This window comes from Ornithorhynchus anatinus, chromosome 1 (genome assembly GCF_004115215.2).
Source record: "Ornithorhynchus anatinus isolate Pmale09 chromosome 1, mOrnAna1.pri.v4, whole genome shotgun sequence".
Taxonomy (NCBI): Eukaryota; Metazoa; Chordata; class Mammalia; order Monotremata; family Ornithorhynchidae; genus Ornithorhynchus; species Ornithorhynchus anatinus.
In genome coordinates, this window is record NC_041728.1 from 38,210,920 (window position 1) to 38,489,542 (window position 278,623).

The following is a 278,623-nucleotide window of genomic DNA, read 5'->3' on the forward strand; positions in this document are numbered from 1 at the left end:
CTCCAGTCCAGACTTCACTCTGCTGCCCGGTTCATTTTTTGACAAAAACGTTCAGGGCATGTCACCCCCTTCCTCAAAAAACTCTAGTGGTTGCTCATCCACCTCCACATTGAACAAAAACTCCTCATCATTGGCTTTAAAGCCCTCCATCACCTTTCCTCCTCCTACCTCACCTCGCTACTCCCTTATTACAACCCAGCCCGCACACTTTGCTCCTCTAGTGCTAACCTTCTCACGGTGGCTCAATCTCGCCTATTTTATCGCCGACCCCTGGCCCACATCCCGCCTCTGGCCCGGAACGCCCTCCCTCTTCAAATCCCACAGACGATGACCCTCCCCTCCTTCCAAGTCCTACTAAAGGCACATCTCTTCCAGGAGGCCTTCCCTGACTGAGCCCCTCCTTTCTTCATCTCCCACTCCCTTCTGCATCACCCTAACTTGCTCTCTCTGTGCTTTCCTGCTCCCAGCCCCACGACGCTTATGTACATATCTGAAATTTATTTTTTTAGATTAATATCTGTCTCCGCTCCTGCCTCCCACCCCGCCGAAGACTGTAACCTTGTGGGGGGGCAGGTAATGTGTCTGTTTTTTTATTGTATTGGACTCTCCCAAGTGCTCTGCACACAGTAATCGCTCAATAAATGTGATGGAATGAATACACCCGCACTTAACATAGTGCCTGGCAGGTAGCAAGTGCTTAACAAATACCATTCAAAAAAAGAGCGTGGGCCTGGGAATCAGAAGACTTCTCCTGGCTCCACCACTTGTCTGCTGTGGGAAGTTGGGTAGTCACTTCTCTGTGTCTCAGTTCCCTCATCTGTAAAATGGGGATGGAGACTGGGCGCTGTATGTGGGAAACGCACTGTGTGCAACCTGATTGACTTGTATCCACTCCAGGATTTAGTACAGTGCCTGGCGCATAGTAAGCGCTTAACAAATACTGTATTTTTATTTTTTTAAAAAAGAGCATGGGCCTGGGAGTCAGAAGACCTGGGTTCTAATCCTGGCCTACTGTGTCTGTGCCTCGAAATGCCTTATCTGTGAAATGAGGATTAAATAAATACCTGTTTCCCCTCCCACTTAGACTGTGAATCCCATGTGGGACAGGGACTTTGGCCAACGTGATTACCTTGTATCTACCCCGGAGCTTCTAACACTTAATGAGCACCATTTGACCAAAAAAGACCCCCCCCCAAACCAAAAACCTTCCATGTGGAGTGAGGAGAAGCTAGCAGTGATTCACTCCTTCAACGTACAAACCAACCAACATCAAAGAGGCCACAGGCCGCTTAGTGACTGAGTAAAGACACGTGTGGCCTTCCTGGAGGAGGCTGGGCTGGGTAGGGCAACCTGACTACAGCGTGGTGCAGTGGAAAGAGCCCGGCCTTGGGAGTCAGAGGTCGTGGGTTCTAAACCCGGCTCCGCCGCTTGTCAGCTGTGTGACTGTGGGCAGGTCGCTTCAGTTCTCTGTGCCCCAGTTCCCTCATCTGTAAAATGGGGATTAAATGTGTGAGCCCCACATGAGACAACCTGATAACCTTGTATCGATCCCAGTGCTCAGAACAGTGTGTGGCACATAGTAAGCGCTTAACAAATACCATCATTATTATCATATTATTCTTCTTCAGTGTTTTAGAGATGGACTAGCCCTGCCTCCTACTGGAGGCAGAAAAACCACCTCTCTCTCCACTGGGCTTCTGTGCCCTTAGTTCCTGAGCAAATCAGAGATTTGTAGAGGCACTTCCTTTTTGCAGATTGCAAACAAATGTACCTGGTAAAATGGGGATTAAGACTGTGAGCCCCACATGGGACAACCTGATTCCCCTGTGTCTACCCCAGCGCTTAGAACGGTGCTCTGCACATAGTAAGCGCTTAACAAATACCAACATTATTAGTATTATTGTACTTCGATCTCGTCTTTCTGGCCACCGACCTCTCGCCCTCGTCCCACCTCTGGCCTGGCACGCCCTCCCTCCTCCTATCCGACAATGACTCTCCCCACCTTCAAAGCCCATCTCCCCCGAGAAGTCCTCCTCGACTAAGCCATCCTTTCCTCTTCTCTCACTCCCTTCTGCATCCTCCCTGCACTAGAATTGGCCCCCTTTCTTCATCTCTCCCTCGGCCCCACATCGCTTATTTACATATCCGTAATCGATTGCGATTAACATCCGTCTCCCCCTCTAGACGGTAAGCTCGTCGTGGGAAGGGAACGTGTCTGCTCTCTTGTACTCTCCCAAGCATTTAGTACAGTGGAAGGCCACAAAACAGCGAAGCAGCCAGGATGGCGGGGAGCCTAGCGAGGCTGGGGATGCGGGCCGGGCTTCAACTTTCTTGACGTTCTGACCTCCGGCCAAGGTGGAGACAAACACATTAGCTGCTCTCGGTTAAATCACCATCACCTTCACTTGCCAAATTTCCCTGGACCTCAACCCTAGTAGTACTCCCTGACTCGGCCTTAGAGATTTTCCTTTTCGCCACGCCAAGCTCGGCTAGCACTTCCCTCTCCGCTAACTCAGACCCTGCCTCCGGCGGCCAGCTTTGGCCGTTCCTTTTCCCTTTCCGTCGGCCTCAGCCTCCCTCCTCCACCCCAGCAGCCTGTGCCTATCCCGACCTGTTCTCCCAGAAATCCACCGGACAGTCAGGGTTGACCTCGGATCCCTCTCGGATCAGAGGGCTGCGTCCGGGAATGATCGTCCGGAGACTTGGGCGTGCGTCCCATCTCGGCCGCTGCCCGGCTGCGTGACCTTGGGGAGGTCGCTTAACCTCTCTGGGCCTCGGGTTCCTCGCCTGTATCTACCCCAGCGCTTAGAACGGTGCTCTGCACATAGTAAGTGCTTACCAAATACCTACATTACGAAACTGAGGATATGAGGGACTGTGAGCCTCGTGTGGGAACGGAGACTGTGTCCAATCTCATAACCTTAAATCTACCCCATTGCTAAGTATGCCTGTAGTATCAATCGATGGTAGCTATTGAGCGCTCACTGTACTAAGCGCTTGGGAGAGTACAACATAACAGAGTTGATAGACACGTCCCCTGCCTACATATTTAGTAAGCGCTTTCTTAGTAAATGCCGTAATAATTATTATTCTTATTACAAGCACTTCTTCAGAGGCCACGGTTTTGCCTTGGGTGAATGGGAACTGTAGAGAAGCAGCGTGGCTCAGTGGAAAGAGCCCGGACTTGGGAGTCAGAGGTCATGGGTTCGAATCCCGGCTCTGCCACTTGGCAACTGTGTGACTGTGGGCAAGTCACTTCACTTCTCTGTGCCTCAGTTACCTCATCTGTAAAATGGGGATTAACGGTGAGCCTCACGTGGGACCACCTGTGGACCCTGTATCTACCCCAGCGCTTAGAACAGTGCTCTGCGCATAGTAAGTGCTTAATAAATACCAACATTATTATTATTATCCACTGGGTAACCAGCCCTAGAGTGGAGCTGAGAAGCAGCGTGAGAAAGAGCAGGGCCCAGTGGCTAGGGGATGGGCCTAGGAGTCAGAAAGGCCTGGGTTCTAATCCTTACTCTGCCAATGGACTTTAAGCTCATTGCGGGCAGGGAACAACTCTGTCATAGTATACTCTCCCAGAGCGCTTTAGTTCGGTGCTCTGCAAAGAGCTCCACAGATATGACTGATAGATCGGCGGCTTGCCGGGTAACCTCGAGCGACGTCACCCAGCAGACAAGCGGTGGAGCCGGGATGAGAACCCATGACCTTCTGACTTCCGGGCCCGAGCTCCAGCCACTCCGCCGCGTATCTATCCTGGTGCTTAGTGCAGTGACCGGCACCTAGTAAGCGCTTAACGAACCCCGTGAAATAGAAAAGGGGGGCGGGAGGGATGAGGCTGAAGGCCATCCTTCCCTGTTCAATCCAATTCTATCCCCTCCACCCTCCTCGTGTGCCGAGTTTGGGAACTCAGCTGATCACCGTGCTCACTCTGGGGAGAATGTCCCCCTCCACCCCTACCCAGAACTTGAATTCCCCTCACTGCGCTGGTCGGATGGGCCTAGGGCCTCTTCCTGCCAAAGTCACCTCCTCAGGCCTGCTCCGTCGGGGACCGCGGCTTTAGGGGAAGAGTCGGGACGGTACCTCGTGTTTGCATCTTCAAGCAGCAGCATCCGCTCTTCCCCAAGAGGAATCTTCCTTCTTCCTCGGGATCCATCAGGCCACGGGCTTTTCCCTTTTGGAAGGCCGTGGGGAGGTGATTTTCTTCCCCGTTTGTCTCTCTGAGCCCGCCACCGGTACGATTTACTTTTGGAAGTTCCCGAGATGTATAAATGGAGATGTTTTCCCTAAGCTTTAGCTGTAATAGTGGGGCACGGAAAAAGAGGAATCCGACGAAAGGAGAAGAAGAGCAGTGTGACCTAGTGGCTAGAGCAGGAGCCTAGGAGTCAGAAGGACCTGAGTTCTAGTCTCTGTTCCACCATCTGTCTGCTGTGTGACCTTGAGTCTTTCACATCTCTGGGCTTCAGTGACGTAATAAGTACCACAGCCCCCCCAGCAATTATGCACATGCCTGTACTTTGTTTATTTCTGTTAATGTCCATCTCCCCTTCTAGACTCCAAGGCCACTTTGGGCAGGGAATGTGTCTTTTGATTGTTATATCATCCTCTCCCGAGCTCTTAGTACAGTGCTCTGCACACAGTAAGCACTCAGTAAATACGATCGAAAGAATGAATGACTGGAAGTTAATCAGGTCGGACCCAATCACTGTCCCACATGGGGCTCGCAACCTAAATAGGAGGGACTAGGACTGATGAAGTCACTGAGCCTCAGAGAAGCAAAGTGACTCGCTCAAGGTCACACAGCAGACCGGGGGGGGGGCAGGATTAGAACCCAGGTCCTTCTGACTCCCAAGCCCATGCTCTTTCCACTAGGCCACGCTGCTTCTCATCTGTAAAATGGGGATTAAGACTGTGAACCCCATGTGGGACAAGAACTGTGTCCAATCTGCTTAGCTTGTATCTACCCCAGCTCTTACTTAGTACAGTGCCTGGCATATAGTGAGCGCTTAAGAAATGCCGCTTAAAAAAGAGAGCAGGGACCCCAAAGGAGCCTTGGGGAGGACTCCTTACTTACCCCCACTGGGAAGACAGCGGGGGAAATCCGGGCAAGTAGGCCCCTACCTGAACGGACGGACCCTTGGGCAAGATACTGAGAATCTCCTGCCTCCGCTGTCCTGCGCTGACCGACAACGTGAAGCCTTTAGTTTCGATTCTCCGGTCAGTTTGACGGCTAGCTCGCCGAGGGCAGGGCACATCCCTCTTTCTTCTGCGGTCCTCTCCGAGCACTCTGTACATAGAGCGTTGGGACCTAGTGGAAAGAGCATGGGTCTGGGAGTCAGAAGGACCTGGGTTCTAATCCCGGTTCCGCCACTTGTCTGCGTGGGCGAGTCACTTTTCTTCCCTGGGCCTCAGTTCCCTCAATTGCAAACTGGGGATTGAATCCCTGTTCGCCCTCTGACTTAGACTGTGAGCCCCAGTTGGGACCGGATTATCTTCTATCTACCCCAGTGCTTAGTACAAGGCTTGGCACTTGTCTGTCTCCCCCTCTAGCCTCGTTACGGGCAGGGAACCAATCTGCTCATTCCGTTGATTTATACTCTCTCAATTGCTTATTACAGTGCTCTCCATGTTGTAAGTGCTCAATACATACCACGGATTGATTACAAGCCCCGAAAAATGTCCAAGTTCTCATTATTACACTCGGGTGCTCGATAAATACCACCGACTGAGCGATTTACAAGTAAATAACTGATTTCTAAGGGGCAAAAAGAAGGTAGCCCTGAGAAAATGGTGTCCGGTGGAGCCGAGGAAGGAATTGCCGAAAGGGGTACAGAGGTCAGAGAACATTTCTAACTAGGTGGAGCAATCGAGGAAGCCTCAAAATGTGTCTTCTTCAGGAAGAGAGGCCACAGGGTCTTTGGCTTGGGCTGTTTTATTTCTCATGTGAGGAAAGAAAGGTTTTAGAGTCAAGGGAGGCAGAGCTGATTCCACAGTCGTATTCGCGAGCCTTCGATACGAGAGCTCAACCTCAGTGTGTTGTGTGCCACTGTGAATCTCACCCTGGTGATTTAAACTTACACGTCACTCCCTCGGACTTAGCCCGTGAGTTCCATGCGGGACAGGGACTGTGACTGACCTGAACCTACCCCGGCGCTTACAACAGTGTCTGACCCATAATTGCTTAACAAATACCATTAAAAACCACGCGAACTAGGGACTTTCCAACCAAAGGGTAATGTTAGAGCTCCTATTTTCTCCGCGGTGTCTTGCTTTCTTTGTGCAGGATTCCCTTTTCATTGAAACTTGGACGCTTCTTATTGAAATTCATTACTTGCTGTTCCTGTGAAACCTTCTATCAGCCAAGAGTTTTTCCACACTTTCCTGAGAGTTACAATTCGCACCGATTCCTCCTGGAGGAATATTTCCCCGCAGCCCCCGCCGTCCCACCACACGCGCAAACAGTTCCACGGGTGGAAACGGAGAGGCAGTGGCCGAGGTGGAGAGTGTGACTCTGACCAAGCCACCGCTCCACCAGGCCACCCAGAGGGGCTCTCGCCGGGCAAGGAATCGGGGGAAAGGAAAGGAGAAATCAAAACCATCACTACCGTCGAAGCGGCCCGTTCCAACAAGGGGGCCCTGACCTGGCTTGGACTGGAGTCGGCGGTGAACCGCTCGAAGCAGGTAGAGGCGGAGAATCAGTCAGTCTCTACCCCGAACCCCAAACCAGGCTGGGCCAGAGCCATGTGGGTGCAGAGGAACCCCCCCCCCAAAAAATGAGAATCCCCAGCCGCCAGCGATCAACTAACGTTTCTACCTCATCCAGCCACAGCGACACCGCCAAGGTGCCTCATTCATTCATTCGGTCATTATTTGTTGCGTGCTCGCTGGGTGCAGAGCACTGTACTAAGCATTTGGGAGAGTTCAACATAGTAAACGGACACATTCCCCGCCCACATACGAGCTTACAGTCCTGTCGGTGGCATGATATAAAATCTGCGCCTGAGGAGCTCCACTCACTTAACTCGGGACAATTTCAAAAGAGCAGGTATCCTCGTTGTACAGGCGGAAGGCAGTGTTGCTCAGTGGAAAGAGCGTGGGGTGGGAAGTGGGGTTTTTTGCCATTTGTCTCACCCTTACTCTGTGCCGAGCACCGTTCTAAGTGCTGCGGTAGATACAATCTCAAGTTTGAATCCAGTCCATATCCCACATGGGGCTCACAGTCTCAATAATAATGGCATCTATTGAGCTCTTACTACGTGCCAAGCACTGTTCTAAGCGCTGAGGCACTGTTCTGCTACAGATGAGATACCTGAGGCATGGAGAAGTGAAGCAAGTTGCCCAAGGACACACGGAAGACGAGTGACAGAGAGGGGTTAGAGCCCAGGTCCTTCTGTCTCCCAGGCCCGTGCTGCTACTGTGCAAAACGCTGAAGCTCACGGTCTAAGTACGGCGAAATGGGATTTAATCCCCATTTTACAGACGAGGATTAAGTGACCCATCCCAAGTCACAGAGCAAGAACTAGAACCCGGGTCTTCTGGCTTCCAGTTGTGTTCCTTCCGCCAGGCCAAGAAAAAGAAAAATGAAAAAGAAAAAGAGAAACATCAACGACCAGTAAAAGTGTCGCTCTCCAAGGGGGAGACGCTAGAACAGCCCTCAAATACCAGCGGGGGCCGGGGAGCGAGAAGAATCATCCAGCCTTCTAAAAGGAAGGATAAAGGGAAGTTAAGAAAAACAGAAGGCCGACCTTGCCATTTGGCAGGAAAATCCATCCAACATTTAACCATTCCAGCCAGGGGCACAGACCCGGCTCCAGAAGACTTTGAAAAATCAAACACCAGACTAAGCTTCTGCGGAGAGCCAGCCCGTAATAGCGTTTACTTGGACCTGGTCCGTATCTAATTTCTACAACAGGAAAATGAAGAAGTGTGTTTATTTTAGAGGAATAAAAATATTAAGGTAGAATATGATGCTTGGCACAGATGGACTGGAAAGAGTGCAGGCCCCGCGGCGGGAGGGCCTGGTTTCTGGATCTCGCCTCTGTGGCGTTGGGCAAGTCGCCGTTCTGGGCCTTGGGCTCCTCATCCGTAGAATGGGGATTCAACACCTGTGCCTCCTCCCACTTTAAGCCTCACTTGGGACGGGGACCGTGTCTCACCTGATTAGTCTGCGTGGACCCCAGCGCTCCGTATAGTGCTTAGCACCTAGTAAGTGCTTAATAGACAGCACGATTACTGACAGAAACCCGAGGTCCCGTCGGTACAGGTGAAGCTGAAGGAAGGCCGCCGCCCCACCTGAAGACGCTCCGGAGGGAACATTCGTTGGCGGGGCCCAGAAAGCCAGGACTTGCCCCCTGCCACGGAGATTTCAGGATCCCCATCCTTAGAATCTATCCCAGCCCCCCTCTCTCCCATGTCATTAGGATGGGGGCGGGGCCGGGGGTGGGGGGAATCCTCACCCAGATCTACCGGGAAGCAGCATGGCCTGGTGGAAAGATCCCGGGCCTCGGAGTCGGAAGACCGGAGTTCTAATCCTGGCTCCGTCGCATGTCTGCTGTGTGACCTTGGGTAAGTCACATGGCTTCTGTGGGCCTCACTTCCCTCATCTGTAAAACGGGGATGAAAACTGTGAGTCCCCCGTGGGACAGGGACCGGGTCCAATCCCATTAGCTTGGATCTACCCCAGCGCCTAGAACAGTGTCTGGCACCTTTTAAGTGGTTGAATAGCGTTAAAAGAAAGGGGGGCGGGGGGTGGAAGCCCCTGAAAGTGAGAGCTAGGAGTTCTTTTGGAGAGAGGGGGTGAAGCAGAGAAGCAGCAGCAGGTCTTCGATACCACACGGCACCGTCCACTCATTCATCCATTCAGCCGTATTTACTGAGCGATTACTGTGTGCAGAGCACTGTACTAAGCGCTTGGGAGAGGACGCTATCACAAAAAACGGACGCAATCCCCGCCCGCAACGAGCTGACAGGAGCTCCCTCCCATCCCCCCATTCCCACACCCAGCAGCCCGGCAGAATCGTGTTGCCGGCCGGCAGAAAGGGAGATACGGACGCTGTCCGGCCCTGGGCTGGGGCGTGACCCCCCTCTCCTCCGAGACCTGGCAGCGGCCTCCGGGCAGCGGAGGGTCGGCACCATTACGGGGAAGCAGCGTGGCCTAGTGGGTAGAGCCCGGGCCTGGGAGTCAGAAGGACCCGGGTTCTGATCCCGCTCGGCCACCTGTCCGCTCTGCGACCTCGAGCAGGTCACTTCACTTCTCGGGGCCTCCGTTATCTCATCTGGAATATGGGGACGAAGACCGCGAGCTCCAGGGGGGACAGGGACTGAGTCCCAACCCGTCAGCTTGTATCGATCCCAGCGCTTAGAACGGTGCTTTGCATATAGTAGGCGTGTAACAAATGCAATCATTAATAAGTTCGCCTGCCCCTCGGCCCACGGTTCAAGGCCCAGCCCTGCCAGCTCTCTCCAGAGAGGCCCAGGGGCTCCCCGGAGACGCCCCCCTCGGGTGGCTCATCTTCCTGACGTCCAGCCGGTTTCCGGCGCCCCAAGATGTTTCCAAAATAACCCGCGAGGCCCGGCTTCTTTCAAGGACCCCCAGAGTCTCCGAGATCTTTCTTTTATATCTTTATTTATTATACAAACTATTTACACAGTCGGCTCCTTCGCCCGTCGGGGGGGGAAGGGGGGTGGCTGAGTCCTGTCCGGGGGAGTGTGTGTGTGTGTGTGTGTGTGTGTGCGCGGGGCTGGGGGGAAGGGGGCCGTGAGGTGCGGACCCCCGAGACCCGCAGCCCCCTTCCCCCTTGCCGGGCGGGCCGGGGCCGACGAGCCCAGGGTTGGCGGCACGTCAGGAGTCCGGGAGTCCAGCTGACCGGCTCCCACAGTCCTAAAGAGCCTTAGTTATAAATAAGAGTACCGGAGTGCCTAAAAGACTAGGAAAAGACGGCCGAAGAAGCTCTACCGAGTGCCCCTGAGCGGCCCCCCAAAGCCCCCCACCGAGGGTTCCACACCGGGGCACGTCAAAAGGGGCCTAGGTTCTTTCCATTCAGGGCCGGGGCACCGGCGCCGCCGACCCGGAAGCTTCTGGAACCGGGCCACAACCCAGGGGTTTCGACTCCCCGAAGACACTGGGCTCCGGACGCCCGCTCCGGGGGCGTCCCCTCCGCCGTACCATTAGAGCCGAAAGCGAGAGGCTTCACACTTGGGTCCGACAGCTGCTGGACCGACAGGCAGCTGGACTGGGGTCGGGGGGGAGGAGGGAAGGAGGGGCCGGCCACAGGAAGACGGGACAGCCGGTCCGCCATCACAAGGCCAGAGGCCCCTTCCTGGGCCTGAGGGATGAAGAGTTTTTTTTTCTTCTGCGGGGGAGCGACGGGTCTAACCTGCATGTGTCTCACCAGAAGATTAGGCAAAAAGCAGCACCCTTTTCCTGGTCCCTGAGGAAAGCAGGCCAACTGCGGCCCGGAGGATCCCCGTGGGCTTTTAAGGCTTTCAGACCCCGGCCCCCCGCCCACCGGCCAAGGGAAAGGGACGGCCACGGCGGAAAGGACCGCCCGAGGCCCCGGAAGCCGGGAGCGTCCGCTCCTCCCGTTCCCCGGGGGCCGCGGACGGTCCCGACCGTCCGAGGAGGCCGAGAGGCCGCCTCGTGGCTCCCGAGCGTTCGGCCCCGCGGCTGGGCTTTTTCGCTTTTCTTTTTGGCAACGAACATGGCTTGTGAGATTCTCAGCGCTGAACACCGCTCTGGAAGTGGGGCTCGCGGCAAAGCCTTCCGGGAAAGGGCCGCTTTCTCCCTCAATTCCCTTCCGGGGGGCAACGGCGCTTTCCCGGACAGACCGGGAGGAAGCGTGCAGCCGTCCCGCGAGAGACGTCGACCACTTCTTTCCCCTCGGGCTTTGCTCATTCACGAGCCTCCCGACCCCTTCCGTCGCTTGGTCGAGAGCCGGGAACTGAGGGGACGCATTCGCCGGGAGGGGGTTCCCGACTGCTACCGCAGCAGGTCGTCCCCAGGTAGAAACCCGGCCTCCTCTCCCGGCTCCTGGCATTTGATCCCCGCGGGCCGGAGCCCGGCCGGGGTCCGCCGCCCCGGAACGAGCGATTCCGGGTCGGGGAGAGGACTACGAGGAGGCAGAACCCAGACCCGTCAGCGGCGTCGGACCCGAGGTCCCCGTTCTGATTTTCCGCAGGGAAAAGGCTCACCGGGGGAATCCTGGACGAGAGCGACCCAGCCTACGGGATGCCCTTTCTATAGTATCCTTCTCCGGGACAAGAGGTACCTCTCGGGGCCACGCGAAAGAGGGAAGCCCCCGGACGCTGCAGGATGTTTAGTCTGAGGCAGCTGGCCTGACCCAGCTGCCTCCGTTGTACCTCGGGGAAAAGACGGATTTAACGCCCGTCGTCGGGAGCCTCGGGGCCAACTGGCCGTTTTGGTTTCTACGGGGGTCGAGCTGGGCGGTCAGGCCCGCTCCCACGGTCACAGGCCCACTCGATTTCACGTTTCTCACTCATTTCCTCCTCTGCGCCCGGCTGGGATGCAAGTAGCCCCAAACGCTCCGCTTCTGAAGCCCCTCTCCCGGTCTCCCGGCCCAAACCCGCTGCTCCCGTGAGAGAGGTGGACGGGTGTGGGGGGGCTTCCCGTTCCCAGTCCCCGTTGGAGGTAGAACAGTGCCGTGGCCGGAGCTCGCCACGGGGAGTCGGAAGGGGACAAAACACGGGTCCGGCTCCTGAGCTGATAGCGGCCTCCCGTCCACCACCGAGAAAGGGCCTGCCCGACCCACCGGATGAGAAGCGTTGGGATTCCGGGGGCGGCGGTGGGGAGGGGGTTCCCCGGGGGCCGGAGCAGGAAGGCATCGGACGGGTATTAAGGCTTCCAGCAAGCCAGGTCTCCGGGGGAGCTCTGAGCCTCGGGCTCCCCCATCGCCCCCCCAGGGCGGCCACGGACCCCCGGACTAGCAAGGCCCCCGACGCTCTGAGCCACGACGGACCCGGTGAGGGGACGACGCCTCCGCCCGCGACGTGGGCCGCCTGCGTACTGCCCCTGAGGGGCTGCAGTGGGCGAGGGGGAGGGGAGTAGCTGGACTGGGCGGCAGGATGACCGACTCCGGGAGGGCGGGCGAGGGGGGGGCCCGAGGGAGGGGTCCGTGCCCGTGGTCCGGGAGGGAGGTGGGCCGGGGTGGGGGGTCAGAGCATGCCGAAGCCCTCGCAGCCCTCGCTGATGGCCAGCTGCAGCATCCTGTGAACCTCTTCGTACGAGTCGTACGTAGGGAGGCACAGCTGGTTAAAACTGGAAGGCCAAAGGAAGAGCAGTGAGCCCGCGTCGACGGCGCCTTAGCCCGAGGCAGGGGGAGGGGGCGGGGGGTCCCCCGAGGGACACTCACCACGTGTGTGCGGTGGGGAGCGTGCTGTGGGTGGGGGCCGCGATGATCTGGAATGAAGGGCAGAGGGCCGCAAAGCCTCCCGGGGGCAGCTGCGACGAGCCCGTGGTGAACTGAAGCAGCCGGGCCAACTCCTCTTGGGTGAAACTGGACACCACGGTCCAGAACCACCGCATCACCTGAGGGACGAGGGCGGCGGAGGCGGGGGGTCAGGGGGCTCGAGGGGGGCGGGGAGACGGCCGAGAAGTGGGCACGGCGCCCCGGCTTGGGGAGGGGTGGGCAGAAAGCCCCATGTGGGACAGGGACCCCTTGTACCTCCCCCAGCATTTAGTACAGTGCCTGGCACAGAGTGAGCGCTTAACAAATACCATCATGATTATTATCAAAAGGATGGCCGTGGGGGAGATCCAACCTGATTATCTTGTCTCTACTCCAGCGCTTGGCAGGCAGGAGCACGTATTACGCGCTTAACAAATACCATCATCATTCATTGATTCAGTGGCATTGATTGAGCGCTTACTGTGTGCAAAGCACCATAATAAGCGCTTGGGAGAGCACGATCATCAGATAACTTCTAACTGGGACCTCTTCCTGGAAGGGCAGGAACGGGGATGATCAGGGCCAGAGTCGACTCACCTGAGGCCTCCCGCTTCTCTTTCTCCACCAGAAATGCCGTCGTTGTGCATCCACGTGTACGCGTGTGCCCACATATGTGCGTGCACGTGTGCTCACGCCATTTCACACATTCAGCTAGTTAGCCCCGGGGGCTAGTGGGACGCCTCTTTCCCCTCTCGGAGCTGAGATCGGTACCGGGATCCCGAAGCGGAGAGAACACCTTCTCTCAGGATCACAAGACCCAACGATTCCCGTAACGTCGGTCTCCCACCGTCGAGACCGTAAGCTCGTTGTGGGCAGGGAATGTAAAGGAGTCGTTTATGGTTATACTATACCCTTCCAAGCACTTAGTACAGTGTTCTGCACCCAGGAAGCGCTCAATAAATATGACTGAGTAAATGAATGAATGTTTACCCTTGATTTCCCTGTTGTCTCTTGCGCTTCCTGCCTCCTCAAATCCCACTCCATTTCTTCCCACTTCATCTCCCTCCTCTGCCTCCCGGGGGCCTGGAAACTTCATCCCGGAAGGTGGAAGGGGATTTCCGGGCAGGGCCCGGAGCAGAACTCTCTCCCTCAGGCCAGATCCGTCACGTACCTTCTCGCGGAAATGCCAGGAGCCTCCCACCACCACTGCGTGAGTCTTGAAGTCCGAGACGCTGATGTCTCCAGTACCGCACATCAGTAGCTGGAAATACGAGACACCGAAGTGAGTAGGGAAGCCCGCGGGTCCCAGGTCGGCGAGGACCGACTCCAGCCGGACCCCCGGGGAGGATCCGGCCCAGACTAGGATGTCACGCAATTCAAAAAAGAAAAAAAAAAAGGATCGATTGAATCCATTATCTAAACTGGAAAAACAGTTACGCGAACTCCCTGAAGGGAAACGTGAGGCGTGGGGGCCAATCCTGACCCTGAAAGAAAGGTTGAAGCCACTGGACCAAATGCCACAAGTCCAAAAAAATAAAAAATTTAAAAATTAAAAAAAAAAAATCAAACAATCCACCACTGGCTACTGATGAGAGCTCAGGTCGAAGAAGCAGAGACGGAGTCTTGCTCCAAGCCCCGTCGCTCTGGCCTGTGACTCCGGATGGAAGGAGCTGGAAACCGGGCCCTCTTCTTCCTTCTCTGCACCTTTCATTCATCACCACCCCACTTGCCAACCTGAGCTTTACTTTCCAACCTGAGCTTTGTCTATCTTGACTTCACTCATGCCCCGATTCAAACCGTACGTTCAGGAATTTTTTATTTTTATTTTTTTAAAAAAAGACCATCCCCAGTGTGAAAGACAGACATTAGTGTCAGCATATCTTAGCACAGCCCAGTATCGTGGAACACTTGGTTCACTGCAACTGGAGATGAGGCAGTAGAGTTCTAACGCCCGACACGGGGAATGACAAAAATCAAATCTAAGAGCATCCCTAATTTCTCTGTGCCTCAGTCACCTCATCTGTCAAACGGGGATTAAGACTGTGAGCCCCACACGGGACCACTTGATTACCTTGTATCTACCCCAGCGCTCAGAACAGCGCTTGGCCCATAGTAAGCACTTAGCACATCTCCTCCTCCCATGAAAATCTGCAAGGTGAATGAGCAACCGTTCATTGCCCTGCCGAAGTGAAGCCAAGCCTGGACCATCCTAACTGCCCTGTTTGGGTCTCTCAACAAGTCAAACTTCTTGATTAGAGGTCTCTAGGTCAAAAATGGCTCCGGTGACTTTATTCTTTAAATTTAGAACAAGAGGCTTTGCCTAAATCACTGCCTGATTCTGATCCCATCTTTATGCTCACTCTACAGAATACGCTCGGCAATACAGACAATTAAAGATACCCTACATGGAAGTCCCCAGCTTGCTCTCCCCGCTCCGGAAAGCTTTTACTAGTAGGAAGAGACATAAACTCGCCCGGTATAAACAACAAGCGACTACTTGCGGGCGGTTCAAGTGAGCCGATTTTCTCAAATAGTGACGGGAAGGCAGGCTTCGTCAAAGTGAAACTACTCCGGGGGGAATAGGTCCCTCTCTCCACGTTATAAGTTCTCCACCCTCGTAGGGCCGCACTCACTCCGAGAACAAGGAGGGAAACGGAAGGAAATCTAAGCCCCCTACCTCCAGCTCATTCTCGTCAAAAATAGCCAAGAGGTTTTCGGGGATCAACTCGTTGAGGCCTGGAACACAAAAGGCAGGTTAAAAGCCCGACTCCGGGTTGGTGACGGCCTTTCAAGACAGCAGAGCCGAGAGAAGGCCGGGGGGCTGGGGGGGTGGGTCGTCGAACCTTTCAAGAAGTGTTCCACCTCCTCTTTCACCTGGCTGGCCAGCCGGTACTGGGCAAGCAGATTTAGATAGAAGATCTTGTTCTCGTTGGTGACTGGGGTCTGAGCCCCACCGGCCATCAGCTCTATAACCTGAGATTAGAGGGAAGAGAGAAAGCGGAAACTGAGTTGGTCAAGGCCTTCGGGCAACCGAGGTATCGAGCGACGGCTTCCGCGCCGAGTTGGACAGATCCCTCGGCTGCTGCCACTTCGAATCCCCGATCGAGCAGCGGGGACGGCGCTCTTGACCCCCAGCTACACTTTCTCTCGCGGGTGTCTCGAGAACAGAATGTTGAGTGAAAGGGCAGGAAACCAACTAGAGTTTCCTTTGGACAACGGTGTAAAAGTGATTACTGCACTCAGAAAAGTGGATCACAGCAATGGGAATATATTTCTAAACGGCGATTTACTAACAGGAGGCGGTGAACGTGAGTCAATCATTTCCAAGTGGAGATTTCAAGTGGTTTCTTCCGGAAATGCTTGACTTTTCCAAGTGTTATCTTTCACATCCTTGTGACGAGATCCTTAGGGCTAACACCCTCAGAGACCTCTCGTTATCTAAGCTTCATATACCCGTCCTCTCCTAGGTGTAAAACTGAAACGGGCTCCAATCAAGACAGGCCAGCGGAAGGAGAATTGAGGTGCTTAAGCCGAGATAGACCATTGCAGGTAAGCCCTATTGTGAGAGTCCTAAAAGAGGAGGATGATTCAGGGGTGTTCAAGCTTTTAAGGTTACCCTGGAATCAGTCAAGGAGAAGCATTTATTGAGCACCAAGGTTTTATTTTAGTACGGGAGAAAGTCAATCCATCAACGGCATCCGTTGGGTGCTTACTGTGTGCAGAGCAGTGTACTAAATACTCGGGAGGGGACAGTACAACGGAGGTGGTAGATATGTCCCCTGCCCGCACCGAGCTTACAGTCTAGGATCCTCCAGGCTGGCCGACACCCCCTGTTCCCCGACTCCCTGAAAGCCAACAACCACCATCTACCACCACGAGAAGCAGCGTGGCCTAGTAGATAGAGCACGGGCCTTCAAGTCAGGAGGTCACGGGTTCTGATCCCGGCTCCGCCACCTGTCTGCTGTGTGGCCTCGAGCAAGTCGCTTCCCTTCTCGGTTGCCTCATCTGGAAAATGGGGATTAAGACTGCGAGCCCTAGGGGGGGAAGGGACTGTGTCCAACCTGATTTGCTTGCCTCCGTCCCAGTGCTTAGTACAGCGCCCGGCACCTACTAAGCGCTTAACAAATAATAATAATTACTATTTCCATGCTCAGCGGAGGGTCCCTCAGCTAAGGGGAAAACTGGGGACCAGAAAGAGCTGGGTGAGCGGAGGGAAATTAACTGCCCATTTAGAGAAACGTCATATACGAAGGATCACTATTCCCTCCTCAAGACTGGAAGCTCGTTGTATTGTTCAGTGCTCTGCCAACAGACGGCACTTAATAATTACCACTGATTGCTTGAAACCTCCCCCTTGCTTTAACGGTTTGCGAGGCTTGGGGTTAGCTCAGTTTCCCCAGTCAGCTTAGCTATTTTCACCCCCCAGGCTCCCAGGACACGTGCACCTATCTTTCCATATATTACAAATTATTTATTCGTATTAATATCCGTCTCCCCCTCTAGATCGTAAGCTTGTTACGGGCAGGGAACGTGTCCGCTAATTCTGTTGGACTGTCCTCTCCCAAGCACTGAGTACGCCTGAATGAACGAACGAATGAATATCACTGATGGACCCATTTCCCAAATTCGGAGACTGTGGCTTTGTTCAAACCCAGTCCAAATTCGCCTTTCCCTCACCCGGACGGAAAGCCGAGGCTTTCTCGCCTCCGGCAAAAAGAGGATTCTCTCAAGTTACCAGCTTTGTTTTTCACAGCTTTACCACTGCAGAGGTTGGAAAGGCTACTCTCATTCTTCTCTTTCTTAAACCCCACCAGGAGAGAAAGATCCAACCAATGGTCCCGCCTCGTAACTCACTGCTGGCTTCTCGGGATCTTTCAGACCCGTGGGCAGATGTGACTGTTCTACTGTACTCTCCCAAGCGCTTAGTAGAGTGTTCTGCAGAGTCAATAAATACGGCTGACCGACTTACTGAGTACGTACAATGTGCCCGGCGCTGTGCTAAGCACCTGGCAGACTGCCTGAAACCAAAGACTCGGCCCCTGCTCTCTAGGGGTTTATTACAGGCTCCTGTAACTCAGGGTAAGGCATCCAGAAGAGTCTCTGTTAAACACCCCCAAGTCGAGGACTTGTCCAAGGGAGGCAGCACAATCTAGGAAGAACTGAGATGCCGATGGAAACCCGCCGCTGGATGATTCCCGAGGGAGGGAAGGAGACCAAATGCAGCGGGTGGAGAAATAGGGTGGAAATTCTAGGGGGCTTATGCTCTTCGGGAGAGGGGCCCAGAACCAGCTCCGGGGCCTCTGTAGTGATACATATGTCAGAGTGCTGATGTTTGTGAAGAACACCTCAAAAGGCAGATTGGGTGTAAACGAGGGGGGCTGTGTGGTGGGTGTGTGTGAGAGAGATAGGGCTTGCTCTTATTTGGGGGACCTCACTGCCGGTGAAGCCTGCAGCTTCCTGAAAGATGGGCTCCTTCTACATGGCAAAGCTGAACCCCACCTACGGCGGGAGGGGAGAGGGACTGGTTCATCACTCACCTTATCCAGCTGGCCCGATCTGTTGTATTTTTCCTCGGCGAACACCAGCTCGATCTCGCTCATGTCGTTGTTCAGGATGAAGCAGACTTTGGATTTATAGAACTCGGGGTCGTCAGTCTCGAAGTACTGTGGGAGAGAGGGTTGAGGGGGCGGGGGAAACAGTAGGAGACCGTCAACGCTCTCTGGCCGGTGCTAACTTGGGGGACTCCTCCGCTCCTTTACTGAAGGGGAGGTCGTCTCGCGGCTAGAAGCCGAGGGCCTCGCTGAGGGGGACGGCTTCCAGGTCTCACCTTATAGTGCATTCGGAGCCCTATCATTTGGGCCAGGAAAGAGCGGGTGAAGCGGGCCCGCACCAGCTGCTTGTAAGCTCCTCCCAGAGACGACTCGTAGAGGCACTTGCCCACGAGCCGGCCCGCAAACTCGTAGACCTTCAGCCGGAGGTGGGAAGGACGGTTGGGGTTGGGATGCACCTGACGAGACAGAAACACAGTTAAGATGCCGCAGAGGCCGGGAGGCCGGAGACACGTCGAGCATTCGAGGAACTCGCAGAGCGAAGCCAAGGGCTGATGGATTCGACTTGGTCTGCGCCCCGCGGAACCAAATAGCGGAACCACCAAGGTCAGTGGCCAGAGCCCGGGCTTGGGAGTCAGAAGTCGTGGGTTCTGATCCCGGCTCCGCGACTTGTCAGCTGTGTGACTTTGGGCAAGTCACTTCACTTCTCTCTGTGCCTCCAGTTACCTCATCTGTCAAATGGGGAGCCCCGCGTGGGACAACCTGATCACCTTGTATCTACCCCAGCGCTGAGAACATAGTAAGCGCTTAACAAATACCATCATTATTATTATTAGAGATTCTTTCCTCTTCACAGCGCTGGGGGCGGGAGGAATCAGAGTGCTTCAGGGACTTCGAGTTTAAAGGGGAATTCTGTCAGCCACAGGTGGCTTCCTCTGGTCTATAAACCTCTAACCGGTCAATAAACCGAACGAGGAAAAACGCTGGTACAGGTACGCCTCAAAAAGCCTTTCCACTGGTAAGATACTGGTAATAATAGTTGGTTTCCATCAGTACTTTCCTCTCAAAAGGTTTCGCTGGGAGCAATTTCTATCACTCCCGGTCAACACAGAGAGGCAGTGTGACCTGGGGTGGGTTGCTTAACCCCCATTTTAGAGATGAGGAAACTGAGACACAGTTAAGCACTGGTTCTCATTCCCCCTTCAACTGTGAGGCCCGTGTGGGGCAGGGACTGTGTCCAACCTGATTATCGTGTGTCTACCCCAGTGCTTAGTACAGTGCCTGGCAAGTGCTTAGCAGAAGCCACAATTATTATCATTATTATTAGCTAAAGGCCCAGAAAGCAAAGCAACCTGCCTCGGGCTTACACAGACAGCCAAGGACAGAGGCAATCCAGAACCCGGGTCTACCTTCTAACCTCTACGTCAACGCTGCTTCTTATGCCAGCTTCTGGTGGCACGAAACCCACCTTCTCCAGGTTGGGGGAGGGGGGCAGAGGGGGTATCTGGGGGGGGGGGCGAAAGCTCTCTCCGGACTCACCAAAGCCTGGTTGTTATCACTGAAGCGGGTGAAGAGCTGATTGGTGGTGTCAAACAGGGCTTTGCAGATGAGCTCGAACCACTCCCGGCGAGGCCCTCCCCAGTCGAGAGCTGGAAGGCAAGACGGGTCCCAAGAACATCGATTACACCTGGGCCGGGCCAGCTGCTCACCACGGGAGCAATGTTTCTGCTCTTCCCGAGATGGCAGACGCAGAGAAGCTTAGCCCGCTCCTCGGAAATCCATCATGGGCCGTTTGGGTTGCCAGGCCTCGCAGGGAGATGTCCTCATCGGGAAGGACAAAGGCAAACAGAGAAATGGCTCGCTCCTCTCTTTTCTCCAAAACACTCCGGCCTCCCGGCCCGCTGGAGCTGGCTCTTCCTCCTCCTCCCGCTCTCTAGTCCCCTTGGAAAATGGAAAGCCGCCCCGAAGACGGGTGGGTCGGCTCGGACTCACCTTCCTCGTCTTGGAAGATCACTTCAAAGTTCTTGCTCCAATCGGAGATGGAGAAATTCCGAGTGGCTTTCAGAGACTGGAGGTAGTGAAAGGAATAACTGTCAGCATAATGGCATCTCACCGACGCTGAAGACAGGAGTACGACAACATCGCCGTGCGGTTTCAGTATCTAGTATATTGCCGATGCTCCAAAAAGATTTAATAATCAGGCCAGCTTTAACCTGCTTCTCTCCATTTATATGACACCAATCCCAAAGAAATCAAAGTGCTTTCACCATTTTTTTTTTTAAAAAAGACAATTACTTCAACCTTAAAATAATTCTTTTTCAAATGGTGTTCATAAAGCGCTTTCTATGTGTACGAAGCACTGGAGTAGATACACGTTAATCAGGTTGGACGCGGTCCCTGTCCCACAAAGGGCTCACAGAATTAATCCTCATTGTACAGATGAGGTAACTGAGGCACGAGGAAGTAAAGTGACTTGCCCAGAGTCACACAGCAGACATGCGGCGGAGTGGGGATTAGAACCCAGGTCCTTCTGACTTCCCGGTGCGTGCTCTATCCACTAGACCACACTGCTTCTGACAGGGAAACGCCAGATATTTTTGCCTCCATTTTCAGAGATGGAAAAACTGAGCCCCAAACAAGTAGTAGTAGAAATCGTATTTATTAAGTGTTTACTGTGTACAGAAGACTGTACTAAGCACTGGGAGAGAATACTCAGGTGGGAATCCGTGAGGCCCCGTCCCCTGGGGTGGCTCACAATCCAAGAAGTGGAATGACTTGCCCAAGGTTCCACGAATCTATGGTGGAGCCATAGATCGGATGCCAATCACCACTCTCCTACCCATCTCTTGTCATGAGACCGAGAACCACAGTATGGGCAGCGTGGCCTAATGGATAGAGTCCGGGCCTTGGAGTCGGAAGGACCCGAGTTCCCATCCCAGCTCCGCCGCTTGTCTGCTGTATGACCCTGGGCAAGTCACTTCACTTCTCCGTGCCTCGGTTACCTCATCTGCAAAATGGGGATGAAGACAGCGAGCCCCATGTGGGGCAGGGACGATTCCAACCTGACGAGCTTGGATCTACCCCAGCGATTAGTTCAATGCTTGGTAAGCGCTTAAATACCATAATTTTAAAAAGAGGAGAAGGAGAAGAAGAAAAAGGAGAAGTAGTAGTAGAAGAAGAGGAAGGAGGAGGACGAAAGAAGAAAAAGAAGAAGAAAAGTTGATATTCACCCTGCTCCGGGCCAAACATTCCAGATGCCTTCGGGGTGGAGTGACTTCAAAAACCCCAGAAGGAGAAAATAATTCCGCCAAGGCTTCTGACGTTTCAGACAGACACACGGCAGGGGTGCCCTTTCCTTACCACAGCTCCCCAGAAAACAATTTCCTCTGATGAATGAGCACCACTCCCAGGTGCCTACTAAAAGCCATTTTCTTCCGAAACAAGTCGACGCCTCCCAATTCTCCTGTGATGTGAGGACTGGGGCCGACCTGAACGAGCCTCGGGGTTGAGGAAAACTTGGGCTGTAGTATTCACTCATTCAATGGTATTTATGGAGCGCTTACTGTGTGCAGAACACCGTAATGCTCACTGCTACGATGCCATGCACAAACACAAGCACAAGCAAGTTTCCTTGGATATCGTCGCAAGAGACCAAGCCCGTATGGGCTCACGCTGCTGAAAAACTGTCCCCTAAGGCCCTCGTCTCATTCTGGCCAAAATCGCAGAAGGAAAACTCTCACTCTGGCAGAACGGGACGTGTTCGCTCCGGCCCCGTGTGATTCACCCTGGAGATTTCTTGATGTCCTTTAACTGTCCAGTTTTTATTTTCAAAACCAATCCCAATCAGCTCACCGCACTCTCTTTCTCTACAAGCCCCTTTCGCAACGTTTCCTACACTTGGAGGAATCCAATGCATAAAAGCATGATATTCTTCCAAAGAAAGCCCCGAAGATCAAAGCGAGCGGCTCTGGACCGAAACTGAACTGCAACGCAGATGCCGAACGAATCGTATTGCGCAGAGTAGCAGAGGGCTCCAAGAAAGTGAGTCAGGGGCAGAGCCAGAAATAGAATTCGGTACTGATGATTCCCTTTCTCTAGACCCGAAATGCATCGGTAATGGTACTCTTGTCAGCAGAGAGCAACTTCACCGACCCGAAAAATCCCCTAGGAGACTGAAAGCAGAAATTCCAGCCAGCGGTCAGTCTCCGGTGTCTGGCTCCGAGGCCAAACTTGCTTTGGGGAGGAATGTGCCTTGGATCACGTGAAATCATGTGACTGGGATGGGGGTTGGGAATGGGGTGGGCGGAGGGGGGAAGCATTAAGGACCATCGGCAGGGTCGCTAACGACTAACAGACTCACGGACGGTCTGTGAAAATGAGCTAAAATCAGTTGGATTCATAAAATACTTCAATCTCTGTAGATAACGTGGCGACGGGCATCGGGGGCCCACTCAGAGGCGGCCACCTGTGCTTTGTTTGCTTTTATGGTATTTGTTAAGCGCTCAGTGTGTGCTAGGCACTGTTCTAAGCGGTGGGGTAGATACAAGTTCATCAGGGCACAGTCCCCTGTCCCACAAGGGGCTAAGGAGGAGGGAGTAGGATCTAATCCTCATTTTACAGTTAAGGAAACTGAGGCCCAGAGAAGTGAAGTGACTTGACCAAGGTCACACAGCAAGCAACTGGGCACGGCTGTGCAAATTTACGGTCCTGCTGCCAACCCCAAACGCTAGGAGAGGTGGAAAGACAATCATTGGTATTTACAGAGTGCTAACTATGTGCAGAGCACTGTACTAAGCGCTTAAGACAATGACTATATTTGTGGGAGTTAAGGGGAAAGACGATGAATCAATGGTATTTACTGAGTGCTTACTAGGTGGAGAGAACTGTACTAAGCGCTTAAACAATGACTATATCTGTGGGAGTTAAGGGGAAAGACCATGAGTTGGTAGAGAAACAGTGGCTGAAGAAAAGGACCCGCAGAATTTAGTCTGGTAACAGCAATAGTTCTCATGGTATTTAAGTGCCAAGCACTGTTCTAAGTGCTGGGGTACATACGATCTAATCAGGTTGGACAGAGTCCCTGCCCCGCATGGGGCTCCCGATCTAAGTAAGAGGGAGAACTGAAATGAAAATCTCCATTTTTACAGTTGAGGAAACCGAAGCACGGAGAAGTAAAGGGACTTGCCCGAGGTCACAAGCCAGCAAGTATCAGAGCCGGGATTAGAACCCAGGTCCCCTGACTCCCAAGCCCGGGATTTGTCCATTAGGCCCAGCTGTTTCTCTTCTGCTCTTCATTCATTCGTTCAGTCGTATTTATTGAGAGCTTACGGGACGCAGAACACTGCACTAAGCCCTTGAGAGTACGCTATAACAATAAACAGACATTTCCTGCCTACGAGTTTACAGTCTAAAGGGGGAGACAGACATTAATGGAAATAAATACTCGCCTCTCCTGCTTCCGTTAGTATTGTCCTCTCCCCAGTGCTAGGGACAGTGCTCCGCAAAAGGTGAGCGCTCAATAAATACAACTGATTGGAGCCCAGAGGGGTCCCGGGAGGAAGAGGGAGGGAGAGGTGCTGAGACTCACCGAGTCCAACAAGGAGTATCGGCTGACCTTCAGCGTGACCTTGGAGTGAGGTCTCTTCACGTGGACCTGTCGCAGCTCGCGCTGGAAGAAGTTCACCTTGTCCTGGAAGGTCTCGGAGCCTCCTGAAGGCGGGCCCGGCATGATCACAATCACATTGGAGCAATCAGTACTGCTTACTGAGCGCTTACTGGGGCTCTGTACTGAGCACTTCAGGCAGAGTAAACCCGTTAGTAGATAGGATCCGTGGCCTCAAGGATGCCCCACTTCAGAGCCTTACTGAGGCACGCCTCCTCCAAGAGGCCTTCCCTAAGCCCTCTTTTCCCCTTCTCCCATTCCCTTCTGCGTCGCCCCGACTTGCTCACTTTATTCATCCCCGTCCCGTCCAGATCTGTCATTTACTGATTTCTACTAATATCTGTCTCCCCCTCTAGAGTGTAAGCTCGTGGTGGGCAGGGAACGTATCTGTCTATTGTTGCATTGTTCTCTCCCAAGTGTGCAGCGCTTCGCAGACAGTAAGCGCTCAATAAATACAACTGACTGATTACTGACTGTCCGCTGGTCGCTCTCCTCGCCCCCAGAGTTGCTGCCCTCCCTTCTTTTCCTACCGCGCCCCCGCCCGCCTTTACCTATGTTTTTATGGAGGGAGCGGATGAAAGTGGCTGCTAGGATGTTCCTTTCCTTACAGCTGAGCTCCACGGGGGGTTGAATCCCGTCGTCGACCACCAACGTCAGCAGCTTATGCACAGGGTCGGGTCCGTGGTAGGAAAACTGGCGACAGAGCAGAGGCCAGGCCGGTGTTTAAGCCCTCATCCCGGAGGCTGTGCCGACCGACCCCGATCGACCTGCCCGCTCGCTCTACACGCCCTCCTCGTCCCAGGCCGGCGGGAGAGCTGATGCCGAAGGAGCGGCCTCCGCCCACCGCCCCGTCGGAAAGATTGCCGGATTTTGCGCCCTCCAATCAGAAATCCATTTTCAATCGTCGGGGCTGCCGACGATTCCGCCACCCGGGACCAAGGAAAGGATGGGAGGATGCCAAGTTGGGGCCACAAATGCAAGAGCTCTTGTTCATGGTCAGCAAGCAGGGACCTGCATGAGGGAAAAGGCTAGGGGAAGGGGCTGCCAGGGGGAAGAGTTGAGAGGAAAAGCTGAGGGAAACAGCGGTGGGAAAGAGGGGAGGGAAAGATCTGAGGGAAAGGGCTGAGGGAAAGAAATAAGGGAAAGAACTGAGGGAAAGAGCTGTGGTGAAAAGCTAAGGGAAAGAGCTGAGGGGAACAGCTGAGGCAGCGTGGCTTAGAGGAAAGAGCCCGGGTTTGGTAGTCAGAGGTCATGGGTTCTAATCTCAGCTCCGCCACTTGTCAGCTGTGTGATCTTGGGCAAGTCATTTCACTTCTCTGGGCCTCAGTTACCTCATCTGAAAAATGGGGATGAAGACTGTGAGCCCTACGTGGGACAACCTGATTACCCTGTATCTGTCCCAGGGCTTTGAACAGTGCTTGGCACATAGCACTTAACAGATAGCAACATCATTATTATTATTATCATTAAGAGTTGAGGGGAAGAAGCTGAGGGAAAAGGCTGAGGGAAAGAACTGAGGGAAAGGGCTGAGAGGAAGAACTGAGGAAAAGCACTGAGGGGAAGAAATCAGGGGAAGAGCTGAGGGAAAGAGCTGAGGGAAAGAGCTGAGGGAAAGAGCTGAGGGAAAGGGTTGAGAGGAAGAACTGAGGGAAAGAGCTGAGGAAAAGCACTGAGGGGAAGAAATCAGGGGAAGAGCTGACGGAAAAAGCTGAGGCAAAGAGCTGAAGGAAAGAGCTGAAGGAAAGAAATGAGGGAAAGAACTGAGGGAAAGTGCTGAGGGGAAGAACTGAGGGAAAGAGCTGAGGCAGCATGGCTTAGTGGAAAGAGCCCGGGTTTGGGAGTCAGAGGTCATGGGCTCTAATCTCAGCTCTGCCGCTTGTCAGCTGTGTGACCTTGGGCAAGTCACTTAACTTCTCTGGGCCTCAGTTATCTCATCTGTAAAATGGGGATGAAGACTGTGAGCCCTACGTGGGACAACTTGATTACCTTGTATCTGTCCCAGGGTTTCGAACAGCGCTTGGCACATAACACTTAACAGATAGCAACATCATTATTATTATTATTATTAATTAGAGTTGAGGGGAAGAGCTGAAGGAAAAAGTTGAGGAAAAGAGCTGAGGGAAAGAACTGAGGGAAAGGGCTGAGAGGAAGAACTGAGGGAAAGAGCTGAGGAAACGCACTGAGGGGAAGAAATGAGGGGAAGAACTGAGGGGAAGAACTGAGGGGAAGAACTGAGGGAAAGGGCTGAGGGAAAGCGCTGAGGCAGCATGGCTTAGTGGAAAAAGCCCGGGTTTGGGAGTCAGAGGTCATGGGTTTTAATTTCGGCTCCGCCGCTTGTCAGCTGTGTGACCTTGGGCAAGTCACTTAACTTCTCTGGGCTTCAATTAACTCATCTGTAAAATGGGGATGAAGACTGTGAGCCCTACGTGGGACAACCTGATTACCTTCTATCTGTCCCAGGGCTCCGAACAGTGCTTGGCACATAACGCTTAACAGATAGCAGCATCATTATTATTATTATTAGAGTTGAGCGGGAGAGCTGAGGGAAAGAGTTGAGGAAAAGAGCTGAGGGAAAGAACTGAGGGAAAGAGCTGAGGAAACGCACTGAGGGGAAGAAATGAGGGGAAGAACTGAGGGGAAGAACTGAGGGAAAGAACTGAGGGAAAGAACTGAGGGGAAGAACTGAGGGAAAGGGCTGAGAGGAAGAACTGAGGGAAAGCGCTGAGGCAGCATGGCTCAGTGGAAAAAGCCCGGGTTTGGGAGTCAGAGGTCATGGGTTTTAATTTCGGCTCCGCCGCTTGTCAGCTGTGTGACCTTGGGCAAGTCACTTAACTTCTCTGGGCCTCAGTTACCTCATCTGTAAAATGGGGATGAAGACTGTGAGCCCTACGTGGGACAACCTGATTACCTTGTATCTGTCCCAGGGCTTCGAACAGTGCTTGGCACATAGCGCTTAACAGATAGCAGCATCATTATTATTATTAATTAGAGTTGAGCGGGAGAGCTGAGGGAAAGAGTTGAGGAAAAGAGCTGAGGGAAAGAACTGAGGGAAAGGGCTGAGAGGAAGAACTGAGGGAAAGAGCTGAGGAAACGCACTGAGGGGAAGAAATGAGGGGAAGAAACGTGGGGAAGAACTGAGGGAAAGAACTGAGGGAAAGACTGAGGGAAAGAACTGAGGGAAAGAACTGAGGGGAAGAACTGAGGGGAAGAACTGAGGGAGAGAACTGAGGGAAAGCGCTGAGAAGAGCCGAGGGAAAGCGCTGAGGGGAGGAGCTGAGGGGAAAAGCTGAGGGAAAGAAATGAGGGAAAGAAATGAGGGAAAGAAATGAGGGAAAGAGCTGAGGGGACTATCTTACATATGGCTTATTCTTAAATTTTTCTATGGTGTCTGTTAAGTGCTTACTCCGTGTCAAACACTGGTCTAAGCGATGGGGTAGATATAAGTCAGGTTGGACACAGTCCCTGCACCGCATCGGGCTCGCAGTCTGAGGAGGATGGAGAACAGGAGAACTGAAGCCCAGAGAAGTGAAGTGACTTGGCCAAGGTCGCACTGCAAGCAAGTGGCAGAGCTGGAATTAGAACCCAGGACCTCTGACTCCCAAGGCCTGGGCTCCTTCCACTAGACCACGCTGTTTTCCATTAAAAGGCCCTTTATTAAAACTTTTAAAAGAATGCTTGTAGGTAATATCTAGAAGCGAGGGGGAGAGAACTGAAGTTGCCCCCAAGCCTGGGCCCCTTCTCCTTTTAGAAACCGCCCAGCCCGGATTGGGCCGTCTGGCGGCGGTAGCGAGGCCTCCCCTTGGCCGCAGATTCCACGGGCAGTGAGTCCTCCTCGGGCCCGTCCTCGCCGCTCCCAGGAAAACCGAGATGGTCGAAGAGCATCGGCCAGACCGTCGGCCTAAAGCCTCAACTCACCTTCGTCCCCGGACACACTCGGAAGGTGTAGAGACGCCAAGGGATGATCTTCAGGTAGAATTCCTTCACGGAGAATTGCTGAGGGACCAAAGGCGGCAGTGAGAATGACGGGAAAGAAAACCTTGGGCACCAGCGGCCCGGACGCCACGAATCAATCACTCCATCGTACTTATTGAGCACTTCCTGTGTACAGGACAGTGCTGTACTAAGCGTCTGGGGGGGTACGTTATAACAGTTGGTAGACGCGTTACATGCCCACAGCGTGCTTACAATCTAGAGGGGGAAACCATGAAGCAGTGTGGGTTAGCGGATAGAGCCCGGGTTTGGGAGTCAGAAGGATCCGGGTTCTAATCCCGCCTATGTCAATATGTCTGCTGTGTGACCTTGGGCGAGCCACTTCACTTCTCTGGGCCTCAGTTACCTCATCTGTAAGAAGGGGCTTAAGAGTGTGAGCCCCATGTGGGACAGGGACCGTGCCCAACCTGCTAAACCTGTATCCACCCCAGTGCCCAGAACGGTGCCTGGCACACAGTAAGCGCTTAACAAGTACCGTAATTATTATTACGATGAAACCTCTCTGCCTTTCCAAGGCCACACTTCTCGGAGTTCAGGATGGATAAATTCTGAATAGTGGTCCTGAGCACCGGGCAGCCTCACCTCTGTCCTCTAGCCGACTGAATGGCAGGCCTCGGCATTGTCTACAGCTCACATCCCTCACCCCTCCACGCTGAGTCCTTGCTAGGAACGGGGCAAATCACTTTAAAATGATCTCCGGATTTGTCCTTTCTGGGGAAGGGGAAAAGAGTCTTCTCAAAGATTTGGGTGTTTTTTTTTTAGCAGTATTAGTTAAGTACTTCCCATGTGTCATGCACTGGGGTAGCTAAAAGTCTACTAGGCTGGACACAGTCCCTGTCCCACATGGGACTCACACGCTTCATCCCCTTTTTATAGTTGAGGTAACTGAGGCCCAGAGAAGCGATGGGACTTGCCCAGGTTCACGCAGGAGACAAGCGGCGGAACCGAGATTCCTCTTTGGGGTTGAATTGATAGAACTGACTCCCAAAGATCCCATCCGGAGCCGTTTATCTCCCTGGGTAATCCCTCCCTGGGAATCGGGCTGGGTTGGATCAGGAGAGGAATGCGGAGTAAGCGCTAAATGAGGGTCTGCCAGCCGATAGTGATGACTGCCTAGACCGATAGCTCGTTGTGGGCAGGGAACATGTCTGTTTATTGTTCTATTGCACTCTCCCGGGCATTCAGGACAGTGTGCCGCACACAGTAGGTGCTCAAGAAGTACAACCGATCGATTTCCTACTTCTGCTGCCCTCCCCACTCTTTCCCTTGGCCTGGGGTCGTGGCTCTTAAGCTCGACAGACCCAGAGGAGCCTAGAAAGAAGGATTAAAGAAGGGAGACGAGCTCTCACCTTGGGTGATACGTAGCAGTACACCTTTTTGGGTTTCTTGACCTTCTCCGGCGTCTGGCTGTCCGAGGGAGAATCTTCCTCCTCCTCCTCTGTGGCGGTGGAAGGACGGCGCTGGGAAGAGCTCATGTGCATAGGGGGCAGATGCCACTGGGCGTTGGCACAGTTGCTGGCATTATAAAGATAAGCCTCGAAGTAGATGCTGACTCCTGAGGTGGACACGTTGCGTTCCACGATGTTCTTCTCGTTCTCTGGAGGAGACGGAGGGGACGAGTTGAAGACGGCCATCGGGTGAGAAAGAAGCCCCGGGCAGTCGGTGATGGGTGGGTGCCGGAAGGCAAGAAAAGAGAGCCAGAGAGTGAAAGAGCCCCGGTCTGGGAGTGAGGAGGCCTGGGTTCTAGCCGCAGCTCTGCCCACTTGCCTGCTGCGTGACCTAGGGCCAGTCGCTTCACTTCTCCAGGTCTCCATTTCCTCATGGGTAAAATGAGTATTCCCCCTCTCAGGGTGGCACCTGAGGAGTTTCCAGCCCTCCACCAGTCTGGGCTACGCGAGGGAGGGTCGAGGGGAGGCCCGTCCGTTCCATTCCCAGCTTGGGCCGTGGCTAGCGAGGGGCAGGCCATCGGCTACCGGTCAAAACGCCCCGTGCCGGGCAAGAGAGGCACGGGAGAGAGTCGAAGGCAGAGACTCGTTCACTGCGCAGGAGGCGATGGTAAACCACTTCCACATTTTTAATCAGAAAACTCTCTAGATACGCTACCGGAACGACTGCAGATGGAAGCGGGGCGTTCTGGGAGAGATGCATCCATGACTTCGCTGTGGGTCGGACACAACTCGACAACAAAATGAGCATTCAGTTCACATTGAAGGCCCATCTCCTCCGAGAGGCCCTCCCTGACTGACCTCCCCCTTTTCTCTTCTCCCGCTCCCTTCTGCGTCGCCCCAGCTGGCTCCCTTTCTTCATCCCCCGCCTCCCCAGCCTCACGGCACTTATGCACATATCTGTAATTATTTATAGTGATGTCTGTCTCCCCTTCTAGACTCGCTGCGGGCAGGGAATGCAGCTGTTATACTGTTGTACTGTACTCTCCCAAGCGCTTAGCAGTGCTCCGCACAAAGAAAGTGCTCAATAAATACAACTGATCGACTGCACTCTCACTCCTTCTTAGACTGTGAACCCCAACTGGAACAGAGACTTTCTGAGTCCCAGGGGCTTAGTACAGTGGTTGGCAAGAACTAAACAAGTATTATCTTATATTTCATAATAACGACAACAATGGCGTGCAGGCAGATGTTTTCCTCTTCAAATGAGGATGATGATTATGCGTTTCAGCTGAGCCTCTGCTATGTGTTTAGTGCTGTTCGAAGCGCTGGGGAAGAAACCAGTTCATCAGATCAGACAGAGCCCCTGACCCACATGGGGCTCGCAGTCTAAGTAGGGGGGAGAATGAGTTCTCAATCTTCATTTCACGGTGGAGGGAACTGAGGCCCAGCGCCGTGAAGCGCCCTGCCCCAGGTCCCACGGCAGGTAAGTGGCAGAGGCGGGATGAGAACCCAGGTCCCCAGACTCTCAGGCCCGGGCTCTTCCCACTAGGCCACGCTGTTGGCCAGATGAACCCCTGAGGATGCTGAGAATGAGATCATGAGGGCTACTTTCTTCCTTTCTCTGGACCGAGCAACAGGGACCAATTACCAATCCCTCTGACATTCACGGGCAAACCGCCTAGTCTATCGGAAGAGCGTTCACCATCGAGCCTCGGTGTTCTGGGAAGAGAAGCCAGAGCCAGGTCAGAGATCATGTCTTTATATGCCATGTGCTGATGTGCTGCTATGTGTCGGTTATTTTTTTTTTTAAATGGTATTTTTTAAGTGCTTACTATATGCCAGGGGTTATTCTAAACACTGGGTTAGATATAAGGTCATCAGGGTGGACACTGTCCCCGTCCCACTGGGGGCCCACAGTCTTAATCCCCATTTTCCAGATGAGGGAACCGCGGCCCAGAGCAGTGAAGCGACATGGCCAAGGTCACGCAACAGTCCAGTGGCAGAGCCTCTGTGCCTCAGTTCCCTCATCTGTAAATCGGGGATTAAGACTGCGAGCTCCATGTGGGACATGGAGTGTGTCCACCCTGATTATCTACCCCAGTGCTTCGGTGGGGAATGTGTCTATTTCGTCATTGTACCCTCCCAATTGCTTAGCACAGTGCTCTGCACACAGTAAGCGCTCAAGAAATACGCCTGAATGAATGAATAGGATCGCAGCCGGCACATAGTAAGCGCTTAATAAAAACCATTAAAAAAAAAGTGGTGGATGCCTCCTGGCGCTTCTAATGCTGTTAACAGTAATAATAATTATAGTGATGATGGTATTTGTTAAGTGCTTACTATGTACCAAGTACTGTTCTAAGTGCTGGGGGGGGGGGGATACAAGGTAATCAGGTTGTCCCTCGTGGGGCTCACAGTCTTCATCTCCATTTTCCAGATGAGGGAACTGAGCCCCAGAGAAGGGAAGCAACCTGGCCTAAGTCACCCAACTGACAAGTGGCGGAGCGGGATGAGAGCCCACGACCTCCGACTCCCAAGCCCGGTGCTCTTCCCACTGAGCCACGCTGCTTCAGTAGGCCCGGGGTGCCCGACTCAAACCCCCAACGTGTTCTTGGGAAAATCGGAAGAGTTTCACCCCGGCCGAGGCCCTCGGCCGGACTTCCCTGTAAGATCGGGGAAGGCAGCAGAAGCGAAAAGCGGTGGGGTTCGGGGACCCGGAGAGGGGACGGCGGGCAGGAGGGGGCCGGGAGGGCGGGACGGGGTCTCCCTCCGGCCGGGTCAGGTCCCAATCTCCCTCGACTCACCGCTTAGGACAATGATGTCGAACTTGCCGTTGCTGATGGGCTGGTTTTGGTAGGAGATGCAGGCCTGGAAACAGCCCTGACGGTTGACGGTGAGCCGCACCAGTACCTGGCACGTCTGCCGGTTGGACGTCACCGACGTCTCAAACCAGGCTCCGGGGCTTTCCTCTTCCTGGGGACCGAGCTGGGGAGAGAGGTGGCCCTTCGAGGTGAGCGGCCGGGAGATGTCCCCCACCTCAAAGGCACCTCTCTTCCAAGAAGCCTTCCCTAAGCCCTCCTCTCCTCCCACTCCCTTCTGCGGCGCCCTGACTCGCTCTCTTCATGCACCACCCCGTCCCAGCCCCAGGGCATTTAGGCATATGCTTTTATTTATTTACTTGTGCGCATTAACGTCTCCCCTCTCAGGGTCGCACCTGGAGAGTTTCCAGTCCTCTCTCGGTCTCGGCGACGGGAGGAGAGGCCTACCCGTTCCACTCCTAGCTTGGCCAGCAGCTAGCGAGTGGAAGGGAATCTGCTACGAGTCCTAACTCCCTTGTGCCGGGAGACGGTCGAGGGCGGAGACTCGCGTTTACCGCACGGAAGGAGGCGATGGTCAACCCCTTCCGGATTTTGGAACGGGAAAACTCCGGAAACACCACCAGAACGATTGCAGATGGAAAACGGGGCTTTCTGGGAGACGTGCGTCCGTGGCGTCGCTACGGGTCGGACAAGACTCGACAGAATAAGACACGATGAATATTAACATCTGCCTCCCCCTCTAGACTGTGAGCTCGCTGCGGGCAGGGAGCGTGTCCGTTTACTGTTTACGCTTTACGCTTGGGAGCGTGTCCCAAGCGCTTAGTACAGTGCTTGATAAATACAACCGAATGAACTGAGGAAGGGAGACTCCCACTGCCCGCCCGCTGGGAAAGGGAGAGGGGGTGACCTTCTCACCTCGTGGATGGTTAAGCTGTAATTGTGCTCGTCTATGAGGGACACGGAGTTGCTGGTGGGATTGTCGTACTCGTCCCGGGGAACGATCTGCAGAGTGTGCTGCTGCCCGATGGTCAACACGAGGGTGGAGAAGTGGCACACGATTTTCGTCTTGGAAGGAACCACCATCCCTGGAAGAGAGGCAACGGCCGCCAACGGTCAGAGAGTTGCTGAAACGGGAGGATCTGTGGGGGCCGCGAACCAGGGTCCCCTACAATTCACGCCCACATCCGCAACTGCACGAGAGCGGTGGAAGGGAGTGCGGAAGAGCACTTCCGTCGGGCCGCGTCGCTTAAGCGTTCCCTTCTCCGACTTCCCGGATATCTGCGACCGCTACAGAAACTCGGGAGGGAGGGAGGAGAATGAACCGGAACCAGTGAGCGACGTGAGGCGGGACGCCAAGGAGACGGCGGTCGGCCCACGGGAGCCGGGTCCTCGACACTCAGCTAGCGCTTAACGGGGAACACCGTCATTCCGGGGGGGGGAGGTTACTTTTTCAGGCAGAGCAGAGCCGCGGAAAGCGGGCTTGAACGCTACGCCTCGCCTAGCATCCTCGGCTCTTACCTGGCTGAAAGACTTTGTGGTAGGGGCTGTAGGCCACGTTTAATCCACCGAGTTTCACCGAGATTTCGTAGCGCCCGGCTTTGCGCACGGTGAAGGCCACCTTTATGACGTTGGAGTTGGGCTCCTGGAGCACTTCCTGGGTGACTGGAATATCCACCGCTAGTTCCACGTGGGAGATGTGTACCCGGAGCCCCACGTGCCGCTGAGCGGGGAAGGGCTGCCCGTTCTTATAGAACAACTGCCGGCGGGAGGGGAAGAAAAGGAGAGGCGCTCGTCAGGACTCGTCCGGAGGACGGGTGCTCCCCTGACGGGCGCAGAGAGCACGGGGCCGCCCCAACTGCCCCGGGTGGGAGAGACGGACAGCTGTGCTACGGATCTTTCCGTGCCTGAACCGAGGAGTGCTCGATCGATCGTATTTACTGGGCGCTTACCGTACTGAGCGCTTGGGAGAGCACGGTAGAGCGGAGTGGGCTGGACGCCCTCCCGGCCCACAGCGAGAAGAGAAGCAGCGGGGGCCGGTGCGAAGGGCGAGGGCTCGGGAGACCTGGGTTCTAATCTCAGCTCTACCCGCGTCTTGCTGGAGTCACCTCGCTTCTCTGGGCCTCGGTTTCCTCAGCTGTGAAATGGGGATTAGATCCTGCTCCCTCCTACTTAGACTGTGAGCCCCTGGAGGGGCGGGGTCCAACCCCGCTTAGAACAGTGCTTAGAACAGTGTCTGACACACAGCGCTTCAGCTCCCCCTCGCCTCGCTCCCCTTGCTCTACCCCCCGCCCCGCACCACTTGTGTATATATGTTCATATCTGTAATTCCATTTATTTATACTTATTGCCCGTTTACTTGTTTTGATGTGAACGTATCTATAATTCTATTTATCGCTATTGATGCTACTGATGCCTGTTAACCTGTTGTGATGTCTGCCTCCCCCCTTCTAGACTGTGAGCCTGCTGTGGGCAGCGATCGTCTCTCTTTGGCGCTGCACTGTACTTTCCAAGCCCTCGGTACAGTGCTCCGCACACAGTATGCGCTCGATAAATACGGCGGAATGAATAAAAAAATGAGTTCGAGGGGGAGACGGGCATTAAAATCAGTTAAGGATAGGGACGTAAGTGCTGTGGGGCTGAGGGCGGGGTGAATGAAGTGGACAAATCCAAGGGCATGAGGATGGAAGGAGCACTGGTAGGCCCAGCGTGGTGGCTTGCTTAGAGTCGGGGAGCGAGAAGGGCGAGACAAGAGGGCCCAGGGAGAAAATTCTGTCCTCCTACACTCCAGAGGTGGAAAGAAACCAGTCCTAATAATAATAATAATAATACTAATAATGATGGTACTTGTTAAGCGCTTACAGTGTGCCAAGCAATCTAGTAAGCGCTGGGGTGGACACAAGCAAATCGGGTTGGACACAGTCCCTGTCCCACGTGGGGCTCACAGTCTCCATCCCCATTTTCCAGATGAGGGAACTGAGGCCCAGAGACGTGAAGTGACTTGCCGCAATGGCTTAGTGGGTAGAGCCCGGGCCTGGGAGTCCGAAGGGCCTGGGTTCTCCTCTCGGCTTCGCTACTTGTCTGCCGTGAGACCCCGAGCGAGTCCCTTCACGTCTCTGGGCCTCAGTTCTCTCATCTGTGAGAGATGAGAGATGGAGACCGTGAGCCCCACGTGAGACAGGGACTCTGTCCAACCCATCCCTAGCGCTCAGTACGACGCCCGGCACAGAGCAAGCCCTTACCAGATACCACCGTTATTATTTCTGAGAAGGATAGAGCTCCAGTGGCGTCGGGTTCTGCGAGGCACATTGATGTTCCTCCCAGAAGAAAATAAGCCCTCTCCCCCCCCACCGCCCTGAAACCAAAACAACCGGGTGCGGCCCCCGATTTGAAGCTAACCGACCGTCGCTACCCTCTGCGAGTCCCTGAGGGAGGGAGAAGGGGGAGGAGGGAGAGACGGAGGGTGGGAGCCGGTGGGAAAAGGGCGGAATTTCTTTCCGGGACCAGACCCGGGCTCAAACCCCCCCCCCCCAACGGGTGCGGAGATAGGAACATTCCCTTACATGCACTCTGAAGGCCATGCTGCGGCCCACCTCAAAGGGCTCCTTCCAATCCCAGGAGACTTTGCAGGACCGAGGGTCCAGGTAGTTTCCCCGCACGTAGTCATAAATGGTCCGGTCCCCCTGGCGTTCCCGGTCTTCATTCTGGAGGAAGCTGACTACGCGCGCGGCGAGCTCGAAGAGGAACTTAATGGTGAAGAAGAAGGCGACCGCAGACACTGTGATTCCACCTGCGTGGAGACCAAAAAAGAGGGGGCGGGGGGCTAGGATACCAGAGATGTTACCCTCCGGGACCCCTCAGTAAGGGCCCTCCCTTCTCTTCAAGTCGCTGGGGCGACCGAAAGGGTCCCAAAGACCCGCGCCCAGGGTACGGAGAGGCTGTGTGGCTTTGTGGAAAGAGCCCGGGCCTGGCAGTCAGAGGGACTCGGGTTCTAATCTTGGCTCCGTCACTCGCCTGTTGTACGATCTTGGGCGAGTCGCTTCACTTCTCTGGGCCTCAGTGCCCTCATCTGTAAAATGGGGACTAAGACTGAGAGCCCTGTGTGGTGCAGGGACTGGGTCCAACCCAATTAGCTCGTATCTAAGTAGAGCGCCTGGCACACAGTGAGCGCCTAAAAAAATATCACAGTCACTATTATTAGTGCCATTCATTCATTTAATCGTATTTATTGAGCGCTTACAGTGCGCAGAGCACCGTACTAAGCGCCTGGGAAAGTGAATTACAACGATAAGCAGACACATTCCCTGCTCGTGACGAGTTCCAGGGTAGTGTTGTCAGTAGAAAAGAAACAGGACATCCAATCAGTATGGCTTAGCAAACAACTGCCCAGGGTGACCGTGCTGATGCGATACTGAACAGCGTCGAATAATAACTCTGGTATTTGCCCAGCCCTGGTCTAAGCGCTGTGGTAAACGTCGAGGTGACCGGATCCCACGTGGGGCTCAGAGTCCAATTAAGGAGGGAGAACAGGTACTGAATCCCCATTCTGCAGATGAGGGAACTGAGGCTCAGACAAGTGAGGTGACTCTCCCAGGTCAGCCTAAAGACGAGCGGCGGAGCCGGGATCAGAACCCAGGTCTTCCGATTCCCAGGTCCCGGGCTCTTCCCGTCAGGCTCCGGAGTGGGGCAGGTTCGCTTTGTCGGAGGAACGGCAGTCTCTCCAGGCTGATTTTCATCGAGGGAAAGGGGTAGGGAGATGTGCCCAACCAAGAGCTGCAAGGAAGTGGACGGCTCTTTCCGCCACTTACCAATAACGTAAAACATCAGGTCCCTTCAGTGAAGACAGAGAGCCGAGGATCAGAGCTGCAAAAGAGGCACCAGGTTAGTTCTTCCTCCTCCTCCTCTTCCTCCCCACCCCGGCCTGGCCATCTTACGTGGGACGCTCACGTGACAAAACTTGTGGTTTGAACCAACAGACCTCTAAAGCCCTCCTACAACCTGCCTGGGCATTTCACGCTCTTGGGCCTCTCGGTCCTATTTCACAAGGGCAGAGAGACCTCAGAGAGAGGACCCCCCCTTCTTATCCCCCCCGCCAAAAAGATCGCAGGCTTCGGAACACCAGAAACTGCCCTGCAGTTCCCGCTAATCGCAAACTGCAATATCACTTCCTTACGTCCACCCCGTGCCCCCTGCCGCACAACCGGCAGTAACGAATATACCCAATTCGGAGCGGGAAAAGGAAGCCCCAGTCCCTTTGGGCGGGTTTCTGGAAAGGTGTCGTCTGCGTGGAGCTAGCGACGGCGAGGGCTGGATGTGAGACCCAAACAGGATTATCATATTGGCATTTGGTAATGGAAATGAGCTGTGGGTTGTCCCGATAACAACCGGGAACAGGCAGAGGTGGCGGGCTGTTTTTGCTCCGAGCCATCACGCTAATTGGCTCTAATTGGCCCCCTGGTTGCCAGGCCCAGCGGTGAGGCGGAGAACTGAGGTGGAAACTTGGGGGGGGGTCAAGGGAGAGGTAGCCAGGGAGCTTTGGGGGTGGGGAAGAGAGGCTCTCCCGGGTTCCGTCTTTTCGGAGCCTGCTTTGGGAACCAAACGCTTCCCTGTTGGGGGACCGTTTCGGGAACCGTCACGAGGCGTCCCACGGGGAACTGGCCGGAGCGATCCACAACGAATAAGGACTGCGGTATCTGTTAAGCGCTTACTCTGCGCCAGGCACCGTCCTGAGCGCTGGGGTAGGTACGAGGTCGTCGGGAGGGGCACCGTCCCTGTCCCACGAGGGGCTGACCGTCTTAATCCCATTTTCCCGAGGAGGTAACCGAGGCACGGAGAAGTGAAGTGACTTTCCCAAGGTCGCGGAGCGGACGGGTGGCGGAGCCGGGATTAGAACCCAGGTCCTTCTGACTCCCAGGCCCGGGGTCGAGCCACCTGGCCACGCGGTTTCCCCAGTGGGGCTGTCCAGAGACTTTTATCCCCAGCTGACAACTGTTCGTCTATTCTGCTCTTCAGCTTTAGCCTGCTGATTGGCTCTTGTCAAATTCAGTCTGGGAGAACTTCCTTCGCAGCATTTGCGAACGGGGTGTAACCGACCATATTTACCAACTATCACCATCCAAATTTGGAATTAGAGACACAATAAACCGAAATCTGCAAAGAATCCCGACAGGTTTCAGATTTTATTCCCCCCCGCATAAGGACAGTGCTTTCCATCTCTTCTGGTTCTGGTGGGGAAATTCATTTTTTTAATGTATTTTTTTTTTTTTAACTGAAGAATAAAAGAGAGCAGAGAGCGGCGCGCTGCCAAGGATGAGGATATTTGAAGAACGGGGGCACTGTTCATTCTAGAGTCAGAGGGATCCTGGGCAGATTACAAGATAGAAAAACGCTCCGGGAAGAGGAAAACCATCATGCTAAACCTTTTATTTGGAGCTCTTGTTCTGGGCCCTGAAGGTGCCCACTCTCACGGGCCCGGGAGTCAGAGGACCTGGGTTCTAGTCCCAGCTCCACTTGCCTGCTGTGTGACCTTTGGCGGGTCACCTCACTGCTCTGTGCCTCAGTTACCTCATCTGTAAAATGGGGGTGAAGACTGGGAGCCCCGGGTGGGACGGGGACTGGGTCCAACCCGATTTGCTTGGCATGTAGTAAGCGATTAACGAGTACGAGGATTATTACCACTGTATTGTGCTCTCCCAAGTGCTCAGTGCAGTGCTCTGCACACGGCAAGTGCTCAATAAATACCACTGATGGATTGTGGCCCAACTCAACCGTTCAAGTACATTTATCGCCAAGGATGGTTTCTATCCCCTTCTACACTGATTTTTCACTTAAAGGTCAGATTCCCAATTCTGCCACTCATCATTCAACTCCAAACACATCAGAGAAGCGTCCAAGATCATCTCTATCTCCCCTGGCCTTCCCTCGGCCCCCCCGAACGTTACCACTCACCGCTAGCGGCGTTGACACCTGAAGCCGCGTGGTCTGGAGAGAGTGGGCAACTGGGAGACCCGGGTTCTTATCCCAGCCCCGCCACTCGCCTGCCGTGCGACCCTGGGCAAGTCACTTCACGGCCCTGTGCCTCGGTCTCCTCATCTGTACAGTGGGGATAAATTATATCTGTCCTCCCTCCCTCTTGGACCGTGAGTCTTCCGTGGGGCAGGGAGGACGTCCGATCGGATCGTATTCTAGCTACCCCAGCGCGTAGAATACAGTGCTCGGCATATTGTAGCGGCTCAACGAAACCATTATCAGTGTTATTTTTAGACCTCAGCCAAATCCTACAGCGTCTTCTGCGGCAGAGTCTTCAAAACCCATTTCCTCCTCCCTCACCTAATCGCCAAACCTTTCTCCTCCTTTCAATATTTCCAGAGCAAGCGTTTCAATTTACCACTAAATGGATCTCTCCTCCTCTCCAGCCCCTCCTGAGTGCTGTCATGTAAACCTCCTTCCAGGCCTGGCACTCAAATCTCTCATGCCCCCCCTCACTGAATCTGAACCATGCCATCTCTTTTCTAAAAAAAGGATGAGGATTATTACCGTTATTGTATTAGTTAGGCGCTTCCTGTGCGTCGGACCCTGTTCTAAGCGCCGGGATAGATACAAGTTTATCAGGTTGGACACGGTCCCTCTCTCGAACGGGGCTCCCAGCCTCAGAAGGAGGGGAGATGGATGTTTCGGTCTCCGTTTTATCGATGAGAAAACCGAAGGCCAGAGAAGTGACTTGCCCAAGAGCAGGCAGCTGGTGGAACCGGGATTAGAAGCCAGGTCCTCTGACTCCCAGGCCCGGGCTCTATCCACTAGGCCGTGCTGCTTCTGTCTTCTGCCTCGGGCTCTTTATTAGATGGCTTCTTCGCCCTCCCACTTGGTGAAAACTTTCTGACCCAGGTTGCTTCCCCGCCGGCAGCCTCCTCTGACTCTATTTATCCAAGACGGCTCTGAGACGCAACATCATCTCTTTGCTTAAGGGTTCTACGACCCCCTGACCCCGCAATGCCGGACCATCTGACCTTTAAACGAGGGCCCATGTTCCGAGATCCGAGCCGAGCACTCCTCTGCATCACCCCTGTTTTCTCTGGCCTTCCTTCACCCGGTCTCCCGCCTCCAAAGTCAGGCAGGGGAAGAGAGAATCGAGGACGCGTCCATCGACGCCTCACCGAGGGAACATCCCGGTGAGCCGCGTCACGATCCCCAGAGCTTCCTCCGATTTCCACGTCCGGCGGGAGACGACGGCGTGTGATCCCGGGCGCGCCTCTACGAAAAGGCTCGGCCCATTCTTGTCGGGTGCGTATCTTCTGACTCCCCGGTCGTCTGTCCTGAGGAAGAAAACCAGCCGATTGCAAATTTACTCTGGGAAGATGGGTCGAGAGAGAAATGACACAGGGAGGGCAAATTCAGAGAGCGGGAAGTCGAGAGACCGAGGGCAACTGGACCCATTCCAAGGCAAGGAATTCCCATAAGGATGAACAGTCCTGATGGGGTCCTCTGGAGTCAATTCTCTAAACCCCACCACGTGTCTGCCGGGTGACCTTGGGCAAGTCACTTGGCTCTTCTGTGCCTCAGTTCCCTCGTCTGTAAAACGGGGATTAAGACTGTGAGCCGCATCTGGGACAGGGACTGTGTCCAACCTGATTAGTTTGTGTCTTTTCCGGCGATCAACACGATGCCTGGCACTTAACAAATACCTTTAAAAAAAAAAAAAATCACCCGGCCACACTGTCCATAGCTCTGGAACCTTTTCTAGTTCGAACGGTGTCGGGCGGAAGGTTCGGATCATTAGGAGTCAACCCAAACTTGGAACTGTCACAGTCTACCCCGATGAAGTTCAACAGTCAGAGACCCAAGTTCGTTCCACCGGGAACTTCTCTCGACTTAGCACGGGGCACACGGCCCGATGAGGGAGTTATCATCCCAATCTGGACAACTGCGAGGAAACCAAGTAAGCGCGGAGGCGTTTTACAAGGAACTGTGAGGTTCCTAGAAGAAATGACGACGGAGTTCGATTTACAAGAAAATCATTTCGGGGGGGCTGGAAGGCCCTTGTGGTTTGGTGAAGATCCTTCCGGGCCCACAGGTGGAAAGTTTCAGTTGCCCATGAGCCACAGGCGCCAGCCCCAATCTTATCTCGCACCCCGCAGCTGGAGGGAAACTGACATGCTTCAGGATCTGAACTGTACTTTCCAAGCGCTTAGTACAGTCCTCGGCACACAGTAAGCGCTCAGTAAATACGACTGAATGAATGGACGGATAATAATAATAATAATAACCGTATTTGTTACGCACTTACTATGTACCAGGCATCGTACTAAGCGCCGGGATGCATATCAGCCAATTGGGTTGGACACGGACCCTGTCCCACGTGGGGCTTCACAGTCGTAATCCTCATTTTACAGAGGAGGGAACTGAGGCCCAGAGAAGCCAAGTGACTTGGATGACTGTCTCGGGTCTACCCCGTACGCTTGACAAATGCCGTTATCATCATTTTATTAATGTTTAATAGAAGCCGCTTTGGTCAGTCTCCGATTTGGTCCTTTAAAAAACCCTGAATTTGCACAGCACTTTTGTTCTTCTCCAGTGCCTTCACGGGATCTCGTTTCCTTCCCCAAACCTCCCTCTGGGTGTTAGAGAGAAGCCGGTCCTCACGACCCCCATATCAGAGAGCAGAAAAGTTTGGTGAGACATAAGGGAAGGTCAATCGGTCGTATTTACTGGGCGCTTACTGAGGACTGTCCTAGGCACTTGGGGGAGTCCCATATAACGATATACGAGGCATGATTCCTGCCTACAGCGCGCCTACAATCTGGGGGGAGGCAAGCATTAAGAGAAATAAATGATAGGTTTGGATGTAAGCGCTGTGGGGCTGGGGGGTGATGAATACAGGCAAGTCAGGGCGGCACGGCCCACACGCAAAACGGACGAGGATTCGCAAGGCGAGCAGCGGCGAGAGTTCCGCCCCACCCCCCCATAATAATAATTACGGTATCTGTGAGGCGCTTTCTATGTGCCGGGCACTGTGCTAGGCGCTCTATAGCCACCGATCCCCGTTCAGTACCTGTTCTCCCTCCTGGTTAGACCGTGAGCTCCCCGAGGAAGTCGGAGGACCTGCGTTCTGTCACCCGTCTGCTGGGCGACCTTAGGCAAGTGACTTCACTTCTCTGCCCCCTCGGTTCCCTCTTGGGGAAAATGGGGATTAAGACTATGTGGGACAGGGATGGCGTCCAACCTGACTTCCTTGTAGCAATTACACTTATTACTTATTATTATTATGGACTGTACGCGAACTGATGAACTCGTATCTACCCCAGCACTTGAAGCTTAGTAAGCGCTTCACGATGTAATGATAATTATAATCTGGTTCAACAGCTTCCACCTGCCATGACCTCAGGACTTTGACCTCTCCCGATGCTTCTGCAAATGAAGGCGTGATGCAGGAAGAACGGAACGAAAGAGAATCTGAAAGTTGCAAGTGCAGTCAAACGGGCCCAAGAAATGGAGGTGCGCCCAGGAACACCTCGCATCTCGGTGCCTGGTTGACTTTTAGACAACGTGGGCCAAATTGGGAGACCGACGACGGGGATTTTAACCGATGAAGAAAGGCCGCTGATTTTTAAATACAGGAACCAAGAACCGTGAGGAAAATTTGCCGTCGCTGATGAAGTTCTATGGAGTCGACTAAGACTGTGAAGTGCCTAGGAGGAGATCAGGTCTGGGAGGGCAGGGCTTGGGCCTGTCCAATATGATCTGAGGTCAGGGCCGACTTGATATTAATAACAAAGTGATTATGATACTTCTTAAGCACTCCTCACGTGCCAATGACTGGGGAAGATACGAGTTAATCAGGTCAGTCCCTATCCCACATGGGGCTCACCCTCTCCATCCCCATTTTACAGATGAGGTAACTGAGGCCCGGAGAAGTGAAGTGACTCGCTCCGGGTCACACGGCAGAAACGTGGCGGCGATTAGAACCCAGGCTCTATCCGCTAAACCAGGCTGCTTCTCGACCGATTCCCCTCACTCTCTCCCAATCCCTCCCTCCCTCTCCTCTCGGGATTACCCCAACCCCTCTGAGGATGGGCTGGAACCGGAAAGGACCACAGACGCCGTGTTTTCCGGTCATCCTCTTCCTGTTCCCGGCCCGCCAGGCCTCAGGACATCCAGCCCCGGACAAAACCCCGCGGAAGCTCACCGAAGGGGGTCTGGAGCCCTCCGAGACCGGCTCTAACTCGGAACTTTTTGCATTTCCCAGCCTAAACCCGGCCCGGCCCCAGTCCGTACAGAACTCCAGCTCTCCCTGACGGCCGCAGAAGAAGCCCAGAGCCGTCAGAGCCGCCAGGGGAAGCACGCCTCCAGTCCATCCGTTGGATTTATTGAGCGCTTACTGTGTGCAGAGTACGTGTACTAAGCGATTGGGAGAGTATGCTGTAGCAGAGTTGGTAGGCCGGCTCCCTGTTCACAACGAGCTTACAGTCTAAGGTCGGGGGGTGGGGGAAGACTCTCCCCGGCCTCAGTTTCTCCCCTCGCTGGATTTCTTCCTCTCGCTCCCCACCTTCCCCATCCCCACCCCAAGAAATCACCCGCTTCCATACAGCTCGTACTCCAACCCAGCCCACACACTTCGCTCCTCTCACCTCTCGCCTGGGACGCCCTCCCTCCTCCTCTCCGACAGACGATTGCTTTCCCTCCCCGTTCAAAGCCTTATCCGAGGCCCACCTCCTCCAAGAGGCCTTCCCTGACTGAGCCCTCCTTTTCTCTTCTCCCCCTCCCCTCTGCGTCGCCCCGACTGGCTCCCTTCACCCATCCCCTCCTCCCAGGCCCACACCGCTTCTGTCCATATCTGCCAAGTACTGATTTCTATGAACATTTCTATGAATTTCTATGATTTCTGTGATTTCTATTATTTCTATGAATCCCCCTCTGGACTGCAAACTCACTGTGGGCAGGGAACGTGCTTGCTTACCGTGGCACCCGCTCAGGACGGCGCTCTGCACACAGTGCGTGCTCGATAAATACGCCTGACCGACCGCCTCTTTCCACAGTTGCCCCCGGGCCGTGTTGGCCCCGGTGGCTCCGGCTTCGCTTCGCGTCACGCCCCGATCCCTCCGGCGCTCGAATCCTTCTCGTTGCTCTACTCGGAAGCCCGTCCAGCGTCTCCCCAGCTCTCGCTGCCACCTTCAACCGCTTCCTCCTCCCGGGCCGGGGGCTGGGAGTCGAGCGGACCTGGGTTCTAATCCCAGCTCCGCCTCATGCCCGCTGGGTGACCCTGGACGGGTCGCTTCGCTTCTCTGGGCCTCAGTTACCTCATCTGGGAAAGGGGGCCGAAGAGCGTGAGCCCCACGTGGGACGGGGCCCGTGTCCAACCTCGTTAACTTGTATCTACCCTAGCGCTTGGCTCATAGTACGCGTTTAACAAGTACCCTTATTATTATTACCGCCAATTATTACGGCATTTTGGATCGCTCTTCCCCAGACGCTCGTGCTCTCACTTTCTGAGTTACGTTACGCGTTGCAATTTCCTGGCTTGGTGGACCGGTCTATCTTCGGCTCCCACAGAATTACTTCCCCGGATTCCCTACTGGACCCGTCGCTTGCTGATTTTGCCTCCTCGGCGAGGAGAATCAGCGTGTTCTTCCCGCTTCCTCGCATCATTAAAGGAGATGTTAAACGGATCCTGACCCGGAATGGACACCCGCTGAACCATCCTCCGGACCGCAGTTGGTGACAGTCCTTGCCACCCGTCTATCGCAGTTTTTAACGCCCGTCGCAGTCTCCACCCTCAGCCGACGTAAATTAAACCACCACGTCGCACGTTTCATCCAGGCTACGTAAAAAACATTATATATGTACATTTAGCACTGCATTTTATCTCTTCACTGGCCGTCTCTTTCTACCATTATCTCTATTTAATTTGCAATTTGCTGTATTACCAGACGCTGCTTCAGATCCGGTCTGCTTTTGGCATTTGGCAAGTTTAATGTTTTGACTTTTTGTCTTCAGTCATTACAAACTGCCCTTTCCCCTTAACCAGGATCTTTTTTTTTTTAACTCTCTTGGTTCTTCTCTTCAAAACTTACGTGAGCCATCTGCTCTGCTGATGTCAGCTCTCAAATAAAAAACACACTCGGGTTTTGCTCATTAAGTCGGTGGTTATTCATTGCTGGCCACTCCGATTTTGAAGCTGGGCCTTCTCAAGATCATCCTCTCGAGCAGAGTGACCTAGTGGAGAGGGCAGAGTCCTGGGAGTCGGAGGACCTGAGTTCCAATCCCGGCTCCGCCGCTTGCCCTCTGGGCGACCTTGGGCAAGTCACTTCACTTCTCTGCGCCTCAGTCGCCTCATCTGTAAAATGAGGATTTAATCCTCCTCCCTCTGACTCAGACTGGGAGCCCCAGTTGGGACAGTAACTGTGCCCAACCTGATTATCTTGTATCTACCTCGGTGCTTAGTACAGTGACTAGCACATAATAAGCACTTAAATAACTATATATACATATTTATATATATCTATATATAGTGAAGAACTAATAACCTAGGAGGGAGGTAGTGAAAGAATTACATTAGGAGAAGCAGCGTGGCTCAGTGGAGAGAATACGGGCCATGGAGTCAGGAGAACCTGGGTTCAAATCCTGGCTCTGCCACTTGATCATAATTATGGTATTTGTCAAGCCCTTACTATGTGCCAGGCACTGTTCTAAGCGCTTGTCTGCTGGGTGACCTCGGGCAAGCCACTTCACTTCTTGGGCCTCAGTTGCTTCCTCTGTAAAATGGGGAAGAAGACCGTGAGCCGCATGTGGGACAGGGACGGTGTCGCCGTCCCAGTGCCTGGCACATAGGAAGCGCTTAAATGCCACGGTTATTATTCGCTCCGCTTTATAAACAAAGGGATGCAGGTTTCTGGAGGTTAAAAGACTTCGTAAGATCAGCCATATGGGCGGAGTAACAGACCAGATGGGTTAGAGAAGGGACCATCTCCAGCCGTTCTGATTCGTTCATTCAATGGCATTTATTGAGCTCCTACTATGTGCAAAGCCCTGTACTAAACGCTTGGGCGCGCACGACAGAATGAGTGCTCTAACCCAACCCAGGTCTGGGTCTCAACACCTCCGAGGGGATTTGCAACCGGGAGAATTCTTACAGCCGGGAAAAGGAGAGGTGGATTCGGGCTTTGGAGTCAGAGGTCATGGGTTCGAATGCCAGCTCTGCCACTTGTCAGCTGTGTGACTGTGGGCAAGTCGCTTCACTTCTCGGTGCCTCAGTTCCCTCATCTGTAAAATGGGGATTAAGACCGTGAGCCCCACGTGGGATGACCTGATTCCCCTGTCTACCCCAGCGCTTAGAACAGTGCTCTGCACACTGTAAGCGCTTAACAAATACCAACGTTATTATATAGACTCGGTTGCCCCTCTGCTGCAGAGATAGCCACCCCAGGGGCTAGTGAGGGCACAGGGACTCACATCTGGGCCCGGAGAATCGGGGGGGGGGGAGGCAGTAATCGGATACCGCTCGGTCCGGAATTCCACGGCACGAACGTTCGGGAAACGGTAAAATGGAAACTGGCTTCTCTCCATCCCCGTCGGCCAGAAACCATCCATCCGGGCGCCGTCCGACTCCATCTCGCCCTCCCTTCCCGAGCCCGGCGTTCCCCCCGCCCACGGTCCGAAGCCCGTGACCGGCAAAATTACAACGGGCCCCTCTGTTCCCTTCCCGAGGACGTTTCCGGCGGGGCCGCTCATCTCCCATTACGACGGGGAAGTTCCTGAACGAATTCCCCGGGTCTGGGGAGCCGTCTCTCTCCACAAGCCCAAGAGGCGAGTCGATTAGCGGTGCCCGGAGAGGCAGGCGAGGGGCCAGGGCTCCGGGCGGTGGGATGGAGGTGGAGACGCCTCCTCCCATCCCTCCCCGGCCCGCCGCTTCAGATCGGCCGACTCCGCTGTCACCCGCTCCGGAAAACCTCCTCTCCTTGTTTTTCCCCGGCCCGGGGGGGGGGGGTCTTCGATGTTCCGGAGAGAAGGGGGGGCGGTCTCAGCTCAGCCCCTTGGGGGTCCCACCTGCCGGGGTCGGAGGCCAACCTTCTTGCCGTGCCCCGAACGCGTCTCTTTCGCCGCCGACCCCCGGCCCACGTCCTGCCTCTGGCCTGGAACGTCCTCCCTCCTCACATCCGCCAGTGACTCAGTGGAGAGGGCCGGGCTTGGGAGTCAGGGGGTGTGGGTTCTAAACCCGGCTCCGCCACCCGTCTGCTGGGTGATTCTTGGCCAGGTCACTTCTCTGGGCCTCAGTTACCCCACCTGGAAAAGGGGGATGGAGACTGTGAGCCCCACGAGGGACGACCCCATCACCTGGTACCTACCCCAGCGCTTAGAACAATGTCTGGCACGTAATAAGCGCTTTAACGACTACTATTCTTATTATTAGGCAACGCCTCTCCCCCCACTTCAAAGTCTTATCGAAGGCCCACCTCCTCCGAGAGGCCTTCCCTGACTGAGCCTTTCTTTCTTCTTCTCTCACTCCTTTCTGCATCACCCTTTAATCATCCCCCCGTCCCAGCCCCACACCACTTACGTCCCAATCTGTCATTTATTGATTTCTATTCATGTCTGTCCCCCTTCTAGACCGTAGGCGCGTTGCGGGAGGGGAACGTGTCTGTTTTTGTTCTACTGTCCTCCCCCAAGGGCTTAGCACACTGCTCTGCACACGGTAAGCGGTCGATAGAGACGATTAGCTCAAATGAATTTATGAAAACCCCTCCAGGTCAGGGAGTCCTAAGGAGGCGAGAAGACCAAATCCGGAAGCAGTAGGGAGCTGGGGGTCCGACCGACGGGACCGAGGCCCATTTCGCCCATCGAAAATCCGGAGTCGCCTTTCGTTCTGTCCCCCCCCGGACTGTAAGCTCGCTGTGGGTCGGGAACGTGTCTACCGAGAAGCAGCAGCGTGGCCTAGTGGCTGGAGCCTGGGAGTCGGAAGGCCCTGGGTTCTAATCCCGGCTCTGCCACTTATCTGCGGGGTGACCTTGGCCACGTCACTGCTCTGGGCCTCGGTTCCCTCATCCGGAAAATGGGGATGAAGACCGTGAGCCCCGTGTGGGATGGGGATTTTGTCCAACCCGATCAGCTGCTTGGAAAAGTGCCTGGCACGTCGTAAGTGCTTAAGATACCATAATAATAATAGTAATTATTATTATTATTACCAACTCTTGGCATATAATACTCTCAATCAGTGATATTTACTGAGACCTTACGGTGTCCAGAGCCTATACTAGGCCCTTGGACAATATAACAGAGTCGGTAGATACGTTCCCGACGAACTTACGGTCTACCGACTCTGTTGGAGTGTACTCTCGCCAAGTGCTGAGCGCAGCGCTCGTCACACGCTAAATGCTCAATAATAATAATGATGATGGCATCTGTTAAGCGCTTACTCTGTGCAAAGCACTGTTCTACGTGCTGGGGAGGATACAGGGCGATCAGGTTCACCGCTGATTGATTGACTGGGCTCGCACAGACTTACCCGGGCCTCTCGCAGCAGGGAGTGTGTCTGTCATACTGCCCTCTCCCAGGCGCACGGCACAGTGGTCTGCACATAGTAAGCGCTCAATAACTACACCGGAATGAACGAATGCCCGATCTGCGGTAAAAATACTGATTACTCCCCGCATCAGGCTCGGTTGGGATGATGGACTGGATCACTGGTGTTGGATATCTGGCTTTCTGAATGCCCCGCTGGACCTTTTCCTTCGTCGCCCCGCTGACGCCGCCATCCGACGGGGATTAGGCGGGGCCTTCACTGGGCCCAGGGAGATGGACGGTGACAGCCTCTCGCGGCCTAATGCCAGCTCCGTCCCGGGGTCAGCCGCGTTCAGGGAACCAGGTGTGCCCGAGCGATTTCCCGCCGCCCCTTCAGGGACCGACATCCGATGTTGGCCCCGGTTTCGGTGGGGAAGAATCCAAAGCGTTGCCCAGACGGGATTATTTAGCCATTTGGCCACTGGCCCTCCCCTCCTGGGCCGCCCGGAGGTTTCTCAGACCGCAGATCCGTGGCAAACAAAAGCACTAATTAGCAACTGCAATCTCATCACCCAACGGATGGGAAAACTAAAAAAAAAACACGCAAAATCTGCACCCGGGCAGCCCGACCTCACAGGGTCCAAATCCACCTAGGTTTTCTGAGAAGCAGCGTGGCCCAGTGGGTAGAGCCCGGGCCTGGGAGTCAGAAGGACCCGGGTTCTCATCCCGGCTCTGCCGCTTGTCTGCTGTGTGTCCCTGGGCAAGTCACTTCACTGTGCCTCAGTTCCCTCATCTGGAAAATGGGGATTGAGACCGCGGGTACTCTGTGGGACAGGGACTGTGTCCAACCTGCTCGTATCTTAGAACAGTGCCCGGCACGTAATAAGCGCTTAACAAATATCACAATCATTATTATTATGAGGAGACACGCCGAGACTCGGAGGAACCAGAGGGCAGCGAGAGCTCTGGGAGTGAAGCAAGAAAAACTCCCCTTCCCTCACGGCCGCGGCTCTAGCCTGAGATGGACGAGCGATGCCAATATCTGCCCGAGACGCCGCGTCCGACTATCGTCGCCTACGCGCGGGGCGCCGAGAGCGACCGCCTCGGCTCACCTGCGGAGAGCGGGAGCCAAGTCGGTCGCAACCGGAGCCCACCACAGGCCCCAGATGCCCCCCGCCCCCCGCGAAAAGGGACAGAAAGAGGCTTTCCAGGGGGAAGTCGGACCACAGGGCCCGTGGAGGACGTTACCCCTTTCGGCGCTTCCTCCTTTTCTGACCCACCGTGAACCTGCCACGGGGAGATCTCCCGACATCTCGCAGAGAGGACCTTTCTGCCCCTGCCCCGGATTCAAGCGAGTCAACGAGACCGCTGTCCCTCTTCCGGCGGAGCCGACGGAAGAGAGCGGTCGGAAACCTGAACCCGCGTGAGCCGGGGCCCCGGCGACGCGGCGTAAGACGATCCGCTAGAACGCAGACTGCGTCGACGGGGATCCCTTTGAAAGCCAAAAAAAAAATCGGTTGCGGGGCTCGGGGCCCGCGCTCGCCAGACGAACGGAGGTAAGGACACCGCGGTCTGAGCAGAAGGAATTTCTCTTCCGCTCCTCCCTGCCCGGCCAACCCCGGGAGAGCGAAGGCGAAGGCGGGATGGAGATTCGTCCGACGCCGGCCCCGTTTCACCGTCCTGGGAGGCAGAACTTGGCGGCGGGTCTTAGGCTCACATTTGAGCCCAAAAGACAGATGAAGAAACCGAGGCACCGACAAGTCACTCGCCCGAGGTCACAGAGCCGACGGGACGCGAAGCCGGGGACAGAACCCGGGTCCAAAAAGTCCAGAGAATCTTGAGGGAGCAATTGCAGGAATAAACCCTGTGCAAAACCATTCCTTCCAAAGGGAGACTTCAAAGGCAATTAAGACCACAGTCGCGGCCCTGCCGTTTCCACCAGATCAGCAGATACTTTAAATTGATCTTCTAGAACTCTCGGCGATGGCAACAGGTGAACCGGGGCGCAGTCCGTTTTCGACAACACGTTTTAGAAGAGGGAAATAATCCATCGATGGTATTTATGGGGTACATACTGCGTTCAGAGCACTCTACGAAGCGCTTGGGAGAGTCTACGCTATAACAGAGTTGGAAGAGGTGTTCCCTGCCCACCCTGAGCTTACAGTCTAGAGGATGCCCCTACCTCGCATTAAAAAATACAAATTATGATGAATAATAATACTGCTAATGATGACGATGATGGTACTTGTGAGGTGCTTCCTTTGTGCTGGGGGAGAAACAAGATAATCGGGGTGGACGCAGTCCCCGTCCCACAGAGGGCTCGCACGCTCAATCCCCATTTTCCAGATGAGGGAACTGAGGGAACAGAGAAGTTGCCCCAGGTCAGCCGGCAGCCACGTGGCGGAGCCGGGATTAGAACCCAGGTCCTTCCGACTCCCAGGCCCGGGCTCTACCCACTGGGCCACGCCGCTTCTATTCTGCTCCTGGCCCAGTTCAGTCTGTTTTCCCGACGGGGGCGAAGTCTGGCTGGGCCCAACGCCAGGGGAAACGTCTATCCCGGGGAGCAGAATTAAAAGGACTCGACGCACTTTTGTCTTCTGGACGATTATTTTCCCCTTCATCCTGCTAAGAGTGAGCCCTGCTGCTCGAGCACATCTTCAGACGGACGCGTTCCGTTTCTGGCACTCTTGGACTCGAACGATACCTCGACCGAAAGGTCCTCAAAGGATCCCCCGGGGGGATCGGTTGGTGGCGTTTATTGAGCGCTCACTCTGTGCAGAGCACTGAACGCAGCACTCGGGGGGGGGGGGGACGCAACGACGGAGCTGGGAAATACGTTCCCCGCTCGCACGGAGTGTGGGAAGCAGCGTGGCCTAGCGGGGAGAGCCCCGGGCCTGGGAGTCGGAGGATCTGGGTTCTAATCCCGGCTCTGACAACTGCTTGCTGCGGGACCTCGGGCAGGCCGCTTCGCTTCTCTGTGCCTCAGTTTCCTCAACCGTCAAATGGGGATTCAATGCCTGCTCCCCCTCCTGTTTAGACTGCGAACCCCACGTGGGAAGGGGATTGTGGCCAACCTAATTAACACTTCCTGGCGTTTAGAACGGTGCTTGAAACGCAACAGAGACCAAAATCATCATTATTATCGAGGAGAGGCGGTGGGGATAGAGCACGGGCCTGGGAGTCAGAAGGCTACGGGTCGAATCCAGACTCTTCCGCTTGTCTGCTGCGTGACCCTGGGCGAGTCACTTCCCTTCTCTGTGCCTCAGTTCCCTCACGGATTAGACCGTAAGCCCGTCAAACGGCAGGGACCGTCTCTATCTGTTGCCGACTTGTTCATTCCAAGCGCTTAGTACGGTGCTCTGCACATAGTAAGCGCTCAGTAAATACTACTGAATCTCCAAAATGGAGATGATAATAATAACAGCGTTGGTATTTAAGTGCTTACTACGTGCCGCGCACTGTTCTAAGCGCTGGGGTACACAAGGTCATCAGGTTGCCCCACCTGAGGCTCGCAGTCTTCATCCCCGTTTTACAGATGACAGAACTGAGGCACAGAGAAGTGAAGTGACTTGCCCACAGTCACACAGCTGACAAGTGGCAGAGCCGGGATTCGAACCCACGAAAACCGAAACATAAAAACCGAGCCCCATGCGGGACAGGGACCGTATCCAACCCGCTTAGCTTGTATCCCCGGTTGGAATTGGCCCCACCCCCAGTCCCACGGCACTTAGGTACATATCTTTAAGTTACATATTATATCTCATTTATCCCTATTAATGGCTGCCTCCCTCTCTAGACTCTGAGCTCATTACGGGCGCGGAAGAGGTCTGCCAATTCTGTGGTACTGTCCTCTCCCAAGTGCTTGGCACAGCGCTCTGCACACCGTAGGCGCTCCATAAATATGACAGAGATTGACTGAGGGCTCCGTCTAGAGTAAGGGCTCAATAAATCCCGACTCTGCCATCGGGCAGCTGTGTGACTGTGGGCAAGTCACTTCACTGGGCCTCAGTTCCCCCGTCTGTAAAACGGGGATGAAGACTGTGAGCCTCATGCGGGACAACCTCATGACCCTGTATCTCCCCCAGCGCTTAGAACGGTGCCCTGCACGTAGTAAGCGCTTAACCAATACCAACATTATTATTAATATTATTATTAAATACGACGGAGCGCTTGATCTATCCCGGCGTTTACTACAGCGCCTGGCACACAGCCACGGCCTGACAAATACCATTAAAAAAGAAACAAAAAGGAGAGAGCTTGAAATTTACACGCTCTACTCCTGGGCATCCCCTCTCGGGATGGCACCCGGGGATATCTTCCGGGCCTCTGCCAGTCTCGGCTACGGGAGGGAGGGTCGAGCGGAGGCCCGTCCGTGCCGTTCCCAGCTCGGGCCGTGGCCGGCGAGCGGCAGGCCAGCGGCTACGGGAGAGAGTCGAGGGCGGAGAGCCTAGATGACCACGCAGGAGGAGGCGACGGTCGACCGCTTCCGCATTTTGACCGCGAAAACTCTCCGGATCCGCTCCCGGAGCGACGGCGGGTGGAGGCCGTGCGCCCCGGGAGAGACGCTTCCGTGCAATCGCTATGGGTCGGAGACCACTCGACGGCACCAGACAAGACGAGACTCCCGTGCCACTAAAAGACATTCGGTTCTCCCCAGCTGCGAAACCGGGACGGCGGTCTGAAAGCACGGATTTTTTCCGTGCGGGTTGGGAACTGCCTGCTAGAGGACCGGCCAGGCGCCTGCTCTGATTCACCAGCCTGTCACGAATCCTAAGGAGAAACTCCCCGGGATGAGCCACGACTAAATGGTCCTCCGTGACGAGCTGAACATCTCTCCTGGATTCCAAACAATGGGATAGAAACTGCGCCTTTTTGAAACGATGGAGGAGGGAGCTTTAAAATTCGGGGCACTTGACGGATAAATGAGAAGAAAAAGGCCGGGCCTGGGTCTCAGAGCACCTGGGTTTTAATCCCGGCTCCGCCGCTCGCCGGCCGGGTGACCTTAGACAGGTCATTTTTCTTCTCCGGGCCTCGGTTACCTCGTCCGGAAAACGGGGATTAAGACCGTGAGCCCCACGCGGGACCGGGCCTGGGCCATTCATTCGATGGCATTTATTGAGCGCTTACTGTGTGCACGGCGTTAAATCAGGCGCTTGTCCGAGCTGATGAGCCGGTCTTTAGCCCAGAGCTTAGTCCAGGGCCTGGCCCCTAGTACGTGCTGAAAAATACCAAAATCGACACGGGCTCCTTTTTGTCATCAGCATCTAATATCATCAGGCGGTTTTACATCTAAAGACCTACACGGCTACGGCTAAAAACCTGATTTTTCATTAAAAGTTGTTTGTTTTTTCTACTGGGGGGGGGGGGGGGAATAGTAGCTGTCAACTCTATTAACCAGAGCAAAATATTCTGCAGAAATCACGGCCATCCCTGCGCTTCCAGTGAGGCTAAACGAGACGCTTCGATCACAAAGGGGCGTTCAATATTTAACTGTGAATTTTGTTTCTGCTGTTCCCACTGAAGGGGAGGGGCAGGGTAGAGCCTGGGAGGCCTGGATTTTTACTCCGGCTCCGCCACCCGTCTGCTACGTGACCTCGGGCGAGTCGTTTTGCTTCTCTGGGCCTCGGTCCCCTCGTCTGCAAAATGGGGATTCGACACCCGCTGCCGCGTCCCCCGAGGGCCTTAAGGAAACCAGTCCACAAAAGCAGCCGGGGGGGGGCTCATTTTCGGTACCGCTGACCGGCCGCCGCGAGGCAGGACGGAAGCCGACGGCCACAGACCTGAGCGCCTCGCCAAGCTTTCTGAATTTCAACCACAGAGCTCTCGACACTCCGGTCGGAAGAACGGCAGAGAAAAGGCTCCGACAAAGACCGTCGAAAAAGCGCTTCTCCGACGCGGACGCCCCGGCGGTCACGGGCCGAATCCGCCACCGAGCCAGGGACGGAAAACCCGGGAACGTGTCACTGATTTCTCCTCATCACGATTTACCTACATTTTCAAGAGGAGGCAGCCCCGCAAAATACGCTGATCGCCCCCGTCTCATCTCCTGAGCGCTTCCTGGGCGCGGAGCGCCGTGCTGACCGCCTGGGAGAGTACGACGTAAGAGATTAGCTTTGTCGATTAACTCCCTCGATAACCACGGTGGTATTCGTTAAGCCCTCACTGCGTGCCGGGCGGTGGGGACGACGGAAACCGTTCAGAGGCAGTTTGGAGACCGGCGATTCAGCTCCCGTTCTACAGATGAGGAAACTGAGGCCCCGGAGAGTAGAATCCAGGTCTCCTGACGCCCAGACCTGGGATCTAAGCGTGAAGAGCCCGCGCGCGGCCCGGTGGAAAGGGCCCGGGACCGGGAGTCTCAAGACCCCGGGCAGGTCGCTTCGCTTCTCGGTGCCTCAGTTCCCTCATCTGCGAAATGGGGAGTCGATCAGCCGTTCTTCCTCCCCTCCCCGGCCTTGGACCGGCGTGGCTCAGCGGAAAGAGCCCGGGCTGGGGAGTCGCAGGACGTGGGTTCCAATCCCGGCTCCGCCGCTTGTCCGCTCTGTGACCCTGGGCAAGCCGCCTCCCTTCTCTGTGCCTCCGTTTCCTCATCTCTAAAATGGGGATGAAGACCGTGAGCCCCGCGTGGGCCCACCTGATGACCTTGGATCTACCCCGGCGCTTAGAACAGTGCTTGGCCCACAGTCAGCGCTTCAATGCCATTATTATTATTATTATTATTATTATTATTATCTGCTTTTCCTGTCTCTACCCCAGCACTTAATAAGGACCTCAGCTATGATAAGCCTGGGACGCTTCTGTTTTACAGCTGCGACGACGGGGAGGTTGTTTTTCTCGCTGCGATACGACAACCTACTCGGGTGGAGATTTCCGTCCACGCCAGCGTGAGCCCCACGTGGGACGGGGACCGCGTCCCACCCCACCAGCTCGCACCCACCCCGGCGCTCAGTACGGCGCCTGGCACATAGTAAGCGCTTCCATCTGCATTTCCCCCACCCCCGTCTACGATTCGGGGCGACTTTACGGCCACGTCATAATCCGTAGCCTCGCCAACGGCTCTCCCCTGATCCTCCATATGGTTTCCGACCGTCGATCGCACCCGCGTCGGCGCTCGGTGCTCGGCACGGAGTAAGCGCTTCAGAAATACGGCAGTTCTTATTCTCCTCCTAGCTGCCGGTCCGCCTCGCGCTTCTCCACCCGTTTCTGATCCGAAAACAGTCTACGGAGAGCAGCTTCCCCAGCGCGGCTTCTGCCTCGTTCCCTCCCGGGAACACGGGCCATTATGATGATAACGTTGGTATTCGTTAAGCGCTTACTACGTGCAGAGCGCCGTTCTAAGCGCCGGGGGAGATACAGGGTCATCGGGCCGCCCCACGTGAGGCTCACAGACCTCATCCCCATTTTACAGACGAGGGAACCGAGGCGCGGAGAAGCCAAGTGACTTTGCCCACAGTCACATCATCCCCTCTCTCGCGTCCCGGCGCCGGAGGGTCTCTCCCAGGGCTGAACCTGGGGCTCTGGACCGTATCCCCCTACTCTGTATTCTCCTGAGCGTTCGGTACAGCGCTCCGCCCCCGAAAAGCGTTCAATAAACCCTCAGCCCTTTGCTCTCCGTCCAAACTACGCCGCCAAACTGCTACCCGTCCTATCCCGCCCGCGCTGACCTCCCGACCTCCTCCTCCTCCTCCAATCCCACAGACCATCCCTGCCCTTTCAAAGCCTTCCCGAAAGCCCACCTCCTCCAGGAGGCCTTCCCAGACTGAGCCCCGCTTCTCCTCACCTCCCGCCCCTTCCTTCGTCGCCCCGACCTGCTCCTCCCCGCCTCCCAGGACCACGGCGCTCCTGTCCCCCCCGTCCTTTCATTTCTTCGCCTCGACGTCCGTCTCCCTCCTCCTCTAGACCGCGACCTCGCCGCCGTTTATTGCCGAACTGTCCTCCCCCCGGCGCTTAGCACAGCGTTCGGCACACCGTAAGCGCTCACTAAATACAACCGGAGGACTGAAATACTATCGCTTCGGGACCGATTGCGTTATATCGGAGCCTCCCAAGCCCCTGCTTCACTGAACTGCACATAGTAGACGCTCAATATTCCTTCATTCATTAGTGCTGACTCGGTGCAGAGCACTGTACTAAGCGCTTGGAAGGGGCAATTCAGCAACAGATAGAGACAGTCCCTGCCCACTGACGGCTTACGGTCTAATCGGGGGAGACAGGCAAAAACCGTAGCGATAAATCTGATCGATCGCCAATTTAATGAACCGCACTCTCCCGAGAGAATCAACTGTACCCTCCCCTTCGACGAATACGATCGACGGATTACCAACTGTCCGGGGCGCTTAGCCCAGTGCTCTGCGCACGGTAAGCAATCATTAAATACGACCGACGGCCAGCTCCGTCACAGGGCATTCTCCCAAGCGCTCAGCCCAGCGCTCTGCGCACAGTAAGAGCTCAACAGAGGCGACCGATCACCAAGTCTCTTCCAAACGCACACAGTGCTCAGCGCAGAGTAAGCGCTCCATACACCTCACTGGGGACCAATTCGGCGATGGTGTCTCCTCCCAAGCGCCCAGTACAGTGCTCGGCATACAGTAAGCGCTCCATACACCTCAATGGGGACCAATTCGGCGACGGTGACGCCTCCCAGGCGCCCAGCACAGTGGTCGGCACACAGTAAGCGCTCCATACACCTCACTGGAGACCAATTCGGCGATGGTGACGCCTCCCAAGAGCTTAGCACAGTGCTTAGCATAGAGTAAGCGCTCCGTACTCCTCAATGGAGACCAATTCGGCGATGGTGACGCCTCCCAAGCTCCTCGCACAGTGCTCGGCACACAGTAAGCGCTCCATACACCTCAGAGGAGCCCGATTCACTAGTCGTGTCCCTTCCCAAGCACCTAGCACGGTGCTCAGCACAGAGTAAGTGCTCCATACTCCTCAACGGGGACCAATTCGGTGATAGTGTCCCCTAAGAAGCGCCTAGCACAGTGCTCAGCACAGAGTAAGCGCTCCATACCCCTCAATGGGGACCAATTCGGCGATGGTGACGCCTCCCAAGCGCCCAGCACAGTGCTCAGCACACAGTAAGCGCTCCAAACTCCTCAACGGAGACCAATTCGGCGATGGTGTCTCCTCCCAAGCGCCCAGCACAGTGCTCAGCACACAGTAAGCGCTCCATACCCCTCACTGGAGACCAATTCACTAATAGTGCTCCCTCCCAAGCGCCTAGCACAGTGCTCAGCACCCGGTAAGCGCTCCAAACTCCTCAATGGAGACCAATACAGTGATGGTGACGGCTCCCAAGCGCTTAGCACAGTGCTCAGCACAGAATAAGTGCTCCATACCCCTCACTGGAGACCTATTCACTAACAGTGCTCCCTCCCAGGCGACCAGCACAGTGCTCAGCACCCAGTAAGCGCTCCAAACTCCTCAATGGAGACCAATTCACTAATAGTGCTCCCTCCCAAGCGCCTAGCACAGTGCTCAGCACCCAGTAAGCGCTCCATACTCCTCAATGGAGACCAATACAGTGATGGTGACGCTTCCCAGGCGCTTAGCACAGTGCTCAGCACCCAGTAAGCGCCCCATACTCCTCAATGGAGACCAATACAGTGATGGTGACGCTTCCCAGGCGCTTAGCACAGTGCTCAGCACCCAGTAAGCGCTCCATACTCCTCAATGGAGACCAATACAGTGATGGTGGCGCCTCCCAAGCGCCCAGCACAGTGCTCAGCACAGAGTAAGCGCTCCATACACCTCACTGGAGACCAATTCACTAATAGTGCTCCCTCCCAAGAGCTTAGCACAGTGCTCAGCACCCAGTAAGTGCCCCATGCTCCTCAATGGAGACCAATACAGTGATGGTGACGCCTCCCAGGCGCTTAGCACAGTGCTCAGCACAGAGTAAGCGCTCCATACTCCTCACTGGAGACCAATTGGCTAATAGTGTCCCCTCCCAGGCGTCCAGCACAGTGCTCAGCACCGCGTGAGCGTTTCCTGCCCCTCCGGAGGCGGGGGGGAGGGGGAGGAAAAGGTCCCGCGGCCTCACCCTGCGGGCTCCGGCCCAGCGTCCCGCGGCGCTCCCGCTCCCTCCGCCGCCACTTCCGGTCCTCCGAGTCGGGGCAGCCTCACTTCCGGTCCCCGGGGCGGAGGGAGGAGGAGGGTCGGGGCAGAACCACTTCCGGTCCGCGGGGTCGGTGCAGCCTCACTTCCGGTCCCCGGGGCGGAGGGGGGAGGACGATCGGGGCAGGACCACTTCCGGTCCTCTGCGTCGGGGCAGCCTCACTTCCGGTGCCCGGGGCGGAGGGGGGGTCGGGGCAGAACCACTTCCGGTCCCTGGGTTGGGGGAGGAAGTGACGTCAGGGGCCTACCGGAAGCGGGCCGAGAAGCCGAGCCGCTACGACGAGCCCGTCATGGTGAGGGACGGGGCGAGGCCGCGGGGCCCTTTTGACTCTAAATAAGAATAACGGGGGCGGTAAGCGCTGACTCTGTGCAGAGCACTGTGCTAAGCGCTGGGGGAGACCCAGGGTCATCAGGTTGGTTCCCCCCCCCCCCCCCCGTGGGGCTCCCAGGCTGCCTCCCCATTTTGCAGATGAGGTCACTGAGGCCCAGAGAGGGGAAGGGACCGGCCCGAAGTCACCCAGCTGATAAAGGGGCGGAGGCAGCAGATAGAGACCATCCCTGCCCATGCATCCATGCAATGGCATTTATGGAGCGCCGACTGTGTGCAGAGCACTGTGCTGAGCGCTTGGGATGGACAAGTGGGCAACAGACACACTCCCTGCGCATTCATCCATTCAGTAGCATTTATTGAGCGCTGACTATGTGCAGAGCACTGTGCTAAACGCTTGGGATGGACAGTTGGGCAAAAAATAGAGACCCTCCCTGCCTAATCATTCATTCAATAGCATTTATTGAGCGCCGACTATGTGCAGAGCACTGTGCTGAGCGCTTGGGATGGACAGTTGGGCACCAGAGAGAGACCCTCCCTGCCCATTCATCCTTGCAATAGTATTTACTGAGTGCTCACTGTGTGCGGAGCACTGTGCTAAGCGCTTGGAATGGACAGTTGGGCAACAGAGAGAGACCATCCCTGCCCATGCATTCATTCAATAGCATTTATTGAGCGCCGACTATGCAGAGCACTGTGCTAAGCGCTCGGAATGGACACTTTGGCAGCAGGTAGACCATCCCTGCGCGTTCATGCATTCAGTAGCATTTGTTGAGCGACGACTCTGTGCAGAGCACTGTGCTAAGCGCTTGGATTGGACAGTTGGGCAGCAGATAGAGACCATCCCTGCCCATGCATTCATTCAATAGCATTTATTGAGCGCTGACTGTGTGCAGAGCACTGTGCTGAGCGCTTGGAATGGACAATTCAGCAACAGAGAGAGACCATCCCTGCCCATTCATCCATTCAGTAGCATTTATTGAGCGCTGACTATGTGCAGAGCACTGTGCTAAACGCTTGGGATGGACAGTTGGGCAAAAAATAGAGACCCTCCCTGCCTAATCATTCATTCAATAGCATTTATTGAGCGCCGACTATGTGCAGAGCACTGTGCTGAGCGCTTGGGATGGACAATTGGGCAACAGAGAGAGACACTCCCTGCCCATTCATCCATTCAGTAGCATTTATTGAGCGTTGACTATGTGCAGAGCACTGTGCTAAGCTCTTGGGTTGGACAGTTGGGCAACAGAGAGAGACCATCCCTACACATTCATCCATTCAGTAGCATTTATTGAGCGCTGACTATGTGCAGAGCACTGTGCTGAGCGCTTGGAATGGACAATTCAGCAACAGAGACCATCCCTGCCCATTAATCCATGCAATAGTATTTTACTGAGCGCTCACTGTGTGCAGAGCACTGTGCTGAGCGCTTGGAATGGACAGTTGGGCAACAGAGAGAGACCCTTCCTGCTCATTCATTCATTCAATATCATTTATTGAGCGCTGGCTGTGTGCAGAGCACTGTGCTAAGCGCTTGGAATGGACACTTTGGCAACAGGTAGACCATAGACCATCCCTGCGCATTCATGCATTCAATAGCATTTGTTGAGCGACGACTCTGTGCAGAGCACTGTGCTAAGCGCTTGGAATGGACAGTTGGGCAACAGATAGAGACCGTCCCTGCCCATTCATTCATTCAGTAGTATTTATTGAGCGCTTCCTATGTGCAGGGCACTGTGATAAGCGCTTGGAATGGACAGTTGGGCAACAGATAGAGACAATCCCGGCCTAATCATTCATTCAATAGTATTTATTGAGCGCTGACTAGGTGCAGAGCACTGTGCTAAGCGCTTGGAATGGACAATTGGGCAACAGATAAGAGACGATCCCTGCCCAATGTCAGGCTTATTTTTTTAATTTTCATTACCCTATCTATTTTGTTAATGAAATGTACATCGCCTCGATTCTATTTAGTCGCCATTGTTTTTACGAGATGTTCTTCCCCTCGACTCTCTTTATCGCCATCGTTCTCGTCTGTCCGTCTCCCCCGATTAGACCGTGAGCCCGTCAAACGGCAGGGACCGTCTCTATCTGTTGCCCACTTGTTCATCCCAAGCGCTCAGTACAGTGCTCTGCACATAGTAAGCGCTCAATAAATACTATTGAATGAATAATCGAGGGAGACGGACAACGGAACAAAAACAAGGCAACATGATCACGATAAATAGAATGAGGGGGAGGTACGCCTCTTTGACAAAATAAACAGGGTAATAAAAAATATATAGAAATGAGCACAGTGCTTAGGGGAGGGGAAAGAGCAGAGGGTGGAGGGGGTCAGTGTGGGAAGGCCTCCTGGAGGAGGTGAGCTCTCAGGAGGGCTTTGAAGGGGGGAAGAGACTTAGTTTGGCGGATTCATTCATTCAGTAGTATTTACTGAGTGCTCACTATGTGCAGACCACTGTACTAAGCGCTTGGAATGGACAATTTGGCAACAGATAGCGACAATCCTTGCCCACTGACGGGCTCACGGTCTAATCGGGGGAGACAGACGGACAAAAACAACACAACTTAATCTCGATAAATAGAGTCAAGGGGGTGGACACCTCATTAACAAAATAAATAGGGTAATAAAAATATATACCAATGAGCACAGTGCTGAGGGGAAGGGAGAGGGGGAGGAGCAGAGGGAAAGGGGGCTTTGCTGAGGGGAGGTGACGAGGGGCAGAGAGGGAGCAGAGGGAAAAGGGAAGCTCAGTCTGGGAAGGCCTCCTGGAGGAGGTGAGCTCTCAGCAGGGCTTTGAAGAGGGGAAGAGAGTTTGGCGGAGGTGAAGAGGGAGGGCGTTCCGGGACAGCGGGAGGACGTGGGCCGGGGGTCGACGGCGAGACGGGCGCGAACGGGGGACCGTGGGGAGGCGAGCGGCCACGTCTAACCCCAGCCCTCCTGTTTCCAGGGGAAACAAAAGAAAGCAAGGAAATACGCCACTATGAAACGGATGCTCAGCCTCCGGGACCAAAGACTGTAAGTAGGCCGGCCCCGTCTTCCTTGTAGGAGCAGTCAGTCGGTGGTATCTGTTGAGCGCTTGCTAGGTGCAGAGCACCGTCCTAAGCGCTCGGAAGGGGACCAAAGTTGGTAGGCACGTTCCCTGCCCGCCACAGGCTGGCAGTCAGTCAGTGGTAACCGAAGAGCCGGGGTGGGTTCGTTCATTCGGTCGCATTTATTGAGCGCTCACTGTGTGCGGAGCGCTGTACTGAGCGCTTGAGAAAGCGCAGCGATAATGTTAGTGTTTGTTAAGCGCTTGCTATGTGCCGAGCACTGTCCTAAGCACCGAGATAGATACAGGGTCGTCAGGTTGTCCCACGTAGGGCTCGCAGTCTTCATCCCCTTTTTACAGATGAGGGAACTGAGGCCCAGAGAAGTTAAGTGACTTGCACGAGGTCACCCAGCCGACAAGTGGCGGAGCCGGGATTAGAACCCATGACCTTCTGACTCCCAGGCCTGGGCTCTAGCCGTGACACATCAATAAAGAGCGACGTTCCCTACCCACAGCGAGCTCCCAGTCTAGAGTGGGGGAGACAGACATCGGTACGAGTAAATAAAATTACAGATACGCGCATAAGTCCTTCGGGGCTGGGGGCGGGGAAGAGTAAGGGGAGCAAGTCACGGAGACGCGGAAGGGAAGGTGAGGACAAGTGGGACTTAGTCTGGGAGGGCTTCTTGGAAGAGATGGGCCCGCAATTTATTCATTCCGTCGTATCTGTCGAGCGTTTACTGTGTGCTAAGCACTTGGGAGAGTCAGTATAGCATCATATTCCCTGCCCACAGTGAGCTCACACTCTAGAAAGGGGGAGAGACGTTAATATAAGTAAATAATTACAGATATATTCAGATCTATCCGTATGTGCTGCGGGGAGGGGAGGGAGGATGAAAGAAGAGCAAGGGTGAACGACGCAGAAGGGAGCGGGAGGAGAGGAGGGCTCAGTCTGGGAAGGCTTCCTGGAGGAGAAGGACAGGCTTTGAAGTGGGAGAGAGCAATTATCTGTCTGATAGGAGGAGGGAGGGCCTGCCGGGCCAGAGGCAGGAGGTGGGCGAGAGGTCGGCGGTGAGATTCACGAGATGGAGGCGCGGAGAGGAGCGGAGCGTGCGGGTTGGGTCGGAGTAGGAGACCAGCGAGGTGAGGTAGGAGGGGACGAGGTGGTTAAGCGCTTTAAAGCCAGTGGTGAGGAGTTTTTGCTCGATGCTGAGGTGGCTGGGCAACCCCTGGAGTTTCTTGAGGAGGGGGGAGACGTGGTCTGAATGTTTTTGAAGGAAAATAATTCCGGCACCACAGTGGAGTAGAAAGAGACAAGAGGCAGGGAGGTCAGCAGAGAGGCCGATGCAATAATCAAGGCGGGATCGGATGAGTGCTCGCGTTAATGTAATAACAGTTTGATCGGAGAGGACGGGGCGGATTTTGGCGATGCCGTGAAGGTAGAACTGACGGGATTTAGCGACGGCTAGACCGCGGGAGGAACGAGAGAGAGGAGTCAAGGATAATACCCGGGTTACGGGCTTGAGAGACGGGAAGGACGGCGGTGTGGTCAGCGGTGATGGGAAAGCGAGCGGGAGGACGGGGTTGGGGTGGGAAGATAAGTTCGGTTTTAGCCGTATTGTCTGAGCCTCTGATAAGGCTTCGAATAACCCTTCGGTAAGGCTTTGAAGGTGGGGGGACAGTAATCGTCTGGCGGATTTGGGGCGGGAGGGCGTTCCAGGCCAGAGGCAGGACGTGGCCCGGGGGTCGGCGGCGAGACGGGCGAGGCGGACGCGCCGTGAGAAGGTCAGCGCTAGAGGAGCGGAGCGGAGCGTGCGGGCCGGGATGTAAGAGAGAAGCGAGGTGAGGTAGGAGGGGGCGAGGTGGTGGAGGGCTTTAAAGCCAGGGGTGAGGAGTTGTCATTTGATGCAGAGGTGGGTGGGCGATTACTAGAGTTTTCTGAGGAGCGGGGTGACACGTCCTGAATGTTTTTGTCGAAAAATGATCCGGGCAGCAGAGCGGAGTGTGGACTGGAGCGGGGAGAGACGAGGCCCGGAGGCGCTGATGCAGTAATCCAGGCCTGGGAGAGGATGAGCGATTGTACTGGCATGGTAGCAGTTTGGATGGAGAGGAAAGGATGGATTTTAGTGATGTCGCGAAGGTGGGGCCCACAGGATTTAGCGATGGACGAAATGCGTGGGTCGAGTGAGAGAGAGGAGTCAGGACTCGGTTAGAGTCTGTTAGATTTGGCAAGACCGGGGTTGTGGGGAAGGCTACTGTCTCAGCCAGTCAATTGTTTTTATCGAGTTCTTGTTGTGTGCAGAGCGCCGTACTGAGCGCTTGGGAGAGTACAGTATAGCAGAACACATTCCCTGCCCGCAAGGAGCTTACAGTCTAGTGGGAGACAGACATTAATATAAAGAAATAAAAGGACAGCTATGTACAAAATTGCCGTGGGGCTCGGAGGCGGTATGAATAAAGGGAGCAGGTCAGGGCGACGCAGAACGGAGTGGGAGAAGAGGAAAGCTCAGGGGAGGCCTCTGGGAGGAGCTGGGCCTTGGTTAAGGCTTGGAAGGGAGGGAGCGTAATTGCCCGTCGGACACGAAGAGGGAGGGTGTCCCGGGCCAGAGGCAGGGCGTGAGTGAGAGATCGGTGGGCAGATGGGGGGGATGGAGGGTACAGCGAGTAGGTTGGCATCAGAGGAGCCAAGTGGGCGGGCAGGGTTTTGGTAGGAGGGTAGCGAGGTGAGGTAGGAGAGGGCGAGGGGATTGAGGACGTTAAAGCCGAAGGTGAGGAGTTTCTGTTGGATGCGGAGGTGGATGGGCAACCCCTGGGGGTTCTTGAGGAGCGGGGAGACACGGCCTGAACGTTTCTGTGGAAGAATGATCCGGGCATCAGGGTGGAGTGGGGAGAGACAGGAGGCCGGGAGGTCAGCAAGGAGGCCGGCACAGGAATCGGGGCGGGGAGGGGCGAGTGAGTGGACTGATGCCGTTGCAGTTTAGGTGGAGAGGAGAGCGTGGATTTTAGCCGTGTTTCGAAGAGCGAAAGACGGGACGTAGTAACGGAGTGAACCAGGGCTATCCAAGGTTGCCGTAGTGGGCGGGAGTGCCGTCTCAGTGGATCCTGGGGCCCGGAGGGCATCAGAGGGAAGAGAGTGGGTAGGCGCAAGCCATCTGAGGAGTTCGGACAGGAAGATCGTGCTTCTGCAGGAAGATTGGACAGGGCTTTCGAGGCAGGGGAGGCTGGCGAATGTCTGAAAGGGGCGGGAGGGACTCACCAGGGTGTGAGTGGTTGGATAGAGCCAACAGCATTAGGTTCCGGGGACTATTTTTTCTTTCCCTCCCGGGTTACACGTGTTTGGCTAAGTTCTCCTCATCCCGGCCACCTCCTCTCTGGGGTAGAAGGTGGCAGAGACTCTGAAATAACCCATCCTTTCCCCGCCGGGTCCTGAAGATATTTGCCCTTCCCTCAGGGGGCGGAGGTCATCTGTTTGCATGATTTTTTTCCTTCCCCGCCCGTAATTTACTTTATGTCCTTCTAGGAAAGAAAAGGATCGGTTGAAACGGAAAAAGCCCGTGAAGAAAGATCCCAGTGCTCTGAAGGAAAGAGAAGTGTAAGTTCCGACGGAAAGTTCCGGAAGGGGCGTGCGGAGCCGTGGCCACGGCTCTTTCCACCCTGCCTTCGGGCGCGTGGGAGAGGGAACCCCAGCATTTAGGAAGGAGATCCCGGGGCAGGAATTCAAGGAGGTTAAGATCGTGAACCCCATGTGGGACTGTGTCCAACCTGATCAGCTTGTAGCCACCCCCGCACTTGGCATGTAGTAAGCGCGTTAACAAAGACGACAGTTATTATTATCCAGGGGCCCTCTCCCTTCAAACACTCTTCCCTGTGAGGAAAGGAGAATGACTTCAGTAAGGTCAATAAGGAAGCGCAGTGCTCCGATGGAAAGAGCGTGGGTCTGAAAGTCCGAGGAACTGCGTTCTAATCCCGGCCACTACGTAATAATAACTGGTATTTGTTAAGCGTTTACTATGTAATAATAATAATAATAATGTTGGTATTTGTTAAGCGCTTACTATGTGCCGAGCACCGTTCTAAGCGCTGGGGTAGACACGGGGGAATCAGGATGTCCCACGTGGGGCTCACAGTCTTAATCCCCATTTTACAGATGAGGTAACCGAGGCACAGAGAAGCTAAGTGACTTGCCCACAGTCACACAGCTGGCAAGTGGCAGAGCTGGGATTCGAACTCATGACCTCCGACTCCAAAGCCCGAGCTCTTTCCACTGAGCCACGCTGCTTCTCAGGCACGGTACTAAGAGCTGGGGTGGATACAGGCAAATCAGGGAGAACACAGTCCTTGTCCCGTGTGGGGCTCATGGTCTCCATCCCCGTTTTACAGATGAGGGAACTGAGGCACAGGGAAGTGAAGGGACTTGCCTGCTCTGTGACCTCAGGCAAGTCACGACGCTTCCTCCGTGCATCATGTCTCAACATGGCTCAGTGGAAAGAGCCCGGGCTGGGGAGTCCGAGGTCATGGGTTCGAATCCCGGATCTGCCACTTGTCAGCTGTGTGACTGTGGGCGAGTCACTTCACTTCTCTGTGCCTCAGTTACCTCACCTGTAAAATGGGGATTAACTGTGAGCCTCACGTGGGACAACCTGATTCCCCTGTATCTACCCCAGCGCTTAGAACACTGCTCTGCACATAGTAAGTGCTTAACAAATACCAATATTATTATTATTATTAAGTCTCTCGTATCTGGAACACGGACTGAATGGCTGGAAAATGGGAATTCAATACCTGATCTCCCTCCTGCTTGGACTCTGAGCCCCATGGGGGACCTGAAGATCGTCTCTCTATACAGTGCTTGACACACGATAAGTGTGATAACCCGCATCGTCGTGGTTCTTATTAATCTTGCTCGGGAGAAGTGGTTTCTGGGATTTTCCCAGTGGCCTCGTCTTCCAAGTTTATTGAGCTTTTGGGAGTAAAAGGAAATGGGGCTTTGAGGCGTCCCTGCCTAGCTGAAGGGGTATTTCTCTGGAGACTTAGCTACCATCCTCAGGCAGGGGACCGCGCCTGGGGAAACGTTGCGCAGAACGTCGGATCGCTTCATTTCTATCCCTCTGTGTGTCTCCAGCCCCCAGCATCCGTCCTGCTTATTCTTCCAGTACAACACCCAGCTGGGACCCCCGTACTACATCCTCGTCGACACCAACTTCATCAACTTCTCCATTAAAGCCAAACTGGACCTGGTGCAGTCAATGATGGACTGCCTGTATGCCAAATGTGAGCATCGTCTCGGGAGCCCGTTGGCGGCCGGACACCTCACGTGCATCTTATTCCGCGCTCCATTTATTAGTGATTCCTCCCTCCTCCTCGGGTTGAAGCTCGTCCCCTAGGGCGACCGTGAGAACGCGGATGCGAGGAAAACGGGAGCTGGTTTCAGAGGAAATCTATCAGTTGTATCTGTCGAGGGCCTGCTTTGGGCCGAGCACTGTACTAAGTCTGGGAGAGAACAGCACGATCCCGGCCCTCTTACAGACGAAAGGGGAAGACCCGCTAAAATCATTTCCAGGCAGGGGGAAGAAGGAGAAGGGGGGACACGTGCTTGAGCTAGTGCTGTAGTTATCGGGCACATGAGGAAAATAAATTAGGTTCTTGGTTCACCTGGGGTTGGGGGGGGCATAGAAGTGGCAAAGGGGTGGTTTGGGGGCTCTGTCATGGGGAGATGAGGCATTAGTCCAAGAAGGCCTCCTTGGGTGTGAGTTGGAAAGCCAGGGGCAGTTCCAGGGGGAAGGGTCCGGAGCAAGAGAGTTGGTTGGAGATGAGAGAGATGAGAAGGAGCCACACGGCGTCGCGAGACGCAGCATGGCGAAGGGGATAGAGCCCGGGCCTGGGGGTCAGGAGGTCGTGGGTTCGAATCCCGGCTCTGCCACTTGTCCGCCGGGTGACCCTGGGCAAGTCACTTCACTTCTCTGGGCCTCGGTTCCCTCGCCCGTAAAATGGGGATTGAGACTGTGAGCCCCACGTGGGACAGGGACCGTGTCCAACCTAATCTGCGTGTATCCACCACAGTGCCTGCCACATCGTTAAGCGCTTAACAAACACTATCATTACTAATTATTACAAGGAGTAGCCTGAGAGGAATGAAAAGTCAGGAAAACGTCCTGGCAGACGAATTGTCTTCGAATAGATTTCCAAAAGGGAAAAGATATGAGCCCTTTTCAGTCAGTCAGTCAGTCGTATTTATCGACCGTGCTTATTGCCTGCAGAACACTGTACTAAGCACTCGGGAGAGTACGATGTCGCGGATTTGGTCTGGGCACTTCCTGCCCACAGGCGCTTATAGTCTAGACGGTGAGACAGACGTTAACATAAATTTCGGGCGTCAGTGCGATTATTTGGGCCTCTTCCATTTTGGCGGGCAAACTATAAAGAAACAAGTCTCTCCTAATGCGTTAGGAAAAGACGTTTTCCAGCTGAGCCGAGGTGGGTTTTACTGCCGCTGTGATATCTACGAGCCGGTGAACGGATTTGAAGGCATCCCAGGTTGTTTAGAGAGTCCTACTCCGCCCAGATTCGCCGAGTTCAGCCGTAAGGAACAGGCTCGCCGATCGGGAGGAAGAACTGTACATTTCCCGTGACCCTCCGGTCCTGCTCGTATACTGACGGGAATTTTATCCTGGCAGGTATCCCCTGTATAACCGACTGCGTGATGGCCGAAATTGAAAAACTGGGGCAGAAGTACCGAGTGGCCCTGAGGTGAGTCCAAACTTCGGGGACCGGAGTGTGCTGAAGCTTCCTTTTTATCTCTGTCTATCCTCTTCCTGCTCCTAATTTTCTCATTGTGTTAGTTTCAAATAAAAACTCTTTAAGCCCCTTGCCACCCCCCCCCCCCGCCCCCTGCCAAAAAAGTCAGGTTTTCCCAAAAACTAAGTTAGCTACAGTTCATTTTGGTATCATTAGATGGATTTGGCATCTTTCAGATGCACCCATTGTCTTTCAGATTACAGCCAGGGCCGGCCACATTAGAGGTAATACAGATATCGTTGAAAGGGACATTGCCTTGAAGTTACCAAGAGAAAAAAGCCGGATTGTGGCTCTGATTGTGGAGGTTGGGAGGCTGAGATGGCTAAACAGTTCAGCTGCCTTTCTTCAGAGTGCCCACTGCTCACTCTCCAGTTGCTTTCAAACATGCTCATGTCTCCCTTCTAAATAAACCCTCTCTCGACCTCCAGCGATCGCCCGGTTTCCCTCCTCCTGTTCCTCTCTAAACTCCTTGGGTGAGTTAGCTCCACTTTCTCTCCCTGACCTCCTTCCAGTCTGACTTCCGCCCCTTTCACTCCCCAGAAACCGCCCTCTCTGAGGTCACCGATAACCTCCTCCTTGCCAAAACGAACGGCCTCTGCTCCGTCCTAACCCTCCTCCGCCTCCTCTCAGCTGCCGTCCACACCGTGGACCACCCTCTTCTCCGGGAAATCTCATCTAACCTTGGCTCCCCTGACACTCTCCTCTCCTGGTTATCCTCCTATCTCTCTTGGACAGGCTCCTCCTCTGCCTCCCACCCTCTAACTGGGGGTCCCCAGAAGGTTCAGTTCTGGGTCCCCTTCACCACCCACTCCCTTGAAGAACTCATTCGCCCCCCCGGCTTCAACTAGCATCTCTCTGTGGGTGATTCCCAAATCTTGCTCTCCAGCCCTCACCTCTCTCCTCCGTGGTCGTTCATTTCCTCCTGCGTTGGAGACCGCTCTTCTAGGGTGTCCTACCAACCCTTAAACTTAACAGAACTCCTCTACTTCCCCTCCCAACCCTGCCTTTCCCATCTTTCCCATCACTGAAGACACCGCCGCTTTTCTCTGTCGCTCACAAGCCCCTCACCTTGGCGTTTTCCTTGACTTATCGCTCACTCGGCCCACGTATTGGGTGTGTCACTGCATCCCGTCGGTCCTACCTTCACTATGCCTTGAAAATCTGCCCTTTCCTCTCTACCCAAATGCATTCAGTCTTATTTATCGAGTGCTTACTGTGAGCAGAGCACGCTTCCTTACCGCATCTTCCTCCTCGTTGTCCTCCTTGCCTTCAGCCCCTCCCCACCCCAGGCCTTCCTTCACTGCAGCAGGATGGCCTAGGGGAAAGAGCACGGGCCTGGGAGTCGGAGGTCCTGCTGTCTCCTCCCCGTCCCGCCACCGACCTGCTGGGTGACCTTGGGGAAGTCACTTAACTTCTCAGTACGATTGACTGACCTCAGTGACCTCAGTCTGTAAAATGAGGATGAAGACTGTGAGCCCCCGTGGGAAAGGGGACTATGTCCAACCTGATTAACCTGCGTCTTCCCCAGCGCTTAGAACGGTACTCGACACATAGTAAGCGCGTGATGGGTACCATTATTATTATTAATTGATTACCGTTCACTCTGCTGGCCCGTTCCTTTAAAAACCGTTCAGTCCGTGTCTCCCCACTCAGGAACCCCCGGTGGTTGCCCATCTACCTCAAACGGAAGCTCTTTACCATTCTCAGTAAGGCCTCAGTCAGCTCTTGTGCTCAGTAAATAATTCCTTTACTAACACCGCTCTCCGTCTCCTACTTTACCTCATTTGTCGGTACATTCCATCGCATTTATTGAGCGCTTACCGTGTGCCAAGCCGAGTCCCATTATAACCGAGCCCCCAAACTCCGCCCTTCTAACGCCCACCTACTCACCGTTCCTCGATCTCGCCTAGGGGACTGACAACTCTTCGCCCGCGTCCTCTGTCCCGGAATTCCTTCCCGCTTCGCGTCCGCTTCACGTTCACTCTCCCTACCTTCAGAGCCCGACTAAAATCCCCTCTCCTCCACGAAGCCTTCCCCGCCTAAGCCCTCCTTTTCCCAACTCCCTCTCCCTCCTGCGTCACCCACGCACTAGGACCGGTGTCATTTCCCTCTGGGCTGGGAATGCGTCTACCAACTCTGTTATATTGGACTCTCGCAAGCGCTTAGCAAAGTGCTCTGCACACAGTATGCTCTCAATAAATACCACCGATTGATTTAAGTATTTGATGCCCGACCTCCGGCGCTTATGTCTGTATCCCACGGTTTATTTTAATGTCTGTCTTCCCCTAAAGACGGTTGAGCTCCTCTTGGCGGGAAATGTGTCTCTCAACTCTGCTGTATTGTACTCTCCCAAGCGTGTGTTACAGTGCTCCGCCCACAGGAAGCGCTCACTAAATACCCCCTGCTGATGGCTTCGTAATCTCTTAGGATTGCCAAGGATCCACGGTTTGAACGTTTGCCCTGTTCTCACAAGGGGACGTATGCGGACGACTGCTTAGTCCAGAGGGTCACTCAGGTAACTTCTCGGGAAATCGCAACTTCTTTTCCGCGCGAGTGAGTACACGAAGGGGTCCCCGGGCACGGACTGAATCCCGGGGAGGGCTGGGAAGTGGAGAAGGCTCCACTATCGCAACCGAAAGCGGTCATGAATGAAGGTAAATATGCCCTCCTGGGGACCCATTTCTGGATTCCTCCCGAGGACTAAGGAACGAGGTTTTCTGGAGCGTGTCACACGAACCCGGAGAATATCGAGAAGTGGCGTGGCCTGGTGACTGGAGCCCAGGCCTGGGAGTCAGAAGGTCATGGGTACTAAACCCGGTTCGGCCACTTGTCTGCTCTGTGTCCTAGGTCAAGTCACTTCACTTCTCTGGCCCCCAGTCACCTTGTCTGTAAAATGGGGATGGAGACGGAGAGCCCCACGTGGGGCAGGGTCACGTGTCCAACCCAGCGCTTAGTACAGCTCCCAGGCACGCGGCGAGCGCTTAACGAATACCCTAATAATAATAATTGGGGTCGGGTGGGGGAAACGGTTGGACTTTTGAGTTGAATTAGCTTTTGGGTTCCTTTAAGATGATGAAGATGGTAATTAGTGTAAGTCATTTCTTTCCTTTTAAATCAGGACTTCCTTCTTCGTTAAGTCAAGTTTTCCCACTCCTCAGAAAGGTGTCAGACACAAAGCGGGCGCTCGATCGGTCGAAAGTGGGGCTGATACTCGTGGCAGTAAAAATAATAGCTGTGGTATTCATTAAGCACTTACTATGTGCCAAGCACTGTTCTAGGGACCGGGGTAGATACAAAGTAATCAGGTCAGACACAGTCCCCGTCCCACGTGGGGCTGACAGTCCTAATGCCCATTCTTTACAGATGAGGAAACTGAGGCATAGAGACGTGAAGTGAGTTGTTCAAGGTCATCGGCAGGTACCACAATTATCATGAACATCGTCATCAGTGTTATTATTCAGAAGAGATCCCTGGGGTGAAAGCAATTGGGAAAAGTAAAAGCGTTCTTCAAGAAACAGGGCGTCGTTAGGATTTTCCAAACCCAGGTACATGGTTCTGAGTAACTTTGGTAAGAAATGGGGTCTCCGACCGTGACTCAGGAACCGAGCTTGTAGGAGGGTCGCAGTGGCAAGAAGAGTTTTCAGAGAGCAGTTGTGTGGCAAATCGGAGAGCTTCTCATTTCTATAGCTCTTTCATTCATTCATCCAGTCGTATTTATTGAAGGGAAGGCGTTCCAGGCCAGAGGCAGGACGCGGGTTAGGGGTCGGCGGTGAGGTAAGCGAGACGGAGGCGAAACGAGAAGGTTGGCCGTAGAGGAGCGAATTACGAGGACTGGGTTGAAAGCGAGGCGCTTTTAGTTACAAGGACGCAATCTGCTCTCGACCTCGGTGGATGTCCAAGTGAGAGCGTGTGAGAGAATCTCTGCCGGCCCCGCTCCGGCTTTAACGTAGAAAGTCTCATCTCCCGCCTCTGTCTCTTCCAGCACAAATGTTACATCGTGGCCACGGTGGACAGGGAGCTGAAACGAAGGATCCGGAAGATTCCCGGCGTTCCCATCATGTACATTTCCAACCACAGGTAGGCGATTTCCTTAAAACCCCGGGTTAGCGGGCTCCGATCCCGATGCTGGCGTCGTGGGAAACAATCGTAGAAGGTCTTCCCTGATTTGTAAGTATGTGGGCAAAGACGAGGCCAGACGCCACCTTCGTAAAGCTCACACCCTGTTCTCTTATACCGCCAGAGTCGTGTCCGTACAGAGCCTTCCGTCAAGAAAAACCCGCACTAGTGGTACCCCCCCCGTTGGGAGACTTGTGCGCTGCATTCATTCACTGTCGTGCTTATTGAGAGCTTACTGTGTGCAAAGCTCTGTACTGAGCACTTGGGGAAATATATAACAGTAGACAGACACGTTGCACTTGTGCGTCTTCAGTGCGGCACGTGATCCCACCCAAGCTCGGGTCGCCAGAGGGAAGTCACCCTCTGCGTCTATTTTGTTCGTTTATGGGGTTTAAGCCCTTACTATGTATCAAACACTGTTTTAAGCGTTAGGGTAGGTAGAGGTCAGGTGGGTTGGACACAGTCCCTGTCCCCCCTGGGGTTCCCTGTGCATGCTTCCCTGGGACTGAACTCGTCTGGACTGATGAAGCGATCGATTTGATCAAGGAGCTGGCTGCTTCCATGTTTTGAAGAGGTGTAAATTTAGCTCTGTGGACTTCCCTTCATTTTGCGAAGGCTGAGGTGGCTCCCTCAGTCTGCTGCCCGCGTTATCTTTCTACAGAAACGCTCTGGGCAGGTCACCCCCTTCCTCCAAAATCTCCAGTGGTTGCCCGTCAACCTCCGTATCGAACAAAAACTCCTCACTCTTGGCTTCAAAGCCGTCCATCCCCTTGCCTCCTCCTACCTCCCCTCCCTTCTGTTCTCCTCCAGCCCGCCCCGCACGCTCCGCTCCTCTGCTGCCGCTCACCTCCTCACTGGGCCTCCTTCTCGCCCGTCCCGCCGTCCACCCCGGCCCACGTTCTACCTCTGGCCTGGAACGCCCTCCCTCCCCACATCCACCAAACAATCACACTTGCCCCCTTCAAAGCCCTACTGAAGGCTCACCTCCTCCAAGAGGCCTTCCCAGTCCTTCATTCACTCATTCAGTTGTATTTATTGAGTGCTTACCGTGTGCAGAGCACTGTACTAAGTGCTTGGAAAGTACAATTCAGCAATAAAGAGAGACAATCCCTGCCTACAGTGCGCTTACAGTCTGGGGGCCGGGGAGAGGCAGACATCAAAACAAGTAAACAGGCGTCATTAGCATCAAGATAAAATAGAATTATGGATATATTTACATCAAAACAAGTAAGCAGGCAATATAAATAAATAGAATTATAGACATGTGCATATGTACACAAGAGCTGCGGGGCAGGGAAGGGGAGTAGAGCAAAGGGAGCGAGTCAGGGCGATGCGGAGGTGAGGGGGAGCTGAGGAAAAGGTGGACTTACTCTGGGAAGGCCTCTTGGAGGAGGTGAGCCTTCAGCAGGGCTTTGAAGGGGGAAAGTGAGGATATGAGGAGGGAGGGCATTCCAGGCCAGGAGTCGACGGCGGGACGGGCGAGATGGAGGCCCAGTGAGAAGGTAAACGGCAGAGGAGCGGAGTGTGCGGGCTGAGCTGGAGAAGGAGTTAGGGGAGGGGAGGTAGAAGGGGGCCAGGGATGGACTGCTTTGAAGCCAAGAGTGAGGAGTTTTTGCTTGATGCGAAGGTTGACGGGCAACCACTGGAGATTTTAGAGGATGGGGATGACATGCCCAGAGCGTTTCTGTAGAAAGAAAATCCGGGCAGCAGAGTGAAATATAGACCACAGTGGGGGGTGACAGGAGTTTGGGAGATCGGAAAGGAGACTGATGCAGTAATCCAGTCAACCGAGGGTGAGGGTACTAATGCGGTAGCGATTTGGATGGAGAGGAAAGGGCAGATCTTGGCGATGTTGTGAAGGTGAGACCGGCAGGTGTTGGTGACGGATTGGATGTGTGGGGCGAATGCGAGAGCGGAGTCGAGGATGACACCAGCTTGGCGGGCCTGTGAGACGGGAAGGACGGTAGTGCCGTCCACAGGGACGGGAAAGTCAGGGAGAGGACAGGCTTTGGAAGGGAAGATGAGGAGCTCTGTCTTGGACATGTTGAGTTTTAGGTGGCGGGCGGACATCCAGGTGGAGACGTCCTGGAGGCAGGAGGAGATAACGAGCCTGGAGGGAAGGGGAGAGAACAGGGGTGGAGATGTAGATTTGGGTATCATCCACATAGAGATGATGGTTGAAGCTGTGGGAACGAATGAGTTCACCAAAGGAATGAGAAGGGGACCAAGAGCTGACCCTTGAGGAACCCCTACAGTTAGTGGATGGGAGGGGGAGGAGGAGACCGAGAATGAACGGCCAGAGAGAGAACCGGAGAACCGGGAGAGGACGGAGTCCACGAAGCCCAGGATAATGTGTGGAGGAGAAGAGGATGGTCGGTGTCAAAGGCAGCCGAGAGATTGAAGGGGATCAGGATGGAGTAGGAGCCATTGGATCTGACAAGAAGGAGGTCATGGGTGTCCTCTTAGAGGGCGGTTTCAGTGGAGTGGAGGTTTGCCGGGCAGAGAAGAGGGCAGAATTAAGGCAAGAGAAGGACAGACTTAAAGTGGACAAGGTCGGCCTGGTGTTTAGATTTCCGCCAGCAGCGTTCAGCGGCTCGAGCGTAAGAGCGAAGGAGGCGGACAGCGGAGGTGACGCGGGGCTGTGGGTTAGCGGTGTGAGAGCGACGAAGGAATAGGAGAGCGAGTGAGTTGAGTTCAGAAGAGAGGGTGGAGTTGAGAGCATCTCTTTGGTCATGTGGTTAGGGAGGCTAGTTCATTCATTCAATAGTATTTATTGAGCGCTTACTATGGGCTAAGTGCTTGGAATGAACAAGTCAGTAACAGAGACGGTCCCTGCCGTTTGACGGGCTTACAGTCTAATCGGGGGAGACGGACAGACAAGAACAGTGGCAATAAATAGAGTCGAGGGGAAGAACATCTCGTAAAAACAATGGCAACTAAATAGAATCGAGGCGATGGACATTTCATTAACAAAATAAATAGGGTAATGAAAATATATACAGTTGAGCAGACGAGTACAGTGCCGAGGGGATGGGATGGGGCTTAGTTGGGGTGTGATGGGCTGAGAGAATAGGATGGGGTCGAGAGAGCAGAGGGCTCTGTGGGGGAATAGTACAGCTTTACGGGGAGGAGGAGCGTGAGAGAGAAGCTTGTGGTCAGAGAGAGTAAGCCCCCACCTTTTCCTCAGCTTCCCCTCCTCTCTGCGTCACCCCGACTCGCTACCTTTGCTCTGTTCCCCTCTCCCCGCCCTACAGCACTTGTGTATATATGCACATATCTATAATTCTATTTATATTGATGCCCGTTTACTTGTTTTGATGTGTATAGATCTGCAATTCTATTTATTTATATTGATGCCTGTTTATTCGTCCTGATGTCTGCCTCCCCCCTTTCAGACTGTAAGCCCGGTGTGGCCAGGGATTGTCTCTTTATTGCTGAACTGCCCTTTCCAAGCGCCTAGTACAGTGTTCTGCACACAGCAAGCGTTCGTAAATACGATGGAATGACTGTGAGAATGCCGCTGTCAGTCGGTCAGTCGTATTTATTGAGCACTGTACTGAGCGCTTGGGAGAGTATAATAGTATAACAGTCATTTTCCCTGCCTACGATGAGGTTACAGTCTAAGGCGGGGACGGACATTAATATAAATAATTATAGATATGTACATAAGTTCCGTGGGGCTGGGAGGGGGATAAATAAAGGGAGCAGGTCAGGGAGTGGGAGAAGAGAAAAGGAGGGCTCAGTCAGGGAAGACTTCTCGGTGGAGACGGGCCGTCGATAAGGCTTCGAAGCGGGGACGAGTCAGTGTCGGTCGGATAGGAGGAGAGAGGGCGTTCCAGGCTGGAGGCGGGACGTGGGCGAGAGGTCGGCGGCGAGCTGGACGAGACGGAGGGACGGCGAGGAGGTTGGCATGAGAGGAGTGGTGAGGGTGGGCTGGGGAGGAGGCAGGTGGTGGCCTTTATGGCTCTGAGCCTCGTGGAACCGAAAATTCTGTGTTTCTAGCCACGGTGCCGTACCGGCCCTATGTGGTTTTACTGCTTCATCTCTCCTGCTTGGGTCTTTTGCCTGTCCTTTATATACTTAGAGGGTGAGCCCCTGTGGGATCGAGGACTGCCTCATCCTGAGCCATCTTTTTTTTTGGTCCCCCATTGCTGAGGACAGTCCTTGACAGACAATCAACACTTAATACACAGTGAGTACTTAAAGTCACCGCTATACGCATGGCAAGTTGGATGCAGTCCCTGTCCCATCTTGGGGCTCGCAGTCTTAATTCCCATTTGACAGATGAGGTAACTGAGGTCCGGAGAAGCGAAGCGACTTGCCCAGGGACACGCAGCAGACAGGTGGCGGAGCCGGGATTAGAACCCAGTTCCTCTGTCTCCCGGGCCTGGGCTCTAGCCAGGAGGCCGTGCCACTTCTCCGGGCCTTGCCAGTCCTTGTCCAGAAGGCAGAGGGGCTCAGGATCCAGGCTGGTTCTTGGGTAAGGCACTAGACTCGTGCTATAAATAAAGGTTCCTCCACATTCATTCATTCATTCATTCAATAGTATTTATTGAGCGCTATGTGCAGAGCACTGTACTAAGTGCTTGGAATGGACAATTCGGCAACAGATAGAGACCATCCCTGCCCGTCGACGGGCTCACAGTCTAATCGGGGGAGACAGACGGACAAAAACGAGACAACTTCATCGCAATAAATAGAATCGTGGGGATGTACACCTCATTAACAAAATAAATAGGGTCGTAAAATGAAAAGGGTAATAAAAATAAATACAAATGAGCACGGTGCTGAGGGGAAGGGAGAGGGGGAGGAGCAGAGGGAAAGAGGGGAAAGGGGACTTAGCTGAGGGGAGGTGAAGGGGGGCAGAGAGGGAGCAGAGGGAAAAGGAGAAGCTCAGTCTGGGAAGGCCTCTTGGAGGAGGTGAGCTCTCAGTCGGGTTTTGAAGAGGGGAAGAGAGTTAGTTTGGCGGAGGTGAGGAGGGAGGGCGTTCCGGGACGGGGAGGACGGCCGGGGGTCGCCGGCGGGATAGGCGAGAACGGGGGACGGCGAGGAGGTGGGCGGCGGAGGAGCGGAGCGTACGGGGTGGGCGGTGGAAAGAGAAGGGAGGAGAGGTAGGAGGGGGCAAGGGGATGGAGAGCCCTGAAACCCAGAGTGAAAAGTTTTTGTTTCGTGCGGAGGTTCATAGGTAACCCCTGGAGGATTTTAAGGAGGGCAGTGACATGCCCAGAGCGTTTCTGCAGGAAGATGAGCCGGGCAGCGGAATGAAGAATAGACTGGAGCGGGGAGAGGCAGGAGGAAGGGAGATCAGAGAGAAGGCTGACACGATAATCCAGCCGGGATATTATGAGAGCCTGTACCAGTACAATGGCCGTTTGGGTGGAGAGGAAAGGGCGGATCTTGGCGATCCTGTAAAGGGGAGACCGGCAGGCTTTGGTGACGGATTGGATGTGGGGGGTGAATGAGAGAGCTACATCTGCTTTTCCGCTCCTGAACTCACCCAGATTCCCGAGTTAGGGGGTCACATCCCCTCCGAGCTCTCCCTGCGAGGCAGTCTCTGTTTTGCCCTGACCTTATGCCTAGGGGGAGGAAGGAAGGGCTACATCACTCACGCAGTCAGCGCTCAGTAAATACCCTGGACGACGACGATGGGCCTTCTTTAACACTGTTTTCGTTTTTCGCCAAACCCAGGTACAACATCGAAAGAATGCCAGACGACTACGGAGCTCCACGGTTCTAACTTCCCGAAGCGTCGGTTCACCTCTCTGTGACGGTCCCGTGGCCCCCGAAATGTGGCAAATTCCATTCCTTTCCCACCCTCCCTCCCCACTGGGGCCGTTGTTCGTTCCTCCTCGCTTCTCTTCCGAGCTCTCTTTTGCCCCGTGGTTGAAGGCCCCGCTTGGATTTCCTTTGCGTCTAGCGGAAGCCAAATCTATTTCGAGGGAACTGCAGACCGAAACGTTCCCCGCCGGGGAACGGTGTTTGGCCTCAACCGTCCCGGAGGTGTCCCTTTCCCCGCCCGAGCCTCTCTTGTGGTGGTTCGGGACCGCCCGACTTTGTAAAACTGGCAACCGGCACAGAGTTGTGGGGTTGAGCGATGAGCTCATCTAATGACCAAGAATGGTTCCTGATGACATTCCTCCCAGCTGTCTTGGATTAAGAGCTCCAGATCCCGGCCTACGCGTAGCCCGAAGCGGTGGAAAATTTTAAAAGAAAACCAAAAACAGAAGCCATCGCTCCTTCTACGCATCCACGGCCACTGACCCTGTTTCGGCTTCTGCGGAAATTCCGCGGACTGGCTCTGGATTCGCATCGTTCTTCCCCTGCGTTGTCATCCCACGGCCGCTCGTCCTTTAAATTCACAGTAGGTCTCATCCTAGTTTCTCAGCTAGTAGCTGACCGGTCCTGTCCGTTTTGCAACGGCTTCTACCGGACGTCCGGTTTCTCCTCCCTGTCCTTTTCCCTCCCCCGAATCAGGTTTCCTAACGGCGCCGTCTCCTAAGCGGGGAGGTCCCGGGTTCCCAAAGGATCTTGACGTGATCCTTTTGTGCTTTTTACTTCTGTCCCCTTGACCCCTCTCCAAATAAACGAACACTTATTCCGGAAACTTTTAAATGCGAAGGAGCGACTGTAATGCCTTGAGTTTCTTTACTGCTGTAAAAGAAATCCAGAACGCACTGATCACTTCATTTGTCCTCACCAGTTTGCTAAGGCAGAGAGAGAGTGAGTGATTGGAAATAGTCACAGGAGGGTTGAGTGATCTGCCCAAGTCTCGCTGTCACAGCCGGGCCTGGAACGCCAACTCTTTCCGCTGGGTAAGGAAGCAGCGTGGCCTAGCGGTTAGAGCACAGGCCCGGGAGTCAGAAGACCTGGGTTCTAATCCCCGCTCCGTCGTTTACCCGCTGTGTGACCTCGGGCCGGTCACTTCACAGCTCTGGGCCTCAGTTCCCTCAACTGCGAAATGGGGATTCAAAACCCAGGCGCTCTCCACCCCAGATCGGGAGACCGTCTTGTATCTACCACGGCACAGAGTGAGTGAGGGCTTATCCGAAACTACGGTTACCGTGATGATTAGTTCCTCTAATGGTGACTCCAGGAAGGGAGATAAAAAACGATGGCTGCTCAATATTTATGTGTGTCCGGTCTGGGTACTTGGCTTAGAATGACTTCTCGAGGTGACCGGTGCAATCGAGGAAGGACAGACGAGAACTCGGGACACTCAGGCTGTGGGAGAACCAACGGGCTCCAACTGGACAGAGCCCGGGCCCGGGAGTCGGAAGGTCGTGGGTTCTAATCCCGGCTCCGCCGCCTGTCGTGTTGTGAGCCCCGCGTGGGACACGGATTGGGTCCGACCCGATGGGCTTGCGGCTGCCCCGGGGCTTAGCACGATAGTAAGCGCTTAACCAACACCGCAGTTACGCCGGCGCCGTTCTTAATAAGAGGGAGCGAGTGCTCCGTCAGGGAAGGCCTCTTAGAGGAGACGGGCTTTTAATAAGGCTGCGGGAAGAGGGAGGGCGTTCCAGGCCAGGGGCGGGATGTGGGAGAGAGGTCGGCGGCCAGATAGACGAGATCGAGGTATGGATCGATTGGAAGCAGATTGGACGGAGCAGGGGATAATCGGAAAGAAATCTACAGCGAGAGTATTAAGTGCTTCACTGTGTGCGGAGCACCATGCCAAGTACTAGGAGAGGGTTATTCAAGCTTCTCACCGGTGGGCGGAGGGAAAATCATTCCCGTGACCAAGTCGAGTAGGGCACCGTGGATCAATCTGGCTCCTCGCAGGGTGGGTCAGGCCCCCCCCCAAACCTGTTGGTGGGTAGGGCCCCCGGCGCCGTCACCTCAGCATTTGGTCCGGGAGACGGGGCCGAGCTGAAGGATCTCGTCTGAGCCTCAGACTCGTCGCTTCTGCGGCCGATCTGGTTGGGCGCGCTGATTTTCCCCGACGGAGCAGCTCGGCCGTCTAATCCCGGCCCTGCCGCTTGGCTGTGTCACCTTAGGCCAGTCGCTTCACTCTCCCGGGCCTCGGTTCCCTCACCTGGCAAATGGGGGTTGAGACTGTGGGCCCCGTGTGGGACAGGGACTGCGTCCGACCCGATTTGCTGCTTATATTTGCTCACATAATGAACAGTGACCATAATGATAACCTGGTTTGCTTGGATCCACCCCGGCGCTTAGTACAGGGCCCGGGCCAGAGTAAGCACTTCACAGATGCCACAATTAATAGTTGGGCAAGGGGATCCAGGTCCATTTTTTTTCTTTTTAAGTGGTATCTGTTAAGCGCTTACTCTGTGCCAGGCACTGTACTAAGCATGGGAGTGGGCATAATAATAATCATCCTGCTATTTATTAGGTGCTTACCAGGTGCTAGGCACTGCACCGAACGCTGGGGTGGATCCAAGCAAATCAGGTGATTATTATTAAGCGCTCACTAGGTGCCAAGCACTGTTCTGAGCGCTAGTTGTCTTGTTTTTGTCCCTCTGTCTCCCCCGATTAGACTGTAAGCCCGTCAGTGGGCAGGGATTGTCTCTATCTGTTGCCGAATTGCACATTCCAAGCGCTTAGCACAGTGCTCTGCACATAGTAAGCGCTCAGTAAATACTAACTACTACTACACCAGGTAACTAGGTTGTCCCTCGTGGAGCTCCCAGTCTTCATCCCCATTTTCCAGCTGAGGTAACGGAGGCCCAGAGAAGTGAAGTGACTTGTCCAAGGTCACCCAGCAGATGAGTGGCGGAACTCGGATAATAATAATAATAATAATGTTGGTATTGTTAAGCGCTTACTAGGTGCAGAGCACTGTTCTAAGCGCTGGGGGAGAGACAGGGTCATCAGGTTGTCCCACGTGAGGCTCAGTCTTAATCTCCATTTTCCAGATGAGGTCACCGAGGCCCAGAGGAGTGAAGTGACTTGCCCACAGTCACACAGCTGACAAGCGGCAGAGCTGGGATTCGAACCCACGACCTCCAACTCCCAAGCCCGGGTGCTTGCCACCGAGACACGCTGCTTCTAACAGAAATAATGAGGAGGAGGAGGAGGAGGAGGAGGATAAAGATAGGTAGCGTGGCTCCGGGGAAAGTGTACGGGCTTGGGAGTCAGAGGTCATGGGTTCGAATCCCCACTCTGCCGCTTGTCAGCTGTGTGACCTTGGGCAAGTCACTTCACTTAGTGGGAAGCGGCGTGGCTCAGTGGGAAGAGCCTGGGCTTCAGAGTCAGGGCTCATGGGTTCGACTCCCGGCTCTGCCACTTGTCAGCTGGGTGGCCGTGGGCAAGTCACTTCACTTCTCGGTGCCTCAGTGACCTCATCTGTAAAATGGGGATTAACCGTGAGCCTCACGTGGGACAACCTGATGACCCTGTATCTGCCCCAGCGCTTAGAACAGTGCTCTGCACATAATAAGCGCTTAACAAATACCAGCATTATTATTACTCTGTGCCTCAGTGACCTCATCTGTCAAAGGGGGATGAATTCTGTGACCCTCTATCTCTCCCAGCGCTTAGAACAATACTCTGCACATAGTAAGCACTTAACAAATACCGACATTACTAGAGCACTGTTCAGCGCTTAGAACAGTGCTCTGCACCTAGTGAGCGCTTAACAAATACCAACATTATTAACAAATACCAACATTATTATTAGAGAAGCAGCGTGGCTCACTGGAAAGAGCACGGGTTCTGGAGCCAGAGGTCATGGGTTCGAACCCCCGGCTCTGCCACTTGTCAGCTGTGTGACTTTGGGCGAGTCACTTCACTTCTCGGGGCCTCAGTTCCCTCGTCTGTAAAATGGGGATGAAGACCGTGAGCCCCAAGTGGGACGACCTGATTCCCCTGTGTCTACCCCAGCGCTTAGAACGGTGCTCGGCCCATAGGAAGCGCTTCACAGATACCAACATTATTATTATAGTCTCTATCTGTTGCCGACTTGTTCATCCCAAGCGCTTAGTACAGTGCTCTGCACATAATAAGTACTATTGAATATTACAGTAAGCGCTCAGTAGATACTGTTGGATGAATGTGACTATTAATGAAGGGCGCGCTGGGCTGCCCTTTGGTCCTCCGGCCGGCGGGGGGCGGGGGCGGCGGCCGCTCTAGGTGGCCTTTGTTCTCCTCTCGCTGGTGGCTCGGCGCAGGCGCGGCGGGAGGGGGCCGGGGGAGGCGCGGCAGCGCGCAGGCGCGAGGGGCGGGAGGGAGGGCGACGCGGCAGCGCGCAGGCGCGGGGGCGGAGGGGCGGCAGCGCGCAGGCGCGGGGGCCACGCTCCGGGGCCTGCAGGACCTGCCGGTTGCAGCGCGCAACGGCTCCGGAGCTCGGCCTGCAGCGCTGCACGGTTGCACGGCTGCACGGCCCCACCGTTGCACGGCCGCCATGTACCCGTCGTGGGCCCGCTACGGCGGCGCCGGGCACTACCCCGTGCCGCCTCCGCCGGGGCCTCCTCCTCCTCCTCCTCCCCCCCCGGGCCCTCCTCCTCCTCCTCCTCCTCCGGTGCCCGGCGGGCCCCCGTCCGGGCCGCCTCCCCCGCCCCCTCCCCCTCCTCCGCCGGGCCTCCCCGACCCGCCCCCGCCGGGCTCGGGCTTCCTGAGCTTCCGCGAGCAGCACCTGGCGCAGCTCCAGCAGCTGCAGCAGATGCACCAGAAGCAGATGCAGTGCGTGCTGCAGCCGCACCCCCTGCCGCCGCCGCCCATGCCGCCGCCGCCGCCGCCGGGCTTCGGGGACTGGACCCTGCCCCCGCCCGCGCTGCCCCTGCCCCCGCCGCCGCCCCTGCCCCCGCCGCCGCCCCTGCCCCCGCCCCCCGGCCCGGGGCTCAGCTACCAGCAGCAGCAGCTCTACAAGCACCAGCTGCAGCGGGAGCAGCAGCAGCAGCGGGAGCAGCAGCGGGAGCGGGATGGGCCGGTGCCCATGGACCTGGACTCGCCCCCCGACTCGCCCGCCCCCCAGCCCTTCCCCCCGCCGCCCCTTTCTTCTCGCCCCCGGACCCCCGGCCTTCCCCTCCCCGCTGGGCTACCCGGCCCGAGCCCCCCCGGCCCTGCGGGACCCCCAGGACGGGGCCGAGCCCGCCCCCCAGCCCGAGGACCGGACCCCCCCGGCCAACATGACCCCCCAGGTAAGGTCCCCGAGGTGGGCATCGCCGTCCGGGCCCCTCCCAGCGCTGGATTCGAACCCAGGCCCCGGCCCGCCGGGGGAGCATCATGGTGGCGATGCCCCGGGGCGCTCGCCAGGCGCCGGATTCGAACCCGGGTCCGCCGGGGAGTCGGCACCGTGACGATGCTGCGAAGCGCTCGCTTGGGGTCCGGCACTCCGAGCGCTGGATCCTAACCCAGGCCCCGGCCCGCCGGGGGAGCATCAGGGTGACGATGCTACGAAGCGCCCTGGAGCTCCCAGCGCCGGATTCTGACCCAGGTCCGCTGGGGAGTCGTCACCGTGACGATGCTACGAAGCGCTCGCTGGGTGCCCGGCACTCCGAGCGCCGGATTCTAACCCAGGTCCGCTGGGGAGTCGTCACCGTGACGATGCTACGAAGCGCTCGCTGGGTGCCCGGCACTCCGAGCGCCGGATTCTAACCCAGGCCCCGGCACCCCGGGGGAGCATCATGGTGGCGATGCTCCGGGGCGCTCGCCAGGCGCTGGATTCTAACCCAGGCCCCGGCCCGCCAGGTCAGCATCATGGTGATGATGCTGTGAGGCGCCCTGGACCTCCGAGCGCCGGATTCTAACCCAGGTCCGCTGGGGAGTCGTCACCGTGACGATGCTACGAAGCGCTCGCTGGGCGCCCGGCACTCCGAGCGCCGGATTCTAACCCAGGCCCCGGCCCCCCGGGGGAGCATCATGGTGGCGATGCTCCGGGGCGCTCGCCAGGCGCTGGATTCTAACCCAGGCCCCGGCCCGCCGGGTCAGCATCATGGTGACGATGCTGTGAGGCGCCCTGGACCTCCGAGCTCCGGATTCTAACCCAGGTCCGCTGGGGAGTCGTCACCGTGACGATGCTACGAAGCGCTCGCTTGGCGCCCGGCACTCTGAGCGCCGGATTCTAACCCGGGTCCGCTGGGTAGTCGTCACCGTGACGATGCTACGAAGCGCTCGCTAGGCGCCCGGCACTCCGAGCGCCGGATTCTAACCCGGGTCCGCTGGGGAGTCGTCACCGTGACGATGCTACGAAGCGCTCGCTTGGGGTCCGGCACTCCGAGCGCCGGATTCTAACCCAGGCCCTGTGGGTAGTCGTCATCGTGAGGATGCTGAGAAGCGATCTTCTAAGCACCGGATCCTAACCCCGGTCCTGGTCCGCCGGGTGATCATCATCCTGATGATGCTATGAAGCGCTCACTAGGCGCGGGATTCTCACCCAGGCCCTGGCCCTCTGGGTAGCGATCATCGTGACGACGCTATGGAGCGCGCACTCGGTGCCCAGCACTCTTCTAAGCACTGGATTCCAGCCCCGGCCTTTGTCTGCTGGGTAGCGATGATAATCATGATGATGATATTTGTTAAAGGCTATGTACTGAGCACTCTTCTAAGCGCTGGTCCGCCGGGTAATCATAACGATGATGGTGTCTGTTAAGGGCGTACCGTGTGCGGAGCGCTGTGCTTAGCACTCGTACGGCAATAAACGGTGGCATTCCCCACCCACGGTGAGCTGACGGCCCCGGGGGGGAGGGGGAAACATCAATCCAAATAGATTCAACTACGGAGATTACGCGAAAGGGCCGGGGGACGAGCAAAGGGAGCGAGAGATGAGGAAAAGCGGGGCGTAATCTGGGAAGGCCTCTTGGAGGAGACGGGCCTTGGGTAAGGCTTTGAAGGACCGTGAGCCGCTCGAGGCGGGACGGCCCCCCCCCCCCCGGGCGCTTCGTACAGCGCCCAGAGGAAGCGCCTAACAAGTAACCTCGGTTGTCGTCGTTAACGTACTCGGGTGGGACGCGGGCCCCGAGTGCGAGTCGTGGCGAGTCTGGAGTTGGTCAGAGGCTTCCTATGTGCCAGACTGGTGTTGGTTAATCCAAGTAATAACAGTGATTGTGGACTGCGCGCCAGGCCCCGTATTAAGCCTCGGGGTAGATTTAATTACGGTAATCACGGTACCCGTTAAGCGCTCGGTGTGGGCCGAAGCGGCGCTGATCGGGTCGGGCGCAGCCTCCGTCCCCCTAGGGCCCCTCCGTCTCCATCCCCCTTTCCCAGAGGAGGAAACCGAGGCCCGGAGAAGTGAAGCGACCGGCCGAGGTCACGCGGCGGAGCCGGGGTTAGATCCTGGGTCCTTCTGACTCGCGGACCGTAGCCCGACTGTAAACTCGTTGCGGGCAGGGGACGCGTCCGTTCGGCTGTCCTCTCCCAAGCGCCCGGTACCGCGCTCGGCTCACGGTAGGCGCTCAGTAGATAGGATCGACCGACCGGCCGACTCCCGGGCTCCGGCCCCTGAGGCCGCGCCGCTTCGAGGTGTAGGATTCGATTCCCATTTTGTGGATGAGGGAACGGAGGCACAGAGAAGCGGAGGGATTTGCCCGAGGTCACACACACGCCAGGGAGGTGGCAGAGCCGGGAGTAGAACCCAGGTCCTCTCACTCCCGGGCCCGGGTTCCGCGCCCTGGGCCGCGCTGCTTCCCGTTGCGATTCCGATCGGGATCCGGATATATATATCGGGTCCTCGAATGACGGGGGGAATCGGGTAACGGTAATAAGAATTAAACCCCCGGACTTTGTTGGGGAAGGAGCCTGGCTCGGTGGAAAGAGCCTGGGCTTCGGAGTCAGAGGTCATGGGTTCGACTCCCGGCTCTGCCACTTGTCGGCTGTGGGCAGGTCACTTCACTGTGCCTCAGTTCCCTCATCTGGAAAATGGGGATTAACTGGGAGCCTCGCGTGGGACAACCTGATTACCCTGTATCTCCCCCAGCGCTTGGAACAGTGCTCTGCACTTAGTAAGCGCTTAACAAATACCAACGGCATTTTTATTATTATTATCAGACGCCCACCGTGGGCCGGGCGCTGTCTGGGGTGGAAACGGTCCCCGTCCCAGGCAGGGCTCCGGGGGAGGAGAGAGATTCTATCTCCGTTTCACAGGAGAAGAAACGGGAGGGGCAAAGTGGTGATTTAGTCACGGTAGGCGGTCATTCGGTGGAATTTATCCAACGCTTACTGTGTGCAGAGCACTGTGCTCAGCGCTTGGGAGGCAGGAGACACGATCCCTGCCACCCGGGATCGGCACCGGGTCTACCGGGCCGTACCGCTTCCTTACGTTGGGAATCCGTGGTCTCCGAAGCGGAGACCAGGTCGGGGAATCGTTACTCGCTCGGCGGCCTCCCCGGGGGAATCTTTCCTCCGGCTCCGACTCCCTCGGGGAGTTAAGGATGAGCAGCGACCGGGTTGATCGGCGACCGCTGTTGCCGGTCGTCATCCTCTGGCGGTTCTTGGCCGGGAGACGGAATAAAGGTCGGCGGTCTCCGTCCCCGAGGGCCCCGGTCGACCGGCCGATCGTACGCCCCGGAGCAGCTGGGGAAAGCGCCCCGGCCTCCGCGGGAAGGTCCGGGGTGGACGGAACGGGGGCGGTTAATTCCGGTTAGCCCGCTGTGGGCGGGGACCGTGTCTCTCTACTCTCCCAAGCCCTTAGTGATGATAATGGGACTCGTGAAGCCCTGACTTTGTGCCAAGCCCTGGTGTAAGCGCTGGGCCAGTTGCCGGGAAATCAGGTTGGACCCAGCCCCTGTCCCCCGTGGGGCTCCGCAGTCTTAACCCCCATTTTGCAGATGAGGTAACCGAGGCCCAGAGAAGCGACTTGCCCAGGGTCACGCAGCAGACTCGCCGTGGAGCCGGGATCGGAGCCCCGGTCCTTCTGACTCCCGGGCCCGGGCTCCGTCGACTCAGCCGCGCCCCGTCGTACAGTGCTCTGCACGTAGCAAGCGCTCAGTTGGAGTGAACTGAACGAACGAGGCCGGGTAGAGCTGGCCTCCCCTCCCCGATTCGAGAAGGACCCCGTTGACGGCGAGACGGTGTCAGTCCCACAGCCCGCCGGGACCCCGGAAGAGTAGACCCCCATCTGACTATGTGGGGCGCGCCCCGCTCGGGGCGAAGCAGATGCCCGCTCGAGGATGACCCCGGCCAGGCTGGAGAGCAGACGTGACCTTTCTAGCAAAAGCTCGGGGAGCCGTTCTGCTGGGAGCACCACCCCCCACCCCCAAGAAGGTGCCCCCTTTAAATCGCTCTCTCCTCCTGGCCTCCCGGGCCCAGTTCTGACGATGATCGTCCAGCCGTTAGGCTCACTCTGTGCCGAGCACTGTTCACAGCCCTGGGGTAGAAACGGGTCGTCAGGCGGCGTTCCTGCCCGCCCCCGTGGGACTCACGGTCTTAAGTGAGAGGGGGAGCAGGTAGCGAATCCCCATTTTGCAGAGAAGGAAACGGAGGCCCAGAGAAGGGAAGCGACCTACCCAAGGTCACGTGGCGGGTGGCTGGGTGGTGTCGCCGAACCGCGACTCTGTGCTCCTCCCCTAGGCCAGGCTGCTTCTCGTGGGCCGGGCCGGCTGCCGGACGGATTCCCCCCCTCCGGTGCCATTTTCCCTCCCAGATGGCCGCGTCTTCTGTAAGGGAAAAACTGCACTTAGAACCGGTTGGGACCAGAGAGTAAAAACTCTAAAAATTGGAGCACTCTGTTTTGACTGCCCCCAGGGGGAAGGCCCCAAAGGTAGCCTTCAGGAGGACAAGGAAACTCTTTTTACATTGTTCGCTGATAAACGCCCCGGAATTTCTGACCCCGGGAAGCTGCAGAGAGAAACCTCAGTGGTTCAGTTCAAGCGTAAAAGTAAGACAGTGAGGCAGCCACGGAAAGTTGGCCTTCGAGACCAAAAGGAGCGCTTTTTACTCCATTTATTCGTCTGCTCTTCGAAATCATGACCAGAGAGCTGCAGAGAGAAGGTACCACGAGATAGATTCACAGACGATGGGTCCCATCCGAAATCAGGGAGATTATAAAGCTCAAGGAAGTTTAGCACGGGCCGGGGAGCCAGAGGGACCCGGGGGTCTGATCCCGGATCTGCTGCCTGTCTGCTGCGTGATCTCGGGCAAGTCACTCCCCTTCTCTGTGCCTCAGTCACCTCATCGGTAAAATGGGGATTAAGAGTGTGAGCCCCCCGTGGGACATGGACTGTGTCCAACCTGGTGAACTTGTATCCGCCCCGGCACTCGCTAGACGGCCTGGGACAGAGTAAGCGCTTAACGAAAGTCGTAAATTCATCTTGATGTGGGAGGAGGAAAATGCAGTGGCTAGAGTCCGGGCCTGCGAGTCCCGTGGACTTGGGTTCCAATCCCCGCTCTGCCACTTGTCTGCTGTGTGACCTCAGGCAGGTCACTTCACTTCTCCGGGCCTCAGCTACGTCCTATGTAAAATGGGGATTGAGACTGTGAGCCCCACGTGGGACGGGACCGAGTCCTTGCGTATTTTCTTGTCTCAACCCCTGTGCTTCGTACAGTGCCTGGCACATAAGTCCTTAATAAATACCGTGATTATTATTATCGTTGTTATTATTATGAGGTGGTGTATCCCTATCCCCAGGGACATTGGCAAGGAGGACACGTGTCACATTGTCCCTAGATGGGCTCCTTCCTCATCTGATCGAATCAATCAGCAGTATTTGTCGAGCTCCCTCTCTGTGCAGAACTATACTCAAGAGCTTGGGAGAGTTCTTTCATTCTGTCATATCTTTCATTCATTCGTATTTATTGAGCGCTTACCGTGTGCAGAGCACTGTACCAAGAGCTTGGAGAGTCAAATTCGGCAACAGATAGAGACAATCCCTATCCAACAACGGGCTCACGGTCTAGAAGGGGGGAGACAGACAACAAAATAAAGCAAGTAGGCATCAGTAGCGTCCGTATAACTGAATAGAATTAGAGATATGGTACACATCATTAATAAAATAAATAGAATAATATGTACAAATATGCACAAGTGCTGCGGGGAGGGGAGTAGAGCAGAGGGAGGGAGTCGGGGCGATGGGAGGAGCAGAGGAAAAGGGGGGCTCAGTATGGGAAGGTCTTCTGGAGGAGGGGAGCCCTCAGAAGGGCTTTGAAGGGGGAAGTGTTGGCGGATGTGAGCGGGGAGGGCGTTCCAGGCCAGAGGTAGGACGTGGGCCAGGGGTCGACGGCGGGAGAGGCCTGAACGGGGGACCGTGAGGCGGTGAGAGGCGGCAGAGGAGCGGAGCATGCAGGCTGGGTTGGAGAAGGAGAGAAGGGAGGTGAGGTAGGAGGGGGCCAGGGGTTGGGCAGCTTTGAAGCCGACGGTGAGGAGTTTTTGCTGGATACGGAGGTTGATAGGCAACCACTGGAGATTTTTTGGAAGGGGGGGGGTGACGTGCCCAGAGCGTTTCGGAAGGAAGATAATCCAGGCCGCAGAGTGAAATCTGGACTGAATAGTGTAGTGGGGATTGACAGGAGGATGGGAGATCAGAAAGGAGGCTGATGCGGTAATCCAGTCGGCATAGGGTGTGTGTACTAATGTGGTAGCGATTTGGATGGAGAGGAAAGGGCAGATCTTGGCGACGTTGTCAAGGTGAGACCGGCAGGTTTTGGTGACGGATTGGATGTGTGGGGCGAATGCGAGAGCGGAGTCGAGGACGACACCAACTTGGCGGGCTTGTGAGACGGGAAGGACGGTAGTGCCGTCCACAGTGGGGGGAAAGTCAGGGAGAGGACAGGGTTTGAGGAGCTCTGTCTTGGACATGTTGAGTTTTAGGTGGCGGGCGGACATCCAGATGGAGATGTCCTGAAGGCAGGAGGAGATGGCAGCCTGGATGGAGGAAGAGAGAACAGGGGAGATGTAGATTTGGTTGTCTGCTGCGCAGACGATTCTTGAAGCCGTGGGAGCGAATGAGTTCACCAAAGGAATGAATATAGAAGGAGAACAGAAGGGGGGCCAAGAACAGACCCTTGAGGAACCCCTACAGTTAGGGGAGGGGAGGGGGAAGGAGGAGCCCGCGAAGGAGACCGAGAATGAACGGCCAGAGAGAGAAGAGGAGAACCGGGAGAGGACAGAGTCCGTGAAGCCAAGGTTGGATAATGTGTTGAGGAGAAGGGGATGGTCGGTGTCAAAGGCAGCCGAGAGATCGAGGGGGATCAGGATGGAGTAGGAGCCGTTGGATCTGGCAAGAAGGAGGTCGTGGGTGACCTTTGAGAGGGAGGTTTCGGTGGAGTGGAGGGGACGGAAGCCAGATTGGGCGAGGTCCGGGAGAGACTTGGGGGAGAGGAATTCGAGGCAGCTAGTGTAGACGACTGGCTCCAGGAATTTGGAAAGGAAAGGTAGGAGGGAGATGGGGCGATAACTAAAGGGAGCAACGGGGTCATGGGAGGGTTTTTTGAGACGTGGGCATGTTTGAAGGCGTTTGAAGGCAGAGGGAAAGAAGCCGTATCTATGAAATTCTTACTTTGAGCAGAGCACTGTAGTAATTGCTTGGAAGAAGACAATACAGCAATAAACAGATCCGTACCCTGCCCACAACCAGCTTACCGTCTGGAGCTGGGGAGGCAGACATTAATGTAAGTAAATACGTTACAGATATGTACAGAAGTGGTGTGGGGCCGGGAGGTGGGGAAGAACAAAGGGAGCGAGTCAGGACGACTCAGAAGGGAGTGGGAGAAAAGAAAAAGGGATTTAGGGAAGGCCTCTTGGAGGAGATGTGCCTGCAGTAAGGCTTTGAAGAGCCGTTTTCTGTCGGATTTGAGGAGGGAGGTCGTTCTAGGCCAGAGGCGGGATGTGGGCAAGGGCTCGGTCATGCGACAGGAGAGATGGAGCCACCGTGAGGTTCGAGGAACGGAACGTGCGGGCTGGGGTCTAGTAGGAGAGCAGCGAGGTGAGATAGGAGGGGGCAAGGTGACTCAGTGTTTCGAAGCCAACGGTGAGGAGTTTTTGTTTGTGGAGGTGGATGGGCAACCACTGGAGGGTTTTGAGGAGGCGGGGAAATGTGTCAATGTTTCTGTAGAAAAATTATCCGGGCAGCAGGGTGAGGTGTGGAATGGGGAGAGACAGGAGGCTGGGAGCTCAGCAGGGAGGCCGATAGAGTAATCCAGATGGGTTAGGATGAGTGATTGGATTAACGTAGTAGGAGTTTGGATGGAGAGGAAAGGGCGGATTTTAGCAATGTTGCCGAGGTGGGACCGACAGGATTTAGCGATGGATCGAACCCACGGGTTCAGTAGGAGAGAGAGGAGTCACGGATAGCACCAAGGTCACGGGCTCGTGGGACAGGAAGGATGGCGGTGCTGTCTACAGTGATGAGGAAGTCAAGGACAGGGCTTGGGTGGGGAGATGCGGTGTTGAGCTTGGGACAAGTTAAGCTTGAGGTGACAGGAGGACATCCAAGTAGAGGAATCTTGCAGGCAAGAGGAAATGCAAGACTGCGGAGAGGGAGAGAGATCAGGGCTGGAGAGGTAGATTTGGGTGGCATCCGTATAGATGCGGTAGTTGAGGCCATGGGAGTGACTGAGTTCTCCAAGGGAGAGAGTGGAGGCCGTTGGATTTGGCAAGAAGAGAATTGGTGACCTTTGAGAGGGTGGCTTTGTGGAGCGAAGGGGACAGAAGCCAGATTGGAGGGGGTCAGGGAGAGAATCGGAGAGGAATTTGAGATAGCGGGTGAAGGTGACTCAAAGAGATTGGAGAGGAATGGAAGGGGGGAGATGGGGCAATAACTGCAGGGGACCATGGGGCCAGGGAGGATTTTTTTAGGATGGGGAAGACGTGGTCAGGTTTGAAAGCAGTGGGGAAGAAGCCACTGGAGAGCGGAACGGTTGAAGATGGCCGTTGGGGAGGGAAGAAAGGAGGGGGCGAGAGTTTTGAGGAGGTCCAAGGGAATGGGGTCGCATGGGCAGGTGGAAGGGGTGGATTTTGAGAGGAGGCAGGAGATCTCCTCTAGAGATCCTGCTGGGAAAGTTTGGAGTGTTTGAAAGTTTGGAAAGAAGGGGCAGGAGAGGGGAGGGACTGAGGAGGGGCAGGAGCGATTTGAGGGAGCTCACTCTGGATAGTGTCAATTTTTTTCAATAGAGTAGGTGGCCAGCTCATTGGGGGCAAGGAATGGGAGAGGCCAGGGGACAGGGGGCCTGAGGAGGGAGTTAAATTTCTGCAACAACTGGCGAGGGCAATGACCATGGTATCAACAAGGGTGGAGAAATAATTTTTCCGGGCAGAGGAGAGGCAGAGTTAAAACACGCGAGGATAAACTTGAAGTGGACCAAAGTAAGCCGGATATATAGATTTTCACCAGCCTCGCCCTTTGGCTCGAGGACAAGAGCGAAGGAGGCGGGCTGTGCAGGTGATCCGGGGCGGTGGATTAGTGGTATGAGATGGGCGAAAGGATGGGGGAACGCGTGAGTTGAATTCTTTAGAAAGGGTGGCGTTGGGAACGTCAGTTTGGTCATCCAGGGAAGGTAGTTGGGGTGTGGAGGCTAAATGGTGCTTGATGAATGGAGAAAACCGGATGCGGTCAAAAGATCCGACGTCTCTGGGGCGGAATAGTACAGATCTGCGGGAGAGGAGACAAGTGAGGAGGTTGTGGTCGGGTAGAGGAATTTCATAGTTGGTAAGGGGAGAGATTGTGCGGTGGTTAGAGGTGATATCGAGTGCGTGTCCAAGTTGGCGAGTGGGCGTGGAGCAGGAGGTCAGGGGAGTTGAGTGAAAAAAGGGTCATCAGGAACATGGAGTGTGGATATTGACATCCCCAGGGATCGATGTGGGCATGGAGAAAGAGAGCAGGAATGTGAGAAAGGGATCAGAATGGTTAAAGAAAGTTGCAAGTGGGACCTGGGAGGCGGTAGCTGACAGCTATTACAATCTGGAGTGGGTGGTAGAGGCGGATGATACGGGCTTCAAAGAAAGGGAAAGAAAGGCCTGGGGGAGGTGGGATGGTGCGAAAGCGGCATCGGGGCCCGCGAAGGAAGCCGACACCTCCTCCTTTCCCGGTGAGTCTAGGGGAGTGGGAGAAGACGAGGCCCCCTCTGGAGAGAGCTGCGGGAGAGACCGTGTCATCTCGGGAGAGCCAGGTTTCAGGGATGGCGAGGAGGAGGAGCGACTGAGGCAGGAACAGGTCAAGGATGAAGGGGAGCCTCCCCATGATGGAGCGGGGGTTCCACAGCCCACATTTGGCAGAAGCTGTCCCACATGAGGACACGTCGGGTGGGGAGGGTTTTGATGGGAGCGAGTCGACGGGGGCCGGCGTGGGGGGCGAGGGGTGACGGGCCGGGATGACAGGGATGGGGGGACTTGGGTGGCGGAGGGGGCCGGGGAGATGAGGTGGGAGGAGAGGACTGGGGAGGGAAGGGATTGAAGGGTCACGTGGGGTCAGTGAGGTGAACGGACAGCGATAACGGCTTCGTCCGGTGACACCCGGAGGAGACGGTGGCCTCGTCCTTGGGTCGTCGAGCGTGAAAAGGCCAGGGTTCGTAGGAGAGGGCGGACACGATCCTTGTCCTTTGGCAGCTCCCAACCTAGAGGGTGTTGGGGTACAAAACAGGATCAGAGACTGAAGGAAAAGAGGCGCCGTATATTAGAACGGAAGTAATAAGGGGTGTGATATGATGCTGGCGGAACCGGTCGTGGATCCTCCCGTCAGAGAGGATGGACTTCCGTCAGTGTGGGGACTTCAGGAGCAGAAGCCCAAGCTGAGGAATCGATCGGCAGTGCTGGGAGTCGTCGTTGGAAGAGCGACGGAAGTGATAGCGAGACAATTTGAGTGCCCACTGGGTGGTAGGGCACTGTGCTAAGCACTTGGGACGAGGCAGTTGAAAGATGTCGTGTTTCCCGTCCCCACGCCGCTCACGTTCTGACGGAGGAGACGGACATAAAGAGATGTACCAGTAGGGAATTAGAATAAATTGGCTACACAGTCGAGGGTTTGGGTGTGTGTGCGTGCCTGGGGAGAGTCTAAATACAGCTTAGTACAGTACCCGGTGCATAGTAAGCGCTTAAAAAGCGTAATTAATATCGTCGTTAAAGCTACGAGGCCTAGCGGCGAGAGTGCGGGTTTGGGAGTCAGAGGACGGGGGTTCTAATCCCGGCTCTGCCATTTCTCTGCCGTGTGACCGTGGGCAAGTCATTTCACTTCTCTGGGCCTCGGTTACCTCATCTGCAAAATGGAGGTTGACTGTGAGGCCCGTGTGGGGCAGGGACTGTGTCCATCTGATGAGGTGTCTACCCTGGCTTGGCACACGGTAAGGGCTTAACAAACTCCATGATCATTATCAAATAACAGCTACTGACGCGGCCGGGTGCTGGGAGTTAACTGGGGAAAGAGGGATTGTAAGAGGGCTTTGAAGGTGGGGCGGGCGGCGGTCTTTTGGTTGCTGGGGAGGGAGTTCCAGGCTGGTGGAATTTTGTGAGGGGACGGGGTGAGGGGGTTGAGAGGGATGTACCCTTCGAGGATGAGCTTGGGAGTGACCAAAAGAGCCAGCGGGGAGTAGTAGGGGAAGAGAGCCGACCTGTAGGATGAGGAGAGCGGCCGAAGGGGCTTAAGGCATGAGGCGTTTGGGCTCGTTACCAAGGAAAATGAGAGGCCTTTGAGGAGTTTTGCAGAGAAGGGAGATGGGCTAATATTCATAATAGCAGTAATGGCGGTAGCCACATTTATTTGTCCGTACGGGCCTGGGAGTCAGAAGGACCCGGGTTCTAATCCCCCTCCACCACATGGCTGCTGTGTGACCTCGGGCGAGTAACTTATCTGCTCTGCACCGCAGTAAAATGGGGATAAGAGTGAGTGCCATGTGGGACAGGGACCGGGTCCAACTTGCTTCGCTTGTATCCACCCCAGTGCTTGGCACATAGGAAGCGCTTAACAAGTACCGTGATCATTATGAATTCTTGGAAAGTCCAGAATGATGATAACCCCTGCCAACAAGGAGTTTGCACTGTAAAGAGGAAGGCGGATAAAAAGATTTACAACAGTTGCTGAAATTAACTGAGCGGACACAGATACAGGAGCGTTGAAAGAACCACAGTTGGCTGAAGGGATGATGTGGTTTGAGGAGCTGGAAAAGTAGTTGCAGAAGCTCGTTGTGCGGGGTGGAATTTTAGGAGCGATTGGAAGGTGGGGAAAGCTGGGCTCTGTGTGATGCGGGGAGGGAGGGAGAGAGGAGACGGGCAGCTTGAGGAACGGGCGGCTAGAAATTTGGCTTAGGAGGAGGAAAGAGAGTGAATCGGAGAATGGCAGAAGATGGGATAGGCAAGATGGGGCGGGATTGCGGAGAGTCCTCTCGTGAGCGGGTTTCACTTGACGCGGGACTTTCGGGAAGCCAGCGGAGGGTTTTGAAGAGAGAAGCGACGGGGGCCGAGCGACGCTTCGGGGAGACGACGGGAGCAGCGGCGTGGACTGGGGATGGGAGGGAAGCTGGAGGCCGGGAGACCGGCGAGGACGCCAGTGGAATAATTTAGCCGGAGAAAGACTCGAGCTAAAGCCCGGGGGGGGGAAGCGGTTTGGGTCGAGAGGGAGGGGAGGATCGGGGAGATGACGCGCGGAGGAGAGTTGGATGACAGATTGGGGGGATCCGGGAAGGGACCATTTTTCTGTCGTGGTTTTTGGTTAATGCAGTGTCAGTAGCAGCCAGAACAATTTTTTGAGCGCCCAAGTGGGGCTGTGTGTCAAACGAGGCGCTTGGGAAGTACAGAATAACAAGACACATGCCATCCCTCACGGAGTTTACACGCTAACGGGGGAGGCGAATGTAGTGCACATTCCCAACTGCAATTCCCAACTGCAGTGGTCCGGAATAAAGTGGGACATGGATACGTGAAGACTGAGGAGGGGGTAAATAGGTTCCTACAGGCTAGAGGAGGCTGGAAGTAGCTCAGGTTGCTGGGAAATTAATTGAGGGAAAACGTGTGGAATTTTAGGAGGGATTCGAGCGTTCTAGAGGTGCACTAGCCTAGACTCTCTGGGGGCTGGGAATGTGCGGCACGGACTGGTGGATAGAGCGTGGGCCTGGGAGTCGGAAGGACTTGGGTTCTGATCCCGGCTCTGCTGCTTGCCTGCAGTGTGTCCTTGGGCGAGTCATTTCACTTCTTAGTGCCTCCGTTTCCGCATCTGTAAAATGGGGATTAAGACTGTGAGCCCCACGTGGGACAGGGATATTAACTGTATTCTCCCAAGGGCTCAACCCATCGATTGATCTGGGGAGAGCTATCAAGCTGGGGCAGCAGGGAAGGTAGCAGACGGTACGGCGGGGCGAGGGGATGGAGGGCCTCGAAGCCAGTGGTTAGCCTCAGGGAGCCGGCGGAGAGTTTCGAGCGGAGGAAGGATGTGAGCCGAGCGGCGGTTCAGCAGCGGGGAGAGGCTGGAGGCCAGGAGGCCCTTGACGAGGCTGAGGCGGGAGTGCAACCAAAGCAAGTCCACAACTTGTGCCGGGTCGGTAGCAATTTGGTGACGAGGATGGGGCGAACCCTGGCGTTGTCGAGAAACCGGCCGGATTTGGCAGCGACCTGGATGTCACCCTCTCGGTCGGTTGTATTTAATGAGCGCTTATCGTGTGCAGAGTGCTGCACTGAGCCCTGGGGAGAGGACAATGCAACAATAAACAGACACATTTCCTAGCCACGATGAGCTTTCGGTCTAGAGGATGCGCAGATGGATTGAGAGTGTAGCAGGATCTAGGAAAGATCCCAGTATGGCACTTTTTTGTGGTATCGTGAAGCGCTTGCTGTGTGTCAGACACCATCCTAAGCGCTTGCGTCTTTACAGATGAATCAGGTTGGGCACAACCCCTGCTCCTCATAGGGCTCACGGCTTAAGCAGGAGGTACAGGGAGAGAACCGAGGCGCCGAGGAGTGAAACGATTTGCCCGAGATCACGCCGCGAGCCGGGATTAGAACTCAGGTCCTCTGTCTCTCAGGCCCTTTCCACTAGGCCGTGCTGCCTCTCCCGGGTTTCTGCGTCCTGATTATCGGTGACTGTATCCTGAGGGCGAAATGAATTTTGACGGTTGATCTCTGATGACGGCCTGTTGGGTTCCCATCCTTACTCCTCAAGGATGATGCAGAGCGTAACGTGGAAGAGCGGGTGTGGCCAGAAAGGGCTGTGTGGGGTTTCCCTCCATCCGGAACGTGTACAGACCGTCCTTTCTTGTGCAACTCTTCTGTTTGCAGTGCCTGGCTCTGTTTTCCCTGTGGCCTCTTTGCCTTTGAGCCTCCTGGGTTTTCCTGAAGAAAAGCCAAGCCTCTCTTGATCGCGTTGCGCCTCGCCGGGGTGTCAACCCCAGCCGTCACCCAGTTTTCGACTGGGGTGCCGTGTTGTCCGAACCCCCTCCCCTCCCTCGCTTCTGGGACGAGGGGTGTCTTTCCAGACCGACACGTAGCGGGCGTTAGGGTAGTTTGGGAAGCAGCATGGCTCGGTGGAAAGAGCCCGGGCATGAGAGTCAGAGGTCATGGGTTCGTATCTCTGCTCTGCCCCTCGTCAGCTGTGTTCATTCATTCATTCATTCAATAGTATTTATTGACGCTTACTGTGTGCACAGCACTGTACTAAGCGCTTGGGATGAACAAGTCGGCAACAGATAGAGACAGTCCCTGCCGTTTGACGGGCTTACAGTCTAATCGGGGGAGACGGACAGACGAGAACAATGGCAATAAAATAATAATGATGCTGGTATTTGTTAAGCGCTTACTATGTGCAGAGCACTGTTCTAAGCGCTGGGGTAGACACAAGGGAATCAGGTTGTCCCGCGTGGGGCTCACAGTGTTAATCCCTATTTTACAGATGAGGTAACTGAGGCACAGAGAAGTTAAGTGACTTGCCCAAAGTCACACAGCTGACAAGTGGCAGAGCCGGGATTCGAACCCATGATCTCTGACTCCCAAGCCCGTGCTCTTTCCACTGAGCCACGCTGCTTCTGTGTGACTGTGGGCAAGTCACTTCACTTCCCTGTGCCTCACTGACCTCATCTGTAAAATGGGGATGAAGACCGTGAGCCTCACGTGGGACAATCTGTTACCCTGTATCTACCCCAGAGCTTAGAACAGTGCTCTGCACATAGTAAGCGCTTAACAAATAACATTATTATTATTAGTCTACCCCTTACCGGTCGCCCACACTTGTCATGCCCAAGCTGCTTCGAGGTGAGCGGAGCTTCGACGCTGGCAGACCGGCTTCGTTGTGGCAGGCCCATCTTGTCGCTTGGTCCCGGAAGTGTCCCACCGGACGTGGCATTTGAGGGTGGCTCGGGTCTGTCGACCCTTCGGCTCCGTACCCGCAGCGGAGTCTGAACCCTGATGCCATGAACCGCCACTCCCACCGGTCTCTCTAACGTCCTGAGGGTAGAAATGGTGTCTACCCACTCTATTGTCCTTTTCCTACTATGTACAGGGTTCTCTACATAGTAAGTGCCCATTAGGTACCATTGACTGATTGATGGAGCGAATGAGTAGGAAGTTTCCCGGAGGAGGGGAAGCCTATTTATTTTAACCCCAGCGGCCAGGTGTTTCGTCCTATCAGTCGATGGGTCGTACCTATTCGGTGCAGAGAACTGTACCGAGCTTTCGGGTGAGTATAGTAGAACAGAGCTGGGAGACACATCCCCTGCCCGCTACGAACTTAGGGTTTAGAAGGGAGAGCCGTTAATAGAAATAAAGAAATCACAGATATGTGCATCAGTGCGGTGGGGCTGAGAGAGGGGTGAATAAAGAGTGCAGATCCCAATGCCAGGGTGACAGAGAAGGAAGCAGGAGAAGTGAGGACTGAGTCGGGGAAGGCCTCCTGGAGGAGACGGGCCCTCAGGAAGGCTCTGAAGGTGGGGAGAGTCACTGTCGGTCGCGTATGAAGAAGCAGGGCCTTCCGGGCCGGAGGTGGGACGAGGGTGAGGTGTCGGTGTAGAGAGAGATGAGACCGAGGCACCGTGAGTAGGTCGGCACTGAGGGGGAGAATTGTGCGGGCCGGGTTGTAGTAGGAGAGTAGCGAGGTGCGGTAGGAGGGGGCGAGGCGATTGACCGCCCGGGAGGTGAGGAGTTTGTTTGACGGGGAGGTGGACGGGCATCCCCTGGAGGTCCTTCGGGAGCGGCGAAATGTGGACCGAAAGATACTTTAGAAAAATGATCCGGGCAGCAGAGCGGAAGAGGCTCTGTTACCTCACCTGTAAAACGGGGGTTAAGACCGTGAGCCTCGTGTGGCAGGGAGGTCAGCCAGGAGAGTGATACAGTGATCAAGGCGGGATGGGGAAGTGCCCGGATCTACGTGGTAGCAGCGTGGATGGAGAGGAAAGGACGGCTTTCGACAGCGTTACGAAGACGGGAATCGACGGGATGCGGCGACGGATGTAATACGGGGGCCGACCGAGGGAGACGTCGAGGATAATAACGCCAAGGTTTCGGGCTCGTGCGACAAACGGGGAGGGGGGCGGTGATGTCTACAGTGATGGGAAGGTCAGGAGGAGGACAGGGTTGCATTCTGGAGTATGCCACGCGGACAGATGGGTGACGGGCCCGGGGGTAGGCAGACCGTTCCCGGGGCCGCCTCCCACCGTGCCTTTGCGAAACGCCCCGTGATTCTCGAGAACCTCCTCCGGGCAGCCACAGCTCCGAAGCAGCAGCGTGGCCTAGTGGTTAGAGCCCGGGCCTGGGAGTCAGCAGGACCTAGGTTCTGACGCCGGATCGGCCGCTTGTCCGCTGTGTGACCGTGGACCAGTCACTCCACTCCTCTGTGCCCCAGGTACCTCACCTGTAAAATGGGGGTTAAGACCGTGAGCCTCGTGTGGCACGGGCACCGTGTCCGACCCAATTGTCTCGCATCCACCCCAGCGCTTAGTACAGTTCCTGGCACACAGTAAGCGCTTACAGACAATTGTTATTCCTGTTATTATTATTACCGAGCAGAGTCCAGATCTGCCGCTGGGCTTCAACACTTTGACAGGAGCTCGGAAACATTGAGAAGTAGCGTGGCCTAATGGCTAGGGGATGGGCCTGACAGTCGGAGGACCCGGGTTCTAATCCCGGGTCTGCCGGTTGCCCGCACCGTGTGACCTTGGGCAAGCCACTTCACTTCTGGGCCTCAGTTTCGTCAACTGCAAAGTGGAGATGAAATACCCGTTCTCCTTCGCACTTAGACTGCGAGCCTCATGCGGGACAGGGATCGGGTCAGACCTAATTTCCTTAAACCTACCCCAGCGCTTAGAACAATGTCGTACACATAGTGAGCACTTAAATGCTATGATAAAAAAAAAAAGTCGCGTAGAGGGTGGCTCCCTGCATTTTCCAGCCCGTGCTGCGGAGAGCTTATTGACCGCGCGGAGCTGTTTGTGATTCTGAGGGTATGCAGTGAATGCCGTTCTTCGGCTTAGCGGATGGAGCCCGGGCCCGGGAGTCAGAAGGACCTGGGTTCTAATCCCGGCTCCTCCACGTGTTTGCTGCTAGACCTTGGGCGAGTCACCTAATTCTTCTCTGGGGCTCAGTGATTTCATCTGTAAAATGGGGATTAAGAGTGTGGGCCCCATGTGGGACGGGGACTGTGTCCAACCTGATTACCCTGTATCTTCCCCAGTGCCTAGAATAGTGCTTGGCACGTAGTAAGTGGTTAACAAGTGTTATAATAATAACCATCATCATTATTATTATTAGTCAGCAGTAGAGAGTTGGTATGATTTGCTGCCCCAATCTGGCCTCTCACCTCGGTGAAAGGGTCTTAGAGGACAGATGAAATAAACTACGAAGGTGCAGCTTGAGCTCTCTGAAGGAAAGTTGCTCCGTACATGCAAGATAATCGGACCTTTACGGTCGCCCTGGATCTCTTATCGGGGCCCGGGGGATTGTTGGTGAGTGAGTCTCAGTGGTTTACAGGATAGGATGGTCAGTGCTCTTTGCCGTTCTTTGGGAGGCTCCCTGGGGATGTTCCAGGGGAGGGTGACTGTTTTAGTAGCCCAGCATTTATTGAGTGTGTTTATGTGTAAAGTTGTCCGTCGCTTGCCAGCTCTCTGACTTTGGGCGAGTCACTTAACTTCTCTGTGCCTCAGTTACCTCATCTGTAAAATAGGGATTAAAACTGAGCCCCACGTGGGACAACCTGATCACCTTGTATCCCCCCCCCCCAGTGCTTAGAACAGTGCTTTGCACATAGTAAGGGCTTAACAAACACCACCATCAATTTGGCCATCTCCCCCAGGCAGATAGGCAAGAGACAGACCCACAACAAGCCTAAGAGGGAGCAAGGGGCAAAATTGGTTTAAAAGTCAGCGACAGTCATTAGGCAGACCTGGGGTATCGAGGTGCGGAATACTAATCCTGTTAGGTTAATGCTTTCCCCGGCCGTGATAAGGCCTCTGCGGATTCAAAACTTCATTGGCTCGGACTGTCGACGGTTTATTCTCTCGTGCTCCTTGACGAGGCCCTTTCTGACCTGAGACAGAAAAGAGGCAGTGGAGAGGCGTCATATTCCAGAGGCTCTGAAAGTCTTTTGTCTGGTCAACCCCGACCATTTAGGGCACGGTGTCGTTTTTGTGGTCGATCCCTCGTCGGGAAAGGGTACGTCCAGGGCCTTGGCGAAGAGGAGCGGGCACTCCTCCAGATGTTTTCTCTTGCAGGAACAGCAGCAATATTGGTATAAACAGCACCTGCTCAGCCTGCAGCAGCGGGCCAAAGCCCACGTCCAAGGAAAGCAACCCCCGCAGGGCTCCGGGGGAGCGAAAGACGCCCCGGAGCAGGCGAAGGAAGATGAGGACAAGGAAGCGGAGGGCAAAGAGGCGACGGACACCGCTTCGGCCCAGCTCTCGGAAGCGCCCCCGGGCAACGATCCCCCGCTCCCTCCTCCGAGCGAAGAGGCCCCGCCTCCCCTCCCACCGGAAGAACCCCAGGTAGGCCGTTTTGTCGCCCCGGTCCCGAAACGTGCGTGTCTCATCCCATCTCACTCCCAGGTGCCTGTCACCGTGTGATCCTTTCCCGACGTTGTCTGTGGACAGGGGTTGCTCCTGACTCGGTTTAATTGGGGCGAACCTCGGATCCGCCCCAGCGCTCAGCACAGTGCTTGGCCCGTAGTAAGGGCTTAACGGATACCGCGATCCTCACGACGAAGAGCAGGGCTTTTCTCCACTGCTCCCCTGCAGCGGAGCGGCTTGAGGAGTCCCCGCGGCTGCTTTGAAAGACGTGACGTCACCCAACGCTCCGTTCCGACGTCACTCGTCCCTACGTGATTCTCTTGCTCAGCGGGTGGCGGTGAGCCCAAGACCTTTAAGAGGTTCCCGTTATTTGAGAGCAGTCGAGACGCGGGCGGCCGATGGACGTCCGAGAGGCCCCCGGCCTTCCCGTCGGTTCAGTCGGCGGGGAGGGACAAGGACATCTCTTCCTTGGAGAGCATCCCCCCTAGATAGATCCGTTCCTTTCTCTTTTGCAAGCGTGGCCAGGAAACGGGTCCGCCGGCTCTGTTGGATCGCGCCGTCACAAGCGCTCAGTGCTCATCGATGACGATGCTGAAGCCCGGGTCCCACCTTCTGTTCGGGGTCTAACGTGCGTGGCCGAGGAGGGAAGCGGGCTCTCTGGGCGAGAAGCAAGGGGTTCGGAGAAGCCTTCGCGACGACACGCGGTTCTCTTCTAAGCCGAGGGGCGTGCGCTCTGGCAAACCCCAGCAGCGTTCAGGAGAAGTCACTTGGGGGTGGTCCTCCCCTCCCCATTCCGCACCCTCACGCAAACCGTTTCCTCGGGCCCCGCGACGCGCCACGTCTGAACCGGCTCACGTCTGATAGAGAAGCAGCGTGGCCTGGCGGATAGAGCCTGGGCCCGAGAGCCAGAAGGTCCTGGGTTCCAGTCGCGGCTTCGTCACTCGTCCGCCGTGTGAGCTTGGGCAGGCCACTTCACTTCTCCGTGGCCCAGTTCCCTCGTCTGGAAGATGGGGAGCGCGGCTGCGAGCCCCCCGGGGGACAGGGACGGGGTCCGACCCGATTCGCTTGCGTTCCCACCCAGCTCCCGGTACAGCGCGTAACGATTTCCCCAGTTGTTATTACTCTTATTCTTAAGAGGCATTCCCCGTTCGGGAAGACCGTTCCGGCCGAGCCAGGCGAGGCAAGCCTGGCCTGATGGCCGGACCGAGTGTGATCGCTCGGCGCCGGCAGTGAGAGAGGGAGTCACCCGCCGGCAACCCGCCAGAACCAACCGACTCGAGGCCTCGAGAGCATGCGAGTTGCATGGATTGGATTTGCTGCCTTGTTTTTGACCTTGTTTGTTTTTTTTTTTGTTTTGTTTCTGTTTTTGTTTTTCCCTTGGTGTTTGCCTCTGTTTTCAGTGTGAGGACCCGGAGGAAGAGGCTAGGTTAAAACAGTTGCAGGCTGCAGCAGCACATTGGCAGCAGCATCAGCACCATCGAGTTGGCTTCCAGTATCAGGGAATAATGCAAAAGCATGCCCAGCTGCAACAGATCCTTCAGCAGTACCAGCAGATCATGCAACAGCCGCCCCATATCCAGGTCGGTCGCTCAGTAAACCAAGTAGCCGTGAAAGATAGGAACCCCGTCCCGAGAAGTCGGAGGATTCCCGCCGGCAGCGTAGAACGGAACGGTCCCCGCGACCCATCGGGCACCTTAGAGAAGCAGCGCGGCCTAGTGCCTGGGGCACGGGCCTGGGAGTCAGGAGGTCGTGGGTTCTAATCCCGGCTCGGCCGCTCGTCTGCGGGGTGGCCGTGGGCAGGTCACTGAACTTCTCTGGGCCTCAGTTACCTCCTCTGTAAAGTGGGGTTAAGGCCGCGACCCCGTCGTGGGACAGGGACTGTGTCCAACCCAATTTGCTTGTAATCCTCCCCCGTGCCTAGTGCGGCGCCTGGCACGTAGCAAGCGCTCAACAAATACCGCAGTTCTTGGTCATTTGTTATTAGTACCGTTACCATCATCGTCATCATTAGGACACCGGCCCACAGAGGTGAATGTGGCAAATGGTGAAGGATCCAATTCCTTGACTTGGGAACACATAAGCCGTGCCCCAAACGTGACTCAGCCAAGAGCGGATTGTCAAAAGATACCCAAATACAAAAGCGTGTGTGTGATGTATTCACAGTGTACCGCATGTATGCGGCGAGTGGAAGACGTACATTCCCGACACCCCTAATTCCGTCACCTTGCGTTACGATTCAGTTGCCCCCAGTTGAAGTAGCGCGCTTGGCGTTCTGTCCCGGTGACCGACGAGAAAAGTCTATTCCCCGTAGCAGCTTCTAGAGCGAGAGCATTCGCCGGATGGGATTCCCCAAACGCGTTCGTTTTGGGGGGGACGGAGGTCTTTTAAAACGAGAAATGTAAGAGTGTAGGAAACCCTTTTCAGTTTATTACGTTTCACTTTCGTTAAGTGGCTTGAAATCATACAATTTCCCTCTGGGGACCAGCAGTTTAACCTCTCTTCAGCTTGCTTTGCGTTCGCTTCAGTTCTCGTTTGCTTCCTCATCTGTAACTTTCATCTCTAATTCCGTCTTGGAGCCGTTTGACTTGGGTTCCGCTGATGCGTTCTCATCGCTGACTTCTGCCATCCGAAGCTCCTCTGATCAGTTGCCCTTTGGTTCTGTTGAAACTTCACTCGTGAAGATCTTCAATGATTTCCTCCCGAACACTCTCGTCTCTCCCTGCCTATTTGGCTCCACTCTTGAGAGCGCTCCTCAAATCCTAGCTTTTCCAGGAAATCTTCTCCGATAAATTCTCCCCGCCTCTATCTGATCCATCCCCCCCGCCATCCCCCGCAGTTCATGCTATTTTAATCACCCACCCTTAAGCTCAGCCCGCGAAGGATGCCAGGAAGGGGTTGTAGGTCGTTCATCCCCTCTCATAACTTAGCCTGCGTCCTACCCCGAATCCTCACTTCGTGGAGCGAGGGAGGGGCTGCGGGGCACTCGCCTGGCCGTTTTAAAGTGTAATCTCTTGTGTCCTCCCCCGCCCCGTCGCATATGTCTCATTCGCCAGTCTCGTCGGCCGATCCCGTCGGTCGCCCGGCTGACCGGGTAAATTCCCGGAGCGGGAGGAGGTCGAGCCGTGACTACCGGGACGTGACCCCGGGTGAAAAAGTCCGCCACCTCCCCGGGTCGCCCGACGGCCGGGGTCACCGGCCGACCCGCGCAGGGCCTCTCTGGGCCCGCGTCTCGGCCGCGGGCTACCTCCTCGGGGCGTGCAAGGGCGACGGTTTTTCCCTTCTCTTTTCCCAGACCCTGACGGTGGACCTGCAGCTCCCGCACTACGAGGTGCAGCAGCAGCAATTCCAGCATCTTTACAAGAAGTGGGAGCGGGAATTCCAGCAGTGGCAGGATCAGTTCCAGACCTACCCTCACAAAGACCAGCTCCAGGAGTACGAGAAACAGTGGAAAACCTGGCAGGGGCAGATGAAAGCGACCCAGTCCCACCTGCAGGAGAAAGTGAGCTCCCTGCAGAACATGAAGAGCCAGTTCCTGGGGAGCGTGACGATGCCGCCTCCGTTCGTCCCCTACGCCCAACTGCCCCCGTCCCTCCCGACCACCATCCCCCCTCCCGTGCTGCCTCCGTCCCTGTCCACGGCGGTGCCCCCTCCCGGGATGCCCCCGGCCTTGCCCGCCACGGTCCCGCCCCCTCCGGGGATGCCCCCTCCCGGGATGCCCCCTCCCGGGATGCCCCCGACGGGACCCCCGCCGGGCCTGCCCCCGCCTCCGTCCCTCTCCTCGACGGGCCCGCCCCCCGGCCTCCCCCCGCCGTCCCTGCCTTCGGCCGCCCCGCCTCCCGGGCTGCCTCCCCCGCCCCTGTCTTCGGCCACGCCCCCTCCCGGGCTGCCCCCGCCGAACCTCCCGCCGGGCCTGCCCCACCCGATGCCGCCCACCTCCGGCCCTCAGGGCTCCAAGCTCCCCGATAAGCCCAGGCCGGCCCTGCTGCCCACCCCCGTGTCTTTCGGTCCCTCCCCGGCCTACCATCACCAGGCGAAGCCCCCGGGGGGCCCCTCGGACCCGACCAACGCCCAAATGCCCCCGTTCGGCTCCTTCTCGTCGGACCCGGCGCCCGGGGACCACAAAGCCCCTCCGGGGTCCTCGGCCGTCTCGTCTCAGTCGGCCCCCGGGCCGCTCAAGGAGACGCCAGCGAGATCGGGTGGGCTGCTCCCGGATCCCCCTAGAAGTGCGTACTTTGAAGGACTAAGAGGAAGTTCTCGGTAGGTCTCCGAACCCAGTCGTTGTAGACTTGAAGAATGCCGAAATGTCGTTAATATCGCGGCGCACGGGTTTGCCTCCGCTCCCCGAAACGGCCGAGGCGCGAGTGACGCCCCCGTGGAGCGCTCGGCGGTATCGGCCCGAGGCGGGCCGGACGGAGCGGGCGACTCCGGGACTCGCCGGGCCTTAAAATGCGATGACCATGATGCTCGGCCTCCGCGTGCGTTAGGAGACGACGGCGTCGAGGGGCCCCGGGGGCCGCGACGCCCGGCTCGGGACTCGACCGTCCCGGCCGCGCCGGGCTCGCCGAAACGGCCGTTGCTTGCCGTGGGGTCGGGCTTAAGGTCGGTGGCCCCCGGCGCTGTTTTCCCGTCGGCCCCCTCGCCTCCCCAGAAGGTTCCAAGGGAGCTGCTCCTTCCTTTCTAGAAGCAGCGTGGCTCAGTGGAAGGAGCCCGGGCTTGGGAGTCAGAGGTCATGGGTTCGAATCCCGGCTCTGCCACCTGTCAGCCGTGTGACTGTGGGCAAGTCACTTAACTTCTCTGTGCCTCAGTTCCCTCATCTGTAAAATGGGGATTAAGACTGTGAGCCTCACGTGGTCCGACCTGATTACCCTGTAACTACCCCAGCGCTTAGAACAGTGCTCTGCACATAGTAAGCGCTTAACAAGTACCGCCATTATTATCGGCAGCAGTCGGGCCCACGGCTGTCTCCTTGGCGGTTGAACCCCCTCCCCCCTGTTCACCTGAGGCACGGTATTGGTCGGAAGCTTATCGTGGCCGTGCCCTGAAAGCGGTTCCTCGCCCCCTCTTGCTTTCGGGGCGCCCGTCTCCGCCCGCCCGCCCGCAGCGGTTGCTCGGGTATCCTGCCGTCCCTTCTTCCCCACCGCCCGCCGAGCGGAGTCGAGCATCGTTTCGGTGCTAGGAGACTCGACTTGGTTCCGGTACGTGGCCGTCGGGGATCTCGTCCGGCCGCGTGACGTTGAGTCCGGCCCGTTAAACGTTGCCGATGGAGCTCCTGGAGCCAGGGGTGACCCCCGGGCGCGGTCCAGGACTCTGAGCCAGAGAGCAGCTTGGATGACCCTCCAGCTGGGTAGACCCTCGGCCTAGTCGGGAATCCGACGCCACGCTGCCGCCACCCCCCGTCCCCGCTCCCCTCCCCTAAGGACGCGTTGGCCTTCCGGATTCTATTTTCCTAACCTTGATCCCGCCGTCAAGCCGCGCACTGCCTAGGTAACGGAATGTCTTTAGCCTTCCGGTCAGCCCGTACCGCGCGGCCGACCGAGGAAACGGTGCACCATCGTTGGCTTGCCTTCTCGGCTGCGGTCACCCGGGTCCGATGATGCGCGAATGGCCGTCCCCGGGCCTCCGGGTGAGGCCCGGAGTCCGTGGAAGACTTTCCCGGGACCGCGAAAGCGTATTTTTGGCCGCCGCGTCCAGGTCTCCGGTCGCAAGCCTCCGGCGGGCCTGCGTAGAATAAGCGGAAGGGGACCGGAGCCCCCGCTGCCGCTCTCGGCAGACCCTCTCGGGGTGGTTTCCAGTGCCCACATGTGACCGGCGATGCCAGAGCTCTGGTCTATGGGAATCGTGTCACGCTCCCGGGCCTCTCCCTCCCGCTACTCCCCATCTGACGGGCGGCGGCCGAGCTCACGTCCAGCGCGCCGAGCTGTGTGGTCCCGGGAGAATTCGGTGGCCGCCGTCTCTTATAGGGAGCCGATCTGGGAATAGCAGACACCCTCCCCCGTGGTGGTGGGGATTACTCTAAAGCGTGGGAGACGTGAACTTGGAGCCTGCATACACTCTCACGGGAGCGGGGGAACGGCAGGCCTACGTCGCTCGATCGGTCCGTCGATCGTACTTACCGAGCGTCGGCTAAATGGTGAGCGATTAGGGGCCCGATCCCTGGCCGCCAGGACGGAGATGACCGGCATAAACAAACAGTGGTATTTATCGAGCGCACACCGGGTGCAGAGCACTGTAATGAGCGCTTGGGAGAGTGCAGTGCATTAGAGTTGGTAGACGTGATTCCTGCCCACAAAGAGCTTGTGGTCTACCGGGGGAGACAGGCGTTAAATTCCAGGGAGGGCAGAGAGAGTATAAGAATCGTAGAGCGGGAGTGCCGTAAGGTTGGGGTGAGCAGAGGATGTTTGAGGCCAGGGTAGAGAGATGAGCAGAGGCCTTTGGGACAGAGAAGCAGCGTGGCCTAGTGGAAAGAGCCCGGGCCCGGGAGGCAGAAGCCCTGGGTTCTAATCCCGGCTCCTCCACTTGTCCGCTGGGTGACCTTGGGTAAGTCGCTGGGCCTCATTTACCTCATCTGTAAAATGGGGATTGAGACTGTGAGCCCCCGGTGGGACGTGAACTAGGAATACATTATCTAGTATTTGCCCCACCACTCTGTACGGTGTCTGACACATAGGAAGCGCTTAACAAGTACCATTTTTTTTAAAAAGAGCTTGGAGGCAGCGGTGTCGAGAGGGTTAGACTGTTTAGGGGTAAAAGAAATTAGTGTACGTACAGTATTGTATCCTTTAGGGATTTTCAGGTAACTGAAGCGTAGAAGCGATGGAGCACCGAAGATGCGAATATCGTGGGTTGAAATTTTACTACGGTGTGTTTTTCTCTATTGTTCGAATCCCGGTTGTCATTCGAATCATTCGAAACAAAACCAAAAAACACCGCCATATCCCAACCAAGACATTCATTCATTCGGTTGTATTTATTGAGGGCTTACTGTGTGCGGAGCACTGTACTCAGCACTTGGAAGGTTCAATTTGGCAACAAATAGGGACAATCCCTACCCAACAACGGGCTCAATTAATGGCACTAACTCCGGTGTGATCTTTTCCCCTATCTTGAGTGTAAAGCCTAGTTTTTTCAAGATTTTAAAATATATTTGTTTCTGGCTCCCTGGAGGGAGGGCACTCTTACACGTCAGTGCTCGGCAGTAGGCCCTCAATAAATACTATTGATTAATTAAAGGGATGCAATCTAGGTCCCCTCGATAAATACTATTGATTAATTAAAGGGGTGGAATCCAGGTCTTCACGATATTCATTAAGTTAAGGCTCAAGGGTTATTGGGTCTGGAGAAGAGAAGGCCGCGGGGTCAACTGGGTTCCAATATACTTGATCCCTCAGGGTTACACTGGACAGTTTGGCTAGAAGACAGTGCCCAGTTAGGGAACGTGAAAACCCAAATGGCTTTTTCAGAATTGGCTAAATGCCTTCTCAGGCGTGAGAAGCAGCATGGCCTAATGGAGAGCGCAGGGACCTGGGAGTCGGACCTGGGTTCTAATCACGGCTCTGCCCATTGCTTGCTCTGTGTCCTCGACCAAGTCGCCTCACTCCTCTGGGCCTCAGTTTCCTCAACTCTAAAATGGGGTTACCTGTTCTCCCTCCTAGAGCTCCATGAAGGACAGAGACTGTGTCTGACGTAACTCCTACCCACTCCAGTGGTTAGAACAGTGTCAGCGCTTAGAACAGTGTTTGACACATAGGAAGCGCTAAACAAATACTATTTTTGTTTTTTTTAAAGAAGGGGAGCATTCTTTTGGCTACCTCAGAGCCCGTTGTGTCGGATACGTCACTAGTGTGATGTATGGGGCCACAGGCCCAGTGAGCATTGTAGTGTGAGTTCTTAACGTAACATCTTTAAGAACGCGAACCTCTGTGTTTAGGAGGCTTGGACGTCGTTTGTATGTAGATGGTGTAGGCAGGCAGTGGTTCTTATTGTCCTAAAAGGCGCAGGCTCAAGGAAGTGAGTTTGAAATGCAGACAGGTGAGAGTGCGGTGGTTCATAAAGAACTCGTTGGCTCTGAGCCCTTTAAACCCCAACTAACTTGAGAGGAAAATTGTAGTTTCATTCTCGGCAATCTTTCAGAAAAAAACCAAACACAAACAATGGTCCACCTTGCCCTCCGGAATCATTTCCAGCAACCCTGGAAGTGACCCGGAAACCAGGCCCGAGGGGAGGTCTGAGAAGGTACTTATCCACTTCTGGAGAAGCCATTTGGGTTGAATGGAGCCAAGGGAGGAAATACCATTGGGTGGTTTCTGCTCCCAGAAAATACCGAAAACAAGGAGACAGACGAAGCACAAAACAAATGCTTGATTATGAGGCTGAAGACTCGAGTTGGCAGAGAAGAGAGAGGGGCCGGATTTTTTTCCAGGAACATACTTTAAGAAGGAAGGACCCAGAGTTTGACTGGTTTTTCTGCTTTCAAAACAAGGCTGGGATTCAGGCCTGGGTCACGAGTTTGTGGCCGTGGAAGAAAAAGGGTGAAGGTATAAATGGTTCTGCAGAACTCTTTCAGGGGGGCAAATGATGGGGGCCTTCACGGAATTGGGAAATGTTAGTGCTTAGCGTCCGGTGGTTGCCCAGAGCCCCGTTTCATCAGCGGGTCTCCCCTCTTTCATCTCCTTGCCTTCATCATCCTTGAAGAGGCCTCGGGGATACTGCCAGCCCGTAGCCTCTGCCCCGTCTTCCAAGTGCCCTCTGTTTTTCCCTTCGATCAGAGCGGGGGTCTCGCCCCCCGACCGCAGCAGGAGGTAGACGTGGAAACCTGGCGTCTCCCGAAAAGCACCCCAAAAACGTGGGGTGGTGTTTTTCCCTTGGAAGAGAGCTTCGGCGGCTTGTGTCGCCTCTCCCCGCCCGAGACTGTTAGCGCCTCGTGTGCAGGGAACATGTCCGTCATCTCGGTTGAATTGTCCTCTCTTAGTGCCGTGCTTGGCTGCCGAAAAGGTTGACTGCGGGAGACAGACGCGGCAAACTGGTGCCTCCCCAAAACCACCCCAAAAAGGTGTGTTGTTTTTTTTTCTCTTGGGAAGAGCGCATCTGTTGCTCCATCCGGCCCGCTAGACGGTAAGCTCGTCGTGCGTAGGGTCTGCCGACTCGGTTACATCGTCCCCTCCTAGGCGCTCAGTATAGTACTCTGGACGCAGTAAGGGGTCAGAGCCCATCGATGGTTTGATTGACGGCTGTCCCGACTCCCTCCTGGCTAGGCCGAGGTGTGCGGGAACAGCTTAACCTCCTCCTTGATAGCGATAATAATAATAATCGTGAATTTGTTAAGCACTTCCTGTGGGCTAAGCACTGTACTGAACGCTAGGGTGGATAGGAAAATCAGGTCGGACACAATCCCTGACCCACACGGAGCTCACAGATCAGACCTCCTCTACACCCCACCTCTCCCCCTCGTCCTCCCTTCCTACTCCTTTGGTGTGGACGCTTTCCCGTCGGCCTCCCCCACTGCCATGGGCCTCTCCCCGTCGCTGGACTCTCGGCCAATCCAACCATCCGTTTATCTTACAGATGGGGATGGGATGGCGAGAGTGTGGATCTGGGAGTCGGGGGACCTTGAGGTCCGATGCCAGCTGGGCCACTGACCAGCTGTGGGACTCGGGACAATTCACCTAACCTCTCTGGGCCTCCGTTTTCTCGTCTGGGGGGCAGAGATCATAATGCTTGCCTCCCCCTAACTCCCAGGCTTGTTGCCGAAGGGCAAAATGAGATGAGTGGTGAGAGTGCCTTGGAAAATGGAAATGCTACGCAGAGTCAAAGATAATATTATGAGTTTAAAACGTGCAGGGGAAGCACTTGAGAATTAAGCGCTTTCTAGGGGTCAGGATTGTACTAAGCGTTGGCGTAGATACAAGCTGATCGGGGTTGGACACAGGCCCCGTCCCAAACGGGGCTCACAGTCTTCGTCCCCATTTTGCAGCTGAGGGAACTGAGGCCCAGAGGAGCGAAGTGGCTTGTCCAAGGTCACCGAATAATTGATCTCCAGAGATTCCTGTGGACTGCTGTTTTTCCGAGTAGAGCTGCGATACGAATGAAAAAGTGTTTGGGGGGAAAAAGGGGCGTGAGGCTTGGTTGTGATTGCACAAATAAGCCTTCCTGTCATTAGTGATGGATACTAAAGTACTGGTGCATAAATGTCTTCTTGTCTGCTGTGCGACCCTGGGCAAGTCAGTTAACTTCCCTGGGCCTCAGTTTCCTCATCGGTAAAATGGGGATTCAGGCTGTGAGTCCCGTGTGGAACGTGGAGTTCTCCCACCTTGATGAACTTGTAACTACCCCAGTGCTTAGGACAGGGCCTGGCAGGTAGTAAGTGCTGACCGCATACCGTTAAAAAAAAGAATCTTAACTTTGTGCCTATTTAACAGCCTGTTTTTTCAGAATATATTTTTGCCTATTTTCCGTATGCCGTCAACTCTAGTTGGGTCCGAACCGTCAGGGTTATGGAATTTTTTTGGAGTCCTAACAGCCGAAAGGGTATACGAACCCATAGGAAACCAGTCAGTCCATCAGTGGAATTTATTGAGCGTCAGTGGTATTTGAGCACTGATGGTGTGCAGGGCTCAGTACTGAGCGTCTGGGAGAGGGGCAGCACAACAGAGTGAGCAGACACCTTCCCTCCCCACAAGGAGCTTACAGTCCAGAAGGGGAGACAGTAAATCCGTTATGGATATGTACTTAAGTGCTGTGGGACTGAGGAGTGAATTAAGAGAGCAAATCCAAGTTGTAGTAATAATTTTTGGTATTCGTTAAGCGCTTACTAGGTGCCAAGCGCTGGGTAGATACAAGGTCATCAGGTTGTCCCACGTGGGACTCTCCATCTTAATCGCCATTTAATCCCCGAGTGTGAGGGTGATGCAGAAGGGAGTGGGAGAAGAAGAAAACCTTCGTAAGGCTTTGAAAGTGAGGAGAGTGACGGTCTGTTGAATCTGAAGGGGTTGGAAGCTTTAGATCAGAGAGAGGATGTGGGTAAGGAGTCAGCGGCGAGACAGACGGAATGGAGGCACAGTGAATAAATTGGCAGTAGAGATGCAAAGCTCACGGATTGGGTGTAGCGGGAAATCAGCGAGGTAAAGTTAGAGGGAACAAGCCGATCGAGTGCTTCGGAGCAGATGGTGAGGAATTTCTGTTCGCTGCACAGGTGGAAGTGAAATCACTGAAATCTCGGAAAATGGGGTGATGCAGACTGAGCGTTCTTTCTATGTTTTAGAAGAACGATCTGGGCAGCCAGTGTTTTAGAGATCTTTACTGTTCCAGAGCAACCAGTTAAATCACCTGGGCAAATGAATGTGGTCGAATGTCATTCTGAGAAATGTTTTCTGGTACCAAAAGCACGTATTCAAAATTTCTAACTTGGCTCCCTTGGCTCTGGGGCTTTATAACTAGCCTTTCTTGTCTGCCAAGTTCAAATGATTGCTGACTCTTTCTGCATGTCGTCGACTTAAAAGAAAAAAAAGAAAACTGTGGTTCTGTAGTAACTTACGTGAGCGATGGTTTAGCCCTTGACCTGGTTAGTATCATCCCTCCTGGAGCATCACTCCCCGAATTTAGATTGGGTCAGGGCTCTGCGCCCAGTAGGCGCTTCTTAAACGCTGTCCCAGGATCTTAGTCGAACCGTGGGTTCCAAGATCGATGTGCTTTCTGAGAAAATAAATGTTTCCGCTTTGGTTGTTTTTGAGTTCCATAAAACGTGTCACCTGCTTTCCTCGTAGATTTGATGGCCCTCGAGGAAGGGGGTTTGATAGATCCGAAGCCCCCCGGACCAGGTTTGAGGGACCGAGACAAAGAGGTCCTCATTTTGAGGGCCAGCGCCAGGACGGGCCCAGATCCCGATTCGAAGGTCACCAGCCGGAGGGTTCTTCAACCAAGAGGGGGGCAATTCCCCGCGGGCCAGCCTCTCAGTTTTACACTCCCTCAAACGCTGCCCAGGGACCTCGACAGAGCGGGCCGCAATGGAGGGGACCGCGATCCTCTTTCGGACAGCAGACCCAAGGGGATTCCTTTTCGGGAAACCAAGACTCCTACAAAGACCCCGCTGGCGGTCTGCATAAGGGCAATAAGATGCAGCCACCTCCCTTTTCTCTGGGGGGAGAGGCGAAGGATTCCACGTCGATTCACCCAGACGAGGACCCCGACGACGCCCAGGAAGATCCGTCTCAGACCGACGTCCACCCGGGGCTTTCCGAGTCTTCCGGTTGGAACCGGAATTCTCAGACTATGGAGAAGCGGATGGATAAGGCCAACGCCGCTCCCGCGCAGTCGCCTTTCCAGTCACGATCGGGGACGATGGAAGGCGGAGGAGCGTCGGCGCTGACCGGAGGTAACGACCTGAAGTCTCTGGATGCTAGCCTGTCCCATTCAGAAAGCAACCAGGACAAAGGGCCGACTAGGCCAGAGAACAAAGACGGCAGGTTCGACAGCAGTCGGGGCAGGGGTGCGTCTTACCGAGGTAGAGGCCAAGGCAGGATGGAGGACATGAGGGACAAGGGGCTAGCCAGCAGAGGGAGAGGACTGATCAGACCTCCCATCGGCCGGGGCCAAGGGATGGGTAGGCCAGAAGACAACCGGGACAAGATGATGGGCCGGCGGGAAGACGGCCGGGAGAAGATGATGGGCCGCCGAGAAGATGGCCGGGAGATGATGATGATGGGCAGGCGGTCGGATGACCGCGACCGGGGGCCGATGAGGCCGGGCGGCGGGCGGGACAAAGGGATGGGCTGTCCTGTGGGTGGCCCGGACAGGGGGAGGCCCAGTAGCCGGGAGAGGGGGCCTCCCCAGAGAGCCGGCAGCCAGGAGAGAGGTCCACCGCTCCGTAGGGCCGGGAGCCGAGAGAGGGGGACTCCCCGGCGAGCCGGGAGCCGAGAGAGGGGACCGCCCCGGAGGGCGGGCAGCCGGGAGAGGGGATCGGGCAGACCCGAATTTGGCCGGGATAAGGGCCCGCTCAGATCGGAATCGGGTGTGGATAGATCCATCTCCCCCTATCACCGGGATGAGCAGTCCAGGCCTTCCTGGAACCACGGGGACGAGCGGAGACGGGAGGAGTTTCCACCGGATGGCCGGAGCGGCCCTCCCCTGGAGAGGGAGAGACTCGACGACTGGGATAGAGAGCAGTACTGGGGAGACTACGAGCCCGACTTCCGGGACGATACGCTAGACCCGTACGGTAGGGAGGAGAGGTTTCCGCCGCCTCGATCCCACGACGGCGACCGGCACGGCCCTTGGTGGGACGACTGGGAGAGGGAGAGGGATGTGGATCGGGAGATGGACCGAGACGTAGACAGGGACTTGAGCAGGGATGTGGACCGGATGGGAAGGCATCAAGATATGTACGATGGAGAAATGGATCACGAATGGGACCGAGATTACGCGAGGCCTTTGGACGACCAAGATTCGCAGTACCACGATCGGGAGATCCCGCCTCTGTCATCCCTGCCTCCCCTCCCGCCCCTGGATAGATACCGGGAAGACAGGTGGAGGGACGACAGAGATCGGGACCACGGCTACGACCGGGACGTCCGGGACCGGGGCGAGTTGAGAGACCGAGACTATCCGGAGAGGGGAGATACGTGGCGAGAGAAGCGAGACTATGTCCCCGACAGAATGGACTGGGAGAGAGAACGGCTGTCCGAACGGTGGTTCTCACCTGAGGCGGACCGTCACTCGCCTCTGGCCGATCACATGGATTCCATTCCCCCGCCGTCGCATTCGTCCGACATGCTGGGGTCGCACGCCAACCTGGACTCCGAACAGTCCCTTGGCGGGGTAATGGTCCTTAGTCAGAGGCAGCATGAGATTATCTTGAAAGCTGCCCAGGAACTGAAAATGCTCCGGTAAGTAGGGTGTTTTCCGTTTTTTCTGTGAGATAGCCTGCGACTGTTCTTTAATAATGATAATGATAATAAATTATGGTACTTGTTAAGCGCTTCCTAGGTGCCGAGCACTGTTCGAAGCGCCGGGGTGGATAAAAGTCTTTCCGGTTGGACAGTCCCTGTCCCACCTGGGGCTCACGCTCTTAATCCCCATTTTGCGGATGAGGTAACTGAGGCCTGGAAAAGTTTAGTGACTTGTCCCAGGTCACACAGCAGATGTCTGGCGGAGCCGGGATTAGAACCCAGGTCCTTCTGACTCCCAGGCCCTTGCTCTCCTCACTAAATCACCCTGCACCTCAGGATGGAGTGAAATATTGCGACAGGATTGTTCTAATTCCCATTCTGATCAACTCATTTCTTTTCCCCTTTTGACCATGGGGAATAGTTGGAATTTTGAATAGTTATGGTATTGGTTAAGTGATTAAGATGTGCCAAGCACTGTTCTAAGCGCTGCGCGGTAGGTCTCTCCCATAAGGTGTCTTCTTTCATTCTTCATTTTGGGTCGAGGGCGGGTATTTACTTGAGATCCGTGCAGGTCAGATGCCTGAAAAATAAAAACAGTTGTTTCCTGGCCTTCATGGGCATTTTTGGTTTACAAACTCTGGACGTCCGTAATTCTCGAGAATGCCCCGTTTTCTTAATAGTGCCCGGGTTGGATTCAATCCTCTTATCGTTGCCGACGAATCCCGTGTGAAGGAAGACTCGGCACAGCTCACAGGCCCGCAGATATTCCAACTTGACCCTTTGTGCTGTCCAGATAGACGGCAGTCAGTCGTATTTATTGAGTGCTTCCTGCATGCAGAGCACTTGGGAGAGGACAGTAGAACAGATACATTCCCTGCCCATGACGAGCTTACGGTTTCGAGTCAGTCTACGGTCTGGGAGTCGGAAGGACCAGGTGTTATTATCGGGAAAGTTCCCTAATCCCCTAACCCCACTCTGCCCAAAATGCAGAGGGAAACCACACGTTCTGGAGGAACTGAGGATCCTTGCAACATTTCATCTTTTCGTCAGCTCTCTGTACTTTGAGAGGGCTATCATTTCCACGCTTGCAGTCAGAATCGGAAATAAAATCCATTTGCGTCGAATCCCGCTCCGGTTCTAGTTGCAGAAAAACATTTTATTTCCTCAAGTGCTCTTAAGCGGTTGTTGCAGTAGGAAGTTAGGATTCAAGGGGAATATCAAGCTGCTTGCACACACACACTCTTCGACATCAGTGGGGCTTTCTTTGAGCATAAAGGAGAAGTGTGTTTGTGCTCCTGACACTTCTCTGAATTAACTATTCAATTCTCGGATGTTCCAGTATATGGCATCTTACATACGGCTTGTCAGCTGTGTTCTGCCAGGTCCTGAGGTGAAATGCAAACCGCCACCCAAAAAGGGAATATAAAGATGATAGAAAATTACTAAAAGTGAAAATATGAGTCTGCCCAGAAATCCCCATTCACCCTCTAAAAAAAGATGTCAGTCTCAAGATATGGTTCAGATTCAGTTTTCTTCTCCAGCCTAGAACATTAGGTGTTTAATTCAATGGACCGAAAGCATTTAGTCTGTTTGAATAGATATAATAGGTATTACGTGACTGGGCAAGTCACTTAACTTCTCGGTGCCTCAGTTACCTCACCTGTAAAATAGGGATTAAGACTGTGAGCCTCGCGTGGGACAACCTGGTTACCCTGTATCTACACCGGCTCTTAGAACAGTGCTCGGCACATAGTAAGCGCTTAACAAATGCCAACATTATTATTATTTTGACCTCTTTGGGTTTTTGGGAGGGCAGATGGTATTCTAACTGTAACTCTGCCTTGCAAATAGAATTACTATATGAACTCCAGTTGGGGTGTAAATTTGAGGGGCCCTCCTTATATTATAAGGTAGGACCCACCTTACCCACACTTTTCTGTTTCCCAAGTGCGGGCACACCCTTTTAATCCTTGTAAAGTTTGGAGTCTTCTTGAGAATTGTGCTGGAAATCTTGCAGAGATATATCATTGTTCCTCAAAAGGTGATTCTCTGATTTTTGTCTAAAGAGAACAGAAAGAACAACTTCAGAAGTTGAAAGACTTTGTCCCGGAGCCCCAGATGCCCGAGATTCCTCCGCAAGAAGCTTCGAGATTGCAGAATACGTCCTCAAGATCTGGCATTTACCAGGTACATATAAACGGTGCTCAAGAGAGTAAGCACATCTGACTGTTAGCCATTGAGCTGCGCTTCTCACTGGCGAGTCGATTCGGCTCGGACTAGCTAAAGGCACAAGGCCCAGAGGCAACTTTTTAATTTTAATTTTTGTTCCCTTCAGTAAACTCAGTGAGAATGCACATAAGTTCCCGAGGAAGCGAAGTTCTGTACTGTCAATTTCTGTCAGCTTGTCGGATGATATGGCAGGTCCCACTCTCCTCAGGGTCATTTGACCTCCCCAGGCAAGAGTTGTGGATCCCATTGGCCATCTGGGGGATTTTTTTTTTTTAATCCCTCATCTGATTTTCTGTCGACTAAAGAAGAGGTCTTTTTTTAGCTACGCAGGTAGGCTCGTGTTGTTCTGAAGCAACAGTCGAAAACCAAAACAGCATCCCTAAAACTCGACTCTTTGAAAACTCGGTAATGGTAGAGCAGAAAAGGCAAACCAGACGCCAAGCCTACCCTGTTTCCCCATTTATTTTTCAGGCCGGAGCGTCCCTAATACTCCAGCCGGGAAATAAATGCTCTCCTACCGTTTGGTGTGGCCGCCCCTTTAATTAATCCATCGATCAGTCAGTGGTATTTACTGAGCACTTACTGTCTGCACAGCGTTGTTGGGAGAGTTACAGAACAACAGAATTAACAGACACATTCCCTGCCCTTAATGAACTTAACGGTCTAGAGGGGGAGACGGACATTAACGTGGATAAGTTAAATTTAAAATGTCATCCGGCGGGTGGGCAAGTGCTCTGTGGGATGGATGGAACCGGACACCTCGGGACTCCTTAGCCCCACCCCAATATTGGCGGCCCTTTTCCACAGACGTTATGAAAGCGCGTGGCCGAAGAGAAGGATGTTTCATCGCTTTCCCAACAGAGTGGGAACGGGGGATTCCTGCCATTTTTGAATTTGTGTAGAGAAGCAGCGTGGTTCAGTGGATAACGCATGAGTCTGGGAGTCCGAAGGACCTGGATTCTAATCCCGGCTCCGCTACTTGTCTTCTGTGGAATCGTGGGCAAGCCGCTGGCCTTCTCTGGGTCTCAGTTCCCTCATTTGTAAAATGGGGATTAAGACTGTGAACCCCATGTGGGAAATGGACTGTGTCCAACCTGATTAGTTTGTATCTTCCCCAGCCTGTGTATGGTGCTTGACACATAGTAAGTGCCTTAAAAAAGTACCTTAAAAAAGTACCTTAAAAAAAAATCACAGTCAGAAAACATCCTAGAGGTCCTAACGGATGTTCCCAGTTCACTCTAGACTGTGAGCTGTTGTGGGCAGGAAATGTCACTGTTTATTGTTGTACTGTACTTTCCCAAGCGCTCAGTACAGTGCTCTGCACACAATAAGTGCTCAATAAATACAATCGAACGAGTGAATGCATGAAAAAATTTAGCGATAACTGCCCTCAATTCCAGTTTCACATGCCGCATATTAAGGCCCAGGGTTTTTGCTGTATCTTTCATCTGTACACAAAATGTTGGTCCTAGCACAAGTAAATACTTTTGCCTTCAAATACGTCTGAAGTCTAAAATAATGCAGTAAAATGTAAACCAGAGACCCCGCGTGGGGTTGCCGTAGTCATTTAAGGGCCAAGAAATTTGTTTTTGCTTCTCTACTGCAAATGGGTCTGGATTTTGTTTTCTCCTCTGTTTTCCCAAGATGTTGCTTTTCTTCGAGTTACGAGTCTTGGCCCTGAAACGAGGCTGAACCTTAATCTTTAACAGCAGTTAGAAGAAGTGAGACTTCACATATTTGTTTGAATGGAGAGTAGTATTTTGGAAAGAGTCTCTAATTCATCTTCAATCACTCTGGTTTTCATTTAGCTTGGATTAGCGAACCAACTGTCAGGAAGTAGTAATTTCGAGCCCTTTCTCACCTGAACAGAAAAGATTGGGGTTACCTAAGGGGAGCTGAGAGAAAAAATTCTTCAAGACTTTCTGTGCTGATTTCTAGTACCTCCTGAAAGGACAAGAACATGGGTTGAACTAGCCTTACAACTGGGAAACGAAAAAAAGAATCTCTTTATCCGCCACCGTTCTAACCCCTTATGTAAAGGACTTTGCATCCAGCTGTGTGACAGTCAGTCCAAAGACCCAAAGGGTCCATTAATTGAAAAGGTTAAAGTTGAAGTTCAGTCCAGAGGCCTCACTGGGATGAAGGCTGGGAGTCGAGCCAGGGTTAAGACTGAGGTTTTACCCTTTGGGGAAGCAGCGAGGCCTAGTAGAGCAAGGACCTGGGTTCTGCTACTGGCTCCGTCGCTTGTCTGCTGCGTGACCTTGGGCAAGTCACTTCACTTCTCTGTGCCTAAAATGGGGATAAGACTGTGATCCCCATGTGGGATATGGACTGTGTCCAACTGATTACCTTATATCTACCCCAGTGCTTAGAGCAGTGTCTGGCATATAATAAGCGCTTAGCAAATATTTAAATAAACAGAAAAAACCCCTAATAATAATTACGGTATTTGTTAAGCGCTTACTTTGTGCCAAGCACTATTCTAAGCACTGAGGTCTGGATTGAAACGAGAGATGAATCGATAAGCGGCCAGTGAGTGGTTTGTGATGCTCGGTACCTAGTCACGATTGGGTACTTGGTTTTTGCAGTCAAGTAGCTAAATACTGACAATCCTGACTCAGTCAAGCAGTGGTACTTAAATAGGCGCTTACTATGTGCGGAGCACTGTTCTAATCACTTGGAAGTAGCAGAAGCGTTCCCTCCCCGTAACGAGCTTGCAGCGTAGAGGAGTCTCTACTCTGCAGGAGTAATTCCACCGTCTCCCAGCCCTTCATGGCTCCCTCGCTCAGGCATGCGAAATGAGTAGCCGCTCTGGCCCGGGGCCTCTACCTTTGGGTGAGGAGCACTGGAGAGGAAACATGGAAACCCCTGCTTTGGGTCAATCTGTAGAGGTAGAGCGGGGGCCGATTCCCTCACTATGCTAGCCTTTCGAAAGCCTCCCCGACTAGTGAAGTCTGGGTACCACGACAGCCAGAAGGAAAACAGCAGAGCCTCTTGGAAATTTAGAGAAGGTGTAGTCCTGCTCGCTCTTCGGTTCACTTGACCGGATTTAATCGATTGATTTAAAGTGTCCAGCACCCTCCCACCCACAAACCACGGCCCTCACGTTCGGGGGCAAAAGCGTCGTGGTCTCGGGCGGATTTTCCCGTTGAATGACTCTTGCGTTGTTTTCAAGCCCCCAGGGTCGTACAGACCTTCCCCTCCAGTGGGGAAGCCGTCCGCTCCCATGATGAGGCAGTCAGCTCCAGGAGCGAGGTCCTCCATCCCCCTCACCAGGCCCCCGCCCATGTCGGCACCGCCTCCGTCCACAGCCATGAAACCGTCCCCTTCTTCGATGGAGCAGGAACGGTGGGACGAAGATTCTTTCCACGGGCTGTGGGATACCAGCGAGGAGAAAGGCCTGGCCTCAGAGTACGAGCCAGAAACAGGGCCCCCGCCTTCGATTCTAATGAAGACCCAAGCACCGCCGCCCCCCGTCCACTCCTCCATTCCACCCCCTGGCTCGATGCCGCTAATGATGCCAACGATCTCCAAACCACCTCCCGTCCAGCAGACCGTGGACTATGGCCACGGGCGGGGTGAGTGACGGTTGCCGGCCTGGGTTCTCTGGACTCCGGGCCTTTTCGCGTAGGAGCGACCTCCATCTCTGAGGCGAGGGTCTCGAGGTCCTCGCCCATGAAGGGGTTTATTCCCCTTCGTCCGTCCTAAAGTCTTTACCGTCTTTCCACGAGCCTTGCGGAGAATTAGCAGGAAAGACCTGAGCTCTAAGGAGAGAGACACAGAAAGGGCTAAAAGTGAAATAGGAGACTCTTTTCGTCTTCCGTCACTGCTGTTACTTTCTCTGCTCTGGGCTCTTAGCGGCTGCTAACACCCTCAAAGATTCCAAGGCCAAAAGCAGCATGTTTCCAGGCCCTCCTGACTTTGACGCCTCCCCAGACGGTTCTGTTCTTGTAGGAGATGAGGCTAAGGCTCGTTGGGCGGAAGCGGGCCAGGGCAGCCGGGAAGGAGGGGCCGCCTCAGTTCTGCCTCACCTTGCCTTGAGGCGGCCGAATTTTCTAGAAATCCGGGAGAATGCGACTTCTGAAGTCAAATCTCCAGGACACCTTCCCCCGATTAGTACCTCTTCTCCCCTGCTTTCATCCTTTCAACTCACCACCCCAGCACGTAGCATTTGTGTCCATAAGCACTCATTCCCCAACTTATTCACTTTCCTGTTTCCTATCTGTCAGTTATTTTCATGCCCGTTTCCCGCCCTGGGTGGTTGAGTTTCTCAAAGGCAGGGATCGGGTCCACTAACACTGTTGCGCTCTCCCAGATCCTCAGTACAGTGTTCTGCACGCAGAAGGTTCTCCGTAAGTACCCTTGAACGATTGTTACCATTTTCCTTATGACTTGGTTTCTCAGACATATCCACCAGTAAAGTTGAGCAGATTCCCTATGGTGAAAGAATCACTCTCCGCCAAGACCCACTTCCAGAAAGATCATATGAGCCAGGTAGGCATTGTCCTTGATGATGATGATGGTATTTGTTAAGCGCTTACTATGTTCTGAGTGCTGGATTGAAACCTGTTCAGATCTATGGATTACTTAGACACCTTTAGTGAGCGGACTATTACATTCCCTATAGCTGGATCGCCCTTGGAAACAACTAAGATGGCATCACATTTGGCTTTAAAGCAGTAAATTTGTGTGGTAAAAAAAAGAGAACTGTCGGTCATTCAGTTCCCTAACCTTTAGTTCTGGGGTCATTTCAGATTTATGTTGATTTCATGTTTGTATTTTAGACAGTGAACTTGTCTCTAGACTGTAAGCTCGTGGTGGGCAGGTATCGTGTCTCCCAGGTCGGTTGTATTGTACCCTCGCAAGCGCTTAGTGCAGTGCTTTGCACACGGTAAGCACTCAGTAAATACCACCGATGGATTGTATTTTCCCAGAGCATCCTAGCCAACGTGATCGCTACGAAAGAGATCGGGAGCGCGAGCCCTACTTTGATCGGCAGAGCAACGTGATGACGGACCACCGGGATTTCAAAAGAGAGCGGGACATGCATCGAGACCGAGACCGCGCTGTCGTCGACTATGACCGGGAACGATTCGACAGGGATCGTCGTCCTCGGGAAGACAGGTGTGGTCCAGGGAGCCCTTTCCGCTTTCCATCCAAGTATCACGTGCATTCACTGCGCCCAGAATGCACCTAAGGTCGAGAGGTTCTCTAGGTGGGCTAAAAGAAGGCTCTCTCTGTTACCATTGTCACAGTGATTCAGGAGAGCAAATTGGTGGACCCGTTTTCTTCTGGGTGTAGATGCTTGTGTCCTTAACTGTATTAGGGCCAGTAAGGGTTATTTCCCTTGGAGGGAATTGGGAAATTAAGGCAGGGATCAAAGCTGTTTTGGGGCAGGTGATCATTTTTGCGGCATTGAAGGTTTTTTTGAGGGGGGCGGGCGCAGAGGGGAGATTTGAGCTCCTCTCCGGGTCGGTCTACATAATGTGTAGAAATTAAATCTTAAACGTTAAGTCTGTGGAGAATGGCACAGCACCAATTAGGAAGTGCATTGACCGTTCACTTTGAAAGTCAGAGATCGCCACAAATTGTTCATTCTTTAAAAAGGTATCCCCCGTTCCCTTCCAGAACACAGTCCTACCGTGACAAAAAAGACCATTCTTCTTCAAGGCGGGGAGGCTTCGAGCGGCCACCATATGAACGGAAATCAGACCGACCGGCCTATGACCATGGACCGTCCATGTTTGGAGGTATAGAAATATCAGTTACCCTCAAAAAGGCAAATACTGAGAATGTGAACCTGAAGAATAACCCAACTAGTTTGCCTGGGTTTCCCTGACATTAAAAAGGAAACCAGTTGCAGTGATTTTCAAGATTTAAAAAAACAAACTAGAAAGCGAGTTTAAGTAATGTGGCGACCCTGATAAGTGTCAGAAAATGTGACTCTTCTTCACATTTGTTCACTTTTTTTTATGGTGTTTGTTAAAACGCCTCCTACATGCCAGATGCTGTACTGAGCGCTGGGGTAGACTGAGCACTGGGGTAGATAAAACTTAATCATTTTGGGCACAGTCCATGTTCCACATGGTGTTCCCAGTTTTAATCCCCATTTTGCACATGTGGAAACTGAGGCACAGAAAAGTCAAGTGACTTGCCCAAGGGCCCACAGTAGCCACGTGGCGGAAACGGGATTGGAACCCAGATCCTTCCGATTCCCAGGCCCGTGCTCCATCCACTAGGCAACTCTGCTTCACTTCAAGTTTTACCCCTGGAGAGCTTGAAATAAGCTTTATAACACCTCTTCACCTTCCACCAAGACCTTCCACAACCTTCTTGAATTTTCTTGAATTCAGCATTCATTCATTCATCCAATAGTATTTATTGAGCGCTTACTATGTGCAGAGCACTGTACTAAGCGCTTGGAATGTACAAATCGGCAACAGAGACAGTCCCTGTCCTTTGATGGGCTTACAGTCTAATCGGGGGAGACAGGCAGACAAGAACAGTGGCAATAAATAGAGTCAAGGGGAAGAACATCTCATAAAAACAATGGCAAATGAATAGAATCAGGGTGATGTACATCTCATTAAACAAAATAAATAGGGTGATGAAGAGATATACAGTGGAGCAGACGAGTACAGTGCTGAGGGGGTGGGATGGGGGAGGGGGAGGAGGAGAGGGAAATGGGGGAGAAGAGGGGGAAAGGGGGGAGAAGAGTATCAAGGAAGCCATGTGCTGGTTCAGTGGTTTTGAAGCCATCTTCCCCCCAGACCCTTATTTCCCGGTGAAACAATTATTGATTCAACCCAATGTGGCGGAAACCCGGGAGTTTGCAGGAATACACCCACCGACATCTGAGGAAGAATGTAGGGACGGGCTGCAGTTGCTCGTCAGATTAGCTGAGGGTCTTGTAAAGGAAATAAGATTCTCATCCCTGCATAGGGTAAACCGGAAATTTGAGACAACTGGTTAGGCCTACCGTCCCCGGCTTTTATTAAAGGACGAGGCCGCGTCCTGTTTCTTTGAGCCTGGTTACCCTTTTACAGGTCAGTTCAAGTAAGTGACTATCCAGGAGCCTTTTGGGTTTCTACGACTACTGCTCATTTTGCCCCCACCCTCACACCCCCTTTAAAACCTCCGACACGTTCCTTGCAAGTGGAGTGGAATCCACTGATGTGGAAGGGGCGTGTTTGAGACCACTGGCCCTGATCAGACGCGAGAGAATTAAATTCGTTTACTGGCCTGTGATGACAAGCAACTTTGGGGGTTTTAGGAGATCGGAGAAATTACCCCGAGGAGCGGATGCCACTCTCTGCGCCACCGTTAAGCCACCAGCCCCCTCCTGCCCCAAGAGTAGAGAAGAAGCCGGAATCAAAGAACGTGGATGATCTCCTGAAGCCGCCGGGCCGTGACAGCAGACCCGAAAGGGTGAGGAGAATGGCGTTTCTAGTTGCCCCGTGAACCCTGTACCGTATTTATCATCTTGAAAGCCACACAAAAAGGTTGTTGGGCCAAGATTTTTAAATGGGCGGAGGGGAGAAGACTTAAAAAGATTGGTTGTCTACATGATTTCCTGTTTCAAACCTGAGGTGGGGAGGGGAGCAAGAGGTCGTGTCTATGCATGCAGCCTCAGGATCGGATTGACTTCTGCTGATGGTAAAAAAAAAAACCCAAACAAACCCTTTGCCCAAAAATGCTGCCGTGACAGTAAAGAGCTTCAGCTGTCCCCATATGCTCTGTGTTTCAGATCGTGGTCATCATGAGGGGGTTACCTGGTAGCGGGAAGACCCACGTGGCAAAACTTATCCGAGTAAGTACCGAGAAGGAGATGGTCTGGTAGTTGCTTTTTCGCGTCTTCTCTCCTCTTCGGCCTGGTGGTTTTCTGAGTCGAGAGTTTCTCACCCGTCGCTCTGTAGTAGAGTCACTTATTTCACTGGAAGCGCTGGACTGCTGGACGGCAGTCTCCACCGTAAATCGGTTTGATCTGGGTGCCCAACTAACTTTGATATCCTCTGAGACTAATGAAACAGGTGCTGGAATAACTGAACACGAAGAAGGTGATGGGGCTCCCGGAACACACAAATATTTCATGTCCCAGAACGAGCAACTCGGTGCGTCTTGTGAGGCAGCTTTGTCGACGAGGGTACAAACTGTTCTCAATTGTTCGATTCTCAGGATAAGGAGGTAGAGTGTGGGGGACCCGCACCCAGAGTCCTCAGCCTGGATGATTATTTCATCACCGAAGTGGAAAAAGAAGAGAGAGACCCAGATTCTGGAAGGAAGGTGAAAAAGAAGGTATGGTGCACAGTTGCGATTCGGCCGGAGTAGGGCTCTGATTTGCAGGGTATTTGTTCAGCGCTATCTGTCCGCCACTGTACTAACCTCTGGGGTAGATGTGATACAAGATGATCGAGTTGGACGCAGGCCTTTGCCCACCAAAGAGTCACAGTCTTACTCCTCATTTTACGGATAAGGGAACGGAGGTGCAGAGGGGTTGTGACTTCTTTATGGTATTTGTTAAGCGCTTATTATGTTCCAGGCACTAGACTAAGTTCCGGGATAGATAGCCGCAAGATAATGGAGTTGGAAACAGGTCCCGTCCCACACGGAACTCACCGTCTTAATCTCCCTTTTACACATGAGGGAATGGAGGCGCAGAAAAGTTTACACAGCAGGCAGGTGGCAGAGCCGGTATCAGAATCCCGGTCCTCTGACTCCCCGGCCCTTGCTGTTTCCACTAGGCCTCGCTGCTTCTCAGCTCCTCTTCTAGAGGGGGAGCCAAGAACTGTGTCCCTTTCTGGGCAAAGTTTTGGCCTCAAGGGCGGAGAAGAGTCTGTAGCCCGCCATATGCCTTTGACACCTCAGGGCGTCGGGTGGCAGGTCAAGAGCCACTCGCAGTCCGCCCTAATCTCCTTTGTTCCTGTGATCAGGTGATGGAATATGAGTACGAAGCGGACATGGAAGAGACGTATCGCACCAGCATGTTCAAAACCTTCAAAAAGACCTTGGATGACGGCTTCTTCCCCTTCATCATACTGGATGCCATTAATGATCGAGTGAGGCACTTTGACCAGTTCTGGAGTGCGGCCAAAACGAAAGGTTTCGAGGTAAGGAGGCTCCCAGCTTCTCAAGGCCGGTCACGTGATTTCCGAGATGTGGCCTAAACTGGGGCTCCTCCTTTTCGTCTAGGTCTATTTAGCCGAAATGAGCGCAGACCACCAGACCTGTGGCAAACGGAACATCCATGGGCGCAAACTGAAAGAAATCAATAAGGTGACTATTTAGAAATGGGATGTCAAAGGGCAGCAGGAAATTAGATGGATCTGAAGTTGGAGTCGGTAGTCCAGCAGGTCACGGTAAGATGAAGTCGGCGTCGTCAGTGTTTCCGCTGATCACGGTAAGATAGCATCTCCCTTTAGAAGCGAAGCCATTTCTCTTGGTTTGTAAGATGTGTGGCTTCCGTTTCTCAGTAAGAGGGGTGCAGGGATAGTTCCTGACATTGACCCACCAGAAACTTAACGAGTGGCTTCGGAAGCCATCGGTTAGACGGCCGGAAGCCCGAGTCTTAGACTTCTTTGCAGAGTCTCGATGGGCTTTTCCAAGGCCGGACTGTCTTTGAGTTGGCCATCCAGTGTCTCAGGAGGTGACAAGACTATAAATCTCTCAATAGATGGCTGATCACTGGGAAACCGCACCGCGGCATATGATGCGTCTGGATATTCGTTCCTTGTTACAAGATGCTGCTATAGAAGAGGTGAGCATTTTGCGGTGCGACCTTATAGCTAGCTCTGTTTTAACATTCAGAATGTCAGCAGTCGAATCAGCGAAGGTGACCGTTGCCGGACAGGTATTTTCAAGTAACCCCACACCCTCTCATGTAAAACTGGAAACTGCTTTTCCATTCCACCTACTCTTCACAGAAGGCCAGTCGGTCACCTTATCCTTTCATTCATTCGTTCAATCGTATCCGTGGAGCGTTTACTGCGTGCAGAGCACTGTATTAAGCGCTTGGGAGAGTGTAGTACAATAATAAACAGACACAATTTCCCTGCCCACAACCAGCTTGCAGGGAAGTTGAACCTTGGAGATCAACAGTGGTGTTCATTGAGCTTTTACTGGGTACTCAGCACTCTACTAAGCACTTGGCAATGTACAGTGCAATAGAGTTACCCGATCCCTGCCCACAAGGAACGGTCAGTCTAGAGGGGGAGACAAACATTAAAATTAATGGCATACGGGGAGGAATAGCAGGATGTAAAGATAGGTACGTATGCGCTGTGGAGCTGATAAACGGTGCTTAGAGGGTTGAGGGGCGGGCATCGGCAGGGAGATGGATGAAATGGAGTGCAATCAGTGTGTGTTGGCAGTAGAAGAGCATAATATGGGAGCTGACGTATGGTAGGAGAGCAGTGAGGTAATAGAGGAGGAGAGCTGATTGAGTAGCTTCCTGCCAGTAATAATAGTAATAATAGTGATGATAATGGTGGTGGTTAAGCGATTACTAAGTTCTAGAACTGTTCTAAGCACTGGGGTCAATAGAAGCTAATCAGGTTGAACACAGTCCCTGTCCCACACGGGGCTCACAGACTTCATCCCCATTTTATAGATGAGGTAACTGAGGCACAGAGCGGTCAAGTGGCGGACTAAGGAGTTTCTCTTTGAGGTGAAGTTGGCCGGTCAGCCATTGGAGGTGTTTGAGGTGTGGGGAGATACAAACCGGACTGATTTTCAGTAAAATGGACTAAGCGGCAGAGCGAAGTACGGAGAGACACAGAGCAGGGAGGTCAGTGAGGAAGCTGATCCAGGAGTCAAGGTCGGGTAGGATAAGGGCTTGGATCAGCATGGTAGCGGTTGGGATGGAGAGGAAAGAATGGGTTCTTGAGTTGTTCTCCAGCCAGGGTATTCGTATCTACCCAGTGCTTAGTACCAAGCTTGGCACGTAATAAGCAGTGTACAACTGTAGTGAATTGTTTAAATTACAGTTCCTCTCTGGTTTTAGTAGGGCAGCTCTGTAATGTCACAGTGATTTTCTTTGACCTGCCGACTATTCAGAAACTGAATGTAGTCTTTGTATTAAGACAACCCTAAATGTTTTGTGAAGAGGGGTGGGGATTTAGTTTCCACACATTCAACCCGCTATTATTCCTGTTCTACCGGTGCGGATACAGTGACTCGTTCCTAGGAAAATAGAAGCTAGGTGAACTTGGGAAGTCTCTTCCATTTTTGAAATGGAGATGAAAGATCCTTGCAGATCTCCTCACCTGCTGCCTCTCCTCCAGTTCACTCTGCTGCCTGGGTCATTTTTCTAAAACATCATTTTGCATACATTCCCTGTTCTTCAAAAACCTTCACTCGTTGCCCATTCCTCCCTCCTTTGAGCCAGAAACTCCTGACCCCAGACTCTAAACCCTCAATCAGCTGTCTCTTCTCTCTTCCTAACTTCGCTCCTCTCCCACCACACCCCAGCTCACACACATCATTCCTCTCAAGCCAGTCTACTCGCTGGGCCTCATTCTCATCTCTCCCACCGCTGACCTCAAGCCCTCCCTCCCCTTTCCCATTTGGCAGATCTCTATTCCCTTCTTCGAAACCCTTCGAAAACTGTATCTCTTCCAAGAGGCCTATCGCCATTACCTCTCATTTACTCCCTCCTACCACTTAAGCACTTCTCTGTCTGGTGGGGTAGAGTTCTTCCCCACCAAGGATATACCTATCTTTAAACACCGTTGATTTTCCCCTACTTGTATTATATTTTAGCGTCTGTCTCCCCCGCACTGGATTTTAAACCCCTCGAGGGCAGTCCAGTGCTTGGCACAGAATAAGCACTCAGTAAACACTCTGGAATGAGTGATTGAAGCCTCCTTTAGTGAAGGGGAACCTAGAATCTCTAAAAAGAAGATCTGACTTGAATTCATTTAGGAAAGGGCCCATTGATATGAAGAAACCTGAGTGAAATGGTCTTCCCAGATTCATTGGAGAAGAAATCGTTGTATTCTTACAATTCGTCAATCGCAGTTAGAGACTATTTTTGTGGTTTCTAGTTCCTTTGATTTAGAAACTCCAGAAGTCAAGAGTCAGGAACGTTTATTGAGTGCCCACTCTACAGATCCCGGAACTAAACTTGTGGAGAGTTACAACGGTAGGTGAACTCACAAGGAAACTTTAAGAAGAATACAACATAGTTCTGTCTCCTGTACCTCTAACCCTGATTTTTAATTGACAGAGCTGCCGTAAGAAAGAGATGAATCTTGGTGTTTTTGGTCTTCCTACTCCCTCTTTTTCGAGTCAGTAAACTTGTTCTGTATTCCCTTTACAAGACACGTTTAGAAATAAAACCCTGAAATATATTTTCTGGGATCTAGGTTGAGATGGAAGATTTTGACGCAAATATTGAAGAGCAGAAAGAAGAAAAGAAAGACGCAGAGGAAGAAGAAAGCGAACTGGTAGGAGACCGAGCACCTTAACTACTGTGCCTTTTATTAGAACTCTCCGGGAGAGGTAGAATGGCTCTAAGCTCCGGTGATTCGATTCCTTTTCACGCCGTATTAATCGTGGGTTTTATATGTGACTCTAATGACTAACTAAACTTATTTCTGTGTTTTGACAGATGAAAGTAATCTGTTGCTCTAGTTTTTATCGGTAGAGCTAAAAGTTAAGGCATCTCCGAATATATAAAGCTCTAGGCACTTTCTGAGGTTTTGCTTCTCCGGGGAAAAGCAAACTAATGTTTTAAAACGTTTTGCCTGCCCCGTCACCCAATACAGCTCTCCTCTTTTGTTGCAAGGTTTCTAAATTGGGTGTGTTTTGTACTAAAGAACTGTTCTTCAGCCAAGTGGCAAAGTGATGACCGTTCTGCTTCTGGATTTGCTCCTCTAAATTCTGTCCCGTTGAAAGACTAAGGGTTGTTCATCCAGTTTAGTGGTACGGTTTTCTTTGTCATTCTGAGCAGCAACTTAGAAAGCTCAGACATTTCTGTAGAACCAGCTTGATTTTTCTTCACTTGCCAATGAAATGAGAAGGCTGCAACTAGTGTTCTCCTCCTTTGAAATTCTCTTGGTTAATTTTGTTCTTGGGCCTTTCTTAGTGCCTTCCGCCTTGATACTCAATAGGACCCCGTGAAAAGCGAGAGCCCTAAACCCCACTTCCAAAAGGCCAGAGTGGAAGTTCGTAGCATCTCGAGGATTGGTGGGAGCTATTTGGTCCCAAGCCGATAAGTGTCCAGTTTGGTCCCGAAGTCCGGGCTTTTTATTTTAAGCACTCTGCTTCCCTCCTGCACGGTTCCTGCTACCGAGTCCCGGGATTCAGCAGCGTTTCTGGGTTTCATGGAGGTCCGGGAAGGAGTGCTAAGGCACTGGAACATGGTAGGGGGGGTGTTGCGGGGCCAGGGCACCCGCCCTCACCCACCCCAGAGGCACACCCTAGGTTTGGGGTGGCGTCGGGTGGACGTCCACAAAACGGGGATTTTGACGTCCTTTATGCCGCGTGCCTGGCGTGACACGTTGTGACTTCACGTGCGTCTGTGCGACCAGTCTCCACGAGGGCCGTCAGCGGCCACCCTGCGGGAGGTTTTGGCCAGTAGATCCGTGTGAAATTTAGAGGCCGCCGTCCTCGATGAAAAACCATCCAGGATGGAGTTAACCTCCGGGCAGCACTTGGTGGAGTTGTTCCAGCGGGGTTTCAAATATAAGCTCTTGGTTTCCTTGACAGACGTAACTCGGATCACCTTGCGGGAGCGAGACCAAATCCATTTTTTCTTTGCCAGACTCCGCTTTGGTAGGAAGTGTCTGCTAACTCTCATTTCTAACCTCCTGCCGTGCGCGGGCTGAGAAGTGATTGCTGTTTTCTTAAAGCGCTGCCTGTCGTGCTGTGGGGAAAAATAGACGGCCTCGGGCAGGTCGCTTAGAACCTCTTGGAGCTCCAGTTTTCCGTTGGTAAAATAGGGAAGAAAATGCCTGTGTCTTCCCATCTCACAGATAGGCGATAAATATGAGAAATTTTCTGGGAAAGTACTTTAAGTTCTTAAGCAAGGTGCTTTCCGAATCTCTGTCATCGTTCTTGCCTGAGATGAAAACATACACTCCTGGACAAGGTAAATGACATCTAGAGAAAGACAAGACTCCAGTTACTCTCTCGTACACTTTAGACACGTGGCAGGAAAAACAACATAACAATACCCCCTCTGGTTCCTCTCTGCCGACACCAAACCGAGAGAGAATTTGGAGCCCGCTAATCGTAGGGAAGAACAAGCAACGTATCTCAAAGGGAATTACTAAACTTTCGTTTTGCCTACGTTCATCACGTTGCCAGACTTCTCCTACCTTGTGGGAAAAAGTAGAGGTTGGATCATTTCCCCCCATAGAGCTCATCCGACAAGAGTTCACCCAGCTCTTTAGAAGAATCCCACCGCCTCTGCCATCAAAGGGTACAGAGCAGTCGTCCTCTTACTCAAACCCAAGGGAACTCTTATTTCTCAAAACATTTTCCACACTATTTAAAACCGTTCCCGTAACTAACAGCTAAAAAAATCTCCTCGGAAACATTAAGAGAATCCCTAATTTTGGTGTGTTACGATGTGTTTGCTCTTTTGACTGTTGTCTTCGCACGTTGATGTTCCGATAGGTACGTTTGATGCGGATGTACCCTGGTAATGCTCTGGGCAGATTTTAAACGATTTGCACACAGTTCTTCACTTTTCACTGCAGCACAGCTCTGTCTGAGTTTGGTTCTGACATATATTTTGGTGTTTTTCACCCCGATAATGACGTCTAGTCAAATGGAGCTTAGCTTTGAAACCCTAAAACGGTTCATGCTGGCATGAAGACTAGAACTCTCAGTATCTGCAGGATTTCTGAAGAAGTGGTGCCGTGCAGTATCGGAGCACAGCACCCGTGTCAGTGAGCAATTATGCTCCAAATAACAGGCACCCGCCTGCCTGGGTTTTTCATTTAAACGTGTGAGGGATGGAGATAAAGACACGAGCAAGTCATAAGCGAGCTTCATCTTGAACAAGAGGTGTAAAGTAAGCCCAGCTGTTAAAGTGTCAGATCGGTGGGGGATGTTAAAAAAGCCTTATATGAAGAGGAAAATGTGGGTATCCTGAACTGAAGGGGTAATTAAACAGGCACACTGGGGATTGAAAAATCTTACATATATTTGTTGGAAAGAAAGTGGGCAACTGTTTCCTTAGATGTCAAATGCATTCAGAGAACGAACCTCTTGAAATATGGGATGAAGAGGTGATATAACAAGGCTATACATGTCAGCAAAGTTTCCCATCCATTAAGGAAATGCTTCAGAGCTTGATTCAGTAAAACCTAGTGGCACACGAATGAACCCTTTAAAATGCAATTGCACATAACTTATTTTCAGTAATTTTCCTTTTATATATGCGATTGTTTTGGTTATTCAGGTAAAGATGCCAGGCAGCAGAGAACAAAATGGTGCCATTCTCTGAACTGTGCTGCTACCGTGGGATAAAATGTTGGCGATTGTAATTAGGAAATATCCTAGCTTCCTTATGTTTGAAAATAGGTGTTGCAAATCCCACGCTCCTTGAGTAACATTAACACAGTAAACAGCCACACACATACGAACACACACATACACGTTTGTTTGCCATGTAAGATCTTTGTGCAGGAGCCGATGAGGAGTTCTGTACTTTGGTTGCATGAAGACTGTGACATCCTTTAATGATTGCCAGAGCGTTCATTTCATTTGATAACTGAGATTTTGCTTTATTTAAGGCAGTGTTTACAGCCTGTGAGAGGGAGCCGAATCCATTCCCGTTTTAATGCTGTTTCCATTTCAAAAGTGATATGCATGCGTGTGTGTGTCTCTTTCTAATCCTTCGAGCTTCTTTCTGTGTACGATTTAGGGATACATTCCGAAAAGCAAATGGGAGATGGATACCTCTGAGGCAAAGCTAGGTGGGTATTTTCTTATTCCTGTTTTTGTATGTCTGGTGCTGTAGGATAATGGTCAAAGGTCATTCAGTACTCAACCCGATGAATGAAGAGAACATACTTAGCCAAATCTCGTTTCAACACCGTGTCTTCTAGTGCATCTTTTTAGCCTGTATTTACATTCAGGTATACCCGTGTACTTTGGTAATGCTCAGATCATGATACAAAGTGGTTAAAGAGAAAAGATCCCATTTCAACATCACTTGATCATTTCAGGGGCCATCAGAAGCATCTACGTGCAAGTGAGTAATAAGAGGTCAATGTGCTTTTCGAATAATTCATTCTCGGTTCTTAATTTAAATCAGAAAAGCTGCCGACGAGAGTCCTTGCCTTGAATGGTGTAATATAACCAGCAAGAGTTCATCCGCAGACTTCAGCTTACTTTAACCCATACTCTAACATATTTATTGTGGTTTTTTTCGGTAAGCAATCGTTTTCACCAAGCTCTGAGACCGTTTCACCAAATTGACGTAAAACGTCCTAGGAGAAGACCGTTTCTATTTAGTGCCCATGACGTGCCTGTCGATCAGTGTACTGAGAACTTGCTGTGTGCAGAGCACTGTACTCAGCACTTGGGAGAGTACGGTATAACAGGATTGGTAGACACGGAACCTAGTTACAAGGAACTTACAGCACTCTATCAAAATCAGAATGCTGAGACAGTTAATATAGATCTAGGACCAGGTTAAGTCCAGTGCAGTTTCCATTCATGTACAGTTACACGTGTGGTGGTTTTTCTAAACAGCGATGTTTGTCAGTAATCTCGACAAATGAAAAATGAAGTTTGAAAACACATGGGTCACTGCTCTACGATATGGAGGATACTTGTGAATCTGACTTCTTGCTCTTTTCTGTTACAAAATGAGTGAACTATCTCCTGAAAACCCTCTTACTAAGTCCCTAGAATTAATTGTCTGTTTTAGTGCTGAATCCACGTCAATATATTACCAGTTTTATACGCTGCACTGGTTGTTGAAATTGCATTGCTGTAACATGACTTGTTAACATGGAGTTGCGCTGCGAAGGGTTTTCGGTTTTCCATGGCTGCATACTAAAGTAGCAAAAGAAAAGAATGTCTGAAATTTTTTTGTTTATGTTGTCAAAGTTAATTTGCTGAACAGTCGGTCAGTAATTTTTACCAGCTCTGTGACAGTTTCTTCTAAAATCCTCCAGAAGTGTATGATGTGTATGTTTTTCCAAAGTATGCTTTTGTACTTCACTTGGGAAATAAGCCATAAAAACTGTCACCATAGCCCTTTCTCCGCTCAAGGTTTGTTCCACAAGAGGCTCTAAACTCCAGATTTTTTTAAAAGGTATCAGATTTACGAATGCCAATAACCATGCATTTGAAAAAGATGACCTGCCTTTAATCCCATTCTCACCTCAATTAAGTTGGTAGAAGTAACTGTTGATTATTATTTTGATTATTACTGTGTTATTTAAACGCTTACTATGTGCTAAGCACTTGCACTAGGTCAGATACAACTTAATCAGGTTCAACACAGGTCCCTGCCCCACATGGAGCTCACTGAATAGGTAGGGGTTGTATTTTTTAATATTTTAATTCGAAGAGTGTAGGATCTTTTGATGCGAGGTGCCCACGAATTTAAAGAATAAAGAAATTATATGAAGGGGAGGCCCCCAAAAATTTGTCTTTCGCTTAAAGCATACAGTTTTTAAAAGCTTCCTGGAGTCCGGAAGAATAGACGGTGATGCCAGAGATCGAAAGACAGGATCACCACCCTCGCTATTCTAGGTAAAATGGCAACTGTTAGTATTTGAGAATTTAGAATAACGAAAAGAACTCGTCAGGGTCACATATATCCTGCAGAGCATATAGCAGTGACCCGTATGTTTTCAAACTTGATTTTTCCTTTGTCGAGATTATTGACAAACATCACCGTTCAGAAAAAACACTAGATGATAACTGTAATGCATTGGACTTAACCTGGTCCTAGATCTATATTAACTGTCCCAGAATTCTGATTTTGATAGAATGTAGTAAGCTCCTTGTGGATTAGGGCCTGTGTCTACCAACTCTGTTAGACTGTAGTAGTCTTGGAAAAATGCTATATGACCCATCACTCATTCATCAGAAAACATATTTTCCACATTCTCACTAGTTGTGAAAAGCAGAATCTTAAACCAGATGGTCTAGAAGCGTCTTTCTTCCATCTGTCCGGGCTCCGTTGAAGGCTTTAAAGAACTTCTTGTGAATGTGGAAGGTACAGATTAATGTGTGTGCAGCTGGGTTTTAGTTCCGTAAGCAGAAATGGCAGTGGAATTGAAAATAACATGTCTTTTCAGAGCATATTACTAATTAGGGAACCAGACTTCTGAGACACTTCCTCTTGGAAGCCAAGAGCTCCTCTCCCTGTGGTGTACTGACTGCCTCCACTGGCTGGCTCCGTATTAGATATCAGTCGATCCTTTTTATTGAGCTCTTACTGTGTGCAGAGCACTATACGAAGCGCTTGCGAGAGAACAGGATAAGGGAGTTGGTTCAATCAAGGGTGTTTATTGAGCATTCGGTATGTGCAGAGCACTTGACCAGTCGTTAGGGAGAGTATAATATAATTATAAACAGACACATTCCCTGCCCACAACGAGCCGACAGTCTAGAGGCCTCCAAGCGGGGAGACCATTTCCCTCACAGCAGGTGATAGCCACATTTTACAGAGGAGGAACATTTCCAGTTCGCCCAGTGAGTCTCAGCAGAGCTGGGAACTGAAATCTTCTGGTTCCCAAGATAGTAATCTGGCCTGTGGACAGCAGCCTTTCATCCAATATAGCTTTTCGAGCAACCGGTAAAATCCCTCTGCAGGATATTAAACTATTCCCATTCTTCAGAAGGTATGAATAATTGTCTGTATAACCTTCATTGAAAGATGTTGAAACTCTAAACAGAGTCACGTTTCATATGCAGGAGTGTGACAGTATTCAAAACATTTTGAGCAGCTCTGCTCGACACATAATGTTGACTACGGGGTTGATCTTGGAGTCCTGCCTGTTATCTGAACTGTGACTTTCTAGCGGGGAAAAATGTTTTCCCCCCAAACCCTCATTTGGGTTTGACTTTTTCCAGCAATTGTGCCTTTTCCATCTTGAACCTACTGTTGCAAGTAGGTTTTTTTCGATTGCTTTTTTTTTTTTTTTTTTTAACTGCATGGGACCAGATGGAAAGCCATTCGGTGCTATAACTTCAGCCTTCCCAGATATGTCAACCATTTGGAAAACGGATTTCCAGCAACGTGTCTTTGTCATTGGACCCAGTCCCTGTCCCACACGGGGCGCACAGCCTCAATCCCGATTTTACAGGCACAGAGAAGTAAGGTGACTTACCCAGGTTTCCACAGCAGACAAGTGGTAAACCAGTGCCAAGTAGGGGGAAAAAAAGAACGTAAGATTCCACGTTCGTATCAGCCCTGGTGTTAGGGAGCCAGTGCCCGGAGGATCTGATAATGAGGACTTTTTGCTATGAGTTCAGGATGGCAGGTAAGGTTGGAGGGCGTTCACGTGAGCTGGTGCACACAGAATATTGTTCTCTGGAAGTTTGCTTCGTTTGGGGGCATTCTCAGTAGCCCAAGCCTCCGCCATGTTGACATGTAGACACCACGTCGACTGGCTTGGGTTGCACGCAGACCGGTTAACAGCCCACCTTCCCTCCTGGGACCCATCTAGGCCAAGGTGGAGGGCCGAAGAACAGAATACGTCCGGGACACATTTAGCCTGGTCGATGATCACGCAGACTCTGGCCATCATGCTTTGTCTTGACACAGTCCACTCTAGCATTAGCTTAACATCTAATACTAGATTTACTGTAAAGCAGAATTGATCTGAAAATGGAATTTTTTCCCCGAAAGTTCCCTTTATAAATAAAAATGCTGTCCTAGGAACACGGTGCTAACTATTTGAATCAGCGAATAACGTGCTCGTTTCCTTAATCATTACTCTGTACCATGGTTAGAAGGTGTGCTTTAATGTTGTGATTTCCAGAAGCTTATTTTGAACTCGGGGCCTTTTTAAAATAATCTTTTTAAAGCGCATCCTGTAAGATCGTCAGTATAAATGCATCGGTTGTCAAGTAATTATTCCCGTCAAAATAACTTTTCACTGGATTCACATTTCCAACCTCACAGGCCGAGCTTGTCACAATCCACCAAATTGGTGTTGGAGTTTAAAGATGCACAAGGGTTTCATTGGCTTATTCCTTAATCAACCATACCACGGCTCCATGGAAATATTTATATTTTTATTCAAGCACCGGGAGGCTTTTATTTCGAGCCCATTGCGAGATTAAAGTTTAAAACTAAAGTCTGAAAATGCAGGTGCTCAAATTATAGGTCCTTGCATATTCTAAAGTCAAAAACGTCGAAATCTCGAATAGCGACGCACGAGAACATTTTCCCTCCCAGCTCGTCACCCAGACTTCCACCCTGTTGCTGAGCCGTGCTTTTTACATGGAGCTGGGATCTGAGATTTCTTTTTGGTCAGAGACATCAGTGACAGTTTTGGCCACGTTAGGGCTCCACTAATTATTTTTTTAATTGTGTGTGCATGAGAATGGGAAGGCAGGAAGCAGGGGTGGATTTCCACTGTTCTGACAATTCTGTTCATTGATTCAATAGTATTTATTGAGCGCTTACTATGTGCAGAGCACTCTACTAAGCGCTTGGAATGTACAATTTGGCAACAGATAGAGACAATCCCTGCCCACTGATGGGCTCACAGTCTAATTCTGTGGGATCTGGAACCCTGCACAATTGATTTTGAAGGATGGTGGTGGGCTGACACCCATCCGTCGCTTCCCCCACCTATTGATTTACCTACCAAAATGTTCCCTGTAAAATCTTGCCTGATTAAGTCTTGATACACAGCATGATTCATAGCACAGTGCACACAAACCCACCCCGTCCCAGGTGGGAATCAAAAATATATATTTCCATTGACCTAGTAAAATAAGCGAGATTTAAGAGGTTTTTCTGACAGAATGACATGGCGGGCATCTCTTGGATTTGGTTAAAAAAAAAAAAAAGCCTCGGAAGACAGTCACTACTTTTCTTTTCTGCTTTCAGTTTTACAAAAGTTCATTTTTGTTTTCCTTCTGGGTTCTTTTTTGGGGGTTCATGGAAATGTTTTCAGCATTGCGTGACAATCAACTAATGTGCATATTTCTATAAATGACATTATCTGTGACTCAACATTTCAAAGTATCCTCCAATGATCTTAAAATCTGATCCAAAATATATGGAACGTGCGCTATCAAGAAACGAGCAGATCTCTTTGAGTAAAAATGTCTCGAGGAACGAAAGCTGAGGCAAAAAGCGAAAGATAACACACATACGAAAGGCCTTTGGTTTGCACACGGTGAATCGCGTCTGTGATTTCTTCACTGGCTTTCCAGCCACACATGGGTGAATTTCACCGTTGGATATGCATATATCCAAGAGATCTTTCGTGGTAATGCCAAGTAATGAAAACCACCAGGAAGTACACTGACACGCCTGAACTTTCTCCGATCACTTTTTGGTTTTTTTCTTGGTAATGCCTAATGCTTGGTCCAGGTACTGGTCTGGTTTCAAAATCAGTGATCCCTTACTGTCGACACTACAGGATTCACACCTGAAATCCCCACCTCTTGGGAATTGAAAATGGAACTCCAAAGCGAACACTGTATTTGACTATCATTGTGTCTCAGGTCGATCACCAGTTTTCACTAAGCTTAGAAGAAAACAGTATCGCAAACTGAAACCGACTCACATAGTATTCATCCATGGTGGATCTTGGCCACCCTCAAAGCCAAGATTCTGATTTCATTTGAGGCTCTGAGATCCGAGACCATATTATAACCATAACATAACTCATCGAGCATCCTTGAATCCATACTCTTGTCTGTGGCCCTGTTAACCACGACACAGGGCAGAACCTGTTGATACGGTTTTAAACTGTAGAGAAGACGGGATCGTTTTGAGAAAGTCCCCGAGTTGGGGCAGCGTTTTGCCGCTTGAACTTGGAATCGAAGGTGATCTGGCTCTCTACGAAGCCAGGCGCACTCCCTTGCCGTCTTCTGAGGCAGCGGTTGCGCTAAGCGCTCTGACAGCTGCCAGAAGCAGAGTCAGAGCCAAATAAAAGATGGGGGAGTGGATGTTCCTAAACATACATCCTCCCATTCTCTGAGGACGGCCTGGCCTCGCCATTGCAGCTTCTCTCCAAAATGAGTATGGAGCAGGCGTCCGGAAGCGCGTCCCGTTGTTGTTAAGTGCGAGCGTTCTGTCGGTCTCCCTTAATGCCGCGGCTCTGTGTTTACCCCTCAGACAAGCTGGATGGCCTACGGACGGGCGCTAAAAGGAAGCGCGATTGGGAGGCGATTGCCAGTAGGATGGAGGATTACCTTCAACTCCCCGACGACTATGACACCCGTGCTTCCGAACCTGGAAAGAAGAGGGTAACGGTCTTATTTCTCCATTTGAAAGTTTCGTGCCGGCCCCCACTCCCCCAGTTGGAATCGAATGCCCTCTCGGGATCAGAAGGATCCGCTTTCACTCCCGTTGTCCGGAATAGTGAAAGGACCGCTGAAAGAAATGCGGCGTCCCTCTTAAACAAAAAAATTGGAAGAGAACTTGGGGTGCGTGGTGGATTAGATTGAGTAACCTGAGAAATGTTTACGGATGGAGTTAAAGCCAACTGCTTCTAGTGAAGATGGCAGGGAATTCACGTATTTTGTTTAGGCTAGATTGGGCTCTGACAGGAGTCAGGCATTGTATATACTCTAGTCAGTAGGAAAGTTAACAGAAGGCCAGTGCTTACTGGAGGGCTGGAAGAGAGCCCAAGTATAAATGTGCATTGCTACAGATGAAATTAGCTGTGTTTTTCCAACTTTTTCACCTGCTAACGACGGTGTGTTTCTCTAGAAAGAAACCCGACACGAATAGCCCCGGCATCTCAAGATCTCAAGTCAGCAATGCTGTGTGAAAACCGGAGCTTTCCGCTCTTCCTTCCTCTCATTCCTTCTTTAATGAATTTTATGCATTTCCGAAAAAAAAAAAGTACATCAAGGTTTTCGCATTGCTGGCCCTTGAGAACGAGTTTAGGTTGTACATCTTCGAAATTCGGGTCGGGGAAGGTCAGAGCTAGAATGCTGGGGCAGCGTGTCGGTCAGTGGTATCTATTGAGCGCTTACCGGGTTTGCCACGGACTGTACTGAGCGGTTAGGGGAATACGACATAATAGAGTTGAGAGACATGAATCCCTACCCTCAAGGGAGCTTGTGGTCTAGCAGGGGGGAGAGACGATAAAATAAGTTATACACAGGGAAAGCAGTAAGGCGTGGGATATGTACATCAGTGCTGTGGGGGTGGAGTGAGTTTCAGGGTCCTCAGGGCCACAGACCTAAATTTATAGGTGATGCGCAAGAGGCCTCAAGAGGTAGCATGGCTTAATGGAAAGAGCCCGGGCCCGGGAGTCAGGAGGCCTGAGTTCTGATTCCGGCTCTGCTACTTGTCTGTTGTGTAGTCACTTCACTTCTCTGTGCCTCAGTCAACTCATCTGTAAAATGGGGATTAAGACTGCGAGCCCCCCTGTGGGACAGGGATTGTGTCCACTCAAATGACCTTGTATCCACCCCAGTGCTTGGCACAGTGCCTGGCGCATAGTACTCACTGAACTTTCATTTGAAAACCAAAAAAAAGCAGGGGGGCAAGTAACCGGGACTTTCCAGCCTCCCCCTCACCCCTTTCCAACCATAACCGTCTCCTCTCTTCCTATGAAGATGATACTCACCGGGGGAAAGGACGGGCTTAAACCTAGAGAGGAATCAGGAGCTGGGGGGATGGAACAGAGCAAACTTGAACTCTCCGGAGTCTGTGAGCCCCATGTGGGACGGACTGCGCCCAACCTAGTTAACTTTTATCTACCCCCGCACTTAGGACAGTGTTAGGCATATAGTAAGCGCTTAGCAAATCCCATTTAAAAAAAAAAATGAAAGGGAAGGTAGCGTGGGAAGATGAAAGGTCAGTCAAGGAAACCTTCTCAGCGGAGAGAGAATTTTAGTTCATAGGATCAAGCAAAAAAAGAAGAGGGAGATATTTGTGTTTTTCTCTTTCTCAAGTTCAGTCCCTATAGAATGGTCCCTTGCTGAATGAACAAAGGTGTGAGATACCCGCCGTTTCCCTTGGGGGGCTCTGGGATTAGGTTCTCCCTGGTGGGAAAGAAGGCTAATTATTCATTCAGTCGTATTTTTTGAGCGCTTTACTGCACGGCCTTCTTTGCTTTTCCAAAGGCCCAGTCAGCGGTATTTACGGAGCACTCGCTATGTGCAGAGCACCGTACTAAACGCTTGCAAGAGTACGATACAACTATCTGTTTTTTGTAGGTGAGATGGGCCGATCTGGAAGAAAAGAAAGATGCCGATAGGAAGAGAGCCATAGGCTTTGTCGTTGGACAGACTGACTGGGAGAAGATCACAGATGAAAGTGGTCACCTTGCCGAGCGAGCCCTCAATCGCACGAAATACATTTGAGACATAGTCATTAAGTGGAGTCCTTCTACCTGTGAAGGTAAGGATCCCCAAGTCATCCGCGCAGACGTTGAAGTCGTTGCTCTTTAAAGATATGGGGGGCCAAGAAGACAGCGTGGTTTTCTGAGAGGGGCCTCTCTCTCCTTTGAATTCTCTTCAGCTCCCCTGACAGTAGGTAACTGCTAATTTCCCACCTCCCCGTGCTGGGTAACTTTCAAAAGAGACAGGAAAAGGAAATGGAAGTTGGCGTCTGCCGTCAGTCTCAGCGATCAGGCCGTAATACTTCGACGTAAAGAGAGTGTGCCTCCACCGCGGGGGCTGGAGAATTTGGGTTCTCTTTTGTCCTGGTTCTCCAGGGTTGCATTTGAACTTTAGCTCCTCCTTTGGCCTTTCACTCTGTGTGACAACCTTTTCTTTTCTTTCCAGGAGGTTTGCGTAAGGCGATTTGAAGCTGAGGCTGCATGGCGATCCTTAGCGGGTCACGTCATTTCCGAGTTCAGTTGTTCTTTTCTTTCGTGTCCTCCTCACCGCCCCCCCAGCCCCTTCCCTTTTTGTTTTGGTTTTTTGCTGCTTTAATTTCTGCAAGTTCTTTTAAATATCAGCAGGGGATCCTCCAGCGCCCCCAAGGGGTTCGATTAGAGTCTTGCTAAGCCCAAGCAAGAGCTGAATTTTCTTTTTAGAAAGTTTGGGGAGGGAGGGAGGGGTTGGTTTAGCTGCAGATGCCGGGGTGGGGTTACGGGAGGGATCGGGTAGAAAATAATGTCCTCCACTGTACTATGTCCAGAATGTCTGTATCATCATTGCTTTGTGGCCGTTTTCATTTTATACCGTGTGGACCCTTATAGCTGATTGTACTAGGATTCAGACCAATAAACTTTCATTATAAAGCCAACGCGGTTCGCGGGCCGTGCACCACGGCCCCTTTCTCTGGTTTTCTTTTCCTTTTGGCCGTCGTAAATCTGGCGTGCCCTCAGCGTGGGCTAACTGAGCATCTCAGGAAAGGTGCAGAGGTCAGAGTTTCCTTAGCGCATCTGGCAAGCTAGGGGCTCGGTCACCTTTGGATCGTGTACATCCTGAGTTCTGGTGCTCGCTTTTCTTTCCGTCTTAAGTCCGGATAATCGGTAGCGGTCCGTTTCGAGTATTCAGCAACCCCCCGGAGAATACCTTTTCTATAATGTGGTGTTGGGGTTTTTTTTTTAATTTCGGGGGACTTCCCCTATTCTGGTGGTCCCTAGGGGTTTAAATTCCATTATGGGGTATTCTCCATGGAGATCTCTCACCTTGGTCCTCAGCTTGAAATACTGGTTCTAATCCCCAAATAAAAATTTAAGAGAATGAGCAGGCTTCTCTGAAATACCAACGTTAGAATGTTTTGGTCATCCCAATCAGTCAGTCAGCAAGTAACGTCTGCTTCCACCCTCTGACGGCATTGAACCAAACTGTCGTTTGGAGATTTCCAGCTGCTTCTCCTGCCTACGAAACGAAGAGGACCGTGCTCTCCTTTTTCCCAAGGCGTTTTTCAGCATGGAAGAAGGTGAACGGGGGCTTTCACCCCAAAGTACCATTTGCCCTTCACACCTCAAAACGGCAAGTCGTAAGTTTGCCCACAATAGGTTTTGGGAGTTAAAACTTCTCTGTTTTCTGCTTCACAGATCCACAATGGTTGGCTGGCTGTCTTTTCTAAAATAGTCTAGTCGGTTGGTCGTGCTGTTTTTGAGCCAAGATGAAATGCTGGGATTCTGAAAATTCTGTGCTTTTATTTTTCCATGAATATTTACATTCAAGAGACGGTTAAGTTCTTTAGCCAGTCAATTCCGAAGGTATCACATGGTACATTAAAAGAGAACCATTATTTGTAGTGTTTAATGTTTTCCATTTGTTCATTGAGCTAACATTCTGTTTCCTCGGACCTTTCTCGGCCTGCTTCGTTACGTCTGGGAGAAAAGCCTTCTCTGACGTAGTTAATGATAGTCTGTCCTCATGTGTTTCTGAAAACCCAGTGTTTAACTGAGTTTTCCACAGCTCTGCCCAAGATATGTCAGTTCACAGCTCTGAAGTAAATCTCCCGGAATCGAATACCGTTCAGAAAGGGTCTGGCCTAGTTTATTCCGCAACTTTCTCCGCTTCAGTCAATTCTCTGAGGTGGGGGTGTTCCGGAAGAACCCCGCTGTAGGGAAAACTGGCCTTGTAGCATAGCCTCTCTCCATGGTGGAGTCCATGGGCATACGTGCATTTTCCTGCAGCACGTCCTGTTCTGCCCAGGCCCACGGGCGTGGTCAAGGGGACGGTCTCTAATTCCACCAACACGGTCCCTCCAAACCACTCAGGAAAGACATCCTGCCGATTGTGTGTTGCCTCCTTTCACGTTTTGCCCTACTCTAATTGAAATGTACATATCTCTAATCCTGTTTAATTATAATAATGCCTGTTTACTTGTTTTGATGTATATAGATCCATAATTCTGTTTATATTGATGCTACTGATGCTTGTTTACTTGTTTTGATGTCTGTCTCCCCACCCTTCTAGCCTGTGAGCCCGTTGTGGGCAGGGATTCTCTCTATTCCTGAATTGTACTTTCCAAGCGCTTAGTACAGCGCTCTGCACACAGTAAGCGCTCAATAAATAGGATTGAATGAACGAATGAAAGAAATCCGGCTTTCATGAAGCTGTAAGTAATCAGTAACCCAGTAAGAAAACTTTTGGACCCCGGCAGGCGTGGCTCTGTTCATATTTGTTCTTCCTTGGACTTCGGGAAGAAGAACCATTCGGTTCTCAAATGCTCACTGCAGTGAAGGCCTGTGGGCCTGCCATCTTGTCTCTGGGAGACTTTAGCTAAGGCCTTCCTAACTGTAATGACGTTTACAAACGGGTGCGTGTGTTTCGGGCTGAGGAGGGGAGTTCATTTTAGCACAAAGCCAAGATGATGGACCCCTTAGAAAACTGAGACTGATTCGTCTCGAGCGGTCCTCGGGAAATGGCTCCACACAGTCCCTAACCGTGTGAAACCATGGAACTGCAACCAAAGGAGGGAAGTGGGTGATGGGGTCAACAGGGATCTGTGTTGGAAAGTGCGTGATGGCCTCACGTTAATTAGAAGCATGCGCGGAGAGCCCGATAACTGAGCAGCGCCCCACATCTCACCGTGAGAGATGTCGTCGCCGGGGTTTGCGGATGAATCGGTAGGATTCACCGGGCTCTTGCTGCTAATGCAGACTTCCTTCAGAGTCTGTCAGCGTCGTTACTTGCTGATTTTTTTGGTTGCTAGAGTGTGTCGGAACTGCCGTATCAGGATTTTCAAATCTAAAAGTAAGGTAGGAGGGACCCGCCCGTTTGCCGTAACTGGGCGAGAAAATTCCCAGTACGTCTTGAGTGCCGTGAACTTGTAAATAAGTAATCCACCACTTCGGTAGTTCATCCTTACTTGAACTGGCAACGGGCCTCTGGAGAAATGTTTGTGGGCTCTTCCCTTTGGACATCTTGGTTGGAATAAGCCAAACGTTCGGTTGCTTATCGTGACAGCAGCAGTCATCAGTGTTGTCGTTCCCTTTGAAGTGGTCGTTGGATTAATTTAGTTTATCAAAATTCATTTACATTATCCTTCAACTCTCTTTCAATACATTTCGTAACATGTCCTTTCGGGTGGCCACACTAACGGAGTAGAGAATTGAAAATTCTTTTGAATTCAGAGCCTGTTGACAGACGATTAGAATCACGGGTTTCAGACTCTAGCTGTTTTCCTTTGGAAAGAGATCATTTGTTCCACCATCGAACAAACAAACCAAAAGCATCTGCCAACTCAGCCTGTTTCTGAGCAAACACTAACTCTGGAGACCATTTAACAGATTCCGAGTTGGATCAGCCAAGAAAATTGAGCTTGGGTTGTTTTGTTTTGTTATGTTTTGGGGGGGGCGGAGTGTTGGTTTTGTCCTCAATTTGGATTGGCAGCCGGTCAGTTGGATGCCCTACACATTTCTGTACCCTTTTCTGGTGACGCTAATGCAGTTTAGCAAGTCCTCGGGTACCGATTGGGTTGTAAAGAGTGCATTAACCCGGGAAAAAAAGCCGCGCGGTTGCCTTATCTGGAGAAGGAGCACTTATACAGAGGGACCGATGCCTCGGGATCTCCAGGAGATGATGATTCCGCCCTTTGCAGCTGGTAGAGTCGAGGTCTGAGCTGGCACTCCGGGTTGAGGTGCCCAGTGCCACTGCACAGGATGGGCTCTGCCCGCGTTGAATATCAGAATCTCCTGTTGCACAAATATGGTTCGGAATCAAATATCGGAGAGTCCTGGAAGCTCAGCAGAATGTGAAATGAAGGAGGTGGCTGGCAGTCCTCGATCTGGAGAATGATTTGTTGATTAAACCAAGAAAATGGTGACTTGCACCTGAGGCTGGAAAGACCCGGGCCCAGGGGTTCTGATGCACACATAGCTTCAGGAAGTGAAGTGGAGTGTGAAAGGACAGCCCGAGCGGGCTACAGCACAGTTTTATTTTCAACTTCTGAATTTCATGCTCGCTCGTTCTTCTCGGGCTCTGGTAACCAGAGCAGAAAGGGTGAGAGAGATTACTGAATTAAAAGCAGGAACCTCAAATGAGGATTTCAAACTTGAACGTTTCTCACCAGCTGATTCCATCTTTTTGAAATCCTAATGACGACGATGATCGTTGTGGTATTTTTAAGCATTCACTCTGTCGAACAGTCGTATTTATTGGGCATTCGAGAGTATAATACAGCAGGGTTGGGAGACACTTTCCCTTGGTAACGAGTTACTGTGTGCCAAGCGTTGGGGTCGGTAAAAGCAAATCAAGTTGGACACAGCCCCTATCCCACGTGGGGCTTACAGTCTTAAATGCCCCTTTACAGATGAGGTCACCGAGGTCCAGAGGAGGGAAGTGACTTGCTCAAGGTCACCCAGCAGGCTAGTGGCAGAGCTGGGATTAGAACCCAGTTTCCCTGCCTCTCAGGCCCATAATCTTTCCACTGGGCCACTTCTAAGAAACCCAGCGTATCCGAGACCGCCGACATAGCCAGATTCACTGCCCCGAGGTTAGAGGCGTGAAAGTTTTAGAGGTGCTTTTATTACCCACCAAAAGGACTGGGAGGAAATCACTGAGGGAAGCGTGAGCTTAAAATGATAATGATACTGGTCAAAATAGGTGGCTCCTTTCAGCCCTATGAGACACCGCAGTCATCCAAAGCAGAAAGTCAAATCTGGATTGTTTTGTTTTTTTATAGTATTTCTTAAACATTGTGTGTCAAGCACTGTGCAGAGTGCCGGGACAGATACACGTTAATAAGAGTGGACACGATCCCTGTCCCGCGTGCGGCTCAGAGTCTAAGTAGGAGGGTAGGATTTCACCCCATTATACAGTTGAGGAAACTGAGGCACAGAGAAGTGAGGTGACTTGCCCAAGGGATTAGAGCCCAGGTCGGTCCCGTGTTCTTTCCACTAGGTGACACTACTGCTCTTTGATGGGTTGTGTCGGGGCGGGGGGGTGTGGGTGGAGTTTTCTTCTTGGAGTGTGAGATGGGCAGAGGAAATAGAGGTGCTCGTGGATTATCTCCATCAGACACACTTGCTCTCTGATCTCCCAAGGTTGACCCGCCCCCCTTCCTCCCCACCCCGGAGATCTTTGGGCACCCTCTATTTCCCCGGAGCGTCTTTAAGTTTATTATTTTTTTTAAGAACAGGATCGAGGGCTGTAAGCCCCAGAGCGGGGATAGGGGCCCAGACGTGGGAGCCCTTAAAACCAAAGAGCCCTACCACTCACTCCTCAGACCCCCCATCTTACCTCCTTGCCCCCCTCCACATAGAACAGTGCTTAACACACAGTAAGCGCTTAACAAATACCATCGTTATTATGAACACACACCTCCTCTCAGAAACTTAGCTCTCCTGTGCAGGCAGGAGAGTCAGTTCACTTCTCTGTGCCTCGGTTCCCTCACCTGTAAAATGGAGATTAAGAGTGTGAGCCTCATGTGGGACAGAGATTGGGTCCGACCTGATTACCTCATATCTACCCCAGTGCTCAGAACAGTGTTGGGCACATAGTAAGCACTTAACAGATACCATAATTATTATTCTTAGATGGGGAGGGGGCGGCATTGGGTGCGTGGAGGTACGTGTGGGGAAGTGACTCGGCCGAGGAGTGAGTGGCAGGACTCTTTGGTTTCCGGTGTTTTCTTCCTCCTTTTTTTAAAAAAATTAGATTAATTGCATATTTTGCGCCACGCATTGTTCTAAGTGCTGGGTTAGATACAAGTTAATCAGACCAAATATTATAGTCCCTATCCCACGTGGGGCCCACCATCTAAGTAGAAGGAAGAAAAGGTATCCAACCCCCATTTTTGCGGTCGAGGGAACTGAGGCCCAGAGAAGTGACATGACCTGACTAAGGTCACACAGCACGTAAGTGGCGGAACGGGGATTAGAACCCAGATCCTCTGGCTCCCAGGCCCGTGCTTTATCCGCTAGACCAGTCTGCTTCCATTTTGTGGTAGGTGCTTTTCCTCCTTCCTCCTTTTGTCATCTCTTCACCGCAAGAGAGTCCGTGTTGTCTCTTTGATGAACCGTTGGCTGGGAAAAGCCAACCGCCGATCAGATCGAGGAACCACCTGTTCTTTCCCTTTCCAACCTGTCCTGACAAGACAGAGGATGAGGGCTCAAATCCTGGCTCTGCCACTTGTCTGCTGTTTGACCTTGGGCAAGCCACTTAACTTCTCTGTGCCTCAGTGACCTCATCTGTAAAATGGGGGTGAAGACTGAACCCCACTTGGGACAACCTGATTACCCTGTCTACCCCAGGGCTTAGAACAGTGCTTGACACATAGTAAGCGCTTAACAAATACAATAATGGTCATCATTTCATGCTCGCTCCCTTGTTCCAGTGACCTTTTTTAAAGGGTTTTTTGTTTGGTGTTTTTTGTTGGTTTCGGGTTTTTTTTCCCCAAAAAGTTCATAAGTTTTGAATGTTCTGCAGCCCAGAGGGGAAGGGTACACAAGTACCATCTGATCCACAGACCCTTTTCTTTTATTTGTCCCCAAATAAACAGTAACATTCCCTGCCCACAATGAGCTCCAGAGAAAAAGAACTCTCAAAGAGGAGCCAATTACCAGACAACTAAATGTGAATTACTAGAAACTCTTGGGACAGGCTGTCTGTTTGAGGAATGATGGCATTTTTCTATTTCCTCTCCACAGTTGGGGCACTCATCCAGAATCCAATTAGACTTAATTAGACTTAACTGTTCATTTCTTTAAAGAATAACAGATTCAGCTTCCCAGACTCAGGGACGTATTGGATCAAGTCAGGGACGTAGCAATTTAGTTAGTGTCGACATCCGTCCAGCTGGGCGGAAAGCAGACTGTCCAAGCCTCTTTCAACTGAAGGAGCGTGGCCTAATGAAAAGAGCTCAGATCTGGGAGTCAGAGGACGTGGGTTCTAATCACCGCCCTGCCAGGCTCCTGCGGGACCTTGGGCAAGTCGCTTCATTTCTCTGTGCCCCGATGACCTCATCTGGAAAATGCGGATAAAGACTGAGCCCCACGTGGGGCAGGGACTGGATCCTTCCAGACGATCTCATATCTGTCCCAGTGCTTAGAACAGTGCCCGGCTCGTAGAAATCACCCATTTAAAAAATGGTCAACTGTGAGAACTGAAGCTAACTCAGATGATGATAATTTCTACAAATTAGATAAACTCAATGGGCAAGTACCTGTCCAAGATAACCCAATCAAATAGCTCCACAGCACATATGTATATATCTGTAATTTATTTATTGTTATTAATGACTGTCTCCTCTAGACTGCGAACTCATTGTGGGTAGGAATGCGTAGTTCTATTGTACTCTCCCGAGTGCTTAGTACAGTACTTTGCACAGCAAGCGTTAAGTACGATCGAATGAATGAAATGTCGTTTCATGATATAAGCCTCTAATGAACTGGATTCCATCTTACCCCCGTTTGTCTAATTTGCTTTCTCCTATAATCTCAGGATCAGGTTTCAGTTTCTGATGGAGCGAGCTCAAGACTGGACTCGATTGTCCTGCTGAATTGTACTTTCCAAGCGGTTAGTCCACTGCTCTGCACATAAGCGCTGAAGAAATACGATTGAACGGACGAGTGTCTTTACTAGTCATGGCAAGTCTGGGCTTTTGAGACTATCCCTGGTCATGGAGCAGTGTGAAACTGCTCTCCAGTGTGCGTATTTGTCTTTCCGCCCCAAAGTTCTGCTGTGCTATCTTGACTGGGGAGCCGTCTCACTCTGTTTGAAAAGTCAAAGATATTTTTCTACCAGTTTGGCCTGACTTCTCTCCGGGGCATTTGGGGCTACGTCTTTTTAGCAGGAGATTTTGCTACCCTCTCACAGATATATCTGGTATTCCTTATCCTTCTTGATCAGAAATATATAGAAGTAGAGGAATACCCCTCTAAACTGGAAGCTCTCTGTGGGCAAGGAGTGTGTCTACCAACTCTTAGAATGGACTCTCCCAGGAGGTAAGGACAGGGCTCCTCGCACACTAAAGCGCTCAATAAGTACGACTGACCGATGGTTTGGGTTTCCGTGCGTGGAAAGAGCACGCTTCCACCGTGGCACTAAATACTTTCTCACTTTATAGAATCGCCCGGCCTCATAATACCTGCCGCTCGAATTTCCCTAAGCCATGGACTCTGCTGTACCGACAAGGTAACTTGTGGCATGTCAAGATTTCCTGTGCTTATTCTCCCATTCCCACTTTCATAAGGAAAAATGTGATTCCGTCTCTGTGAAATCCCCAAGAAACTTCCTGGCGATTGGTGATTGGGTGAAACCATCCACCCGATCCATCCGATTTACTTCTGGAGTTACTAGATTTCAGGAAACATCCGAGGTTTGCTCCCTTTTAATCAGATCAGTTGATGGGGATCACTGACTCCATTACTGTTGGCAAACAGAGAGATTACCGTGCTTTGGTCTATACGCATAAGACTCTAATGCGGAGTATCTCGTGCAGAAGGCTTTATAGAACAGTAAGTGGGCCCGGTAGATCTCTAATCATTATTACTCTTTGACATATTTACTTTGGCACATAGCGGCAATAAAGCTCCTTACATAATTCCTTCCAAGTGTTTGGGTGTGTGGGAACATGAATGGATTATGAAAAGATTATCGCACTCAGGTAATTGAAAGACTTTGCAAATTAGGTGCATTTTGCCACTCCCTTTTCACTGCTCTGGTGACTCGCGCGTGTCATGTACGAATCTTGAAGTTACGATTTCATCCCGGAAGATGGTAAGCGAACCTGAAAAACGGCAGAGAGTTTATCTCTGCTAAATGAAGCAAAATGGAGCAAGATGAATTTCTGTTTTGCAGGGCGGAGGGGGCAGTTATATTTAAAATTCTGGTCACTTTTCTGGGAAAGACCGTACTTGGAAAATTAATTAGGCTCTCGGAATGGCAAACTTAATTTTCAGTACACTGGGACACGAACATAAAGCATTGCATTTTCCTCGCTGTCACGGAACGTTTTACTCTCTCCTCGTTTTGGTGATGGAACATGAGTGTCCTTTGGCGATTCTTTCCTGATGTTCTCTAATCTGCCCATCTCTCAGATCCCCGCGCTCGTCTCTTACGCGTTCTTGTGAGCTCAAGTGAAACCAGTTCACATGTCGAAACCAAAAAGCGAACACAGGAGGGCTGTCTTAGGAGTAGACATGTCCCCAGTCGAAGGAAGAAAACGCCCGTCCTTAAAATTAAGCCGTGCGTACTTTGCTTGCGCTTTGATGTGGAATTTGCCCCGAATAGTCTATTCGTAGATCATTATTCCCTTCTCATTTCCACCCGAGGAAGAGGACGTATTTTCTCGGAGCTCCTTAAGAGTTTGGTAACTCGCAGCCCCAAGATTGGTACAGTTTGTCCAGCACTGAACAGTTGAAGTCAATGGTTTGGGATAAGATTTTCTTATTTCTTCATCAGTGGGGGGGGATGCGCGTGTTTGTGTGTGTGCGTGCGTGCGGGTGTATGTTTATGTCTCGGCCAGAGCAGAGGCCCAGTTGGATGTTTTCTGGACACCAGACATTCCTACTTTTATGTGGTTCACTTGCCCTTCCGTTGGCTTCTCACTTCATAATTGATCAATGAGCCAGCAGGCCGGGCAGTTTTATTAAATGGACAAATGGGCTCTCGGCAACAGCCGGGCGCGGAGGAGATTTTAGGTACAGATATGCCGGTCCTGCTTTGAAGATGAGCTAAGGACACCGTGAGCCACCATTAACGCGCGTTAACCCCGTCCCTCCTTTCTCCATCGCGTCCTCTCGTGCTCCCTTTCGGTCGTCGACGACAGTGTGGGTCAGAACCCTTATCACAGCGTACTCTTTCTCCGAGATCAGTTGGCATCTAAAACTGCTCCGGAAGGAGAAATGTTAAAATGACAGCATCGCGGTCACCCTCTCGAGGGAAACGCCTTCCTTTAGAGACCGTTAGTCGAGGCTTACCAAAGAGTGACATTTCAGTAAGCTGCCAGTGGCCTCTTCAAACGTGGCTCAGGGGATAGAGTTGGGGCCTGGGAGTCAGAAGGACCTGGGTTCTGATCCCGACTCTACCACTTGTCTGCCGTGTGACCTTGGACAAGTCGCTTCTCTGGGCCTCGATTACCTCATCTCTAAAATGGGGATAAAGAATGTGAGCTCCCCTGTGGGACAGGGGACTGTGTCCAACCTGATTAACTTGTAATCAGTTAGTTGCAGTGCTTAGACTTGTTCCAGGGCTCAGAACAGTGCTTGGTGCGTAATAAGTGCTTAACCAGTACCGTCAGTATCATCGTTACTGTTACTATTAATAAGTAATTAATATATTATTAATAATAAAAGCTCCCGCATTTACGATCTGCAAGATCCTACCTCATCACGACCCGAAGGGCTTAATACAGCTTCCAAAGGTGCCTTGCAGCCAAGGAACGGCCAAGGAATAGCAGAGGTATTGGGGGAATCTGGCCAACTCTGCTAAAATCAAGTCACGAATTAAGTGTCATTAAGTGTAACGTTTGCGTACACCTCTGGGACCGAAAGCAAGTGTGCTACTTGTAACGACCGACTGGGATGAAAGTTTATTGCTGCCAAGATGGGCCATGGGATAGACTCGGCAGGTGAACAGGCAAGCGAATATATCCGGAGGCTCCTGGGTCTGGACCGGTTGGCTGGGAGGTGGGGGAGAGAAAAACACACACACACACACACACGCTCTTTGTTGATGACCGTGTCATCGTTCCGTCTGTTTTTCCCAACTCCTTGGGGTGACCCTCCGGTATTGTGGAGAGGTGAGTTTGTTGCTTCTCTCCAGATTTGCTTCCATGGGACCACACACGTTAGGGAATGGGACATCGCCACATTGCAGAACAGCCAAAAAAAACCCCACACCCAACCAGGAGGCAGTCCAAGCTTGAAGCAGAACCGAGTCGAGAGAAGCACTCTCCCAGCAACTGAGAACTACCCCGGAGCTGCCGTGGGAAAGCTGGATGGGAAGGTAACGGGACGGATTGAACCAGACCATCCGAAAACCATACAAACCCAGATTACCCTTTCCCTGTCTGTGGTTGACTTTGGAAACCGCCACTGCAGAACATATAAATATTTCTCAAATCACCAAGGGTGTGGACAGGATGAGCAAGGAGGAGAGAGAGAGAGAGAGTCTGTGTGTGGGTGTTGGACGACAGGGATCGTATGTTCAGACGAACAAAAAGAAGCCCAGCATATGGTAAGTCTTTCGCATTGGGACCGCATGAATTTGTCTTGCATCCTATCCCCAGGCAGTACTGGACTCCTAGTAAGCGTTTAACAAAGACCCTGATTCTCGTCGTCGTCTGTTCCGACATGTAGGTTTTCAATCTGAGAATAGGTTTGGATAAATTCCTGGATGAGGGGGTCTTTGTCGGGTTACCGGAAGAAACACCGGGGGTGTTAAATGCTTCGTCTCCCCACCGTTAGGCTGTCGGCACTTTGGAGGACAGCCATTGAACTTCCTCCAAGGGTTCTGTCGTCAGTGTTGGACCGCCAGGATGATTGGTCTGACCCAGTGACGGTGCTTTTACCTCCTATTTTTACTAAACCTAGAAACTTTTGTACCCGTTCAGAGCAAATAAAAAACAAAAAAAGGCCTCATCAGAGGACATTTAATCACTGTGACCGATTTTGATAGAGCTGTCTGAATCACATATGGAAAGTCGAATCACTCTGTCAGGAATATGGACTCCGTGATGCTTCAACCGGGCCTATTCCTTCCCCCCATAGGGACGTACTAACCTTTTCTCGATAACCTGTCGTGAGCAGATTCTGTCTCCGTGTGGGCACGGAGCAGCAGGCAAGTATTCAGCCTAAATCCAAAACGTGATTGGGAAATTCAGGGCTTGGGTGCTGGTAGTGGGTGTCGCCTAGAGGCTGGAATCCTAGCTTCGGATCCGGAGAGATTGTTCCTTGATCTGCCACTGTAGAGTAGCCCCACTGTAGGACCCTCTTGTGGAGCACTCTGATGTGTAAGTACGGCACCTTCATTTCATCGAAAAGAGAAGCAGCGTGGGCTAGTGGATAGAGCCCAGGCCTGGGTTCTTATGCCGCACACCGTAAGCGCTTAATAAATACGATTGAACGAATGGCTCTGCCGCCTGTCTGCCGTGTGACCTCGGGCAAGTCGCCTCTTTGGGCCTCAGTTCCCCCACCTGTAAAATGGGGACGAAGACTGTGAGCCTTCTGCGGGACAGAGACCGTGTCCAACCGGATTTTCTGGTAGCGACCCCAGCGCTTAACAAATACCATCAAAGAAAAAATTGCTTTAAAAGCGTAAAGAGTATTCACCCATTTCCCTTGAGTCAAGGGGTTTCTGGATCATCCACCTGTTTCTGCAATAGCAGCAGCAGACCAGTGTTGCGTGATTCTTCTCCGGATAAACTCTAGGCTCAGCCTGGAGTTCTCTGTTCAGTGAGCATTAGGGTGGTCTGTCTTGACTTCTGGGCCCAGGTGGTTTTTTGAAATCCTCTTGCAGAGATCATCAAGGCCAAGCTTCCAATTTGTTCCCTTGTTCCCTTTGGTGTTATAAATACCGCTCCCGGGGAAGAACTCTGTTACACCGGATTGTCCTTCGTGGTGTGGAGATGAGTTCACTTCTCAAAACTCGCCCAAGGCACCACCCTTTAAGACCAAGCTCTCAACCCTCGCCCGAGGCACCACCCTTTAAGACCAAGCCTTCGACCTCCTCTCAAATAAAAGCATTTCAAATGTGTATTTGGTAGCCGTTTTAGATGCATTGGCTAAATCTTGGGGTCAGGGACGAAAGCTTTGTTCTGATATTGTACAAATGAATTGGCTATTGTTGACTTTTTGAAAAATTCCAAACGAAACAGTAGAATAGACGGATTTAAAGCAGTTATAGTCCCATGCCTTGCTAGATGGAGTTTGGATACTTTGAATGGCACAGGTCTTAAGGCCTTCAAACATAACCTTGGTTAAAGTGGAAATAGAAATAGACACGGACAATTAAATCATCTCTTCTAACCCAAGGTAGCGCAGGCTTGTTCTTCAATGTATGTGCATCCCCTTTCATTTTAAGCTTTTCATTTTCCATGGGTGTCACCAATAAAATTCAATCTCACAAAGCAGTTGGTGCCTGTGTGTTTCATTCTGAGTTCCTGCTTCTCACCCTCTCCACTGGAAACTTCCCTTCACACTTGTGGCCTTTTGCAAGGCTGGGGTTCCTCGGTGGGATAGCCGACCCTGCTTTTCAGTAAGTCCAGATTCAGCCCCTTGTGAAAATCCTGGGGTGTACATTGAAGAGGACAATGTGTAAACATTAGGATGCTTTCTCGAGTCGACACTCTTGGGGCATTTATACAGTACAAATCCTGCCAAATCCGATCATCCGTTGATTGTGAATTTAATAGAACACGAATTTCGGTAAAGCATTCAATAGCCTCATCAGCGATGGGTTGAAAGTCCAAATTTACTTTGCTTTGGCATCAGCAGGATCCCACGAACTGAAAAATGACCGATTCCCCAGAAATGAAAGCTCCTTGGAATTAGCAAACCGACTCAAATGGTATCCCGTGTCTCTGCAAACATTCCAAATAAGAGAACCACCACACTTTTGCTTGGAGATTGTGAAACATCGATGAAAATGGAACCTTGGAAAAAGGTAGGATCGCTTTTAGGGAAACAGTTAATCAGTCCCTGGGTCAAATAATCCCCAATAGGTGGCAGAGAGGTGAGGGTGAAGTATGAAAGCTGCAGTTCTTCAAGGCAGGGACATGGTAGAGGTGCCTGCCAGTGGAGAGGATCTGTAGGACTGAAGTAAAGCCGGACTATTTGAGAGAAGTAAGGATGAGGGATTCACCCAGTTGAAGTGGGACGGGTTGCAAACGGAGAGTGGGGTGGGCTGTGGAGATGAGAGGGGAAATTGAAAATCTAGAAAAAAATCCAATAGATGTACTCCAATGTCAAAAGTTGAAATAAGAGGAAAAATTGGAAGGTGCCCAGTGCTCTCGAGATCCAAAAATTACTATAAAATACCGCACGGGCCGTTCAGTTCAAGAAACCCGTGACTCGGGTTCCGTGTTGTGGCCTTTCCTCGCCAAAATAGACCCCGGTGTGTAACAAGAACGATGATGATGTGATTGTTGAGCGCTTACTATGTGCCAAGCACTGTTCTAAGCACTGGGGTAGACACAAGGTCATTGGGTTGTCCCACACGGGCCTCACGGGCCTAATCCCCATTTTCCAGATGAGGTGCCTGAGGCACAGAGAAATGAAGTGACTTGCCAATGGTCGCACAGCAGACAAGTGGCGGGGCCGGGAGGTAATGGCTTTGAGTTGTAAGTCGGTGAGGGTTTTTCAAACTCATGCAGCAAAGGCTGCCCATCTCTTGATTGCATCCACAAATAGTATTGCCGGTTGGAAGTTGAGGTAAACTTCCCCCCAGCTTGAATAAAGCCATTTGGGGGGACGGCTTCTGGTTAAAAGCCCCAGTCCAGAGCTACCTCCAGCTCGGTGTTACAATCCCAAGGCTGAGGGTCACCGGCCGAAGGACGAAGATGACACAAAACTACAGAATCGGGCACCTGTTTCACCAGCTTTGCGAGAAGCGGAATCAGTTATCTCCCACCTCTGCTGTGTCGTTCAGGTACTTAAAATTAGGGTGCAGAAAGGGTCTTTTTTTTTTTTGAACGGCATTTGCTAGGTGCTTACCGTGTGCCAGGCACCGTACTAAGTCCTGGGGTAGATGCAAGATAATTCATTCAATAGTATTTATTGAGCGCTTACTATGTGCAGAGCACCGTACTAAGCGCTTGGAATGTACAATTCGGCAACAGATAGAGACAATCCCTGCCCATTGACGGGCTTACAGTCTAATCGGGGGAGACAGACAAAGTAGCAATAAATAGAGTCAAGGGGATGTACACCTCATTAGCAAAATAGGGTATTAAAAATATGTACAACAAATGAGCACGGTGCCACTGGAAAGAGTCTGGGCTTGGGAGTCAGAGTTCATGGGTTCGAATTCCGACTCTGCCACTTGTCAGCTGTGTGACTGTGGGCAAGTCACTTCACTCCTCTGTGCCTCAGTTCCCTCATCTGTAAAATGGGGATTAACTGAGTCTCACATGGGATGACCTGATTACCGTGTACCCCAGCGCTTAGAACAGTGCTCTGCACATAGTAAGTGCTTAACAAATACCAGGAGGGGAAGGAGCAGAGGGGAAGGGGGGAAAGGGGGTTTAGCTGAGAGGAGCTGAAGGGGGGGGCAGAGAAGCAGCAGAGGGAAAAGGGAAAGCTCAGTCTGGGAAGCCCTCTGGAGGAGGTGAGCTCTCAGGAGGGCTTTGAAGAGGGGAAGACAGTTTGGCGGAGGTGAGGAGGGAGGCCGTTCCAGGACAGCGGGAGGACGTGGGCCGGGGGTCGACGGGCGAGAACGGGAGACGGTGAGGAGGTGAGCGGCAGAGGAGCGGAGCATGCGAGGTGGGCAGTAGAAAGAAGGGAGGAGAGGTAGGAGGGGGCAAGGGGATGGAGAGCCTTGAAGCCTAGAGTGAGAAGTTTTTGTTTTCATGCGGAAGTTGATAGGCAACCACTGGAGGTTTATAAGAAGGGGAGTGAGAGACCCAGAGCATTTCTGCGGGAAGATGAGCCGGGCAGCGGAGTGAAGAATAGACTGGAGCACGGAGAGACAGGAGGAAGGGAGATCAGAGAGAAGGCTGATGTGATAATCCAGCCGGGTAATTATGAGAGCCTGTACCAGCTAGATAGCCGTTTGGATGGAGAGGAAAGGGCGGATCTTGGCGATATTGTAAAGGTGAGACCGGCAGGTCTCGGTGACGGATTGGATGTGCGGGGTGAACCAGAGAGCCAAGTCAAGGATGACACCGAGGTTGCGGGCCTGAGAGACGGGAAGGATGGTCGTACCGTCCACGGCGATAGGGAAGTCAGGAAGAGGACAGGGCTTGGGAGGGAAGATAAGGAGCTCAGTTTTGGACATGTTGAGTTTTAGGTGGCGGGCAGACATCCAGGTAGAGACGCCCCGGAGGCGGGAGGAGATACGAGCCTGAAGGGAGGGGGAGAGGACGGGGCGGAGATGTAGAGCTGTGTGTCATCTGCATAGACATGATAGTCGAAGCCGTGAGAGCGAATGAGTTCACCGAGGGAGTGAGTGTAGATGGAGAACAGAAGAAGGCCAAGAACTGACCCTTGAGGAACTCCTGCAGATAGAGGATGGGAGGGGGAGGAGGAGCCCGCGTAGGAGACCGAGAATGACCGGCCAGAGAGATAAGAGGAGAACCGGGAGAGGACGGAGTCCGTGAAGCCAAGGTGAGATGAGGTGTGGAGGAGAAGGGGATGGTCGACAGTGTCAAAGGCAGCTGAGAGGTCGAGGAAGATTAGGATAGAGTAGAAGCCATTGGATTTGGCAAGAAGGAGGTCATGGGTGACCTTTGAGAGAGCTGTCTCGGTTGGACACAGTCCCTGTCCCACGTAGGCCTCGGTCTTTATCCCCATTTTACGGATGAAATACCTGAGGCCCAGATGAGTGCAGTGATTTGCTCAAGGTCACACAGCAAACGATTGGCAGAGGTGGGATTAGAGCCCAGTCCTCCCGACTCCCAGGCCACTAGGCCACGTAACTCCTTTCGAAAGTCTCGTTTGAGATGATGTTTATCCCCTGGTGATTTCTAAAGGATTTTATTCTAGTGCGTCACTGCGTTTTCCAAGTTTTGCGGCTGGGTATTCTATAGGAAAACGGGACGTAAATAAGGAGTCCGGTTAGAAACCTTGTTCGGCTCGAAGCATGGAATCACTGACTACTTTTAACCGATAAAGGGAATTAGAACAGAAGATTAAAACATCAACAAGAACCGAGACTTCTACCATCCCTTCTGAGGGATTAAATAAACAGTGGGAAATTTTGGAGCCGAGTCTGAACGTGTCCAACATGAGAGAAAATAGCTGTCTGTCACACCTTAATGGAAAGAATGGCAGAATCATTAATATTGTTATGGCTGCAAAAAGAACATCGTAACCAGCTCAGAATTATGTGTTCCCAACAGAAATGGGGATTTGCACAGCAGGAGAAGGAAAACGGATAAAATTGAGTTATCCCGTTGGCACGCTGTAAATATTTATACATTCTTCCCGGCTTACTTAGGGGTTAGGGAATACTTCCTGGCGGGATTGGCCATGTACAGAAATGTTCTTAATTTTGATTTGTTCCTATCCAATTGAGTGGTCCCTGAGGGCGAGTTTACCACCCTGGAGATGGTTTTATCTCTTGAAACAATTGGTCGTGGAGTTCAGGTTTGAAACCCAGAGATGAGCGGTTTTATATCATCCCTTGTGTCCACCTGACATTGCGTCCCATAAATGACTTGGTGAAACTCAAGTCTGTCAAGCGACGGTATTTATTGAGCATCTGTTTTGTGTAGAGCACCGTACTAAGCAGTTGGAAGTGTACGATACAGTTGGCAGACGTGATCCCTGCCCTGTAAATTAGCTTACGGCCTCCTGGGAATAAATAAAATAATTAAAAATAAAATGCAGGGAAGAGAAGCAACCAAGTATAAGGAAATGGACTGTGCGCCCGTTGTGGGTGGGGATTGTCTCTCTCTGTTGCTGAATCGTACTTGCCAAACGCTTAGTCCAGTGCTCCGCTCACAGTAAGCGCTCAATAAATACGATTGAATGAATGAATGGGCATAAGTGCGGCGAGGGTGGGGTGAGTTCCTAAGTGCTTGTCTCATCTTGTCTCATGCCATCGAGTCGTTTCCGACCCATAGCGACGCCCCGGACACATCTCTCCCCGCTCTCCATCCGCAATCGTTCCGATAGTGGATCCAGAGAGTTTTCTTGGTAAAAAAAAATATGGAAGCGGTTTACCATATTCTCCTTCCGAGCGGTCGACTTGCGTCTCCGCCCTCGACTCTCTCCCGTGCCGCTGCTGCCCGGCACGGGAGAGTTTTGACTTGTGGCAGATGGCCTGCCATTCGCTAGCCAAGCTCGGAGTGGAACGGCCAGGCCTCTGCTTGACTCTCCCTCCCGTAGCCGAGACTTGGTCGAGTACTGGAAACTCTCCAGGTGCCATCCTGAGGAGGGGGTAAGTGCTTGTAGAGGGGACCGACAGCTGGTTGAGGCGGCAGGGAGGGAAACGAGAGCTTAATCAGAGAAGGCTTCCTGGAGGAGAAAGGATTTTTTACTAGGGATTTGAAGATGGAGAAAGCGAGTGCCAGGCCAGAGAGGGGGCACGAGGGATGAGAAGCAGCGTGGCCTAGTGGATACAGCACGGGCCTGGGAGTCAGAGGACCCGATCCGCCACTTGTGTGACCTTGGGCAAGTCTCTTAACTCCTCAGTGCCTCAGTTTCCTCGTCTGTAAAATGGGGTTTTAAGACTCTGTTAGCTTGAATCTACCCCAGTGTTTAGTACAGTGCCTGGCACATAGTAAACGCCTAACAAATAACCTTTTAAAAAAAAGTTAACAGCAGGTGAGGCCAGCACGGGAGACCGGTGAGTAAGTTGGTATTAGACGAGCAAAGGGTCAAGACCGTGAGCCCGTTGTTGGGCAGGGATTGTCTCTGTTGCCGAACTGTCCGTTCCAAGCGCTTAGTACAGTGCTCTGCACACAGTAAGCGCTCAGTAAATACGACTGAATGAATGAATGAATGAAAGGAGGAAGAGCGCTGGTTGATTGCCTTAAATTTGATGGTGAAGAGCTGTGTGAAATGTCATCTTTCTGATGCCACATCATCGCTGCTCTTTGCTGTGTAGGGTCACATAATTCCCCACATTCTCACTGCTGAGCATGTATTTACCTGCTTTAAAACCATAAAATTGGGGAGGAGAAGGCATTTTTCCTTCACGTTTTGAAATAGAAAGTGGAAAAAGAAGAAATAGGGTTTGAGGCTATTCGGGTCCCATGTGGTTATGACGACAAATTAGCCACCCTTCGAAAGAAACATTCAAAGAGTGAAAATCTTGGGCCTCAATTACAGTTTCCTGTCTCGAACCGGTTCTCCGGATATTTTGCCAGTAAAAAGAATATTGTAATTTGTCGTCTTCTTCCCCAGCACAATACCAGATGATGGATTCCCAGCACGTCAGATGGATGGGCCGAAAATGGAGGAGGAGAAGCCGGGCAGTCGCCAAGCCCCAGGCCCCTTGTAATCGGGATCCCGTAGCTCATAAGCAACTGGGGGAAAATTCTCTTTCCCCTTTGTGAAAGGGCTTCTCTCAGAGGGCCAACAGGATCTTCCTGATTCTTGGATCCTGCCGATGGCAAATAACTCGTCTGCAGAAGAAACCATTAGTGAGCCTGTGGTGGTTTCGTGGTGATTTCATCCATTTCCTTCAGGGCAGTTCTGCCCAAGGAGTTTGTGTTACGTTGGGTAAATTTTGACCCCTCTCTAAGGCTGTATAAGCCGAGAAAACCAACAAGCCCCTTAATCTGTCTGGACTTTGTCCTGTGCGGACTGAATCTGTACCTTACAGGAGCCCGTATTAATTATGGTATCTGTTACGTGCTCACTACGTCCTCAGCGCTGTTCCGAGCACTGGGGTAGATACAAGATATTTAGGTTGGACACAGTCCTTGTCCCACACAGGGCTCGCTGTCCGTGTGAGCTCCAGATAGGTTGTGTAAATGATGTAGATTTCCCTCTCCAGGTGACTCTAGATCCTCGCGTGGTTGAGTGAAAAGAGCCCGGGCCTGGGAGTCAGAGGACCTGGCTTCTAATCCTGCTCTTCCCCATGTCCGCTGTGTGACACTGGACAAGCCACTAAGCCTCTCTGGGCCTCGCATACCTCCTCCGTAAAATGGAGATTCAATTCTACTCTCCTCCTCCTGAAACTGTGAGCCCAGTTTGGGACAGGGGCTGTGTCCAATCTAATTATGCATCTACCCCAGTGCCTAGAACACACATGGTAAGCATTTAACAAGTACCATAATTATTAATCATTACTATTATCCCTAAAAGAGCATAGATAACTGTGGGAAATGTATCATGGGGAGAGTTGTCACCTCTAGACAACATCTCCATTTACAAGATAAGGATCGTGGCCGGCCTCTCCCACTTATAAATCATTTTTCTTGCCCCTGGTAATGTCTGTTTTCCCGCTGAGATCCTACAATAAACAGCTGTAACGTCTCCTTAATGGCAGAGGTTGTGTTCGTTCACTCAAATGTATTTATCGAGCGCTTACTGTGTGCAGAGCACTGTACTAAGCACTTGGGACAGTACAGTAGAACAATAAATATACACATTGCCTGCCCACATGTCTACCGACCCTATTGTACCCTCCCAAGCGGAAGTGCAGAGCTCGGCACACAGTAAGCGCTCAATAAATACCATTGATTGACTGGCACAGCGGTTCTTTTCTTCGTAAAGAACACAGACCTAGGAGTCAGGGGACCCGGCGTCTAAGCCCAGCTCTGCCGCTTGCCTGTTGTGTGATCTCGGGCAAGTCACTTAACCTCTCTGGGCCTCAGTTTCCTCACCTGTCAAATGGGAATTAATAATAGTAACAATAATGTTGGTATTTGTTAAGCACTTACTCTGTGCAGAGCACTGTCCTAAGCACTGGAGTAGATACAGGGTCATCAGGTTGTCCCACGTGAGACTCACAGTCTCCATGCCCATTTTGCAAATGAGGTAACTGAGGCACAGAGAGTGAAGTGAAGTCACACAACTGACAAGTGGCAGAGCCGGGATTCGAACCCATGGCCTCTTACTCCCAAGCCCGGGCTCTTTCCACTGAGCCACGCTGCCTCTCAATGAAATACCTCTTCTCCTTTCTACTTTGTGTGGAGTGGACGGGGACTGTGTCTGACCTAAATTATCTTGTATCTATTCCACCACTTACTAGAGTACTTGGAAAGTAGTCAGGACTCTGATCACTCTGATTATGGTATTTGTTATGTGCTTACAATGTGTTAAGCACTGTGCTGAGCACTGGAGTAGATGCAAGTCAGTCTAGTCGGATCCAGTCTGTGTCCCTCTTGGGGACACAGTCTAAGCAGGAGGTAGAATAATAATAGCAATAATAATAATGTTGGTATTTGTTAAGCACTTATTATGTGCCAGGCACCGTTCTAAGTACTGGGGTAGATACGAGGTAATCAGGTCGTCCCACGTGGGGCTCACAGTCTTCATCCCCATTTTACAGATGAGGCAACTGAGGCGCCGAGAAGTGAAGTGACTTGCCCACAGTCACAAAGCTGACAGGTGGCGGAGCCGGGATTCGAACCAGCGACCTCTGAGTCCCAAGCCCAGGCTTTTTCCACTAAGCCATGAAGAGAGAAGCAGTGTCACCTAGTGGATAGAGCACAGGCCTGGGAGTCAGAAAGGCCTGGATTCTAATCCTGACTCTGCCATTTTTATGCTGTGTGTCCTTGAGCTAATCACCTCACTTCTCTGGGTCTTAGTTACTCTGCAAAATGGGGATGAAGAGTGTGAGCCCCGTGTGAGACAGGGACTGCGTCCACCCTGATTATCACGTATCTACCGCGGTGCTTAGTACAGTACCTTCCACGTATTAAACGCTTAACAAATGCCATTAAAAAAGGTACCGGATCCTCATTTTACAGGTGAGGAAACTGAGGCACCGAGAAGAGGAGTGACTTGCCCAAGATCACACAGCGGGCAAGGGGCAGAGCCGGATTAGACCCCAGGTCCTCTGACTCCCAGGCCTGTGTTATTTCTACTAGGCAATGCTGTTATTATTATTATTGATATTAGAAGGGAACATGTCTCCTAACTCTGATGTATTGTTCTCTCCCAATCAATCAATCAATGGTATTTACTGAACACTTACTAAGTGCAGAGCATTGTTCTAAGCGCTTAGGAGAGGACAGAATTAGCAGAAACGCTACCTGCCCATAATGGCCTCGTAATCTAGAGGAAGACGGAGAGTAATATAAATAAGGGCTCAGTGCAGCATAGTAATAGCATAGCATTGATTATTATGATCGTTTTTAAATTATCATCATCATCAATCAATCAATGGTGTTTAATGAGCTCTCACTGTGAACACTAAACTTAAAGCGTGGGAGGGTACAATATAAGACGCCCCTGTCCTCTCCCCCTCCCTTCAGGCTCGCATCTCCTCCCGCCTCCGGGACGTCTCCACCTGGATGTCGGCCCGCCACCTAAAACTCAACATGAGCGAGACTGAGCTCCTCATCTTCCCTCCCAAACCCGGTCCGCTCCCAGACTTCTCCGTCACCGTGGATGGCACGACCAATCCTTCCCGTCCCGCAGGCCCGCGATCTCGGTGTCATCCTTGACTCGTCCCTCTCGTTCACCCCACACATCCTATCCGTTACCGAGACCTGCCGGTTTCACCTCTACAATATCGCCAAGATCCGCCCTCTCCTCTCCACCCAGACGGCTACCTTACTATTACGGGCTCTCGTTATATCCCGGCTAGACTACTGTGTCGGCCTTCTCTCTGACCTCCCTTCCTCCTCTCTCGCCCCGCTCCGGTCTATTCTTCGCTCCGCCGCCCGGCTCATCTTCCCGCAGAAACGATCTGGGCGTGTCACTCCCCTTCTTAAACAACTCCAGTGGTTGCCTATCGACCTCCGCTCCAAACAAAAACTCCTCACTCTAGGCTTCGAGGCTCTCCGTCACCTTGCCCCTTCCTACCTCTCCTCCCTTCTCTCTTTCTACCGCCCACCCCGCACGCTCCGCTCCTCCGCTGCCCACCTCCTCACCGTCCCTCGGTCTCGCCTATCCCGCCGTCGACCCCCGGGTCACGTCCTCCCGCGGTCCCGGAACGCCCTCCCTCCTCACCTCCGCCAAACTGATTCTCTTTCCCTCTTCAAAACCTTACTTAAAACTCACCTCCTCCGAGAGGCATTCCCAGACTGAGCTCCTCTTCCCCCTCTACTCCCTCTGCCATCCCCCCTTTACCTCTCCGCAGCTAAAGCCTCATTTTCCCCTTTTCCCTCTGCTCCTCCACCTCTCCCTTCCCATCCCCTCGTCCGCTCGACTGTATATATTTTCGTTACCCTATTTATTTTGTTAATGAATTGTACATCGCCTCGATTCTATTTAGTTGCCATCGGTTTTTACGAGGTGTTCTTCCCCTTGACGCTGTTTAGTGCCATCGTTCTCGTCTGTCCGTCTCCCCCGATTAGACCGTAAGCCCGTCAAACGGCAGGGACCGTCTCTATCTGTTGCCGACTTGTTCATCCCAAGCGCTTAGTACAGTGCTCTGCACATAGTAAGCGCTCAATAAATACTATTGAATGAATGAATGAATGAATAAGACACCTTCCCTGCCCACAATGAGCTTACAGTCTAGACAGGGAGACAGACGTTAATATAGATAAATAAATTCTAGATCTGGACCGAAGCGGTGCGGGGCTGGGAGGGGAGATGAGTAAAGGGAGCAAGTCGGGGCGACGCAGAAGGGAGTGGGGGAAGAGGAAAGGGGGACTTAGGCAGGGAAGGCCTGACTGAGAAAGGCCTCTTGGCCTTTCATAATCACGAAAACACGACAGTGGCCCTTTCCTGGGACCTTTTGCCAAACCGGGAATGTCGGCGGCTGCAGACGTGACAGGTAAAGCAGACCTGGACCTGGAGGAGACCCCTCTAGGTTCTAGTACCGTCTGCAGGAGACCACACCACATTCCCTCACGGGGGATTATTTCCCAGCGAGTCAACTCCAAGCCGAGGACTTTCTGCAGGACCAGGAATGTTGCAGGGACGCTGCCGAGGTCCAAGACGTCTCAGAGCACGAAATGAAGATAGGCCAGTTGAGGGATTTGACTGGTGTAGTTTATTCACTTTCAGTGGCAGGAAGGGGATCTCGGGACACGTCGAAAAAAGAGAAGGTTTTAAAAAACCAATTAATCTTGCTGTTACTAAATTTGACCGACTGCTACGTCTCCCCACCCTGTTTCCCCTTCTACTGGCACTTCAGCATTTCTCCGTCACCTCGGGATTTTTCATCCCTCCTCCCCCAACCCTGTAGAGCTTATGTGCCTATTAATTAATCTTATTTATCGAGCGCTTACTGTGTGCAGAGCGCTGTACTAAAAAGCTGGGAGAAGACAGTCTAACGGAGTCGGTGGAGCGAGTTTAAAGTCTCTTAAAAAAACTCTATTGCTTTCTCCCTTGTAATTTATTTTGGTAAATCTGTCATGACTGCTGGAGTAGTAGCTCTCCGAGGCCGGGATGGTGCTACTCATTAATCAGCGGGATTTACCGAGTGCTAATTGTGTGTGGAGCGCTGTTCAGAAAGCTTAACGAAGAGGCGGAACGGAGAAGCAGCGCAGTCTCGTGGATAGAGCGCCGGAACCTGGGAGTCGGGAGGACCTGGGTTCTAATCCCGGCTCCGCCACTCGTCTGCTGCGGGGCCGGGGGAGGGTCACTTGGGTTCTCTGTGCCTCCGTTATTCCACCTGTAAAATGGGGATTAAGACTTGGGAACCCCATGTGGGATTACGGACCGTGTCCGACCTGTTGAATCTGCGTCTACCCCAACGTATCAAATACAGCACATACTAAGTGCTTAAATACCAAAAGAAACACCCCAAACCCTAATGCTAGGGAACTCTCCCAAATGCATAGTACAGTGTAAGTGCTCATCAAGTTGTACCGATCTACCGATTTATGTGTTTTAAGCTCCAGGTCTATCTCGAATCATGCTTCCTCTCTACCGACAAAGAGTAGGGGCCTCTCGCTCTTGGGAAATGTGAAGTCTGTAGCTGGTTCTGGAAACAGGTGGAGGATTTGAACATCTCTGGAATGTCACCGTCCAGTTTGGAAATGACTTTATAAATGGGTTTCTTCCAGGAGGGGTCCGAATCTCTCCCCGCTGTGACCGCCTCGAAGAATTCCTGCAGCGTCAAACTGGCGATTTCTAAAAATCGGTCGGGGACCTGCACGCCCAAAGGCAGAAAAACGTGAAGAAGAGAATGACGCGAGGACACGCAAAGCTCCCGCGCAAACGTAACTTACATTTTTGGGGATTGCTGAGCGACTGTCCCCATGCTGGCGAAGGGAAGACGTTCACTAGGTTTGGCTTTTTTTAACGGTATTTGTCAAGTGCTTACCATGAGCCCGTTCTTAATAATTTTCGATAGTCCACTTTGTAATCTCTTTCCGAGAACCTATTTTTTTCGCTTTTAAAAAATTCTATTATTTCCGAATGGAGAGATTTTCCACAAAAATGTAGATGATGTCTCAGGTGGAGTTTTAAAAAGTTTTTTGGCACTGGTAGACACAAGGTTGGACACAGCTTGGGTCCCACATGGGGCTCACGGTCTTAATCCCTATTTTACAGATGAGGAAACCGAGGCACCGAGAAGTTAAGCGTTAAGTTAAGGTCACGAAGCAGACGTGATGGAGCCACGATTAGAACCTCGGTCCTCTTGGGGATTCTGGTAGGTAGAAACGTAAGTTCTCCTCTCCACTGGAGATGAGTCCCAAGTCACTTGAGAACGAGAATCAGGGTTTACCTGAAATTCCTCACTTTTCACCTTTCCTTCAGGTTTCTCAACGTATTGAAACACCTGACTGGGCAAAAGAAATCAATGCTCTGTACTGTCCTTGCCAAGGATTCATAATCGGACAAGACCTTAACTCCTCTATTAAGGATGGAAAATTTTAATTTGGGGATATCAGCCTACCTCCTGAAGAATGACATTCTAGGCTAGTAGGCAGTTCTCCCTTTCAGGCGTGAGATGATCAGTTGCTTCTTTGCCGAGGACGGGTTTTCAGTCGATGTCTATCAAGGACATCAAGAAGCGGCTAGAGCACGGCCCTGGGAGTCAGGAGGGTCTGGGTTCTAATCCCCGCTCCGCCCCTCGTCTGCTGCGTGACCTCGGGCAAGGCACCGCACCTCTCTGGGCCTCAGTTACTTCATCTGGAAAGTGGGCATTAAGGCTGCAAGCCCCACGTGGGACATGGTGTCCAAACTGATTAGCCTCTATCTACTCCAGCATTTAGTACAGTGCCTGGCACAGAGTAGGCACTTAACAGATACCATTAAAAAAAAAATCAATTGGCAACTTGCCCTCGACCTACAGTCACGTGGAAGGTTTTTTCCTAAGATTACTGGAGGACCGAGAGGATTTTGAAGGTTCCAACGAAGGAGGGATAGGTTAGGTTGAAGTATTGTCCTGGCTCCATGTCAAAAAGAAGTTTATGGTATGGAGAGGATGGTGGAATGGAGATGTTTGTGCTTGGCTCATTCCCTGAAACGCGATGACTATTCTTTATTAGGTCTGGGTCGGCCCTAGGCGTAGACAGCTGGTCTAGCTTGGGAATTTCTCGATCCCATGAGATAGAGAAGAGAAGCAGCACGGCCTAGTGGCTAGAGCCCGGGCCCGGAAGGCAGAAGGACCTGGCTCCCGGCTCCGCCACTTGGTCTGCTGGATGACCTTGGGTGAGTCACTTCACCTCTCTGTGCTTCAGTTCCCTCATCTGTAAAATGGGGATTAATAATGTTGTTAAGCGCTTACTATGTGCAGAGCGCTGTTCTAAGCGCGGGGGTAGATACAGGGTAATCAGGTTGTCCCACGTGAGGCTCACAGTCTTCATCCCCAGTTTACAGATGAGGGAACTGAGGCACAGAGAAGTGAAGTGACTTGCCCACGGTCACACAGCTGCCAGGTGGCAGAGCCGGGATTCGAACCCGTGACCCCTGACTCCCAAGCCCGGGCTCTTGCCACTGAGCCACGCTGCTTCTCGTGAATTGAGACTGTGAGCCCCGGGTGGGACAGGGGCTGTGTCCGACGCGATCATCTTGTGTCTACCCCAGTGCTTAGTACAGTGCCTGGCACCTAGGAAGCTCTTAACCAGTTCCACCCATTAGCGGCGTGGTTTAGTGGAAAGAGCCCGGGTTTGAGAGTCAGAGGATGTGGGTTCTAATCCCGGCTCCACCACTTTCCTGCTGGGTCACCTTGGGCAAGCCCCTTCACTTCTTTGTGCCTCAGGTCCCTCATCTGTAAAACGGGGACTCTCAGCCCCGCGTGGGACAACCTGATTACTTTGTAGCCACCACAGCGCTCAGAACAGTGCTTGGCACATAGTAAGCGCTGAACAGATACCATAATTATGATTAGTATTGTAACGGAGAAGGTAGTTTTTCCACAATATCTTCAACCACCAAAACGGAGAGACAGTCTTGGGCTTTGAGGGAACCGAGCAAGTAGTCTTACCTCAAAGTCATTCCCCTTGTTGTAGTGAGTGTTCAGGGAACGGAAAATCTCCGAGTCCCGGGGAACAATCAGTTTCTCGGCGTTTGTCACTCCTTCCGAGATGGCTTGTCGGGCAAATTTTTCCATCTGGATGTAGTAAAACTCTCGAAAGTTACTGAACCACTTGATGAGCTGCGAGGTGATGCAGCGGTTGAACTGTGAGGATGAAAGGTATCGAGCGGGACAAAGATGAAAATGCATCTCCAGGGCAATTCTCGTGAGGCCCCCAAAGTTAGCTCCGCCCGTCAGACGTCACGAGTCTCGCTCGAAAGCTCTCCGTTTAAAATTACGGGGTGATAAATTGGGCCTAGGAAGGATGATGGGGTGATGAATTGATCCTAGGAAAGACCTTCCAGCTTCTAGGAAAGATTGCTTCTTCTTGATTTATTGACATTCTTTCCAACATTTATTTAAAAGCGGAATCGATTGCACTGTTCATCGGAAAAGACTATTTCCTTTGGCCTTCTGCCCCTAGAGAGATATTGCACTGCATTTGACGACAGGGGCAAGATAGCTCTGGTGTACATTCATTCGGGCGTATTATTGAGCACTTATTGTGTTCAGAGCACTGTACTGAGCGCTTGGGAGAGTACAATATAACAGTAATGGGACACATTCCTTACCCACAACGAACTAGAGATGGTGTACGGTAGCCGCTAAATAAATAAATCAGCCTGCAGAAAATTGGCTAAAGATCTTACTAAGGATCAGATTTTTTTTTTATGGTATTTGTTAGGGGCTTATTATGTGCCCTGTGCTAAGCGCAAGGGTAGAGACGAGCTACAGTTCCCGACCCACGTGGGGCTCACGGTCTTGCTCCCCATTTAATATAGGAGGCAACCGTCGCCCCGAGAGGTGAAGCGACTTGCCCAGGGTCACGGAGCGGACAAGTGGCGGAGTCAGGATTAGAACCCAGGTCCTTCAGACTCCCAAGCCCGTGCTCTGTCCATTGGTCCATGCTAGTGGAAACCCAGGTAATAGTAATAACTGTAGTTTCCCTTAAGCGTTTACTCTCAATACCGTACTAAGCACTGGGGTAGATAGAAGACAGTCAAGTCCCGCGTGGGGCTCACGGTCGAAGAAGGAGGGACCAACGGGTGTTGAATACCCATTTTACGGAGGAGGTAACTGAGGCTCAGAGAAGTTGAGTGACTTGCCCAAAGGTCACACAGCAGACAGGAACCGGGATTAGAGCCCAGGTCCTTCTGACTTACAGAGATCCCAGGTCTTTGACTCCACCACCCTCTTCCCTCATTTTATCTCCATCTCCTGATGGTGTGATTCCCGTTAGGGACCCCAAATCACGGAGCCCGAAATGCTTAATAACCACACTACCTGTTTCAGAACCGAATTAGAGAATGCGTGGTCTCTAGGCAAAGGTTTTGACGTTCAAAATCCCGCCCGTCGCGGCCGACCTGCCCGTCCCTCCGTCTCGCCCGCTGTTCTCGGCCTACGGTGCTCGGCGCTCAGTAAGTGCTCAGTAAATCCATCAATCGACTTGAGTAATTAGCATTATTACTGTCACCCTGCCCGCTCCGACCTCGCCTCGCTGTTCTCCTGCACACTTTGCTCCTCTAATGTACCTCGATCTCGTCTACCTCGCCACCGACCTCTAACCCACGTCCTGCCTCCGGCCTGGAGCGCCCTCCCTCCTCATACGGTGATGATGGTGGTATTTGGTAAGCGCTTACTCTGTGCAAAGCACTGTTCTCAGCGCTTGATCCGACAGGCAGTTGCTCTCCCTCCGTTCAAAGCCTCAGTAAAGGCCCATCTCCTAGAGGCCTTGACTAAGCGCTCCTTTCCTCGTCTCCCACTCCCTTCTGCATCACCCTGACTTGCTCCCTTTCTTCATCCCCCCTGCTCAACCCCACAGCACTTCTTAACGGTACCTGTTAAGCACTCACTATGTGCCCAGCACTCTTCTCAGTCTACTAGGGTAGACTCAGGTTAATCACGTTGGACACAGTCCTTGGCCCACGTGGGGCTCACGCTCTTAAGCCCCATTTTCCAGATGAGGTAACTGAGGCCCAGAGAAGTAAAGTGACTTGCCCAAGGTCACACAACAGACACGTGGCAGAGCAGGGATTAGAACCCAGGTCCTTCCGACTCCCGGGCTCATTCTCTATCCACTAAGGCGGGCTGCTGGTGTCCATATCTGTAATTTATTTATAGTCTCTCTCCCCTTCTAGACTAGAAGCTCCTTATGGGCAGGGAATGTGTCTGTTTGTTGTCACGTATGGTCTCCCAGGAGCTTAATACGGTCCCCTGCACACAATAAGCGCTCAATAGATACGACTGACCGCCAACTCCTCCACGAGGCCTTCCCTGGCTGAGCCCCCCCCTTTCCTCTTCTCCCACTCCCTTCTGCCCTGACTTGCTCCCTGTGAAGCGGCGTGGTTTAGTGGACAGAGCATGGGTCACGTGTCCTAATCCTGACTCCGGCACGTGTCTGCCGTGCGACCTTGGGCAAGTCACTTCACTTCTCTGGGCCTCAGTTGCCTCATCTGTAAAATGGGGATCGAGACTGTGAGCCCCACGTGGGACAGGGACTTTGTCCAACCCGATCTGCTTGTCTCCACCCCAGCGCTTAGTACAGTGCCTGACACGGAGTTAAGCGCTTAACAAATACCATAATTAAATTCCTGGGCCAGGGACTGTGTCCAACCTAACCTCTATCTACCCCAGCGCTTAGAATGGTGCTTGGCGCATCGTAAGCGCTTAACAAGCACCGTTATCATCATCTCTCCTCAGTCCCGCGACACCTATGTACAGCGTGGCTCCGTGGAAAGAGCCCGGGCTTGGGAGTCAGAGGTCACGGGTTTGAATCCCGGCTCTGCCACCTGTCAGCTGGGTGACCGTGGGCAAGTCACTTCACTTCCCTGTGCCTCAGTTCCCCCTCATCTGTAAAATGGGGATTAAAACTGTGAGCCCCACGAGGGACAACCTGATCACCCTGTATCTCCCCCAGCGCTTAGAACAGTGCTCTGCACAGAGTAAGCGCTTAACAAATACCAACATTATTATTATTTATATCAATGTCTGTCTCCCCTCCTCTAGACTGTAAGCCCGTTGCGGTCAGGGAATGCGTCTGTTTATTGTTATATTGAACCCTCCCAAGCGCTTAGTACAGTGTTCTTCACACCGTAAGCGCTCAATAAATACCATCGACTGCAGCAGGCCCAGGGAGACTGCAGTTCCCCATCTAGCCACGGAGTGGAACTGGGGTCCAGTCCATGACCGTCGAGCCGATATTCCATTTAATCGAGCGCTTACCGTGTGCAGAGCGCTGTACTGAGCGCTTGGGAGAGGACACTACGGCAATAAACGGACACATCCCCTGCCCGCGACGGGCTTAGTTGGTTTCCGCCGGGCCTGCCCCGGTGGCAGAGAGGAGGAGAGATGAGTTGAAGGCTACGGGTTCAGCAACCTTACCTGGACGTCAGGGAAATAGGTTTTCAGGATGTTGGAGCTGGGGTAGCGAGTAAAGAAAAACATCAACTTGGCTTTCTTCAGGTGGCCGGGGGTTAGCCCTTCCTGTACGTTCAAGGTCAAGGAAGAAAAGGAAAAGGTTCCGCTCATCGGGAGAGGCGGCGTGGCCCAGTGGCAAGAGAAGGGGCTCGGGAGTCAGAGGACGTGGGTTCCAAACCCGGCCCCGCCGCTCGTCCGCTGGGTGACCTCCGGCAGCTCGCTTCGCTTCTCTGGGCCTCAGTTATCCGTAAAATGGGGGGTGAAGACTGTGAGCCCCACGTGGGACAAGCTGATTTCCTTGTACCCACCCCGGCGCTTAGAAGAGTCCTTGGCACATAGTAAGTGCTGAACCAATTCCAGTATCATTAATATCGTTCTCCGAACGCTAAAATGTCCAGCTTGCCCTTGTCCTGTCTCTAACTGCCCTTGATTGGACGGAATTCCTACCTAATGCTCTCTGGACCCTCCAGACTGGAAGGTAGAGCCGGGAACGGGTCTGCTAATTCAATTGTATTGAACTCTCCCGAGCGCTCAGTACAGTTCTGTGCACGTAGTGAGCGCTCGATAAATACCACCGATCGATTGACTGGGCCGCTAATTACAGGCCCATTCATTCGGGGGATGGAAGGCTGGCTTTTCTCTTCCCTGCGTCGTTCGCCGGAGTCTGAATATCCCAGGCTGGGGAAATCCATTTTCCCTTAAATGCCTGCCTGGATTTCCGCGACAAGCTGTCATTCACAAAGGAATCACTGAAATTTTGAAACCTAAAAATTGTGAAATTTTGAAACTTATAAACTTAAAAAGCTACACAATGGGCCATCCCAGACGTAACCTTCTTCTATTTTGGGGGGCATTTTTTAAGTACTTACTCCGTGCCAATGGATCACTCTCATTCATTCGATCGTATTTTTTAAGCGCTTACTGTGTGCAGAGCACTTTCCCAAGGGCTCGGGAAAGTGCAATACAACGATAAACAGTGACGATCCCTGCCCGTGACATTTACTGAGTGCTTACTTTGTGCAGAGCACTGTGCCAACTCTGTTATAAGCGCTCCCAAGCTCTTAGTAGACATGTTCCCCGGCCACAGCACTGTATTACGCTCTGGAATAGATACAAACTAATCAAATTACGTTGCTCTTGGGTGAGTTTGTACGGGACTCAGTCCTAAGACTCATTTATTGATTCAATCGTATCTATTGAGCACTAACTGTGCTCAGAGCACTGTGCGAAGCGCTTGGGAGAGTAAAATCCAACAGAGGTGGTAGATAGGTTCCCTGCCCACAAGGAGCCAGAGGGATGAGTTCCTTCTGCTATCCGCTCGTGAGTGCTAATCCCGGCTCTGCCACTCATCAGCTGGGTGACTTTGGGCAAGTCACTTCACTTCTCTGGGCCTCATTTCCCTCATCTGGGAAATGGGGGTTAAGTCTGCGAGCCTCACGTGGGACAACCTGATTACCTCATCTACCCCAGCGGTTTGAACAGCACATAGTAAGCGCTTAACAGATACCATTAACATTATTATTATTATTATTATTATTATCACCTAGCTTGACATTCCCAGGCTCACCGCCGGCTAGGGTCCCAGCTGCAAACGGGGCCTAGGAATCAGCGACCACCCGTGGAGTCCCCAGGAAGCTTGTGGCGGACGGGGAATGTGTCTACGACTCTGTTCTGTCGTACTCTCCCGAGTGCTTAGCACATTGATCTGCGCTCAGTAAATACCACTGACTGACTGATGGACTGTAAGCTCACTGTGAGCAGAGTACGTGTCTACCAGCTCTACTATATTGTACCTTCCCAAGCGCTTAGTACAGCTCTCTGCTCACAGTGAGCGCTCAATATATACCATTGATTGATAGGTTGGAGCGTCCGGAAAAATTAGAGGAGATGTGTTCAAGGTGCATCAAGGGAACTGGAAAACACCTTGAGAAGAGTAATAATAATAATGATATTTGTTAAGTGCTTAATCTAGGCCAGGCATTCTAATAAGCGCCGAGATAGATACAAGGTACATTCCCTGCAGTATCCTCAGAGGCGATCTCCTCCCTCCTCGCAAGTGCCACCCCCTCCACCTGTGCTTCGGACCCCATTCCCGCTCACCTTATAAAAACCATCTCCCCTTCCCTCCTTACCTTCTATCTTGAACTGCTCACTCTCCAATGGCTTCTTCCCCTCTGCCTTCTAACATGCCCACGTCTCCCCCATCCTAAAAAAACCCTCTCTCGACCCCACTTCCCTTCCAGTTATCGCCCTATCTCCCTCCTACCCTTCCTTTCCAAAATCCTAGAACGAGTCGTCTAAACTCGCTGCCTTGAATTCCTCAACTCCAGCTCTCTCCTGGACCCCCTCCGATCTGGCTTCAGTCCCCTCCACTCCACCGAGACTGCTCTCTCTCAGGTCACCCGTGACCTCCTTCTTACCAAATCCGATGGCTTCACCTCTATCCTGATCCTCCTCGACCTCTCAGCTGCCTTTGACACCGTCGACCATCCCCTTCTCCTGCACACCTTATCTCGCCTTGGCTTCACGGACTCCGTCCTCTCCCGGTTCTCCTCTCACCTCTCTGGCCGGTCATTCTCGGTCTCCTTCGTGGGTTCCTCCTACCTTCACATCCCCTAACTGTTGGGGTTCCTCGAGGGTCAGTTCTCGGCCCTCTTCTGTTCTCTATCTGTACTCACTCCCTCGATGAACTCGTTCGCTCCCACGGCTTCAACGATCGTCTCTACGCAGAAGACACCCAAATCGACATCTCCTCTCCTGTTCTCTCCTCCTCCCTCCAGGCTCATATCTCCTCCCGCCTCCAGGACGTCTCCACCTGGAGGTCCGCCCGCCACCTAAAACTCAACATGTCTAAAACTGAACTCCTCATCTTCCCTCCCAAACCCTGTCCCCTCCCTGACTTCCCCGTCACTGCGGACGGCACGGCCATCCTTCTTGTCTCACAGGTCCGCAACCTCGGTGTCATCCTCGACTCGGCTCTCTCGTTCACCCCACACATCCAATCCCTCACCGACGCCTGCCGGTCTCACCTTTACAGTATCGCCAAGATCCGCCCTTTCCTCTCCCTCCAAACGGCCATCGTGCCGGTACAAGCTCTCATAATATCCCGAACGGATTATCGTGTCAGCCTTCTCTCTGATCTCCCTTCCTCCTGTCTCTCCGTGCTCCAGTCTATTCTTCTTTCCGCTGCCCGGATCATCTTCCTGCAGAAACGCTCCGGACACGTCACTCCCCTCCTCAAAAACCTCCAGAGGTCGCCTATCGACCTTCGCACGAAACAAAAACTCCTCAATCTTGGCTTCGAAGCTCTCCATCCCCCGGTCCCCTCCTACGTCACCTCCCTTCTCTCCTTCTCCAGCCCAGCCTGCACACTCGGCTCCTCTGCCGCTCACCTCCTCACGGTCCCCCGTTCTCGCCCGTCCCTCCGTCGACCCCTGGCCCACGTCCTCCCGCTGTCCCGGAACGCCCTCCCTCCTCACCTCCACCAAACTAACTCTCCTCCCCTCTTCAAAGCCTCTTCCAGGAGGCCTTCCCAGACTGAGCCCCCCTTTTCCTCTGCTCCCCCCCACCTTCTGCTCTTCCCCCTTCCCCTCCCCTCAGCACTGTGCTCATCTGTGTATATTTTTATTACCCTATTTATTTTGTTAGTGAGGTGTACATCCCCTTGATTCTATTTATTGTGATTATGTTGTCTTGTTTTTGCCCGTCTGTCTCCCCCAGTTAGATTGTAAACCCGTCACTGGGCAGGGATTTTCTCTATCTCTTGCCGAATTGTCCACTCCAAGCGCTTAGTACGGTGCTCTGCACATAGTAAACACTATTGAAGGAATGAATGAATGAATACCAGATAATCGGGTTGGTCGCGGTCCCCGTCCAATCTCTGTCTCCATCCCCATTTTCCAGACGAGGTAACTGAGGCCCAGAGAAGTGAAGTGACTAGCCCAAGTTCTCACAGCAGACACGCGGCGGAGCCGAGACTAGAACCCAGGGCCTTCTGACTCCCGAGCCCGGGCTCTGATCACGAGGCCACTCTGCTTCTCCCCATCACCTCCAACCTAATTGAACTGTACTTTCCAAGTAGTTAGTACAGTGCTCTGCACACAGTAAGCGCTCAATAAATACGATCGAATGAATGAAACTAGACTATTCTCTGGCTGACTCCAGACTTCTCCCCCACCCCCCGCCCCCCAGGCCCCATCTCAGCTGCTGTGGCTTTTCTGGATGCCCCTGGAGTTCCAGCCCCCAGGACAGCCCCGCCTGCAGGGCTTAGTGGCAAGAGCCGGGGCTTGGGAGTCAGAGGTCGTGGGTTCTAATCCCGGCTCCGCCACTTATCACCCGGGTGACTTTGGGCAAGTTACTTGACTTCTCCGGGCCTCAGTCGCCTCATCTGGAAAGTGGGGACTAAGACTGTGAGCCCCACGTGGACAAGCTGATGACTTTCCATCTACCCCAGCGCTTAGAACGGTTCTTGGCACATAGTAAGCGCTTAAATACAAATGTGGTCATCATTATTATTATTATACATCTCCACAGCCCTCTGACCATCTTCCATCTCACCCACCCCTCCACGGGGCACCACTGCGAAGCTTCGGGGGCAACTTCCCAGACTGAGCCACCCTTTTCCTCCGCTCCTCCTCCCCTCCCCATCGCCCCTATTCCCTCCCTCTGCTCTACCCCCTTCCCCGCCCCGCAGCACTTGTCTCTACTTGTACGTCTTTATTATTCTATTTATTTTATTCATGATGTGCAGAGATCTATAATTCTATTGATCTCTTTTGATGCTATCGATGCCCGTCTACTTGCTTTGTTTTGTTTTTTTGTCTCCCCCTACTAGACCGTGAGCCCGTTGCTGGGTAGGGATTGTCTCTCCGTTGCCCAATTGTACTTTCCAAGCATTTAGTACAGTGCTCTGCACACAGTAAGCGCTCAATAAATACAGTTCACTGAATGAATTGAATGAATGGAACCAGCTGGTGTCCCGGAGGCTGAGGTGCCAGAGGCCGCTAGGCCCCGTTTTCTGGGGAACGAGGGAGGAAGGTGAACCCAGGGAGGCTGGACCGGGTGAAAGAGAGAGAGGGAATGGGAATGAACGAAGCTGCCTCCCTCCGCTGTTTGGAGCCAAGCGGTGAGGCCAGGACCTACGGGGGTCCCCTGCCCTCGGGAAGACCCCGACTGGGTCTCCGCTAATATCTTTCTACCCCTCTGCTGCACCCCAAACTCAACTCCCTCCTCCCCCGCTTCCTCCACCTCTCTAAATGGCTGGCGGCAACTCCAACGGGGTCACGGAGTGCTCGTCGGTAATTTTTTAAAGAAGAAAAAAATCATCGGAGCTTCTGGGGGGAGTCGGGGAAGCGGGAAGCCGAGCTGGGAGCGACCGGTGGGACTCGGGAAAGTCGTCAGGAACAGGGGAGAGGGGGCGGGAGTCGGGGAAGAATTTACAACCTGTAAATTTACAGCCAGGGCCGAGTCGGACCTGGGTCAGGAACGGAACCGAACTGATTGCATATGAGTCCATGGGAGACCGTATCTCACGCTACAGATGCTCATGCTCGTCGCTCATTCGTTCAATTGTACTTATTGAGCGTTTATTGGGTGCAAAGCCCTGTACTAAGCATTTGGCAGAGTACACTGTAACCGTAAACAGACATTTCCCTGCCCAGAGCAAGCTGAAGTAGTACGGTGTGATGGACAGGGCTCGGGCCTGGGATTTAGAAGGTCCTGGGTTCTAATCCCGGCTCTGCTACTTGTCTGCCGGGTGACCTTGGGCAAGTCACTTCGCTTCTCTCTGTCTCCGTTACCTCATCTGTAAAATGGGGATGGAGACTATGAGCCCCATGGGGGGCAGGGACCGTGTCCAACCTGATTAACTTGTATCTACCCCAGTGCTCGGCACAGTGCTTGGCATAGAGTAGGCGCTTAACAAGTATCACAGTCGCTATAGCCGCATTTTTGAGAAACATGACTTGGTGGCGTTGTTAGGGGAGCCTGAACAGTCAGGCTCTTCTCAGTGTGCTGCGTAAAGGGAGGAGAGAAGGGACACGGAGAGCCGAAGATAATCCATGTCAGAGAAGGCGATTCGGGCTTCGTCTCGGCCATGGAGGGCGACGAGCCCGGGACCAGTTGGGAAATGGGGAAGCGTCCGTGAGGAGTTGGCCCAGCTATTGCCAACTGCAGGTGGCACAGGGTAGGAAGGCTGTGAGAAGGAGCGTGACTTGGTGGATAGAGCCCGGGCCTGGGAGTCGGGAAGGACCCGGGTTCTAATCCCGGCTCCCCCACGTATCCGCTGTGTGACCTCGGGTAAGTCGCCTCACTTCTCTGGGCCTCAGTTACCTCGCCTGTAAAACGGGGATTAAGAGTGTGAGCCCCATGTGGGAGAGGGACTGTGTCCAATCTGATTGACTCGTCCTTCATTCAGTCGTGTTTATTGAGCGCTTACTGGGTGCGGAGGGCTGTACTAAGCGCTTGAGAGAGTACAGTTCTCCAATAGACAGGCACCTTCCCTGCCCACAACGAGCTTACGGTCTAGAGGGCGGGAGTTCTACCTCAGCGCGTAGAATAGTGCTTGGCACATGATAAGGGCTTTAAAATCACCATTATCATTATTATTATTACGTGTGCATGATCTGGTTGAAAATTCTTCTGGGAGAATTCGCTTGCCGATAATCGAGGAGCGACTGCCGTGTCACATTCTCCTCAGGTCACAGAGAAGGGCGCTGACCTATCTGGGGTGGAGGAGAGGGGTTCCTCCCTGGTTTCTGACGGTCGTCGCCTTCGACAGATTCATTTTCCTGGAGAAATTTCCCCCGGGCGACATTAGCGCCGTGTCTGTTCTAGATTTACGGGTCGAGGTTGCAGGCGGAGGAGGACGACTGGGTCCCTCTTAAGGTCCGTCACCGCCAGGCAGCAGGAGGGAAGAGATGCGTGGGCGGAAGCAGCCGGGAAAATATTACAAGGCGGGAATCACAAAGCCGTCAGAGATCCGGGGACCAGATTTCCTACTGCCCAGCCCTAGCCTCGGGCCAAGGAGGGTGACGGGCTAAAACTTTGCTCAGGCCTTTCTGATTATCACTCCCAAGTTTGCGAGGCAGCCAGATTGAACTCTTTAGTCCAGAGCATCTGCGGCGGATCAGATGAGTCGGTCGCTGAATTAACCTCTCGGAGGCAGATGTGAGAAGCGGCCGGGGCGGCGGAAAAGAAGAGTGGAAGTAGGATGCGATCTGATCCGAACTTCCCTCTCTCATCTTCCATCTCCCTTTCGGGGGTCAATTCTGCACCTCGGCTTCCCTGTTCATCGGAGGGAAACGATCATAGGAAATGGCGATCGACGCCTCCGTGGTGATGGCGAACAAGATTTTGGTGATATCGGTTGAGGGCTTACTATGTGCTGAGCACTGGGTAGATACAGTCCCATCAGATCAGACACGACCCCTTGCCCACAGGGTGGTCGCAGTGTGAAGGGGAGGGAGAGCTGGTATCTGATCCCCAGCGGCCCGGCGTAGTGCTAGAGCACGGGCCTGGGAGTCGGAAGGTCACGGGTTCTAATCCCGGCTCGGCCACTCATCTGCTGTGTGGCCTTGAGTAAGTCACTTGACTTCTCTGTGACTCGGTTACCTCATCTGGAAAATGGAGATAAAGACCGTGAGCCTTCTGCGGGACAGGGACTGTGTCCAATCCGCTTTGCTTGCAGCCACCCCAGTGCTCAGTGCAGTGCCTGGCGCATAGTAAGCGTGTAACAAATATCGTAATTATTATTCTGATCCTTAGAGATGAGAAAACCGAGGTTCAGAGAAGTTAGGTGACTTGCCCGGGATCACCCAGCAAGCAATCAGTCAGTGGTCCTGACTGAGCAATCGCTGTGAGCAGAAGGCTGTGCTAAGTGCTCGGGAAAGTTCGATACATCCAAGTTGGGAGATTCTACGGGGAGAATCGAAGCCGGGATTCGAATCCGTCCCTGCGCTCTTTCCACTAGGCCCTGCTGCTTCCCCTATTGTCCGAAAAAGCTCTGAGCTGAGGGAAGAAGCCTGAAAGAAACATTTTTAGGAAAAACCAAGGTAAGCTGGCTAAATTGTAAGAATCGGGGTATTTGTCGAGGGCTTACTGTGTGCCAAGCACTGTGCTAAGCTCTGGGGTAGAGACAAGATCACCAGGTCCCACGTGCGGCTCGCAGGGTACGTAGAAGAAAGAACAGGTATCCCCATTTTGCGGGTGAAGGAACTAGGGGCCAGAGAAGTGACTTACCCAGAGTCGCGCTGCAGGTACATGGCGCAACGGGATTAGAACCCAAGACCCCCGGCTCGACCCCCGGCTCCCGGGCCTTTGCACTTTCCACAAGGCCACACTGCTTCTCTGGCTAAATGGGTTTTACAGACCCCCCTCATCTTGCATCTTTCTTCAGGCAGTTTCCCAGAATAATAATAATAATAACTGTGGCATTTGTTAGCCACTTACCGTGTGCCAGTGCCAGTGTAGCACTGCGGTGGCTACAAGCAAATCGGGTTTGACACAGTCCCTGTCCCTCACGGGGCTCACAGAGTCAACCCCCATTTTACAGATGAGGTAACTGAGGCCCAGAGAAGTGAAGTGACCAGCCGAAGGCCACACAGCAGCCAAGGGGCGGAGCCGGGATTAGAACCCAGGACCCTCTCTGACTCCCAGGCCCGGGCTCTAGCCATTCCGCCACGCGGCTTGTTCCAGCCTCAAGAACCAGTAAAGGATACGTGGACTGAAGGGGAAGGTGTTGGATCGGCGACCCCGAACTCCACCTTCACTGGGGGAAGACGAGGCGGACGCCCCATCTGAGTCGGGGCAAAGGGCGCCGGGTACTGACGTCGGCCCCCGGCCGACAAGGGCAGCGGACCGGCTCCCCAAGGCCGGTCCGGAGACCCTGGCGACGATCCGGCGGGCGAGGAAGAGATCCGGGGAGGGCCGAGGCCCCGGCGGCCGCTTTGGCCGGACCCTAGCGGCTGGCAGAACACGTGGTCCCCCGGCCTGGGGGACGTCCTCGCCAAGGGACGGTCCTGGCGGGGTCCGGGGACGCCGAGCCCAACGCCGAGCGGGGGCCCGAGGCCGCCGGCGGGCTGGTGCGGCCCCAGTGACGCGGCCCCCGTTGGGACCCGCTTCCCGCTCTGGTCGGCTGGTTGAGGGTGGCACCCGCAGCGCCCCGCGGCAGCCCAAGACGGACTCCTGCTTCCCTGCTCGGGCTCGCGAGGGAAGCGGCCTGGCCACCTGGAAAACCTTTCGAGCACCGAGTCCACGGCCCGGGACACGACCCCGGCCAGTTCTTCCTTGAGCGTCTCCGAGAAGCCCCTCCCTTCAGAAGGCAGAAACCGGGGAGACCTAAAGTCGCCTTCCTCTTCTGAGGCTTGGGGCTTTTCCTCTTCCAAAGGGCACCTCCAGGGGAGGTTGGGGCTCCGGTCACCGCCTGGCACCCTCACGCTGCGCGGTTGATGGTTTCCGTGTCTCGCCTTCGCGGGATCCCGGGCCTCTTGAGTAGCTTGCGGGCTTGGGACCGGGAAGAATCTCTCTTGGAGCTGCTTCAGCTGCTCCTCCAAAACCCGAAGCCGTTCCTTCAACCGGTGGCTTTCCTCCCCGTTAACGTCCCGTCCGTCTCCCGCCCACTGGGTCCCGTCGCGATTCCGCTGCCGAGGCTCCTTCCGTTTTCTCTCGTTCTCTCCGGCTTTCTCCGGTCGGAGGAGGGATGGTCCGCCTCGGACCCCCGGGGAGCCCTCCGGCCGGGGGCTGGGGGGGAAGCCCACGCCTCGTACGGTGGTTTCCACCCTAGCCCGCTTCGCTCGAACGGGCCCGTCGGAGAACCAGTCGGAGTCTCCCAAGCGAGAGCCGGGAGCTGGGCTCCGGGGAGGCGGTGATCCGGATCCGTTTTCCCCCGGAGACCCGCCGCTTCCGACGTCCTCCACGGAATCTACGGTGCGGAGTCGGGGCGGACGGTTCGGGGGAGGTCGAAAGAGGTGGGGATCCATCACGTGGCTCCCTAAGGCCTGATTCAGCAGCTGGGATATTACAGTCGCGTTGGCATAAGGAACGAGAGAGCCTTCCCTGCCATTTCTTGGGAAAAGGGAATCTTCCTCCTCCTCTCCCAAATAGCCCAAACTTGAGATATCACCGTCCCGCACGGAGACGTTCTGGTTCATGGTCTTTTTCTTCCCCGAAGTTAGAGAGGAGAGAGGTGGAAGGGGAGGTTTGGGGAACTAACGTAAGATCTCTGATGCCAATAATTTAAGAAGGGCCTAGATTTGCCGGTTTTCTTCTGTCCTGGCGGCGCAGATAGCTGAGGCTGGGGAGAGAGAGGGACAGAGCAAGAGAAGGAGAGAGCGAGAGAAGAAAAGAGAACATCACCTGATGATCACAATAGCAATAATCACTCATTCGTTCATTCAGCCGTATTTATTGAGCGCTTACTGTGTGCCGGGCACTGTACTACGCGCTTGGGAAAGTACAACGTAGCAGAGAACAGTGGCATTCCCTGCCCACGACGAGCTTACAGTCTGAGGGGGGAGGCGGACATCAATACAAATCCATAAAATTACAGATGTGACCGTGGGTATTTATTAAGTATACCTTGTGCTGAGTCCTTCCTCCTACGTAGCCCGTGAGCCCCGTGCAGGACAGGGCTGTGTCAAACCTGATTCATTTGTATCTACCCTGGCGCTTTGACCTGTGTTTGACGCATAGTAAGCAATTAACAAAGACCATAAAAAAGCGCTGAGGTAGACCCAAGGCCTCTGATGATGACGACGACGATGGTGTGTGTTAAGCGCTTACTACGAGCCAAGCGCTGTTCTCAGCGCTGGGGTGGATACAAGGTAATCAGGGTGTCCCACGTGGGGCTCACAGTCTTCAGCCCCATTTGACAGACGAGGGAACCGAGGCCCGGAGAAGTGACGTGACTTGCCCAAAGTCACACAGCTGATAAGTGGAGGAGCCGGGATTAGAACCCACGACCCCTGACTCCCGAGCCCGGGCTCGGGCCGCTAAGCCCCGCCGCGACATTGGACACAGTCCCCGGCCCACCCGGGGCTCACAACCGGTCTTGGTCCCATTTCACAGAGGAGGAGACCGAGGCCCAGAGAGGTTAAGTGACTTGTCGGAGGACGCGAAGTAGACCGGTGGTGGAGCCGGGTCTCCGACTCTCGGCCCTCCGCTCTCTCACTTCCGTGGGCAGAACGACTCTCTGAATCGCACAGCCCCACTCCCTCTCGGCCAGAAAGGGCAACTAAACCTGGAAGAAGCGCAGAGGACTCTCAACTCTCATTCCCCAGCTCGAGAGCGCCGGATCGGATGGTTCCAGTGTAGCAATCTCATTTGTTCGGGGGTCCAGGTGCCTTCTCTAAGGCCCGTCTTCCAACGGGAACCTCCCGAGGGCTAGAAGGGTCGGGGGAATCGGTTAAAGTGGCCAGTTCTCCGTCACCGCGTCGCCAATTCGCGTCTGGCAGGGAGAGAGCAGTGAAACCCCCCCCCCATCTTCTACCCTCTGCCTCTCGTTGCCCACATCCGGCCCCAATATGCCTCTTCCTCCCCCCACCCGCCCACCGCCCATCCAGACGTCGATCAAACCCTCAAGGATAGTCAAGGTTAGCCCTGCCCCAGACGGCCTCAGAGCTTCGAGCAGTAAGTACCCTCTGCTCGGCAGAATCTCCTCTCCCACCTCGTCGTCGGGAGGCCTCCCGTGACCGAATTAGAACCGGGGCGGCTCAGGATCTGGGGGCGGAATTGCTAGGAGGTTATCAGCTGGATGGGAGAATTTGCGGAATAGTGGGATGGCTTGTCCTCAGGAAAAAGATGCCCCCAGAGCTATTAGATTAGCTCCTTTGGGACAGAGTTGGAGAGATGCAATTTCGTGACTCCGAAAAGCATCTCAGTGGGGGCACGAAACAGGAAGTGGGTGTAGACCGCCTCCTCGGCAGAAGTGATTGCCCTACGATGATTTCTGTGGTCTGGCTGTCCTAGAAAAAAAGCGAGTCTGGTATTAAAGAATTTAAAAATAAGGGAGAGAGTGGTTTTGGCGGTAGAAGAGAAAAGTGAAATATTCAAAACCAACCAAGGGATCCCTGTGGGGTTGTCTGGTTGTTTTTTTTTAAGACCGGGATCTAAGGTGCAAGTGGTTTGCGGACAAAAAAACCCCAAAACTGCAGGGGTAGAAAGCAGGATAAATGAAACCTGTTGGAAAGTGTGATGAGCCCATGTGTTTCTCGATGCTGAAACGAAATCCCGAAAAACCTGGAAATCTCGCCAGTTCCAAAACACCTGTTAATGTGAATGGAGATTGCCACCCCCCGTCTAAGAAGCAGGGAACACAACGGAATTTCAGGAGTAGGAGAGAAAAAAATTACTCCCGGACACCGTTTCCATCCATTTGTATCTACATGCCACATCCCCTTCCATCGGTTTATACGATAATAGCTCCTGAACTAAAATTTTCAGCCACAGGAGCCTAATTCCTTCTCGTCAACAAACTACTGCCAAACGAGACACGCTTCTTCACGGCCAGCAAAGAGAAAATCCAAACGGAACTGAGTTTTAAATGACTGTCGGACTCATACGGATAACAGTTGGCCTCGTTTCTGCCCGGCGGGGGTGAGGATATCAAAACACAGGCTGGAGGTGGTAGCCGGGAAGGCTAGGGTAACCTTGGTAATGGTATTAAAAAAGCAAATCGCGTTAATGCCGAAGATAAGAGCGAAGCCTGGAAGTCCGACATCTGTAAACACGACTCATATGCTGGGATCCTCAAAGCGGCGCAAAGAGAGCGTAAACTGGCCCGGACCCAGGGCGATGAGACCTGCAGCAGAAGTAAGAATTTCTCCGGCTTCAAGAGCCTCGTCTCCATGGGTATGTTGGACCCATGTCGTGTTTATTGAGCGCCTACTGGGTGCCGAGCACTGCACTTGGGATTCATTCATTCATTCGGTTGTATTTATTGAGCTCTTACTGGGAGGAGAGCAGTGCACTAAGCTCCTGGGAGAGTAAAAGAAAACAATAAACAGAAACGTCCCTTGCCCACAAAGAGCTGACAGTCTAGAGGGGGAGACAGACATTAATATAAATGAATAAATGAGAGCACCCGTTGCCTGCTCACAACGAGCTGACAGCCTAGCGGATAGTAAGAGCCATGGAGGAGAATTAGACTGAAAACAAACCAAAGGGGTGATGACACTAGGCAAACCATTCTTTTTGCCTACTTCCCCCTTCCCTGGTGAACCATTTCCCCGTTGCTGGGGGGGAAAATCCCCATTTTCTCCTAATTATTGGGTTCGATGGTTAGGTCAGAGGACCCCGACGGTGGAATGCAAAACTCTGGCTCACCGTCTCAATTCGGATGACTAGGGGATTGCAAAAGTATAACTCATCGCAGCCCCTGAATTCCGATCGTGGAGTCGAAGGAAGAGCCACTGAGGAGCCCCAGTGGACACCTTGCACAACCGTTTTGACGAGCAACCCCCTCATTTCCACAGTCTGGGGGTCTCGCCGGCTCACAGGTAGAAGGGAAGTTCTGGGGGAGCCGTTCCCCCCGGCCCCGACAGAACCGCGGACAGACGTGGCAAATCTCAGATTTGGGCTCCCCTGAGGTTATCGCTACGAAAGATTACCCTGCATTAGCTGGAAATGCTTCTTTTAGACCGAGCCCCTCCTTTTCCTCTGCTCCCGCTCCCCGTCCCCATCTCGCCCACTCTGGGCCTCGGTGAACTCACCCGTAAAATGTACCTATTTATTATTCTATTTATTTTATCAGTGATGTGTACACATCTATAATTCTATTCCTTTACATTGATGCTATCGATGCCTGTTTACTTGCTTTGTTTTGTTTCGTGCTCTGTCTCCCCATCTTCTAGACTGTGAGCCCGTTGTTGGGTAGGGATTGTCTCAATCTGTGGCTGAATCGCCCTTTCCAAGCGCCCCGCACCGTGCTCTGCACCCAGTAAGCGCTCAATAAATACGACCGAATGAATGAATGAAAGCTCGCTGTGAGCGGGGGCCGCGTCTACCCGTTCCGGTGCTCTCGCCCCAGCGCTTAGTACACAGCGAGCACTCAGTAAATATGGATTTTAGTGGAAAGTCAGAGTCCACAGAGCACGAAAGCGTCCGCCTCACCCCTGGACCAGAAGTGGGTTGGTCCCTCAGCCCACAGCGCTCCTCTGGGCCTCACTCGCCTCATCTGTAAAATGGGGAGTAAGACGGTGAGCCCCTCGTGGGACAACCTGATGCTCTTGTATCTACCCCAGGGGCTTAACAGATACCGTCACCATTATCATTATGATGATGATGAAGAAACGCTGGAGGAGCCGAAAATATTTAGGCCCCCTCGTAGTGCTTTAGCCCCCGTCTCTTCTGCCGGTGGTTTCCGAGAGAAGAGATTTCACGACCGCCCAGCAAGCCCAAGCCAGCCGTCAGGGACGACCCAAAAACCTCCGTCGGCAGAGGACCCGCGTCACCTCGACCGAAGAGCTACGTCAGGACAGCCCGGTCCCCGGACCCTCCCGGAGAGGACACCGTCTTCCCTCCTCTCTACCGCCTACCTGCTGTGTGACCTGGGGCAAGTCGCTTCACTTCCCTGGGCCTCGGTTCCCTCATCTGTAAAAGGGGGATTAAGACCGTGGGACTGTGTCCAACCTGATGAGCTCGGGTACTTAGACCCCACTGCTTAGTACCGTGCCCGGCACGTGGTAAATGCTTAACAGACACCATAAAAAACCCCCCAAACCTTTCTGCGCCTCTGTTTCCTCCTCGGCGGAATGCGGATTCCGTACCCGTTCTCCCCCCTACTTCAACCGTGAGGCTCAAGTGGGACCTGATTTTCCGGCAGCCACCCCCAGCGCTCGGTACGGTGCTCGGCACATGGCGAGCGCTCAACAGATGTCACGATCGGTCTCATCCTCAAAACTGGTCCAGCACCTCCCGGAGGGGAGACGCCCGATTCCCCGCGGACCGGCCAGGAGAGACTGGAAGGGAAAAGCGCCCTCGCCCTCCACCTTCCCCGCTCAGGGGGGGATCCCCTTACCGTTCCGGGTGGAGCGGGGCGCTGCAGGCCGGGGGATGGCGGGGGATGGATGCTCCCCAACGTCCGCGGGTGGAGAAGGCCAGAGGGAAGGGACAGGACAACCGCCCCGGAGGCCGGCCGCCGTCCTAGAAGCCCCTTGCCGACGGGGAGGCAGGGCGGGGTTCTCATCCGCAGCCAACCAGCCGTGGGGGGCTTATGAATATGTAAGAGGAGATAGCAGAGGGCACGTTGGCATATTCCCAAGCGCAAGGTGCTGCCCCTGCTTCCTTCCCCCCAGAGCACGTCACTCAGCCCTTTCGGCTAACGGGAGAAAAGCCGCCGAGCCGGTTACCAGCCTCTTCCCCTGCCTCGAGCCCCGGCCTTGCAAACTCCAGCGAGTCCTAGTCAAAATAATAATAATAATAAAGATGATGTTGGTATTTGTTAAGCGCTTACTATGTGCAGAGCACCGTTCTAAGCGCTGGGGGAGATACAGGGTCATCAGATGATCCCAGGTGAGGCTCACAGTTTACAGATGAGGTAACTGAGGCACAGAGAAGTTAAGTGACTTGCACTCCCTACTCAGTCGGGCAGTCAGTCGTACCTACTGAGCGCTGACCGCGTGCAGGGCCCTGTGCTAAGCGCCGGGGAGAGTACGACGCAGTAATAAACGAGCCCGCGGTCTGGACGGGGAGACGGACACCGACAGAAATAAAGAAATGACAGATGTGGACCGTGGGGCTGGGAAGGGGGATGAACAGAGGGAGCCGGCCGGGGCGACGCGGCAGGGAGTGGGAGATGAGGAAAGGGGGGGGCTCGGTCAGGGAAGGCCTCTTGGAGGAGGTGGGCCTTCGATAAGTCCTGGAAGGCGGAGAGGGTCACCGTCGGGTGTGAAGCGGGGAGGGCGTTCCAGGCCAGAGGCGGGACGCGGGCGAGAGATCGGCGGCCAGATAGAGGAGATGGAGATAGGGCGAGAAGGTTGGCGTGAGAGGAGCGCAGTGTGCGGGCTGGGTCGGACTAGGAGAGTAGCGAGGCGAGGTGGGAGAGGAGCACTGAGTGCTTTGAAAGTAGCCGGCAACCCCCATCCTAAAATCTCGGCTTCCCCGTGGACCTCGGGAAACGCTGTGCTCCTGTCAAATAATCCCTAAATGATAGACTCGCAGGACCGATATCAGCGACGTCACACGGCGGGACGTGGGCCTAGGGGGGTCCCCGGGCGGGTCTGCTGTGCTCGGTGTGCGCCACTTCCGAAAGCGTTTTTCAGCTCCTCTTCGTAAAGACCACCTCCGGTCAACCGAGCTACGTCAGAGAAGGTCCTTCCGACCCTCGCGGCGGCCTCGGTGCGTGGATCCACTTGGCGGACAACCGTAAAGCTGTTTCGTGGGGAAAGCGACTACACTGCCGGCTGGGAGGGGTGGATTTTTTTTTCCTCTTGAGGCCGGATAACTGTCGAATTCGTTAAGCACCTACTCTGTGCCAGGACTACGTGCCAGGCATTGTTCTAAGTGCTGGAGCGGATAGGAGACGCAAACCCAACCACCCCGCCTTAATCGTTAGGGTGAGAAAACACCTATTTCATCCTCCGTATTTCACGTTTCACCCACAGCGGACCCGTATCCTGGGTCCCGGCAGGTAAACAGGAATCCCGTTGGACGTTTTAAAGCACGGGAGTTGGGATTCAGATGGCTGGCCAACGACATCTGCCGCAGCAAACATCAAAGCTGCCGAGGGTATCGCTAATTTATGTCTCTCTGGGTGTGTCGGGTGGAATTCCCGAGGCAGAAACTATGCGTTTCCGCCCGGCAGACGTTTCTGGGAAAACGGGGCAGGGCAGCGAGATGAGGCGAGCCTATAAAAACAGCAGCGTGGCTCAGCGGGAAGAGCCGGGGCTCGGGAGTCGGAGGACGTGGGTTCCGATCCCGACTCCGCCACTCGTCTGCTGTGTGAACCTGGGCAAGCCGCTCCGCTTCTCCGTTCCTCAGTTACCACCTCCGTAAAATGGGCATGAAGGCTGCGAGCCCCACGTGGGACGACCTGATTAGCTCCTATCTACCCCCGCGCTTAGCACGGTGCTTGGCACATAGTCAGCGTCTAACAAATGTCGTTATTATCATTATTATTATAGACCCGAGATCCCTGGTAACCCCGAGGTGATGTATTTCAGGGGAGCCTGGACTGACGTGACGGTATCCCCCTACACGTGGATGCCCTCGGGATGGAAGCCTAAAGTATTTGGAATATCTTATTTATTACCCTATTTATCTTGTTCACGAGGCGTACATCCCCTTGACTCTATTTATCGTGCTAACGCTGTCTTGTTTTTGTCTCGTTCTGTTTCGCTCGGCCGTCTGCCTCCCCCGATTAGACCGTGAGCCCGTCGACGGGCGGGGACGGTCTCTATCCGTTGGCCAGCGGTCCATTCCAAGCGCTTAGTACAGTGCTCTGCCCATAGTCAGCTCTCAATAAATACTACTGAATGAGCGAATGAGTCCAGTGGCGGCCACGGGATGCTAAGGGGAACCGTGAGCTAGTTATCTTTCCCATCCATCCACGTGATTAGGGAAGCATCGCTTCACATCCCCAGATTTTCCCCTCTCCAGCCCCGATTTTTTCTCTGGACCCTCTCCGCGGTTCCCTCACTCGTGAAGGCCTTTAATCCCGTCGAAGCTACTCAGATTTTCGGCCTACGGTAAGAGAAAGTCATGCTGAGAAGCAGCGCGGCTCAGTGGGAAGAGCCCGGGCTTGGGAGTCCGCGGTCATGGGCTCGAATCCCGGCCCCGCCACTTGTCAGCTCTGTGACGTGGGCAAGTCACTTCACTTCTCTGGGCCTCGGCGACCTCCTCCGTAAAATGGGGAATTAAGACTGTGAGCCTCACGTGGGCCAACCTGATGACCCCGTCTCTCCCCCAGTGCTCTGCACACAGTGAAGCGGAAGCAGCGTGGCTCAGTGGAAAGAGCAGGGGCTTTGGAGTCAGAGTTCATGGGTTCGAATCCCGGCTCGGCCACTTGTCAGCTGTGTGACTTTGGGCAAGTCACTTAACTTCTCCGTGCCTCAGTTACCTCATCTGTAAAATGGGGATGAAGACCGTGAGCCCCACGTGGGACAACCTGATTCCCCCGTGACTACCCCAGCGCTTAGAACAGTGCTCGGCACATAGTAAGCGCTTAACAAATACCAACATTATTATTATTATTATTAACAAATACCAACGTTATTATTATGCTTCTCGCCCTCTGGGTAAATGAAGGTTTCCGCTCATATTTGCACTGACCTTTTACACAAACGCCGTGGGGCGGGGAGGGGGGTAGAGCAGAGGGAGCGAGTCGGGGCGATGGGGACGGGGAGCAGAGGAAAGGGGGGGGGGGGCTCAGTCCGGGAAGGCCTCCCGGAGGAGGCGAGCTCTCAGGAGGGCTTTGAAGGGGGGAAATCCCGGGTCCGCCACGTCCGCTGGGTGACCTTGGGTGAGTCACGTCCCTCCTCTGGGCCTCAGCTTCCCCCTCTGTAAAGCAGAGATGGAGACCGTGAGCCCCCCGGGGGACGGGGACCGCGTCCAACCCGATCTGCTCGGACCGGGTTGCCCGGCACGGAGTCGGCGCTCAACAGATATCAAAATTATTACTCTTAAAAGCGCTCAAGAAATGCTTAGTGTCCTCTCTCAGGCTTCGTACATTTAACAGTCCATCTCCCCTCCTCAAGAACCTCCAGCCCCGGCCGCTTTAAAGGCCTCCATCCCCTTCTCCCCTCCTACCTCGCCTCTCTACCCTCCTACTACGACCCAACCTGCACAGTCGGTCGGGGAATCGTATCTGTGGAGCGCTCACTGTGGGCCGAACGCTGCGCTGAGCGCTTGGGAGAGGGCAACACAACCATATAACGGAAGCATTCCCCGTCCACGGAGGGTTTCCAGTCCAGAGATGGCTTACGCTATCCCGACTCTGCCCCTCGTCGGCTGGGTGACCGTGGGCGAGTCCCTTCACTTCTCTGGGCCTCAGTTCCCTCATCTGTAAAATGGGGGTGAAGGCTGCGAGCCCCACGTGGGACGACCCGATTCCCCTGTATCTCCCCCAGCGCTTAGAACGGTGCTCGGCACGTAGTAAGCGCTTAACAAACGACGACACTATTATCATTATTAAAGGTGGTAGGTGGGAGCCGATTCGGTTGGACACAGTGTCCCTGACCCACGCGGGGCTCACGGTCTTTGCCCCCATTTTCCAGATGAGGGAACCGAGGCCTAGAGAACAACAACGGTGGTATTTAAGGGCTTACTGTGTGCCGGGCACTGTCTTAAACGCTGGGATGGCCACGAGTAATGATAATCATAACGATGACGGTATCTGTTAAGCGCTCGCTATGTTCTAAGCGCTGGGGTGATCAGGTTGTCCCCCCGTGGGGCTCCCGGTCTGAATCCCCATTTTACAGCTGCGGTAACTGAGGCCCAGAGAAGTGAAGTGACCCGCCCGAAGTCACACAGCCGACAAGTGGCGGAGCCGGGATTCGAACCCACGACCTCCGCCTCCCAAGGCTGTGCTATTTCCACTAAGGCCCGCCGCTTCTCCCATCGGCTCGGACACAGTCCCCGTCCCACGTGGGGCTCACAGTATCGATCCCCATTTTACAGCTGAGGAAACCGAGGCCCAGAGAAGCGAAGCGACTCGCCCGAGGCCACACAGCCGGCCGGGGGCAGAGCAGGGATTCGAACCCAGGACCCTCGGACCCCCTCCCCCCCGCCCCCCCCCAGGCCTGGGGTCTAGAGCAATCGTAATAACGATGGTATTTGTTAAGCGCTCGCGTGCCAGGCACGTGGCTCAGCGGAAAGAGCCCGGGCTTGGGAGTCAGAGGTCGTGGGTTCTAATCCCGGCTCCGCCGCTTGTCGGCTGTGTGACCTTGGGCAGGTCACTTCACTTCTCTGGGCCTCAGTTCCTCCCTCATCCGTAAAATGGGGATGAAGACTGGGAGCCCCACGAGGGACGACCTGATGACCTTGTATCTCCTCCAGCGCTTAGAACAGCGCTCTGCACAGAGTAAGCGCGTAACAAATACCCCCATTATTATTGAGAAGCAGCGTGGCTCAGTGGAAGGGGCCCGGGCTTTGGGGTCAGAGGTCAGGGGTTCGAATCCCGGCTCGGCCACTTGTCGGCTCTGGGGCTCTGGGCGAGTCGCTTCACTTCTCGGTGCCTCGGCGACCTCATCTGGAAAATGGGGATGAAGACCGTGAGCCCCACGTGAGACGACCCGACTCCCCTCTGTCTACCCCGGCGCTTAGAACAGTGCTCGGCACATAGTAAGCGCTTAACAAATGCCAACGTGACGATTACTAAGCGCCGGGGTGGATAGGAGCAGATCAAGTTGGGGCTCCCGGTCTCCATCCCCATTTTCCAGATGAGGTCACTGAGGCCCGGAGAAGCCAAGTGACCCGTCCAAGGTAACACAGCAGACAAGCGGCGGAGGCGGGATCCGAACCCATGACCTCTTGACTCCCAGGCCCGTGGTCTAACCACTAGGCCCCGCTGCTTCCCTTCCGGGGAAGTGAAGTGTCACTTGTAGGGAAGGGAAGGGACTCGACCAAGGCCACAGAGAGGATCCCGGCGTGGCTCCGGGCTTGGGAGCCAGAGGCCGTGGGTTCGAATCCCGGCTCCGCCAGCTGGGTGACCCCGGGCCAGTCACGTCCCTTCTCTGGGCCTCGGTTCCCTCATCCGACCGTCGGCCCCACGGGGGACCGCCCGATCACCTTGTATCCCCAGAACGATGTTTGGCCCATAGTAAGCGCTGAAGAGAAACCGCAGCGTTGGCTCAGTGGAAAGAGCCCGGGCTTGGGAGAGGTCATGGGTTCGAATCCCGGCTCCGCCACTTGTCAGCTGCGTGACTGTGGGCGAGTCGCTTCACTTCTCTGGGCCTCAGTTCCCTCCTCTGTAAAATGGGGATGAAGACTGTGAGCCTCCCGTGGATGATGACCTGATGACCCTGGATCTCCCCCCCGCGCTTAGAACAGTGCTCGGAACATAGTAGGCGCTTAAATACCAACATTATTATTATTAACAAATACCCTTCATGCATTCAATAGTATTTATTGAGCGCTTACTCTGTGCAGAGCACTGTACTAAGCGCTTGGAATGTACAAATACCGCTATTAATAAAATGGGGACGAAGCCTGTGAGACTCACGCGGGACCACCTGATGACCCTGTATCTCCCCCAGTGCTTAGAACAGTGCTCTGCACATAGTAAGCGCTTAACAAACGCCAACATTATTCTTATTAACAAATGTTATTATTATTAAAATGGGGATGAAACCTGTGAGCCTCACGCGGGACCGCCTGATGACCCTCCGTCTTTCCCAGCGCTTAGAAGAGTGGTCTGCAGAGAGTAAGCGCTGAACAAATACCAACATTATTATTACTATCGTTATTACTAACAAAACACCATCTTTATTAAAAGCGCTTCACAAATACCAACATCATTATTATTATTATCATTACTAACAAACACCATCTTTATTAAAAGCGCTTCACAAATACCAACATTATTATTATCATCACTAACACACACCATTATTATTAAAAGCGCTTCACAAATACCAACATTATTATTATGAACAAATACCATTTTTATTAAAAGCGCTCAATACCAACGTTATTATTATTATTATTATTATTATTAACAAATACCATTTTTATTAAAAGCCCTTAACAAAGACCACCGTTATTATTATCATCATCATTAACAAACGCCATTATTATTAAAAGTGCTTCACAAATACCAACACTATTATTAACAAATACCATTTTTATTAAAAGCGCTCAACAAATACCAACATTATTATCATTATAATTAACAAACACCATTATTATTAAAAGCACTGAACACATACCGACATCATTATTATTACTATTGGGAAGCAGCGTGGCTCAGTGGAAGGAGCCCGGGCTTCGGAGTCAGAGGTCATGGGTTCGAATCCCGGGCTTCGGAGTCAGAGGTCATGGGTTCGAATCCCGGCTCGGCCACTTGTCAGCTGGATGACTGCGGGCAAGTCACTTCACCTCTCTGTGCCTCAGTTCCCTCATCTGTAAAATGGGGATTAAAGTGTGTGAACCCCACGTGGGACAACCTGATGCCCCTGTCTCTCCCCCAGCGCTTAGAACAGTGCTCTGCACATAGTAAGCGCTGAGCAAATACCAACATTATCATTATTATTACTAACAAACACCATTCTCATTAAAAGTGCTGAACAAATACCAACATTATCATTATTATTATTAACAAACACCATAATTGTTAAAAGAGCTGAACAAATACCAACATTATTATTATTATTATTATTATTATTAACAAACACCATTATTGTTAAAAGCGCTGAACAAATACCAACATTATCATTATTATTATTATTACTAACAAACACCATTATTGTTAAAAGCGCTGAACAAATACCAACATTATCATTATTATTACTAACAAACACCATTCTCATTAAAAGTGCTGAACAAATACCAACATTATCATTATTATTATTATTAACAAACACCATAATTGTTAAAAGAGCTGAACAAATACCAACATTATTATTATTATTATTACTAACAAACACCATTCTCATTAAAAGTGCTGAACAAATACCAACATTATCATTATTATTATTATTAACAAACACCATAATTGTTAAAAGAGCTGAACAAATACCAACATTATTATTATTATTATTACTAACAAACACCATTCTCATTAAAAGTGCTGAACAAATACCAACATTATCATTATTATTATTATTAACAAACACCATAATTGTTAAAAGAGCTGAACAAATACCAACATTATTATTATCATTATTATTATTACTAACAAACACCATTATTGTTAAAAGCGCTGAACAAAGACCAACATTATTATTATCACTATTATTATTACTAACAAACACCATTCTCGTTAAAAGCGCTGAGCAAATACCAACATTATCATTATTATTACTAACAAACACCATTCTCATTAAAAGTGCTGAACAAATACCAACATTATCATTATTATTATTACTAACAAACACCATTCTCATTAAAAGTGCTGAACAAATACCAACATTATCATTATTATTATTATTATTATTAACAAACACCATTATTGTTAAAAGAGCTGAACAAATACCAACATTATCATTATTATTATTATTATTAACAAACACCATTATTGTTAAAAGAGCTGAACAAAGACCAACATTATTATTATCACTATTATTATTACTAACAAACACCATTCTCGTTAAAAGCGCTGAACAAAGACCAACATTATTATTATCACTATTATTATTACTGACAAACACCATTATTGTTAAAAGAGCTGAACAAAGACCAACATCATTATTATTATTATTATTAACGACAAACACCATTCTCATTAAAAGCGCTGAACAAATACCAACATCATCATCATTATTATTATCATTGACAAACACCATAACTGTTCAAAGAGCTGAACAATTACCGACGTCATCATTATCATTATTATCATTAACCAACACCATTCTCGTTAAAAGCGCTGAACAAATACCAACGTCATCGTCATTATCACTATTATTATCATCATGGTTATTAGCAAACACCATCACCGTTAAAAGAGCTGAATAAATAGCAACATCATCATCATCACTGACAAACACCATCACTAGTAAAAGCGCTCAACCAATCCCAACATTATCATCGCTCTTAACAAATACCATCCTCATCATTATTGTCATTAGCATCAACCAACACCATCACCGTCACAAGCGCCGAACGGGGACCAACATCATTATTCCGATGGGGAGGGGGGCGGGTAGGATCAGAACCCAGGGCCCGGGGCCCTCCGGGGCGGGTCACGTGGCCCCGGCCCGGGCGGCTCCGCCCTCCCGCGCCCCCTCGCGGCGCCCGGGGGCAGCGCAGGCGCGCGTCGGGCCGGACCATCGCGGCGGCGGGGGGGGGGCCGGCCCGGAAGGTTCCCGCCGCGGCCCGACGTCCGGCCGCCGGTCGCCCCTCGGACGCCGCGGAGGACGTTGATTCAAGGAGCGGCGGCGGCCTCGGGTCCTTCGGCGGGCCCGCCGTCCCTCGGGCGGCGCCGGGCGTCGTCCCCCCCCCCGTCCCTCCCGCGCCGTGGTGCGGGCCGGCCCCGCCCGGCGGCCCAGGGGCGGTGGGGCGACGTCACTTCCGGCGGCGGCGGCGGCGGCGGCGGGGCCCGCTTCCGGTGTCCGCCCTCCCGCTCTTCCCTCCCTTCCCTCCCTCCCTCCTTCCCTCCCCGGTCGCCTCGGTCGCCGTGGGCGCGGGGTCGCGATGCTGTCTCGCTCGGGCTGCGCGTCCCGGGCGCTGAACCGCTGGCTGTGCGCCCTCCGACAGGTGCGGCCGCGGGGGGACGGCGGGAGGGAGGGGGAGGGGGAGGGGCCGGGCCGGGGGCCGCGCGGGCGCCAAGGGCATCGGGACACGGGACACGCCCCACCCCGGGGGGCGCCTCCCCCGCCGCCCGCACCCTTCCCCGCGTCTCCCGCACCCCTGGGGGGGAGGGGGGGTCTCCCCCAGCCCTTCCCCTGTCCCCCCCCCACCCTTTGGGGTGTCGCCCCCGGCCTTTCCCCTGTCTCCCCCCGCCCGCCCCCTAGGGGTGTCTCCCCCAGCCCCCCATGTGTCCCGCACCCCTTGGGGGGGTCTCCCCCAGCCCCCCCAGTGCTGTCTCCCCCAGCCCCCCTTAGGGGTGTCTTCCCCAGCCCCCCCAGTGGAGTCTTCCCCAGCCCCCCTAGGGATGTCTCCCCCAGCCCCCCATGTGTCCCGCACCCCTTGGGGGGGGTCTCCCCCAGCCCCCCCCAGTGGTGTCTTCCCCAGCCCCCCTTAGGGATGTCTCCCCCAGCCCCCTCCCGATGCCTCCCGCACCCCTTAGGGGTGTCTTCCCCAGCCCCCCCTTAGGGGTGTCTCCCCCAGCCCCCCCCCGATATCTCCGGCACCCCTTGGGGTGTCTTCCCCCAGCCCCCCCAGTTGTGTCTCCCCCAGCCCCCCATGTGTCCCGCACTCCTTAGGGGCTTCTCCCCCAGCACCCCCCGCCTGTCTCCCCCACCTTTTAGGGGTGTCTCCCCCAGCACCCCCACCCTCCCCCAGCCCCTTAGGGGTGTCTCCCCCAGCCTTTCCCCTGTCTCCCCCGGCCCCCTAGGGGTGTCTCCCCCAGCCCCCCTTGTCTCCCCCACCCTCCCCCATGTCTCCCGCACCCCATAGGGGTTTCTCCCCCAGCACCCCCCGCCTGTCTCCCCCACCCTTCAGGGGTGTCTCCCCCAGCCCCCCCGATGTCTCCCGCACCCCCAGGGGTCTCCCCCAGCCTCTCCCATGTCTCCCCCAGCCCCCCCTCATGTTTCCGGCACCCTTTAGGGGTGTCTCCCCCAGCTCCCTTGGGGGGGGGGGTTCCATCTTTCTCCCCGTGGTCTCCCCTGGCTGTCTCCCCCACCCCCTGGGGGGGTCTCCCCCAGCCCCCTCCGTGTCTTCATCCCCTAGGGGTGTCTCCCCTAGTCCCCTCCATGTCTTCCACACCCCTTAGGGGTATCTCCTCCAGCCCCCCCCTTGGCTCTCTCTCCCATCCCCTGGGGATGTCTCCCCCAGCCCCCCTGGGGATGTCCCCCCCCCCCAAGCCCCTCGTGGTGTCTCCCCCAGCTCCCTCGGGATGCCTCCCCCACCCCCTCCTCCAGGGTATCGCCTCCCACCCCTCAGGAGTGTCTCCCTCAGCCCCCTAGAGGTGTCCCCTCCCTTCCCCCTGTGGTGTCTCCCCCAGCTCCTCCGGGGTGCCGCCTTCCACCCCCCGGGGGTCCCCCCCGGCCCCTCCGATCCATCACCCCCACTCCCTCGGGGTGTCTCTCCCAGCCCCCGCCAGCCTTATGGGGGGGCTCCCCTCCCACCCCCCGGTCTCCCCCACCCCCAGGGCCTCCTCCCCCACCTCCCCCCGGGTGTCGCCTCCCGCCCCTCGGGGTGTCTCCCCCGCCCCCGAGAAGCGTCTCCCCCAGCCCCTGCGGGGTGTCTCCCCCAGCGCCCCCCGGGTATCCCCCCCCAGCCCCACGGGGTGTTGCCTCCCACCCCCCCGGGGTGTCTCCCCCAGCCCTCCACGGTGTCACCCCCCCACCCCCACGGGGCGTCTCCCCCAGCCCTGCCGGGGGGTTCATCCCCGGCCTCCTGGCCCGTCTCTCCCACCGCCCCGGGGTGTCCCCCCCAGCCCCCCGACGGTGTCCCGGTCCTGCCCCCCCCCCCCGGTCCCTCGCTCGTATTTATTGAACGCTTCACGGGCGCAGGGCACCGTGCCGAGCGCCCGGATGGGTCGGTCCCATTTGCGGGCGCGCTCGCCGGGGACGGGAAAGACCTTGGGAGAGGACAATAAAACGAAACTTATCGGGTTGGACCTAGTCCCCGTCCCGCCCGGGGCTCGCGGTTCTGATCCCCTTGGGATGAGGCGACGGAGGCCCGGAGGAGTCGAGCCACCCGCCCGAGGTCAGCGAGCAGTCGAGCTGCCGAGCGGGGATTGGAACCCGGGCCTCACCCTCCCTCCTCGAGGCCGGGCTGCCCCTCTCTCGTTTGCGTCTCGGCGCCCGAGACGTGCACGTTCCAAGCGCCCGGTACGGCGCTCTGCCCGGAGGGAGCGCTCAATAAATACTACCGAACGAACAGGACGTGCCGAGTAGGAGGGCGGATGGACGGTCGGATCGGTCGCGGTCGTCGTCCGGGGGGGAGGGGAGGACGGATCTTCCGCCCCCAGTTTACGGAGGGGCAGACTGAGGCTCAGAGAGGCCGGTGGGCTTGCCCGAGGTCACACGGCGGGCAGGGGGCGGGACTGGAACCCAGATCTCTCGTCCTGACCCGTCTTCTCGGTCCACAGGGGAGCTGCCCTCCGGGGAGGCGTTCGACGCCCGGTAAGTCTCGCCCCGGCTTTTGGGAGGAGGCCCGCCGAAGGGAAACGCCGTCTCCTTCGGGAAGCCCACGTCCGGCGGCGACGTCCGCCCCCGCCTTTTTATTCGCGTTAAGAGACCGCGGCGGGTCCGGCGGGGGCGAGGCGGTCCCCGAAGGGGATCCGGAGGATTGGGATTCGGGGACTCGGAGGTGACGCCCGCCCACCCTGCTTCTCCTCACCCTCGTTAGCTCCGGAGAGACGGGACGGCGAGCTGCCGCGGCCCGGGCCTCCCCGCGGGTGGCCTTGGAAAATAAGGAAGTCGCCGGCAATCGCTCCCTTATCCGATCCTTATCTGAAAACCGGCAAATTCCAAGTTGCCCAGCCCTCCCCGCAGAGTCCCTAGAAGAGCTTCCAGTGCCCGTTGTCTTTCTTTCTTTCTTTTTTTCGGGGGTGGGGGGGGGGATTGAAGTGCTCTCTGTCTTGCAGGTGTCTCCCTGGGCCAGAGTCCGGCTCACCTCGACAGCAGGAAACTCCCGTAAGTGCTTGGGCGGAGCCGCCGAGGAGCTCGGCGCGGACCGAGGGTGACGGGGAAGCCGGCTTCCCTCCGTCCCGGCCCCGCTGCCCCCCCGGTCGCGACGCGCGGCGTCTGTTAGGCGTTTGCCGTGTGCCCGGGGCCGACGCGGGGTCGTCGGGTCGGACGCGGACCTCCTTCCCCGCGGGGCCGGCAGGCCGACGGCGAGGGTTCAATCTCCGTTAAAGGAGAGCGAGGCCCCGTGAAGGGACTTGCCCCGGTTGGCTCGGCAGGCTAGGGGCGGAGCTGGGATTAGAACCCAGGGCCTCTGACTCCCGGCCCCGCGCTCCTTCTGCGAGGTCGTCCCGCCGCAGAGCAGAGCCGCCCTCGGGGCCGTGTTGCCCCGGGATCCCGGAGACCGTGGCTTTCTGCACGCCGAGCCCCGACGCTCCCGGCGGTCCAACGGGCTCGCCGCTCGTCCGGGAACAGTCGGAAGTGGATCAGCTTCTCGCCGACGGGAGTAAACGGGCTGCGGTGCCTCTGCGGCGTTGGGGCCGGGCACGCGGGAAAGTAGGGGGAAGGAGCGACCGTCAATCTTGATAATTGCGAGTATCCGTTAAGCCCGTGCGCGCCCTGTTCTGAGCCCTGGGCTAGATGCGCGAATATCGGGTCGGACCCGGTCCCTGTCGTGCGCGGACCGCCTGGTCTAGGTAGGTAGGAGCATTCATTCAGTAGTATTTATTTACTGAGCGCTTACTCTGTGCGGAGCACCGTGCTAAGCGCTTGGAATGAACGAATCGGGAACAGGTAGAGACGGTCCCTGCCCTCTGACGGGCTCCCGGTCTAATCGGGGGAGACGGACAGACGGGAACCATGGCGATAAATAGAATCAACAGGAGGAGGATTCAGTTCCTGTTTCCAGAAGGGAAGTGACTTGCCCCAGGTCACTCAGCAAGGAATCGGATTCCTAGGGAGCGGGTCGAACCCAGAGCCTCACGTCAGAGAGAAGGACCGGACAGGCCGAGGCGGCTAATCCCGGGAAGGGCGGAAGCGGGACAATGATAATAAATAATAATGTTGGTATTTGTTCAGCGCTTACTATGTGCAGAGCACCGTTCTAAGCGCTGGGGGGAGAGACGGGGGCATCAGGTGGTCCCACCTGAGGCTCACAGTCTTCATCCCCATTTTACAGGTGAGGGAACTGAGGCACAGAGAAGTGAAGTGACTTGCCCACGGTCACACAGCTGACGAGTGGCAGGGCTGGGGTTCGAACCCATGACCGCAGGGCTGCTTTGGGTTAACGGTACTTGTTGAGCGCTTACTCTACGTCAGGCGCTAGTCTGAGCGCCGGGGTAGAAGCAGGTTTTATCAGGCCGGGCACAGACCGTGAGCCCCGCCCGGGACAGGGACCAAGCGGGAGGGACTGAGATTCAATCCCCATTTTACAGCCGAGGAAACGGAGGCACGGGGAACTGGAGCGGCTTTCCCAAGGTCACCCGGCGAGCGATTCGAACCCGGGTCCCCCGCCCCCCCCCCAGGCCCGTGCTCCTTCCACCAGACGACGCGGCGGCTCCTCTCTGGCGGTGCTACCCGACTGAGCGCCGTCCTACTGCCCCGCACGCAGTAGGCGCTCGATGAGTACGATTGAACGAACGAACGAGCGACCGTCCGTTGCCCCCCGTTCCTGCTCCGGGCTGTAAATAAGAATATTCTGCGGAATATCCACATCCCCAAGGTCCAGAGCCCCTCGGCTAAGGCCGGGCGTCCACTGGGGGATGATTAGGTGTGTCCTGATCGGAGCGGGTTGGATCGGAGGTCGCTCCGAGGGATCAAGTGGGACACCCACTTCTCTGATGCCGAAGGAGGGGACCGAATTGGGCTTTTGCTAGAGAGGCGGACTAGCGCGTGGCGTACGGCAAGCGCTTAACAAACACCGTCGTCGTCATTGGCGTTTTCTAGAGTAATGCGATTTGTCACGCGCTTAGAACGTGCTACGCGCTGGGGCAGATGCGCAGGGTCGTCGGGCTGTCCCCCCCCGTGGGGCCCGCGGTCTCAATCCCCATCCTGCGGGTGAGGTCACTGAGGCCCAGAGGCTCCGACAGGCGGCGGAGCGGGGATTTGAACCCACCACTTCCGACTCCCGAGGCCGGGCCCTTTCCGCTACGCCGCCTGTAAAATGGGGATGAAGACGGGTCGGGGGGCTCCCACGTGGGACGGCCCGATTACCTTCCGTCTCCCCCCCCCCCGCGCTCAGCACGGCGTCTTTCACACGGAACTCGCCGACCCGTTATAACCCGCTGCTTCCGCTTCCTGGCCCCGACCTACCGATTAGAGTCCCGTCCTTTGAAGACGTCTTAAGGGACGTGTCTTAGCGGGGCGCCTCTCCGCCGGAAGGTCCCGCCCGAGGGCGTTAGGTTTAACGAGGTGCGGAACGTCCCCCGAGGTGGCCCGGCAGCCGAGCGGCGGAGCCGGGTGCGGACCCGGGTCCCCGCGACGCCCGGGCTCTCTCCAGCGGGCCACGCCGCTCCGTCGACGGGCTGGGACGGCGCGGGCGAGGGGAAGGAGGGCCACCGGGTTGGCTTGGAGCGAAGACCGGTGGGTCGGGGAGGAGAGGAAAGCTGGGATGAGTCGGCGGAGCGCCGCGGGACCCCGTCGGGACGCCTCTCCGTCCCCCCATAAAGGGCTCGGGCCACCTGGCTAATCCCCCTTCGTGCGTCTGTCCCCCCTAGGGTAAAGAACGCTAGCGTCTTCAGCGTTCGCTTCTTCCGGACGACAGCGGCGCGCAGTAAGTACCCCGCGTCCAGCCCCTCTCCCGGGGACCCCGCCGTCCTTCCCGCGTCCTCGAGGAGCGGGTCGGAGAGAACCGCTAACGGGCGCTCAGAAGCCTCTCGTGTCTCGCCTTCTCTAGAGAGCGATGTGGTCACAGTCAAAACCCCAGCTTTTGCAGAATCGGTCACAGAGGGGGACGTCAGGTGGGAAAAAGGTAGGTCCCGGCCCCCCGAGCGCTTCCCGACGCCCGCGGCCGTACCCCACGACGCTCGTGAGCGGCGCCGAGCCCGTAAAGGCCGCCAAAACGCCCCCCCCGCCCCCCCGCTCCGGACCGTGAGCTCGTCGTGGGCGGGAAACGGGTCTGCCGACTCCGCTGTAGCGTACTCTCCCGAGCGCTTAGTCCAGGGTTCTACCCCCGGTAGAAGCGCTCAGCGGTAGCGCCGTCGAGGGGCGGCCGGGTTTGCGGATTCCGTGGGGAATCGGCTTCCGTGAGCGCTGCCGCCTGACCGGGGGTCGTTGCCTTTCAGCGGTGGGAGACGCGGTCGCGGAGGACGAAGTGGTGTGCGAGATCGAAACGGACAAGGTGGGCAGGGGGGCTCACGGCGGGTGGTTGCCTTGTCTCAGAACGCCAGGCCCAGGTGGGCACCTCCAGAAGAGAAGAAAGCGAAACCCTGGAGCGGTTGCCTCGCTCTCCGCCCCTGGGAGCGAGACGGCCGGCCGAGTTCATTAATCGGGGGGTACGTTTTATCTGTTGGCTGGTTGTTGTCGTCAGAACGAAGCAGCGCTCGCAAGCCTGTTTTGGCCGTTGCAGGCCATTGTCACCGTCTTTGACGACGCCCTCGGGCCTGACGGTTCCTTTCCCTAAAAGGTCAGCGCCTGGCACAGAGTTAGGCGCCTAACGGGCACCGCAATTATTAATGATAAAAATGATGGTATTTAAGCGCTTACCGCGCGCCGGGCCCCGGATCGAGCCCTGGGATCAGTACGAGCCAACCGGGTTGGTCACGGTCTTAATCCCCATTTGACAGACGAGAGAACCGAGGCCCGGGGAAGGGAAGCGAGATGCCCAAGGTCACCCCGCAGCCGCGCGGCGGAGCCGGGGATTAGAACCCAGGTCCTTCGGACTCCCAAACCCGGGTTCTGTCCACTAGGCCGGGCGGCTTTCTCTGTCGTCATTTTCACGTGGCTGGATCTTCTCCAGTTTTGCCGGGGGGCGGCGGGGCGTCCCTCGATGGAGTGGGAAGTTTTGTCTGCCGGGAGCAGCCGAGCTCAATCTTCCCTTCATTTCAAAGGGAGCCGGTTTGCGCTCCTTGGGGCTCCGTCCCGTAACAGTATCTCCCGCGAGCGCCGGGCTTCCGACGCTTATCGGGACTTAGTCATTCATTCGATAGTATTTATTGAGCGCTTACTATGTGCAGAGCACCGTACTAAGCGCTTGGGATGAACAAGTCGGCAACAGATAGAGACGGCCCCTGCCGTTTGACGGGCTTACAGTCTAATCGGGGGAACGCGCTAGTCGTAACGCGCTTCCCTGGGGAATCGGGTCGGGCCGGTTTTTGAAGACCCCGCGCCTCTTGGGGGACGGGGTCAGGAAAAATCGCGCTGCCTCGGCGTTCCCGTCGAGAACCGAAAGTGCCGCGGCAATAAACTCCACGCGGGCGGAGAACGTATCCGTCGACCGTTCTGCCGTCCTCTCCCAACTGCTCGGTACGGTGCTCTGCGCACCGTGAGCACTCGATAGATATGATTGAATGAAGGAACGAAGAGCACTGACCGCTGCGCCCTGGCTGCCCGGGCGGAGCCGCTGCTTCGTCCGGGGCCGGGGCCGGCTACTTGGCCAGGTGACCGAGATCCCCTCTGTCACGTGGGTCGACGTGCTTTTCAGAGCCTGGCTTTCTCGCCCCGGGCTTCCTCTTCTCCTTAACCTCCCCGGTCCTGTTACCTCCCCTGTGAAATGGGGATTAAGAGCGCGAGCCGCACGCGGGACGGCGGGAGCTGTCATTATCAGGAGCCCGATTAACTCTTGGGTATCCCAGCACTTAGGACGGGGCTCGGCAGATAGTAGACACTTCACCAGTACCGTAATGATTATTGTTTTTCTCTCCTCAGACATCCGTACAGGTTCCGTCCCCATCGGCCGGAGTGATTGAAGCCCTCCTGGTCCCCGACGGAGGGAAGGTGGAAGGAGGGACTCCTCTCTTCACGCTCAGGAAAACCGCCGGTGAGAACGGACCCCTGGCTAGTCACGGTGTGCCGCCTCGGAGCCCTCGATCCCCTCGCCCCCTCCTCCTCCGTCGCCTCGCGATTCTCCTCCTCCAGCCCAGCCCGCGCACTTGGCCTCTCTAATGCCAGCCTTCTCACTCTACCTCCGTCGTCCCCCTCTCGCCGCCGACCCCTCGCCCACTTTCTGCCTCTGGCCTGAAGCGCCCTCCTTTATCCAACAGTGACTCTCCCTCCTCCAAGACCGAGCCCTCCTTTCCTCTTCTCCACTCCCTTCTGCGTCACCCCGCCTCGCTCCCTTTATTCATCCCCCCTCCCGGGCCCACGCCAACTTAACTACCTATCTGCCAATTGAGTTACTTCTCTTAGCGTCTGTCTCCCGCTCTAGCCTGAAAGCTCTTTGTGGGCAGGGAATGTGTCTGTTAGCTGTTGCATTGTCCTCCCCCGAGCGCCTAGTACGGCGTTCTCCACAGAGTAAACGCTCAATAAACAAGATCGACTGACCGGCTGACTCCCCCGCTCGGAGGTGGGAAGGAGCATTCAGTCCTCATTCCCCTCCCACTTCAGGAGAACTCCTTGGGCAAGAGAGTTGAGTGTTGTGGGAGGAGAGGCTTTATCATGACGGCTTTTCTGTTTACCCAGTTCATTTCTTCAGCCTGGATCCGGTCTTCGAGATTCCACGGAAATGAAGGGCCCAGTGGAAAATGATCATGAAACTCGGGGCTTCTATATTGTCTCCTACGAAGGCGCTCCAAACACGTTGCCTAAAGCTATCCTTTTCCTTCCATTCTTGAATCCCCCTGTAAGAGGGGTATCGTTTCTCCCCCGCCGTAGCGAGTGGGGAAAGTGAAGACTGAGGTGCCCAGAGTTATTTCTCAGAGGCCACCGAGTTAATTCAAGATGGAGAATGGAATCCAGTTCTTCAGGGCATTTGTCTATTCAGTCGTATTTATTGAGCGCTTACTCTGTGCAGAGCGCTGTACTGAGCACTTGGGAGAGTACAATATTTGTTAAGCCCTTACTGTGTGCCAAGCACCATTGTAAGCACCGGGGTAGATTCGGGTGTATCAGGTCGAACGCAGTCCCTGTCTCCTGCTGGGGTCAGAGTCTGAGTAGGCGGGAGAACAGGTATTTCATCCCCGTTTTAGAGTGGAGGAAACCGAAGTGAAGCGACGTGCCCGAGGTCACACAGGAGGCAAGTGGCGGCGGCAGGATTAGAACCCGGGCCCTCCGACTCCCAGGCCACGCCGCTTCCCGTGGTTCTCGGGACGCAGGTCCAGTCTCCCGTCGAGGAGACCAGAGTTCAGAAGGGGAGGGACCCTTGGGTCTCCTTGGAAGCACCGTCAGGACGAGGACTCTTCTGACTGAACCGGGGACAAGCAGCGTCCGGCAGGAAGCAGCGGGGACGGGAGGAGGTCTTGAGAGCGTAGTATTTCAAGCATCGAGGCAGAGGGGAATGGCTTTCTTTGCTCACCTGCTCGGACCGCCGTAGGGTCAGCTGGACTGTGGTGCGGCGGTGTGGGGGACAGTGCCTGCTAGGAAGGGAGACCTAGAGGTCTCACAGGCGCGCTTAGAAAAGGAAAAAAGTTGAAGCTCCGCGCACTCGCCCGACCGGACTCCTTGGGATCGCGTCTACCGACTCGACGTTAGCGGGCGCTTAGTACGGCGCTCCGCACGCAGGCCTCAATAGATACCACCGGAGCGGCGGAAAGGAAAGGCGTCAGAGAACTCTCTGAGGTGGGGGGAGGGGCTAAATCCGAGACCGATGACCGAAGAGAGGAGGACAGGGAAGAGACGGAGGCCCCCGTGTGCTTCCGATGTCCGTACCCTATTGGGGAGGTCGGGCGGGGGAGCGACTCGGGTAGAGATCAGGTACCCAGATGGGTGAATCTCTATCTTCATACCCACGAAGCTACCGCCCATCTGTAAGTTCACAGCCGGTCGCCGTTCCCAATGTTTCGTCGCCCTGCTCCGCTGCCTCGAACCCCGGGCCTCTTGACGGGAGCCCCCAGGGCTTCGGTTCCGCCGTACGTTGCCCCGGCCAAGAGCCGAGAGAGCGTCCGGGCCCGTCGTAGGACGGCCGGGGGGGGGCCAGAGGTCTCCCTCGGCATATAGGTTGAAGACGCCACCCGGGGGGTCCGTCCCGCTTGGCGGCGGAGCGCCGGACAAGCCCCGTCTCTGAGGCCCGTGGGCGTTCTCGCCCTCCCGGCTCCCTTCGGAACCGTGACTCTCCTCTCTTCTCTAGCGGCTCCTGCCAAGGCCAAGCCGGCGGAAGCTCCCGCCGCAGCTCCCAAACCGGAACCGGTAGCCGCCGCCGCCGCTCCTCCTCCTCCCCCGCCTCCCTCCCCCGCGGCCTCGATACCCACTGCGATGCCTCCCGTGCCCTCCGTGTCAGCGCAGCCCGTCGATACCAAACCGGGTAAGTGGCCCCCAAGGATTTATTTTTTGAAACCGAGGGAGCCGCGGCTTGGCTCAGGTCTATTTAGGGAGCTGCCCTTCCAGGGCCTGATCTTCTCCCGCCCCCGCCCCACGCCTCCTGGGGGACTGGATTTGGGATCTGGGGTCCACAGCTGGTGCGTGGTTTGCGTTTTCAGCATCCAGCGGTTGGCCTAGTCGATAGAGCCCGGGCCTGGGAGTCGGGGCGGGGGGACCTGGGTTCTAATGCCGGCTCCGCCCCTTGTCTGCCGGGCGACCTCGGGCGACTCACTTCACTCCTCTGGGCCTCAGTGACCTCATCTGGAAAATGGGGATTGAGACGGTGAGTCCCATGCGGGACAGGGACCGCGTCCCAACCGATCACTTCGTACCCGCCCCAGGGCTTTAGGAGCGTACCTGGGACATAGAAAGCGCTTAACAGATAGCACCTTTATTGCTATTATTATGACCACCACCCGTGTTGCGCTCCGTGGAGGCCAGAGTCCAGGGGGTGGTAGCCCCCGAGGAGGTTGCCGTTGCGGATGTAGCCCGTGACCTCTCTCTCCATCCCTAGTGTCTGCGGTGAAACCCTCTGCGGCTCCCGCTCCAGAACCCGGGGCGGTCAAAGGCGCACGTTCCGAACATCGGGTAAGTTACCCGCACCCCGATGCTCCGCCCCCGGGTCTCGGGGTAAGGAAATGGGGACCGGGGCGGGCGGGGCAGTATTCATTCGATCGGGCGGATTTACCGAGCGCTTCCTGTATGCAGAGCACCGTGGTAGGCGCCTGGGAGAGTACGGTAGAGAAGCAGCACGGCCTAGTGGGTAGAGCACAGGCCTGGAAGTCAGGAGGACCTGGGTTCCCGTCCCGGCTCTGTCACTTGTCTGCTCTGTGACCCTGGGCGAGTCACTTCACTTGGTCTCAGTTCCCTCATCTGTAAAATGGGGATTAAGACTGGGAGCCCCTTGTCGGGCGGGGACTCGGTCCGACCCGATGAACTTGTGTCCACCCCGACGCTTAGTACAGCGTCCTGCACGCGGTCAGGCTTAACACAATGATCATTAGTAGTAGCCACGGCGTTTCTTGAGTCCTCACTGGGTGCGGGGCACTGTGCTCGGTGTTTGGGGAACATTCCCTGCAATGCGAAGGGGGAGAATTCGGTAGAATTCAAGAGGTCCAAAATTTAGAAAGCAGGGGGGCGAAGGAGGGTGTAAATAAGGCTGGAAGTGCTGGGGCTCCAGACACTTCTCCTGGGATGTGGGGGCTGTGTCGGGGCTAAACCTCGACGGAAGGAAAACTCGGCTGCGGGGCGCACCCCCCCCCCCGGCCCCCGGGCCCTCGAGCGGTTCCCTCTGATCGCCCGGCTGGCAGGGGCCGGTGCGGAGCGTGGCCAAGAGGACGTTCCCAAACTCCCCGTCTGACTTCTCGCCCGAGCTCCAAGGGGGAGCCCGCGTGGCGGCGGAACTGAGTTCAGCGGCACCGGATTGGAAGCGGTGTGGCCCAGTGGGTAGAGCAGGGGCCGGGGGTCAGAAGGACCTGGGTTCTCATCCCAGTCCCGCCACTTGTCTGCTGGGTGACCTTGGTGGAAGGCGTTTGGCTTCTCCGGGCCTCAGTTCCCTCATCTGAAAAACGGGGGATGAAGACTGTGAGCCCCATGTGGGACAGGGACCGGCTCCAGCCCCATTTGCTTGGGTCTCCCCCGGCGCTTAGTACAGTCCATGGCACCTAGTAAGCACTTAACGAATGCTGTTATTATTATTTTCCGAGATCAGACCTGACGCCGCCCGGCTTAGCTGAATCGGGGCTCCAGTTCTGGAACCTAGGATCCCTTCGGGCCGATGGTCTCCGTAACAAGCGCTCGGCACAGTGCTCCGCACGCAGTAAACGCTCAGTGGATGCGACTGAGTGAATGAATGAGCTTGATGATAATTGTGGGGCTTATTAAATGCCTGCTGTGTGTGCCAACCACTGTTCTAAACACCCGGGTAGATACAAGATAGGTCAGAGGAACGGTCCCTGTTCCTCATGGGGATCACAGCGTAAGTAGGGAGAGCAAGTATTGAATCCCCATTTTACAGATGAGGAAACCGACTCATTGAAAAGTGAAGTGAGGTGCCCCAGGTCCCAAAGCGGACAATCGGTGGTATTTATTGAGCGTTGACTCTGTGCGGAGCCCGGTGCTAAACGCTCGAGAGAGTACATTATAATAGAGTCGGTGGACACGTCCCCTGCCCGCAGCCAGTTTTTACAGTTGAGGGGACTCCGGGCAAGGGGCGGAGCGGGGATCAGAACCCAGGTCCTCTGACTCCCAGGCCCGGGCTCTTTCCACCGGGTTCCCACACTGAGTCCGGTGTGTTTTTAGAGCGTCACCGGGTCCTGGAGACTCTGGAGGTTGCAAGTGGGGCAGAGAATGGAGGAGAGGAGAGAACGCCCCCGTCTCCCCGACCTGCTAAGGGAGAAATGGGGGGATGGCGGGACCGGGAAGGTGTCGGCCACCTGAGCCCGGCCTTCCAAGGCGGGCGGCGGGCGGGCACGGCAGGAGTCCCAGCCGAGAATCGGCAGAGTGCCGCCACCACCGGGGAAGGGGCCAGACCTTGAGGAGAGAGGAGGCCCACGGCGTGGGTTTTCCCTCCTGAGACGTGCCCGCGGAAAAATGGCAGCAGCAGCAGCAGCGTGGCGTGTGGCTTCCTTCGCCCTCCCTGCTTAGGCCACAAAGAGCCGCTCTCACGCTAGCCTCCCCGTGGCCCCAGAAATCCCCGTTGTGGTAAAGATTCGCGGGCGCTGCAGACCTCAGCCACCCTTTTCCTTTGAGATGAGGTGGGGGTTTTTTTTTTGGGGGGGGTCCATTAAACCATTTCCTGGGCCTCAGAGTGTTGCGTCCCTTCAGGTGATCTCTTTACCTCTGTTTCCTCCCTCCCTCCACCTTGCACCTCCTCGGTCTTGCGTCTCTTTAGCTCCCTTTCTTTCCTTCCTCAGAGTCTTGCACCCCTTCAGGTGATCTCTTCAGCTCCCTCTCCTTCCTCCCTCCCTCCTTCCCAGTCCGGTACCTCTTCGGGTGATCTCTGGCTCCCTTTCTTCCCTCCTTCCCTCAGTCTTGCACCCCTTCAGGTGATCTCTTTAGCTCCCTTTCTTTCCTCCCTCCCTCCCTTTCTAGTTTTGCACCTCTTCGGGTGATGGCTCCAGCTCCCTTTCTTTCCTTCCTCAGGGTCTTGCGCCTTTTCAGGCGATCTCTTTAGCTCCCTTTCCTTCCTCCCTCCCTCCTTCCCAATCTGGTACTTCTTCAGGTGATCTCTCTAGCTCCCTTTCTTTCCTTCCTCCCTTCCCAGTTTTCCACCGCTTCGGGTCATCTCTTCAGCCCCCTTTCTTTCCTTCCTCAGAGTCTTGTACCGCTTCAGGTGATCTCTTTCGTTCCCTTTCCTTCCTCCTTCCTTCCCAGTCCGGTACCTCTTCGGGTGATTTCTCCAGCTCCCTTTCCTTTCTTCCTCCCTTCCTCAGTCTTGCACCGCTTCAGGTGATCTCTTTAGCTCCCTTTCCTTCCTCCCTCCTTTCCAGTCCGGTACCTCTTCCGGTGATCTCTTCAGCTTCCGTTCTTTCCTCCTTCCTTCAGTCTTGCACCTCTTGAGGTGATCTCTGATCTCTTTAGCGCTGTTTCCTCCCTCCCTCAGGCTGGTACCTCTTCAGGTGATGTCTTTAGCTCCCTTTCTTTCCTCCCTCCCTCCCTTTCTAGTTCTGCTCCTCTTCGGGTGACCTCTCTAGCTCCCTTTCTTTTCTTCCTCCCTTCCCGGCTTTCCACCTCTTGGGGTGATCTCTCTAGCTCCCTTTCTTTCCTTCCTCAGAGTCTTGCACCTCTTCAGGTGAGATCTCTCTAGCTCCCTCTCCTCCCTCGCTAGCCTAACGGTGAAGGAAGGGGAGGCCGTAACCCCTTGGGCAGTCCTCGTTACCACTTCCGGTGAGAGGTGGCGCCTCCGATCGACTTGGGGCCGGACGCTTCTCGGGGGCCGGGGCCACCTACGCTCACCATCGCTTCCGTTTCAGGTGAAGATGAACAGGATGCGGCAGCGCATTGCTCAGCGCCTGAAGGAAGCCCAGAACACCTGCGCGATGCTGACCACCTTCAACGAGGTGGACATGAGGTGAGGCCCGCGGTCTCGGACGCTCGGCCGAACCCCCGCCCCCCTGGTTTCGCTCCCGGCCTGCCTGGCGCCGTGGGTCGCGGGGGCCATACCACCAGGAATGACACGGTAGCCATCTCCCCTCTGCCCCTTAGGAGGCGTGAGGCTCGGCACTCTGATGGCTCTGAACTTTTCTCCCAAGCGTTTTAGGCATTAATTGGGGTATTATCAAGTATTCAAGTACGCGGATCCTGGGAGCCAGTGAGCCTCTCAAGCGGAACGGACCGTTGCTGTGGTTCCGGGCCTGAAAGGCAGAGGCTAGGCAGGCAGGAACAAAGGGGAGCAGTCCCGCGCCCCTCAAAATCGAGCGGGAGTTTCGCGACCCAGCCGGCACAGATGTCAAAGGCTTGGTCCCGTACGCTACCGACTCGAGGGAGGAACAGCGAAACCTCTCCTTCTTTGCGGTCGGGACACAGAGAGACGCCCGCCTTGATTTCCGTCCAAAGCGTCGGCCTGGGCGCGAGGCCCGGGTTTACCTTCTGCGGCTTCTTTTGTGTCTCTTCCCGCCTCCTCCGGGCCGCCTCAGGGGTCGAGGTTTCACCGGGAGAATCGCGGACTCCGGTTTCGGGCCGGGGCCGGGCTTGGCCGCTCCCTCCCCGCCCTCCCCCAGGTCTGCACCGGAGGCCACCCGTGGCCGGAATGGCCCGGACGGGAGCGCAGCTTGAGTTTCAACGCATTAAGGGCAGATGGCCCCCAAATTGAATTGCCCTCTGAAATCCAACCCGGCTCCTTAAGACGAGACATGTAAATATTTGCCGTCCCCAAAGATAGCGTCGGCAAAACCGTTCTGCCCGGAGGGGAAGTGCGGAAGCCCAGGCTGCCTTTCCGCGGCTAATGTAGGTGTTGCTTTTCACCGGCCCCGGGGATCTCGCTGCAGCCAGTAATCGGCTCTGGATCGATCGCCCCGGCGGGGTCTTCCGCTGCGCCGCTAGCTCGGGGTGCCGCGGTCCCGGCCACCGAGGGTCAGGGTCCTGAAATGGAAACGCCTTAATGATCAGGCAATAGGATCTGGGCGGGTCGGAGAGCAAAGATGTTTATCCGTCCTCCTTTCCCTCTCCTGCAGTTCTTGTGTCTTGGGAACCGGTAATGTCTTTAGGGCGGTAATCCTAGCCCGAAATAAGGTTAGAGTCAGGAAAACAAACATTTTAAACCCAATCAGGGCCCTCTTACCTCCCTCTCTCCGGGAAACTTCCTTTTTTTCCAAGGCAGAGGGTCTGAAGAGTGGGAGGGGGAAAAAATTGTCTCCTCTCTTTGTCGTTTGCGCCGAAATCGCATTACCCCCATTACGGAGAGAACCGAGCCGCGGGCCCGGCGCCGGGGGGGGGGGGGGGAGGCACGGCCAAATTCAATTCGCACCACGGGGATCGGTTCCGATAGACACGACCGTCGGCCACAGAGTGAGAGGGAGATGCGTTTCTCAGACCCTTCAGAGCCGGCGTTCGGGCCGGGGCGAAGCAGAAAGGAGATAGCTGAGGGCCCGCGGCTTCCCGAAAGCCTCGTCGGGAGATTCTTCGGAAGCCTTCTTCTGTCAGGGAAGGGGCCTCGGAAGAAAGCCTCGGTATTCCTCACTGTCCACCTTGGGCAGGCCCCAAGCCCGAACCCTGGCCAAAGCTCTGGGGGCTTTTTTCCCCAGCCCTCCCGAGCCCAAAGTGTGGGCTCGACTCCCGGCTCTGCCACGTGCCTGCCGCGTGACCTTGGGCAAGTCACTTCACTTCTCCGCGCCTCAGTTCCCTCGTCTGTAAAATGGGGATTCAGACTGTGAGCTCCGTGTGGGACGGGAATTTTGTCCAACCCGATCACCCTGTATCTACCGCAGCGTGTAGAACGGTGGTGCTTGTCACACGGTAAGCACTTAACAGACACCACAATCGTCAGCATTATTATTCCTCCGCTCTGAATGCAGAGTCCTCGTCTCCTGCAGGGGCCTCAGCCTCACTTCTCCCACAAGCCCCCCACTCTTCCTCCTTCCTCCCGGGGAGGCGGCCCGAAGACTCCTGGAGGTGTTGACCGTGGCTGGCTCCTGGGCCCAGGTCAGCGTCTTTCCGCTGGAATAATAATTGTGGTATTCGTTAAGCGCTTCCTATGTGCCAGGCACGGTACTGTACACGGGGGTGGAGCCAAGCCAATCGTGTTAGACCCAGTCCCCGTCCCCTCTGGGGCTCACAGTCTTCATCCCCATTTTCCAGCTGAGGTAACTGAGGCCCAGAGAAGTGAAGTGACTTGCCCCAGGTCACCCAGAACGGCGGAGCCGGAATTCGACCCGGGCCCTATCCACTACGCCGGGCTGTGTCCCTGGAAAGAAATGGGTCATTCTCCAGTGGACTGTAATCGCCTTTGCTGGGCTTTAAAGCGGGCGGGATAAAGAAGCCCCGTGAGTCCTGGCGGGCCTGGGGAGCTCCTCTCCCCGCTCCCCTTTTAGGCCCCCGGAGCTCTCCTAACTGACCGTTCAGACTTAGAGCGGAAGACCGGCTGCACTCAGCTCTCCTGTGACTTTCGCGACGGACCCCTCGCTGAGGAAAGCCCCCTCCGTAGTAATCGGGCCAGGTCCGAGACCGCCTCTCGCTGGAACGGCATCCCTCAAGTGGGCCGTCGCGGTCCTGCCGACGCGGCGGTGAAAGACGGGTGTTGGGGAAGGACGGACCGGAGCCAAATTCATCCACCTGACGCGTTAGGGAAACCGAGGCGGCCCCCGGGGACCCGCCTGACGACCGGGCCAGACCCGACCCGGTCCGCTTTTCTGTGGTTGGGATGATCCGAGACCAAGACCGGCCCCTAGCGTTTTTTAAGGTATCCCGGCCGTCCCCCAGAGGGAACGAGGAAGGGCGTAGCATCGTCCCGGAGGGCGGAGAGGTGTCCTCCCAAGCCCCGACCTCCCCCCGCTCTCCTGCCTGCCGGCGGCCAAGGTCACTGGGATGTTGTTGTCTTTCTGGGCCGTGACATTTCACAATCGGCCCTCCCGACGCAGAGCTCGTTCTGGGAAGCCCGGAGGGTGGTCTTGCCCAATCTGAACGGGGAAGCGGAAACGGCCCGACAGGCCGGGGCCCGGGACCACCGTGATGGGCGGCGTGTTGCTAGAGCTGTTTGGCTTTTTCGTTTTTTTGCAGTAACATCCAAGAAATGAGAGCCCGGCACAAGGACGCCTTCCTGAAGAAACACAACCTGAAACTGGGCTTCATGTCCGCTTTTGTGAAGGCCTCCGCCTTCGCCCTGCAGGAGCAGCCGGTGGTGAACGCAGGTGAGGGACGCGGCCCGAGGCGGCAGAGAGACGGTTCCGGGGGCGGATGCCACCTCCCGCGGCGGGGGCGGGACCCCCCCCCGTCTGGCTGGGCAGCCGGGGCGCTCGCCCCGCGCCGCCCCCACTGACGTCACCTGAGGGTAACGACCTCTCTCGCCCGTGGTGACCCGGCTCCCGAGTGACCTGTCGTCCGCGGCGGCGTGCGCCGAGAGGAGCGCGGGAGCCGTGGCGGGCCCCGGGATGGGATGCCGGGACCCGGATCTCGGAAGGAGAACGTGCCTGCGTTTGACGAGCCGGGTCCCGGCGGAGGGCTGCCCCTCGCTCCCCCGAAGAGAGTTGGGGCTCCGTTTGCCGGGTGGCTAGCGGCCCCAGCCCGGAAGAGGAGGGGTTCTGCGGTCGAGGTGCCCGCTTTGGGCCCAGATGAGTGGGTTCCCCCGACGCGGCCCCCGTCCCGAGAAGATAAAGGACGGCCGGCGTCGGGCACTCAACCAGCAGACTCCATTCTGGGGCTGGAGAAGTGCGGCCTGCCCCCTGCAATCTCCCCTCTGCCCCCCACCCTGGGCTCTGCCCGGACTCCTCGGGTCCTGCACCGTAGAGGTGGCGTCCGCCGGCTTCTCCTGAAGGAGTGGAGCTTTTAAACTTCCCTGCCTCTCAGCCGCGGAGCCCCCCGTTAGAAAGGCTTCCCTCGGCTCCCGTCGGGGTCGGGCGGTCGTCCTTTCTTGCCCGCTCGAGGCCAAGGCAGCCAACCTCTGGAAACTCAACGGGTTTCTCGCTCCGAGTCTGAGGCACGCAGCCGGAGGACTCTCCGCTCTGTGCCCCGTGAAGCGGCTGGGAGCCGAGGGGAAACCGAGGCGGGGCCGCGGGCCCTACCGGGTTTGTAACGGCTGTCTGCTTTGTCTCTCCCCCCGCCCGAAGTGATCGACGATGCAACCAAAGAGATGGTGTACAGGGACTATATCGACATCAGCGTGGCCGTGGCCACGCCCCGGGTACGTACGGGCGTCTCCGGGGTGCGGGCACCGGGTTCCGGCGGCCGGCCGGCCCCCCGGGAGTTGGCATTGCGGTGGGCCGGCCGGGGGGCGTCCAGAGCCGGCCCGGTCGAGCGCTGCCCTTTGGACTCGAAGGAGCGAGCGAGCACCTGATGATAGTAAACGCTTAACAGATATTCATTCAATTCAGTCGTATCTACCGAGCGCCCACCGTGTGCGGAGCACTGTGGTAAAGCGCTTGGGAGAGGACGAAACAGCAGTAGAGAGAGACAGTCCCTGCCCGTAGTGAGCTCACCATCTGCAGTCTACGCCCGATAATAACAATGCTGGTATTTGTTAAGTGCTTATTGTGTGCGGAGCACCGTTCTAAGCGTTGGGGTAGATGCAGGGTAATCAGGTTGTCCCACGTGAGGCTCACGGTCTCCATCCCCATTTTACGTGATGGTATTTGTTAAGCGCTTACTATGTGCCGGGCACCGTACTGAGCGCCGGGGTGGATAGAAGCAGGTGGGGTTGGACGCGGTCCCTGTCCCACGTGGGGCTCACGGTCTCAATTCCCCTTTTGCAGATGAGATCAGATCAGTCGTTTATTGAGCGCTTAACTGTGCGCAGGGCACTGTCCTAAGCGCTTGGGGGAAAATAGGACCTAACGGACACATTCCCTGCCGACAGTGAGCTTCCAGGCTAGAGGAGTACAGTACAATCAATCGGTGATGCTTATTGGGCGCTTACCATGTGCAGAGAGCCGAACTGAGCGCTAGGGAAAGTACAGTGCGGCAGAATCAGCAGACGCATTCCCCGTCCGTAATCAGGTAACTGAGGCACCGAGAAGTGACCTGTCCAAGACCATCCAGCAGACAAGGTGGCAGGGGCTGGATTAGAACCCACGACCTGACTCCCAGGCCCGGGCTCTATCCACTACGCCGTGCTGCTTCCCAAACACTCAACTGAGCGCTCCAGAGCGGACACAGGCAGTGAGCCTCAAGCGGGACAGGGATTAAGCAGGAGCCGTCGAACCCCCGTTTTTCAGACGGGGGAAAGTGGGCACCCAGGGAGGGGAAGGGAATTACCCAAGGTCATCCAGCAGGCAAGCGGCGGAGCCGGGATTAGCACCCAGCTCTTCGGACTGCCAAGCCCGCGCCCTCTCCGCCGCTCTCATTCGGACCCAGATTCTCTTCGCGGCCCCCGCCGTTGGCCGGCCCGAGCCGGTCGAGCCCGCAGAGACGGAACCCGCTTCCGCCTCTTCGGGGTGTAGCGGAGTCTAGCGGGTGGGCGTTCGCAGAACCCTTCGAGCGCTTCGGGAGAAAGGCGCGCGATGCCGTTGGGCCGGGGGATGCGATTAACGGGGCAAACCGACCTCCCCCCGCCTCGCAGGGTCTCGTGGTGCCCGTCATCAGGAACGTGGAAACCATGAACTACGCCGACATCGAACGGACCATCGGCGAACTGGGGGAGAAGGTGAGCCCGGGGAAGGGTCGCGTGGGAGGGACCGCGCGAAACGAGAAGGGAAGCGGGTGGTCCCCAAAACCAGGGAGCCGGGGAGCGCGGCGGCCGCCGGATGCCCGCTCCCTGTACCGCGGGGTCTCCGATCAGTCGACGGTTCGGTCGTATGCCTTGAGAGCCTACGGGGGGCCGAGCGCTGTACTAAACGCCTGGGATTGCTCAAGGCCACCCAGTCGGTAGGCGCCTTCCCCGCCACAGCGGGCTTACGGACCAGAGCTTACAAGATCAGTGGCCCGAGGCTAGTTGGGGGGAACCTAAACCGTTGCTCCCTCGGAATTTGTGAAGGGGGTCAGAAATTCCCCTCCGCCCTTCTCCGGGGCGGAACGAGCTCCCCGGTTCTCTCACGGGGAGGGGGGCGGCTCCGATGGAATCCACGGGATCGGTGAAAGCCTGGCTTGGTGGGACTTCAGCTCTCCCCCCCCGCCCCTTCTCCCCGTCTCTTCCTTTCCCCCCTCCCCCGTTTTTCCCCGCTGTCGGGTTCCAGGCCCGAAAGAACGAACTGGCCATCGAGGACATGGACGGCGGCACCTTCACCATCAGCAACGGGGGGGTGTTCGGCTCCCTGTTCGGGACGCCCATCATCAACCCCCCGCAGTCCGCCATCCTGGGCATGCACGGCATCTTCGACAGGCCCGTGGCCGTCGGAGGCAAGGTGGGCGAGGTTGGACCCGCCCAGACGGCGGAGCGCCGCCGCCACGGCGGTGAGGGCGCGGGGGTCTCTAGACGTGCGGGCCGCTCAGGGGAGCCTCCAGAGTCGCCGAGAAAAGCGCTCCACCCCCTCGGTTGCGGCCCTCGACGACCGGCCCCGCGAGAGCGGGGGAGCGAAGGAGGGTTTTGCTTCCCTCCGAGTGGTTTGGGGCGGGGAGTGGTTTGGGGCACCTCTTCCCGTCCCGCGGGCCGGATCCCCTCTCCCCGTCTGTCCCCGGGATTCTCCGAGAACCGAGGAGCAGAGATGTCGCTCACGCGCAGCTGTTCTCCCCTCCTCCTCTCGTCCTCCGCAGGTGGAGGTGCGGCCCATGATGTACGTAGCGTTGACCTACGACCACCGGTTGATCGACGGCAGAGAGGCGGTGACTTTCTTGCGGAAAATCAAGGCGGCGGTGGAGGATCCCCGCGTCCTCCTACTCGACCTTTAGGAGACGGCCACCACCCCCGCCCCCCCCCACGGCCCCCCACACGTGGGAACCTAAGACCAGGCTCTCCCCTCCGCCGCCACGTGGGTCCCCCCGGGGGTAGCCGGCCGACAGACGCACACGCTAACATTATCGACTTAGAGCGGGGCGTCCGGGGCGCTCCGTAACGGGTGGTCCCGGCCCCCGGTCCGCTGGCCGGCGCCTTCCTCCACCCCCCGCCCCCTCTCACCTATCTCCCTCCTTTTCTCTTCCTCCAGCGGGGGAAGAGAGTCCTGACGGACTCCACGCCCCTCCTGACCTTCCCCGCCCGCGTCCTATCCAAAGATGATTTTTGCTTCTCCCGGTGCCAATATACAATGGGGCAGCCACCAGAGACCACCAGACTTGGAGTTCCTTTGCTCTGTCTCCCCCCCGGTCCCCGTCCCCACCCTCCAGCGGGGAGGGAGATCCAGCCTGCTCCCTTAGCGGAAACCGCCGCCAGGGCCGCGGATGACCCTTGACGCCCCGGGCCCCGGGCGGAAGCCGCTTCTCCCGCGCCCCGTCGCGGAGGTGTCCGAGACGGGGGGTTGGGACGCGGCTCTGTTTCTCGGAGGGCGCCTTCTGACTTAGGTAGCCCTCCCGTGCTTTAACTCGCCTCCTCTTCTACCTCTTCCTGAAAGCGCAGCCCGGGGTGCCGGGGTCGGAGCGTTGCCGGGGGAGCGAGCGGGAAGACGTCCCCGGTCTTCTTCCCGGGACGGAGGCGAGAACCGTCCGCCCGCCGGGCAATTGAAGCCACTCGTCCCGGCCTCGCGCCAGAGAGAGCTCCCCGGGAGGCGGCCCCCCCCCACCCCCTTCCTCCCCGCGGAAGACCGGCCCCCCCACCTCGGCCGCCGGGACGGAGGGGGAGAGGGGAATCGGGTCGAGGCCCCGGGAACGTGGACTACCTGTCGTCCCTCGATCCCGCCGCGTCGCGGCTCCGCGAGGTCCCTTCTCCCCGGCCCCGGCGTACCCGAGGACGCCTGATTAGCGGCGGGCGGCCGGGGGCCGACCTTTCCTCCCGTACTGGCGGGGAGCGGGACGAGGGACGGTCACCTCTGGGGAAGACAGGCGGTGGCGAGCAGCGGGTGACGGTAGATGCCTGGGGCCATCTTGGAATCGCCGCCTCTCGAGGGGCGCGGAATGGCTGGGGTCTCACGGAGAGTAGTTTAGTGCACAATCCTCTTGTGAAACTGGCGGGGGGCGGGAGGGAGGGAGGCCGTCCTCCTTGGGAATACCGACGCATCTTGGCCCGAGGAGGGGCCGTTTAATCAAGCCCATAAAGCTCACGTGTGTGCTCTGTCGGAGGAGGCGGGGCCGGGGGAAGGATCCGGTACCGAGTGCCTGCAGCGACTACTACGCGGTCTCCGATACACAGAACTTGTAATTAAAATATTTAAGGAAATCGATTTTAAATAAAATAAAAGGGGCAGTGTTCGCAACAGGTCGTCTCCCGCGCCGAGCGCCCTCCGGGTAAAGGCGGACGAGGTCGAAGGAGCCGGGGGAGGGCGGTGGGGGAGAATCTCGCGGGACGGTCGGTTGCCGACGGAGCGATCTCTCCATTTCCCATGGGCCGAGGACAGGCGGTCGGCCGTACCTCCAGGCTTCGAGACGGAATTCGGTCTTGTCTTCCGGAATAGGCAGAAAGAGGGGGAGCGATGGGCATTTTGCCCTATGACTGTCAAAACGTCTGTCTGACTTCCTTCCCGGGGCGTAGAATCTGTTTTCCCCGCCTCGACTGAGCCACCTGCCCGGCCAACACGACACGGTGGCGTTGAATTGTGCCAAACCCTGGACCGAAAGTGGCATTCGGTAAGCGCTTACTACGCGCCAGGCGCTACGAAGCGCCGGGGTGGCCGTAAGCAAGTCGGGTCGGCCACGGTCGCCGTCCCCCGCCGGGCCCGGACTCTCAACCCCCATCTTACAGATGAGGTCACGGGCACGGAGGAAGTGAAGTGACTTGTCCAAGGTCACACGGCAGACGGGTGGCAGAGGGGGGGATTAGAATCCATGACCTCCCAGGCCGTGTAATATCTACTATGCCGTGCTGCTCCCCTAGATGAAAGCATCGAAGCGGCAATGTCCCTGGGGTATCTGGGACTCACAGGAAGGAGAGGCATATAAAGGATCCACACTGGAAAGCAACGTGGCCTAGTGGGTAGAGCCCAGACCTGGGTTCTCATCCCGACTCTCCCGCTTGCCCGCTGTGTGACCGTAGGCAAGTCATTGAACTTCTCCGTGCCTGTTTCCCCGGGTGGAGAATGGGAATTCAACGCGTGGCGAACCCCACTTAGGAACAGCCCGACCTAGTTAACTTGCAGTTACCCCAGTGCTTCGAATAAGCGTTTGACGTGGTGAGTGGTTAATGAACGCCGTGCTATTTTTTTTAGATCCTCATGTTACAGAGAGGGAGCCTAAGGCAGAGAGAGGTTGAGTGACTTGCCAGAGGACGTCGAGGCAGCTGGGCCTGGAACCCAAGATTCCTGCCTCCCAGCTCCGCGCTCTTTCCTCTAGGCCGCACCGCGTCCCGCGTCGAGGCCCGGATTTGCCCTCCGAGCCCCCTCGGAGAGGCCGGAACCGAGTCGGAGGATGGAGCGGGTGCTCGTCCGTGGGCGCTCACTACAGTAGCCTATTAAGCTACTGTGAAGCGCCTTCTGTGTGCACACGCGAAACTCAAGGCCGGGGAGAAGATGAAATCTGCTCACCAAGCTTAATATCTAGCAAGGGGGAATTTGGTGGCGTCTCTCTCCCCGCCGACCCTCGAAGCCTTACCGAAGGCCCCCCCCCCCTCCACGAGGCCTCCCCTGACTACGCCCTCCTCTCCTCCCACACCCTTCTGCGTCGCCCCGTCGTCCCTTTATTCATCCCCCCTCCCGGCCCCGCGATACCTGGAGACGTGGCCTGGTGGATAGAGCCCGGGCCCGGGCGTCAGAAGGTTCTAATCGCGGCACTGCCACGTGTCTGCTGCGTGACCTTGGGCTAGTCACGGAACTGCTCTGTGCCTCAGTTACCTCATCGCTAAAACGCCGGTGAGTCTGAGGCCCAGGTGGGACGGGGACTGTGTCCAACCTGATTAACGTGCTGTACTCCAGCGCCTAGAACGGTGCTCGGCACAGGGCTTAACGAGTACCGTCGTCGCTCTTGTTATCATTCTGAATTTATTTTTACTGATGCCCGTCTCTCCCTCTAGTTGTAAGCTTGCTGCGGACAGGGAATGTGTCCGTTGTTCTATCGTACTGTCCCGAGCCTTCCGCGCACAGTAAGCGCTCGGTAAATACGATCGACTGACGGCCGCGTAGCGACCGGCTGGAAGGGCGGACGGCCCGCTTTTGGCCGAGGGGGTCGAAGGAAGCAGCGGAGAACGTAACCTGGCATCTCTCCTCTTGCCGCTCTTCCTCCGCCACGATTTTCCCCAAGGAAAAGGTAAGAATTCCGGTCACCTTTCCCGATGGCCCTCATCTTGTCCGCGAGCTTCCCCCGACCCCTCTGCGGAGGGAGTCCTCGCCCTCGCTTGCCGATCGAGCCCCCCCAGCCGGATCCGGGGGGTTCCCTTCGCCCCTCTCTGCCGGCTCCCTTTCCGGGGGGACGGCAACGTGGCGGGCAGCAGCCGAGGAAGCCACGTCCTGCCCCATTCTTGGACTCGGGCGGTCGGGATTCTGGCCGGTTGGAGCCTTGGTTATCTGAACCTTGCCCTTATCTACCCCTTGCGGGATAACCAGCCTCCCCGACTTTCACAGCTTCCGAACCGGCTCTTTATCTTCCCCCCCGAGCCCGACCCGGGCCCGTAAACGCGCTATCGTAATGGTAATGGTGACTGTGGTATCGGTTAAGCGCTCACTATGCTCCAGGCGCTGTACGAAGCGCTGAGGGGGATACAAGCGGATGGGGTTGGATACGGTCCCGGCCCCACATAGGGCTCACGGTCTCAATCCCCGTATTACGGATGAGGTAACCGAGGCCCAGAGAGGGAAGTGGCTCGCCCAGGGTCACACAGCGGACCGGCGGCAGTGCCGGGATTAACCCCCATGACCTCCTGGCTCAAGGGTCCCGCCGGGCGGGGCAGATGGGAGCGTTCCCCAGAGGGCGTCGAAGAGGGGCTCGGTGTCCCCTAGATCTCGGGTGGGGACCTCGCTCCCCTCTTGCGTAAGCAGGAAAGCCGGCTGTGCTCTGCGCACGGTGAGCACTCGGTACGATCGGTCGATTGATTGAAAAGTTTTATTTGCGCATCGTACGGCTTGGGGGCCGAGGGAGCTAAGGGGAGAGGTCGATTTCCCCCGCCCTCACCCCGCACCCCTCAATCATGCGTAGGCTGAGCCCTCCCTTCCCCTCTGGCATCCTGGGCTCCTGATAATAACCGCGGTAGCCGTGAGGCGCTTACTCCGTGCCAGGCCCCGGGGTAGATGCAAGCCAATCGGGTTCACGGTCTCCATCCCCATTTTACGGGTGAGGTCACCGAGGCCCAGAGAAGTCAAGTGACTGGCCGAAAGTCACACAGCAGATACGTGGCGGGTCCTTCCGACCCCCAGGCCGGGGCTCCAGCCGCGGGGCCGCGTCCCTCCCCGGGCAGCGGCATCCCCGACCTGAACGGCGGCTAGTAGCCGGAGCCGCCCTCCGGCGGTCTCCGGCCGGCCCTCACGCGGGAGATGGGGGGCGGAGGGAAGACCGAGGGGGGGAGGGCCGGGAGGGAAAAGGGGAGATCGGAGAAGCACCATTGGTCTTAGAGACCCCCTCCCCCCCTTTCCAAAAAGTAAGCCGGAGGTGGGAGAGCAGTGATGAAAGAGGGAGGGAGATGCTGGAGGGGAAGGTGGGAAGGGACAACAAGCGACCGGAAAGGGGTGGTTGGCAGGGTAATAATAATAATCATAATGGTATTGTTGAGCGCTTACTACGCGCCAGGCACTGCAGTAAGCGCTGGGACGGATACGGTCGGATCGGGTTGGACGCGGTCCCGCGGGGGGCTCACAATCTCAATCCCCATTTTACAGCTGAGGTCGCTAGGCCCAGAGAAGCGAAGTGACCTGCCCACGCTCACGCAGCAGTCGGGCGCCGGGATTAGAACCCGGGACCTTCGGTCTCCCGGGCTCCGTCGGCTACGCCGTGCTGCTTCTCGGGTCCTGCGACCGTTACTCTCTTCTTAGCCCCGCCCTTCGGGGGGGCCCGGCTTTCGGCTAAGGAATTCTAAACCTTCGGAAGGCGGGCGGTGGGGGAACGCGGTCGGGTATGACGTCGAGGCGGGCGGGAGGAACCAACCCGTGTTCGGGGTATCTCGACGGCTGTTAGGAGGATCCCCAAACCGTCGGAGAACCCTCCTCTGAACCCGACTCCCTCGCGATGGGCCGAGGGCACCGCGGAGAGATGACGGGGGGCCGGCGGGGAGCCCGAGGTCCAATTCGGGGGGGCTTCTGGGGGAACGCCGACCGGCGTGCCGCGACGGGGACGGAGGGGAGCCCCGGGTCAGCCAACGAGCCTGGCTCCGGGGCGGGAAGGGCCACCGAGCGCCCGCGGGACCCCCCGATCCCTGACCGGACCCGCGAGAGGGTCCCCGGGTGGCCCCTCCGGGCCCGACCCTCAGACGGCTAACTGCCGCGGAGCCGCGGGCCTCCACCCTGGCTCTCTAGCCCAGCAGCTTACTCCACTGGACGGCGCCGAAAAAGGGGTGGGCCTTGAGCTTGTTCACCCCACCGCCACCAGCGCCCAGTCGACAGCAGGGATCGAACCGCAGCAGCTGCGGAGAGACCGAGGTCCGACCTCTGGTGACGGGGAAGGGGGCCCGCGGGACCCCCGCCCGGACCTTCCTCCCCACCGGGGGCCCCGACTCGTCCGGGGCTCCGACCCCGAAAGCCTCCGTCCCGGGCCTTCACCCAGCGGGGAGGGGAGGGGGTCTTCCCTAGGCTCCTTCCCAGCTCCTGTGCAGGTGTGGAGGATCCGGGACCCCGGGGGTTTCCGGACGCGGAAGAGGACCTTCCTCTTCTGGCCTGGCGGCCGAGGCGGGGGCCTCCATTCGAGAAGCGACACTTCCCCCTTTCCCACCTTCGCCCTTTCCCCCTTCTCGGGTGGGCCTGACTCCCACCGCAACTCCATCCGTCCCGCCTCCCGGGGGGAGAGTCAGGCCTGGGACACCTCATCCTCCCGCCTTGGGCTCGGCGGGGGCGTCCCCTCGCCCCCGGGCCCGTCCGCGCCGCCCCCAGCCGCGCTCACCTCGGACAGCAGGGACGAGGCCGGCGGGCTGAGCCCCTCGGGCAGGTGGAGCCGGGTGTGGGCGTGGATCCCCGCCGGGTGACTCTGAGACAGCGACTGCGAGGGACAAGATGGGAGGTGGGGGGCCCGGGCCTTCGTCCCCCACCGTCTCGCCGTCCCCCGGGGGCGGACGAGGCTCGGGGGCCGCCTGCCGGTTTCATTCATTCATTCGGCCGTATTTATGGAGCGCTTACTGTGCGCGGAGCTCTGTGCCCAGCGCTTGGAAAGTACAGTTGGGCAACAGAGTCGACCCCTGCCCGACGTCGGGCTCACAGTCTGGAAGCGGGGAGACGGGCAACAGAACACAACAAGTAGACGGGCATCCGTAGCGTGGAGCCGGATTCCCGAGTCCAGGCTCCCAGCCACAGCCGTGCAGGGGATGACGATGACGATATTGGGTATCTGTTAAGCGCCTGCTGGGTGCCGAGCGCCGGGGTAGATCCGAGATGATCACGTGGGGCTCACGGTCTTCGTCCCCGTTTTGCAGATGAGGTAACCCGTGCTCTTTCCACTAAGCCCGGGCCCTTTCCACTAAGCCACGCTGCTTCTCTACGGTGAAGGCAGCGGGGCGGCACGCGGGGGGATCGGAGCGGGGGGCGGGCGGAGGAAGCCGAAACCCCCTTCCCGGCCCGGCTCTCGGGCCACGGCAGCCAGCGACCGGGCGACGAACTGGGGGGCGACGCGAGGCCGTAGCCGGCCACTCCCGCCCCGTTCTCCCCGCTAAGCTGGATCTCCCCTTCCCTGGCCCGAATCCCAGCCTGCCGGTCACCCCCGGGCCACCGCCCCGGACTACTCACGGCGCCGGTCAGCAGCTCGTAGAGCAGAGACCCGAAGCTCCACCAATCGCAGGCTTCGGTCAGCTCGGCGATCCCGCCCACCTCTGCGGAGAGAGGAGATCCACATCCAGCCGAGGGTTCCCTCCGTCGGGCCCGCCCGGATTGGGGTTCCCCGCCCGTGCCCGTCGCAGGGGGGCGTCGCGGCCGGAGCCCGGGCCCGGGAGTCGGAAGACCGTGGGTTCTGATTCCGGCTCCACCGCTTGTCTGCTGCGTGACCTCGGGTGAGTCGTTTCCCTTCTCCAGGCCTCATCTTTAAATCGGGGACGGAGGCCCCCGTGGGGCCGGCCCGATTTGCTCTCATCGGCCCCAGCGCTCGGTACGGTGCCCGGGACGTGGGAAGCGCTCGACAGACGCCTCAATTATTAGCATTGTCATCTCCCTGGCGACCTCTTCCTCTGACCCTGCCACGTACCGGGGCCGTGACGGGAGGGAACCGGGAGGGAGGGCCAAGGTCATCCTTTCTGCCGTTTATCCCGTGGGGTTAGGGCGTGTCTAGCCGGGAGACCTAGCGGTCGGGGACCCCCGGCCCACCCCGCCCCGGGTAACCTTACCCGGGGCACTGTAGAGCTTCTCCGCCGCCCGGCTGCAGCAGCGGGGCTCCACCTCCGTCCACTGGCCGAAGTAGGTGAGACGGACGTGGCCTTTCCCGGGGAGGGGTCGGAGGTCGGCGAGGCGCAGGGGAGGAAGTCGAACGAGACGCTGGTGCTCGGCGGCGGGGGGAACCGCCCAGCGCCCCAGAATACGCCCTCACTCCGAGCGTATGCACGCGGGGACGCCCCGCGCGCGCGTACGCGACGCGCGCATGATGCACGCGGGGCCCCCGACCCGCCGAAGGCCTGGCCCGACGTCAAAAGGTGCCTTGGGAAGGGGGCTCCTCCCGGCTCCGCTCTGGCCTGAGGAAGCGTGGGGGCGGGGAGCTCGGCCGTGCCGGGGCAAGGGGGGGGCCTCCCTCCCCCCGGGCACCCGCCCCCCCCCCCCCCGGGTCCCGGCGGCGGGGGCTCACCGGCAGCATCCAGCAGCAGGTTTCGGGGGTTGAGGTCCCGGCACAGCACTCCCTGCTGATGGAGACCCTCGAGGGCCACCAGGGTCTCGGCGGCCCACTGGCGGACCAGGTCCTCGCTCACGCTCCAGGCCCCGCCGCTCCGCCCGGGGCCCGGCCCCTCGGCCGGAGGGCAGCCCGGCCCCAGGAGCGAGCGGCACCCCTCCCGCGTCCTCTCCGGGCTCCCGCCCGGGGTCCCGGTGCCGGGACCCGGTCGGCCTCTGCCTTCCAGAGACCTCGCGGTCTCCACCTCGGCGGCGCCCTCCGGCCGGGGGGACGGATCAGCCGCCGCCTCGCCCCGTTTCGGGCCGGGCGCCCTGGAGAGCCCCTTCGCGGACCGGGAGAGCCGACCCAGAGGGGCGGCGTCCGTCCTGGAGGGGGTTGCCGGGCGGAGGTCACCGGCGGGCACCCCCGGCGCCTCGGGCCGCCCGGGCCCCTCACCGGGCCCCGGGGCGGGAGCGGGTCCTCCCGTCCGGGCTCGGCCTTGGGGTCCGGAGGCAGCGTCCGGGCGTTCGGGGGTCTCTGCGGCAGCGGGGGCGGGCGCCGGGAGACGCCGTCCGCTCCGTGCTTGGGAGGAGGGGTCCAGGGTCCGGCGGCCCTCTCCCTTCCCGCCGGGGCGGCCCGGAGCGGAGCTGGAATCCGGCCGGGCGGGACTGCGGGCGGCCGTCGGTCGCGGCGAGGGGTACCGGGAACGGAGATGGTCCCAGAGCAGCCCCCCTGGGCCGGGCCGAAAACACAGAAGGGGGGAGACGGGGAGGAGGTGGGCCAGTCGCAAGTTCCCTCCTGCCTCCGACCCCGTCGGGGAGCCCCCCTCCGAAACCCAGTGGAGGAGGAAGCCCCCCAGATCGGCCAGGCCCGGCCGCTTGGGAGCGGACCCGCCCTCCCTCGGGTCCCTTCTCCCACACCGGACCCCCCCCCTTGACCCCTCTCCGACCGGCCTCGGCCCCGTCACTGACACCTCGACGGGCACCTGCGCTGTCCCCCGGCCCCCCGACCCCGTCCCCTCGCTCTCTGGGGGACCTCGGGCCCGCCTCGGGACGGGCGGGCCGCTCCTCCGGGAGGCTGTTGGGAAGCAGCTCGGCAGTAGTAGAGGCGAGGAGGGAGGCGGGAGGGCTCCGAGGGAGGAGGGGGACCGGGTGGGAGAGGCCCCAGAGAGACCCCCTCCCACCCCCGAGGTTGAGGATTTGGGGAGGAGGAGTAACGTGGGGCGATCCCCCCGCGTCCGTTAGCTCGTTGCGGGCGGGGGACGGGTCCGTTGCTCGTTCTGTCGTCCTCTCCCAAGCGCTCGGCGCGGCGCTCCGCCCGGGGCGAGCGCCCGGTACGATCGGCAGCGTGAGCGGAGGGCCGCCGTGGGCCCAGCACTCACCGGGCACGTGTTCCAGGTGCAGGAAGATGGAGTCTTCGCTGGTGTAATAGTGCAGCAGCTCGGCCATGTAGGGGACCCCGCGGGGGATGATGGTCGGCCGCGCCTGGCTCTCCACGTGGCACTTGGGGAGGCTCTTGGGGACGGGACAGAGAGCCCCCCGTTTGTGGGGGAACGGGGGGAGGTCACGGGCCCGACGAGCCGGAGGCCCGGCCGGCCCCGGGAGCGGGAGGTGGCTCCGCTCGGAGACGGCTGGTCCCGGGCTCCGGCCCCGGCGGTTTCCAGGGAAGTCGGGCAGAGGCCCGGCCTCGGGGCGGGGGCGGAGGGCAACCGCTTCCTGCCTTTTCCCACGGGCCCACCGCTAGCCCCGGCCTCCTCCCTGGCTGCCGGGAACCGTGTCCGCCCGGGGCCACCGAACCGTGGCGGTTTTCCATCTGGGCGCCAGATGGAAGGCCCGGGCCCGGGTCCGGAGGTTTGGTCGGGGGCCTGGCGGGTGGGGCTCGGGGGGCGGAATCGCAGACCCCTGAGCCCAAGGGAGATCCTCCGGGAAGCGTCGCCTACCTTCACCACGAAGATGCCCCCGGCGATCGGGTCCTGCACCAGTTGGACCTAGAGTTGCGGGGGGGGCAGAGGTCAGCACCCAAGCCGCCCCCCGAGGACGCCCTCCGCCCCGAGTGCCTCCCACCTGCCCCCTCCCCGGGGAAGGAGCTCGCAGGGCTCCCCGGCCTCACCCCGGAGGTGCCGGGGGAGTCGGGGGGAGGCCGTGGCGGCGGGCCCCGACGGAGAGAACTGGGCCGGGCTGCGAAGGTTTCCTTGGGAGATTTTAGCGCGGAGAGAGGTTCGGCAGAAATCCACCGGGAGGGCCGCCCGAGGCCCGTGCTGACATTTCCTCTAAGCTGCGGTGGCCTAACAATCGTAATAATGGTCGTCTTTGTTAAGCGCTTACTGCGTGCCAGGCACTGTTCTGAGCGCCGGGGAGGGGATCCAAGGTGATCGGGTTGCCCCACGTGGGGCTCACGGTCTTCATCCCCATTTTACAGATGAGGTCACTCGGGCCCAGAGAAGTGAAGCGACTTGCCCAAAGTCACACAGCCGGCAAGCGCCCGGGCTCCTGCCAACCGAGCCGCGCTGCTTCTCTAGGCCTAGTGGACGGAGCCCAGGCTTGGGAGTCAGAGGGACCCAGGTTCTAATCCCGGCTCCGCCACGTGTCTGATGTGTGATCTTGGGCGAGTCACTGCACCGGGCCTCAGTTCCTTCATCTGTAAAATGGGGATTAAGACCGCGAGCCCCATTCGCTCGCATTCACCCCAGAACCTAGTACAGCGCCTGGCACGTAGTAAGCGCTTAACAAATAGCAAAATTACGGCTATTATCATTATTCTCTGGGCCTCGGTTCCCTCCTCTGGAAAATGAAGATGAAGACCGTGAGCCCAGTGTGGAACAGGGACCGTAACCAACCCGATTGGCTCGCGTCCACCCCAGCGCTTCGAACGGTGCCTGGCACATAGGAAGCGCTTAACAAATACCACAATTATTATTATCGTTATTAGTGACTTCTCTAGCCGGAGTTGGGGGTGGGGGTGGAGCTCCATTTCGGATTGCAGGGTCCCCGTGGCTCCCTCCTTCACGCGGTTGTGTTTATTGAGCGCGTACTGTGTTCCGAGCACCGTGCTAAGCGCTCGGGCGGCTACGGTGTTACAATAAACAGACACGTTCCCTGCCCATAGCGAGCTTAAAGTCTAGAAGGGGAGACAGAAAATAATGCAGATAAATAAATTACGGCTGTATATATAAGTGGTGTGGGGCTGGGAGCGGGGGATGGATAAAAGGAGCAGGTCAGGGCGACGTAGAAGGGAGAGGGAGAAGAGGAAAAGGGGGGGCCTAGTCAGCGAAGGCCTCTCGGGGGAGACGGGCCCTCGATAGGGCTTTGAAGCGGGAGACGGTCGGTGTCTGTCGCCCGGTTGTCCTTTCCAAGCGCTTAGTACAGCGTTCTGCACACGGTAAGCGCTCACTAAATGCGATTGAATGAATGAATGAAGACGGGAGAGCGTTGCAGGCCAGAGGCAGGATCGGGACCTCCCCTCCCGGGAGCATCACCCGTGTGACGAGGGCGGTTGTTAAGCGCTTACTATGGGTCAAGCACCGCTCTAAGCACCGGGGTAGATACTACTGATCAGATTGGACGGTCCCTCTCCCACCTGGGACTCACAGTCTTAATCTCCAATTTAAAGTCGAGGTAACCGAGGCACAGAGAAAGGAAGCGACTCGCCCGAGGTCACACAGCAGGCAGGCGGCGGAGCCGGGATTCGAACCCAGGCACTGGTGGTGTGGAAGCACCGGGCCTGGAAGTCGACGGACCTTGGCGCTGCTCCCGGCTCCGCCCCTTGTCTGCCGTGTGACCTCGGGCGAGTCACTTCGCTTCTCTCTGCCTCGGTTACCTCATCTGGAAAACGGGGATTGAGAATGTGAGCCCCACGTGGGACAACCTGATTACCTCATATCTACCCCTGAACATAGTACAGCGCCTGGCACGTGGTAAGCGCTTAAATAGCAAAATTACAGCTATTATCATTATTCTCTGGGCCTCGGTTCCCTCATCTGGAAAATGAAGATGAAGACTGTGAGCCCAATGTGGAACAGGGACCGTAACCAACCCGATTGGCTCGCGTCCACCCCAGCGCTTCGAACGGCGCTCGGCACATAGTAAGCGCTTAACAAATACCACAATTATTATTATTAGTGCTTGGCACACAGTAAGCGTTTGACGAATACCAGCGTTATTGTTATCGCCCCAGTGTTCAGTAAGTAAGGTGCCTGGCCCATAGCAAGCGCTTAACAACTAGCGTGAAAAAAAGCCAACGGTCGGAATAACCGAGGCCGAGGCTGCGGTTTCTCCGGGGCGGCCAGGCGAGGCTTCCCGCCGCTCTCGGCCGGGACGTTTTGTCTGGGAGAAGTGGGATTGAGCTAGTTTGCCGATTAGCGAAGTGAGAAGGGGCAGGGCTGAGCAGCTTGCGGCTGCTTCTGGTTTCCTGTCTCTGCTCCGGGCGGGAGGTGGCCTGGATTTCTCCGGGTGCCTGAGGGGGAGGGCCGGGTGGGGGTTTGCGCTGGGGCCTCCTCGGTTCCTCTGGTGCTTTCTAGCGGCGCGGGGGAGAGGGCGGAGGTCCTCCCCGCGGACCCGGGCACCCCCTTACCTTCTCGATGACCCCCAGCACCTTCCAGCGCTTCAGGTTCTCCACCGCGGAGCTCAGCGTTCGGATAGGCCGGAACCTCAGGCTGCTGAACCCCTGGGGCGGGAGAGAAGGGGCCGGGGAGGAGGATGAGGACGCCGGGACCGTCCCGAGCTCCGGGGGAGGGCGGACACCCTGTCCTCTTTTCGGGGGACCCCAGAGAGAGAGCGGGAGGTTGGGAGGCAGCGGGAACGGTGGGGATCGAGGACACCGTGGCGAGAGGTGGGACGGGGCCGCCTGTCCTCTGCGTGACCTTGGGAAGGTCACTTCACTTCTCTGGGCCTCAGTCAGCTCATCTGGAAAACGGGCATTGAGATTGGGTCCGACTGGATTTGCTCGTATCTGCCCCGGTGCCGAGTGCACGGGCTCCCCGTGAGCGCTTAACAGATACTATTATCATCATTATAGGGGACCCCGGGGGGAGGCTTTCCCGAGGCAGACGCTCCCCGCGTGAGCAGGGGCCAGGCTTTGGTCGGTCAGTCGTATTTACTGAGCGCCTACGGTGTGCAGAACACCGCCCTAAGCACTCGGGAGAGGACGACCGAACAGTATAACGGACGAATTCCGCCCACGTCGAGCTCAGAGTCCAGGGGCGGAAGTCACCAGAGCCTCCGACAGCCTGCCCGCGGCAGGGAGGGCCATTCCCAGCCGTTCTCTCCGATCTTTGGGAAGCAGCGTGGCCTTGGAGTCGGAAGGGCCTGGGTTCTAATCCCGCCTCTGCCGCCCGTCTGACCCCGGGCAGGTTGGGAGAAGCAGCGTGGCTTAGTGGAAGGAGGATGGGCGGGGGAGTCAGAGGTGGTGGGTGCCGATCCCGGCTCCGTGTGACTCCGGGCACGTCGCTTCACTTCCCAGGGCCTCGGCTATCTCATCTGGAAAATGGCGATTAAGACTGTGAACCCCGTGTGGGACAACCACGTTACCTTGTGTCTACCTCAGTGCTGAGAACAGTGCTTGGCACACTGTATGAGAAGCAACCCGGCCTAGTGGCAAGAGCCCGGCTTTGGCGTCAGAGGACGGGGGTTCTAATCCCGGCTCCGCCACCTGTCTCCTCTGTGACCTTGGGCAAGTCGCTTCGCTTCTCTGTGCCTCAGTGACCACATCTGGAAAATGGGGATTAAGACCGGGAGCCCCACGTGGGACAACCTGATCACCTTGTCATCTACCCCAGCGCTTAGAACGGCGCTCGGCCCGTAGTAGGCGCTTAACGAATACCGTTAAAAAAAGAAAAGGTACTTCATTGCTCTGGCCCTCAGTTACCTCATCTACAAAACGGGGGGATTAAGACTACGGGCCCCACGTGGGACAGGGTCTGGGCCCAACCCGATCAGCTTGTATCTACCCCAGCGCTTAGAACAGAGCTTGACGCGTAGTAAGAGCTTAACAAATACCGGCATTATCGTCGTTAGGCCTTCCGCCCCCATCCCAAGCCACCGGAACCCCACTGGAGGCCCCTCCCCCGTCCCTCCCTGACGGCCTAATCCGCGGCCTTATTCCCGGCCTCTCCCCCGACCTCGACTCCTCCGTTCTCGGTCGGTCTGGAACAATCGATATCCCCTCCAGAGGACGCCGTCTCTCCAGTACGCTCGCGCCGTCCTGTCGTCGGAGGCGATCTGGTCCCCAGCCCGACCCGGGCGTCTCCGAACTCCTCCTCGCCTGCTCTGACTCGGCCCTCCCTTCCGTTGGGCAGCACTGTCGCTCCTCCCTCACCTGCTCCCTCATGTACCGGACCTTAATTCCCTCCCGCGGCACCCAGGTCCTCCTCCGTCACCCTCTCCCGCCCCCGACGCCTCACGAACTACTCTCGATCTGAAACCGTTCGGTGGCAACCTCTCGAAGCTCCCCTCTCACCTCGCCCACTTCCTCTCGACTCTTACTCTCGAGATCTCTTCCACTCCTCTGCTTTCAAAATCTACCCTCTCTGGGCCTCGGATTTCATCCCCGCCTCACCTTCTGAAAGCACTTGCTCCCTTCCTACTTCCCGCAAGGAGCTCGTCTTTTCCCACAACTTCAAGTCGTGGATGGCGCCCAGATCTATCTCATCAGCCCTGACCTCTCCCGCCTTCTTGCAGGCTTGAGTTGCCTCTTCCCCGCGGGATATCTTCCCACGGATGTCCCGCAACGACCCTAAACAGATCTCCTCCTTCTTCCCCCTAAACCCTCTCCTCCACTGTAGACAACGCCACCACCCTCCCTGTCTTCCGAGCCCGCACCCTCAGCATTATCTGTGATTCCTAACTCTCCTTCTCCTGTCAGGAAATTCCACCGGTTTCTTTTCTCCACAACTTCCCCGGGTCCGGCCCTCCGTCTCCCACCGCTAGTCACCACCCCGGTCGAAGCGCCCGTCAGATCCCCGCTGGGGTCCCGCCTCGGCTTCCCCGGGGACCTCCCTGCCTCCCGCTTCTCTCCTCCCCAGGCCGGACTTCACGTCGCCGCTCGGGTCGTCTTCCCGCATTCGTCTCTCCGGTCCTGAGGAGCCTCCTCTGGTTACCCGTTCTTCTCCGCGGCCAGCGAAAACTCTGGACCGATAGCTTTAAGGCACTCGGTCGGGTCTCTCCCTCTCACCTGTGGGCTCCCCTTCCCCACCACCCCCCAGCTCGCACTCTCCATCCCTCCCAAGCTCTCCCCCCGTGCCTCGTTCCCGACCCTCCTGCTTCCGACCCCCGGCTCACGTCCTTCCACCTGCCCGAAGCTTCCTCCCGCTTCAGATCCGCGAGACCGCAGCTCTGTCCGTCTTCAGAGATCACCGCCCCAGGAGGCTTTCCCTGGTTAATTTTTCTCCTTCCCATGTCCCATCCTCTCTGTCGCCACCTCGGCGCTGCGCGCTTCCTACTTCCCGTTGCGTTTTCGTACGGATTGTTTTCACGCACTAAAGATTTGAGCGCTTCTTCCTCTTTTTTGCAGATTCTTATGTCTTTCTCCCCCACTGGCTCGAAAACTCTTTGGGGCCCGGGATCGTCTCGTACCCTCCCAGGCGTTCAGTACAGTGCTCTAGGCTCGGGAGGTACTGTCGAAGTACGGCGGCGCGGCCCAGTGGAAAGAGCTTGGGCCCGGGAGTCAGAGGACCGGGAGTCTAATCCTGGCTCTGCCAGCCGCCCGCTGTGTGACCTCGGGGAAGGCACTTCGGGTCTCCGTGCCTCGGTTTCCTCGTCTGTAAAGTGGGGATTCACCCGTTCTCCCTCCTACTTAGACCGGAGGTCCCGCGTGGGACAGGGATTGTGTCTGCCCTAGCTCTTAGAACCAACAAATATAATTACTGGTTCACTGATCGATTGAGGGGCGTGATAATGACAGTAATGACGACAGGGTATCCGTGAAGCGCTTACGATGTGCCAAGCACCGTTTAAAGTGCCGGGGCCCATACGGGGTGATCGGGTTGTCCCGCGTGAGGCTCACGGTCTTAATCCCCCTTTTACAGATGAGGTGACTGAGGCCCCGAGGAGTTGAGCGGCCTGCCCAGGGTCACCCAGCCGACAGGATTAGAACCCGTGTCCTCGGACCCCCGGGCTCTTTCCACTAGGCCACGCTGCCTCTTAACGCCGCGGACGGTGGCGGTGGGCTCCCGGGAGCCGCTCCCGTTCCTGGCCGTGGCGGGTCCACAGCTAGCCCCGGGGGAAGGGTCCGGGCCACGCCGGGGACCCTCCGGGCACCCGCCCCGGGCGATTCCCACGCCCGGCCCCGGCCGGCCGGACCGCACTGTCCTCACCGTGCCCGGCCGGCCCCCGTGGCTCAACGACTTCTGCAGGTGGCAGTTGAAGATCTCCTCCGCCCTCCTCAGGTACTTGGTGATCTTCCGCTTCACGGCCTCCCGCCGCTCTCTGTTGGGGTCCACTGTCGGAAGGGGAGGGGGAGACGCCGGGACGCCGCCCCGGTCGCGGATCGCGGCGGCGAGGCCCCGAGCCCGGCCCCCGGGACGGCTCCGCGACGCACTCGGCGGCCGCCCGTTGCCCCAGGCCGGCCCGCGCCGGCTCTCTGGGGTAGGCGGTGCCCGGCTCGGATGGGCAGGGCCCTGCCCGACGCCACACGGCCGTTCGACCCCCCGGACTTCACCGCCCCACTGCGGTGGCGGGGCCGGGGGGGGGCAGCGCTCCGAGAGGCTTCCGTTCCGAGTTCCCCGCCGCCTCTGGAAGTCTTAGCGCTTACGGCCCTGTTTTCTTTATTTCTGTTAACGTCCGTCTCGCCCTGTTGTGGGCGGGGAGTGTATCCGTTATATCGTTAGCGTGTGCTCTCCCAAGCGCCCGGTACGGCGTCCCGCACGCGGCGAGTGCTCGATAAATAGGATCGCGCTGGCCTCCGGCTTCCGGAGGGCCCTGTCTCCTTCTCCATCTGGACTCTGCCCTGCTTCCCCCTCCTCCCCCAAACCCGCTCCTTCATCGTGCTCGCCTCCCCCCGAGAGTCAGGAGACCTGGGTTCCAATCTCGGCTCCACCCCCGGCCTGGCTGGCTCGCCTTGGGCGTGACCCTCCAATTCCCGGGCCTACGACCTCCTCACCGGCACAGTGGGGATCAGATACCCGTTCTCCCTCCCCCCCGGACCGCGAGCCCCAAGTCGGGCAGGGGCCGCGTCCGAGCGCTCAGCACGGTGCCCGGCACGTAGCAGGTGCTGACCGGGTACCACGGCCGCGGGCCCGCTGGGGCCCGCCGGACCCGCGTGAGGAGGACGACGACGACCCCGGTATCCGTTCAGCGCTCACTACGTGCAGATGGGGCAGACGCGAGGCAGTCGGGTCCCGCCCGGGGCTCGAGGTCTAAGTAGGAGGGGGAACGGGCATCGAGTCTCCACCTGGCAGAGGCGGGAACCGAGGCACGCGGAAGCAGAGTGACTTGCCCCAGGTCGCGCGGCGGGGGCACGGCGGAGCCGGGATCAGAACCCGGGTCCTCCGCTTCCCGGGCACTTCCCGCTGACCCAGGCCGCTTCCCCAGCCCGCCCGGGCCCGTCTTCCCTCTGGCCGCCCCTCTCCCCGCCAGGCCGTCGGCTCCGTCTCTCTCCCGGTTTGGGCCGAACCGGGGAGGGAGCGCCTTCCTACCTTGCACCCCGCTGAGGAGCACGTCCACCCCGTTCTTGTAGTGGTTGAAGGCCGCCTCGTAGTCCTCGCTCACGTCCCGCTCCAACGCCAGGCGGATCTGCTTGGCCGCGTCCACCAGGTAATCCCGCTTCCCGACCCCGTGCCCGTCGGCCGGCCGGCTCCGGATCTGCTCCGGGTACGCCCGGCTCATGGCTCCGGCCCGGCCCGCTCACCGTCGGCCCGACGGGCGGCCGGCCGGCCGGAGAGGGAGGGGAGGCGGAGGCCGGCGGACGTCACCGGCCGTCCCGGGCCCCATCCCTTCCCCCCGCTTCGCCCGCTCCGGACCCTTCCCCGGGTTTGGCTCGTAAGCGGGGGCCGACGCCGACTTCCCGGCCCCGTGAGTCCCGTGAGGCGAGGCCGGGGCTCCGGCGGACGGGAGGCGGAGGGAGGGGCTGCAGGGGAGGGGCTGGCTGCGGGTCAGACTCGGGGGAGCTGAAATCCACCGTCGGACGTCTCCCGCTCCGCGGGGCTCTGGTGGCGGTGACCTGCGAAGAGGAAGTTTATCGGGGCGGACCGTCCGGAAGACGGGTGGGGAGTGGAAACCACCGGAGACGGGGGCAGCTGGAAGCCGAACCTGGAAATCGGGGCGGGGGCCGAGGCCCGACCGGGCGTGGGGGGGTCTCGGGGTGCTCGGCGGGCGGGGGAGAAGGAGGCGGGTGGAACCCCGCTCCTCCTCCCGCGCACCCCGGGCCGGGGGATAATGATGATGATGATGATGATGATGTTGGTGTTTGTCAAGCGCTTACTCTGTGCCGAGCACCGTTCCAGGCGCTGGGGGAGACACGGGGGAATCGGGTCGTCCCACGTGGGGCTCACGGTCTTCATCCCCATTTTACAGGTGAGGGGACTGAGGCCCAGAGGCGTGAAGTGACTCGCCCACAGTCCCGCAGCCGACAGGGGGCGGAGCCGGGATTCGAACTCGTGACCTCTGACTCCAAAGCCCGGGCTCTTTCCACTGAGCCACGCTGCTTCGCACCGAGCCACGCCGCTTCTCCGGGGGGACGGCTCGGCCGGGTTCTGGTCCCGGCTCCGCCGCCGGGCTGCTGTGTGACCCCGGGAGGGGCGCTTCGCTTCTCTGGGCCTCGGTGACCTCATCCGGAAAATGGGGATGGAGACCGCGAGCCCCGCGTGGGACGGGGACCGTGTCCAACCCGATGTGCTTGCATCCGCCCCCGCCGCTTAGAGCTGCCGACGCTCGGTCGGCGCTTAACGGATACCACAGTTGATAGCGTGGCTTAGTGGCAAGAGCCCGGGCTTGGCAGTCAGAGGACGCGAGTTCCAATCCCGGCTCCGCCGCTTGTCTGCCGTGTGACCCTGGGAGGGTCGCTTCAACTTCTCTGAGCCTAAATTGCCTCATCTCTAAAAGGGGGATTAAGAACGTGAGCCCGACGTGGGACAGACTAATCACCGTGCAGCGTGGCTCGGTGGAAAGAGCCCGGGCTCCGGAGTCAGGGGTCATGGGTTCGACTCCCGGCTCTGCCACTCGTCAGCCGGGTGACCGTGGGCGAGTCACTTCACTTCTCTGGGCCTCAGTTCCCTCGTCTGTAAAATGGGGATTAACGGCCAGCCCCACGTGGGACGACCCGATGACCCCGTATCTCCCCCAGCGCTTAGAACAGCGCTCTGCACAGAGTAAGCGCTTAACGAATACCGACATCATCATCATTATCGTTACCCCAGCGCCGAGAACGGTGCTCGGCACGTAGTAAGCGCTTCACAAATGCCGTAATGATGATGATAATATTCCCTCCACGGCCTCACGGGCCCCGGGAGCCTGTTTTCTGGAAGTTGGGCCGCCGCGCCCCCTTTGTAGGTTCCGGGGACTGATCGATCAATCGGTGGTATTTACTGAGCGCTTACTCAGAGCACCGGATTGAGCGCTTGGGAGAGTCCACTCCGGTAGGATCAGCACACACGTTCCGTGCCCACAGGGAGCTTCCAGGCTAGGCCCCCCCCTCCCGCCCCGAGCCGGGGGCAGTCTGCAGGTGACCTTGTATCCACCCCAGTGCTCAGTACAGTGCCTGGCACGTAGTAAGCGCTTAACAAATACCGCTGTCATCATCGTCACTATCATTATTATATCCCGGGGCTTCGGCCACCGCCGGGGGAGCCTCGCGGCGCCGGGGAGGAGGGCGTGGGGCAGCTCTTGCCTGCGGGAGGGCCACCTGGGCCGGTATTCCCGCTCCCGACCCCCGCGGCATCTGCAGGCTAACGTCATCCCGGGGTGCGGCGACCCGGCTCTCTCCCCGCCGGCGCTCGGGGGTGCGCGGGATGTTGGGCGACGGGGACCCCGGCGACCTGGACGTCCCCCACCGCCCGGGGGGGGCGGGGAGTCCTCGTCCGGGGGGGAGCCGCGCGTCCGGGCCGGGGATCTCGGGGGTCAGGGTCGGGATGCCCGGGGGAAGCGAGCCGTGGGGAAGAGGCCCGGGGAGCCCCTACCTGCCCGGGCCGGAAACCTGATCCGTGGAGACGTCGCCGCTGGTGGCGATGCTCGGCCGGAGATGCCGCGCGGCGCCATCTCCGTCTCCTCCATCCCGGGGTCCGCTCCGACCGGACCCGAGCACCCCCTGCGATTGGCTGCGGATGATCTCATCCCCACCCGCCCCCCCTTAGAATAAAACACCAATCCTCTAGCGGATGGGTCTTCGAGGACTCTTAAAGGAGCAGCGCGGTTGCCCCTCTGTCCCGGTGGAGCCTCGGCTCTAGCCGGGGCCCTCTGGACCACTCGGCCAGCGGGACCGCTCGTCCCTCCCCTCGGTCGGTCGTACTTATCGAGCGCTTGTCGACGGACACGTCCCAGGCGCTCGGTACAGTGCTTTGCACACAGTATAAGCGCTCAGTCCACGCGACCGAATGAATTCCCCGTCCCCAAGGAGCGGGGGACAGTTGTGGCCGCGGGCTGTGGTCGTTGGGGCCGCTGCCTCAGTGGGCTGGCTTTTAGGGACGCTTTTTAAGCCCCGGTGGCCGAGGCAGAAATCCCCCGGGGGGTCCCACGGGGAATCGGTCAGCCACTCGGTCGTATTTATCGAGCCCCGACCGTGTGCCGAAAACCGTGCGGAGAAGCAGCGCGGCTTAGTGGAAGGAGCACGGGCTCGGGGGTCAGAGGTCGTGGGTTCTAATCCCGGCTCCGCCGCTTGTCTGCTGAGCGACCCTGGGCGATTCACTTCACTTCTCTGGGCCTCAGTGACCTCATCTGTAAAAGTGGGGATTAAAAAACGTGAGCCCCACGTGGGACAATCTGATGAGCCTGTACCTACCCCAGCGCTCAGAACGGTGCTCTGCACGTAGTAAGCGCTTAACAGATAGCATAATTATCCTTATTACTAAGCACTTGGGAGAGCGCCACGGGACAATACAACAGACGCATTCCCCGCCCACGTTGAGCTTACAGCCCAGAAGGGGAGACATTAATAGAAATGATCAAAATGTCAGATGTGTACCCGACCGCTGTGGGGCCGGGAGGGGGGTTGAATAAAGGGAGCAAGTCAAGGTGAAGCAGAAGGGAGTGGGAGAAGAGGAAAGGGGGCCTCAGTCGGGGAAGGCCTCCGGGAGGAGATGGGCCTTCGATAAGACTCGGAAGTGGGGGAGGGTCACCGTCTGTGGGATGTGAGGAGGGAGGGCGTTCCGGGCCGGAGGCGGGACGGGGGCGGCCGGATGGACCAGGAGGAGGGCGGGCAAAGCGTGCCGGCAGGGACGTAGTCGGAGAGCTTCGAGGTGAGGTAGGAGGGGTCAAGAGAATTGAGAGAGGAGAGGAAAACCGTCCACCCGTGCCCCGTTACGTTCTCCCCCGGGAGCACAGATAGGGCCCTCCGTTTGGGTTCTTTCCGGAGGGTGGTGCGCCCCATACCTCTGGAGTGCTTCAGAGTAGGACCCCAGAGGAGAGACCCTCCAAGTCCTCGGTCGGGCCCCGAAGCCCCCCCCCCCCCCCCCCCCGGGCCTGGATTTGGCTTCCCGGTCCTCTCGGCCGGGGGGGGGCCCGAAGGCCGAGATCCGACGTGGGAGGCAACAGCCCCGTGGAAGCCGGCCTCGAGCCGCGGCCGCCCCCATCCAGTCATGGCCCTCCAAAGCCGGCCCTGGGGGACGGAGAGGCGAGGACGACACAGGCGACGGCGGGGGGGCCCGTCCGGGGAATCGGACCGGCCACCCCCCCGAGGGAGACCCTCCTCCCTTCGTAGCTCGGAGACAGGGCCACGGGAGGGGGGGGACACGGAAGCACGGGCAGGCGGGAGGACGCCGGGGGGACTCTTAGGTGAAGGGGAAGCTGGTTTGAGAGGGAGAACACCGAGGCAGGGTGAAGTTGAGGGAAAGACGGGAACTGGGAGTTGCTCGGAGGCGACCCCTCCACGTCCAGTCCAGGCTTCCCCACTCCTCAAGAACCTCCAGCGGTCGCCCCTCCACGTCAGGCAGAAGCTCCTCGCCGTCGGCTTTAAAGCCGTCCGTCCCCTCGCCCCCTCCTCCCTCACCTCGCTGCTCTCCTTCATTCATTCATTCGGTAGTATTTATTGAGCGCTTACTATGCGCAGAGCACTCTACTGAGCGCTTGGAATGGACAGATCGGTAACAGAGACAGTCCCCGCCCTTCGACGGGCTTACGGTCTAATCGGGGGAGACGATAACAATAAATGGAATCAAGGGGATGAGCGTCTCATTAAAACAATAGCAAATAAATACAGTCAAGGGGATGTACATCTCATTAACAAAATAAATAGGGGAATGAAGATATATACAGTTGAGCGGATGAGCGACTCTCCTACTCCCGCCCAGCCCGCGCCCTCCGCTCCTCTCAATCCGACCTTCTCCCCGGGCCTCCGTCTCGCCCGTCTCGCCGCCGACCTCTCGCCCACGTCCCGCCCCCGGCCCGGGACGCCCTCCCTCCTCAAATCCCGCAGACCGTCCCTCTCCCCGCCTTCCAAGCCTCGTCCAAGTCACATCTCCTCCGAGAGGCCTTCCCTGCCTGGGCCTCGCTTCCTTTTCTCCCTCTCCCGTCTGCATCGCCCTGATCTGCTCCCTTTATCCACTCTTCCCACCCCGCAGCCCCTCGGGACTTAGGTATACATCGGAGATTTATTTATTTAGATTAGTGTCCGTCTCCCTCTCTAGACTAAACTCGCCGTGGGCAGGGAATGCGTCCGCTCCACTGTTAAATCGTAACAAGTGCTTAGCGCAGAGCTCTGCACACAGTCTGACTCCCGAGCGCGGGCTCTTTCCACCGAGCCGCGCTGCTTCGATAATAGCGAAGGTAATGGTTAAGCGCTTACTGGGCGCCAAGCACTGTTCTGAACGTCGGAGCAGATACAAGGTTGTGTTGTAATAATAATAATTGTGGGACGGGGTCTGTGTCCAACCCTATTAGTACAGTGCCTGGCGCCTAGTAAGTAGAGCTTAACGAATTCCATTTAAAAAAATCGAGGCCACCCTTAACCTATTTACATAGCTTATTTCTATCTTCGGCATTTGTGGATTTGGGTCTGTCTTTACCTACGTTTACATTTTCGATTACTCAATTTTTCCGACTCTCAGGGTCGCACCTGGAGAGTTTCCAGTCCTCTACCAGTCTCGACGGAGGGAAGGAGGGTCAAGCAGAGGCCTATCCGGTCCATCCCTAGCTTGGGCGGTGGCTAGCGAGCGGAAGGCCGGCTGGTACAAGTCAAAAGGCGCCCGTGCCGGGCAGCAGCGGCACGGCAGAGAGTCGAGGGCGGAGACTCAAGTTTCTGCGCGGAAGAAGGCAACGGAGAACCGCTTTCGTATTCTTACCAAGAAGACCCTCTGGATCCACTCCCGGAACGATGGCAGAGGGAAGCGGGGCGTTACGGGAGAGGTGCGTCCGTGACGTCGCTACGGGTCGGAGACGACTCGGCGGCGTGAGGCAAGTATTTTGTGCATTCGGTAGACACTCGGTGAGAGATCCCTACCGTTACTATGGCTCATTTTTCCTCCTGCATCCGGATTTTGAAGAATTGTATTTGATAAAAGCACTTACTACGTGCCGGGCGCTGTGCTAAACCCTTGGGTGGGTGCGAGTCGATCAAGTCGGGCACAGTCCGTGTCCCACCCGGGGCTCACTAATAATAACGTTGGTTTTCGTTAAGCGCTTACTACGTGCCCAGCACCGCTCTAAGCGCTGGGGTAGACACAGGGGAATGGGGTCGTCCCACGTGGGGCTCACAGCCTTAACCCCCATTTTACAGATGAGGTAACCGAGGCACCGAGAAGTGAAGCGACTCGCCCGAAGTCACACGGCCGACGAGTGGCCGAGCCGGGATTCGAACCCATGGCCTCCGTCTCCAAAGCCCGTGCCCTTTCCGCTGAGCCACGCTGCTTCTCACTGTCCTACCTCCTCTGTGCCTCAGTGACCTCATCTGCAAAGCGGGGATTGAGTGACTCGTTCGAGGGCACCCGGCAGACAGGCGGCGGAGCGGCGTTAGAACCCAGGTCTTTCCGACTCCTAGGCCCGTGCCCTATCCCATAGGTCGCGCCGCTCCTCCGCGACGTATTTGATCCGCTCCCCGTTATCCCGGTTCACGCTATTTGGAAATGGCTTTCGTCTGTCTCCGCCATGAGCTTGTCAGCTCCCGAGGGCTAGCTTCCGTTTTTTGAGGCGTCGAGTGCTTGCTTCGCGCCGAACGCTCCGCGAAGCGCTGGGGCGGGTAAGACGCGGTCGCGTCGTTCGCTCGCGGCCGGGTCTCGGCTGGAAGCCCTCAGGCTCCCGATGCGGGGCTTTGCCTTCGGTAGACTCTCGGCGAACTGCACCGGTGGGTCGGCGGAGCGGCACGGTCCCCCCTCGGCTCGGAATCGATCAATCGATCGTATCGATTGAGCGCTTAGCGTGTGCGGAACACCGTACTAGGGCCTTGGGAGAGGACGGTAGGTCAGAACTGGGTACACGATGTCTCTGCAGTGTAGACGTGGAGGGATTTAGAACGCGTGGGCTCGGACCTGCCCTGACCCTGCCTGAAACTGGATTAAGCGCTGGGCTCTATCTGTGACCGAGGGGCTCGTTGGAAGCCCAACGCTTAGAACAGCGCTCGACGCGTGGTGAGCGCTTAACCGGCTTAGAACGGCAACGATAATGTTATCGTTAATAAAAAACCCGTGGTACTCGTTAAGCGCTCGCTAGGTGTCGGACGCCATCCTGAGCGTCGGAGTACGGACGAGATAATCCAGCCCCCCACGGGGCTCCCAGTCTAAGAGGGAGGGAGAACGGTATCGAATCGCCCCCCCCCACCGCCGCCCGGACCGGGAGCCCGCTGTGGGCAGGGATGGTCTCTCTTTATTGCTGTATTGTACTTAGCACAGTGCTCTGCACACCGTAAGCGCTCAACGGATGCGATTGAATGAGCGAACGAGTCCCCGCGGGGCAGCCGAGGCAGCCGAGGGACAGAGAAGTGAAGCGACCGGCCTCTCCACCGCGCGCCCGTTGTGGGGCGGGGAAGCGTCTACCAAGCCGTGCGCGCTCCCGAGCGCTCAGTACGGTGTTCCGCGCACGGGTGAATGCCGTCGACTGGTAGCAGGGAGTGATCCCCTTCCCCTCCCGCTTCCTCCTCCTCCCACGCGGTCATCCAGTCTTGCAGGCGGGAACCTCCAACGGGCTGGAGGGAGAAGATGGTTCGGCTCCCGACCGGACCACGTACGTCCGGTAGACGCCCTCGCCTCTCCCCCGGCCCCGCTCCCACCCGGATCCCGAGGCGGAGCCGCGTCCTCCGGGCTCCCGTCTGGGCCTCGAGCCTGACGCCGGCGGGGGGCTCTCGACGGCCGCCCGAGGGAGGGGAGGGTTTCCGCTGCTCCGGGAGCCGTCTTTCAACGCCGCCGTCGTCGTGCCCCCGGCCGAGACCCCCCCCCCCCGGGAGCAGGTCGGAGACGGCGCGGCTGCCGGGTGGGAGCTGCTCCCTTCCCCGCCCGATCCGCCGCGGTCTGGCTCCGGGCCGGCGTCCGGAACGGGGGGCCGAAAGGGGAGACCCCGGGATTGGCCAGCCGCCGTCGAGGGTGGCGGAGTCTCGCCGGACCGCCGGCGGCTCGGAGGGGTCGGGGAAGGGGGCGCGGGAAGGAAGCGAGGCCGAATCCGGCCCCGTGACCTCGAGAGGACGCGCCCGACTTCGGAGACCACCGTGCTCTCCTTCTCTCACCCTTTGCTGGCCCTGCCCGCTCCCTCTGCCCCTTCGAGAGGAGTGTGGCCTTGTGGCTAGAGCCCGGGCCTGGGAGTCAGAAGGACCTGGGTTCTAATCCCGGCTCCGCCGCTTGTCTGCTGCGGGGCCCTGGGCCAGACGCCGAATTTCCCCGGGCCCCGGTTCCCTCAGTCGCAAAATGAGGATTAGGACCGTGAGCCCCGTGCGGGACGGGGACTGGAGCCGACCTGATTGCCGAGCCCGGGGCTTGGGAGTCAGAGGTCATGGGTTCTAATCCCGCCCCCGCCACTCGTCAGCCGAGCCATTTGGGACAAGTCACTTCCCTTCTCTGGGCCTCAGTTCCCTCTTCTGGAAAATGGGGATGAAGACTGTGAGGCCCACGTGGGACACCCTGATCACCTCGTATCCCCCCCCCCCCCCCCAGCGCTTAGAACAGTGTTCGGCGCATGGTAAGCGCTAAACAAATACCATCGTTATTATCGCTGTTATCATTATTCCCCCAGCACTTAGTTTAGGACCTGGAACATAGGAAGAGGCCGCTGCCCTAGACCCACCCTTCCCAGCTCCGCCACTTGTCTGCTGTGTGGCCCGGGGCCAGTCGCTTCACTTCTCTGGGCCTCAGTCCCCTCGTCTGCAAAATGGGGATGAAGACTCTGAGCCCCATGCGGGACGGGGAATATGGCTAAAAAGAAAACAGAGACCAGGGTTGGACATGGGGAGACCTGGGGGCCAATCTCAGTTCCGTCACCGCGGCCTTGGGCGGGTCCCCTGGCTGGCTTGTGCCTCGTTTTCCTCGGCTATGAAATGGAGATGAAATACCCGTTCTTCTCCCACAGACCGTGAGCCCCAGAGGAGACGGGGATCGCTTCTGATCTGATTTTTTGTTTGTCCGTTTGTTTCTCGTAGGGTATCTGTCAAACGCTCACTATGTGCCGGGCACTGCGCTAGGCACTGGGGTAGATTCAAGCTAATCGGGTCGGACCCGGTCCCGGTCCCACGCGGGGCTCGCCGTCTTAACCCTCATTTTGCAGATGAGGGAACGGAGAGGCACGGAGGAGTGAAGTGACTCGCCTAAGGTCACGCGGCAGATAGGTGGCGGAGCGAGAATTAGCACCCGGGTCCTTCTGACTCCCGGGCCCGTGCTGTATCCACCAGAACACGTCATCTCTCTTCTGCTTTAGCGCTCAGGGAAGTAAATGCTAAACAGATCTGATATTATTATCAAGAGTTCTGGGCAAAGAGACAAAATGCCTTCCGGAATCGTTCACGTGCCCTTGGAGCTGCGGGTTTCATCTCTTCCTCCCACCCCCCGAGGCCGCCGCCCTAGATCCCCCGTCCCGGCTCTGCCACCTGTCTGCCGGCTGGCCTCGGGCCAGTCATTTAACTTCTCTGGGCCTCAGTTCCCTCATCTGTAAAATGGGGACTAAGACGGCGAGCTCCATGCGGGATTCATTCCCCGTCCTCCTCCACACCTCATCTCACCTCGGCTTCACGGACTCCGTCCTCTCCCGGTTCTCCTCTCACCTCTCTGGCCGGTCCTTCTCGGGTCTCCTTCGCGGGCGCCTCCTCCCCCTCCCATCCTCGAACTGTCGGAGTTCCTCGAGGGTCAGTTCTCGGCCCTCTTCCGTTCTCCGTCTACACTCACTCCCTCGGCGAACTCACTCGCTCTCACGGCTTCGACTACCATCTCTACGCAGACGACACGCAGATCTACATCTCCGCCCCCGTCCCCTCCCCCTCCCTTCGGGCTCGCCTCTCCTCCCGCCTCCGGGACGTCTCCGCCCGGATGTCGGCCCGCCACGTAAAACTCGACGTGAGCGAGACCGAGCTCCTCATCTTCCCTCCCGAGCCCGGTCCTCTCCCGGACTTCCCTGTCACCGTGGACGGCACGACCGTCCTTCCCGTCTCTCGGGCCCGCGATCTGGCTGTCGTCCTCGACTCGTCTCTCTCGTTCACCCCACGCGTCCTATCCGTCACCGAGACCTGCCGGTTTCACCTCTACGACATCGCCGAGATCCGCCCTCTCCTCTCCACCCGGACGGCTACCCCACCGCTCCGGGCTCTCGTTAGATCCCGGCCGGACTACCGTGTCGGCCTCCTCTCCGAACTCCCTTCCTCCTCTCTCGCCCCGCTCCGGTCTATCCTTCGCTCCGCCGCCCGGCTCATCTTCTCTGGGCGTGTCACTCCCCTTCTCAAACACCTCCGGCGGCTGCCCGTCGACCTCCGCTCCCAACGAAGGCTCCTCACTCTAGGCTCCGAGGCTCTCCGTCACCTCGCCCCTTCCCACCTCTCCTCCCTTCTCTCTCTCCACCGCCCGCCCCGCACGCTCCGCTCCTCCGCCGCCCGCCTCCTCGCCGGCCCCCGGTCTCGCCCGTCCCGCCGTCGACCCCCGGGCCGCGTCCCCCCGCGGTCCCGGGACGCCCTCCCTCCTCGCCTCCGCCGAACCGATTCTCTCCCCCTCTTCGAAACCCTACTTAAAGCTCACCACCTCCGAGAGGCCTCCCCGGACCGAGCCCCCCTTCTCCCTCCGCCCCCTCTCCCGCCCCCCCTTCACCTCTCCGCAGCTTAACCCTCTTCTCCCCCCATCTCCCTCCGCTCCTCCCCCTCTCCCTCCCCGTCCCCTCGGCGCCGTGCTCGTCCGCTCGACCGTATACATCTCCGTCGCCCTATTTATTCCGTCGACGAGATGTCCGTCGCCTCGATTCCATTCAGTCGCCACCGTTCTCACGAGACGTCCTTCCCCTCGACTCTATCTATCGCCGTCGTTCTCGTCCGTCCGTCTCCCCCGATCGGACCGGGGGCCCGTCGGGGGGCGGGGACCGTCTCTGTCCGTGGCCGACTCGTTCGTTCCCGAGCGCCCGGCACGGTGCTCTGCACGTAGTAAGCGCTCAATAAATACGACTGACCGACCGATTGGGACGGTCGGGGAACGGGTCTAACCCGATCGGCTTGCATTCACTCCGGAGCTTAGTACGGTGACTGGAACCTAGTAAGCGCTTAACGTATACCGTAATTATTAATTGTTATTATTATCCATGCTGGGGAGGGGATGGGTAGAACTCAACCCGGTCAGCCCCGCTCTCTCCACAGGCCCAGGGCGGTCCCGGTTGAGTGGAAAGTGGGCCTGGCTCCGGGCGCGTGGCACAGCGGATAGAGCACGGGCCCGGGGGTCGGGAGGTCATGGGTTCTAATCCCGGTTCTTTCATCGGTCTGTTGGGTGACTTCGGGCAGGTCGCTTCACTTCTCTGGACCTCGGTCACCTCATCCGAAGAGCGGGGATCGAGACCGTGAGCCCACCTGGGAGCGGGACTCGGTCCGACCCGGTTTGCTCGCGTCCACCCCGGCGCTCAGTACGGTGCCCGACGCCTAGTGAGCGCTTAACGAGTAGCGTAGCTCTTAGAATCGGGTGAAGTTGTCCCCCGGACCACTGGGAGCCGAAGTCCCAGCCACCGAGCAGTTGGAAAGCCGCACGTGGGAGGCAGCGTTCGTTCGTTCGTTCATTCCTTCAGTGGTGTTTATTGAGCACTTAGGGCGCTCAGAACGCCGCTGTGCTGAGCACTTGGGAGAGCCCAGCGCAACGGTAAACGGATATATTCCCTGCCCACAAGGAGCTCACAGCGAAGAGGCGAGTAGCCCCGCTCCCCCGGCTCAAGACTCCCAAAACCGAGACGGGGAAAGGCTCTGGGTCGGACCAGCCGGGTTCAGGGCCCCGTAGTGGGTTTTCCACTTCTGCTCCCCTCACGCCACTTCCCGTCCCCTTCCTCGGGTGACCCCGCCGGGGGAGGCGACGGAGAGGGACCGGAGGCCGAGCTGTCGTTCCGCCGCCGCCTCGTGCCCCGGGGTGGCCGAGCTCCTGCCCCCGAGCAGTGGGATCGGGTCTGTTCAGTGCCGTCTTGTGGGCTCCCGGGTGCTTAGTACGCGCTCCGCACGCAGTGAGCCCTGGATAAATAGAGGCCTGGGCCCCGGGGGGCTGCGACAGGACGGCGTCCGATCCGGCGCCCGGTCCGGTTGCCGGCCCGTAGCGAGCGCTCGACGGATACCGTGATCATGATTATAAGGCGGGAGGGACGGGGCCGCCGGAGTCTGGGAAACGTCTCCGGCCGGCCCCCGCGTCCTCCCTCCCCCGACTCCGCGGATGTGGGGGCGCATTCCAAGCCGGGCTCGATGGAGACGTCTCTTCCGAGCCCCGCTCCGGGGCCCGGGCCGGGGAGGGGGTGGTGGGCGGCGGCGGGGAGGATCCTCGCGGGCCCGGCCGAGGGCCCGGCCGGGCCCCGGAGGTCTGCGCCTCCGCCGGAGGGCGGGGCCGGGCGCCTCGGCTCGGGTTCCCCGCGCCGGCTCCCCTGGCTGGAGTCCTTGGCCGGATCCGAGCCAGAGGGGGAGCCTTCGGAGAACCAGCCCGGCGGCCGCGGGAGATGGCCTCACGCAGAGTCTGGTTTTAACTAGGATAGTTTATTAAGAGGAACTGGCTTCGCTCCGGCGCCCGGGCCCCGGGAGATCCGGGTCTCGGCGGGCCGGGCGCCCGTCTCCCGCTCGTCCCCGGGCCGGGTCACCTTCCTCCCGAGGTCTCCGGCCCAGGCCCGTGGCCCCTGTCCCTCTCGGGCTCCTCTCCGGCGGGCGGCAGGCGGGCGTCCAGAGCGGCGTCGTGGGCGAGGAGGTTGAAGCGACAGCGGAGGCGGACGCAGGGGAGGGGCGGTAGGCGCCAAGCGGGGCGGCGAAAAGCCCGGGAAGACCCACCGCCCGGCTGACCGCCGTCCTCTAAAGCTGCTTCCCTCGGCTCCCAGGGCGCAGCCCGGCCTAGGGAACGGCCACGTCGGGCGACTCTCCCCCGGGGCCGGCTTCGAGGCCTCGGCCCCCCCCTCGGCGCCCCGACCGCCCTCCCCGCCGCGGCGCCCCTGCCCCCCTCGGGTGGGACCGGCGAGCCCCTCCCTTGCGGTCAAGCGGGCCGGACGCGGCCCCCGGATGGATCCCCCGCCCGGGCCCCCGGAGTCCGCCGGGGTCCGAGCCGGGGCTGGGCGCCGGTCGTCCGGACGGGGTTACGGTCGGCTAATAAATAGAGGGGACGTGGCCAGCGAGGGAACTGGGGAAGTGAGACGGGGAAATAAATACAGCGGCCGGGCGCCGGAGCGGCTCTCTCCCGGGGAGCCGGCTATCTGCGGGGAGGAGCGGCGCTGCACCTGACGAGACAAAACACGAGAGCCGGGGTGAGGGCGGGCCCTCCCGGAGAGAGGGGACGGACGGTGCGGGGCGGGAGCGACTCTCGCGGGGGTCCGCGGTGGCCGACGCCGTGCGGGGATCGCGCCGGCGGCCTCTTCTCGGGCGGCGCCCTCCCCTCCGCCGCGCGGCCCCGGGCCTCGGACCCCGGGGGCCGCCGTCCCCGGCCTCGCACGGACTCACAGGTGACAACCCGTGGGTCTCGGCCTCTCTCTCTTCCTCTTCCCTCTGTCCTTGCTTCTCCTCCTGGAACAAGCCAAAGGGAGAGGAGGGGCCGGGACGTTGTCACTCCGGTGTCGGTTAAGCGCTCGTCACGTGCCGGGCCCCCTACTAGGCGCCGGGGTCCCCCGTGGGGCTCAGGGTCTCGATCCCCATTTTACAGACGAGGGAACTGAGGCGCGGAGAGGCGAAGTGACTTGCCCGAGGTCACACAGCAGACCTCGTGCCCCACGAGGAAAGCGTGGCTCGCGGGGCGGGGCTCCGCGGAGCATTGGTTCGTTCATTCGGCAGTCTTTATTGAGCGCTTGACTACGCGCAGAGCGCTGTACTAAGCGCTTGGAACGTCCAAATCGGGATCCGAGAGCACCCAAGAACCAGCGCCGCTTACCTCTCCGGTTTCATCTTTTCCCGCCGAGGCCTGGGGAGGGAGAGAGAGGAAAAAGGGGTGCGTTCGGGCGGTCTGTCTCCCCGGGGCGGAAATCCCGGCCCGAGACGCCCACGGGGCGCAGGGAGAAGGCAGCCGATCGTATTTATCGAGCGCCTACTGGGCGCAGAGCGCTGGTCTAAGCTCTCGGGAGAGGACGATAAGCCGGACACGTTCCCCGCCCACAGCGAGTTTCCAGCCTGGAGTCCGTCTACAGTCTGGGAGTCAGAAGGATCCCCCGGCTAGACCGTGAGCCCGTTGCTGGGTAGGGATCGTCTCCGTCTGTTGCTGAATCGTACTTTCCAAGCGTTCGGTACAGGGCTCGGTAAATACGATCGAATGCCAGAGGGGATGAATGAAGCATCTGGCTTCCAATCCCAGCTCCGACACTCGTCCGTTGCGGGAGCCCGGGCGAGTCACCTCACCTTTCCGGGCCCCAGTTCCCTCATCCGCGGAACGGGGACCAAGCCTGTGAGCCCCAGGTGGGACGGGGACTGCGTCCGACCCAGTTCCCGTTCGGTTCCTGGCACATAGTAAGCGTTTAACAGGTCTCACAGTTACTATTACCATTATTATTATGACTTGGACCCGGGAGCCCCGTGAGGGCCTGTGCCCGACCTGGTTACCTTCTATCTCCCCGGCGCCTGGCACGTGGCGAGCGCTTGATAAATAGCCCAAGGCTCGCTCTAATCATAATAATGGTGGTATTCGTTAAGCGCCCACTATGTGCCGGGAGCTTTACGAAGCGCTGGGGCGAGTACAAGCAAATGGGGTTGGACGCGGTCCCCGACCCAAGTGGGGCTCGGCGTCTCAATTCCCCTTTTCACAGATGAGGCAACCGAGGCCCGGAGAAGTGAAGCGACTCGCCCAAGGCCACAGGGCAGACAAGTGGCGGAGCCGGGATTAGAACCCGTGACCTTCCGACGCCCGGGTCCGTGCCCTAGCCACCGCGCCGGGCTCCTTCCCGCTCGTTCGTTCGGTCGTATTTCTTGAGCGCTTCCCGCGTGCCGGGCGCCGTACCGAGTGCTCGGGGAGTACAATTCGGCCGCAAAGAGCGACGATCCCCGCCCACAGCGGGCTCACGGGCCGGAAGGGGGGACCTTCGGCCTTACGCTCGACTTTGCGTCCGGCTCCGAGCTCGTTTGCAGACTCCGGGGAGGGTTAGTTGGCAGACGCCGGGCAGAACCCGGTTGTAACCCTTATTTTCTAGGACCTACCGTCCCGCTAGGTCGCAAACCGCCGTCGCTAAATACGACCGGGGGATTCATCTGATCTCCCCCTGAGGCCGGAGCCGCTCTCCCGGGGCCTCTGAAGCGCTCACGGGGGAACCTTCTCCCTGGTCAACGTGGGCCCCTGGGGAAAAGCACGGGCCTGGAAATCAGAGGAGCTGGGTTCTAATTCACTCGGTCGTATTTTCTGAGCGCTCACTGGGTGCAGGGCGCGGTACTAAGCGCTTAAATAACGGCGATGGCATTTGTTAAGCGCTTACCGCGTGCCAAGCACCCTTCTGAGCGCCCGGGGGAGATAGGAGGTCATCGGGTTGTCCCACGTGGGGCTCGCGGGCTTCATCCCCGTTTGCCAGATGAGGGGACGGAGGCCCAGGGAAGTGAAGTGACTCGCCCCAAGTCACACAGCTGATAAGTGGCGGAGCCGGGATTAGAACCCACGACCTCGGACCCCCGAGCCCGGGCTCTCGCCACTCAGCCACGCTGCTTCTAATCCCAGCTCCGCCACGCCCCTGCTGGGTGACCTCAGGCCAGTCACTTAGCCCCTCTGTGCCTCCGCTCCCTCGTCCGCCACACGGGGATTCAATCCCCGTCTTCCCTCCGGCTTAGACGGTGAACCCCACGTGGGACCTGATTATCTCGTATCTACCCCAGCGCTTAGAACGGGGCTCGGCCTGGAGTAAGCGCTTGATAAATACCACGATCACTATTATCATTATCATTATTATTATTAACAGCCTGCCGTAGTGGAAAGAGACCGGTCCCGGGCTCCAGTTCCGGCCCTGCCCGTTCCCCGCTGTGTGACCCTGGGCAAGTCGCTTCACTTCTCTGTGCCTCACTTTCCTCATCTGTCAAATTCATTCATTCGATCGTATCTACTGAGCGCTCACCGGGTGCAGAGCACCCTACTAAAACGGGGACTCGGTGCTCGCTCTCCCTCCCCCTTAGACCGGTAGGCCCGCGTGGGACGGGGACCGTCCTGGATATCTACCCCGGCGCCTGGGACATAGTAAACACTTAACGGTTATCATTAACCTCTCCGTGCCTCAGTTTCCTCCGCTCTAAGATAGGGATGAGGCATCAGCCCTCCCTCCCTCTTCGGCTGCGAGCCCCCGAGCCGGAGACCCCCGCTGTCAATCCAGTTATCTTGAACTCGCCCGACTCGACCCATAGCAAATCCCGACCTGACCGGTCCCCTCTGGGAGCTGGCTCGGGGCGTCGGGAATTCGGCACTGGTCCCCTCGGTGACGCTTTATTCATTCAGTCGTACCGGTTGAGCGCTTACTGTGCGCAAAGCACTGTATCAAGCGCTTGGGAGAGCACAAACGGACACGCGACCAACTCCCGGTCTAGAGAGGGGAGAGGGCGCCGTTTCCCCGGGCCTCCTGCCCCCTTTGACTTTCCCCGCCACCCGCCCCTCCGGGGTGGAACCCGCCTCGCAGCGGGACGAGGACGATGGTATCTGCGAAGCGCTTACTGTGTGCCGGGCCCCGTTCCAAGCGCTGGGGTGGATACGAGCCGATCGGGCTGGACACGGTCCGCGTCCCGCACGGGGCTCACGGCGTTTTACGGACGGGGCGACCGAGGCACGGAGACGCGAAGCCGACCGGCGGCAGAACGGCCCGGCGATCGACAGCGGCGCTCTGCACTCCGCCCGCCGTCCACTCCCAGCGGACCCCGGTCCTCCCCCTCTCGCCCCGGACCGGCCCCTTCGGGGGGAGAGGCGGCCCCCCAACCCCCCGTCCCCGCGACCGTGACGGTGGGCCCGGGGGACCCTCTCCTCGCCGCACAGCTGCGGCCCAGCTGGCGGCTTCCGACTCCAGAGGCGAGGTCCGGGTCGGGGGGGGTGGGGGGGCGGGGAGGAAATGAAACCCAGCTGCGGTCCGCAGAGCTTCCCTCCGGCTTCGATCTCTCGCGGCCTCCCCGGAGCCCGGGAGATGAAAGGCAGAGACCCCCCCCCCACCCCCCCGGCCCCGCAAGAGCCGGAGGTGCTAAAAGCCTCCTCCTGGGTCCCCGGCACGGAGCGGCCCAGCTCCGGCAAGGGCCCCTCCTTCGGGGTTCGTTCGTTCATTCAACTGTATTTACTGAGCGCTCACTGTGCTTATTGAGCGCTTACGGGGTCCGGAGGCGGGGTTCTCTCGGGGACCGGGGGACACCAGAACGCCCCAAGTGCAGATAGGGCTGGGTCCGTCCCCGCTCCCAGGCTCCCAGGACGGCCCGCCCGACGCAGCGAGCGCTCAACGAATACGTCGGTCGATCGACCGAGCTGGGAAGCCCACCCTAATGACGGCTCCCCCAACAGCCCGGGGCGGACGGGCCCGGGCCCGGGAAGACCCGTCCCGCCCGCCGGAGGCCCCGGGCCGGGGAGGTCTCTGACGCAGGTCCTACCTGCACTCACACCGCACGTGCTCGGTGAAGGTCAGCTCCATGTAGGACGTCTGCTCCTCAGATTTGATCTTCAGGAGCTGAAAGGGGGGGAACGCGTTGCCGGGGAGCGGTTCGGACGCCCGGGCCCCTCCTCCGGCTACGACCCGGGCGTCCGGCCCTCTCCTCCGCCCGGTAGGGAAAGGCCCCGGCCGGTTCGAGCCGGCCCCGGCCGGCCCGGGGCAGACGGGAGCCCGGAGCCCGGAGGGGGTGGGGGATTAGGCCGGGAGAGGAGCCGGGACCCACCTGCATGGTGACGTTGGCCGTCTCCACGGGGACGCACCGGAGGCTCTCGTCCCCGCAGCAGCCGGTGCAGCGCCGCAGCGAGACGCACGAGGGGCTGAACATGTGCTCCACCTCGCCGGGGTACTCGGCCACGATCTCCACCAGCTTCTCCAGGGAGCGGCAGAAGCTGCGACCCCAAACCTCCTGGAAGGGCAGCACTGCGCGGGGGAAGCGGAACGGGGCCGCAGGTTTCGGGCCGGGGCGCCGGGCAGCCCGTCCACCCCCCGCCGCCCCGTCCGATCGTCTCTCTCGAGCGCGCGGGACAGTACGATGCGAAAATAAACCGACGCATTCCCTGCCCACGGCGAGCTTCCGGTCCCTTCCACCCGGGCTCTCTCCATCCGCTGTCCCCTTTGGGGCGGGGAATGTGCCTGTGTCATGATGTCCTCTCCCGAGCGCTCGGGAGCGCTCCGCACACAGTAGCCGCCCGCTAGATACGAAGGACCGAGTGACCCCCGCCTCCCGGGTTGGATCCCTAACCCCTCCTCCGTTACCGAGAAGCGGCGTGGCCGAGAGGATAGAGCCCGGGCCTGGGAGTCAGAAGGACCTGGGTTCTAATCCCGGCTCCGCCGCTCTTCTGCTGTGGGGCCTCGGGCGAGTCCCTCGGGCCTCGGGGACCTCAGCGGTAAAATGGGGACGAAGACCGGGAGCCCCGTGTCGGACGGGGACTAGCCGATTCGCCTGTTTCTACCCCGGTGCTTAGAGCAGCGCCTGGTATGGTAAGCGCTTAACGAATACCGTACATATATATATTTTACTTTTACGCGTATCCCGATCTCTCAACTCCTTCGGCCCCCCCCCCTCTGGTGAACGTGGGGGTGAAGGGCCTCCCCCCATAATCTCCTCTTCAGCTTGGACTTGAGCTCTGAGTTCCAGTCCAAGCCAGACTCTTCGGCCTTCAGACCCCTAACTCCGCTGCCCGGACAGGGCCTGTCCGGGAGGTCTTCTATCGACCCTTTCCCGCTCCCTCGCTTCTTGCGGGGACCCTCCCCCTCCGCGGGTAGAGTCGGGGGTCCAGGTTCACCTCGCCAAGTTACCGCTGGCCCCGCGTGCCCCGAAGCCCCCCGGGGGAGGAAACCCAACCCCCCTCGGAGGGTCGGGAAAGGAGGGGGGTCCCCGGAAAATCGTCGGGACGCGGGGAAGCAGCTGCAGAGCCCAGAAAGAGGCGCTCATCCGGACCGGACCGGCAGTCTCGGGGGGAGGAGCCGGGCACCTAAGCGGGCCAGGGGGCTGGGGGCCGCCTGCTAGACCTGCCTCGTGGGGCCTCGGGGGCCTCCCACGCTTCCCGAGCCGTGAGCGGGCCCCAGGAGGGCTTTAGTGGCCCGCCCCTGTCGGTCTAAGCGTGGGATCTCTCTGGTCCGAAAGGACAGACAAAACGAGAAAAACACAGGCCGACCCGAGCGGCCTTAGCTGGGCTTAATGCTGTTTTGGTCTTCCCCTAATGGCCCCCGCAGGAAAGATGACACCTGGCGACAACCGGGGAGGGCCGTCCCACTCCCCTCCTCTTCCCCTCTCCTCGCTGGGGCTCCTGTGGAGACAACTTCCTACCCAGCTGGGGTCAGAGGGCGGCCGCTGGGGGAAGCCAGAAGGGGCAGCTGGGCAGCAGGGGAAAGAGATGCCTTCCTTTTCCTAGGTAGACGCAGCTAAAGACCCGTCCCCCTCACCCTTCTCGGCCCGAGGAGGCCGGCTGGGTGGGCGAGGAGCGGGAGGGCGCGGAAGGAGGCTTCTCCTCGGCCGCTCCCGGCATCCTTCCCCCCTCCCGGTCGGCTCCGGAGCCGGACTGCCGGTCTCGTGGACCGAGCGCGGGCCCGGTCGTCAGAGGGACGTCGTTTCTGATCCCGGCTCCGCCACTTGTCTGCCGTGCGACCTTGGGCGAGTCATTTAAATTCTCCGCGCTTCACTTCCCTCACCCGTAAAACGGGGATTGAGACTGCGAGTCCCGGGTTGGACCAGAGCCCTTTATCTCGTGCCTGCTCCGGTGCTTAGAACGGGGCCCGGTCCGTAGCGAGCGCCTAACCAACGCCATTATCACCGTGGTTCTTAGCGCGGGGCGGGTGGGCGGGGGACAGGCTGGTGTTTGGGTTTGCTGGATGTCGAGTTAGTAAGGCCGGGAATGAAGAGGGTGTGCGAGCCACCGTGCTCGATGTGTCTTCAGAAACCCAGAAGGTGTCGGGAGCCTACCTCCCGTCTCCCCGTCGACGGGGAACCGGTCTGGCCCGAGCGTCTTCCCGAGACGCCCCCCCCGCCACCCCGCCCCCGGGCCGAGACCGGAGCCGGGAGATCGTCGGGCCCGGCGGGAGGACGTTTCAGGAGAGAGAGAGGGGGAAGAGGGGGGACCGGGAGGGGCCGCTGGCTGCGGCCCCGGAGCACAGCAGGTGTCTCCGCCGCGCTGAGATGGCGCCGGCACAGCTGGCATGTGGGGAAAGAAAAAAAACCTGAATCGGGCACGCCTCTCCCAGACTGCGTCCGTCTGGGGATCCGAACGAGCTCTGGCGCCGTTTCTGGAGTGGCCGCGGCCCCGTCCTCAGACGGAACTTCCCTGTTACCGGCTAGCGGGGCCTAGGGGAGAGAGCCGGCAGAGAGGAGACCCCGGTCCTTCCGGACTGCGAGTTGGCCGGGGGCAGGGACCGGGTCTGTTTACTGTCATATCGTACTCTCCCAGGTGCTCGGGACGGTGCTTTGCCTACGGTAAGCGCTCAGACGCGGTTGAATGCGTGAACGAGCGCCCTGGCTTCTGCTCCCGCTCGGCCCCCGGCCGGCCGAGTGACAGCGGGGGATTCATTTGGCTTCTCTGTGCCTCAGTTTCCTCATCTGTAGAAGGGGGACGAAATACCCGCCCGCTCTTCCCTTAGACCGCGTCCGATCGGAGGGAGGCGTCTACCTCGCTGGGAGCAAGCGCCACAGCGATTCCTGGGGGCGAGCTTCCGCGGCTGGGATCGGTTCGGAGCGGGCGCGTCCGCCGGCCGGGGAGACGGAAGCTCGGGGCCCGACCCTCTCCCTTCTGCACAACCGTCCCCCCTCCCGCCCTCGTTCCCGTGACGCGTGGACTCGCGGTGTATTTCGCCTCTCCCTATTTAGCCGTCTTAGCCCTGGTTGTCCGTCAGGTCTGCCCCGGCCTCCCCTCCGGTCCCTCGCCGCACCCTCGGCGAGCTGAGCCGCTTGGTGTCCGCCCCGGCGCTCGGTCCGGGGCCTGGCGCGTAGTAAGCGCCTGACAGATACCGTCCCCGTCACCGTCGTCGTCGTCATCATCCCCGCCTCGGGCCGCCGGCCCCCGGCTGCGGGGCAGGTGGGAGCATCCGGTGGGAGCCGGCGTCTAGCAGAGGGTGACCGTCCTGCCCCCGAAACGGGCCGCCCGTCTGTGGGATGAGACGGGCTTCCCTCCCGCTGGAAATGCGTCGCTGACGGGGGAGGGGAGAGGTCAAGGACGGGGTTAAGACAGAGGCGAGAGGCGGGCCGCCCCATCGCGCGCACGTCTCCCCTCGCTCGGAGGTTCCCCGCTCGGTGGAAACGGGGGAGAGGGTTCTGGTCCCGCCCGAGCTGTTCGTCGTCAGCTCCCCGAGGCCCCCGCCCGGGCCCGAGGGGTGCGGCGCGAGGCTCTCCCAGATCCCCCGGCGAGAGGCTTTGACTCCCAGGCCCCCGAGCCCCCACCGTCCCCCCCAACGGGCCCCCTCCGCGGATCCGGCCCACCTCCGCCTTCCCGCGCGGCTCCCTCCCCGGGCGCTCCTCTGGGCGAAGGCCCGTCGACCTCGCTTCCTTCTTCGACGGCCGATATGCCCCGCGCGGGGCCCGGGGAGGGAGAGGGCCCTCGGGGGGCAGGGGTCGCCGGCTCACCTTCCCCTTCGGACGTGCTGCTGTTCCCGGAGAGCCGGTCCCGCTGCCGGAGAGGGGAGAGGGGGGAGAAGGTGAGTGGGGGGAGGACTGGAGACTCCCGCGGAAGGGCCGCGGTGCGTCGGGGGGCTGCCCGGCGGGGGTCTCCTCCTCCCCGGCCCCCGCCCCCGGCATCTCTCCCCTCCCCCGGGCGGCCCGGCCGTTCCCGCTTCGCTCTCGCCACGGGGCCGGGGGTCCTCCCTTCCGTCCCGCCTCTCCATCGCCCTCACGACCCCCTTGGGCCCCCTTAACGTCCGGGCCCGGACTGGGGCCGGAGCCCCGGAGGGAGGGGATGTCAGCTGCGGGAGCGGAGGGGCCGCGGACGGACCGCAGGGTAATGAAACACCGCGGGCTCGGCCTCCCTTCCCCCTGCCCTCCCCCGCAAGCGCCGATCAGGCCACCCCCTCGCCCCCTACCCCGCCACCGACCCGTCCCCTCCCGCCTCCCTCTTTCGGGGGACGGGGCACCATCCCGGAGGGCCCTCGGGGGTTTCCCGGAGAGCGGGACGGGGAGGGACCTCGGTGGGAAAGGAGGTTATTACTCTTGGCGGGGTTTCTCTTCCCCGGGCTGGAGCCAGGCCAGGGTCTGGGGCCTCAGCCCGGCTCCTGGGAAAAGCGTCTCGGGAGCGTCTCCGGCCCGCGGGATCCGGGACCCCGGCGGGAGGCGTCCCGCCGGGCCCGGGGCGGGAGTCTGCGCTTACCCTCGGGGGGGCCGGGGGCGGCCCCCCCCGGGCCCGGCGGGATCCCGGGCCGGGCCGGGCGAGGCGTCTTCCCCTTCCGCCCTCGGGGGGCCCGTCCCCCAACCGTACCCCGCTCTGCTGCCGGGGATCCCCCCGGGAGATCTGATAGATGGCGGGGTGGGGGCGAGGGGTCCTCACCTCCGTGCGGGGGGGGGGGCCTTCCCCGGGCCCCGGGAGGGGAAGGCCGAGTGGCCGCAGGGGGACGGGGAGGGCTCTGCCGGCCGAGCCCGGAGCCCCTCGGCCCCGCTCCCCCTCCGGGGCCCGGCTGGGGTCAGAGGTCTCCACGGCGTTGGGCCTGTCCCGGGGGCCGCGGCCCCGACCCCGGGGCGGCGACCGGCCCTGGGATTACCGGGAGATGCTTGGAGCTAAACGGGCAGCCCCGGGGAGCGACGGAGAGCCTCGCCCCAACCCCGGCGGCTCCCCCGAGGCCCAGGTCCACCCCGGGGCCTCCTGAGAGGCCAGCGCCGAGGGCTCTGAGCGGGCGCCTGCCTCCCCCCGACCGCGCGGGCCTCCCCGCGTGCGGCTGCTTCTCTGACCTAGAGCCCAGCCGCCCGCGGGACCCCCCCGGCACCCGCATCCCCCTTACCTGAGGCGGAGGGGTGGGCAGGGCGAGCCCGGCCAGGAGCTGCAGGAAGCAGGTGAGGAGCCGCATGGCCGGCGTCTCCTCAGACGGCCCGAGGCGGGGGGCTCCGTTTCAGGGGGACAACCGGCATGCTCGTCCAGGACCCCGAGCGGCCCCGGCTCCGGGGCGCGGGGCCGGGGGGACCCCGGTGCCCCACTTCAGTGCCGCCGGGCGGCCCGGCGGGCGGCGGGCCGCCCCCGGCCAGGCATCCTCGGGATCGCCGCCGGAGGTCCAGGAGGAAGCCCCCGGCGGGGGCCGGGGGAGCAGGCCGGGCCACGTGGGTGGCCCAGACGCTCCCTTGGCCGGTCCCCAAGGGCAGGCGGTCGGCCCGCTCGGCCCTTCCGCCCCCCGGGTCCCGGTCGGCGGCGTCGAGGACCCTGTCGGTTCCCCGGCCCCGAGCCGGCTGATCCCATCTGAGCTCCGCTGCCCTGGGAGACGCGGTTTCATGGGCTGGGAGCTGACTGAGGGTGGAGTTCCTCTCTAGTCCCTCCTCTCTCCCGCCCGCTCCCTCTTTCCCAGCTTCTGTGGCTGCCCAGACTCCAGCCCGCCCAGGATTTCCTGTAACTCGGCCTGTGTGTGTGTGTGTGAGAGCGCGCGCGTGTGTGTCGGGGGGGGGAGGGCGGGTGGCCCGCTCCCCCCCCCCCCGTCCCCCCCGTTACCAACCGAGGGAAGCCCCCCCCTCGAGGGTGGAAGCAGCTGGGGGCTTGGGGAAGCCCAGGGCCCTGCCCCGTGGGAACCGGGGCAGGGCGAGGCCCGGATCAGCGGACGGGCCCGCGTTCGGAGAAATCGCTCGCAGAGTTGGCGCGTCGGTCGTGTTTCGGGATTCCACCCTGTTAAATCGAACGCTATCGAGAAGCGGCGCGGCTTAGCGGGAGGAGCCCGGGCTCGGGGGGTCAGAGGTCGCGGGCTCTAATCCCGGCTCCGGCCTTGGGCAAGCCACTCGACTTCTCTGGGCCCCAGCGACCTCGTCTGGAAAAGGGGGACCAAGACCGTGAGCCCCCCGGGCCGCGACCCGACTACCTTCCCTCCACCCCGGCGCTTAGGACGAATGGTGCTCGGCACCTAGTAAGCGCTCAACGAACACCGTCGTCGTCATTATTATTATCAAACGGGCTCGCTTTAAGCGGGCCACCCCGCGAAAGTCGTCTGCACGTGGAATCTAGCCGGGTCCGCGGCAGGCGGCCGAGCGGGAGACCGCCGGGCCCCCCGGCGGGCTGGGGCCGCCCCCCTGCCCGAGCCTGGGGCCTCCGCCCTTGAAGCTTCACTCCCTCGGACTCCCCCTCGCTTCCCCGGCCCGATCGTGAGCCCCGGCCGTGGAAACCTGCGGCCCGGCGGGGGGGGGGGTCCTTCGGCGGGAGGTCAGGAAAGGGCAGGGGCCGGGCCCGGGATCGGGGCGGAGCCGAGGCACGGGCGGGGGCAAGCCACGGGGGCCGTTCAGAAATCATGCCCCCCACCCACCCCGCTCTGGGCACATCTGGCTTAGACATCCGGCCCCTCCGGCCTTGCCTCGGTCTCCTCATCTGGAGAATGGGGGTGGAAATTCCCCTCGCCTCCGCCTGCTCCTCGGAGCACCCGGGCCCGGAATCGAGCGTCTCCTCTCCTCCTCCGGACACGCCGTCTCTCAGCCCTTCCTGGCCGGGACGGCACGTGTCCGCGGAGAGCCGCTCTGACGAGACACCTCTCCCCCCCCCCCCCCCCCGTCCCTCCTTCGCGCGCCCGCCCCCACCCCGGACCCCCGCTCCCCCGGAGGAGGAGACCCCCGGCCCGGGGCCGCCCGTGTGGCTGGGAAAATGGGGGGGAAGGAGGCCCGAGGGAGGGCGGGCGCGGGCGTCTGTCTGCATCCTGACCATCCGTCCTCCCCGGGAGCATTCCTCGGCATCCCCCTCCCCCCACGCTGCGGTGCCCCCCACCTCGCCGGGATCGCCGCGGCTCCTTGGGGCCGGGCACCGTGGGAGGGCTCGGGGCCGCGACCCCCGCGGGCGCACATTCCTGTGGGGAGCGGGGCGGGCAGGCGGGGCCGGCCCCGACGCCGAGCCCCGCGATGACCTCTCGGCCCAGTCGGCCGCCCGCCCGCCCGGTGGCCGCCCCGGGTGTCCGGCCCCCTCCCTCTCCTCCTCCTCCTCCTCTCTCTTCCCCTGCCCTTCCTTCTCCCCTCCTCCGGCTCCTTTCCCTCCTTCTCCTCCCGCTCCTCCTCGTCCTTTTTCTCCTCCGTCCTGCCTTCCTCCTCCTCTCTCCTCCTCCACTGCCCCTCCTCCTCCTCCTCTGCGCCCCTGAGCCCCAAGAGCCTGGAACTGGGGGAGGAGCCGGGGCCGGGCCCGCCGGCCGGAGCCGAGCCGCTGGGCCCGTGGGAGGGGACGGGAGAATGCACAGCTGGAGGGAGGAACTCGGGAACGACTCGGGATGACTGGTCGGATTTTCCAGTAGGCCCCACTGGACTCCCCAGCGGCTCCCGCCCTCGCCGGGGCGCCCCAAGGCCTCGAGCCCAGGAGGCGGGGGAGGGCTACCGGGGGGTGGCGTCGCTGCAGCGCGCCGCGCCCCCGAAGGCCTCCGGGGTCTCCCTCCCGTGGGTCTCCGGCCCCTCTCCGGAGACGGGTGCGACCGGCCCCGGCCCCTCCGCACCCCGGGGCGGCGGGCGCCGCGGGCGTCCCCGCTCCTCGTGGGCGGAGAATGTGTCCGTTAAATCGTTCCAGCGCCCTCTCCCGAGCGCTTAGTACGGCGGTGGGGCGCGCGGTAAGCGCTCGGTCGATAGCGTCGACCGACCGTAAACGCCCGCGGACGCCGATGATTTACCAGAAGCCGCGGTCTCCGTCCTCTGGGGGCTCGGGATCTCGGGCCCCGGGCCAACGAGCCGGGCCGAGTGGCCGACAGGGAGCCGGGGGGAGCCGGGGGTCGGGGGAAGCGGTGCGGCCCGATGGAGAGGGCACGGGCCTGGGAGCCCGAAGGAGCCGGGTTCTAATCCCGGCTCCGCCGCTTGTCCGCCGTGCCCCTTCACTTCTCTGGGCCTCAGTTCCCTCATCTGTCAAACGGGCACCGAAAGCGGGCGTCCCGCGTGGGACAACCTGGTTACCCTGTATCTACCCCAGCGCTTGGGACGGTGCTTGGCGCACAGTAAGCGCTTCGCCAGGACCGTTGTTATCCTAATCGTCTGCCGCGGGACCCTGGGCGAGTCGCTTCACTTCCCTGGGCCCCCTCGTTCGTAAAATGGGGCTCGAGGCCGTGAGCCCCACGTGCGTCCGACCCGATTCGCCGGCATCCACCCCGGCGCTCGGTACAGCGCCCGGCACGTAGTAAGCGCTTAACGGGCACCGTAATTACCGTTATTATCGGTCCCTAGGCCTCGGTTCCCTCATCCGTCAAACCGGGATTAAGACGGCGAGCCCCGTGTGGGAAAGCGACCGCCTCCGACCCGATTACCTCTTCTCTAACCCCAGAGTGCTTAGTACAGTGCCTGGCGCACAGTAGGCGCTTGACAAATACCCCGATTAGGATTATTACCGCGCACGAGCCGATCTCACCTCGGCGGGGTTCGGGGTGGGGGGGGGGGGGGGGGGGCGGTCCGAGGGACTGAAGCCCGGCCGGGGGGGCTCCCGCGATCCACAGAGGCCGCGCCCGCTGGGCACGCCCGCCTCCCCTCCTTCGGCCCGCTTCCTCCCGTCCGGTCGGTCGGGTGCGTTTACTGCATTTGGCATGCGCGGAACACCTTGCTAATAATAATACTGATAACGTCGGTATCTGTTAAGCGCTCACTCTGGGCAGAGCACCGTTCTAAGCACGGGGGTAGACACGGGGGAATCAAGTTGTCCCACGTGGGGCTCCCCGGCTTCATCCCCATTTTACAGATGAGGGAACCGAGGCCCCGACAAGTGAAGTGACTCGCCCACGGTCACCCAGCTGACGAGTGGCCGAGCCGGGGTTCGAACCCGTGACCTCCGACTTCAAAGCCCGGGCTCTTTCCCCCTGAGCCTTGCTAAGTGCCGGGGAGAGTACTACACGACAGTCGGCGGACGCATCCCCCGCTCACAGCGAGCCTACAGGCCAGAGGACGAGCTCGCGGCCCCGCGCATCCCTTGCTTAAATTCGTTCGGTAGTATTTATTGAGCGCTTGCTCTGCGCAGAGCACTGGACTAAGCGCTTGGAAGTCGATTCCCACTCTGCCACGGCCTCCCCTCCCCTGGCAGAGGATGCCCACTCCCCTCTTGGCCTTCCCGTGCCGGCCCCCGATGGGATTTCCGGGCCGTGGGTCGGGAACCCCACGAGGGACAGAGCCCGTGTCCGATTCCCGCCTCTTTCCCGGCCTTAGCGGAGGGCTCGGCCCCGCCCTCGCCCCTCTCCCGTGCCGCTGCTTCCCGGCGCGGGTCCGGTTTCGATCTGTGGCGGATGGCCTTCCCCTCGCGCTTAGCACAGTGCTCTGCACGTAGCAAGCGCTCGCTGAACGCCACCGCGCGAATGAACAGCTACTGTCCGAGGTGGGAATGGAACGCGTGGGCCTCCGCTTGACTCTTCCTCCCCTAGTCGGGACTGGTGGAGGACTGGAAACGCTCCAGGTGTGACCTGCCTCAGTGGAGAAGCAGCGTGGCTCAGTGGAAAGAGCCCGGGCTTGGGCGTCAGAGGTCATGGGTTCGAATCCCGGCTCGGCCACGTGTCCGCCGTGTGACCGGGGGCAAGTCACTTCACTTCTCTGTGCCTCGGCTCCCTCATCTGTAAAATGGGGATTAAGGCCGCGAGCCTCATGTGGGACAGCCTGATGACCCCGTATGTCCCCCAGCGCTTAGAACGGTGCCCCGCACATAGTTAAGCGCTTAAATACCAACGTTATCGTTATTATTATTACCTCATCAGTCAGATGGGGATGAAGGCCGTGAGCTCCACGTGGGACAGGGACTGTGTCCAACCTGATTGGCTCGTATGATGATGTCTTGATTAATGGCCTGGATAATAATGCCGCTCCCACCGTCGGCGATGGGGGGGGGGCGAGAGAAGCAGGGGTATTTATTGCCGATCGGCTATGGCGGATCAGAAGAGGCGGCCGCCAAGGACCGCCGTGGCTGGGCGGTTCTCCTTGTGACGGTTTCCCTATCGCCCGCTGCCCGGAGACCCGCGGGGCCTCGGGAGCTTAGAGGAACGGGTGCGGGCCAGAGGGATGGGTGGGAGTGGGGAGAGAGGAAGGTCCCTGTGGGAGAGGGGAATGTCCCATTCTGGAGCGAAGGCGAAGCTGTGAGAGGATCCGGGGCGGGGGGGGGGGGGGGGAGGAGGAGGAGGAAGCGTAGGAGAAGGAGAGGAAGGACACCAGACGTAGAAAGAGAAGAGCAAGAGGAGAAGGAGGAGGAAGAACACCAGAAAGAGGACGAGAAGAGCAGGACGAGGAGAAGACAGGAGAAAGAGAAGATGGAGGGAGAAGAGCAGAAGGAGGAGGAAATTCGAATTTCCAATTCTTGTGCCCATCTGAGGGCAGGGGGCAGGGCAGCTGACTCGCCCTTCGGAGCCTGGGCTGGACAGACGGTGGACCCCCGCTCTTCCCGGTCTCTGAACGTAGATCGGACTGCTTCTGGTGGGTTGTTTCCTCTTGCTCAAATCTCAGCCCTTGAAGGTTCGGGGCTCGGTCCCCCAGGACGTCTTCACAGTTCATTCCGGATCTGAGGCTGAAACCAGGTAAGCCTGCAGGCGAGGAAATCAGCACCGCGACGGGCCCCGGGTCTGAGCCTGGGCTAGAAGTCCGCTGCCTCTTTCAGGGAACGGGTCTACCGGCCCTGTTGTATCGCGGACCCCCAAGCGCTCGGTACAGCGGGCTGCGCACGGTAAGCGCTCGATAAATACGATGGATCGGTCGATTGAGTCCGCTGGGGGGAGAGGGAGTCGCCGGCGGCCGGATGGCTGAAGGAAACACTCGGGATTCCGGGCGGGAGGGGGAGACGTCTTCCAGGGCCGCACTCAGAGATGGTTCGGGTGGGCTACGGATTCATTCGTTCAGTTGTATTTATTGGGCGCTTTCTGTGGGCAGAGCACTGTAGTGAGTGCTTGGGAGAGTACACCATAACAATAAAAGGACACATTCCTCGCCCACAGTGAGGTAACGATAATGGCATTTGTTAAGTGCTTATTGTGTGCCGGGCACCGTTCTACGCGCCGGGGAAAGTGCTAACTAATCCCTGTCCCACGCGGGGCTCACAGTCTTCATCCTATTTTCCAGAGGGGGTAACTGAGGCCCAGGGAAGTGAAGTGACTTGCCCAAGGTCACCCAGCAGACAAGTGGCAGAGCGGGGATCCGGACCCACGCCCTCTGACTCCCAAGCCGGAACCTCTGGTCGGAGAAAGGAAAGGTCGGGTCCTGCAACCCCTTTCTCTCGGCCGCGGGCGGCGTGATCGCTGATGGTATTTATCGGGTGCTTACGGTGTGCAGAGCACCGTGCTGAGCGTTTGGGGGACCGCAGTACAACCGAGTCAGTAAACGCGTTTCCTACCCACAGCTGATCGTACAGCCAAGAGGGGGAGACCGGCATGGATATAAATAGACGATTTAAAATTTATAATAACGCTAACTGTGGCAGTAAGCGCTCGCTACGGGCCGGGCACCGTCCTGAACGCTGGAGCGCTTACAAGCAGATTGGGTCGGCTACAGTCCCCGTCCCGCATGGGGCTCGCGGTCTTAATCCCCATTCTATAGGTGAGGGAACCGAGGCGCAAAGAAGGGAAGCGACTTGCCCGTGGCCACGGAGCAGACAGGCGGCGGAGCCGGGATTAGAACTCGCGACCTCCTGACTCCTGGGCCAGGCTGCTTACAGGACCGTCATCCGATTTGACAGCCATCCGGCTGGTTTTCACGCGGTCCGATCCTCGCGGGACCAGGCGCCCGGAGACCTGGTAGTTGTATTTGCCCCTCCCGGCCCCTCTCCGCCTCAGCAAACGCCGGCCCGTTCCGAGGGTTGGAACCGGCAAGGGACGTTGGTTCCGACTTGGGAGGAGGGGGTGAAAGCCGGGAGGTTCCGAAGTCCCCCCGCACCGGGAGAAATGCTCTAGAATCACAGGAAATCTACCTACTTCCTCAAATTGTCACATGCCGTGTCATCACATGCGATGTCACGTGCGTCTCCCCGTCTGGAATTCGCCAGGGTTGTCCGTGGCCACTCTAGCGCTTGACGTGTAGTAAGCGCTTAACGAGTGCCATTATTATCATATACTGAACCCTAAGCCGCCCGAGTAAACTGTTTTCCCCCTTTTGTCCTGAAAGGAAATGTCAGATTGACTCGTGCTCCCCTCCAGGAAATAGTAATAATAATGTTGGCATTTGTTAAGCGCTTACTGTGTGCGGAGCCCTGTTGTAAGCGCCGGGGGAGACCCGGGGTAATGAGGCGGTCCCACGTGGGGCTCACGGTCTTCATCCCCATTTGACAGATGAGGTCGCTGAGGCACAGAGAAGTGAAGCGACTCGCCCACGGTCACCCAGCTGACAAGTGGCGGAGCCGGGATTCGAACTCATGGCCTCTGACTCCCAAGCCCGGACTCTTTCACTCAGCCGTGCTCGGTAAGCGAACCCCATTTAGTTCCAGTTCCGGGTAACTGGGCGGGGGGGGATCCGGTCTCTGGCGGTTTTTGAGGTGCTTCAGCAAGAAAAGGCTCCTCAAGGTGGAACGGAAGGGTGAGTTTGGAATTCTGGGCTGCGATCACCACTATTAAGAATCATCATCATCATCATCATCATCAGAGTATCTGTGAAGTGCTTTCTGAGTGCCAGACACTTACAGATCCAAGCTAACCAGGTTGGACACGGTGCCCAACAGTCCCGGAGCCCGTGGGGCTGACCGTCTTCATCCCCGTTTCGCAGATGAGGGAACTGAGGCCCGGAGAAGCGAAATGACCCGCCCGGGCTCCGCCAGCAGTCGAGTGGCGGAGCCGGGACTAGAACCCAGGTCCCTCGGGCTCCCGGGCCCGTGCTCTACCCAGCGGGCCGCACCGCTCCTCTACGTGAAAGCCTCCCGGCCGCTTCGAGGCCCGCGGCGGCCCGGTTCCGGGGCGCGTCCCTCCTTCTTAAACTGCGAGCCCCGGGGCAGGCAGGGGTCGGGTCCGATCTGACTGCACCGTATCTACCTCAGTGCTCGGCACGGTGCCCGGAACGTGGTGAGCACTCAACAAATGCCCCGATTACGATTTCTTTTTACCGTATTTGTTCAACGCTTATTATTATTAGAGGCAGGAAACCCGAGACTCCGAGACCAAGTCCCGGCCCTGTCACCAACTCGGTGTATGACCCTGGGTAAGTCACATTCCCACTCGGGACGCTTTCCCTCTCCGTAAAGTGAGTTTCCTCGGGGCTGGTGGATGGTGGTGGCCACTCCATTATAATAATAATAGTAACGATAGCGGCGTTCGTTAGATGCTTATTACGTGCCAGGCTCCGTACTAAGCGCCGGGGTGGATACAAGCAATTCGGGGGGACACGGGGCCTGCCCTCTGTGGAGCTCGGGGTCTTCATCCGCACCGAGGTAACTGAGGCACAGAGAAGCAAAGCGATCCGCCCGGGGTCACACAGCAGACGGGTGGCAAAGCCGGGATCCGAACCCGGGTCCTTCGGACTCCCAGGCGGTGCTCCGCCACCAGAGCACCTTCTCTCTGTGAAAGTCAGTCGGCCGGTCGTATTCACTGAGCTCTTACTCCGCGCGGGGCCCCGTACTAAGCGTCTGGTACCAGAGCGGGCTGACAGTCTACGAGAAGCGGCGTGACTCGGTGGAAGGAGCCCGGGCTTGGGGGTCAGAGGTCGTGGGTTCGAATCCCCGCGCCGCCGCTGGTCGGCTGGGTGTCTGTGGGCGAGTCACTTCGCTTCTCTGGGCCTCAGTTCCCTCATCTGTAAAATGGGGATGAAGACCGTGAGCCCCGCGTGGGACGCTCCGATGACCCTGGATCTATCACGTAGTAAGTGCTTAACAGAAATACCAACGCTATCATTATTATTAGAGGGGAAGGAAAAGCGGGCCTGGGCAGGGAGGGCCTCTTGGAGGAGAGGCTTATTGTCTGCGGGCTGTGAGGAGGACGGGGGGGGTTCAAAGGGCATCCGGCCGCTGCCGAGACTCGGCCTCCTCAGAGATTCCCCCTCCTCTCCTCCTTCGCTGCCTCGGCCACGCCAGAACCGGGCAACTCCAGCCTGGGATAGGAAGAGGCCGGGGGTTTCGGGGGGGGGGGGCGCACGGGTTTTCCCGCGGCCCCCGGCCTCCGCGCTCGCCCGGCCCGGGGTCGCCGTCCCCCGCTCTCGGCGGCGGGGGTCCCGAGGACCCAGGTGTGCCGGGGCCCGGCCGGGGAAGCCGGAGGCTGACAATTCGGGGAAGTGGCTGCCGCCCGCGCCCGGCTCCGGGCGACCCGGCGGCACTGTGGGCCGCGACGGGCGGGAAGCCCCGGGCCGTCACTCAGCCTCCGGCTGCACGTGGCCGGAATGGGCTCGTTTGTGTTGCCCGGCAGCCGGCCGGCTCGTGCGTGGACCGGGGACGGTCCTCCCCCCGCGGGGGCTGGGACGCGGGCGGTGCGGGAGATTAAGGGGGACCTCCGGACGCCCCTGCTTACGCGCCTCCGCCTCCAGCCGCGCCTGCAGCGCCCGAGCCCGGCCCCACCTCCCGTTTCTCCGCCCGGCGCTCGGACCCGAAACCGGCCCCGGTGGATGGCGGTCCGAGCCCGTCTTGGGGGGGCCGGGGGAGACGCGGCGGGGTGGGGGTGGGGGGAGCACTGCATAGTGGATAGAGCGCAGGCCTGGGAGTCACACTGTGCAGTGCTCCTCCGCTTGTCTGCTGTGCGACCTTGGGTAAGTGGCTTCGCTTCTCTGGGCCTCAGCTTCCTCATCTGTAAAAGGGGGATTGAGGCTGTGAGCCCCGTGCGGGACAGGGACCGCGTCCAACCCGATTTGCTTCGCACGGTCCCTCCGTACAGTCCCTGACACATGGTAAGCAGTTAACAAATACCGTGACGATTATCATTATTATTATCATTAGAACCAGGGTGGCGGACTGGTCTGGGGACCCCCGACGGGACACGTGACGTATCCCAGCAGACGATCGGGGAACCTATCGGTTTATTGTTCTGGTTTACTCTCCCGAGCACTCGGTGCAGCGTTCCGCGCACTGTGAGCGCTCGATAGGATTGAACGAACCATATCCCCCGTCTACTCCGGCGCTCGGCCCGGAGTTGGCACCCAGGAAGCGCTTAGCGTGTCCTACGGTCTTTGATTGTGATCCCCGCCCCCGGGGAAACGGAAAGAGCGGGTTGCCCGGGCCAAGCTAGGAACATCCCAGCAGGGTCACTCTCCCCCTTCCCCCTCCACCCCAGCATCTCCTTCCCCCGTTCACTGTTCTACCGCGCTCTCCCGAGCGCTCAGTACGGTGTTCGGCACGGGGCGAGCGCCCAGCAGATACGATCGAATCCGTCTCGGCGCCGGCAGGGCCGGAGGGGAGCCAGGCGTCTGTCTCCCCCTCTAAACTGTAAGCTCACCGGGAACGTGTCTGCTCACGGTTACGGCGTCCTCTCCCAAGTGCTCAGTACAGTGCTCTGCACACGGTAAGCGCTCGGTAAATACGATCGACGGGTTTACGGAGGACAGCGGGCCAGGAGCCACCGAGGACCCGAGCGAGAGGATCGGCTGTCCATTTTTCTTCAGCGGTTGAATTTCTTCCGTTCTCCCGGTCGCGTTCATCGTCACCGTCTCCCCGCCTCTCCCGGCCCGGTGGATAAGCGATCTCCCGGATTCTCCCCAGGCCTTAGCGCAGGGCTCGGCGCTTGGAAGGACTGGGTAACAGGAGGCCCCTCCCCCCCCCCCCCGGGGAAGGACGTGAAACTGGGAATCGGGAGCGGCGGGTTTGAATCCAGCTTTCTGCTGGCCTGGTGTGTGACCTTGGGCAAGTCACCTATCCTCTCCGGGTCGACCGGTGACTTTCCTCCACCCAACTCTCTCGGCGTGACCTTTTCGGGGTGCCAGGGACGAGAAGGGGCGGGGGATTTCGTTCCCCCACGGGACCCGCCTTTCCCCGGCTGCCGACACCCATCTCCGGTTCGCGGATGGTTTCGGCGGCTGGAGCCCGGGCCCGGGAGTCAGAGGGTCTTGGGTTCTAATCTCGGCTCCGCCGCCCGTCTGCCCTGTGACCTCGGCCCAGTCGCTTCACCTCTCTGGGCCTCAGTCACCTCCTCTGCAAAGAACGGGGAGGGAGAGGGTGAGCCCCTTGTGGGACGGGGACTGTGTCCGACACGATGAACTTGCGGCCGCCCCAGTGCTTAGCACAGCGCTCGCGCGAGGGGGAAACGGGGTGTTCTAGCAGGCTACTTCTACTGACTCCGCTTGAGCCGTAGCGCGCCGAGGGGAGATGTTCGTTGGTCCATCCGTTCCATCAGCGGTGTTTACCGTCCGGGTAGGGGTCGGTCTCTGTCGTTTGCCGAACTGTACCCTCCAAGCGTTTAGTACGGTGCTCTGCATTCCTTCGTCCACGCGATCGTATCTACGGAGCGCTTACTGTGTGCGGAGCACTGTGCTACGCGCTCGGGAGGGACGGTATAAACAGTATCGCGGGACACAGTCCCCCGCCCCGGCGAGCTTCCAGTCTAGCTCCTCGGGTCTTCGGGGCAAGTCCGAGGCCCGGGACAGCTGCTGCGGGTGGGGAGGAGCTTTTAGTCGCCAGGTCTGGAGATGGTCTGCGCGCGTGGATGTATGTGTTTGTACGGGTGGATTGACGTGCGAGTCGGTCAGTCGATCGTATTCATCGAGCGCTTGCTGGGTGCCGAGCCGCTGTACGAGCGGTCGGGAGAGCACGACGGTACGGTGAGCGGACACGTTCCCCGCCCACACCGGGCCGACGGTCTAGGAGGGGAGGCTCGTGAATAAATAAACGGCAGGTAGGGACCGAGGTGGTGTGGGGCTGGGGGGGGGGAATGGGTAAAGGGAGCGAGCCGGGGCGACGCAGAAGGGGGTGGGAGAAGGGGACAGGCGGGCTCAATCGGGGAAGGCCTCCCGGAGGCGACGGGCCTCCCGTACGGCTCCGAAGGGGAGGAGGGTGGGGTGATGGCGATGTGATAGGATGAGGGGAGGGAAGGTTAGGGCAGCGGCGTGGCTCAGTGGAAAGAGCCTGGGCTCCGGAGTCGGGGGTCCTGGGTTCGACGCCCGGCTCTGCCGCTCGTCAGCTGTGTTGACTGTGGGCGAGTCACTCGACTTCTCTGGGCCTCAGTGACCTCCTCTGTAAAATGGGGATTAGCTGTGAGCCTCGCGTGGGACGACCCGATGACCCTGCCTCTCCCCCGGCGCTTAGAACAGTGCCCTGCACAGAGTGAGCGCTTAACAGATACCAACATTATTATTATTAGGGGAGCGCCCCGGACGGGAATCGGCGGCGGCCCGGCCCCTTCTCTTCCACCTTCCCGGCGGCGCCGCCGCGTCCCGGCCGACCACGACTGGGAACGCTTTGGGAACTCTGCTCGTGGTGACGTCGTCCCCTCCCGAGTGCTTTACCCACAGTAAGCGCTCGATAAGTACGATCGAACCGCACTGAACGACAGCCTATGGGGGACAGGCCGGGGACGGGACATGAGAAGAAGAAGAATGTTGGTATCTGTTAAGCGCTCGCTATGTGCAGAGCACTGTTCTAAGCACCGGGGCAGATGCGGGGGTCATCGGCTCGTCCCACGTGAGGCTCACAGTCTCGATCCCCATCTTACAGATGGGGTATCCGAGGCCCAGAGAAGTCAGCACCAGCTTGACGAGTGGCAGAGTGGGCATTCGGACCCATGCCCTCTGACGCCCAAGCCCGGGCTCTTTCCACTGAGCCACGCAGCGGCGTGGTACGGGGGTGAGAGCACGGGCCCGGCAGTCAGGGGGTCACGGGTTCTAATCCCGGCTCCGCCACTCGCCTGGTGCCTGGGCAAACCGCTTTCCGTCACCACTGTTGTTTTTCTCTGGGCCTCGGTCATCTCATCTGTCAAGTGGAGATTGAGACTCGGGGCCTCGCGTGGGACGGGAGACTGTATCCGACCCCGTCTGCTTGTATCCCCCCCGGGGCTTAGAAGAGTGCCCGGCGCACAGTAGGCGCTCTGGAACACCGTAATTATGATTATTATTCTGATATCATCATCTCCTCTGGCTCATTCTCCCAGGAGGGCCGACCCCGGCTGCCGGGGTCTCTCAGACGTGCCCAGCCACCCCCGGCCGGCCGCTGGCACTTCTGGGACCCCTCGGGGGCATCCCCGGGAGATTTGCCCTCTTTCCCCTGGGCTTCCTTCGTAACTGTCATTACGATTACGGTACTCGTTCAGCGTACATTGTGTGCCAACCACCGTTCTGAGCCCCGGGGTAGACACAGGTTAGGTTGGACGCGGTCCCTGCCCCACACGGGACTCACGTTCTCGATCCCCATTTTACAGAAGAGGTAATGGGCCCAGAGAAGTGACCGACCCGCCCCGGGCCACGCGGCGGAGGGGCGGTGGAGTCGGCATTAGAACTCGGGGCCTTCCCACCCCCGGACCCGCGCTCCGTCCACCGAGCCGAGCCGCGTACGCCAAGGGGCTCCTCGTCATCCCGGCACCCTCCCGACATCCCCTTCCGGCTCCCGGCCCACGTCGGGTGCCCGCGTGGCGGCGGGAGGGAGGGGAGACGCGTGCGGATGCGCACGCGCGTTTGCCCGGGGACGCGCGGAATGGTTCACTCAGTCCTATTCATTGGACGCTTACCGTGCGCTAAGCACTTGGGGGAGAGTACGGCGTAACGGCAAACGGACGCGTCCCCTGCCCGCGGTGAGCTTACTGGCTAGAGGGGTGAATGGGGGGCAAGACAGGGTGACGCAGAAGGGAGCGGGAAAGCGGAGAAATGAGGGCTCAGTCGGGGAAGGCCTCTTGGAGGAGATGGGCCTTCAGTAGCACTTTAAGAGGCGGGAGAGTCACCGTGGGATACGGAGAGGGGCGGGACGTGGGAGAGGGGTCGGCGGATCAGGAACGGGTTAAGGACGAAGGAAGCTTTGCCGTGATGGCGCGGGAGAGGCTGCCCGGGGCTGGGGGCGGCGGGTCCGGGGAAGGGGGGTCGCATGGGGGATCATCTGGCCCCGGGCAACTGCGGCGTGACGGGCGGGTTGGATGAACTCGGGGAGGGGGATGAGGAGCGGGCGGGACGGAAGGCATCCGGAGGGTGAGGCCGCGACGTAAGGAGAATCCCGAGCCGCAGCAGCCGATGGGAAAACCGGCGGCCGAAGCGAGTTCTTCCAGTCGGTGGCAACTCCGCGGCTCCCGGCCGCGGGGGATCCGCCAGCCGGGAGCTGCGCTCACCGGCTCATTAAAGCGTCCGGCGGGGATCCAGGGGCGAGCGGGGCGAGTCGTTGGCAGGTGACCGTTGACGCGCTGTCGTCTCCCTGAGAAGCGTGGCCTGGGACGGGGAGGCGGAAGGAAACGGGGGTCTAATCCCGGCTCCTCCGCCCGTCTGCCGGGTGGCCTCGGGCCGAAACGGCCGCGGGGCAGACCTGCCCGCTGAACCACGCGGCCGAGCCCCGGCCGGGGGATGGCCGGGGTGGAGGCCGGGGCCGGGGAGGCCCGTCGTGCCCGGAAACCCGGCCCTCTCCCTTGCTCTGGGGATGAGGCCTCGGGTGGCACCCCGCTCCCTCCACGCCGCCCAGGCGGCCTGGCCCGGTGGCTAGATCCCGGCCCCGGGAGTCAGGAGGGCCCGGGTTCTAATCCCGGCCCCGCCGCTTTTCTGTTGGGCGACCTTGGGCAAGTCACTCCACTTCTCCAGGCCTCAGTTACCTCATCTGTAAGATAGGGATGGAGACCGTGGGCCCCGCGGGGGCCGGGGGCCGGGGTCCAACTCAGTTTGCTCATCCCCACCCCCGTGCTTAGTGCAGCGCCTGGCACACAGCGAGCGCTTAGCCGACGCCACGGTTACGATGACGATGATTATTATACCGAAGCCGAGTTCGGGCTGGTCCCGGCCCACCTCCGGCTAGGTGTCGAGAAACGGCGGTGGGAAGACAAGTTTCCGCAGAGCCGAGAAAGCGGGACCCGGGATATGGGTTGCGGGGAACCTCCGGCGGTCACAGTCAGCCCCGGTCCCCTCGCCCCTGCGCTGAGCTGGTGGTCCGTCTCCGAAAGTGGAAGTGAGTTGAAGTTCTGGCTAAAGGCAACCTCAGCCGAAGGTCCAGAGAGAGGCTCCCGAGCGAGCTTATGGACTCCCATCCCTTGAGCTCTGTAGAGCCCGGAGGATTCTTGGCGTAATGCGAGTCGAGGCGGGGGACTGGATTAGGTGACCTTTGGAAGTCTTCTTCAGTCAGCCGCTCTTATTTAGTGAGAGCTTACCGCGTGCCGAGCACTGTACTGAGCACTCGGGAGAGGACAGTGGCCTCATAACCGTATCTGCTGCCCGTAACCGGCTCGCGGTCGGCTCTGAGACTAGAAAACGGGGGCCGCCAAACCCCCGACTCCTAAAGAAACAGCTTGACCTCGCCCTGGCTCGGCCCCGGTACCGGGGCGACTGGGAGGGAGCCCGAGGTCTGCCCTAGGGGTGGTCGCTGATGGCGTATCTTAAGCGCTCACTGTGTCCCGGGCACGGTTCCGAGCCCCGGGATAGATGCGAGCAAATGGGGTTGGACACGGTCCCTTTCCCACCTGGGGCTCAGGCTTAATCCCCATTTTCCAGATGAGGGAACTGAGGCCCAGAGAAGCGAAGTGACTAGCCCAAGCCCATACAGCGGAGCCGGGATCGGAACCCGGGTCCCGCCTCCCAGGCCCGGGCTCTCGCCACTAGGCCAGCCTCGGGCCGGGGTCGGGAGAGCTCTCCTCCCTGGACCCTTCCCAGATGTGTGCCTTCCCGCACCCCTCAATCCTCCCACCCTTTCCTCGGAGGGCGGTCCCTCGCCACACCCCCGGCCACCGTCATTCCGGGGCTCTAGGACTGTAAACTCGTCTCTGGACTCTAAGCTCCTTGTGGGAAGGGAATATTTTTGTTACGCTGTTGTGCTCTACTCGCCCGAGCCCCTTAGTAGGGTGCTCTGCACGGGGTAAGCACGCAGCGAGCGCTTGATAAATGCAACCGATCGGTCGATCCGTCGATGGATAAAAGCCACCTGTAGGCCGTATCCCCGCCGCGTGGGCGAGTGGCCCGCAGGGAGGTCAGTCGAGGTCTCATTCACTAAATGAGGCTGAATTCCTGATAGTAATAATATTCGTCAAGCTCTTCTTTACGTGCCAAGCATTGTACTCAGCACAAGGGTACGGGTTCATCAGGTCAGACACCGTTCCTGCCCGATACGGGGCTCGCCATCTTAAGTAGGAGGGAATGAGTGTTGTCTAATCGAAATAATAATAACGATGGCGCCCGTGAAGCGTTTACTATGTGCAAAGCACCGTTCGAGGCGCTGGGGAGCGTATAAGGTGATCGGGTTGTCCCCCGTGGGGCTCACAGTCTTAATCCCCAAGATGGGGTAACTGAGGCCCAGAGAAGTGAAGCGACTTGCCCAAAGTCACACAGCTGACGGGGGGGGGGGGTGAGCCGGGATTTGAACCCATGACCTCTGACTCCCAAGCCCGGCTTCACTCCACTGAGCCGCGCGGCAGAGAACTTGAGCCTCGGAGTCTGAGGCCCTGGGTTCTAATCCCCGCTCTGCCCGTCGCTTGCCGGGCGACCCTGGGCGGGTCACTTCACTCCTCTGGGCCTCAGTCTTCTCAACCGTAAAATGGAGGTTCGATCTCCGTTCTCCCTCCAACCTAGACCCCGGGTCCGTGCGGGACAAGAACTGTGCCTGACCGAATTGATTCGTGTCGATGGGTCGCGTCAGTCAGCGATTAGAACAGCGTTCGACACGTGGTTAGCGCTTAACGGTGACCTTTTTTTTTTTAAAAAAAACCCAACAACAACCAACAACAGGCATTGAATCCCCATTTTAGAGGGGAGAACGCTGAGGCACAGAAGCGAGGCCACAAGGCCACGCAGCGGGCAAGTGGCCGACCGGGGATCCCCTGACCCGCGGGCCCGCCCGGGCTCCTGCCGCCAGGCCGCACGGTCTCCCCGTGGGGATTGATGTTTCCCAGGGTCCGGAGCGGCCACGGCTTAGCCGCAAGCTTCCTTCCTCTTGCTCCGCGTCTGGCCCTCCGGCTCTCTTGAAAGCAGAGAGGATCCCTGCTCGCCTAGGCTCATTCCCGTCATAACCTCCCCGTTGGCCCTGGGGTGTGTCTGGCCCGGCCCGGAGCCCTACCGGCCGTGGCTTGGGAGCGGGATTCCGGGCCGGGCCGGCGGGGATTCAGCCCTCCCCTCCTCTTCTCTCCCCGTCCGTCCTCCCGGGCCGGGGACGGCTCCCGCTCTCTCCCCGGGATGGCTCGTCTGGAGGCCGCTTCCCGGAAGGGCTTACGCTCGGAGCGCGGGGGGGTGACCCCGGCCGGAGAGACCCCATCCCCGCTCCCGGTAAACTCTCCTCTTGGGACGGACGGCGGAAAAGTGCGGCCCGGCGGGAGAGCGCCGCCGATGGGCCGAAATGAGGCCGGCGGCCGGCGGATTGTCCTTTCCTCTTCTCCCACTCCCTTCTGCGTCGGCCTGCCTCGCTCCTTTCATTCATTCCCCCCCCCCCCACCCGCAGCCCCGCACCCCTTATTCATTTTTTCACCGAGTCGCATTTATCCCGCGCTTCCTGCGTGCAGGGCGGTGTACTGATCAGTTGGGAAAGCACAGTACCGCGAT

At 56.5% G+C, this 278,623-nt stretch overlaps 7 protein-coding genes across 11 annotated transcripts; 3 read left to right on the plus strand and 4 right to left on the minus strand.

Annotated features, from left to right (window-relative positions):
• Positions 1–9,612: 9,612 nt before the first annotated feature.
• On the minus strand, positions 9,613–58,399 carry AREL1 (apoptosis resistant E3 ubiquitin protein ligase 1). 4 transcript variants are annotated; one of them, XM_029067097.2, is made up of 20 exons: positions 58,349–58,399; positions 39,969–40,127; positions 36,624–36,678; positions 35,379–35,605; positions 33,337–33,574; positions 32,734–32,903; positions 31,804–31,984; positions 28,961–29,208; positions 27,537–27,614; positions 24,173–24,314; positions 23,547–23,668; positions 19,952–20,027; positions 19,499–19,608; positions 18,238–18,417; positions 17,948–18,073; positions 15,254–15,383; positions 15,088–15,146; positions 13,582–13,671; positions 12,375–12,550; positions 9,613–12,280 (listed from the first exon to the last, which is right to left on the minus strand). In XM_029067097.2, exons 3-20 carry the CDS (start codon positions 36,637–36,639, stop codon positions 12,178–12,180), a joined length of 2,472 nt encoding a protein of 823 aa, XP_028922930.1. In that variant the 5' UTR covers positions 36,640–36,678; positions 39,969–40,127; positions 58,349–58,399; the 3' UTR covers positions 9,613–12,177. The 4 variants fall into 4 exon arrangements, with proteins under 4 accessions (XP_028922930.1, XP_028922935.1, XP_028922924.1 ...); XM_029067102.2 differs by having other exon boundaries at positions 35,409–35,605; positions 39,822–40,127; XM_029067091.2 differs by having other exon boundaries at positions 39,822–40,127.
• Positions 58,400–58,641: 242 nt separating this feature from the next.
• On the plus strand, positions 58,642–79,308 carry FCF1 (FCF1 rRNA-processing protein). The gene is made up of 8 exons (XM_029073471.1): positions 58,642–58,715; positions 61,702–61,769; positions 65,300–65,371; positions 66,902–67,050; positions 68,454–68,526; positions 71,002–71,089; positions 72,557–72,651; positions 78,379–79,308. The coding sequence occupies exons 1-8, from the start codon at positions 58,713–58,715 to the stop codon at positions 78,425–78,427; spliced, it is 597 nt and encodes a 198-aa protein (XP_028929304.1). The 5' UTR covers positions 58,642–58,712; the 3' UTR covers positions 78,428–79,308.
• Positions 79,309–82,924: 3,616 nt separating this feature from the next.
• On the plus strand, positions 82,925–143,958 carry YLPM1 (YLP motif containing 1). The gene is made up of 23 exons (XM_029058731.2): positions 82,925–83,436; positions 83,488–83,608; positions 83,721–83,783; positions 102,190–102,459; positions 103,881–104,060; positions 105,773–106,737; positions 114,240–116,357; positions 118,427–118,547; positions 121,765–122,167; positions 122,994–123,083; positions 123,524–123,713; positions 124,218–124,339; positions 125,863–126,017; positions 126,337–126,399; positions 126,765–126,884; positions 127,520–127,696; positions 127,779–127,862; positions 128,260–128,343; positions 130,952–131,032; positions 134,464–134,515; positions 140,866–140,996; positions 142,923–143,106; positions 143,493–143,958. Exons 1-22 carry the CDS (start codon positions 83,048–83,050, stop codon positions 143,067–143,069), a joined length of 6,126 nt encoding a protein of 2,041 aa, XP_028914564.1. The 5' UTR covers positions 82,925–83,047; the 3' UTR covers positions 143,070–143,106; positions 143,493–143,958.
• A 2,707-nt stretch (positions 143,959–146,665) lies between these two features.
• Positions 146,666–184,387, minus strand: PROX2 (prospero homeobox 2). The gene is made up of 6 exons (XM_007657680.2): positions 182,957–184,387; positions 174,204–174,305; positions 170,733–170,927; positions 168,307–168,449; positions 167,603–167,624; positions 146,666–146,755 (listed from the first exon to the last, which is right to left on the minus strand). Exons 1-6 carry the CDS (start codon positions 184,385–184,387, stop codon positions 146,666–146,668), a joined length of 1,983 nt encoding a protein of 660 aa, XP_007655870.2.
• A 14,084-nt stretch (positions 184,388–198,471) lies between these two features.
• Positions 198,472–221,499, plus strand: DLST (dihydrolipoamide S-succinyltransferase). The gene is made up of 15 exons (XM_029067080.2): positions 198,472–198,584; positions 201,085–201,118; positions 201,583–201,631; positions 204,337–204,392; positions 204,516–204,590; positions 204,904–204,959; positions 206,486–206,597; positions 208,842–209,015; positions 209,586–209,659; positions 213,046–213,143; positions 216,287–216,417; positions 217,333–217,406; positions 218,781–218,864; positions 219,394–219,561; positions 219,911–221,499. Exons 1-15 carry the CDS (start codon positions 198,522–198,524, stop codon positions 220,043–220,045), a joined length of 1,383 nt encoding a protein of 460 aa, XP_028922913.1. The 5' UTR covers positions 198,472–198,521; the 3' UTR covers positions 220,046–221,499.
• A 3,617-nt stretch (positions 221,500–225,116) lies between these two features.
• On the minus strand, positions 225,117–240,386 carry RPS6KL1 (ribosomal protein S6 kinase like 1). Of its 2 annotated transcripts, XM_029076360.2 has the most exons (11): positions 240,261–240,386; positions 237,783–238,306; positions 236,463–236,587; positions 232,724–232,816; positions 230,094–230,141; positions 229,536–229,668; positions 228,134–228,886; positions 227,682–227,771; positions 227,092–227,174; positions 226,256–226,351; positions 225,117–225,782 (listed from the first exon to the last, which is right to left on the minus strand). In XM_029076360.2, exons 2-11 carry the CDS (start codon positions 237,970–237,972, stop codon positions 225,672–225,674), a joined length of 1,722 nt encoding a protein of 573 aa, XP_028932193.1. In that variant the 5' UTR covers positions 237,973–238,306; positions 240,261–240,386; the 3' UTR covers positions 225,117–225,671. The 2 variants fall into 2 exon arrangements, with proteins under 2 accessions (XP_028932193.1, XP_028932200.1); XM_029076367.1 differs by lacking the exons at positions 225,117–225,782; positions 226,256–226,351 and adding an exon at positions 226,548–226,707.
• Positions 240,387–250,372: 9,986 nt separating this feature from the next.
• On the minus strand, positions 250,373–261,144 carry PGF (placental growth factor). Its single transcript, XM_029074262.2, has 7 exons — positions 260,926–261,144; positions 259,565–259,607; positions 255,695–255,891; positions 255,413–255,489; positions 251,763–251,792; positions 251,339–251,401; positions 250,373–251,118 (listed from the first exon to the last, which is right to left on the minus strand). The coding sequence occupies exons 1-7, from the start codon at positions 260,989–260,991 to the stop codon at positions 251,091–251,093; spliced, it is 504 nt and encodes a 167-aa protein (XP_028930095.1). The 5' UTR covers positions 260,992–261,144; the 3' UTR covers positions 250,373–251,090.
• Positions 261,145–278,623: the final 17,479 nt, after the last annotated feature.

What these genes read in the sequence shown, in the direction of transcription:
- AREL1 (XM_029067097.2), bottom strand. An exon ending in GTGATAACAACCAGGCTTTG is followed by an intron (nt 18,418 to 19,498) that starts GTGAGTCCGGAG and finishes CTGTCTCGTCAG; the next exon opens with GTGCATCCCAACCCCAACCG. An exon ending in GGTGGAACACTTCTTGAAAG is followed by an intron (nt 15,147 to 15,253) that starts GTTCGACGACCC and finishes TTTGTGTTCCAG; the next exon opens with GCCTCAACGAGTTGATCCCC.
- FCF1 (XM_029073471.1), top strand. An exon ending in AAGTACCGAGTGGCCCTGAG is followed by an intron (nt 68,527 to 71,001) that starts GTGAGTCCAAAC and finishes GTAATCTCTTAG; the next exon opens with GATTGCCAAGGATCCACGGT. An exon ending in ATGTACATTTCCAACCACAG is followed by an intron (nt 72,652 to 78,378) that starts GTAGGCGATTTC and finishes CGCCAAACCCAG; the next exon opens with GTACAACATCGAAAGAATGC.
- YLPM1 (XM_029058731.2), top strand. Translation starts at nt 83,048, where the DNA reads ATGTACCCGTCGTGGGCCCGCTACGGCGGCGCCGGGCACTACCCCGTG. An exon ending in CGGCCAACATGACCCCCCAG is followed by an intron (nt 83,784 to 102,189) that starts GTAAGGTCCCCG and finishes TTTCTCTTGCAG; the next exon opens with GAACAGCAGCAATATTGGTA. An exon ending in TCCCACCGGAAGAACCCCAG is followed by an intron (nt 102,460 to 103,880) that starts GTAGGCCGTTTT and finishes CTCTGTTTTCAG; the next exon opens with TGTGAGGACCCGGAGGAAGA.
- PROX2 (XM_007657680.2), bottom strand. Translation starts at nt 184,387, where the DNA reads ATGAACCAGAACGTCTCCGTGCGGGACGGTGATATCTCAAGTTTGGGC. An exon ending in GACGGTGACATTCCAGAGAT is followed by an intron (nt 167,625 to 168,306) that starts GTTCAAATCCTC and finishes CGACTCCGTTAG; the next exon opens with ACTGTCTTCTCCCAGCTTTT. An exon ending in TGTCTTCTCCCAGCTTTTTA is followed by an intron (nt 146,756 to 167,602) that starts GTACAGCGCTCT and finishes GTCTGTCAACAG; the next exon opens with GCTCTGAATTCAAAAGAATT.
- DLST (XM_029067080.2), top strand. Translation starts at nt 198,522, where the DNA reads ATGCTGTCTCGCTCGGGCTGCGCGTCCCGGGCGCTGAACCGCTGGCTG. An exon ending in GCGCACGTTCCGAACATCGG is followed by an intron (nt 209,660 to 213,045) that starts GTAAGTTACCCG and finishes CTTCCGTTTCAG; the next exon opens with GTGAAGATGAACAGGATGCG. An exon ending in TTCAACGAGGTGGACATGAG is followed by an intron (nt 213,144 to 216,286) that starts GTGAGGCCCGCG and finishes GTTTTTTTGCAG; the next exon opens with TAACATCCAAGAAATGAGAG.
- RPS6KL1 (XM_029076360.2), bottom strand. Translation starts at nt 237,972, where the DNA reads ATGAGCCGGGCGTACCCGGAGCAGATCCGGAGCCGGCCGGCCGACGGG. An exon ending in CCTGCTGCTGGATGCTGCCG is followed by an intron (nt 227,772 to 228,133) that starts GTGAGCCCCCGC and finishes TCCCCGGGAAAG; the next exon opens with GCCACGTCCGTCTCACCTAC. An exon ending in GAAGCTCTACAGTGCCCCGG is followed by an intron (nt 227,175 to 227,681) that starts GTAAGGTTACCC and finishes CTCTCTCCGCAG; the next exon opens with AGGTGGGCGGGATCGCCGAG.
- PGF (XM_029074262.2), bottom strand. Translation starts at nt 260,991, where the DNA reads ATGCGGCTCCTCACCTGCTTCCTGCAGCTCCTGGCCGGGCTCGCCCTG. An exon ending in TGCCCACCCCTCCGCCTCAG is followed by an intron (nt 259,608 to 260,925) that starts GTAAGGGGGATG and finishes CCTCTCCGGCAG; the next exon opens with CGGGACCGGCTCTCCGGGAA. An exon ending in CACGTGCGGTGTGAGTGCAG is followed by an intron (nt 251,793 to 255,412) that starts GTAGGACCTGCG and finishes CTCCCTCCCCAG; the next exon opens with GCCTCGGCGGGAAAAGATGA.